The 288,358-nt window shown below is 34.1% G+C and overlaps 12 protein-coding genes and 1 pseudogene across 18 annotated transcripts in view; 5 read left to right on the forward strand and 8 right to left on the reverse strand.

Moving 5' to 3' along the window:
• Positions 1–2,400: 2,400 nt before the first annotated feature.
• LOC145736091 (uncharacterized) lies at positions 2,401–99,476 on the forward strand. Its single transcript, XM_081990343.1, is given in 11 exon segments — positions 2,401–3,023; positions 18,948–18,995; positions 60,663–60,746; positions 81,883–81,942; positions 87,840–87,946; positions 90,633–90,863; positions 93,353–93,713; positions 95,801–95,857; positions 95,860–96,077; positions 96,079–96,288; positions 96,290–99,476. Coding segments are annotated over 11 exon segments (1,740 nt in total). The 5' UTR covers positions 2,401–2,710; the 3' UTR covers positions 96,341–99,476.
• A 2,519-nt stretch (positions 99,477–101,995) lies between these two features.
• LOC145736093 (alcohol dehydrogenase 2-like) lies at positions 101,996–102,929 on the reverse strand (annotated as a pseudogene).
• A 2,352-nt stretch (positions 102,930–105,281) lies between these two features.
• On the reverse strand, positions 105,282–109,943 carry LOC145735914 (ferritin, heavy subunit-like). Its single transcript, XM_081990056.1, is given in 6 exon segments — positions 105,282–105,925; positions 106,755–106,876; positions 106,879–106,969; positions 106,972–106,980; positions 109,377–109,447; positions 109,450–109,943. Coding segments are annotated over 6 exon segments (510 nt in total). The 5' UTR covers positions 109,484–109,943; the 3' UTR covers positions 105,282–105,742.
• A 3,154-nt stretch (positions 109,944–113,097) lies between these two features.
• On the reverse strand, positions 113,098–117,940 carry LOC145735913 (soma ferritin-like). The gene is given in 7 exon segments (XM_081990055.1): positions 113,098–113,244; positions 113,247–113,289; positions 113,350–113,406; positions 113,408–113,437; positions 114,698–114,854; positions 117,371–117,527; positions 117,579–117,940. Coding segments are annotated over 7 exon segments (858 nt in total). The 5' UTR covers positions 117,862–117,940; the 3' UTR covers positions 113,098–113,113.
• Positions 117,941–119,232: 1,292 nt separating this feature from the next.
• Positions 119,233–126,026, reverse strand: LOC145735912 (uncharacterized). Its single transcript, XM_081990054.1, is given in 8 exon segments — positions 119,233–119,492; positions 119,836–120,044; positions 121,190–121,262; positions 121,264–121,386; positions 121,443–121,582; positions 125,239–125,370; positions 125,424–125,693; positions 125,812–126,026. Coding segments are annotated over 8 exon segments (1,155 nt in total). The 5' UTR covers positions 125,816–126,026; the 3' UTR covers positions 119,233–119,288.
• A 1,290-nt stretch (positions 126,027–127,316) lies between these two features.
• On the forward strand, positions 127,317–128,548 carry Arl1 (ADP ribosylation factor-like 1). The gene is made up of 3 exons (XM_081990060.1): positions 127,317–127,477; positions 127,532–127,748; positions 127,809–128,548. Exons 1-3 carry the CDS (start codon positions 127,474–127,476, stop codon positions 128,128–128,130), a joined length of 543 nt encoding a protein of 180 aa, XP_081846186.1. The 5' UTR covers positions 127,317–127,473; the 3' UTR covers positions 128,131–128,548.
• Positions 128,549–129,662: 1,114 nt separating this feature from the next.
• On the forward strand, positions 129,663–153,959 carry PolD1 (DNA polymerase delta 1, catalytic subunit). 2 transcript variants are annotated; one of them, XM_081990058.1, is made up of 18 exons: positions 129,663–129,876; positions 129,937–130,072; positions 130,127–130,258; positions 133,037–133,302; positions 133,356–133,579; positions 134,962–135,092; positions 136,552–136,733; positions 138,183–138,416; positions 139,699–139,864; positions 139,922–140,133; positions 142,903–143,164; positions 145,017–145,250; positions 146,705–146,877; positions 147,321–147,570; positions 147,836–147,965; positions 149,649–149,873; positions 150,174–150,337; positions 153,096–153,959. In XM_081990058.1, the coding sequence occupies exons 1-17, from the start codon at positions 129,827–129,829 to the stop codon at positions 150,332–150,334; spliced, it is 3,168 nt and encodes a 1,055-aa protein (XP_081846184.1). In that variant the 5' UTR covers positions 129,663–129,826; the 3' UTR covers positions 150,335–150,337; positions 153,096–153,959. The 2 variants fall into 2 exon arrangements, with proteins under 2 accessions (XP_081846184.1, XP_081846183.1); XM_081990057.1 differs by lacking the exon at positions 153,096–153,959 and having other exon boundaries at positions 150,174–150,415.
• On the reverse strand, positions 151,738–166,916 carry IntS6 (integrator complex subunit 6). The gene is made up of 15 exons (XM_081990059.1): positions 166,778–166,916; positions 166,504–166,652; positions 166,228–166,443; positions 165,044–165,163; positions 164,652–164,987; positions 161,657–161,862; positions 161,456–161,602; positions 161,294–161,402; positions 159,233–159,384; positions 158,950–159,180; positions 157,559–157,759; positions 156,441–156,649; positions 156,159–156,367; positions 153,564–153,745; positions 151,738–153,510 (listed from the first exon to the last, which is right to left on the reverse strand). The coding sequence occupies exons 1-15, from the start codon at positions 166,825–166,827 to the stop codon at positions 153,247–153,249; spliced, it is 2,781 nt and encodes a 926-aa protein (XP_081846185.1). The 5' UTR covers positions 166,828–166,916; the 3' UTR covers positions 151,738–153,246.
• Positions 166,917–172,108: 5,192 nt separating this feature from the next.
• Positions 172,109–220,816, forward strand: Reph (Regulator of eph expression). 2 transcript variants are annotated; one of them, XM_081990256.1, is made up of 6 exons: positions 172,118–172,687; positions 175,957–176,026; positions 206,147–206,360; positions 206,413–206,545; positions 209,010–209,222; positions 213,662–220,816. In XM_081990256.1, the coding sequence occupies exons 1-6, from the start codon at positions 172,622–172,624 to the stop codon at positions 213,734–213,736; spliced, it is 771 nt and encodes a 256-aa protein (XP_081846382.1). In that variant the 5' UTR covers positions 172,118–172,621; the 3' UTR covers positions 213,737–220,816. The 2 variants fall into 2 exon arrangements, with proteins under 2 accessions (XP_081846383.1, XP_081846382.1); XM_081990257.1 differs by lacking the exon at positions 175,957–176,026 and having other exon boundaries at positions 172,109–172,687.
• Positions 220,817–222,169: 1,353 nt separating this feature from the next.
• On the forward strand, positions 222,170–230,263 carry LOC145736043 (malate dehydrogenase, mitochondrial-like). The gene is made up of 6 exons (XM_081990254.1): positions 222,170–222,348; positions 222,399–222,583; positions 222,635–222,820; positions 226,539–226,736; positions 227,050–227,281; positions 230,054–230,263. The coding sequence occupies exons 1-6, from the start codon at positions 222,216–222,218 to the stop codon at positions 230,215–230,217; spliced, it is 1,098 nt and encodes a 365-aa protein (XP_081846380.1). The 5' UTR covers positions 222,170–222,215; the 3' UTR covers positions 230,218–230,263.
• LOC145736044 (uncharacterized) lies at positions 230,218–232,779 on the reverse strand. The gene is made up of 3 exons (XM_081990255.1): positions 232,643–232,779; positions 232,219–232,588; positions 230,218–230,916 (listed from the first exon to the last, which is right to left on the reverse strand). Exons 1-3 carry the CDS (start codon positions 232,691–232,693, stop codon positions 230,270–230,272), a joined length of 1,068 nt encoding a protein of 355 aa, XP_081846381.1. The 5' UTR covers positions 232,694–232,779; the 3' UTR covers positions 230,218–230,269.
• Positions 232,780–240,210: 7,431 nt separating this feature from the next.
• Positions 240,211–241,006, reverse strand: LOC145735123 (uncharacterized). Its single transcript, XM_081988884.1, has 2 exons — positions 240,684–241,006; positions 240,211–240,426 (listed from the first exon to the last, which is right to left on the reverse strand). Exons 1-2 carry the CDS (start codon positions 240,880–240,882, stop codon positions 240,320–240,322), a joined length of 306 nt encoding a protein of 101 aa, XP_081845010.1. The 5' UTR covers positions 240,883–241,006; the 3' UTR covers positions 240,211–240,319.
• A 918-nt stretch (positions 241,007–241,924) lies between these two features.
• The window catches only part of LOC145735122 (1-phosphatidylinositol 4,5-bisphosphate phosphodiesterase epsilon-1-like), a 119,844-nt gene continuing 73,410 nt past the window's right edge, over positions 241,925–288,358 (reverse strand). For 3 of the 5 annotated variants that reach the window (XM_081988879.1, XM_081988880.1, XM_081988881.1), the window contains exons 4-29: positions 286,484–286,624; positions 277,400–277,545; positions 273,821–274,091; positions 270,661–270,839; positions 270,429–270,612; positions 264,072–264,364; positions 261,789–261,986; positions 261,287–261,440; positions 258,398–258,541; positions 258,151–258,341; positions 257,979–258,095; positions 257,626–257,765; positions 255,838–256,055; positions 255,559–255,786; positions 255,281–255,505; positions 254,927–255,224; positions 249,506–249,669; positions 249,273–249,449; positions 249,020–249,218; positions 248,827–248,968; positions 248,058–248,223; positions 247,826–247,995; positions 247,379–247,773; positions 247,030–247,319; positions 245,940–246,287; positions 241,925–245,847 (exon numbers count right to left, since the gene is read on the reverse strand). In XM_081988879.1, coding sequence (XP_081845005.1) covers positions 245,614–245,847; positions 245,940–246,287; positions 247,030–247,319; positions 247,379–247,773; positions 247,826–247,995; positions 248,058–248,223; positions 248,827–248,968; positions 249,020–249,218; positions 249,273–249,449; positions 249,506–249,669; positions 254,927–255,224; positions 255,281–255,505; positions 255,559–255,786; positions 255,838–256,055; positions 257,626–257,765; positions 257,979–258,095; positions 258,151–258,341; positions 258,398–258,541; positions 261,287–261,440; positions 261,789–261,986; positions 264,072–264,364; positions 270,429–270,612; positions 270,661–270,839; positions 273,821–274,091; positions 277,400–277,545; positions 286,484–286,624 — 5,412 coding nt within the window. In that variant the 3' untranslated portion in view covers positions 241,925–245,613. Of the gene's footprint in view, positions 245,848–245,939; positions 246,288–247,029; positions 247,320–247,378; positions 247,774–247,825; positions 247,996–248,057; positions 248,224–248,826; positions 248,969–249,019; positions 249,219–249,272; positions 249,450–249,505; positions 249,670–254,926; positions 255,225–255,280; positions 255,506–255,558; positions 255,787–255,837; positions 256,056–257,625; positions 257,766–257,978; positions 258,096–258,150; positions 258,342–258,397; positions 258,542–261,286; positions 261,441–261,788; positions 261,987–264,071; positions 264,365–270,428; positions 270,613–270,660; positions 270,840–273,816; positions 274,092–277,399; positions 277,546–286,483; positions 286,625–288,358 lie in introns of those variants that run through there. The other 2 variants (XM_081988882.1, XM_081988883.1) reach the window with 2 other exon arrangements.

Raw genomic sequence — 288,358 nt, forward strand, 5'->3', positions numbered from 1 at the left:
TATTAATTAAAAATGGTCTTAATGGCTACTGTTTTGCCTAGAAAGGCATCATCAGACCAGTAGTATTTTAAAATTGTACGCCCCCCCTCACCTGTACGTATTTATGCCCTGATGATGCTTCTTTAAGAGAAACGTGAATCCATTAAAACCTTTTTTATATAAAGTTGAGTTTTTCCCCAATTTCTGCTTAGAATACTACTTCTTACGGTTTTTCCATAATGAAACTAAATTATGACTATATTAGTTAATTTGCCAAAAAAATAAAATGCTAATTTGACGCACAAAAAGTTTATAATATAATCAAAAACGAGTAAATACACAATTTTTCTACTTCCTCCTCTGGTAATATGGTAATTATTCAAAAACTTTAAAAAACGATTTTTAACTTTTCTTGATACTAATCGATTTTTTGAAATGTTTTCAGTAATTTAAAACCAATTTTTGCATTGTTTTTAGTTTTAAATTTTTTTTTAATTATTTTAAAAAACCTGTTTCTTCACAGAAAATAACTTTTTTAGAGTCATTTAAAATCAATTTGTAATTTAAAAGTTGTAAATTTTGCCTTGTTTTTGAGTTTTAACATTTTTATAAAACGTTTTAAAATCCAGTTTTTCTGGTAGAAATTGATATTCTTGAATTTTTGGTATTGTAAGATTAAAACAACGATTTTTTTGATTGAAATTTATTTTTCTGGAATTCTTAAGTCATTTAGGCTAAGTATTTGTTTATTTTATGAAAATTAACAATTTTTTATTTGCAATTTTATATCGGTCTTGTATTGAAGTTTTTCTTAAACATTTGAAAATCAGGTTTTTCTGCTAGAAACGTAGTTTCTTAAAATTTTTTGTCATTTAAAATCAAATTGCAATTTTAAAGCTGTAACTTTTGAGTTTCCAAAAATTTTGTTTATGAATTAAAAAAAAAACATTTTTTTGTTGGAAATTTATTTTTTAGAATTTTTAGAGTTATTTAAAATCAAATTGCAATTTCAAAGCTGTAATTTTTACCTTGTTTTGAATTTTTTAAATTTTGCAAAAATGTTAAAAATCGTTTGTTTTTAGTTTTTTTTTACGTTTCTGATGAAAATAGAATTTTTTTAATTTTTGCAGTATATAATTTAAAAACACGTTTTCTTTAGAAATATTTAAATCTATTGAAATGTAACTGTCAAATACCACTCAATAAAGCTATAAAGCTATAAAACTTGCTAAAAGTACTATTAGAGTTAATACAGTTGCAAATCATATTAAATGATTGTTTATAGGTCCATAAGTAGAAATTGAAGAATCGTGACGTGTATTTATTTATTTTAATCATATTTCAATCTATCACAGACTTGAAAACTGTCAAATACCACTCCATGAAGCTATAAAACTACGAAACTCGTTTAAAACCATTACAATCAGTGTAAATCATATTATTATGCATTTTATAGTTTTATGAGTGTTTTTGAGTCATTCTGACGTTTAACTATGTATTATGAATATATTCAAATTTGTCCCAATAGTGGTAACTGTCAAATACAACTCCAGGAAGCTATCAAACTATAAAACATCGCTTAAAGGCAGTACAAATCACATTTAATGGTCTTTTATAAGTCTATGATCACAACTTTGACACTTATGCCATACAAATGTAAGTTTCTGATCCATAATCAGAATTTTTCTTTGGTGCAAACTGTCAAATGTTACTCTATGAAACTATAAAACATAAAAAAATATGCTCAAATGCAATACAGTTCTAAATTATTTTAAGTGGGTTTTGTAGGTTTATGACTTATTGTAAAAATGTTTTAAAAATTTAGTTTGTTTTTGAGATCCAGCAATTCACAAATTTTAAGTGGACAAGATCTGCAGGATTGGCAACATTGGTTGATTCAAAAATATTTCAAGCTTGTTGTTCTCTTCCCTAGTGCAGTTGTAAAAAAAGCAATCCCAATTTAGAGAAAACTCTTATAAAACCCTGAAATCCTTGACCTAATAATGCGAAATCTATTGGTTTTGGTCCCCTAAATCCGATTAAATCAATAAAACCATCAACCTATCAACGAATAATTAGTTATTCAAATTTCCTGACAGTTGATGTAACCAGCTGATCAACGTAATGATCTGAATTATTTGAGCCATAATACGATACGATAAAACTCATAAAAGGCCAGTATCGATTTAAAAATCCAAAACTGCAAAAAAAAAGTAATCCTTTGCTCCTATACATATATTCACATAAATACATACATAAGATGAAGAATAAATAAATAATCTATAGAATTTATGTACTATTGTATATCGGGGGGTTCCTCGCTCCCTGATTGGTCGAACAGGAGTCTCCCACCTTATTCAAGCCCCGGATTTTACCCCCTCCACCAAAACATGTCGTCGCCGAAGAACCGATGCAAAATGCTGGTTTGTTATATCGTATAGAATCGTGGCGCCGGCAACAGATCACACGGACGTTTTTGTTTTCATTCATGCTTCCTCAGACTGTTTAGTGCAATTTACATATCACAGCAAGTGCGCGGAATTGGTGAACTTGAATGGTTTAAGTGGGTTTTCCGAGACTTAGCTCATCCGCAGCGAATCTGGATTTGAATAGTGATTCCGTACGGAGGTGGGTGCAAGCAACCCCATCTCCATTAGACACGAAAAAACCGGTCCACACCAACAACAACACGATTGATTTCGGATACTGGAAAGGCCAGCGGGAGCAAGATATGCCAATGTTGCTGCAACAGCCGCCCAGTCACGTACTGTTGGGCGGACACGAGACCGACCAGCCGCTGGACTTTACCATGTCCAAGTTCAAAACGAAAACCGCCCATCTGAAAGAGTTTAACGAGAGCGTGCACCAGATGATGATACTGCAAAACAACGGACTGTATTTCAATCGCAGTAACAATAACAAAAGTTTCACCAGGGGTAGTTCGCCGGTTTCGAGTAGTTCGGAGGAGGAGGGGGTGGGACCGCCGATCGACAGCCCCAGGTCTAGTCCTGATGTTCCTAGGATTCATCATTTGAAGAATGATGGTGAGTGTTTGGTCTTCTCTAAATCAGAACAGTTCAACCAAATAAGGTTTCTCCAAGTTGTTATCAGCTGTTTCCAATTCTAGATCATTCTAAATTATTCACTAAAAGTACCTGTTCCTCTAGCTGAAAGTGTCTATCCCACAAATTTCATACTATTTCTTTTCTGACAAAATCCTGAAAACCAATATGACTCTCCTTCTGCATTTGCAGCAAAGACTATTCCAATTAGTATTAATTACGACAAGACAATAATTTGGATTCATCATTTTGGATGACCAAGTTGTGATCAAATGTTGCCAATTCTACATTATCTAAATTATTCACTAAAAGTACCTGTTCCTCTAGCTGAAAGTGTCTATCCCACAAATTTCATACTATTTCTTTTCTGACAAAATCCTGAAAACCATTATGACTCTCTTCTGCATTTGCAGCAAAGACTATTCTAATTAATATTAATTCCTGAGGACATTGCTACAATACAATAATTTGGATTCATCATTTTGTTGTTATCAAATGCTACCAATTCTGCATCATCCAAATTAATCACTAAATCTACTTGTTCCTCTACAGTTAGAGCTGCAGTGTTGTCTATTCTATAAGTTTGTCAATATTGCAATTCTCTTGAAACTAACAGTTCTGAAAACCAATTTGATTCTATATTCTTCTGCATATCCTTTAGTAGCAAAGACTGTTCCGATTGTATTCATAACAGTTGTCACTAGATTTGACCAAGAAAATAATTTGGAAATTGGAGCAAGTCGTTATAAACTGTTATCAATTCTAAAGTACTTTGTTCCTCTAGTGAAAAGTGCTTTAATTGTTGTCTAATCCATAAATTGCCATAAAAAGCAATTTGATCCTTTAGTAGCAAGGACTATTCCAATTAGTAATAATTACAGAGAACAATGCCACAAGACGATTGTATTTTGGTGAATATGATACTGAGTAAAGAAAATTTAATGATAATTAACATATAGGAAATGGAACAAATAACAAAACTAAACAATTTCGTCTTAAAACAAGAAGAAATGTAGCAAAATCTTATTCTCAGACGTTTGCCAAAATTCAGAAAATATTGCACATATTTGGTACATTTAGTATATTTTCTATTATATGGATAGGATCGTGATTATTAGTGGTTTAGGGTTTTTACCATTCTTGGACAGACATTTTTAATACTTCAAAAATGTTACCTGATTTACACTGATAAGGACAAATATCTCAAAGACTTATATTATTATTAATATGTAATGGGACACCCTGAATATTATTATACCGTTCGATTCTGCTTTTCCAACCCTACTTAATGATCATATAAGTTTTCTCTAGTTAAATTTGATTAATATGACTCTTAACTAAAGAATTTTTACATTGATTGTTTACAGAACTGGACAATTTCTTAAAATAGCAAAACCTCTTTGGCATATTTTAAAAATCGACCTTTTGGTATTTTTACTTTATTGCAAATATTCGCACCAATTTCGTATTTTATTTTCAACTATTTGCCACTGAATAGAACCATGATTATGAGGTTTTTGTACCATTATGGGAGACCGAAAAGTTTTACCTGATTTACCTACCTGATAGTAATATCTCAGAATTTACCTGTTTTGGTTTTCATTTAAGAATTAGTTGGAATAGGGTTAGGATTTAGTTTTTCATTAAAAATAAGGTTTTTGCCTAATTCTAAGACAGAAAATTTAACTTTAAACAAAAATGAAATAAATCACATACAAACATTATGTTTATGTAACAGGTACGAATTCAGAAATTTCAGTTTAATTTCATCTCAGAGAATATTACTTATTATACAGATTATCTTGGAAAAAATGCATAAGTTACAACAAAAAATATGTCAGCAGCGGCACTCAAAATGTTGTATACCCTAACCTAACCTATGAGTGGTCTGGAAAATGTCTTATTAACACTACTGATTTGAGAAGAATAAAATTTAGCCTATTTGCAGTGTCAGCGGTTCTCCAAATGTTTCTCTAATTTTGAAGTTTTACTGTTTTTAAGCCAGTGACACTTAAAATGTTTTAGGCCCTAACCTAACCTGTGAGTGGTTTCAAAAATTTCTTATTAACACTCTTGACTTGAAACGGACAAAATTTGGCTAATTTGTAGTGTCAGCGGTTAACAAAGTGTTATATGCCTAACCTCTCGGTACTAATTTTCAGATACCACACCATAAAGCTATAAAACTACAAAACCTATTTAAAAGCAAAAAAAGTCATATTGTTATGCATTTTATAGTTTCATGAGTTGTTGTTTGGCAGTTGTGTTATCTAACGGTTAATCGTTGGAACATTTTGAATGTCAAAATGCTGAAAACTGTCAAATACCACCCTACAAAGCTGTAAAAGTAAATTTCACATGAAAATAGGCAAAACAGAGGTAAACTAAATTAAAATATTGCAAATATTTGGTCCAATCCAATATATTCTCGACCTTTTGGGAATGAATAGAACCATAATGATTAGGGTTTTAGGGTTTTTACCATTTTTGACATTTTTATTACTTCAAAGGATTTACTTGATTTTCTGCTAGTAATGGTAAATAACCTCAAAATCTGCCTGCTTTTACTTAACTTGTTTTGGTTATTGTTTAAGAGTTAATCGGCTTTAAGGTTAGAAGTGTGACTTATCATTGTTAAGTGATGTTTATATTTATTAATATTATACAGGATGTCCGGTTTTTTTACCTATTTATGTCTTTTAAACATTCACAAATGCAGGAATTACTAAATAATTTAGTTATATAAATCTAAAACTTAGTCAGGTTGGCACAAAGGCAACTTGTGACGTCACACCAATTTCCTTTGGTTTTCAGTATAGGCTTGGTTTTAGTTGTAATTTTCTCTCCCTCTCTCTCTGTTGGAGTGTTTTGTCTCTTTTCATTTAACCATACCTTTGTTCAAATTGCTACCGTCATACATCAAACTAAAATGTACAGGTGTATCATTTTTCCTTTGCCAATGAATTATTTGGCAATTTCAAACTTTTTAAAGACAGGAAATGGGTTTGTGCACGTTGCCCCTGTTCCTAGAAGTCTCTAATATAATCGACATTTCTTCTCTGTCATTTAAAGCATTTGGTCAAATCCCAAATAATTTGGGTGGTGGTCTATATACCTGTGATTAATTACGCCACCCTGTATACAACCATTATGCAGCGTTGCCAAGCCGAAAGCGTTATAAAAGTGCTGCCAGATTTCACTAAAAAATTCCCCAGATCTTTTTTAGTTTTTTTAAACTTTTATTCTGCTAATTGAAAGTTTTCCCAAATATCCACAGGTGTTGGTTCGAATTCCTCGTAAGTAGGGAATTTCCTCCAGACCTGGCAACACTGTGTTTATCTTGTAGGATCTATTTAAGGCCGTTAATAATTCTTTTGAATCGTTTTAATATCAAGGCAACGCCTACTAGCAAATTAAAAAATTTTGCATAGTCCCTCCAGTTTTTGATTTATGAAATTGCTACCCAGAAATTTTCGGAAAAAGGCAATTATTTAATCCAGTCTGAAATTTCTTCAGTTCACCCTCGCATTTTCGGTCGTGTGGTTCACACCTGCATACACTCTGTATGGTTTTTATGCCTGGTAATAGCACACAATGTCTTGGGTCAGGTAGAATATTGCCTTGCCAAAATGCAGATGGATTCACGTTTTCGGGTCCCTTTAAACTATATTCAAATTCCTTTTCACATACCCAAAACGCACATATATCAATCTCTATTCAAATTTTTTTTCCAAGCCGATCGATTTGCTTAACAATGGACCTTTTTTCGGGTTTTTAAGAGTTTTAGGAATTTCAGAATGAATAAGGTTTTTGTTGTTATTGTCTGTCTCAATTTACTTAGTACGTTAATAAGCATGGTAAAATTTCGAGATATTCACGAAAATGTCCGAAATAAGTTAATCAACTTTGACGCCCTCTAGCGGCCAAACGGAGCAAACAAGTCGTGCCCGGTTTAAGTCACGTGACAGCTCCATTTATTACCTATCTACGATCATAGAACGTGTTTATACAGAATGTTTCAAATAAGTGAGTTATTCACGATTTTTTGGAAAAGTGCACCAAATTTGTTTCCCAAATGAAGGTTTTTCTTGTACTATTATACTGGCCGCCGCCATATTGGATCTGAAACTGTCAATTTGAACTAATTTTGGCTTGGAGAAGCCGAATCTGGTGTTCGTTTTGCTGTAACTGCTACCATTTTGTTGCTGACCTTGAAATTAAGACAATTTTGACAGTTTTCAAGGTGTGGCACCCAAAAAAATTGACATTTTGACAAATGACACTTTACGTCATATTTCTACCATTAACCTAAAGTAATTAACACATTTAAAAAAGATTTTTGAAATTACAGAAATTTTCACAAAAATCCATGGAAAAACCCCTGTGAAAAATGTAAAAAATTGAGTTTTTAATTTTTCAAGACCAAACAGTGCGTCCTACGGAAAATAGTTCCATATAACAAAAGTTGTGTCCCTTTGAGGTGCATACATGATAAAAATTCACATCCCTAATCCAAACCGTTTTCGAGATATTGACAAAAATGTCCAAAAAAAAATTATCAACTTTGACGCCCTCTAGCGGCCAAACGGGGAGACCTAGGTCTGCCCGCTCAAAGTCACGTGATAGCTCCATTTATTACCTATCTACGATCATAGAACGTGTCTATACAGAATGTTTCAAATAAGGAAGTTATTAACGATTTTTTGGAAAAGTGCACCAAAATTTTGCCCAAATAAAGGTTCTTCCTGACCTACTATACTGACCGCCGCCATATTGGATTTGAACCTGTCAAGGTGGCCATTTTAACTAATTTTGGGATGGAGAACCCGAATCTGCTGTTAGTTTTGCTGTAACTGCCACCATTTTGTTGCTGACCTTGAAATTAAGACAATTTTGCACGTTTTCGAGATATTCACAAAAATGTAAAAAAAAATTATCAACTTTGACGCCCTCTAGCGGCCAAACGGGGAGACCTAGGTCTGCCCGCTCAAAACCACGTGATAGCTCCATTCATTAGCTATCTACGATCATAGAACGTGTCTATACAGAATGTTTCAAATAAAGAAGTTATTAACGATTTTTTGAAAAAGCGTCCCAAAATTTTGCTAAAATACAGATGGTTTCACGTTTTCAGGTTTCTTTAATCTCTATTCAAATTTACAGTCAGAATGGACCTTTTTTGGGTTTTTAGGAGTTTCATACTGAATGAATAATGTTTCTGTTGTTATTTATGTATCTGTCTTAATTTACCTAGTCCGTTAATGATGCAATCAAAACTCTCATTACTATCATTAAGTATACAGCAACATATGCAGTGCGTATGATCTTAATACTGTTACATTTCTATTGAGCGTTAATTTTGCCTTACAGTCATTAGTAATAACAGTATTCAGGGAAAAAAATTATTGTTTTAATTGACAAACACACGAAACCATGCTAAATAGAACTGCAAGAAGCAACTAATCTAAAATGTTTGCATTAAATTAAATTCCCAAGAAAGAAGGTATTTTTGCAATATTTACAACCTTTCCAAAAAACTTTCAAATGTGCTAAAGCAGGACATAACCTAACCTAACTTAAAAAAAAAAAGAAAATTACTTTTAACCTTAAAACAAACTATTTAGAGCTACAATGTTAGTTTTATTAACATTTTTCCTACTTTTTATTTTAAAAGTTTACAGTGGCATTTTGGCTTTGTATAGTAGTTGTATAGTATTTTCCGTGCCATTCCAAGATGGTGTCATTTGATACAGTGTGTCCCACACAGCAAACATTTTGTATATACAGAGTGGCTCAGCGTTAACTGGTTGTACCACGAACGTTCGTACAAATATAAGTTTTTATCTTCTTATTACAGTTTTTGCAAATTTTCTTTACCACTTAAGTTCAACACCCTGTATATTAGAAACAAACCCTTGTAGGTAAAGGAATTAACATATTCTAGTCCTTTTTCGAGATTGCATCTACTGTTCCTTCAGATTTCTTAAAATATTTGAATGGTTTTAAGTTTAAGCCATTCAAACAAAAGAAAATGAATCACATTTTTCTGTTCCTCTTATAATTTTAGGCTGTTTTGTATTAAAGTTAAATCCTGGTTTAACTTTGAAATTTTTGGGAAATTCGATAAAATCTCTCTAGAAGCTCGAATTATTGTACATACAACCTGCAGAAATTCAACTTAACTTAGTTATGTGGAAAGATATCAAAAAAGTGTAAGAGATAGAGTTGTAGAGAATTTCATTCACTACAAGAGTGCTATAAGGCACTTTTGCCCTAAAGGGTCACCCAAGAAATTTATTTAAAAAAAACTATAAAGCACATAAAAGGGCTTTTAGAAAACCCAAGAAATTCAACTAAGCGTAACTCTGTTATTTGAAAAAGTATCAAAAAACTTTTAAGTAGAGAAATTTGTAGAGAATTTCATTCCCTACAAGAGTGCTATAAGGCACTTTTGCCCTAAAGGAAAATCCAAGAAAAGGATTTAAAAAAAACTGTACTAAAGCACAAAAAATTGCTTTTAACTCAAAAGAGACTCAACTTCAATTTTTTTTTCAAATTTTGGTCAGCACTCACAAATCACCCTGTATAGAAGAAAAAAAGAGAAAATTGTTTTCTAAAGTGTGTATAATACGTATATATACACGTCATTCTCAAAAGGTAAAATTTCAACTTTACATGGATGTACACCGCAAATACAGTGTGGCTCAAATAGTAAAATAAACACAAAAATCATAATAAAATAACTGTAAATTTGTTGTCACTACGAGTATGCAGAGTGTCTAAAAAAAATCTTAAATGCTGTGTTGCCAGCTCACTATCAAAATCTAAATAGAGAACTGGATTGTCACGTGAATTCAGTCTTTTTGAGAACAACATTGTCACGTGACATTGCTACGCAAAAACAATGATTTATTTGAAATTCATTGTTGCCAAGTGGCTACACCACACACTTTGCAATAAGATATATGTCTAAATGGGACACTCTGTATATTTTTAGTTAATTGTGCAATTGACAAGCGCAATACCAAAAGTGTCTAGTTTCCGAGATATTTAGGGTCAACTTTGACGCCCTCTAGCAATTAACCCTACTTTGTGAAATACCGTTGGAAAGCACTTTTTATTAGCTCTCCATAGACGTATAAAAGTTTATACAGAGTGTGGCAAATAAGCGAATTATTTAGGTTTAAATGAATGAGTGCACGATAATGGGCAACGAAAGATTTAGGTCAACTTTGAAGCCCTTTCCATTCAAAGTCCCATTTCATTGGCTATCCATAGACGTATACCAATACAGGGTGAGTCAAATAAGTGAGTTATTTGTCATTTTATTCAACCACTGAAGCAATCACCTGTTGACGGTAATTGTTTAACTCTTATTACTTAATTATCTCGGAAACCGTCCACCCTGTATATAGGTCATTAAGATAGGTTGACAAGCCGATTTGAATGACTGTTAAACATACAGGATGTCCCATTTAAATTTCGTAACGTGTGCCCATTGAATATAGTGACGTCACTTTGAAGGCAAATTTTTAACGTAGTTAAGGCCGAATTTTACCTCAAATATCTCAGAAACTGTACTACTTTTGTATGTGCCCTGAGTGTGCGCTAAAATATACAGGGTGTCCCATTTAAAATAGTGGCCTTTTAAGGCTCAAAAAGCCACAATGTTACTGTTCTGTGTCTATATGCTGCTCTTTGCTCTGACTGTCCTGTAAACTGACTACATTCTGTTGTTTTTACTATCGTTCTCCTCAACTGACGTGATTGTCAACTATACCAGTGGCAGTAAACACTTATAAAAACTACAAAAATAAAATAAAAACTGATAATTGAGGCAGAGAAAAAGTGAATTTACTCCACCTGAACAAACATGAGAATTGCGTGTTTCAGTTCGGTTTTTTTCGCATTTTGCCTCGAAAATCGTCCTGATTAGCGAAACAGCTGTTTTGCCATTCAAATGTATGCAAAAGGTAGTCGTATTAGAGGCTAATGCGTTGCCAGGTTTGACCACAAACCTTCATTAATTTTGTTGCGTGCTGGTAGAAGTGACCAGCAGTCGTTTATGCTAAACAAGGGGGAAGGTGTAGAGGATGCGGTTATTTCCGCTAATAAAGCAGTCCAATTTGACTTTTATATGTCGATGGATAGCCAATGAAATGGGCTTTCCACTGATATGCAACATTGGTTGATTGGTTAGATAGTTTGGCTGCTAGGAAGCTTCAAACTTGATCAAAACTTAAGTTATTTTAGACTGATGGCTGAAACAAGGAAAAAATAAATTTTTGCCAATTTTGTACTTTTTTAAATTAACTAAATTATGCATTTATTGATGTAATTATTTTATTTTATCTTTATTTTTATATAAGTAAAAAAAATTACTTCTGATCATAAATTTCAAGTTTTTAAAATTCAATTTTGACATGATTTCACTGGAATTAGTATTAAAAAGTCACTTTTTGCAGTAATACTTAATAAACGTGACTTTTCAAGGAAATTTTTATGTCAATTTTAGTTATTTGAAATTGAAATTTGAGCTACAAACTGAAGTTTCACGGAAGTTAAGTTAAAAAAGTTGCTTTAAAAAAACAAAAAATAATTTTCAAAATTTGGGAGTCAAATTTAAGTTCAAAAGTAGGAAAAGTCAATTTCAATTACTAAAAGAAAATTTTTGAAAGTTATAAAGTAAAATTCAAGCTATAAAGTCAAATTTTGTCAAATTCAAAAGATATTTAAGTCTCTTTTAAAGTGACAGGGGTCTTTGAAAGAAAATCTTGTTTTTATTGTTTGTATGTTGTTAAAGTTTAGGATTCAAATATACATTCAAAAGTAGGATAATAACTTCAAAAGTCAATTTTAATGCTTCCAAATGTCTTTTCGAAATGTAGAAATTGAAGTTCAAGCTAAAAAGTCGAATTTGTAACTATTACTTTAAGATTTTAACAAAAATCAAGTTTGGGTCATCAATTTTTACTGTTTGACAATGAAAAATGACTTGAAAACAAAAGTGTCTGAAAAAAACTATCAAAAGTGGACTTGGAAACCTAAAATTTGTTTTTTAAGTCAGCTTTACATGATTTTCAGACAAGTTACAAGACTTTAGTGTTGAAAATTGACTTAAAAACCCTGAAGAGTGACTTGAGACTTAAAATTGCGTTTTGAAGTCAGTTTTACATGATTCTCAGACAACTTACAAGCCTCACTATTCAAAATTGGCTTCAAAATCATGAAAAGTGACTTGAAGAATTAAAATTTGTTGTTTAAGTCAGCTTTACATATATTTCAGATAAGTTACCAGACTTCAGTGTTGAAAAATGACTTAAAAACCATGAAAAGTGACTTGGAGGCTTAAAATTCTCTTGTGAAGTTAGTTTTACATGATTTTCAGACAATTTACCAGACTCACTGTCAAAATTGGCTTCAAAACCATAAAAAGTGACTTAGAGACTTAAAATTTGTCTTTCAAGTCAGCTTTACATGATTTTCAGACAAGTTACAAGACTTTAGTGTTGAAAAATGACTTAAAAACCATGAAAAGTGACTTGGAGGCTTAAAATTGGTTTTTGAAGTCAGTTTTACATGGTTTTCAGACAACTTACAAGCCTCACTGTTCAAAATTGGCTTCAAAAGTATAAAAAGTGACTTGAAGACTTAAAATTTGTTGTTTAATTCAGCTTTACATGATTTTCAGACAAGTTACAAGATTTTAGAGTTGAAAATTGACTTAAAAACCCTGAAAAGTGACTTGGAGGCTTAAAATTGTGTTTTCAAGTCAGTTTTACATGATTTTCAGACAATTTACCAGACTCACTTTTCAAAATTGGCTTCAAAACCACAAAAAGTCACTTTGAGACTTAAAATTTGTCTTTTAAGTGAGCTTTACAGGATTTTCAGACAAGACTTGAAAAACCATGAAAAATCACTTGGAGGCTTAAAATTGGGTTTTAAAGTCAGTTTTACATTTTAAGACAACTTACAAGACTTTATTGTTGATTTTTGGTTTTGTTTCACTCAAATTTTCAGTTTTCTTGAAGATTTTGCAATTTTTGACCAATTTTACTGAAATTTCTGTACTTTTAGGATTTTGAAAGTCACTTTTTGCTGATTTCAACTGTGTTTACTCCAGTGAAGTTTTTGAATGTAATTAATAAGGTTAGGTTACGGTTATGATAATTATTTTAATATGATTTGACTACGTTTACATTAAAGACAGTAAAACTGGACATTTTTTGAAATCCAAAGTCAAATTTGTTACACCACACAGATTACGTTCAGTTGACAGTCGAACATAACCTTCACCAATATGGTAATTTTACAATTTTCCTGCAATTTTCAAGTTAGTTTAGACTGTTCTTAGCTAGATTTACACCAGTAATAGTTGACATTCGGTCTGTAAAATGTACACTTAAAGCATCTAAATTTTATAGTGGGGTTTTTAAAGTAACTGACCAGTTTTACACGGATTTATGGGAAAATCTACTGTCCCAAGTTTCTCAACTTTCGGTTCATCAGGAGCTTGTACAGGGTGCTGCATTTTCGATGGTTTTACGGGGTACAGAGAAAACGGTAATAGATAGAAAAAAAGTAGCATACGTGTTCTGATCTCTTTTTCTGAGCTGAGATGACTGGCGAAAAGTGGGCGGCGCAAACTTCTTTTGTTTCAAAGATACGGAGGGCTTTTGAAAATTGGTCATTTTGGAACCCCCTCTGTATTTCATTTGCTATTAAAGTTATCAAAAAAGGAAAAACGGTTTCCGGTAGAAGTTTTGACGTAGAATCCAATGGCGGAGTCAGTTTTTTTCTATTACATTTAATTTCTGACATATGACAGTAAGTTATATTTTTTTAAATGGAACCTACTAACTAAAAATATATAGGGTTATTTTTAGTTCATTTAATTCTGATGATTTTTACTTTTTCAACGGTGTAATAAAACATATAAGTTTGTAAACGTTAATCTTGGTGATTAGAAAAAAAGCGTTTCCTTAACAAAAAAGTGCTAAATAATATGTATAAAAATACCCACAGCCGAAACAAAATTTGGCTATGTTCATATTAACAAGTTACATGTCGTTTATAAACAGTTTTTTTTTAAATTCTACCTTAAAAATAGTAGAAAGTATAAATGGCCACTTTTCTTATTAAAGTGACGGTAGAACTGTTTGTAACTTAGATTTTTAATAAGATTTATTAAAAATATTTAATTTTCTGATGTGTTAGTTTATATGATTTCCAATTTTGTTTGGTATTTTAGATATTGGCCTTTTTTTAGCTTAGCAAAGGTCTTTTTTTAAAATAACAGGATTAACCTCTACAAACTTATATGTTGTAATACACCGTTGAAAAGGTAAAAATCAATAGAATTAAATGACGTAAAAATATATAGGATGTTCCATTTAAAAAAATGTAACTTACAGTCATATGTCAGAAACTAAACGGAATAGAAAAAAACTGACTACGCCATTGGATTCTACATGAAAACTACTACCGGGAACCGTTCTTCCTTTTTTGATAACTTTAAGAGCAACTGAAATACAGAAGAGGTTCAAAAATTAACAATTTTCGAAAACCCCCCGTATCTTTGAAACAAAAGAAGATTGCGCCGCCCACTTTTCGCCAGTCATCTCAGCTCAGAAAAAGAGATCAGAACACGTACGCTACTTTTTTTCTATCTATTACCGTTTTCTCTGTACCCCGTAAAACCATCGAAAATGCAGCACCCTGTACATACAATAAAACCCCAAAAAAATTCTGTTTAAACAGAATGAGACATGAAAATTGCAAAATTGCACAGAAGTGATAGAAAAAAGTATGTTGTACTAATTCACCAAGTTTCGGCGTGGATGGGTTCATCAGGAGCCTAGCCTGGCTATTTCTGTGCTTCCTGAATTCAACTTGAAATTTATAAAAATCACCCTGTATCAACACAATTAGAAATACAAAAATTAAAATTTCAGGATTTGTAGTTGATTGTATCGGAATAATTTTGTTTTGACCGCCACTGATTATTTTGGTACTTACATGGGCCAGTTGGTCGACCAGATCTAGTTTCGTTCGACTTTTCGGCCCGAGTACCTGCCGCACAATCATTAGCATGGGAAAGAGAACGCCAATTTGAACACAAAGGTCGTACCGCTTCGATTATATGCGAAATATGCCTCGTTTTGACGGATCTGTCGATCAGGTTCAGGGGCGTACTCAGTGAAATAAGCCGCGGATAATTGACTCGTAAATTTATCAACGAGGTTTAATTAAGGTTGTTTTTTTTAAACCAACATGGACCAGTTATTTGTGAAATTACCTACAATTCCGATGGCGCAAACCTACATGCAAATTATACGCGTTAATGGAAAGGGTAATAATAGCCATTATCGTCAGTCAGTGAAAACTATAATAACCTCCATTAATTCGACCAATTTATTTCATTTTTATTATTCATTCCTTCTTTTGGTTCTCATGACTCAGCCGAAACTCGAAGGTTGTTGCTTAAGGGCCTACTTAAGTAGTTACAAGGCAAACAGTGCACCAAACTATTTTTTTTTAACTAACTCCATTTCGGCTAAACGTAGCTCCGTTATTTGAGGAGCTATAAAACAGCTGTAAAAAAGGAAGTTGTAAAAAAATTTAACCTCTACAAGATTGTATTAATGTGCTTTTGCCCTTAAAGGCATTCTTAAGGAGTTACAAGAGAAAAAGTGACAGGATCACACGAGGGGTGTGACACTTCAATAATATTTGGGTCACTCACCAAATAATATTAATAATATGCAATAATCTTACTAATCTTGATAATACGACATAATCCAATAATATAGTACATAATGCAATAATACTAATAATAATCTGAATAATACGAATAATACCCCATAATATAAATAATACAGCATAATCTTGATAATACCACATAATCCAATAATATAGTAAATAATCTGAATAATACGGCATAATATGAAAAATCATAAAGCGGTGGGAATTGTTGGTTATTAAGAATAAATATAAACATTTTAAACCAACTAAACCAACTGAAGATTGAAAAGTGTAGAAATAATTATGCAGGTATGTTTTTTTTGCTTGGTTATTATAAGGAGCTTTTTGCTCGGCTTGTGACAATAATAAACTGACAATTTTTTTTATTTTATTTATTTATTTCCTAAGTATTTTGCCAAAATGTATTTATCATCTTTAAATTAATAATTTATGCAATTACATATTAAATTACTAGCGGGTGATTAAATAAGAAACAACATGGGCAGAATTGAGGAAATTGAAACTGATACATGTTCAAAACAAAAATGAAATAAAAAAATAAGACCATAAAAACCTCGATCAAAACACATTCAAAATATTGAAGTGATTGGTTCGCACATCTACGTGAAACCAGTAGTAAACTCGGATTTTGTTATGACAGCTTTATTTACTGATAGCATTTTTGTATTCTAAATTATAATCTAAACAATTTTTAACTTACTCGTTTGAGCTTAAACTTTTGCGCTGTTGTAATAATATTGCATCATTAATATAATATGTAATAATCCAAGTAGTAAAGAATAATCCTTAATAATACGCTAATCAAGCAATAATACGTATAATATCAGTATTATTTGGAATAATACAATAATACTGACATAATATCAATAATATTGAATAATCCATAATAATCCTTATATTACCATATAATATCAATATTATTTGGAATAATACAATAATACGGGTATAATACCAATATTATCAATAATATCGCATAATATTGAATAATCTATGATAATCCTCGTATTATATAATATGGGCCCAAATTTAAGAGAGTGTCACACCCCTCGGGATCACAGCATCAAACTGCTTTTTTAAAACTCACTCCATTTCCACTCAGCGTAGCTCCGTTATTTGATGAGCTACAAAAAACTGTAAATAAGAAAAGTTTTAGGGAATTTGATTTTCTACAAGATTGTATTAAGGTGTTTGTGCCCTTAAAGGCCTTCTTAAGGTGTTACAAGACAAAAAGTGACAGGATGCATCAAACAGGTTTTTTTATTCCATTTCTTTTGGTTCTCATGACTCAGCCGAAACTCGAAGGTTGTCTTCAATGACGTGCTGCATTCATTCCAAAATATTCAAATTACATGTAAAATATGTGAATAAAAACTCACTAAATAAAAGAAAAATGGTGACATACTCATGCCCGGTTGCCAAATTGGATTGTCTTTCACAGTTTTTGAGAAAAATAGGAATTTGCGCAACATTGCATTACGAAGATTGTCCTGTAGTTTGTAAACCTAATCAGCTAGCTAAACTGACCTAACCTAGCCTAATAAGAGGAAAAAAAATAAAAAATTGGGATAAAAGTGAGATAATGAAGTTAGCAGTCACACTGAATCAAATATCTCTAAAACGGTTTGAGTTACAAAAAAATTGTATGATACCAAAAAGTTTCTGAATGAACCACTTAACCAACCTACGAAACGGTAAAACGTCGATGAGATTGTCTGTATACAGGATGTGCACAAATATGATAGTGATTCCCTTGTTTTGGTCACCCTGTATGGAGTTTTCAAGTTATGATTTTTTAGGTTACACCACTGGAAAGAGCACTTTATGACAATTCTTTTGAGTGGTCTAATCACCTGAAACTCCCAAAAATAACCATAATACAGGGTGTTCAAGTTTTAGACTTGTTTTTTGGTTAAAAGTGCACCAAACCAGCTTCAGGCAAATATCTTCAAAACGGGTTGAGTTACAAAAAAATTGTATGATACCAAAAAGTTTCTGAATGAACCACTTAATCAACCTACAAAACGCTAAAACTTCGATGCGGTTCTCTGTATATAGGATGTGCACAAATATGATAATGATTCCCTTGTTTTGGCCACCCTGTATGGAGTTTTCAAGTTATGATTTTTTGGGTTATACCACACGAAAGAGCACTTCAAGACGATTCGTTTAAGTGGTCTAATCACCCCAAACTCCTAAAAATAACTATTATACAGGATGTTCAGAAGCAGTAAAATTTTTTTCTAGTCTCCAAGTCTTTTCATGGATTTTGAAGTCAATTTTGTACACTAAAGTCTTGTAAATTGTCTGAAAATCATGTAAACTGACTTCAAAAACAAATTTTAAGTCACTTTGTAGGGTTTTAGACACTTTTTTGTTTACAAATCAATTTTCACTCTTCAAACTATATTAAAAAGTAGTCTGAAATTTCAAATTTGACTTTTTGAAGTAAATTTTCAATTTTTCATTGTCAAAGAGTAAAAATTGACTGCTTAAACTTCATTTTTGACTTTTACACAATGAAAATTTGATTTTTTAGCTCGAATTTCACTTTTTAATTCTATAAAATATACTTGTAAGCATAAAAATTTACTTTTCAAGTTGTTTTCTTAATTTTAACTCCCAAACTTTGAAAATTCCCTTTTAAGTTTAAAATTTTGTGTTTTTCGGGCAGATTTTAACTAAAAACCTTTGTAACTTTGAAATTTGATTTTCTAACTTGCATTTCAGTATATAATTTTTTGAAAAATTATTTTCTTAATTTTGAACTTGAAATTAAATACCAAACATTGAAAATTCTTTTAGAGCAGATTTTAAACTTTTTTTTAACTTAGTTCCATTGTAATTTGATTTTGTAACTCAAATTTCAATTTCAAATAATTAAAATTGACTTGATATGTCCCATTTTTCAAATTTTACTGCAAAATATGACTTTTCATTAAATCAATAAATGAATTATTTAGTTAATTTCAGACAGTACAAAATTGGCTTAAAGTTATATTTTTAAGTCCCTTCAATGGTCAAAACGATATTTTTTACTTGAAGCTACATCAAAACTTGGCTGTGACGTCATTTTACTTTAATTTGATATTTTCTGTAGCTACCACTTTAGTAAAGGTAATATATCTATATATTTTTCAGATCCCATTGTGTCTTCAACCCCTAACACCCCCACAGAGAAGCAATACGGTAAGTACCGAACTTCTGGGAATTATAGAAAGTTTTTAAAAAAATATTTTTTACAACCCTTGTAAAGGGCTAAAAAAACCCTTTTTTTATGACTGGAAAAAAGTTTGCAAACGTTTACGACCAGCCTTAAAAAAAAAACACGTTTATGATACCCTTTACAGCAATTTACCGGATGGTTCAAATCAATTTTCCCTTATTTAGGTAGTAAAACGAACTTTTTAAACTAACTCCATTTTGACTGAGCGTAGCTTTGTTATTTCACAAGTTACAAAAAAGTGTAAATAAAGAAAGTTGTAGGAAATTTAATTCTATACAAAATTGTATTCAGGTGTTTTGGTCCTTAAGGGCGTCCATAAGGAGTAACAAGACAAAAAATGACAGGGTGTACCAAACATTGTAACTCCATTTTGACTGTGTAAAACGAAATTTTCACACGTCGAAAAAACCTCTTCCTGATGATACCGTAACGCTGAAACCGTTTTTGCTTGAATTTACATTATCTACCGATCAGTTGCTCGTATATACTGGGCGATAAGAATTTTTATGTCTCCGGTTTCCTTATGGAGAAAAATACTCTTAGAACGGTCTATTTCTCAAATAAATTCTCTTGTTTAGTAGGAAAAAAAAGCCGGTTTAATTGCCCGAGCGGGATTTTTTATTTATTTGTTTTTCTGGAATTGCATTTAAATTAGTTTTGCTCGCAAATCGTTGATTTGTCTAATGAGGAGCAATTGAAATGTTTCACTTTGAAACCAGTTTTATAGGAATTTTTAGTTGATATACAATAGAGCGTTTACATTATTTTAACTGGGACACTCTGTATATTTTAGTGCTAATCAAGTACATACAGTTTCTGAGATATTTACAATCAAACTTGTCTTGTTCGAAGCTATTTTTCAGCATTAAATCTCAGCTGGACACTTGATACGTCATTCTGCCCCCTCTAAATGGCCGACCTACCACAATGTGCAGAAATATTGGGTGTAATCGAATCCCCCAGAAAAAATGAAACCAATTTAGCTGTAAATGCGTGGGTCAAAGAGGTTATCTCATCCTCTTTATTCGCAAAAATAGATATTCATTCCCTCCATAAATGCAATCATTGATTTAGCCATTTTGGTCGTTGCTTTTTTAGGGGCGATTTTATCTGTGGGAGCTTTATCGAAACTAGATTTCCTCGTTTTCTGCAATAATTATGCTCGAAAGTGGAAAAAAATACAATTCCAGAAATCCACGGTGCGCAACGCATTTAGGTCAATGCTTAATTGCTCAAGTTTTAATGCAACATCACGCCTAGTTGACTATTGTCGCCACTGGTTTCAGTTTGATGAATATCGCGGGAATCCTCTTTTAAACGGTGGAAATAGTCCAAATTAAGTGTAATAATCTCCCCCAGGTTCAAAATTCTCAGATCTTATCATCAGCACGCTATAAAACTATACAAAAGCTTCCAAGAGAAGGAAAAAAAGAATTAACATTACTGCTTAATCAGAAATGCTAATGTCTGTATGCAAATCATACAGAGTTAGTTATTAAAAATGAAAATGAAAGATCATTAAATCATTTTAAAATTTAAATATGTGTGTTTAGATGGTACCAGTACCAGCACAATGAATATTTATAGTTTTTTTTTTTTTTGGAATACAATTTTCATATTTTAGTAAGGGTTTGATGTTTGGAAAGATTAGGTACAAAGAACTGCATTTTTACCACACAGGAGAAGTATTGTTAGAATGTGACAGTAGAAGCCTGACACTGGCTGGTTCCTGTCACATTCTACAGGCCATTCTCTTTATAACTCACTTCCCTCGTTTCAAAAAACGCATCCTCATGTCGGTATGGTTCAAATTAGCTTCAAACCAATCATTGTCCTAATGGATTTTGCCTTAAGAACTAAAATATTTTCAAGAAAAAATGGATCATAATGACATCTTTTTATTCTTAAAATTCTGTAACATTCTAATTTGGTCGCAAATTGTTCTGTCAAGAACGTGGCAATTATGTTAAAATGTTCTTCCTCGAGCTATAAAACTATAAAAGTTCTTAAACACAGAGCAAAATGACAATAAACAGGATTAAACCCATTTTATAGCTCTACGTGCCATATTTTGACAGTTGTGACATGTAGCAGTCTAATTTGGTCGCAGTTTGTTCTGCAACGAACGTGACAATTGTCAAAATTTTCTCCGTAGAACTATAAAACTACAAACGTGCTTAAAAACCCAGCAAAATCAATGTAAATAGTATCAAAGGCATTTTATAGCTCTACGTGCAACATTTTGTCAAAATATTCTTCATCGAGCTATAAAACACAAATTTAACTTATTTGGTTCAAAGTGTCTTTGCAATGTTGCTAAACTAAAAAATTTTGCTAATTTAGTTTGAAGAGTGTTTGAAATGTCAAACTGAAATTCTGATCATGATTAATGTACTAAAATTGGTCAATTTTTGTATTAAAAGTGTTGTTGTGAAGTTGGAAGCTTAAAAATTGACTTGTAAGTCAATTTTCAGGGTTCATCAATCTAATTTGGAGCTTGCAAGCGAACTAACCAGTTGAAAATCATGAAACTGATGCTAAAATATGAAACGTTAGTATAATTGATTATTTTTCATACTAAAAATGTTGAAATTGAAATTGAAAGCTTCAAAATTGACTTGTCAGTCAGTTTTCAAGGTTCATCAATCTAATTTGGAGCTTGTAAGCCAACTAACTAGTTAAAAATCATGAAATTGATGCAAAAATATGAAAATTTAGTATAATTGATCATTTTTCTTACTAAAAATGTTGAAATTGATGTTGAAAGCCTAAAAATTGACTTTTCAGTCAGTTTTCAAGATTCATCAATCTAATTTGGAGCTTGCAAGCCAACTAACTAGTTAAAAATAATGAAACTGATGCTAAAATATGAAAATTTAGTATAATTGATCATTTTTCATACTAAAAGTGTTGAAATTGAAGTGGAAAGCTTAAAAATTGACTTGTCAGTCAGTTTTCAATGTTCAACAATCTAATTTGGAGCTTGTAAGCCAACTAACCAGTTGAAAATCATAAAAATAAGGCAAAAATTTAAAAATTTAGTGAAATTTATGAATTGTTATTCTAAACGTGTTGAAATTGAAGTTGAAAGCCTAAAAATTGACTTGTCAGTCAGTTTTCAAGGTTCATCAATCTAATTTGGAGCTTGAAAGCCAACTAACTGGTTAAAAATCATGAAACTGATGCTAAAATATGAAAATTTAGTATAATTGATAATTTTTCATACTAAAAGTGTTAAAATTGATGTTGAAAGCCTAAAAATTGACTTGTTAGTTAGTTTTCAAGGTTCATCAATCGAATTTGGAGCATGTAAGCCAACTAACTAGTCAAAAATCATGAAACTGATGCTAAAATATGAAATTTTAGTATAATTGAGCATTTTTCATACTAAAAGTGTTGAAATTGAAGTGGAAAGCTTAAAAATTGACGTCAGTCAGTTTTCAAGGTTCACCAATCTAATTTGGAGCTTGTAAGCCAACTAACCAGTTGAAAATCATAAAAATAAGGCTAAAATTTAAAAATTTAGTGAAATTGATCAATTTTTATTCTAAAAGTGTTGAAATTGAAGTTGAAAGCCTAAAAATTGACTTGTCAGTCAGTTTTCAAGGTTCATCAATCTAATTTGGAGCTTGCAAGCCAACTAACTAGTTAAAAATCATGAAACTGATGCGAAAATATGAAAATTTAGTATAATTGATCATTTTTCATACTAAAAGTGTTGAAATTGAAGGTGAAAGCTTAAAAATTGACTTATAAGTCAGTTTTCAAAGTTCATCAATCTAATTTGGAGCTTGTAAGCCAACTAACCAGTTGAAAACCATGAAACTGATGTGAAAATATGAAAATTTAGTATAATTGATAATTTTTCATACTAAAAGTGTTGAAATTGAAGTTGAAAGCCCAAAAATTGACTTGTCAGTCAGTTTTCAAGGTTTATCAATCTAATTGATAGCTTGGAAGCCAACTAACTAGTTGAAAAACATAAAACTGATGCTAAAATATGAAAATTTAGTATAATTGATCATTTTTCATACTAAAAGTGTTAAAATTGAAGTTGAAAGCCTATAAATTGACTTGTCAGTCAGTTTTCAAGGTTCATCAATCTAATTTGGAGCTTGCAACCCAACTAACCAGTTGAAAATCATAAAAATAAGGCTAAAATTCAAAAATTTAGTGAAATTGATCAATTTTTATCCTAAAAGTGTTGAAATTGAAGCTGAAAACCTGAAAATTGACTTAAAAGTAGCATTTCACAAGTTAACAATCTCATTTGAAGCTGGTAAGTCAATTTAGTAGGTAAAAGCCATGAGACTAAAGCTAAAATATGAAAATTCACGTAAAATAGTCAATTACTGTACTGGAATTGTTGACATTGAATTTGAAAACTTGAAAAGTCGCATTTCAATGTTGAACTGTTACTTGACAGTTTGACACACTATTGATTTCTGACACTTATATTGACAGGTTTAACACATTATATACAAATATACATTCAGAGGGCAAAAAAATATCAAACAATACACACAGGATGTTTAAATTAAGGTAGTTTGTGTTACAGCAAAACAGATTGAGGTCGCCCTGTATATGCTCGTTTGTAATGCCCCCGCTAGAATTCGCATACGGTTCCTAGAAACCCTAAGAAATTTTTTACCTACCTGAATTTTTGACTAATGAAAAAAAACTTTAGGGTCTTCCTACCTGTTGGGCAAAAGCCCCCAAATTTGGCGCCAACAACGAAACCTACTAAAACGTTAATTGTTGCGGTAAAAATCAAATGGAAATCCTCAATTAAATGTCTTTCTAGTTTTTGCAATTATTAATCAATTATGCAATTCACCCATTTAAATAAATTGAATTAAAACAAACATAAAATATAATTAAGGCTCAACTAGGACAAAATGAGAAAAAGGTTACAGTTGTGTATTAATAAGTTTCTTCACATATTTTGATTAATTGGCTTCAACGTAGGAACGGTAATTTAAGGCCATTAAATATGATCGTAGGATTTCCAAGAATTTTTGAGTATAAAAAAAAATGAGGACGATTTCTAGGGTAAACAGGTTGTATAGGGATAATCTGCACCAAAAATGCTTTATATCGACCATATGGTTTAAAACACTTGCGATATGCTAATTACGGTTAATGATGGCAGAAAAAAGGTCATTTCAAATGCCAGTTATATATGAATATTGTAAAAGCAAAACTGGTTTTTGTGCTTTTACAAAATATTATACAATAATTACGCGTACCACCATTCATTATTTCATTCATTTTTCCCACGATCGTTAAGTATGTTTAGAATTTTTTCACTTTAATTTCGATATCAGGCTTTAATGCATGTGGATAATGACTTTTTTCCACTTTCCGAAAAGTCCTCTGTTGTTTCAATGTTAATAATTACCTACAATGTGCTGTAGTGTAAGCTGATACACCCTGTATTTCATTCAAATCAAGCAGACTGAAGAAACTTTGAAAATAGGTTATTTACCTAACCAGTGGGAAAAGCGAGGAGAAAAGTGTTTTTTTTTTCACACTTTTGTCAAATTTCGAGTTATTTAATTTTGTTCTTCCTCAAGATTATTTTATGGCTAGGACAAGTTGTTTTTGTCTAATATAGCTACTTAAAGTAATGCACCATGAGATTCTACACTTAATATTCGCTACAATTTTGCCCTCTTGCATTGTTTTCGTATCACTTACCGTTTAGGAGTTGTGCCACAAAACAAGTTCCTGACTATTTTGACTAGTTTTTGCAAAATGGTGCTCGGATTTTTCAAAATCAAATATCTCAGTTATTTTTTCTCGTACGGGATACCTAAACCACTCAAAATGTAGCTCTAAAAGATGTCTTCCTGATTATAGTAGTCACTGGATTCGTTTTGCCAAAATATATACAGGGTGTCCCAAAATGTTGTTGTATAATTTTAACCGACGTTTAAACACCCTTTCACGAGCTCAAAACTTCCATCAAGTTACATAACCATATTTAACACTTAATTTGCTACAATTTTGCCCTCTTGCTTTTTTTTCGTATCTCTAACCGTTTAGGAGTTATGCCACAAAACAAGTTCCTCACTATTTTGACTAGTTTTTGCAAAATGGTGCTCGGATTTTTCAGAATCAAATATCTCAGTTATTTTTTCACTTACGGGATACTTAAACCACTCAAAATGTAGCTCTGAACGTTGTCTTTCTGTTTATAGTAGTCGCTGAATTCGTTTTGCCAAAATATATACAGGGTGTCCCCAAATGTTGTGATATAATTTTAACCAACCTTTAAACACCCCTTCACGCGCTCAAAACTTCCATCAAGTTACAGAACCATATTTAACACTTAATTTACTACAATTTTGCCTTCTTGCTTTTTTTTCGTATCTCTAACCGTTTAGCAGTTGTGCCACAATACAAGTTCCGCACTATTTTGACTAGTTTTTCCAAAATTGTGTATGGATTATTCAAAATCAAATATCTCAGTTATTTTTTCACTTACGGGATACGTAAACCATTCAAAATGTAGCCCTAAAAGTTGTCTTTCTGACTATGCTATTCACCGGATTCGTTCCCACAAAATATATACAGGGTGTCCCAAAATGCACTGCAACTTGATGAATGCGTTAAGCTCGTTAAAGAGTGTTTAAAGGTCAGTTAAAAACATAACACTATATTTTGGGACACCCTGTATAAATTTTGATATGAACGTATCTGGTGACTAGTATAATCAGAAAGACGACATTCATAACTATATTTTGAGTGGTTTAAACACCCTGTAAGTTAAAAAATGACTGAGATATTTAAATTTGAAATATTTGTGCTCAATTTTGCAAAAACAAGTCAAAATGCTATGCAACTTATTTTGTGGCATAACTTGTAAACGGTCAGAGATACGAAAAAGGTGCAAGAGTAGCACTGTAAATAGGAGGTTGTAGCACTGTAAAAATTAGGTTAGGTTGACCTCTAAAACTGGAAAAGTGTGCAAACAAGATCAATTCATCTGAATTTAAAAAAATCGTTTCACTTATATGCAATACAGGGAAATTGAGATAGTTATTTTCCTAACAAGTGCGGAAAAGTGTACTTTACCGCACACGAATAGAAAAGTTTAACTTTTGTCCTCCAAGAGAATATTTCGAAACATAAATAATGCTAAGCAATGTTATCAAACGTATATTTTAATAATCAGTGTCAGGGACTAATCATTTTTGAGGTTGACGTCATTTAACAGTTAGTCACGTGTCTGTTCAATTTCCCGTCAATGTATTTTGATTAATTGTCATACTTGTCAATGTTAACCATAAATTATTCGTTAAAGATCAGTAGTGAAAACCTTGAGAGAAATACAAATCAAGCGGTCTAAAATCCGGTGATCGCGGTGGCCACTTGAAGCAAAAATACTGGGGTGTTTGATTTAGAATGGATCAGAAGGCAGATGACACTGCATTACACAATCCCACTTGATCCATCCTGTAGGAGGAGCATAACATTGAACAAAATGTGAAGCAACCAATCCTGGCGCAATACATCTTAATCAATTCCCACGCTTTTTAGCGAACGAACACGCGAAAACTCTTCAACATACAGTGAAAGCCAAAAGTTAAGTCATAGTCGGGTGTTCTTCTTCTTTTTTTTTTTCCGCGCCGGAACGCTTCGAGAGTTAATTTGCGTATCTGACGCAACCAAAACCAAGAAACGAAGAAGAAAAAAACAGTTGAACGCTAGCGCGGAAATTAACGCTAATTCGATTTTAATGCCGACTGGATGTGTGACAATCATGCCGTAACACCATTGTAATTTGATATAATTTTTATTTATGTTTGGGTCTGTCGCGGTTCGTGATCGTATGAAATCATTTCAACCGTTTCCACCGTAAGATTCACTGTACAATGACCAACATTTTATGTGCAAAATTATGCTTAATTTGACCCCAACTAAAGGTAAAAACAATAATCTTCATTTCCCTAGCAAAATTGTGGAGTTCAGCTGATCAACAGGCGTCAAGTCTGGACATCTTGGTGACCAATTGATTTTGAAGAGGTTTTAAATTAAGGAAACAACATCAAGTCCGGAAATCTCGGTGGCCAATCTACATGCACAACCTCACTTCAATGACACTTTTCCTAACTTAATAAAATACAAATTTTCAAAAAATGCTTCTTTTAGAAAAAGGAAGTAAAACTTGACTCAAATCGATTTTGTATGTAACTCTAAATAAAGAATTTCAGAAGACCGATTAAATGTGCTTGAAGAAAGTGTATCTTCTTAACTAAGCCTATAACTCCTTTAAGGAGGAAGAATAGCTCCTTAAATCTTCTTAAAGAAGAGAAAAGGCTTTGAATTTAAGCTTATAGCTCATTTTGGATGGTCCAAAAATAATACCGATTTGCAAAAAAAAATGGTCAAAATACCCAAGAATTTGTTTCGTGGAATCTTCAAAACTGTTAGAAATACGAAAAAATCACCTAACCACACCTAATACCTAACAACTTGTTTAGTGGAATATCTCCAAAACGGATAAAGATCCGAAAAAATGTCACTAGAGCAAATTAAACGTAGAATCTCATTCTGTAATTGGTTGACAACTTAGAGAATCATCCACATGACACTAGCTACATTTTGGGACACTGTGTATACATTTTGTGGGAATGAATCTGGTGACTGGGATAATCGAAAAACGGACTTAAAGTGTAACATTTTGAGTGGTTTAAGCACCCCGTAAGTTAAAAAAATAACTGAGATATTTAATTTTGCACATTCTGAACTCAATTTGTCAAAAACTGGTCAAAATACTCAAGGAATAGTTTTGTGGCATAACTCCTAAACGGTAAGAGATACGAAAAAAATACAAGAGGGCAAAATTAAAGCAAATTAAGTGTTCAATACGACACTGTCACTTGAGTTTTGAGGTCGTTAAAGGCTGTTTAAAGGTCGGTTAAGAACATGGTCCTAGTTTTTGGGACATCCTGTATATATTTTGGCAAAACGAATCCTCTGAATGGTATAAATAGGAAAACGACCTTTGGAGCTACATTTTAAGCGGCCTAAGCACTCTGTAAATTAAAAAAATACTGAGATATATCATTTTGAAAATTCTGAACTTAATTTGTCAAAAACTGGTCAAAATACTGAACAATTTGTTTTGAGGCATAACTCCTAAACGGTAAGAGATACGAAAAATATGTTAGAAGGTAATATTAAGGCAAATTATGTGTTGAATATGGCACTGTAACTTCAAGAGAGTTTTGAGCTCGCTAAAGGCTGTTTAAAGGACGGTTAAGAACATGGCCCTGGTTTTTGCGACATCCTGTATATATTTTGGCAAAACGAATCCTCTGAATGGTATAATCAGGAAAACGACCTTTGGAGCTACATTTTGAGTGGTCTAAGCACTTTGTAAATAAAAAAATAACTGAGATATCAAATTTTGAAAATTCCGAGCTTAATTTGTCAAAAACTGGTCCAAATACTGAGAAATTTGTTTTGTGGCATAACTCCTAAACGGTAAGAGATACGAAAAATGTGTAAGAGGGTAAAATTAATGCAAATTATGTGTTGAATATGGCACTGTAATTTTATGAGAGTTTTGAGGTCGTTAAAAGCTGTTTAAAGGTGGGTTAAGAACATGGCCCTGGTTTTTGGGACATCCTGTATATAATTTGACAAAACGAATTCTCTGAATGGTATAATCAGGAAAACGACCTTTGGAGCTACATTTTGAGTGGTCTAAGCACTCTGTAAATTAAAAAATTACTGAGATATTTTATTTTTAAAATTCTGAACTCAATTTGGCAAAAATTGGTGAAAATACTGAGAAATTTGTTTTGTGGCATACCTCCTAAACGGTAAGAGATACGAAAAAAATGCAAGAGGGCAAAATTAAAGCAATTTAAGAGCTAAATGTGGCACTGTAACTTCATGAGAGTTTTGAGCTCGTTAAAGGCTGTTTAAACGTCGGTTAAGAACCTGGCACTAGATTTTGGGACATCCTGTATGCATTTTGATGGATATGGTCCAGTTACTGTCATAATCAGAAAGGCGAGTTTCAGAGATAGCTTTTGAGTGGCTTAAGCACCCCGTAAGTTGAAAAATAACTGAGATATATAATTTTGAAAAGTTGGATAACAATTTGGCAAAAACTGGCCACTATCACGTAGAATCTTATGGTTGATTATATTAAATCGCTAACAAAAGGATTTACTTGATATTCGACTTGAAGTATGCAACAACAAACTATTTGTCTTAGCCATAAACAAATGGGTATTATTATCAACTATTCAATGAAAAATGCAATATTATTTAAACCATTAAAACTTGTCAAGAGATGTTAACCATTTTATAAGCAATTTAAGCGGATGACACGTACTTAATAGTCCTGACATAGATCAAACTTTGACAGGTTTCTAGTGTAAAGTAGTTTTTAGTAGATAAAGTGGCAAAAACTAGTTTTAAAAAAACTTTTAGAAGGTTTAACTGCACCAAATTTTAGTACTGTCTGGCGTAGTAATTAAGTGGAAAAAGCTAATTTTAACGTGAAATTTGTAACTTAAATTGAATCTAAAGAATGTAAATCAAACAACGAAGAATTTAAAAACAGTATGGCACTGAAAAAATCGATCAGATCAATCAGAAAGCGCCCCGATCGACGATCAATAAAAGTCATTAGTTTCATGCCGCAGAACCGCTCTTATGGGAAATTAGGATATACGTAAATTAATTTTAAGACAAATTTGATGATCGGCTTCAAACGATTTATTCTGCTCCCATAGCGCTTTAAATGGTCTTGCATCTATACACGAAATATTGCCTTTTGATTGGGAGTTTTTTCCATGTAAACGTTATCTGCTTCTTCAGTCTTTCGGTGTTCTTATTTGGTTTTTAGGGAAAATGTTTCACTTCAGCTGTCTTTACTAGTTTTTTTGACTAAATTAAGTCAAAATTGTGTAGATTGAGGTAAATGAGTTGGTGGAGAAGGAAAGTGTTGCGAAAATGCCCGTTTATTAAGCCAAGTTAGCTAAAACGTAAAGTAGATGCAAGGCGGTACCGATGGTGGTACTTAAGCGCGGTACCAACAAAGAGAACAGAACCAACTTGTATTAATCATATCGCATGCTTTCGAAACGTAACCGTATTCAAAATCGCTTGAAATATTGCACACTTTTTTCTATATAGAGGAGTACCATCGGATTTATTGACCGTATACAGGGTAATTCAAATTCGTTTTTTACCATCGAGATCTCGGAAACTATATAGGAGATACGAGAAAGTTTAAATTGGGGCAAAGTTGCGCAATTTAAAGCTCAACCAAATGCCGTTTAAAAATGTTTGGTTTTCCAACTATTTCCGAAGATATTGGAAAAAAACTGAAAATTAGATTTTAGAAACTTCAAATTTGCCGTCCGACGTTAATGGTAATGGTAATGGTAGGTGTGGATGGTGACAGATGTTACCCCATCTTCTTCTGCTATCTCAAGGTTTTCTTCTTCATAGCAGCCCCTCCAGATTTAGTTCTTTAGGAATTTCAGGATCTTGTGTGGGTCTGTTCCGAGGTATTTCTTCCACAGCCAGCTGGTGTAGTCCCAGTGTGTTCTTCTGTGGCCTACAGCATAACACTCCAGCAAGATGCGGTGGGGTGTTTCTGGTTCTTCTCCACAAAACCTGCAGGTACTGTCCTCTTCTAGGCCTAGCCTCCTCAGGTGTACTCCGACGTGCCCTGGAACCCAGAGGAGAGTTACTTTGTTGTTCCTTCCTAGATCATTGAGCTTTCCTATAGGCACTCCAGAACCATCATCAAGTTGATGTTAGATGAGCTTAACGCTTTGATGGCTGTTTGGCTATCGGAAACGATCGTATTTTCCTTGTTCCGGTATTTCCTGTCGAAGTTAAACTGAATACACCTTTCTTTGGTGTGAATTTCCTCTGGAAAAATGCTAGGGAACTAGCATACAGTCCCCTCGAGAGTTTTAGATCCGTCCGTATACCATATTATGGTATTTTTTCTCAATGTTTGAATGGATTCTCTGCTCCAATCTCTCTCGGTGCTCAGTTCCGTTCGAAATTGTTTTTCGAAACCAAACTTCCTGATGATTTCGTCGGTTCGGAGATTGGTGAGTCAGTGAGTCCCTTGCACTGTGTGCTCTCCTTTTAAATCCGGCCTTATCTAACCTAAGATGTACTTCCCAAGTGAGAAGTTCTTCTCACCATGATGTGGAACGGTGTGAAGTCGAGAATTACCTCTAGTGCTACCGTGGGGGTCGATCTCATTGCTCCCGTTATGCAAAGACATGCAAATCTCTGCACCTTCTCGGTTCGGTTTTTCTGTGCCACATTACTGCACCGTATGTGATCATAGGTCTCACTATCACGGTATACATCCACCGCAGTATTAATGGGTTACAACCCCACGTCTTTCCTGCAATGTTCCTGCACATCATCAGTGATGCCCTTGCTTTGGTGGCAATCTTTTCTACGTGGCGGTTCCGGATAAGTTTTGAGTTTAGGGTAAGTCCTAGAGTAAGAGTAGAGTAAGTCCGAGAGGTAAGTTTTCGTCGTTGAGGCGGATGTTTCTCAAGTGCTGACGTCTTGTTCTCCTGGTGAAAGGTACCACTCTGGTTCTTGATGAGTTGATTCTCAATCCCACTGATAAACACCATCTTCTGGTGGTCTCTAGCTCCCTTTCTACACAGAGGGTTCCTTCGAATTTGCCTTTGGCCATAATGACTATATCGTCAGCATAGCCAAGACAAGTTACTCCGTTCCCGGTAAGAATTCCGAAAATTTCGTCTACTACCAGACTGTGATAGGACCCCTCCTTGTAGACATCCTCGATTTGTGCTGATCTGGAAGTTGTTACGTTTGTTTCAGCGGTTCTTGTTAGTCAGAATTTGGCACATCCAACTGGATGTGGTTCTGTTTATTCCCTTGTTTGTCAGGGCTCTTTTGAATGCCTCTTGAGAGGTGTTATCGAATGCTCCCTCTATGTCTAAGAAGGCGCATATAGCCATTTCTTTGTGCTTGGTGATTCTTGGGTGTTTTCGGTCAACACGAAAAAAGCGGTTTCTGTTGATCTTCCCGCACCAGCACTCTCTCCAGTATCTCGGTTCTAATATCTATCATCTTCTTCAGTGTTTTCAGGAGGAAGGATGAGAGACCTTTTTTTGGACATTTTTCTAAATATCTCAAAAACGGTTTGAGTTAGGAATGTGAAACCATGTATGCGCCTTAAAAAGACGCAACTTTTATTAAATATAACAAAAAAAAACAAAATTTTTGATCTGGTTTGCAGTTTTACAGATTCCAATACTGAGGGTCGAATTTGAATTACTCAGTGTATAGGGGAATACCATCAGATTTATTGACCGTATTCTTATATACACTCCACAACCTTATTATATACCCCCTTATCGTTGAAAAAATCACAACATGTTACATGAAAAGAATCGACTTTAACACTTGTCGAACATTATATTAATAACCCAAGGGCGTTTCACCCCTTCTCAATCCCCGAAAAAATCTGTTACCAGTTAAAAAATATGTCTTGGGCCCTTCTGCTGTCGCAATATCCCCCAAGGAAGGGCATGCTTATGCAGTGTATGAAAAGGGCATTTAAAACCTGTTGCCAGAAGACGTAGGGAGCACTTTTATAACCTGATTCCTTTCAATAACAATGTCACTCCCTCGGGGGACTCTAAACCTCAATTTCTGTGAGTTTCTATACAGATTTAATGCTTAGTTTTGTCTCTACAACCGATCAAAATTTCAACGAGATTGGTTATACAAGCTTTGAGATATTGAGTAATGAAAGTACAAAACTTTAAGGCCCTCTAGCGGTCAAACGGTGCGTTTTAGAAAAAAGTGTACATCAACTAAAAGTTAACGCCTACAACTGTTAAAAATTTCAACAAGATTGGTTTAGTCGTTTTTGAGATATTGAACGTTTAAGGATGTCTACATGCCAGAGCTGTCCCTAACTGCCTTTTCATTTAAATGAAATAGATTAAGTACTTTATTATACCTTTTTTGACCACCCTGTAAATGATAGTATATAGCACACGTAGGTACCAAATTTTAGCTATATTTAGGATTAAATGCAGATTAAACTGAATTGCACAATTTTCACTTTGACAGCCCTTAACTGGGTTATTTTGACAGTTACAGGGTGGTTCAATATACCAAATTTAAGACCTTAAAGTCGTCTTTTGACCACCTTGTATAGTGGTAAAGCGCAAAATCAAATAACCGAGTTATTTAATGATAAATAGTAGTAGAACTCAAATAAAGCTTAAATTTGACAGTTTTCACTTTAACAGTCCATAACTCGGTTATTGAGACAGTTACAGGATGGATGGTTCAATATACCAAATTTAAGACTTTAAAGTCGTCTTTTGACCACCCTGTATAGTAGTAAAGCGCAAAATCAAATAACCGAGTTATTTAATGATAAATAGTAGTAGAACTCAAATAAAGCTTAAATTTGACAGTTTTCACTTTAACAGTCCATAACTCGGGTATTTTGACAGTTACACGGTGGTTCAATATATCAAATTGTGGCCCTAAGGATCCTTTTTTGATCACTATGTATATTTTTATAGCGCACACATTAAATAACAACTTTATTTAGCAGTGAATACAGACAAAACAATTTTAAAGAAAAAGACATTAACAACTAACTTTGACAGTTGCTAGCAGCTGTTGTACAGCTTTATGGAATAAAATTTTGACACTTGTCACAGTTATGGCAAATCAAACTGAGTCGAAAACAAAACATCAAACGTCACAACTGTCAAAATCTTACTCGTGAAACTACAAAATGCAATTCATTCCATTCCCACTCAATTACAATATTTTTAAGTAGGTTTTGGAGTTTTATAGTTTTATGGGACGCATTTTGACAGTTGATACCTTTATGACAGATCAAACTCCTAAAAACATGCAGTCAAATGTCATATAACTGTCAAAATTTTACTCATGAAGCTATAAAATACAATTCATGAAATTAACACTCAACTACAGTATTTTTGGTAATTTTACAGTTTTATGAAACTAATTTTGACAGTTGATCTAAATTTGAACTAAGTGTCAAATATCGTTTTTTTTATAAATTTTTTTAATTGGTTTATGTGGAGTAGCTTGAAAAATTATTATTTTTGATAATTTTTCTTTATTTTTATTATATTTTATGTTCTCTATGACTCTAGTAGTTACGAAGCTATTGCAATATTAACAAAAATGTTTAAATAGCGTTACACAAAATGGAATGGCCAACTAGATCAGCTGATTTAAGGCCGTGTGACTATTTTCTCATTTACTTAAAAATTTTAAAAAATTGTACAATTTCAGAATGTCTGACAAGTACAAAAAACTAAACATTAGAAGGAGTTACCCTTTTCAATTGATTTTCTAAGAAAAAAAGAACTTCGACAACGTCCTTCCATATGTATTCAGTAATTTGAGGATAAGTGCGTTCCCCAAGCCCCCTAAAGGATGATTATAGGTTTCTAATAACGCAAAACGCTAACAATACCGCAAATTATTTCGTAACATGGTAGCGAAATCCCTGTTACTTAGGGCCAATTTTAAGACAGGTTGCACCATTATATACCTGAGGATTTTTTCGGAAAACAGATGGTTCAGCTAATAAGGCAGGAGAAAACTGGTAAGTCACCAAGAAGTCCCAGAGCGGAAAAGTTGCTCTAAATCAGGTAGAAAATTGCTGGTTTCAACCAAGCAACCAATTTGCATACCATTATTTCAGTCAGTGGCGTCTCCTGAGTTTAATTGAAATTTTAGTAAAATTTGGAACTTTTTGGTGACTTAACCTACCATGATCATGATCAGTTGATCAGAATCTTCAGTAAAAAGCAATTTTTCAACTTTTGATGGACCGCCACTGGTGACCATCAACCAAACGGTTCCATAGCCGGATTGTGGGCAAAAACTTGTCGTTGTTTAAACAATCAACACTGGTGAAATCAATATTTATAATCAGAAGAGATGAATTCATTACGGGTTTGGTACCGTGGGTTCTCACTAGGGGGCGCCCTAATCATTAATACACCTCAAGATCGACTTTGCAGGTAGGAAATAAAAGGAGACCGCTATCTTAAAGGCTAATTGTACAAAGTGCCTTTTGTAGAAGCCGATACGGATCGTATAGATTAATTTATACAGTGCGTTTTGATCGATATGTACGGACTACCGATTTTTTTTTTTTTGACTCATCACACGTTTTACTCGGATCAATGATGGGAAAAAACAAGTTGATTCAATTCCTAAATGTTTACCTTGTGAACTCAATGCAGTTCCAGTAGGAATTTGTCGGTTTAAAGTCCAGAATCAGTTTCCTTGACCCTTTTTACGCAATTTTCATTCCTTGCACTTTTTCCGTATCTCTCTTAGGTTAGGAGATATTCCATAAAAGCTATTTTGGAGACTAAAATTTCGTTGAAAAAGAGCCTCTAAATTTTAACCTTTTATAACTCAACTATTTTTCGAGGTACAGCCACGGTAAACCACTTAAAAAACTCTGTTATTTCTCCTTTTTTCAGTGGTGTGCTCCAAAAGTGTCTCGGTGACTTTTGGTGTACAGGGTAAGTGAAAAAAGGTAGGTTGTTAGAGTTTGGTCACCCTGTATGCAGTTTCAACGGAAATTTGTCGCTTTAAATTCCAGATTTAGTTTTCTTGAACTTTTTTACGCAATTTGTATTCATTGCACTTTTATCGCACATCTACTAGATTAGGAGATATTTCTCAAAAATTATTGTGAGATCCAGGAACTCCATTTTTTTGAAAATTTTGAATGTCTGTAGCTTGACTGTTTTTCGCAACGGTAAACTACTTTGAAAATTACGTTTTTTCTCCTCTTTTTAGTACTGTGGTCCAAAATTACCTTGGTCGCCTTATTTAGTGTACAGGGTGAGTCAAAAAAGCGGAGTTAGTGTTTTCTTCACCCTGTAAGCAGTTTCAGTGGGAATTTGTCGGTTTAAAGTCCAGATTCAGTTTCTTTGACCTTTTTTATGCAATTTTCATTATTTGGATTTTTCTGTAATTCTACTAGGTTAGGAGATATTTCGCAAAATCTATTTTGGAGACCAGAAACTCTATTTTCCTGAAAAAGTGCCTCAAAACCAATCAAAGCTTTGACTCTTTATAGCTCGACTGTTTTCCGGTATTTCTCCTCTTTCCAGTGGTGTGCTCCAAAATTACTTTGGTGTACAGAGTGAGTCAAAAAAGCGAAGTTAGCGTTTGGTCACCCTGTAAGCAGTTTCAGTGTGAATTTGTCGGTTTAAAGTCCAGATTCAGTTTCTTTGACCTTTTTTACGCAATTTTCATTATTTCGACTTTTCCGTATCTCTACTAGGTTAGGAGATATTCCCCAAAATCTATTTTGGAGTCCAAAAACTCTATTTTCCTGAAAAAGTGCCTCAAAACCAAAACTTTGACTCTTTATAGCTCGACTGTTTTTCGAGATATTTCAACGATAAACCACTTAAAAATTGTATTTGTTTCTCCTCTTTCCAGTGCTGTGCTCCAAAATTACCTTGGTGGCCTTTGGTGTACAGGGTGAGTCAAAAAAACGAAGTTAGAGTTTTCTTCACCCTGTAAGCAGTTTCAGTGGGAATTTGAAGGTTTAAAGTCCAGATTCAGTTTCTTTTACCTTTTTTATGCAATTTTTATTATTTGGATTTTTCCGTATCTCTAATAGGTTAGGAGATATTTCACAAAATCTATTTTGGAGTCCAGAAACTCTATTTTCTTGAAAAGTGCCTCAAAACCAATCAACCCTTTGACTCTCTTTATAGCTCGACTGTTTTTCGAGGTATTGCAACGATAAACCACTTTAAAATTTTCGTTGTTTCTCCTCTTTCCAGTGGTGTGCTCCAAAATTACCTTGGTGTACAGAGTGAGTCAAAAAAGCGAAGTTAGCGTTTGGTCACCCTGTAAGCAGTTTTTAGTGGGAATTCGTCGGTTTTAAGTCCAGATTCAGTTTCTTGGACCTTTTCTACGTAATTTACAACCTTTGCACTTTTTCCGTATCTGTACTGGGTTCGGAAATATTCCACAAAACTACTTTGGAGAACAGAAACTCGATTTTCTTGAAAAAGTACTTCAAAAATTTGACTTTCTGTAGCTTAGGTGATTTTTGAGATACAGCAACGGTAGACCACTCAAAAAATTTGTTTTTTTCTCTTCTTTCCAGTGGTGTGCTCCAAAATTTCCTCAGTAGCCGAAGTGTACAGGGTGAGTCAAAAGAGTGAAGTCAGAGTTTGATCATCAGGTTTAAAGTTTAGATTCAGTTTCTTTGGCCTTTTTTACGCAATTTTCATTATTAGGCTTTTTCAGTATTTCTACTAAGTTAGGAGATATTCCACCAAATCTATTTTGGAGACCAGAAACTCCAATTCCATGAAAAAGTGCCTCAAAACTTTGACTGTTTATAGCTCGGCTGTTTGTTGAGGTATATTAGAGTTTGGTCACCCTGTATGCAGTTTCCGTAGGAAATTGATGGTTTAAAGTCTATATTCAATTTCTTTGACCTGTTTTACGCATTTTTTTTCTTTTGCATTTGTCCCCTATCTCTACCAGGTTAGGAGATATCCCACAAAAGCTATTTTGGAGAGCAGAAACTCCATTTCCCTAAAAAAATGCCTCAAAACTTTGACTCTTTACAGCTCGACTGTTTTTCGAGGTACAGCAACGGAAAACCACTCAAAAAACGCCGTTTTTTGTTTTCTTTACAGTCATCCAATATTACCTTGGTGCGTTTGGTGTAGGTACAGGGCGAGCCAAAAAAGTGAAAATAAAGTTTGGTCACTCTGTACGCAGCTTCAGTGGAAATTTCTCAGTTTAAAGTCCAGATTCAGTTTCCTTGACATTTTTAACGCAATTTTTATTCAGTACACTTTTTCCGTATCTCTGCTAGGTTTAGAGATATTCCACAAAAACTATTTTAGAGATTTTTCAAGTTAACATTCTATAATTCGGTTATTAGTACAGTTACAAGGTGATTCACTATATATTCTTGAATTAATTCAATTATTATTAAAAAAAAGTCCAATTACACTAAAATGTATACCGGGTGTCCAGTTCAGAAAAAAACTGTTTATAGACAATTGTAACCTAAAAAGCATTCAAGCAAGGGTTAGGTTAGGTTGGGTTTAATTCTAAAAGTAAATGTTATTCAAACTTTTTTGGTTTTTGTAATATTTTACGTACCTGAACTGATTTACCAGCAACATACTTGAATTTAGCATCTAAACCTAAATTCCATAAATATACTGGATGTTTTGTTACTAAAAAAAAAAAAACATTTTTCTCATACACTTTGTATACCATGAACAGCACAATTTAGAACAATTTTGGGATGTGAATTTAGGAATTTTTGGTTGGAAAATTGGTGGTATTTAGGACACTTGGCAACACTGATGGGAAATTAAACTTAAATGCTTAATTACATTATTCATAAGCGTCAGATAATGGTAAGCCAAGCGTAAGCGAGCAAAACGTAAAAGATATTCTTTTAATACCAGGATTTGCATGAGCACAACCGTGTCGAATACACATTAAAATTTCTCATTATTGCGCATATTCATAGAATTTACGAAAAAAAATTGCACACAGAGAGATTATATGAAAATTATCATGAAATGGTTGTTATAGTTGGTTTCGAACAAATTATATATTTTATTGTAAAACGCGATTGCAGCAATTAAAATTTTATTACTAATTAAGCGATTATTAGTTATTATACTCGGTGCATTTTTTACTGTTATACAGCTGTTTTATTAAAAAAACATAATAGATTTTAGAGTTATCTAGGTCAGGCCTAATCAGGGAGAAATCCCACTAATAAAAGCATCGAGAACAATTATTGAAATCCATTTGTCCATACCTCCATGGAATTCATATTTCCCTTCAACTTCAAGAGGTCTGGCCCATTTAGACGTCAATCATTTTTCGTCCGACATGCCAAAAATGTGAGGAAACTACCTGTTTTGGGTCTTGAAAGAGCCCCTTAATTCACTAATTGGATGTTTGAGGGATTATAGCGGTGCTTTTGTTCACAAAATAAAATTTCAACGAGACAAGTGCGAAAAGTAATAATTGTCGACCGCAAAATAGAGAAAAGTATAGTCTTCTCGATTGCACCTTGATTTACTCTTGCCATAAGTTTGGGGAAACTGTTGGGGAAGCCGCAATCCGCCTCTCCATCCGTAATTGAATTGTCTTGTTAAATAGTTGGCAACATCGGAAATGTGAAAAACTCACGCCCCGGCTTAAATGGACGCCCTCGAGTTACTTATGGACGGCCGTAATTGAATTTTTGTCCCGCATCGATCGGTTTACTCCATTAACCATCTCAAAAGGTGTTGCAATTTGCCAATTGCGACGCAATCGAGCATATCCGATTGTTTTAAGTGACAGAACCTTCAATTCTCTGTAACTTTGCTCTCTAGCAGTTTTTTCGTATCACTTACCGTTCAGAAGTTATGCCACAAAACAAGTTGTTCAGTATTTTGACTGGATTTTACTAAATTGAACTCGGAATTTTCAAAATTAAATATCTCAGTTATTTTTTAACTTACGGAGTGCTTAAACCACTCAAAATGTGGCTCTGAAAACCGTTTTTCTGGTTATTTCTTGTCACTGAAGTCATTCTATCAAAATGGATACAGGGTGTGTCAGAATCAAGTATATTATTTGACTGAACTTTACACACCCTGTAACAAACTTAAAGCTTTTATCAAGTTACAGTACCATATTTCACACTTAATTTGCTACAATTTTACTCTCTCACAATTTTTCCGTATCTTTAACCGTTTTGAAAATTTTAGACAAAACGTTAAACGAGGCTTTTTGCAAGTTTTTCGAAAAAACCGTGTGTGACTGGTTTTTGTCGCATATCTCGAAAACGGTTAAAGATACGAGAATTTTCTAAGAGAGCTAAATTGTTCAGAATTAACCACAGAATCTGGTTGTGTAACTTTAAAACGCACCAAATTTCCTAAGGGTTGTCAGGGGCCAAAAAGCAAGCACAATCCTGTAATTTGCCACACCCTGTACACATTTCACAAGAATCAATCCAGTGACTGGTATAACCGGAAAGAGGACTGTAAAAGCTTTATTTTGAGTGGTTTTTAGGCGCTGTAAGTCAAAAAATGGCTGAGTTATTCAATTTTGAAAATTCAAGTGTCCATTTAGAAAGTTTTGGTCAAAATACCGTGCAACTGGTTGTGGTCGAATATTTTGAAAACGGTTAAAGATGCAAGAATTTTTGAAGGGAGATAAATTGTTCAGAATTTATCACAGAATCTGGTTATGTAACTTAAAAAACTCACCAAATTCCCTAAGGGTTGCCAGTGGCCGACAAACAAGCACAATCCTGTAATTTGTCACACCCTGTACACATTTCACAAGAATTGATCAAGTGACTGGTATAACCGGAAAGAGGACTGTAAAAGCTTTATTTTGAGTGGTTTATGCACCCTGTAAGTCAAAAAATGGCGGAGTTATTCAATTTTGAAAATTCAAGTGTCCATTTAGAAAGTTTTGGTCAAAATACCGTGCAACTGGCTTTTGTCGAATATCTTGAAAACGGTAAAAGATACGAGAATTTTTTAAGAGAGCTAAATTGTTCAGAATTAACCACAGAATGTGGTTATGTAACTGTAAAAACGCACCAAAACCCCTAAGGATTAGCAGGGGCCGACAAACAAGCCCAACCCTGGAATTTGCCACACCCTGTAAACATTTCACAAGAATTGATCGAGTGACTGGTAGAACCGGAAAGAGGACTGCAAAAGCTATATTTTGAGTGGTTTATGCACCCTGTAAGTTCAAAAATGGCGGAGTTATTAAATTTTTATAATTTAAATGAGTATTTGGAAACTTTTAGTCAAAGTAGAGTGCAACTGGTTGTGGTCGAATATCTCGAAAACAGTTAAAGATACAAGGTTTTTCCAAGAGAGCTGAATTGTTCAGAATTAACCATAGAATCTGGTTATGTAACTCTAAAAACTCACCAAAACCCTTAAGGGATGTCAGGGATCGAGAAACAAGCACAACCCTGGAATTTGCCACACCCTGTACACATTTCACAAGAATCAATCGAGTGACTGGTATAACCGGAAAGATGACTGTAAAAGCTTTATTTTGAGTGGTTTTTGCACCCTGTAAGTCAAAAAATGGCGGAGTTATTCAATTTTGAAAATTCAAGTGTCCATTTAGAAAGTTTTGGTCAAAATACCGTGCAACTGGCTTTTGTTGAATATCTTGAATACGGTAAAAGATACGACATTTTTTTAAGGGAGCTAAATTGTTCAGAATTAACCGTAGAAGCTGGTTATGTAACTTTAAAAAAGCGCCAAATCCCTTAAGGGACGTCAGGAGTTAATTAATACCTAAAAATGTCGTTTTTTTCCGTTACAAAATCCATTTATTATTATATTTAATACCCAATTTTTTGTGGTTAGGTTAGGTTAGGTATTTGTCCCATTTAATTTGACGTGTTATTATATACTAACTGTAAAGGTACCATTGTCATTCTAACTACATAACCGTTAAATTTTTGATTAATCTTTGCAAATACATAAAAACGGTTACTTGAAGTCTTCTAGAACGAAGTATATAAGGGCATATACTTCAATCAAAACGCACCTTTTCATAACGGTTTTTTTCAGATAATCAAACAATAACACCCTTAAAAAACACGTGAGAATCCAAGATTTTTAGGTAAAAAACTCGAATTTCATGTGAAATTCCGTTATCCTGAAAAAATCGAGGTCAGAAGAAAAAAAAACGATTTTGCACCCTTCTTAAAAACCGTGTTAAGGTGCGTGGATTCACCCCTCGTTTTTTTACCATTTCTGGGTAAAAATACCGTTTTTCTTTGTGAATTTTTTGGAAGAAATGGGGTGAAGAATTTTGGGGTAAATTGTAAAGGAGGATGCATTTAAAATGTGCGTTTTTTTAGGTTTTTAGGGAATATGGGACGTGAGAATGTTTAGGGTTGCAAAATTTCACAAAAAACCGTTTTCCCATCTTATTTTAACTGATTTTACTGGTTTTAAGAAGATTTTGTCATTTTATTGTTTCATGGAAAGGTATTTGATTTGATGTTTACTATAGCTTTTAAGTAGGTTTTGCAGTTTTATAGCTTTATAGACGCGTTACCTGTCAAAATTTGACTTTTAAATCTGTAAAGTACTTAGCTTCCCTAAAATGATCCTTTTGGCAGAAAATAAAAAGAGTTGACTTTATGTTATAAAATGTTTCCTTAAATTTCCTGTCAAAGTCAAAGTGCGGCAATGTCGCGCTATATTGATCCAACCTAACCCAACATCTTTGAATGTCGACTTTGTCGAAATTTCCTTAATTGACAGACAAAATGACAGTTTAACAACGTTGCGCTACTTAGACTCAAACAATTTAACGCACGCTGAAATGTTGAGATTTTAATTGCGAATAGTGTGCTTAGTAAATATTACTGACGTTTGCTGACATTTGACATAAATGACGTGTAGCCCTCTAAATTTTGAAGAATTAATGCCTTCTAAACTGAATATTTTAATAAACTATTTTTATTATTTACATACAAAATAACAGTTTGGCAACGTTGCAGAAACCATAAAAAAAAAGTTTTTTTTATGTTATAAATTTGTTCTCAACATTTTTTGGCAAAATGCGGCAACGCCGCGCTTTGTTCCAACCTAACCTAACATCTTTAAATCTGCACTTTATCGTTTTTTTTTTTTACAGTTTTAGAACGTTGCGCTATTTAGGCGCAGTTGTCACGTGACATAAAGATACGTCAGAAAACCGCTCATGAAGCTGTAAAGTCAATTTTCTGATTTACACAATTACAGCAGAAATGACAATTATTTCAGTTTTATAGCTCCATGTTCTGACTGAGGCAAGTTTTGCCAGTTGTTACGTGACATAAAGTTACTTTTTGATTGAATTTTGACGTCACAACTGTCAAAAAACCGCTCATAAAGCTGTAAAGTCAATTATCTGATTTACAACAACTACAGCAGAAATGACAATTATTTCAGTTTTATAGCTCCACATTCTGACTGAGACAAGTTTTGTGAGTTGTCACGTGACATCAAAAAACTTTTCGATTGAATTTTGACGTCACAACTGTCAAAAAACCGCTCATAAAGCTGTAAAGTCAATTATCTGATTTACAACAACTACAGCAGAAATGACAATTATTTCGATTTTATAGCTCCACGTTGTGACTGAGGCAAGTATTGCCAGTTGTCACGTGACATAAAGATGCTTTTCAATTTAATTTTGACGTCACAACTGTAAAAAAAACGTTCATGGAGCTGTAAAGTCAATTTTCTGATTTACAACAACTACAGCAGAAATGACAATTATTGTGATTTTATAGCTTCACGTTCTGACTGAGGCAAGTTTTGTGAGTTGTCACGTGACATAAAGATAGTTTTCGATTGAATTTTGACGTCACAACTGTCAAAAAACCGCTCATAAAGCTGTAAAGTCAATTTTCTGATTTACAAGAATTACAGCAGAAATGACAATTATTTCACTTTTATAGCTCCACGTTCTGACTGAGGCAAGTTTTGTGAGTTGTCACGTGACATCGAAAAAGTTTTCGATTGAATTTTGACGTCACAACTGTCAAAAAACCGTTCATAATGCTGTAAAGTCATTTTTCTGATTTACAAGAATTACAGCAGAAATGACAATTATTTCGGTTTTATAGCTCCAGATTCTTTGACAGTTTTCAAGTCTATGACAGATTAAAATATAATTAAACGGAGATGAGGAATTTTTCCCAGACCTGGCAACACTGCAACAATTACACATACAGAGTTTCAGTTAATAACAACACTGCTGAGAACTCCACATATGGCAAACGGCCATTTTAAAATTTCAAGCACAAAAGCAGTTATTAACCCTTTTTTAAACTCGATATATAATTTATGCAAAACCGTCTGCCATTGGCTGGAAATAACCGTCCAATTGAAATCAACGAAAAAAAAAATCTCTAACAATAGAGGAGCGGTACGTTTTGTTTGAGCACGCGATTTCACAAAAAAGGGTATGTCGGATTCCCTTTTGAATCGGTTTGGCAACTGTGTTTACAATAGAATCTTTCATAAGTAGCAGCACGTTTGCTACATATATCATGTTCAAAACTAATATAAAAATATTATTTCAGTAGGGTCGGGGTTTTTTGTCGTACCCTGTAGGGTTGAATTTTAACGGATTTTTGCGTGCAGAATTTTAAATTTATAATAGTTTCTGACAATACTTTTACTAATTAAGTATACAGAAACTTTTTGGTTATGTAATAAGTTCAGAAAGTACATCTTTTCGGCCCACAATAAGGCACAAACATTTTGAACGTTTCTATACTCTTTTGAACTTTTATAGAAAAACTTTTTTTTATATAATTTAGAACATTTCTGTACAATTTTCAGAATGTTTGGACTATTTCAAACAATGTTGACCCCATTTTAACATTTCTAGATTGTTCTGAACAATTTTAGACAATTTTGAACAGTTTCCAACATTTTTAGAATGTTTAAAGCGTTTTGGGCCTCATTTGAAATCTCTTGAAATGTTTAGCCTGGTTTTAACATTCTTTATGCAATTTTGAATATTTCTAGTTTATTTTAAACTTTTTTGACCATTTTTAGACAATTTTGAACATTTTTTGATTATTTTTAACATTATTAGACTGTTTTGAACCTTTGTAGGCTATTGTAAACCTTATCAAACCCTCTTTAATGTTTTTCGACAGTTTCCAACTTTTTTGATACAATTTTTAACATTTCTAGATTGTTCTGAACATTTGTTAGGCAATTTTGAATGTTTTTTGACACTTTTCAGCATTCTTCTAGACATTTCAAGATTCGTTGGCCTCATTTGAACATTTTTAAACAATTTTGAACGTTTCTGGACGTTTTTGATCTTATCTATATACAATCTTGAACATTTCTGGTCAGTTTTTAGCATTCTTAGAATGTTTTGAACATTTTAAAACTTTTCTAATAATTTTAGATAAATTTTAACATTTTTGAGACAATTTTAGACATATCTGGAAACATTTTAGACTATTTTAAACATTGTTGCCTCATTTAAAAGTTTTTAGAAATTTTTTTTTTGACACACACACAACAAACGTGTTTTGTCATATTTAATCACTGCAAATTCAAGGATTTAACAAGAAGAAGAGATTACAACCTAACCTAACTTAACCCAATCAACTTTTATTTGTCGTTGAACAGTCCATTTTTATCCATAGAGGTATAAAAGTCCTAGAAAACTGGCTGTCTTAAAAAAAGGATTAAAAGCGTCATTTCATTGGCTATTCATTGACGTATAAAAGTCCTGGACAAGTTTAGGAAATAAGCGAGAAATTCAAAGTTAAAGCAAAGAGTGTCAAAATGGTTTGCACGGAGACTTTGACGCCCTCTAGCAGTCAAACTCTAAAAGCAACCAACCAACTTTTATACGTCGATGGAAAGCTCATTTTGTTGGCTATCCACAGACATATAAAAGTCATAACAAAGTGTATTAAATAACCGATTTATTCAAGATCAAAGCATGTTAGTAGGGATTTTTAAGAAAATAAATTTCTAATCTTCCAGATAGATTTAGTGGAATATCTCCTAAACTAGTAGAGATACGGAAAAAGTATAAAGATTAAAAGCTGCGTAAAAAGGGCCAATAAAACTGAATCTGGTTTTTGAACCGAGAAATTCTCACTGAAACTGCATACAGGGTGGCCAAACGTTAACAAGTTTTAATTTTTTTGAATCAACCTGTAAGGAAGTGGCCGTCAAAGTAATTTTGGAGCAAACCACTTAAAAAAGAAGAAAAAACGGAATTTTTTTAGAAGTTTACCGTTGCTGTACATCAAACAACTGCCGAGCTAGGCAAAGTTCAGAGGCACTGTTTCAAGAAAATGGTGTTTCTGGAACATAGTATTACTAAATTTTGGGACATCCTGTATGAATTTTCAAATCCAGTGACTGCTATAATCAAAAAGCTGGCTTTTAGAGCTACATTTTGAGTGATTTACGCACCCCGTAAGTTAAAAAATAACTGAGATATTTAGTTTTCAAAATTTGTATGTCAATTTTAGCAAGACTTGTTACTATACTGATTTAGCTGTTTTTTGGCATAACTCCTAAACGGTTAGTGATACGAAAAAATTACAAGAAAGAAAAATTGTAGCAAATTAAGTGTAGAATACGGCACTGTAACTTAAGGAAAGTTTTAAGCTTGCTAAAAGGTGTTTAAAGGTTAGTTAAACACATAGTACCAGATTTTGAGACACCCTGTATGCACTTCAACGGAACAAGCCCAGTGCCTGATATAATCAGAAAGACGGCTTACAGAGCTACATTTGGAATGGTTTACGCACTCTGTAAGTTAAAAAATAAGTGAGATATTTAGTTTTGAAAATTGGATGTCAATTTTAGCAAAACTGATTACTATACTAAGTTAACTGTTTTGTGGCATAACTCCTAAACGGTTAGTGATACGAAGAAATTACACGAAAGCAAAATTGTAGTAAATTAAGTGTAGAATACGGCACTGTAACTTAAAGTAAGTTTTGAGTTTGCTAAAGGGTGTTTAAAGGTTAGTTAAATAACATAAAACTGGATTTTGAGACACCCTACTACTAATTCTATTTCATCCACTATTTATTGCAAATTTCGTTAGATGGACTAGTTTTGGTTGCAGGATTTTATTAAAAATAAAATAATTTAGTCTGTGTGTGTGTGTGTTTCTCATATTGATATGGTATTAGTAATTAAATATGGTAAAAACCACGCCTTTCCTTCAATCGAGAATTGTTGACACAAAAAACTTTCCCGCTTGGCATGAGTAGTAAAATAACTTATTCGTACATTAACATTGAGTATGCAACTTGAATGTATTTAAATTATTTCATAGTTGCCCGTAAATGTCCGTAGTATGTTGTTTAATTTATGGGCTCAAAGAGATTTGTCACGTTCATTTTAACGAAACCAGATTTCTCGTTTTGTATCAGGAAGACACTTGTCGCGAATAAAACTTAAAGATTATCGTGCCCAACACACGTCCGACACACGTCAAAGGGATAAGGTACAGGAACGTGTATATTATATGTAGGAAACCTTTCGGAGACAACCACATGCCCTGAACAAAAGGGCCTATTTACGATTTTTTTACAGTTCAGAGGCATGTGGTCTATTGTTTGGGCACGCCAGCATTTCGTACCTGGGGGGGCGAAATCAACCCTTAATGGCGGACAGCCACCCTCTTCTGCCTGATGCATTCAACCCTATTTTGCACACTTCCATCAGCTGTGTATTTGCCAAGTAATGATTAGGTTGACGTGCGGATATATGGGTATTTGTTGGGTTTGTAACGATTAAATTCGGTTAGAAACTACTGTCTTTTGTCTATAAATTAATTACCTATTCAAAACCAATAATTATTAATTACATCTTAACAAAATCACAATCCCAAACAAGTATTTCGATTGGATCAGTGCTTCAATTTGCTCAACAGACAGAAAATGTGAAATCTGCCAAAAATCATCCACCAAAAGCAAATACATTTTTATTATTTTTTTTTTCAAAAAAAAAAAATGGTTTTCACTATTTGCTTTACTTTATTAATAACAAATAAAAGACCCTATCAATAACAAATTTAAATTAATAAACCAACAATCAGTGGCAAATCTAATTGCATCATACAAAATTAAGAATGATTGGTTATGTTTTCTTTAATTCAAAAGAAGAGTGACAATAGATGTATTTGGTCGATTTCAAAATAGCTTTATTTTTTTGGTTATTATGTCCGATTGAAAATGGTTTTAGATTGCAAAATGTACATATTGAAGTCATGTGATCACTGACCAACCTAACCTAATTTAAATTTTACGTTTTTGCGATTCTTGTACCTGTTCTAACCTATCTTTAATGTGTTTTTAACGTTTGTCTTTTTAAGCAACCTAACATTGTTTTATTAACATAATTTAATAATCTACCCTAATCAAAATTTCATAAATTGTAAGATTTTCTCGTCTACCCTAACCTAAGTTGTATCTTTTCGTGATTTCTCCATCTGTTCTAACCTAACTTTAATGTTTTTAGACGTTTTACTCTCTAACCTTCCTAAAATTATTTCAATAACATCACATTTTATGATTTTGTCGCATACCTTAACCTAAATGTCTAAATGTGTGCTTTCTAAACGTCATTCCTATCAAAATCTTGCCCAACGAGCGGTAAAATGGCATTTATTGATTAAACTCACATTTTTAAGAATGTTTTGCTGTTTTACAGCTTTATGAAACACATTTTGACACTTGTCACATTTATGGCAAATCAAACTGTGTTTGAAACAAACAGGAAAATGTCATAAATGTCAAAATCATGCTCATGAAGCTATAAAATGCATTTCATTTAATTTTTACTCAATTACGATATTTTGATTATGTTTTGTAGTTTTATAGTTTTATGTAACTAATTTTGACAGTTGATACGTTTATGACAGATCAAACTAAGGCTTAAAAATGCCGTCAAACGCCATAAATATCAAAATCCTGCTCATGGACCTATAAAATAGCATTCATTGCGTTCATCGCAAATTAAACTGCATTTGAAAACAAACAGTCAAACGTCACAAATGTCAAAATCATGCTCATGAAGCTACAAAATGAAATTCATTTAATTTTCCCTCAATTGCAAAACTTTTTGTATGTTTTGTTGTTTTAGAGCTTTATGGAACCGATTTTGACAGTTGATTGTTTTTGATTTATCGCAAATTTCAATTCTTCTATGTCATTGATTTGATTAAAAACCTTTTTAAGTTCAAAAAGGGTCACGTGACCTAAAAAAATAATGTTGAATTTAGGAAAATTGTCGAATAACTTTAAATATTCAAATTTCAATTAAAATTAAGTTGAGCGATTGAAGAACACGATTTAAAACTTAAAAACAGTCACGTGACTGTAAATTTGAAAGGAGTCACGTGATCCGAAAGAGAACAGTGACGTCACCTGAGTACCTCTGTCAAGTTGTGTAAACACTCATTTTTTAAATGCAGCTTTATAGCTCTACGAAGTGAATGTTGACGAGAAACGAACAGCAATCGATCGATACCAGTCACGTGACTTTAAAAATCTGATTACAAGTTTGAAAATGGTCACGTGACCTAAAAAAAATCATATAAATTAGAAAAGTGCTAAAGTACCTGTGGTAAGTATAGAGATAATCATTAGAAATGAATGAGTTAGGCAAAGATGGGAACAAATGTGACATGTGCCAAAATGAATGTGACGTCATGCCACAGTTGGTCACATGACCACTTCAACAAAACGACATCTGTCATTTACGACATTTGTCATCGTCTTTGTCTAGTTTATTGATTTTTAATGGCCTCTCTTATTCTTATTACTGGTTTGCTGGTTTCTTAAGTTTATTAATGAAATTTGTTTTTCTGAACCTTTTTTCTAAAAAAGTAATGACGTGTAAGTGAGCGATAAATAATGATTGACTCGCCCTGTAGAAAAATTCCTTAAAAAGACAAAACACGCTCGGAATTTTGACCCAGTTTCATCCAGCTCGAAGGACCTACGATATTATAAACTTCCGGGAGAAAACGGAAACTTGCCCATAAAAATATACATGTAAAACGTGTCAATTTTGTGCGCGCATGCACCGGGCGGCTCGCGCTTTTACATAATATCGATAAAAGATATAATGGGCGTGATAACGCAGGCGCAAACATGCAAAACACCCCGTTTTCAACCCCTTTTTAAATCTGCATACGACGCCCGACGGCGACGCCTCCTTTTTAAGGGCGTCGGTATAAAGTTGAGGATGTTAAATCGCGATTTGACGCCATTTTCTTTTGATGGAATCATCCCCCCCCCCCCCCCTTCCTCCCCACCATTACCCCTCTTTTTTTTTTCTTTTTACGTGGCCGTCTTCGTAATTTATCAAGGAGAAACGTCTTGGCAAGTGCCAGAGACATTCAAGGTATTTTAGGGAAAAAATTATGTTTTCTTAAAGATTTTTTAATTTTATATCACTTTGAGGCTTTTAATGATAAAATGCCCCTCTTAAGTTTTCGTAGAAAATTAAATTCCCTACAATTCTTGTTATTTAATATTTCCCTGATTTTTACACTGTGACCGAGTTACGAGGGATTGAAATTCTGTAATTCTGCCACTTGCACCCACTAAACCTTCCTAAACCAAAATCTCCCTTCTGAGACCCTTAAGAACAAAACGTCTCTTATAGGTTTTTGTATAAAATTGAATTCCCTACAATTTTTGTTCCATAACATTTTCTTGAATTTTGCCATGTTGCCGAGTTACGGGGGATTAAACTTCCGTAAGTAGACATTCAGACACTTTGCACTTACTAAACATACCTAAGCTTATATCTCCCTTCTGAGGCCCATAAGGACAAAACATGTCTTAAAGGTTTTTGTAGACAATTAAATTTTCTACAACTTTTGTGCCTCAACCTTTCACTGAATTTTGCCCTGTGGGCGAGTTACGGGGGATTGAATTTCCGTAAGTAAATATCTCCCTTCTGAGGCCTTCAAGGACAAAACGCGTCTCTAAGCTTTTGGTAGAGAATTAAATTCCCTACAATTTTTGCTTCTTAACATTTTCTTGAATTTTGCCATGTTGCCGAGTTACGGGGGATTAAACTTCCGTAAGTAGACATTCAGACACTTTGCGCTTACTAAACGTACCTAAGCATATATCTCCTTTCTGAGGCCCTTAAGGACAAAACCTGTCTTAAAGGTTTTGATAGAAAATTAAATTCCCTACAATTTTTGTTCCATAACATTTTCTTGAATTTTGCCATGTTGCCGAGTTACGAGGAATTGAAGTTTCGTAAGTAAACATTCAAATATTTTTGCGCCCATTAAACATTCGTACCGAAATATCTCCCTTCTGAGGCCCTTAAGGACGAAAAAGGTATCCTTAAGGTTTTTGTAAAAAAAATAAATTTCCTACAACTTTTGTTCCTTAACTTTTTCCTGAATTTTGCCATATGGTCGAGTTACGGGGGATTGAAGTTCCGTAAATAAACATTCAAACATTTTTGCGCCCATTAAACATTCGTAACCAAATATCTCCCTTCTGAGGCCCTTAAGGACAAAACGTGTCTTTAAGGTTTTAGTAGAGAATTAAATTTTCTACAACTTTTGTTCTTTAACATTTCCCTGAATTTTGTCATATCGCCGAGTTACGACAGATTGAAGTTCCGTAAATTTAGACAGACACTTTGCGCTCACTTAACTCCAAGCAGGTTTACAGTATAGAAAATAAAAAATTCGTAGAGCTGCAAAACCACAAACTATTAAAAACAGGTAAAAGGTGAGTGAAAATTTACTCAACTGTCTTTTATAGCTCCATGAGTGGAATTTTTTTTGCAAAAAATACTAAAATGAACATAATTTAACTGAATTGCACTTTATAGCTTCATTTGGAAAGTTGGAACATTTCGCTGTTTGGTGCATCATAATAATTGTAAAAATTCACTCCATAGAGCTATAAAGGTGATTTTTTAAAAGTCAGTATAAAAACAATATCAAGTAAATTTTATATCTTCACCAGGAAGCAAAAAACCATAATCTTTCTAATCACGTGACCAATCTTATTTTCTAAATCACGTGACAAGTATCGATAATTCATTATTATTAAGTTTACAACTATTTATTGTTGCATATCAGAAAAAATACTCAACGTATAACATTTAAAAAATAAATAAATTAATAATTAGTATATACAGGGTGAGTAAGAAAATCATAGTCTGAAAAAGCTTCGATTAGTTGTAATTCAATAAATTCAGGTTAGTTTAGCATTAGTAGAAATTGTAATTTTGAAAAATTACTCTAATGAACTCGCCCTGTATATACAATTTGAGAGCGATATTCTTTTCAAGAACGAATATCTCCAAAACGAAATACAAAAATATATACAGGGTGTCCTTTTAAAATAAGCAATTTACGTTGAAACGGACTCACACCAAGTTAATTCCTTTCCTAAAAAAATTAATGGGGCAGACAAAATCAATTTTATGACGATCAATCGAAACCCAGAAAAAATTAATTGAATAAGGTGCTTGGCAATGGGAACAATTAAAAATTTGTTTTATAAGCGATCATTCGGTATAATGAAGACGTTTCACAAAAAGCTTTTTCGGTAAAGTTCAAACGGCTTTTTCGCTCAAAACGTTCGTAAATATTAAACTAATTTAACTGGTTTTTGTCGTCAGAGTGACATTTTCAATTTTTATATTATTACCACGTTACATTATGTTTTAGCACTGTGTTCTTCATGTATAACAGTACAGTTAATATGCACCAAATCTGGTAAATTAGCAGGCCATTTTTACCACCATTTGTTTTAAGTTTACATAGGTTTTAAGAATGTTTTTAATCGAATTATGCCTTAGGGAGAGTTTTTGAAAAATATCTCCCTAGGTTAACCCTCTAAGGAAAAAATTTCAATGCAGCAATATTGTAGATGAAATTCCCTACAACTTTCCTTCCATACACTTTTTTGATCCCTTTTCAAATAACGGAGATATGATTGGTTAAATGAAGAACTGATAGCTTTAAAGCACTGTTGTGCCTTAGGGACAGTTTTTAACAAATATCTCCCTAGGTTGACCCTCTAAAGAAAAAATACATGTAGCAACGTTATAGAGGATAAAATTCCCTACATCTTTCCCTCCTTACACTTTTTTTATCCTTTTTCAGATAACGGAGATATGATTGGTTGAATGGAGAGCTAACTGCTCTAAAGCAGTTTTGTGCCTTAGGGACAATTTTTGGCAAATATCTTTCTAGGTTGACGCTCTAGGGAAAAAATACGGTGTAGTAATGTTGTAGAGGATGAAATTCCCTACAACTCTCCCTTTATACACTTGTTGGATATATTTGTCAAATAACGCGGTTGAATGGAGAAAACTAATTGCTTTCAAGCACTTTTGTGCCTTAAGGACAGTTTTTGGCAAATATCTCTCTAGGTTGACCCTCTAGGGAAAAAATACGATGTAGTGATGTTGTAGATGATGAAATTCCCTACAACTCTCCCTTTATACACTTGTTGGAAATATTTGTCAAATAACGGGGTTGAATGGAGAAAACTAATTGCTTTCAAGCACTTTTGTGCCTTAGGGACAGTTTTTAACAAATATCTCCCTAGGTTGACCCTCTAGGGAAAAAATACATATAGCAACGTTGCAGAGGATAAAATTCCCTACAACTACCCCTCCTTACACTTTTTTGATCCTTTTTCAAATAACGGAGATATGATTGGTTGAATGGAGAGCTAACTGCTCTAAATCACTTTTGTGTCTTAGGGACAGTTTTTGGCAAATATCTCTCTAGGTTGACCCTCTAAGGAAAAAATACATGTAGCAACGTTATAGAGGATAAAATTCCCTACATCTTTCCCTCCTTACACTTTTTTGCTCCCTTTTTGAAATAACGGAGATATGATTGGTTAAATGAAGAACTAATAGCTTTAAAGCACTGTTGTGCCTTAGGGACAGTTTTTAACAAATATCTCCCTAGGTTGACCCTCTAGGGAAAAAATACATATAGCAACGTTGCAGAGGATAAAATTCCCTACAACTACCCCTCCTTACACTTTTTTGATCCTTTTTCAGATAACGGAGATATGATTGGTTGAATGGAGAGCTAATTGCTTTAAAGCACTTTTGTGCCTTAGGGACAATTTTTGGCAAATATCTTTCTAGGTTGACGCTCTAGGGAAAAAATACGGTGTAGTAATGTTGTAGAGGATGAAATTTCCTACAACTCTCCCTTTATGCACTTTTTTGATATATTTGTCAAATAACGGGGTTGAATGGAGATCTAATGGCTTTAAAGCTCTTTTGTGCCTTAGGGACAATTTTTGGCAAATATCTCCCTAGGTTGACCCTCTAGGGAAAAAAATACATATAGCAACATTGTAGAGGATAAAATTCCCTACAACTACCCCTCCTTACACTTTTTTGATCCTTTTTCAGATAACGGAGATATGATTGGTTGAATGGAGAGCTAACTGCTCTAAAGCAGTTTTGTGCCTTAGGGACAATTTTTGGCAAATATCTTTCTAGGTTGACGCTCTAGGGAAAAAATACGGTGTAGTAATGTTATAGAGGATGAAATTCCCTACAACTCTCCCTTTATACACTTGTTGGATATATTTGTCAAATAACGGGGTTGAATGGAGAAAACTAATTGCTTTCAAGCACTTTTGTGCCTTAGGGACAGTTTTTGGCAAATATCTCTCTAGGTTGACCCTCTAGGGAAAAAATACATATAGCAACGTTGCAGAGGATAAAATTCCCTACAACTTTCATTCCTTACACTTTTTTTATCCTTTTTCAAATAACGGATATATGATGGGTTGAATGGAGAACAAATTACTTTAAACCACTTTTGTGTCTTAGGGACAGTTTTTGGCAAATAATTCCTTAGGTTGACCCTCTAAGGAAAAAATACACTAAAGTTATGTTGTAGAGAATGAAATTTCCTACAACTTTCCTTCATTTCAGTTTGTTAAGTTTTTCCAAATAACAGTGATATGATTGGTTGAATGGAGAACAAATTACTTTAAACCACTTTAGTGTCTTTGGGACAGTTTTTGGCAAATATCTCCCCAAGTTGACCTTCTAGACCAAAAATGCCCTTTAACAATGTTGTAGAGAATTAAATTCCCTACCACTTTCCACTGTGACGTTTTTCTTAAAAGTATCACGTGACTCGAAAAATTCCAATATTCCGTTCCTGTGAATTGTGCTCGAATGAAGTAATAAATTTCTATTTAAACTTCCCCTCAAACGTTAAGAGGGCAAAATTGAAATGCTTCGACCTTTTCCTCATCTCGAAAATTATGTCCCTTAACCTGCGAACACCAATTTTTAACCAAATAAAATCGCCATTGTAAACAGGGGGTGGAATACTCCCTCATCCGTCTGATTTTCGTCCGAGAGATGCATCCGCAATTTATTTAGGGCTCCCCCTTTACTGAGAATCGAATCAGCAGTCTTCAAAGGGAAACTCCACGAAAATAGCCCCCATTTTACTTTTATTTAACCAGGTTTTTATCTGGACCGAAATCGCCGCTAGCCGGACGAATGCTGGATTCTTGACTACTAACTTGCAGGAAATTGAAGATTAAAGACTGCTTTTTACTTTCCTTTTATACCAGGAAGAATGGAGGGCGAGATAAATCTGGCCCTTTTCCCTAATTGCATTTTAAATCTCTTATAAACAAGTGTGGTAACTGCAAAACCAAATGCAACAGACTGAGAAATAGTGATAAGTACATGCGCTAGACAAAGAAAGACTCTCTAATGCCTGTAATGGTTTTTTGTTAAAATTAAATAAATTTTAACCTCAAAAATCAAACTTTGTTCATTCAGTGCATTAATTACATCATTTTGTTATGTCACTGCATATTTAGCTGTTTAGCACTCAAATTACGGTTGTGTTGCGATAACTCCCTAATTGGTGTCAACTGTTAAAAGTAACTAAATTCTAACCTCAAAAATCAAACAAAACAAAAAAAATGGTAAACACCGACTTTAATAGCAATTTAATGGTTTTTGAGTAATTTGATAATTATTATAATACTTTTTCTCACTTTTTCAAATTTCTGACAGTTCTGACGTTTGACTTTGTAGTATGACAGTTGACGTATATGCATGCAAACGTCAAAAGTCATTTAATAGAGATGTAAAGTGAAGTTTGCGCGACCACTCAAACATAGGCTACAACTGAAATTATTTTATACGTCTATAGAGGACGATTTGACAGTTGAGACACCGTTTTTGATTTAAAATGTGACTTGACAGCTGTCACATGTACTGCATCTGTAAAAACCCGATTCAGAACTATAAAGTGTATTTTTAACTATCATTTGAACAAAATTGCACTTGAGCTACTTTATACGTCTATAATAGAATTTTTGACAGTTGTGACACGATCGTCTATGCAGAATGTAGTATGACAGTTGTCACATATACTGCATCTGTCAAAACCTGTCAAATAAAATGTAATTTGTATGTTTTGTTAACTTTTTGGCGCCATAGAAATATACACTTTACAAAGGTTTATGATTTAAGATTTGACAGTTGTGAAGTATGGTCCTATTCAAGACAGTGGTTTGACAGCTGTCACATAGAGAGCATCTGTCAAAATCCTGCTCATAGAGCTATAAAATGTCATTTGTATGAATAAAAAAAATTGCATACAATTATTTTGCTAAGTAGTTTAGTTTACGAAACTTTTTTTAGGTTTTCTGTCTGTCGTTGAAGACCAGTAAAATTTGCTGGTTTAGGTTTTATCGAAAAATAATATAATTAAAATTCGAAAACGGCGCACCACCTTTCTGAACGGGACTCACCTGTCTAAGACTTCCTGGCTTGAAGGAGAGCGCTCTCGTTAAGAAATGTGGATTCGTCGGCTTGGATGGACTGGAGTGAGTAACACTCGCGAGTCGCGGTAATACGAAAAAAAGTCAAAAAAAGACGTGATAAGTTGAGTACGCTTTTAGCTTGATGCTGCTAGGTCGACACTTTGAATGGTACTGTCGCTATTGCGCACGCAGTTCTAGGTGTACCTTATGATAGACAGTGTGCCGTATTGTCGCGGAAAAAAAGGTAAAAAAAAAATACGAAATTTATAGGTCCTTAAGCGCATAAAAAAAGAGACAAGTTTTAGAGTTTATGAAACACAAGGTCAAGTCAATAAATAAACTAAACAGTAATCAACACTGTCTTTGTCTCGCTCGTGCAATTATCAAAGTCTGTTGCACGCTTACATAAACAAACGTGTGTCATACATGAGACAATTATGAGTGTGAGTCATTGTTCGCTTAATAAACGCACCAAATTCCCTGAAATAAGAGAAACACACACGAAATAGGAAAGAAAGGGGGAGGGAGGGGTAAACAGACGTCGTGCTAACTAGGGTCGAGTTCTAATCAATATCCCTCCCCTCTCCCCTCTCCCTTTAGTCGCAGAAAATCACGCAGCATCCAGAATGTTAGTGCCACAACAAATAATTTCCTGCTGAATGGGGTTCTTAACCTTTGTGGGTTGGAAAAGTTTATGTTGTGTAGTAAAAGGCGACCTTCGCGACAAACTGCTTTTATTGCTTCTATGTGTAGAAAATGTCGCTTTTTTCACTCTTGCTCCAGTTGCAGAATCGATTTTAATCATTGTCTACTATTTAACTTACTTACTTGTTGAAGAAACACCGCAACAAATTAATTTCAACAGTTTTTGTTTTCTACATTTTTCCGAAATTTTGACAAATAACAGACTTATACTAGGCTAAAAATAGTTTTCAAGCATTCACAACTTTGGTACTCGTTTATGGCTCATAACTAACTTCCTAGGCCCTTAAGGGCTACATAGCCCTCTTTAACTGTTGTAGGAAATTTAATTGTCTACAACTTTTATTCTTTAGGTTTTTTACAAATTTTGACAGATAACTGAGATACAAAGGGTCGAAGTTTGCTTGGTGGTCAACTATGCAATTTGACTTCACTGAAAACATTTTAGTCAATAACTCTTTTTAGAACAGATTTAGGGTGAAAATTATAGAAAGCATTTTGGTAGACAAGTTTATTTGCAACAATTTTCCTTCTTTGCTTTTTTTGTAAATTTTGACATATAACAGACTTACACTAGGTTAGAAATAGTTTTCAAGCATTCACAACTTTGGTACTGCTTTATGGCTCTTAACTAACTTCCAAGGCCCTTAAGGGCTACATAGCCCTCTTTGACTGTTGTAGGAAATTTAATTGTCTACAACTTTTACTCTTTAGGTTTTTTACAAATTTTGACATATAACAAAGTTACAGAGGATTGAAGTTTGCTTGGTGGTCAACTATGCAATTTGACTTCACTGAAAACTTTTTAGTCAATAACTCTTTTTAGGACAGATTTAGGGTGGAAATTATAGAAAACATTTTGGTAGACTAGTTAATATTCAACAACTTTCCTTTTTTTGTATTTTTTGTGAATTTTGACAAATAACAGACTTACACTAGGTTAAAAATAGTTTTCAAGCATTCATAACTTTAGTACTGGTTTATGGATCATAACTAACTTCCCAGGCCCTTAAGGGCCAAATTGCCCTCTTTGACCGTTATAGGAAATTTAATTATCTACAACTTTTATTCTTTAGGTTTTTTACAAATTTTGACAGATAACAGAGTTACAGAGAATTGAAGTTTGCTTGGTGGTCAACTAGGCAATTTGACTTCACTGAAAGCATTTTAGTCAATAACTCTCTTTAAAACAGATTGAGGGTAAAAATTACAGGGAGCATTTTGATAGACTAGTTAATTTGCAACAATTTTCCTTCTTTGTTTTTTTTGCGAATTTTGACATATAACAGACTTACACTAGGTTAAAAATAGTTTTCAAGCATTCATAACTTTGGTACTGGTTTATGGCTCATAACTAACTTCTTAGGCCCTTAAGGGCCAAATAGCCTTCTTTAACTTTTATAGGAAATTTAATTATCTACAACTTTTATTCCTTAGGTTTTTTACAAATTTTGACAGATAACAGAGTTACAGAGGGTTGAAGTTTGCTTGGTGGTCAACTAGACAATTTGACTTCACTGAAAACTTTTTAGTCAATAACTCTTTTTAGGACAGATTTAGGGTGGAAATTATAGAAAACATTTTGGTAGACTAGTTAATATTCAACAACTTTCCTTTTTTTGTATTTTTTGTGAATTTTGACAAATAACAGACTTACACTAGGTTAAAAATAGTTTTCAAGCATTCATAACTTTAGTACTGGTTTATGGATCATAACTAACTTCCCAGGCCCTTAAGGGCCAAATTGCCCTCTTTGACTGTTATAGGAAATTTAATTATCTACAACTTTTATTCTTTAGGTTTTTTACAAATTTTGACAGATAACAGAGTTACAGAGAATTGAAGTTTGCTTGGTGGTCAACTAGGCAATTTGACTTCACTGAAAGCATTTTAGTCAATAACTCTCTTTAGAACAGATTTAGGGTGAAAATTATAGAAAGCTTTTTGATAGACCAGTTAATTTTCAACAACTTTCCTTCTTTGCATTTTTTGTGAATTTTGACATATAACAGACTTACACTAGGTTAAAAATAGTTTTCAAGCATTCACAACTTTGGTACCGGTTTATGGCTCATAACTAACTTCTTAAGCCCTTAAGGGCCACATAGCCCTATTTCACTGTTGTAGGAAATTTAATTGTCTACAACTTTTATTCTTTAGGTTTTTTACAAATTTTGACAGATAACCGAGTTACAGAGGATTGAAGTTTGCTTGGTGGTCAACTAGGCATTTTGACTTTACTGAAAATATTTTAGTCAATAACTCTTTTTAGAACAGATTTAGGGTGAAAATTATAGAAAGCTTTTTGGTAGACTAGTTAATTTTCAACAACTTTCCTTCTTTGCGGTTTTTGTGAATTTTGACAAATAACAGACTTACACTAGGTTAAAAATAGTTTTCAAACATTCACAACTTTGGTACTGGTTTATGGCTCTTAACTAACTTCCAAGGCCCTTAAGGGCTACATAGCCCTCTTTGACTGTTGTAGGAAATTTAATTGTCTACAACTTTTATTCTTTAGGTTTTTTACAAATTTTGATAGATAACAAAGTTACAGAGGATTAAAGTTTGCTTGGTGGTCAACTATGCATTTTGACTTCACTGAAAACATTTTAGTCAATAACTCTTTTAAGAACAGATTGAGGGTAAAAATTACAGAAAGCATTTTGGTAGACTAGTTAATTTGCAACAATTTTCCTTCTTTGCTTTTTTCGTAAATTTTGACATATAACAGACTTACACTAGGTTAAAAATAGTTTTCAAGCATTCACAACTTTGGTACTGGGTTATCGCTCTTAACTACCTTTCTAGGGCCTTAAGGGCTACACAGCCCTCTTTGACTGTTGTAGGAAATTTAATTATCTACAACTTTTATTATTTAGGTTTTTTACAAATTTTGACAGGTAACAGAGTTACAGAGGGTTGAAGTTTGCTTGGTGGTCAACTAGGCATTTTGGGGTTACTGAAAACTTTTTGGGTAATAACTCTTTTCAGTGAAAATTTAGAGCGAAAACTCTTGGAAGCTTTTTTGTAGACAAGTTAATTTCCTACAACTTTTGTTCCTTAAATTTTTCCCGAATTTTGACAAATAACCGACTTACAGTAGGTTAAAAGTCAAGCTTAACCAATCAAATCATTAAGAGCAAAATTCCAATAATCTTATGTAAATCACTCCAAAAACCGACCGAAAATTACAGTAATCAGCTTGTCTACAGCAGCAAATGGCGTGTAACTATTTTTCTTTGTCCTACCGAAAAAAAAAAACAAATGAAATTATCGTTAATGTCCCTCGGATGTGTCATGACGTTTAAATCTTTGTCTATGGGTCGCCCAAAGTGGAAAAAACTCTACCTTAGAAGGTTTGTAGGACTAAAAGCTGTTATTACCCCCCAAAAAAATTATAATGAGACGCTACTGATGTGAATTAGGCCTTCTGTGAAGCAATTACGTTGTTTTTAGAGTGCTTTTTGGTTAATTTTCTGTTTTGTTTTTGTTGCAGAAAAATTATGGATGAACAGTCAAGAGTCACCTTGGAGACCAACAGAAGACTCTAAGAGAGATTCTAGACTTAGAATTTCACCAAGTAAGTTTTTAGTTGAGTGTGGAAAAAACACTTTCCACCTGGTCAATAGAAATTAATTACAAAAGTTACAGTTAGGGTCAAAATATTGTCTTTAAATTGTATTTTTAGCTAAATTTACTGTCTTGAAAAATGTCAAAATTAATTTTAACTGACTTGAAGCTGTCAAATAATGTAACTGTCACTTGTCAAAATTGACGTCAGAATGTTACTTTTAATACCGAAGAATTGTTTTTTTAAAAGACCTTTAGTTACTATCTTGGAATTGTCAAATAACATTTTTTAGAGTGTTGAAATATGTCAAAATTGACGGGAAAACCTTTCATATGTCAAAACTGACATTAGTAATTGTGCTAATATGTTAGAACTGTCAAAATTGTCGTTTAAAAAACCGAATTTTGATTGTCAAAACTGTCATGTGTGATGTGTTTTTAAATTTTGCAAATTATATTTTCTGTGATTTTTTAAGCAAAATTGTCGCACTTTTTAAGTTATTCTTTCAGAACAACGTTACTTGCTTTGAAAAATTATCGATTTGACAATAATTTCGTACTAAAGTAGAACATTTTTGGTCTCGTTCAAAATTTCCGTAACTCTAACCGTTTTCCAGAAATTCGACTTTTTTTCACTTTTTTCGGAAATTGCATCAATATTTGGAAAGTTCCGTATCCCCGTCATTTTTAGAGTTTCAGCGACTGTCAAAAGCTCAAAATGTTCGGTTTGAATTGCTCTTTCACCTCGTACTAACCGCAACACGATTGAATATTTACAGGGTGTTCAAAAAATCACTTTTCACGCTTTTCACAACGCTTTTCAAGTTGTGACTGCGTTTACCCGATTCTAAATGGATGTAAACGTGGTTCCTTGAGTGCAGAAAGTGATTTTGAACATTATTGACCTTTTGGAAAATTTCCGTAACTTTAACTGTTTTTGAGATATTCCAGTTTTTTTAATTTTTCTTCATCAAAATTTTGAAAGTGTTGTATCTTCGACGTTTGTGAAGTTTCAGCGACTGTAAAATACTCAAAATGTTCGTTTTGATGCGTTCTTTCATCTCGTACTAACCGCAGCACGATTTAACATATACAGGGTGTTCAAAAATAGTATAATTTAAAACTAACGTTCTGCCAGTTGTTACCGCGTTTACGCAGTTTTAAGTAAGTGTAAACCTAGCCCACTTGGTGCAGAAAGTAATTTTGAACATTTTTGGTCTCTAGCAAATTTTCCGTAACTCTAACCGTTTCCGAGATATTTGACTTTTTTCACTTTTTTTTGAAAATTGCATCAAAATTTTGAAAATATCGCATCTCCGCCATGTTTGGGATTTCAGCGACCATAAAAAACGCAAATTGTTCGTCTTAAACTGCTCTTTCACCTAATGCTAACCGCAACACGATTAAACATATACAAGGTGTTCAAAAAACAGTAGAATTTGAAACTGATGCTTTGTTAGCTGTGACCGCGTTTACCCATTTCTAAGTAGCTGTAAACCTAGTCCACTGGGTGCAGAAATTAATTTTGAACATTTTTGATCCCTAGCAAAATTTCCGTTACTCTAACCGTTTTCGGGATATTTGACTTTTTTTGGAAATTGTATCAATTTTTTTTAAAATTTCGCATCTCCGCATTTTTGGGGTTTCAGCGACTGTAAAATGCTGAAAATTTTTGTGTCAAACTACTTTTTCACTTAATAACATATACAGGGTGTTCAAGATACATAAAGAATAAAAACTGTTTTTTGGAGAAAAAATCTCGAAAACTGCAAGAGATTGCGACTTAAATCTACATTTTTGCCAATATCCAGGAAATAGGTGTCAGATTGTTTCTAATGGAGAAAACAACAGGATACAAGGTGTCTCAACTCTATTTAGACGCTAAATATCTTCGTATACATTTCAGGAAAAAAAGTTTTAGCTAAAAAATTCATTAAATAATACAGTTTGGTGAATGCGCTGGTTTACTACAATTAGCTACAGGGTGAACACATTTAAACTGTATCCGAAATATGCCAAAGTTTCAGCTGAAATGTTCATGGTTTGGAAAGGTGCTTTCAATGACAATTTACTTGCATGTACAGGGTGGAGCAAACACGTATTGTTTGTCGTAAACTAATGCACCAAAACTCTGGTTTACTGCGTCAATTAGCTATAGGGTGACCACATTTTGAATTGTATCTGAAATAAGCCAGACAAAAAAATGCTTTTTTTTCCTTTAAGGGTGAAGGGGAAACCTTTTAACTGAAGTATAATTCAATTTAAATAAGAGAAAGTGTCGCAAAGGGCGGACGCTCGCGAAAGAAGGGCAATCGGCCCTAAATCGAGGGACAAATGGACGCAGGAACGTGGCAACACGATAAAGATTGACTGTTTTACTACCCCACTTGAGAAGGTTTAAAATGGGGAGCCCTTCGCATTAAGAAAAAGCCCTTTAAACGGGGTGCCGAATGAGTTTAGCGGGTTGCCTATCAATATGGGGGATTTACGCGTTCCTTTGCTTTTTTATGCACACCCTGTCGACACCTGTAAAGGTGAAAAAGTGACGACACGCGACCCTTTTGACAGGGTATTTAAATTTACCCTTTCGACCCTCCCGTTGAATATTCATGCCCTTACGATAATCGCTTTCGACCCACCTGTTACAGGTTATACGAAATTAAAAAGTTAAACTGGGTTTATATTCAAAAGAAGGGTTGTAAAACACTTTACACAGGTAAAACGAATCGTTTTAAGGGTGCATAAAATTTGTTTATGAATTAGGGTGGTTTTTAAGTGATTACCTGTACAACACCAGTTGCTTTTGATTTATGACTATATTTTGTTAGTTTTTTGAACACCCTGTATATGTTGTGAGGTGACAGATCAGTTCAAGACCAACATATTAGGGTTTTTATAATCACTGAAACCCCAAAAATGGCGGAGAAATACAGTTTTCAAAATTTTGAAACAATTTCCAGAAAATATCAAAAAAGTAGAATATCTCGGAAACGGTCAGAGTTACAGAAATTTTGTAAAGGACCAAAAATGTCCAGAAATACTTTTTACACCCAGTAGATGAGGTTTGCACCCACACAAAAACGGGTAAACGCGGTCACAACTGGGAGAGCGATAGTTTCAAATTGAATTGTTTTTTGAAGACCCTGTATATGCTCAATCGTGTTGCAGTTAGCACGAGGTGACAGAGTAGTTGAAGACAAACTTTTTATGGTTTTTACAATCAATAAAACCTCAAAAATGGCGAAAAAATAAAGTTTTCAAAATTTTGAAACAATTTCTAAAAAAATATTAAAAAAGTAGAATATCTCGGAAACGGTTAGAGTTACGAGAATTTTGTAAGAGACCAAAAATGTTCAGAAACACTTTCTGCACCCAATGGACGAGATTTGCACCCACAGTGGCTGAAACCCCAATAATGGCGGAGATATGAAATCTAAAAAAAATCTGTAAAGTATCTCAAAAATGGTTATAGTTGCGAAAATTTTATGGAATAACCAGGTAATTTTGTGACACTCTGTATAATTAAAATTTGCCTAGAAAGATAGTAGACATTTGTATTTACTTTTTTTTAAATTTATAATAAACATATATCAAATGTCGTTAAGGTCGAAATTTGCTTGAACCAAAGCAGTCTACTTAAGCAGTTTATTTAACAATTCAAGTTAATAGCACGCGAAAATGGACCGTAATGACATCATTTTATGACTATTTTTTTCAATTTTTTTCAACAATGTGTCAGACCAATTTTTTAATAGACGACCCTGTATATGCTACTTAAGCGAGAATATAAAGTTAAAAATTCTATTGCTTTTTTCAAAATTTGTTATTTTCTTTTTTTCTTTTCCTTATTATTTATTTTTTCTATTACGTTGTTCCTATTTGTTTTATTTTTTTTCACACTATATTTCTTTGTTATCTTGTCTATTGCTTCTCTATATTGCTTATTAGGTACTCATTTTTCTTGTTTTTTGCTTTCTTTCTTATCTTACCTTTATCCCACAATTTTCTTGTTTTAACACCATTTTTTTTTTAAATTTCTAATACTTGTTTTTGTGTCATTCTAGTGTTTTTTAACTCTTATTTTAGTCGTCTGTTTCGACAGATACGTCAAAGTGTAAACTTTCTGAATTTTAAATTGAACTGTACATACTGTACATTGACCTGAAATTGACATAAAATTCAAATTTTTTTACAGATAATACTAAAGTTAAGTTTTAATATTTGCACAAGTGTATGTTGTGTTCTTTTTTTGATTTAATCAGAAATTAATAAAATATTTTTTTTACTATTAATTTTGTGTCGTAATGTTGCAATCAAAATTTAAAAATCTAGAATAAAATAATATAAAAGTTAGGTTAGGTTAGTAATAAATTATTATAACATACTTTTAATTAAATGCAATTCTCTGTATTGTTTTTACTATAAAATTTAGAAGATAAATTTAATTTTTGAGTTTAAATGTGACGTTCTATAAATATTTAAAAAATCCAAATTTTTAGCGAAATTAAAAAAAATTGCTTTTTTACAAATTAAGGTTATTAAGTTAGGTAGTTATTAAATTTTAGAAGAATTTAAAGTAATCTTTGTCATTGGAAATATCAAAATTTGCATTTTAGACTGAGATATTTTTTTTGTGGCGCCCAACGTAGGTTTCTTCATTTTTTTTTTGGCGCCCAACGTGAATGTTTCTGTTTGAAAACACATTGTTTGGGACATCCTGTATATGCCAAATAAGCCACTGATTCTTTCACTGTTTAGAGTAAATTTCCATAGCACGTGACTCTTTTAAGACGCCATTTCTTTACTTTACACAAAAGTGCTTACTGTATTATCTTACACCTTATACAGGGTGATTCCTTTTCCATTTGCTGGGTGAGAGAATCGTTTCTGGTGGATTATAAGCCACATTAAAAACGATTTGAAATAACACGTGACACTAACGAGAAGGGTGAGTCAGCAAAGGGGAAATATCCACTAATAGTCTGTCAATTGTACGATATTGTTATAGGTCCTGCACTGTCTTGATTGACATTACGTGCATGTGCGTCCACCCTATATTTCGTATTTATCTATAGAAACGAGTAAAAGCATTTCAATTTCAATAAGCCGTCCATATTTTCCGCCAAATGTACGACTCGACCTGGCCATTTATCAAATAAGGCCAGCCTGGACCATTCAATTCCCAAAGGATTGAATTGGAGGAGGATTGTGTTTTTCCCTGTTTTCCTTGTTTACTGCCTGTTTTATAAGGTCGTAAACCTATAAGTTTGCATTCTATCAATTTTTTTGATATAAATCTACTTTAAAAAAAATGAATTTAAGTTTGTATGTACGGTGCCTGAATCTCGAAAATGGTTTGAGTTAGAGACTTAACGCAAAAAATCATATTTTTTCAAATATCTCAGAAACAAGAATGTTTTTTGAGGAAATCGTATTGGTTGTACAAACACGCAATTTTTGCATCTCAGTAAAAAGGTTTTATTATTTTATTACCGTTTTTCAGTGAAATGCACTATTTTACCGTAAAAAAACACAAACTGAAAGTAAAATGTTGAATTTAACGCTCTGCCAGTTATGCCCGCGTTTATCTGGTTCTAAATGGGTGTCCACTGAGTAAAAAAGTCATTCTCAACATTTTTGGTCTCTTGCAAAATTTCTGTATCTCTTACAGTTTCCGAGATATTCGACTGTTTTTACTTTTTTGTTTGAAAACTGCTCCAAATTTTAAAAAAATTTATATCTCCACCATTTTTGGAGTTTCAGCGACTGAAAAAAGCTCAAAATGTTTGTCTGGAGCTGCTCTCTCACCTCGTGATAACCGCAACACGATTTAACATGAACAGGGTGTTCAAAAAACAGTAAAACTCAAAACTAATGCTCTGCCAGTTGTGACCACGTTCACTCAATTCTAGGAGAGTGTAAATTGAACCACAGGGTGCAGAAACTCATTCTGAACATTTTTGATCTCTTGCAAAATTTCTGTAACTCTTACAGTTTCGGAGATATTCGACTGTTTTTACTTTTTTGTTTGAAAACTGCTCCAAATTTTTAAAAATTTTATATTTGCACCATTTTTGGATTTCCGGCGAATGAAAAAATCTCAAAATGTTTGTCTGGTCCTGCTCTTTCACCTCGTGATAACCGCAACATAATTTCACATATACAGGGTGTTGAAAAAAAATAAAAAGAATAACAATGAAATTTGAAATTAGCACTCTGCCAATTCTGAAAGCTTTCATCAGATTCTAAGTGGGTGTAAACCTAGTCCATTGGGTGCAGAAAGTCATGCTTAACATTTTTGGTGTCTTGGAAAAATTCCTTAACTGTAATCGTTTCCCAGATATATGACTTTTTTTGAAAATTGGTGAGTATTTCCAAAAAAAGTAAAAAAGGTCAAATATCTAGAAAACAGTTAGCGTTACAAACATTTTGCATGAGACCAAAAATGTTCAGAAAAACTTTTTGCACCCGGTGGACTATGTTTGAACCCACTTATAATCGAGTAAACGTGGTCAAAACTAGCGGAGCGTTAGTTTCAGTTTTAACTGTTTTTTAAACACTCTGTATATATTCAATCATGTTGCGGTTAGCACGAGGTGAAAGAGCAGTTCAAGACAAACCTTTTGAGCTTCTTACAGTCCCTGAAACCTCAAAAATAGCAGAAATACGGAACTATCAAAATATTTAGGCAATTTCCAAAAAAAATCGAGTATCTCGGAAATGGTAAGCGTTACGAAAATTTCACGAGAGACCAAAAATGTTTTGACTGATTTTGTCCACTCTAAAAAGTCTAAAAACCTTGCAAATCTGGCCTGTAAAGCTGTTTTAGTAGGTTTGAAAGCTGTTTTCAGCCTGCAAATGTTGTATTTTGTCAAAAGCACTAAATTAGTTAACTTTTTCGTAATTCATTTATCATTGCATTTCCTACTATAAGAATAATTATAAAATTTTCAGTGTCTTTTAAATCATTATTTAAATCCAAAATGTGCACTTTTTCAACAAAATCTAAAAATTTTTATAAAAACAGATTTTTTAGTGCAGAATTTTTCTAAAACACACTGTATTCTGTGTCAAAAAAAATGATGTGACAATTTTCTAATTAACGTAGTTATTCTCTATTTTATCTGGCCAAAAATTTAATTAATATTCGTTTATTAGTGGAATAAAAGTAAAATTGAGGAAAACTCGGACAGAAGTTCATATCAATATTAATAACCGTCAATTTATCAAAAAGACATTAAAACTGTTCATAAAGGCGCAAAATATGAAACTTTCAAACATTAATTAATTTAATTATCAAACTTTCAGACGTTTTAATGTACGTTTCGCCATTATTTATCTGCTTAATATTAGATTAGCTGCCTTTCTTCCGTTCTATAGTTTTTATTAATTTTTAACAAGTTCCGGTGAAGTATATGAAGTTTATATACCCATCAATTTGTTATTGAAACCCCACAGAATTGCATTAGGAAACACCCTAATTGGTCCCCAACGATATAAGGGTTGAAATGTTTAATTAAATAAATTGAAGGGGTGGGGAACGGTAATTTATGGTATCGATAATTGGAAATTTATTTGATTGTCAAGAAAATAGGAATGGGCTAAATGTTCTGAAAATGTATGATATTTACAATAAAAAGTTAATACACTTTAACTCCCTCTAGCGCCCAAATGGTCAGACTTAAAGTTGCCATTGTAACGTCACGTGATAGCCCAATTTATTGGCTACCAATGGTATTCTAGCATGTTTATAGGAAATGTTTTAAATAAACAAGTTATGTACGATTGAGTGGAACGATGCAAATTATTGTGTTTTTAGTGAACTACCGTTCTATTGGAGTATTCGACCTTAACAAAATTGTTTTTTCAAACTAATTTTTATTTCAGGAATACAGTTTTGGTGTCAGAACAGCTTTAGATACTCCCGTTTTCCAGAAAATACTTAATATTTGCCATTTTTTGAAATTCCAATTTCCTGAATTTTGCAGGTACCTCTAAAAATTCAGATTTTTATTTTTGACGGTAAAACAGTGCCTCCTACGAGAAAATAGCGTACCTAGATCGTAAAAGTTGTATACTGTCGAGGTGCATTGGCTGTAAAAATTTCAGACTGCCAAATTGAACCGTTTTCGAGATATTTAGAAGAAAGTTGATAAACGCACAAAAAATTAGATTTTTCTCCTAACTCAAGCACACCCTGTATTGTTGACTATGAATCCTGAAAATTACAGTAATAATTGATACTTTTATTACAAAATTCTGTCAGTTTGGAGACATAAATTATTTTTATACTTATTAAAGATAATAAATTGAAACTGACACAGAAATGCATTTTGTGACATAAATACAAAACCAATCAGTTTGAAAAACTGTACAATATTATACAGGGTGTCCCATTAACAAAAAACCAGTAAAGTTTCTTCTGTCTTGGTTGTTATCAGACACACCCTAGTAATCTAAGTTTCACTCGTTATAGTTTGTCAAAATCAAAGCTATGTAGTCAAAGCAAAATCGAAAATTGTCAACAACTTGAGAGTAAAAAAAGTTGTCAAAATACATGGTTCAATTGAACTACAAAATGAATGAGTTGTCAGAGTAAAATAATTGTCAAATATTAGTAAACAGTAAAATGGTCGAGACTTTAAAGTTGAAAACTATAAAATCTAGATTAAGTCAAAATACAAATATGTCAAAATATTAAGTTGTCAGAGTAAGATCGGAAATTGTCACAACATTATAGTAGGTTATACAGGGTGATTTCTATGCAGCAACTGCGTGTACAATTTCACTAAAAATTAAAAAAAAAGACGCAAATATTATCGTTATCTAAATATGTATCAATAATCGACTTAATCGTAATTCAAGATGGTTACGCGAACGTAGTATCGTTGACTCGGATTCAACGAGCTTTAAAGTATGTCATTATTTATAATTGTCAATAAATATGTATATATCTCGGGCAAACAGAACACCTTTTTCCTAAGACGTTTATGTTTTTCAGCCTAGAGAGATAAGATTCCGATAATATGCACTCGGTTGTATGAATAGTATGAATATTTCAGAAAAAACATCGATAATTGCCTATTAAATTATTATTGTTGCTTGCAGACAGTGTTGCCAACACTAAAATGACCGAATTACCCCAAAAAAGTTTTCTTGAAGTTTAAGTATTTTTATACTTTGCAAATGTCCTTTTTTTGCTTCATAGAATGGTTTTTGACAGTTTGCAGGATTTTGACATATCTTCACGTCATATCTGTCAAAAATCTGACGCAGTCCAATTTCTTTTTCTAACCCTGTATACACACAAACCCCCCCTTAACCTTCGTGTGGTTCGAATTCCCCAAAGTTGGAGAATGATTACCATACCTGGCAACACTGCTTGCAGGTCAACTGTTAAGTGTTTAATCAGCTTTTCAAGTACCCCATTACGTTTGCTTTTGGAGTAATAATATTAGAAAATTTAATAATAAAATTATTTGAGGCTAAAAATAGGTTGAAAAGTGAAATTAAAAGGTACTCAAAAAATCACTTTAACGTATCCGTTTTAAGAGAATCTATGGATTTGCAAATATATTAATTTACATCATTTTTTCCCTGAAAAACCTAACAGTTTGGCAACGTCGCACTACATCAAAACTCAGTAGTTCTACAATGTTTTTTACCACAAAACGTAAAAAAGCGTAAATATTTAACACCTTTTTTTAAAAAATTTCTTCTTACACAAAAACGGCAGGAATACAGAATTTTCAAATTCAAAGACTAAAAAAGTGGAATATCTCGATAACGGTTAGAGTTACGGAAATTTTGCGAGAGAGCAAAAATGTTCACAGTCACTTTCTGCACCCAGTTTACACCACCACACAAATAGGAATATTAAAATTATCTTAGGAACAAAGCAAAACAATTAATTAATTTTTTTAGTTGTTCTTTGTATATTTTTGACTAACCTTTTTGATTTGGTTCTTGGAATAAAAACAGTCAAAACATGGACTAGAAAAGTAGCAATTTTCGTGTTTCTGGTTCACTCTGTACATAAAAATAGAATGAAATTATGTATTAAGCGGGGGTGGACCGTGTTTACACAGTATAAATAAGGGTCTGAAGTAAATGCAGCTGACCAGACCAAAAAGAACCCCTTGAACTTGCAAAATATATTCAGAGAAACGGTCTTTAATGTCGCTTTTTAGGGCACTTTTAAAGGGCAAATTTCTCGCTCTTAATGCATAGAAAATTCGAACCTTTTTCCCGGTCAAAGGTTCACTTTTAAACCACTCACTTATGTATAAGGAATACAATTTAAAGGAGTGTTTTATTCATTCATTCAACATCACTGAAAATTCCTCGTTTTTTCGGTGATGAAATACCTGTCGCAGAATAAATATTATTATCAATTCAGATCAAACTTATTTACTTATAATATTAATAACACCTGCTTTATATATAGTTATCTGTTTTGAAATGTATGTATTAAAGCTATGTAAATACCGGCCATATAAAGATATTTTAAGATTAGTTTTTATTTCGCCGGCTGGCTGACAGTTAAGGATATTTTAAATAATATATTATAAATTACGTTAATTTCAAAATAATATAAATGTATTAGCCGATAAGCGGCTAACTTAATTATGGCGCTTAATCCCTGATGAGACAGCTGAAACGTCACTCTTTAATTCTTCCCTAATCTTAATAATTTTAAACTCGTCATGCAAAATGTACCCAAATTAAAGTAGTTTAAGAAGGAAATAATAATGTTTCTCTTGTTATTAAAATAAACCTTGACGCATGAGGACAGGAGCTCCTGCAGACAAGAACAGGCTTAACCAGCTTAGAGCTGGACGACCATAGAGCAAACCAATGGCAGAAACCTAGAAAGCCTAAATTCCAAGGACAGAAGCATGCTGAAAACACTGCGACAAAAGAGGAAGCAAATTCGAGCCATTCACGGCAACAACAGGATTGTCTACGAGAAGAGGGACAAAGCAGACCTTTGCCGACACATTAGAGAGACAACTTCAGGAGAACAACATCGACGAGGATAACGCCGACGCCTGGAAAAACATCATGAACAGACCACCCAATCCGGCACGCGACGTCAGAGGAGCTACAGGAAATCCTGCGGAACCTCAACATCAGAAAGGCACCAGGATGGAACGAGATAGGAAACATTGCGCTCAAGAAACTTCCAAGGCGCGGGATAGCGAAAAAAATTCAATTTGAAATCAAGGTTATGTCTCTTTCAAAATTTCTGTAACTCTAACCTTTTTGAAGATATTTTACTTTTTTGATTTTTTTTTGGAAATTGCATTAAAATATTAAAAATTTCGTATTTTCACCATTTTGAGGGTTTCAGCGACTCTCAATAACCCAAATGTTTGTCTCAAACTGCTCTTTCATCTCGTACTAACCGCACACAATATTGGACATATACATAGTGTTCAAAACGAGAAAAAAAAACTTCAATTTGAAATTAAGGTTATGCCAGTTGTGACCATGTTCATCCGATTCTAAATAGATGTAAACCTAGTCCGCTGGGTGCAGAGAGTAATTCTGAACATTTTTGGTCTCTTTCAAATTTCTGTAACTCAAACCGTTTCTGAGATATTCGATTTTGTAAAAAAAATTAAAATTCCGTATCTCCCTCATTTTTAGGCTTTCAGCGACTGTGAAAGACTGATATGTATCAAATTGCAGAGCAAAAAAATTCATATTTTTGACATAATGACAATCTTCTGACAACTCTAAAAATTGGAAAATTTTTGAAAAATTCTAAATTTTCGATTTTAAAACCGATAACAACGTCAAAACACGAAAATTTAGGTTAAGTTAGGTTAGGTTTAGTATTTCCTTATTTTGGAAAATCGTTTTTTTCAACAAGACAAATATCTCGAAAACTGTTAAAAAAAACAATTTAGTGGTTGATCTCGTTGTTGAAACGTGACGTCATCCTCATTTTGTTTGATTCCTACTATACCACATTAAAAACAAGCATTTTTGATATGATATATGTATAAGTTAAAATTATAATTTTTAGGAGTAAATCAACCTTTATCCGATTGTTTTAGCAATCAGATTACCTATACTTTATGACGTTTCTAACCTATAATGAACCGATAACAGTTAATCAACGATAATTAATAATTGCTGATTAATGACAATTTAACGAAGAATTGTAATAACGCAGCACTGTAATAATTGACAAAAGTTGTTTTTCTGCGAAATATCTCAAAAACGTGAGTAGCATTAACTTGATGGGTTATTCTCGCAAATTTTGTTTTTTTTTTGCTAAATTCTACTGGACCTGTTTGAAGTGCAAGTTTCATTCATTCATTTTTCTAGTAAACTGAACTCAATTTGGAACAGTTTTAAATTGGAAAATATGAGAGAATGACCTTTTCCGCCCCCCTTTGGAGGGTGGTGAAATATACGGGGGTGCATGACATTAAAACTCAAATTCCCATGAACTTCCGTGGTCTGGCCAGTGGCTATTTGACGATCAGTTTCTTAAGGAACGCGATCCAGATCACTCGGATCATGTTATTGGCCGTGTTGGTGATCACGTGCGTTAGCGCGCTTTTTTACAAACTTATAATCGCTTTTCTCTTATACTTAATATGAGTGATGTCAACTAGAATTACAGGTGAGCAACGCTCTGAGTGATCTCTTATCAATATTCTAAGACACCCATATATAATCTATCGATAACGTTACTTATAGTAATATGTTATTTTAAATATTCAGTGTGCGGTTAATCATTGGTACTTCAACATGACATCGACACTTTTAAACGGGCCTTATAAGAATTATTTTCAACCAAATAGCTCATCAGTGCCTAATTTGAATAATTTTGCTTATCCAAGTAAGTACCACTTGTGTGACTCACTTTTTGTTTTTAGCTTATTTATTTGAGTGTTGTTTATGATCCACTTGATATTTCTAAAAATAGTTGGTTGAGTAAAATTTTATTTTTTTTTCTTTAGTAAATCGGACAGGTACGGTCCTGATATTTGGCGTAAATCTTCCATAACATTGTCAAATCAAAAAAATTATTAAGGTCGATATTCGCTTGCACTAAATGGCCAAACTAACGCAAACCCCATTAGGAGAGTTGCGGTGTTTCAGACAAATTTGACCCTTACGAAAATTGTAATTTGCACAAAACCAGTTTCAGGAAAATTGACGACACTGGTCGCTTTGAATAACTCGCTTATTTGACAGCTGACGTTAAAACGTCTCTGAAGGAAAAAGATAGCCCAAGGTGTGAGCTTTCAGAAAACATTTCAACATTGATTGATAGAGTGTTCCGTTTGGCCGCCAGAGGGCTCCAAAGTTGACTTAATATTTTTCTAGACTCTCATCACTCTAAATTATTTGACAGGTTTTTAAAAAAAATCGGGCAGTTACGGCCCTGAAACTTGGCAGAGTAATTATCAAATTCAGAGCCGTAACAAAATTATTAAGGTCGATTTTCGCTTGCACTAAATGGCCAAACTAACGCAAACCCCATTAGGAAGGTGGCGGTGTTTCAGGCAAATTTGGCCCTTACGAAAATTGTCATTTGCACAAAACCAGTTTCTGGAAAATTGACGACACTGGTCGCTCTGACCTTGAATAACTCGCTTATTTGACAGCTGACGTTAAAACGTCCCTGAAGCAAAAAGATAGCCCAAAGTGTCAGCTTTCAGGAAATGTGTCAACATTGCTCGATAAGTGACAACGTTTGGCCGCTAGAGAGCGTCAAAGTCACTAGATGAAAAAAACGGGGATTTTTTTTACTCTTGTCGTTTTGACCCGCTTACTTGACAGGTGACGTATGACACTGAAGCAAAAAAATATCGCAAGGTGCGAGCTTTCACAAAATATGTCAACATTGATTGATAGAGTCCTCCGTTTGGCCGCCAGAGGGCTCCAAATTTCACTGAATATTTTCCTTGACTCTTATCACTCTAAATTATTTGAAGGGTTTTTAAAAGATAATCGGCAGATACGGTACTGATATTTTGCGCAAATCAAGCACAGCTAGTGTCAAATCCAGGGCCGTAACAAAACTGTTAAAAAAAATTTATAAGGTCGATTTTCGCTTGCACTAAGTGGCCAAACTAACGCAAAACCCATTAGGATAGGCCGGTTTTTCAAGCAACTTTGACCCTTACGAAAATTGTCCTTTACACAAAAACAACTTTTCAGAAAATTTTCAAGTATTGTGGCAGACCTTGTAGGTCACGTGACCGTGTTTTCCAAAATTTCCAGAGGCAAATCAACCCTTAACTAGTCAGAACGTGTTTCTGGTGCACCCTGTCACTAAACAGTAAATAACACGATAATTTGCAACACTTTGTATAAACTTTTATATGCCACTGGATAGCCAATAAAATGAGCTTTCCATTGACGTATAAAAGTTGATTGGTTACTGGTACGGTTTGGCCGCCAGAGGGCTCTAAAGTTGACTGAATGTTTTTGTTTTTAGCTTATTATTTGAGTGTGGTTTATGATCCACTTGAAACGTCTAAAAATGGTCAACTAATTAATTTCTGGCAGAAATTAATGAATCGAAAAAAAAAAACGGAAAAGGCAATAATATCCGATAATTGGACCAATTTACTATTGGCCGATATCAAATGCATCGATGCAGTTAAACGATTCTTTTAATTGAAATGATATTTTCTGCTGTTTTGATAAATTCGAGTCCCCAGAAGTTGGAGACGTTCAATTTGTGGGGTTAATTGCTCAAATCGGTCACAAAAAGCCAACAATTATTGTTTTTGGGCCGATTAATTGCCCTGGAAATGGGGAAAATGTCTGAAGTCATTCTTAACTTTGATTACCTCCATATCTTTCAATTTTAGCAAAATACTGTTAATGTAGAATGTTTGGCAAAAACTTAAGTTATATTATTTACTAATAAAAAAATAACTGAAAATCTGGTTTAAAAAAAATTTTTTGGCAATATCTCAAAAATTCATTGAGCCAGAAAAATTTCCGTAACTCTAACAGTTTTCGAAATATTTGGCATTTTTTATTTATTTTTTTGTAAATTGCATCAAAATTTTGATAACACTATTTTTGGGGTTTTAGCGATTGCAAAATGCTAAAAACGTTGCGTGCTAACTGTAGAACGATTTAACGTATACAGAGTGTTCAAAAACGTTTAAGGGATTGGTAATAAAATTTTTAAGTATTAATTAGTAAAGAAACGTAAAAAATCAATTTGACAACACTGTAAATGTATTATGTTAAACTCAATTCAAGTCAATCTGTGTCTTGACAATTTCGTACCATACATGGTGTCCCAGAAAATACGGTTGTGATTTGAAACGTATTTTAGTGTCAGATTACATACTAATACAGAGTGTATCAAGATAAGCGAATTCTGAATGAATAAAAAAGTCTCTAATGGACTTAGATCAGGAGATTCAGCAGGCAAGTGATGCAACATTTCATAGTTTTGACTAGGAAAATTTGGCGCAATTTACTGGAAAATCCAGTTGAATATGTCAATATTCCATCACTTTAATATGATTTAAAATGGTTGATTCATCGTCAATTTTAGATAAGAAAACTTGGCTAATTAGGTAAACATTGTCGGAAGCTTTGACACATTTGAATGTCCTAATCCCACTAATATTTTACTTTGGAGGTTGGGTTTTTATCAATATTTCTGTTTTGCTCGTTTACGGTATTAGTTTTTATTACTTCACGTATACAGGGTGGTCCAAATTCGTCCAAGTTAAGCTGTAAATTGAGGGTATTTGGATGTGGCACATGTGATGACATACGAAATCTCGAAAACGGTCAGAGCCACACAACAAACAAACACGATCCTGTAATTTGCTACACCCTGTATAGATTTCACAAAAACCAATCGAGTGACTGATATGATAGGAAAGAGGACTAGAAGAGGTTTATTTTGAGTGATTTACGCACCCTGTAAGTCAAAAAATGGAAGGGTTATTCATTTTTCGAAATTCGAGTGTTCGTTTTGAAAGTTTTGTTCAAATTTCCGTGCAACTGGATTTTGTCAAATATCTCGAAAACGGTTAAATATACAAAAATTTTGTAGGGTAGCTAATTTGTTCAGAATTAATCGTACAATCTCGTTATGTAACTTTAAGAGTCCGCTAAACCCTTTAAAGGACGTCAGGGAGGACTAACAAACACGGCCCTGTTTTTGCGTCACCTTGTATATATTTTACAAGAACCCATCGAGTAACTGGTATGACAGAAAAGAGGACCAGAAGAGCTTCATTTTGAGTGGTTTACGCACGCTGTAAGTCAAAAAATGGCGGAGTTATTCAATTTTGAAAATTCAAGTGTCCGATTTGAAAGTTTTGATCAAAGTATCGTAGAACGGGTTTTTGTCGAATATCTCGAAAACGGTTAAATATGCAAAAATTTTGTAGGATAGCTAATTTGTTCAGAATTAATCGTACAATCTCGTTATGTAACTTTAAGAGTCCGCTAAACCCTTTAAAGGACGTCAGGGGAGGACTAACAAACACGGCCCTGTTTTTGCGTCACCTTGTATATATTTTACAAGAACCCATCGAGTAACTGGTATGACATAAAAGAGGACTAGCAGAGCTTCATTTTGAGTGGTTTACGCACGCTTTAAGTCAAAAAATGGCGGAGTTATTCAATTTTGAAAATTCAAGTGTCCGATTTGAAAGTTTTGGTCAAAGTATCGTAGAACGGGTTTTTGTCGAATATCTCGAAAACGGTTAAAAATACGTGCATTTTGCAAGAGAGCTAAATTGTCCAGAATTAACCGTAGAATTTAGCTATGAAACTTTTAAAACGCGTCAAAGTTCCTAAAGGACGTCAGGTGCCGACAAACAAAATGACACTATTTTGTAAGTACTTTCCACCCTCTAAGCATAATTTGGACCGCTGTGTATGCGAAAAAAGTGCGTTTTTTTCCTGACAGACGCCTAATTTAGTCCCTCGGACGTTGTCGAGAAAAGTCGTTAGGCATATGTACATCGGATCCTGTTTTATTTATGAATGCGGGGACATAAGAAGGTCCATTTGGAGACCGAAGTGTCCATCTAGAGGCGTCTCGGGTAGTTTAGTTCTTACGGCCCCCCTGGGAACACTGACCCTCCGCTATTATTTTTCGGCCCGCCAGGACTACCGGCTTTTGCATATATCCTACTTTATACGACTCCTTATTTTCCCACTTTTACCAGTAAATTTCCGTTTGAACGTGCCGAGCAATGGACTTGTTTCTTTCCCTCCCTTTTATCTTGATGAAGTAGATTTTCAGACAAAATTCCTTTAAACTATAGATGTATAAAGTGAATCATTTCCTGATACAAATTACCTGGAAACCAGTGTTTTCCATTTCAAAAAAATTACTAGAAATTTTGTAATAATTACATGTTTTTCCATGAATATTTCAAAATGATTTTTTTTTTCATTCAAAAGCCAAAAACTACACAATTTTAGGTGGGACACCCTATATATTTAATTCTGCTTGCCGATGCCTACTTGATGGCCTACTATGTGGTGTACAAAAAGTGGACCCTTCCTGAGATATTCAGTGTCAAAACCGTCATTACTTACAATAGGGAATGGCACCAAATCTGTTGTCACTGCATTCAAACGCCCAAAACTGTACTATTTTAAATGGGACACCCTGTATATTTATACATCATTCAATACTGCTTACCGAGACCTTATGACGTAACCGCTAATTACAGTGGTTTCTTCTATATTTACTTCATGTACGAGCAAATGTAGAAATTACACCGAAATTCTGTTACATTACATTAAATCAAAATTTTCTACAACTATGCGGTAAATTATCACTTTCCGCACTTACTGTTTTTATGACAATTATTTCGGATTAAATGCTAATAATATACTAAACATTACCAAAACTGTAACATTTTTTTCAGTATTTCTATTATAATAAGATTTATGTAAAGAATTTTGAATAATTGTCCATATCGGAATACCTTAACTTTTTATCTTAAGAACGTCTCGGTTATATCGAAATTTAACGCGTTTTTAATGAGAAAGTGAATTAGTGTGGACGGTGCTCTCTAAAAAAGGAAGTATGTAGAGCTCGAATCAGCTAAGAAAAGGCCACAGGCGTCATCAAACGATGATGTCACGATCTCTGTACGTCTCGCTTTAAATATTGCTGCTCTCCTTACTTTCCAAGTTGTTGCAGCCAGTCAGTGGCGTGCTATTATTTTATCAGTAAAATGAAACATTTTCGTCGTTTTTAATAAAGAAAATAAAAGACAACAAGTTTTTCAAAGGAATGGAAACTCCTTCTGCTTCTTTCTTCATAAATTGTAAGACGTTACTGACGATTTCACGGCCTTGGCTGTATATGATAACACCTTTCTTTCCAACCTTTTTGAAAGACATTTTGACAAAATAACGTTTTTTATTCATAACACTATGTGAACTTCAACTGCGACCATCAACAATACAACCAAAACACCAGACTAAAACGGAACCTAACCTAACCCCCTAAGTCTCCCTGTCCGCCACTACATTTTTTTAAACTTGGCAACACCGTTTAGAGTGCCGGCTAGTAAAAGCATATAAAAAGGTCCAAATGTCCCTGGCCGCTGCCGCATCTGTTTTAATTGTGTCCAAGTAAAAACCGTACTACGTTGCCAAGTGGCTTTTTGACCGCTTAACAATATATTTTGGGAATATTTTAATAGGACGCCTCTGATTATATCTAATGCGACGGCAACTGTAGAAGGAGAAAGAAATAGTTTTAAAAACTGCGTCATTGATGATGCGGTGGCCTTTTCTCATCTGATTCGAGCTCTAATAAGTATCGGTTTTTTCAAGAACCACTCTAGTTTTAATTTTATAAGTAGCGCAAAGTTTATTCATTAAATGGTTTTCGTGAAATAAATCTGTTGGATGACCTTTTAGGGCAAAAATCTCTGGTACAAATGTTGTAGAGGATGAAATTCTCTACAACTTTCTCCATTTACAGTTTTTTGCTATTTTTGCAAATAACGGAATTAGGCTTGGTTGAATTTGTAAGGTTTTTTAAAAAGCACTTTTTTGTGCTTTAGCCAGTTTTTTTGAAATAAATCTCTTGGACGACTCTCTTTACGGCAAAAGTGCCTTATACCAATCTTGTAGACGATAAAATTATCTACAACTTTCTCCTTCTACAGTTTTTTCAGATTTTTCTACATAACGGAGTTACGCTAGGTTGATTTCCTGTGTTTTTTAAGAGCATTTTTTTGTGCTTGTTTTGTTTTATAAATAATTTTCTTAGGTGACCTTTTAGGAAAAAGTGCCTTAAAGCAATCTTGTTGAGGATGAAATTCTCTACAACTTTCTCTTAATACACTTTATTGATTTTTATCCAAATAACGGAGTTACACTTGGTTGAATTTTTTACGTTTTTTAAAAAAGCACATTTTTGTGCTTTAATTCAGTTTATTTAAAATAAATCATTTGAATGACTCTTCAGAACAAAAGTGCATAATAGCGATCTTGTAAAGGATAAAATTCTTCTTTTCTTTTCATTTTTTTTTGTTTTTTTTTTTTTTCTTCTCCGTCGTCTAGTTGTTTTTCTTTTTTGTCTTTGATTTATCTTCTTTTGCTTTTTCATCGTTGTTTTTTACTTATGTTTCTTTTTCTCTCTTCTTCTTCTACGTTTTTCTTTTTCTTTTTTTTATTTTTCTTCTTTGTCTTCTTTTCTTTGTTTTCTATTTTTCTTTCGTCTTCTTCTCTTTCTTATTTTCTATATTTTTATGTCATATCATTTGTCTTTCCCTTTTTTTCTTTTTTGTCTTCTTTTTTCGTTCTTATTCTTCTCCTTTTCAATATTTTTTTGTCTTTGTTTTTATGTGTATTCCTCGTTTCCATTTTCTTTTTTGTCTACTTTGTATGTTTTTTACCTTAGTATTTTTTGTTTTTTTTTATGTCTTTTTGTATGTTCTTATTCTTTTTTGCCTTTTTACTCCCGTTCTCATTTTACTACTTTCAACTCCAAATAACAAAGTTACGCTTGGTTGAGTTTTATGGGATTTTTAAATAGCACATTTTTGCTTAAGTAAAGATTTTTTTAGATAAATCCCTTACATGACCCTTTAAGGTAAAAGTGCCTTATATCAGTCTTATAGAGCATAAAATTCTCCAAAACTTTCTCCTTCTGAAGTTTTTTGATATTTTTCCAAATAACGGAGTTACGCTTGGTTCAATTTCTTGGGATTGTTAAATAGCACCTTTTTGAGCTTTATCACAGTTTTTTTTAAATAAGTCTCTTAAGCGATCCTTTAGGAAAAAAGTGCATGATAGCAATCTTGTAGAGAATTAACTTCTCTACAACTTTCTAATTAAACAGTTTTTTGAATTTTTTTCCAATAACGGAGTCACACTAGATTAAATTTCTTGAGTTTTTTAAAAAGCATTTTTTTGTGCTTCAGTACAGTTTTTTTTAAATTAATTTTCTTCTATTACTTTTTATAGCAAAAATGCATAGTGGTAATCTTGTAGAGAATTGAATTCTGTACAACTTTCTCCTTTAACAGTTTTTTGAGATATTTCCAAATAACGGAGTCACACTTGATTGAATTTTTGGGGTTTTTTTAAAAAGCATTTTTTGTGCTTCAGTGCAGTTTTCTTGAAATAAATTTCTAGGACGACCCTTTAGGGCAAAAGTGCCTTGTAGCAATCTTGTAGAGGATGAAATTCTCTACAACTTTCTCTTCTTACACTTTTTTGCTACTTTTCCAAATAACGGAGTTATGCTAGGTTGAATTTCTTGGGTTTTTTAAAAAGCACATTTAATATAATTGTAATAAATGTTAATCCAGGCTTAACAGAATAAAGTTAATTAAAAAAACCACAAAATCTAAAGTCACGTAACTAATTACGGCTTAATTAATTTCGCCGATTTCCCATACACCTTTTGATATTTGCATGTTTGGGTAAAAAAAGGCCAGACCAGTAGATCGCGTGTAAACAAATATTAAATATACGCGGATTTCATGCATTATTTACAGGTTTCTGTTCTATTGCATTCAGAATGACTCAAATATACAAAAAAACCACAACACAAACTCATTGAGCCGTATCTAATTATTGTACGTTGCATATTTATTGTCTGTTTAATAGTAAAATAGTTTTGGATTTTATTTTTTATTTTATTTTTTCAGTTGACCCCAAACCTTTACACAAAGTGGACAAACCGGCTACGCCACTGTCGCATCACGAAGGTAAGTCTGATGGTTGATCACCCTGTATATTTTTTTAATTTTCAAAATACTCTATTGTTGTAACAAAGTTCAGTTAAATTTATTAAAAGTGACCAATTTGGTGAATGTTACTATACTTATGTTTATAGAGAATGAAATTCTCTACAACTTTCTTCTCTTACTCTTTTTCCATATTTCTCCAAATAACGGAGTTACGCTTGGTTGAATTTGAAAAAGCACTTCCTTGTGCTTTGATACAGTTTTTTCAAAATATTTCCTTTAAAAGACACTTTAGGGCGAAATTTCCTTTTACCAATCTGGTAGAGAATAAAATTCTCTACATTTTTTCCCTTTTAAACTTTTTTGATATCTGTCCAATTAAGGAGTAGTTATTCTCGATTGAACTATCTTGGTTAGTATACTTTTGGATTGGGGAGAAAACAATGTTTTGAGTGGCCTCTCGTTTTCCTGACTTAAATCCACCAATTTTTTTTTTAATATTAATTTACGATAGTTTCGTATACATTATTCCAGTTCCGTTCACTGTAAATGGCATTTAAAATAGGCTTTATCATGGAAAATTCCACGGGATATTCAAAAGACATGCAAATAAAAAAGTTCCGATTTTTAAGCTTAAACGCGTGACTTGTTTGCGGGATTTCCCAAGGATTTCGTCCAAAAACTTTCCAATTTAAATACACACGGCCAAATGAAGAATATATTCAGATGTCCGACGTTTTGAATGTCAATTGATTCGGGGTTCTTTGTCAGTTTTGGCGTGTATAATAAATCGATTCGTGCATTTCGGTTAGGAAAAGTGAAGAAAATTCTCCCCTTTTTAAATATGTCGAGAGTCAGTGGTGTGAAATTTCCACATTAGGGCCAGCAAGGAAGCTTATCAGAATGTTATTTACTTTATCAATACCCATGCAGGACTTAACATGCTTTAAATGGATAACAGAGTGGAAAATTGCTGTACAGGGTTGGTTTTTATATTTTAGGGTAAATTGGAGAGCATAGAATCGCATAAAACACCAGAACTAAGGTTTTCAAAGTTGCATAAACAGATTCTACGATTATTTCTGAACAATTTGGCTCTCTTAAAAAATTCTCGTATCTTTAACCGTTTTTGAGATATTCGACAAAAACCAGTTGCACGCTACTTTGACCAAAATTTTCGAAACAAACTTTTAAATTTTCAAAATTGAATAACTCCGCCATTTTTTGACTTACAGGGTGCGTAAACTACTCAAAATAAAGTTTTGTCCTCTTTCCTGTCATACCAGTCACTCGTTCGGTACTTGTAGACTTTATACAGGGTGTGGCAAATTACAGAGTTGTGTTCGTTGTTGGCCCCTGACAACCCTTAGGGGCTTTCGAGCGTTTTTAGAGTTACGCAGCCAGATTCTACGGTTAATTCTGAGTAAGTTTGTTCTCAAAAAAAATTCTCGTATCTTTAACCGTTTTCCAGATATCCGACAAAAACCAGTTTACGGTACCTAATAATTATTCGTACAAATTACACTTTATAGCTTCATGAGCGGGGTTTAAACAGATGCAGTATATACGCGACAGCTGTCAAACTTCATTCCAAACAGACGACCGTGTCACACAACTGTCAAAAATTCCATTATAAACGTATAAAGTAGCTTAGATTGAATTTTGTCCAAGTAGTAGTAAAATATGACTCCTAACAGCACTTTATAGCTCTATGGGCCGGGTTTTGACAGACAGTAACAGCTGTCCAACACTGAAAACCTGTAAAATGCACTGTAAACCATTTCTGTAAATGCATTTCTGAATTCAAAAATTCCGTTATAGACGTATAAAGTAACGTAACGGTAGTAAAATATGACTCCAAACAGCACTTTGTAGCTAGTTTTGACAGATGTTTTATGTGACAGCTGTCAACAGCGTCTCAACTGTCAAAACATCACGGTTTTGACATTTGCATGCGTATACTCAACTGTCATGTTTACAAAGACAAACGTCATAACTGTCAAAGACATTTCAATTTTATTCTGTAAATTAGCAGAGAAATTGGGGCTGTTTTTTTCTCATAAAGTTGTAATTTTCCTCGAAAACGGTGACAGATACAAAAAAAATTTAAGGAGACAAAAAGTTTCTAAATTGAACAAAGAATTCGAATTTTCCATTACAAAAAAATCAGTGGCGCACCAAAAAAAGTTGTTTACAGACCTCTAATGACTAACAAAATATAAATATAAAGTGCGGGGCAATATAAAATTTAATTTTCCGCCACGGCCATTTTAAAAATGGTCCATTTCGAACTGAAACATCTCGTCCCCTTGATGTTTTATATTTAAAAACGTCGGCACGGTGCCGGGGGCTAACCCTTGGCACGGTGACCGTTTCTTTTATTAAAAAGGGTTAAACGGGGGGCGTGTTTTATCTTTGCCATAGTTTGCTTAATCAAGGCTTAGTAATGTTAACTATTCGTTTAAACAGAAAGAGAATAAAAACATTTTTAAAACATCAGCAAAAATGTCTGTCATTAAGGTTCAAACTCGTTTCAAAACAATTTACTAGTTTAACGTGTTTTGCCGTAAAGATCCAATAAAACTACAAGCAAAATACGACCTTAATCACAAATTTAAATTGTTTTAAGCAAAATTGACAACATATTTTTTATGAAGGTTTTAAAAAGGCAAAACAAGTCTTTTTCAAAAAAAAAAAAGCAAAATAAATTGCAAAAATCAAGCAAAATTAGGATGACGTCACAGTTTAAAACAATTTACAAGGTTGCCAAAGTGCAGATTGTCAGGCATCGAAATTCTACTGAAACACTCCCTTCTACTGAAAAATAAAGTTTTTTTTTTACGTTTTATAGAAACGTAATGTCATTAAGGTTCAAACTCGTTTCACAAACAATTTACTAGTTTAACGTATTTTGCCGTAAAGATCCAAGAAAACTACAAGCAAAATACCACCTTAATGACAAATTCAAATCAATTTTTTTTAATTTTTGCTTTATAATAGTTTGTTTTTAAGTTGATTTTATGGTATTGAAGCAAATTTGTAGTTTACAACTCAGGTTTTTAGATCATTTCATGGTTTTGGTCAATTATAACATTTTCAAGTAAATTTTTCAGGTTTTTTAAGCTTGATTTTCATGTTTTATACGTCAAAATGAATTTTGAAGCCAACTTTTAAATTTGTATGTCAATATTAATGGTTTTTAATGCAAATTTTGAGTTTTGAAGCTTATTTTTAAATTTGTAAGTCAGATTTTAACATTTTCAGTTTTTTAGGACGATTTCTGATGGTATCTAAGTGAAATTTTTAGTTCTAAGAGCCATTTCTTAAGGTTTAAAAACCACATCTTTAACGTTTATAGGTATTTTTTCAAAGTTTTTAGACTATTTGTACCGGTTTTAAATCAATATTTAAGTTTTGAAGTCAATTCTAATATCTTAAAGTAATTTTCAAGTTTTTTCTTGTTTTCAATGTTTTTTAACCCAATGAAATTTTTTAAGCCACTTTTGTTTCTAAGTTAACTTTAATGTTTTCAAGTGTATTTGGACGATTTTCATGTTTTTAAGTCAATTGTAACGTTTTGAAGTCAATTTTCAAGTGTTTTATATAAATTTTCACGATTTTTGAGACAAATTTTGAATCTTTGAAGCCAATTTTACAGTTTTTCACTCAATTTTAACAGTTTCAAGTTTTGAGGTTGAATTTCATGGTTTTTAAGTTACAGTTTTACGAGTAAGTCTGTTTGCTTCTGTCAGAATTTGGTAATTGTCAATACCCCTCCATAAAGGTAGAAAAACTACAAAACTGTTCTTAAAACTAGTACAATAAGTTAAAATTCACATTAAAAACATTTTTAGAGCTCTAAGCAAATATTAGGTTAGGTTTGGTTTGGTTAGGTTAGGTTAGGTTAGGTTAGGAATTTGCTATGTTTTAAAAGTCCAAAAACAAAATATTGTTTAGAACTTTTTTTAAAATGCTTTTGGGGAAATTGCGTATAATTTAAGGGTTGGCAACACTGAAACCAAAAAAAAAAAAAAAAAGAGTACAACAAAAGCAAATTTCGGGTGGTAAAATTTGGCATGTGCGGCAACACCGAATCGAATCGATTAAAACCAAATTTCACGGATTAGCACTATCGCAGTTTTTTTGTTTGTTCTTCGTTTGTTGCAGTTTGCACCCGTTTCCACTTAAAATTCACCCTTATCACCCCCTCCGCCCCTGCTTTTGAAAAACGATCAACCGTTGATACATCGGCCGTTTTTAGATTGATCGTTTTTGTGTTTAAAATCGCAAAAATGTCACCCTTCTCTGTTCGTTCACTTCACTTGAAACTCGTTTTTAAAATCTATTTAAATTGCATCTAAAATGGCGCGTGCCCAGAAGGGTAGAAAAGAGTCGTAAAACGGTTGAATTTTGATTTAAGAAAAATCGCCATTTGTGCACGTGTTACCTTCTATACAGATTAAGGGTTAAGCCGAGGGTTAGCAACACGTTAACAATGGCGTTTTGGGGGTTATGTCATCAATCTTGTAATGACGTAGCGGTTTCTCTCCATCATGACGGTTTACTCTTATTTAGTAGCCAATGCGTTGAAATATAAGCTGATTTTGTATGTTTTTTATCCTCTACAAAAATGCTTTAAGGCACTTTTGCCCTAAAGGGTCATCCAAAGGAATATTTCAAAAAACTATACGAAAGCACAAAAAATTGCTTTTAACATTCAACTAAGCGTAACTAAGTTGTTTGCAAAAAAGTGTTAGAGAAGACAGTTATAGGAATTTTAATCTGCTACAAGATTGCTATGAGGCACTTTTGCCCTAAAGGGTCATCCAAGAAATTTATTTCAAGAAAACTGTATTAAAGCACAAAAAAGTGCTTTTTAGAAACTTTAAGAAATTCAACCAAGCGTAACTCAGTTATTTAGAAGAATATCAAAAAACTGTTAGAAGAGAAAGTTGTAGAGAATTCTATCCTCTACAAAATTGCTATAAGGCACTTTTGCCCGCAAAAGTCGTCCTTAAGTTATATTTCAAAAAAAAACTGCATTAAAGCACAGATAAGTGCTTTTTTAAAAACCACAAGAAATTCAATCAGGAGTAATTCGGTTATTTGCCAAAATATCAAAAAAGTGTAAGAGGAAAAAGTTGTAGGAAATTTCATCCTGTACAAGATTGCTATAAGTTTTAAGTTTTTAAGTTTCACTTTACCTTAAAAGGCCATTCAAGTAATTTATTAAAAAAAAACTGTACTAAAGCACAGGTTTTTAGCATTTATCCGTCAGTTTAATAACTTTTACCAAATTTGGTCACTTTTGCCTTTTTTTTACGCAAGTGAACTTGTAAAATTCTCTTTAGAGATTTACAGTCTTTAAATTGTTGTATTTTTTTGTCAAAAGTTGTCAAATAAGCGAGGTATTAGGAATTGAAATGTCAAGAGTAAAATTTAAGCCAATCTCATCTTTGCAAGCCTGTAACTCGGATATTTTGATAGTTATTGAGTTGAATTTTTAAACAAATGGTAGATCGAGAGATTCCTTATAAATCACTTTGTATAGTGTCTGTAGTAAAGTTGTCAAATGAGCGAGTTATTAGGAATTGAAATGTCAAGAGTAAAATTTTAGTCAACCTCATCTTTGAGAGCCTGTAACTCAGTTATTTTGACAGTTATCGAGTTGATCTTTTTAACAAATTGTAGTTCGTAAAATTCCCTGTAAACCACTGTGTATATAGGTAGTAAAGCTGTCAAATATATAGCAAACTATAGTTATTGTTAGACGTAGAATACGCCGTTTAAATTTGCTGAAACACCCTCTATAGTGGGTAAACAAATAAACTGTAATTTTCCAGACTTTTCCGGCTTCTTATCTAGATAAAAGAGATAGATAAATATTTACTAGATATTTAAAAATTGTTTTGTTGCAGATGGAGACAATCAACAAGACTGCAGTGATGATCAAAGTGTGAACAGTGATACTCCAGCGGAAAATCACGATGATAATTCACTTGATTCTGAACGTGATGGGTGCTCTTAATTTGGTGAGTTTTTTTCAGTTTAATTAGGAAATTTTTCCATTGAATCAAGCTTAATTTCTATGGAACCAAACTTATATTTAGTTAGTATTTAAAAAATTCCACCCAGTTGGTCACTCAGTACAGTTTTTTTGAAATAAATTATTTGGATGGCTCTTTAGGGTAAAAGTGGCTTATACCAATCTTGTAGAGTATGATATTCTCTACAACTTTCTATTTTACAGTTTTTTGATATTTCTCCAAATAACGGAGTTACGCTTGATTGAATTACTCGAGCTTTTTAAAGCATTTTTATGTGCTTTATAATAGTTTGTTTTGAAGTTGATTTTATGGTTATTGAAGCAAATTTGTAGTTTACAACTCAGCTTTTAAGTCAATTTTCAGGTTTTTAGAACAATTTTCATGGTTTTGGTCAATTATAACATTTTCAAGTAAATTTCAAGTTTTTAGTTTGATTTTCATGTTTTATAAGTCAAATATGAATTTTTAAAGCCAACTTTTAAATTTGTATGTCAATATTAATGGTTTTTAATGCATATTTTGAGTTTTGAAGCTTATTTTTAAATTTGTAAGTCAATTTAACATTTTCAAGTTTTTAGGACGATTTCTATGGTATCTAAGTGAAATTTTTAGTTCTAAAGCCATTTTTTAAGGTTTTAAAACATCTTTAACGTTTATAAGTAATTTTTCAAGTCTTTAGAACTATTTTTACGGTTTTTAAATCAAATTTGAAGTTTTGAAGTCAATTTTATCAGTCTCAAGTAAATTTTCAAGTTTTTAGTTCGATTTTCATGTTTTTTAAGTCAAACTTGAAATTTTGTAGCCAACTTTTTTTTACAGTCACATTTAATGTTTTGAAATCAGTTTTTGTGTCTTTAGGTTAATTTTCATGGATTTTAAGTAAAATTTTAAGTTTTGAAGTCAATTCTAATATCTTAAAGTAAATTTTCAAGCTTTTTTTTTGTTTTTCATGTTTTTTAACCCAAATTTAAATTTTTAAGCCAACTTTTGTTTCTAAGTTAATTTTAACGTTTTGAAGTCATTTGTAACGTTTTGAAGTCAATTTCAAGTTTTTATATAAATTTTCATGATTTTTGAGACAAATTTGAATCTTTGAAGCCAATTTTACAGTTTTTCACTCAATTTTAACAATTTCAAGTCAGTTGTCAAGTTTCGAGGTCGATTTTTATGGTTTGTAAGTGAAATTTTAAGTTTTAAAGCCAATTTTAACGTTTTCATGTCGCTTTTCAAGTTTTCACTCTATTTTTTATGGTTTTAAGTCAAATTTTGAGTTTTAATGTCATTTCTTTTTTGTTTTCAAGTTTGTAATAAATTTGAAGTATTGAAGCCAGTTTTTAAGAAAATTTTAACATTTTCAAGTCAATATATAAGCAGTCCTATAGAGGATGGAATTATATACTACGGGCCTTCTTACACTTTTTCGAGATTTTTCCAAATAACTGAGTTACACTGTTGAATTTCTTGGATTTTTTAAAAGCACTTTTTTATGCTTTAGGACATTTTTTTTGTAATAAATCCTTTGGATGACCTTTTATGGCAAAAGTGCCTTATAGCAATTTTGTAGAGAATGAAATTTTCTACAACTTTCTCCTTTTGCACTTTTTTTATTGTTTTGCAAATAACGGAGTTACGCTTGGTTGAATTTCTTGGGTTGTGTAAAAGCACTTTTTTATGCTTTAGTGCAGTTTTGTCCAAATCTATCCCTTGGACGACCTTTCAGGGCAAAAGTGCTTTATAGCAACCTTGTAGAGACTAAAAATTCCCTACAACTTCTTCCCCTTACATTTTTTTGATGTTGTTTCAAATAACCGAGTTAATCTTGGTTGAATTTCTTGTTATATTATTTTAATCAACTGAACCAACATCAGCCGTCAGGCTTACTGATTAACCATATTCCCTGTGGAATTTAAACTTTTCCGAATACGTCCAGAAAATGTTCCTTGAGATTTATGTACGATGTTTAATAAGAACAAATGTTTAGAAACTGGGCTTTAATAACTCTGGGGACTGTCACGTCAATTACCAGAGAGACCAATCCGACATGGCAAATATCTTACGTGCCTTTTCCATTACAGATCATCAATTCACTGAATATTACAGAAAAATGGGCCACGCCCACAATCCGGCTACTTAACGTCAATTAATTGCCCCGACATGAAAAACAGAAAATATTGAGCATGTAGATCGGTTAACGAAGCATCACGAAACTCATTAACGTTTTGATTATGAGCCTTTTATAGTTTCATGGGCAAATTTCTGCCGCGTCACGACCAGTATTGCATCTCCGTTATTTAAGGAGTTACAAAAATATGTAAATAAGAAAATTTGTAGAAAATTTCATCTTCTACAAGATTGTATTCGGGTGTTTTTGTCCTTAAAGGCCTCCTCAAAGAGTTACAAGACCTAAAGTCAAAGGCTGCACTAAAAAGTGATTTCAACTTTTTTTGAGCTAACTTGATGTCTACTGAGCGTAGCTCCGTTATTTGGGCAGTACAGAAAACTGTAAATAAGGAAAGCTGTAGGAAATTTCAGCCTCTACAAGGTTGTATTAAGGTATTTTTGCCCTTACGGGCCTCCTTCAGGAGTTACAGGGTAAAAAAAGACAGAATGCATTAAACTTCTTTTTAACTAACTTCTAGGTATAAAATTACGATTTAATTTCAGGTCACGGGTCAACCAGAACCACGGATACCAACCCCAAACAATACAAATTCGGGCGTTGGTTCCACCCTGGCCGCCCTGGGGAGTTTGGGCGGATTATTCGGAAATCCTCTGCAATTGCTCAGTGGTTTACAGGCTTTCCCAAATCCCCAAAGTTTGCAACAATTGCAACAATTGGCAATGCTGCAACAGGCTAGCGGTCAACCGATGAACCAGTTTTTCCTTCAAAATCAGGTGGGTACCGTTTTTTTTACTACTTAATGAGTGAGTTGGCAACGTTGCTTATGGGTGGTGTTTCTGTTTCAAGGGTTTTCTTCAGGGATTCCCCAGGTCAGGGTTGAATCCCAGAAACTCCCATACAATGCAGGTCTGTTTTTACTACCTTTTTCTAAACATTATTTATTTATTTATTTTTCTGATTATTTAAACACACATTAATTCATTAAAACTACAAAATGCAAAGGTCTTAACATAAAAAACCTAGAATTTTTCAAAAGTCTAACAGAATCAGATCAGGCCATCTAAGAGGCTTATACAGGGTGTCTCTAAAATATGCGGAAAAAACGCTATTACAATATTCCTGAGGCTTAAATATGATGATTTAACCCAACTTACCTTAGTCCAAAAGTGGATAATATTTGAGATACAGGGTGTCAAAAGTTAGTGAAATTTATCTTCAAAATTTGGCTCTTGCAGTGGCGTTTACACCCTTGAAAGTTGATTATTTTAAATGGGACACCCTGTATATTTTAGGTTCGTTGGATTGCGCACACTCAGGGCTACACGGTGACCTAATATTACCGCTACAAAATGTTTAGGCTTTCTGAGATATTTACGGTTAAATTCGGCATTAACTACGAGAAAAAAAAGTGACATTACTTCAAATGGGACACCCTGTATGTTTTACTGTGACCCGATTCGGCTTGCCATGGCCTTAACATGTCTCATATACAGAGTGGACAGTTTGCTGGATATTTAGGGTCAATTACCGTCAACAGGTGATTGCTTCAGTGTTGGAATAAAATGACCAATAACTCACTTATTTGACCCACCCTGTATGGATTTTTATTCGTCTGTAGATGGCCAATAAAAACGCCTTTCCAAACATATGACAACTTTGACAGGTTGGTGTAACGGTTTGGCCGATAGAGGGCTTCAAAGTTGACCTAAATCTTTCTTTGTCCATTATTGCAGTCAGTCATTTAAACCTAAATAACTTGCTCATTTGTCACACCCTGTATAACTTTTATACATCTATGGATTGGTAATAAAAAGGGCTTTCCGATGATATGTAAAAAAGTAGGGTTAGGTTGCTGCGTTTGGCCACTAGAGGGCGTCAAAGTTGGACCTAATTGTCTCGGACACTAGACACTTTTGTATTGCTCACTGAACTAAAATATACACAGTGTCCTATTTATATATGTTATTACTTAAATCATCATCTTTGTGTAACAATATCACGTGATATTGTTGTTCTCAAAAGGACTGAAGTCACGTGACAGTGCAGACCTTTATTTAATAGTTGAAAGTGATCTGGCAACACAGCATTTAAGGTTTTTTTAAGACTTTGTGCATGCTAGTAATGACACGACAAATTTAATTATGATTTTACTTGTTTGACGCACTCTGTATTTGTAGAAGTGCATGTAAATATACTACACACACACTAAAATCAATTTTCACTTTTTCTTCTATACAGGGTGATTTATAAGTGGTGAACCAAAGTTTAACATTCTTTAAAAGCACTTTTTTGTGCTTTAGTACAGTTGTTTTGAAATAAATCCCTTGGATGACCTTTAAGGACAAAAGTACCTTATAGCAATCTTGTAGAGGATGAAATTCCCTACATTTTTTTCCTTTTATAGTTATTCGATATTTTCCAAATAACTGAGTTGCGCCTGGTTTAACTTCCTGGGTTGGTTAAAAGCATTATTGTGCTTTAGTACGGTTTTTTCAAAATATCTCCTTTGCATGACCCTTTAGGGCAAAAGTGTCTTCTAGCAATCTTGTAGAGCATAAAATTCCCTACAAATTTGTCTTTATTAAATTTTTTTCAAATAACAGCTTAGTTGCGCTTGGTTAATTTCTTGGGTTTGCTAAAAGCACTGTTTTGTGCTTTGGTAGGGTTTTTCTGAAATATCTCCCTTGGATGACTCTTTAAGGCAAACGTGCCTTCTAGGAATCTTATAGATGATGAAATTCTCTACCACTCTCTTCCTATACACATTTTGAAATTTTTTGAAATAACGAAGTTACACTTGCTTGAACATCTTGAGTTTCTATAAGCATTTTTTCGTGCTTCAACCCAGTTTTTTTTAACTATCTCCCTTAGGTGACCTTTTAGGTCAAAAGTGCCTTAGAGCAATCTTGTAGAGGATGAAATTCTGATAATGAATCACCCTATATACGATCTGATTTTTATATTAATCTCCGTATTTCTAAGCAAATACATATTGGTGTTTCCACATAGAATATTATTACCATACAATGATTGCACAAGTCTCTTAATATAGGTAAATACCTTTATCGCGATAGTTGGAAAAATCGTATTTGGGTTGATTTAATGGCAAATATTTACATTCACATAACTCTACTACGATTACTGTATATTATTGGTTTTAAACTTATTTACAGTGTTTTTTAATTGACTCACACCAATACACTTTTGCATGTAATTATGTTATAATAAACAGTTTTTTGAGATTTTTTTTACAATTTTTTAGGTTCAGCAAATTGCGCAAGCGGCTCAGCAATTACAACAATTGCAAAAAGCGCAACAGCAACAGCAACAACAGAACCTCCATCAATCGCCTCACCAGCAATCCTCGCCTCACTTGAACACCTCAATTCCTCAAAGCACTCAACTGAGCCAAAACCTCAACCAAAGCCAAACCACTCCACCGAATAACACGCACAACATTCCGGCCAGTTTGCTCACTCCGAGCACCCCAAGTTCGGGAGGATTGACGCCTCAACACTTGAAAACCCCTTCCAGAATGATGGAGCCCATTCCGGACGAAACGACCGATTTGGAGGAGTTGGAACAGTTTGCCAAAACGTTCAAACAGCGGAGAATCAAATTAGGTAAGATTTGAGATTTTTTCTTTAAAAAAACTTTAAAAAAAGACTAAAGTGGCTTATACCAATCTTGTAGAGGATGAAATTCTCTACAACTTTCTTCTCTTACAGTTTTTTTGATATTTTTCCAAATAACGGAGTTGCGCTTGATTTAATTTCTTATTATTTTTTTTAAAGCACTTTTCTGTGCTTATGAGTATATTTTTTTAATATCTCCCTTGGATGACCCTTTAGAGCAAAAGTGCTTTATAGCAACCTTGTAGAGGATGAAATTCTCTACAACTTTCTCCTCTTAAACTGTTTTGATTTTTTTTCTCAAATAATGAATTTACGTTTGGTTGGATTTATTGGGGTTTTTAAAAGCACTTTTTGTGCTTTGGTACATTATTTTTGAAATATCTTCCTTGGATGACCCTCTAGGGCAATAGAGCATTATAGCAATTTTAAAGAAGATACATTTCTCTGCAACTTTTTCCTCATACACTTTTTTGAGATTTTTGCAAATAACAGCGTTACTTTAGATTGAATATTTAGAAATGCCAGAGACTTTCAACAAGGTTTTGAAACCTTTTTAACCTAAAAATGTTATCTAGTTTTGCTTAATAATGTTTTATCAAAACCTACACGATTTGCGTATAGAAACCATTATAAAATGCCATAAATGCTTCTAGAGTATTCTCAATCTTACTAACCCCAATGATTTTAAGGTAACCGCGTGCTATGGGTATTACGTCAAACCAGTGTTTCAGGGCCGTATTCTCCAGATTTCAGAAATATTGACTGAAATTGTGTTTGTTTGAAATTAACTGACCACCTTCCATTTTCAATGGTAGGTAGTAAAGTAAAGGGTTGTTTCTGAAAAAATGCAATACGGCCCTGGATTTTAAGTTAAATTTACCCTCTGAAGTGCAAATTTCAGGTTCGTTTTATCTGGTTTTCAGAATACTTATTAAAATTGAGTTTTGTTGCATTTCAATCGACTTCTATAAAATGTTTAGTATAAAAATTATGCTAGGTTAGAATTGTATCGGAGAGAATTTTATTGTCTACAAGGTTGCTTAAAAGCAATTTTGCCCTAAAGGACCATCCAAGGGATTTATTTCAAGAAAACACTAATAAAGCACAAAAATGTGCTTTTAAAAAACTTAAAAAATGCATGTGTAGCTCCCTTATTTGGAAAAATACCAAAAAACTGTAGAAGGGAAAAATGTTGGGAAATTTTATCCTCTATAAGATTGCTATAAGGCACTTTTGCCCTAAAGGGTCATCCAAAGAACATATTTCAAAAAAACCGGGGTAAAGCACAAAAAAAATGCTTAAAAAAAAACAAAAAAAATCAACCAAGCGTAACTCTGTTAATTGGAAATTGTCGAAAAAGTGTAAAAACGCGAAGGTTGAGACAGTTTTACCTCTCTACAAGATAGCTTAAAGTCACTTTTGCCCTGAAGTGTCATTTAAAAGATTTATTTTTAAAAACAGTACTAAAGCACAAAAAAGTGCTTTTAGAAACTCAAAAAATTCATCTATGTGTAGCTCCGTTATTAGAAAAATACCAGAAAACTGTAAAAGGAAAAAATTGTGGAAAATTTTATCCTCTACAAGATTGCTTGCCCTAAAGGGTCATCCAAGGAAGAAATTTCAAAAAACCGAGGTAAAGCACAAAAAAAATGCTTAAAAAAAACATAAACATCAACCAAGCGTAACTCTGTTATTTGGAAAAAATACCAAAAACGTGTAAAAAGGGAAAATTGTGGGAAATAATTTGTGTTTTAGTACTTATCCGTTGGTTTGTCATTACTGTCAATAGTGTCAATATACTGTGTCATAATATTGTCAATTGACTTGACTTCAGGTGTAACAAATGAAAGTTTGTTAAAAATAGAAGACAAAATCTCTCAGTTTGATTTTGAGTTGTCTTTAAGTAATGAGTTGTCAATATGGCGGCATCTTAAATGACGTCACCCCCATTTACCGTGGCTTGCTCTATACCAGCTGCATCATTTCTATGTGCAGCACTTGTTCCTGTTCGTCACATCAATCACAAGCCTTAATCTGTCATTTATGTGTACTAATCTAAACGTTTCTTGTTCCAGGCTTTACCCAAGGTGACGTAGGACTGGCAATGGGCAAACTTTACGGAAACGACTTTTCCCGACGACGATCTCCAGGTTCGAAGCACTGAATCTCAGCTTCAAAAACATGTGCAAACTGAAGCCGTTGCTGCAAAAATGGCTTGAGGACGCTGACAGCACCTTAACGAATCCAGGCGCTCTGAGTAACCCCTTAACTACTCCAGAAACGATCGGAAGACGAAGAAAGAAGCGAACATCGATCGAAACGAGCGTGAGAGTAGCACTGGAAAAGGCGTTTATTGCAAAATCCCAAACCGACTTCGGAAGAAATTTCCTCGCTTGCCGATGGACTTTGTATGGAAAAAGAGGTGGTTCGAGTGTGGTTCTGTAACAGGAGACAAAAAGAGAAGAGGATAAATCCTCCTCCGGCTGCCATGGGATCACCGTGTTCGGTTGGGAACGGAACTACTCCAATCTACTCCTTGGCCAATAATTTAGCGTCTGGTCCGTTTGTCTTTGGTCACCTCCAGTCACCAGAACTTTATGATTAAGCAGGAATGACCCCACGTTAACTTTTTCGCGGACCATTTCATGGAGTAGTCACTAGGCGAGGAAAGAGTGCAATGTGGACGTAAATTATCCCTGAAAAGTGTTAAATTTTAGGTTAAGTTTGACTGTGGTTGTTATTATGTTTTTTGACTGGGCACTTTTGATTGGACTTTCCTTTAAATTTCTTGTAGAAAGGCTGTTTTTTTCCCTTTAATTTTTTTGTACCATAAAGATGTAAATAACCTTAATAGCACTATTTATATACCACTTCCAGATCACTTCATTCATATACTACAGTGAAATGATCTAGAAATTCTAATAAACATGGGAGTTTTAGCTTAGGAAATTAACCTTCTTATGGGTATTACCTAACCTAAAATTCTCTTTAAGCTTACCTAACCTAAAACTCCCTTACGGGAGTTTTAGGTTAGAAATTCCCTATAATAATCAGTCGTGTGGAAATCAACGAGCGGCATTTATCTATCTACAGGGTCACTCTATTATATGTTCTAAGTTACTGCCGCTTGTCGATTATACTAACTTTGTAGTTGTATTTGTGTAGAAATTGTACATGTTGTCGTTGTTACTATCTCTAGAATAACAAACATTTTAATCCCCACTGTCAGTATATACAGGGTGTCCATGACACTGTGTAGTGTAGTATTAAGATTCCAGTCCATAAGTTTTAATAAATTGTGAAACCGTTTGTACACGAACAGTGTTACATGTTTTTTTAATTTTTAAGAATTATAGTTGACGAGACAAAAATGTCTTTCTGAGGTTTTGATAGAGAATTAAATTTTCTACAATTTTGTTCCTTAACATTTTCCTGAATTTTGCCAATGTGGCCGAGTTACGAAGGATTGAATTTGTGTAAGTGGACATTCAGACACTTTGCGCTCACTAAACTTTCCTAAGCAAAATATCTTCCTTCTGAGGCCCTTAAGGACAAAATGTCTTTCTGAGGTTTGATAGAGAATTAAATTTTCGACAATTTTTGTTCCTTAACATTTTTCTGAATTTTGCCATGTAGCCGAGTTACGGACTTCTGTAATATGACATTCAGTGATTGTAGAAAAAATTGACTCTTTAGTTCAGTTCTCTGCCTGAACAACTCAAAAATTTACTTGAAACGGCCCATTTCACATGTTTTGGAGCTTCAAACTAGAAAAATTGACAGTCAATTTCGATTATCATTTTGATACACCCTGTAAGTAAAAAAAATAAATTGTGGTTCAAATCATCCTGTATAGTTAGAATTTTATTTATTCAGTTTAAACTAACATTTACTATACAGGGTGGTTCAAATTGTGTTTGAGTCACACTGTAAAGATAAAACTGAATATGTCAGCATAAAAAAATTGTTTGACTACACAGAGTGGTTCAAATAAGTTGCGTCAAAAAACGTTAAAATGAACACCCTGATATAATAAAAATCATTTTTTATTACCTACTCAAGTTATAATCATGTTTTTAATGTACAGGGAGGTTGGAAAAATAATCTGAGTCACACGATCCTTTGAACCACTCTGTAGCAATAAAAAACATTTTTTGAATTCTGTAAAAAAATAAGGTGAAATTGTTTTTTAGGATCTCACAGATCTTGGTTCAGGTTTTGGAAAATAACTCTCTTCTGAGGACTTTAAGGGCAAATGTCTCTCTTAGGTTTTGGGTAGAGAATTAAATTCCCTACAATTTTTGTCCTTTAAGATTTTTTTGAATTTGGCCATGTGGCGCGGTTAGGGAGGAATGAAGTTCCGTAAGTAGACTTTCCCTCACTAAAATTCCTAAGCAAAATATCCCCCTTCTGAGACCTTTAGGGACAAAATGACTCTCTAAGTTTTAGTGGAACGTTTTAATTTCCTAGCAAGTTCTGTCCCTTTATATTTCCCTGTATTGTGTCACGTGGCCGAGTTACGTGTGATTGAAATTCCGTAAATAGGACATATTCAACACTTTACCCTAACTAAACATTCCTAAACTAATATCTCCCTTCTGAGGCCTTTAAGGGACAAAATGTCTTTCTTAGGTTGTTTGTAGAGAATTAAATTCCCTACAATTTTTGTTATTAACATTTCCCCTAAATTTGTCATGTGGCCGAGTTATGGAGGAAGTTCTTTAAGTAGATATTCAGACACTTTTGCACTAAACCTTCATAAGCAAATGTCGCCCTTCTGAGGCCAAATGACTCTTATTCTTCCTATTTCTCTGGTTTAAAATTTTTTCCCTTGCTGAATTCTGTCAAAGAAAAAAAACTACACAGTTTTAAGGTAAAATCATGGAACACACTGTATATAAAACATATTGCAACAATTGAATGAACTACTAATACCAACAGAAATCTGAACAATATTCCGATTGTAAATATTTAATCTACTGGGTCTTTAGTAAAGGCGGGACCAATCTAGACGTATTGTTAAAGTTCCTATGTAATATTAAACTGTTGATATTATAACTAAAAAAAGATCATTAATAGCTCGATGGAGTAGGTTTTTAGAAGTGTAAAATATATTCATTTTTTAGAGACTGATAACCCACAGGAACGATTTTTCATGTTAGTCCAAAATTGTAGCAGTTATTTTAGATGTGTTACGTCATAAGTTGTACAAAAAAAAACTGTTCACAGAATATTCGTATAATAATGTAAAAAGAGTACATATCCGGATATACTTACAGTAATATAGTCGTGGACAATTAGCCATATCAAAGTAATTTTAGATTTAATAATAATAAATAGTAATAATAATATAATAAACATCTCAGTGTTGTTCCTTGGGTTTGTTGTTACAATAACATTTTACACCTCGATGGTATTGACTGGATTGTTTTACAAAGCCAAAAACCATTAAAAAAAACTCCAGTGAATGTCCAAAAAATTGTAAATTAGCTGATGTTTAGTAGGTATATGTGTGTAGCATATATTCGTATTAAACTGCATTTTAAATGGTCAAAAAATGTATCTTATACGTAACAATGTTACTTTTCGTTTTACACTAATTCTAAGTACTTTTTTAAAATTGTTTTTTGTTAATAAACGACGATTCGATGAAAAAAAGACCTTATTCAGACTTTTTGTATTATATTATATTATACAGCAGTGGTCTAGGCAATAACATGTACATTATTTTCATTAAAGAAATGAATTCTTTGTTTTTGTTTTTTTGAACACCTTGTGTAAGTTCAATTATTTTAGGGTTGGCACGAGGTAAAAGAGCATTTCAAGAGGAGCATTTTTGAGCTTTTTACGGTTGTTGACACTTCAAAAATGGCGGAGATTTTATAAATTGTGTTGCAATTCTTCCAGAAATTCAATCAGGAGTAACTCCGTTAATTGCAAAAATTTGTAAAAAACTGTATTAAGAGAATCTTGTGGGAAATTTTGTTCTCTACAAGACTGATATAAGGCACTTTAGCCCTAGAGAGTCATTTAAAAACGATTTATTTTAAAAAACTGTACTAAAACACAAAAAAGTGTTTTTAAAAAACTCTAGAAATTCAACCAAACTTAACTCCATTATGTTGACAAATTTCGAAAAAACGTATAAAGAGAAAGTTGTAGATAATTTCATCCACAAGACTGCTAGAAGATACTTTTGTCCTAAATGGTCACCTAAGAGAGTTATTTCAAAAAAACTGTACTTAATGCACAAAAAAGTGTGTTGCGTTGTGTTTTAACAGAACGCAATGAGGTAAAATTCAATTACTCCTGATACTTGGGGCGCGTCCCCCAATTGTCAAGAAAACCTCTTACTTTTTGCTCTTGATAGTAAAAAAATTAGAGTATTTAGCAAGTTAAAAATAATAAAAAAAAAATTGTTATTGTGTAACCGAGTTTCAAGCCTTGTCAGACATCAGAAAATATTTTTTCCGATGCAAATATTCCCACTACAAAAATCTTGACACATGGTGAATATAGGGTTCAGACACAGAAAACTTTACTTTAGAACCTCATCAGAATATTCAATAATGAGAGAGTGCTCCTATGCAGCCAGAAATACGTCTACGTATACACATAATGGTTGTCTGCTCCTGCTCTCCCATTTTGTAATTAAACAGAAAATTGTAATTTTGCTCCATGTAGTAATGCTTAACGTTAATAGATTGGGGCGGTTACTTTTTACAGAAAACTGTATATTAGTTTTGGTTGCTTGAACATAGCAATGTCATTGTCTTCCATAGTGCACCTTTCCATTCAATCGCAAATAACTCGGTTCGTTGAAACATTTACTGGCGTTGAAAGCGCACCGCTAAGTATTACCGTTGGCCAGTGGAGGGCGTCAAGTGGAGATCCAAAAGTGGCGCAGTCGGTTGGACTTTTTTGGTGATTTTGCTGTTTTATTTCATGGAGGACACACAGCTAGTGTTTACCGCAAACTAATCAAATCAGCTGATGACACATGACAGACCCCGCGATAAAATTCGGGTGGCAAACTTAGTTGTTTGACCAGTCGTCCATCTTTGTCTCGTGCATTAATTAGCAATGTTTCTCTGTCTGTTACATGGATTTCCTATGGGCAGTTTTAGATTTTTCTACCTGTATATAAATATAGATTGATATTCAATCAATCTACCATCCTTCATTTCTGTTTACTTACTTTCAGGTTTTTTTTCTTTCAACAAGATTCTACCTTCTTCTAGAACGAACAAAATAAATTACACTTCCAAATTTGAAGACAAACCGTGGGCGAATAACGAATAGGAACAGGAAATTAAGCAAAAATACAAATAATGCTCAGGTAGATGGGACAAGCAAGACTACTGCTTTTTACTCTCCCATCGCTGTAGACCAAAGGATAGGTCTGGAAGAGGAAGTCGCTACAAGTCTAGGAATTTTCCCTTTCGGGAAGTTCCCAGAGTTACATCGGCGTCCCTCTGTCCTGGGAGAAGGATGCCCCCCGTTGACGGAGGGGCCCTTCTGGTCCCTCCATTTCTTCTTTCTTTGTCCAACTCGTCCATTTCTGTGGTCCTGGCATACTATAGGATGTTTAAAAAGTCGGCTTAAGTTTTGGGGAGTTAGGGTCTGGTGAGTGGGGGATGGTTTAAAGTGCCAGGAGTGCAGTCAGAGCCCCAGTTAGCACCCGGGATAACTGCAGGAAAGGTTCTACACAGATTTTGAGACTAAAATTCCGCCCAAACCGAGGAAAATTGTTGTCCTCTTCTTGACTGGTTGGTCCTGAAATTGTTCCTAGAAGGTGTTTATCAGAGAGTTTTATTTGTCACACTTCACAGTCAAATCAAATTATGAGATAAGTTAGATAGCAACACTGAGTCACTTTAAGTTTTAGTTACAAGACCGATGAAGACCCTCGCTGATGATAACTTATGAAGTTAAGCACATTAAACTAAATCACATCACTTTTGAAGGAAATTTGCCTGTTTGTGGTTGTCCCTGTACAGTAAGGAAACTTATCTTCAAAGATCTGGCAGGCCTTTATTGTCCACTGTTTTCATTATTTTAAATCGTTTAAACTGTTATTCCGTCGTCCTTATTAAATTTTCCATGTTTCCCATATTAATCTGCTATGTCCAGAGTTCTCCTGGACACCTGGTATATTTATAAGGAGGTTTACTAGCAGATGAAGATACAGACTCTTGATGTGACAAAAAAACCTTCAAACAAGACTAGACTAGACTTGCTAAGTCAATTTGTTTGAATATACACCAATATTACTGAACAGACTATAATATAAAATACGTAATAAACAATACATTGGCTTGGTGGGGATCAAATAAACTGATTTTCTAGTGTTCTGAAGGTTTCTTTAAGATCGGGCAACCTTGAGCAGAAACATCTGGAACCCTCCACAATCCAAATCGATCCAGTTGGTGGCATACTTGAAAACCTCCACCACCGCTTGCCTACAACATCAGCCTTTTGCCCAGCAAGTTTCCTGCAGAACACTTGTTCAAATCGTTCCCATTTGGACGCAGCAAACCTGCTTTCCCGCTTCTTGAACAAAATCTGAATGGGTGATACCACAGCACAAGGCTACTGTCCTCACACCGGTGATAGCAGCCACTCTTTCGTGTCCTTTAGCCTGAGTATAGGCCCACAACACCCAGATAACTGGCTGCTAACACTGGGCATGGGCTGAACACTTCAATCACCTTGTATACCAATGATGTTGACGCACGCAAACACCTTGAACCAGCACATCCCTAGCGATTTCGTTGACGTTTACAGTACCAACTAGGTTTACATTGATTTCTTCTTCCCATTTTGATTCGTCCCAAACACCAAAAGCGTTGACGATTAAATCGACTCGTTTCAGTTCTCCCCGTGCCTTCCTCATTGCGTCTTGTATCTCCATTTTCTTGGTTACATCAGCTTTGAAGAACATTGCACGTTCTTTGCCAAAGGAACAGTTTAAGGAGGTTACCGTTTCCTTGCCTTTGCATATATCAGTGTCGATCAGGGCTATTTTGCTAGCTTTGGAACAGAAGAGCTGATTGGCTGTGGCTAGTCCTACAGTGCCAGTTCCACCAATGATAATGATTTTGGCGCAGTCAGGTTAGTGTATTGGTGCTTTTCCCCAGATTCTATGTGGGGACATAGTGGAGGATGGCTGAATCTTCGTGGTAATCGTTCTAAAGTGTTGATTTAAGAAAATTGCGGACAAAAAACATTTTTAAAGTGTCAGCTTTGGCGTTGATGGGAATGCCAAAATTGAGTTTGGTTGAAGTTTGTACAGGGTGTATCAGGAAAAAGTGTTTATTTCAAATAACTTTAGACGTATTTGGCGTCAGTGTTTACTAGAGTGTTTACAATGTTTATCCATCCAATTTTCGGTCTTCAATGTCAAATTTTGTTTTAATTGCACTTACATTTTATGACAGTTTTAAAGAGAATTTTGTGTTTGATAACAAAAAAAACGTATGTGAGGGACTGAAAATTTAGTACACTGACTGCAAATGTCATTCTAAACATTTTTGGTCTCTAGGAAAATTTCCGTAACTCCAACCATTTCCGAGATACTTGACTGTTTTTTGGAAACTGCACCAAAATGTTGATAAGTTCGTATCCCTTTAAATTTTGCAATTTTGCCACTGAAAAAATCTGAAAATGTTTGTCATCAACTGCCTTTTTACCTTCTACTAACCGCAACACGATTGAAAATATACAAGGTGTTCAAAAAACTAAAGAAAAACAGTTTTTAAATTTTAAAATAACGCTCTGCCTTGCGTGGTCACAAAACGTAACCACGTTTACCCGTCTCTAAGTCCGTGTAAACCTAGTCCACTAGGTGCAGGAAGTCATCCTGATCATTTTGGTCTCCCGCTGAATTTCCGTAACTCTAACCGTTTTCTGAGATATTCAACTTTTTTTAGAAATTGCATCAGTATTTTGGAAATTTCGTATCTCCGTCATTTTTGCGATTTCAGCAACTGTAAACAGCTCGAAAAGTTCGTCTAAAACTGCTCTCCCTCATACTAACCGCAACGTAATTGCACATATACAGGTGTTCCAAAAGCAAAATAAAAACAGTTAAATTTGAAACCGGCGCTCTGCAAGTTGTGAATACGTTTACACTATTTTAAATGGGTGTAAACGCAGTCCACTGGTAGAAAAGTCATTCTGAACATTTGTGGTGTAGTGAACATCTTTAAAAATGTCTGTAACTAACCTTTTTCGAGATACTTGACATTTTAAGAAAATCGTGTCATAATTTTTGAAAATTGATGGTGATTTGTGTCATAATTTTTTTGATCTCAAAATATTTGTCTGAAACTGCTCTTTCACATCTTGCTAACCGAAACATGATTGAACATATACAGGGTGTTCAAAAAACAAAATGAAAAACAGTTTAATTTTGACTGACATCATTATTTTGGAAATTTTGTATCTCCGCCATTTTTTGCTGTTTCAGCAACTGTAAAAAGTTCAAAATGTTCGTTTGGAATTGCTCTTTATCTTCGTGCTAATCGCGACGTAATTGAATATATACAGGGTGTTCAAAAAAACAAAAAGAAAAGAAAAAACGTTTAATTTGAAACCAACGCTCTGCCAGTTGTGACCGGTTCTGAGGGGGTGTAAACCTAGTCCACTGGGTGCAGAAAGTCATTTTGAATATTTTTGGTCTCCTGCAAAATTTTCGTTACTCTTACCGTTCCTGAGATATTCGACCTTTTTGGAATTTGCATTAGTATATTGAAAATTTCGTAATCTCCGTCAATTTTTGCGATTTCACCAACTGTAAAAAGCTAAAATGTTTGTCTGGAACTGTTCTTTCTCTTCGTGCTAATTGCAACATGATTGAACATATACAGGGTGTTCAAAAAACAACAAGAAAAACAGTTAAATTTTAAAGTAACGCTCTGCCAGTTGTGGCCACGTTTATCTGGTTGTAAACCTAATTCACTGGGTGCAGAATTCATTCTGGACATTTTTCGTATTCTGCAAAATTTCTGTGACTCTAACCGTTTCAGAGATATTCGACTTTTTCTACATTTTTTATTGAAACTTGAATCGAAATTTTGAAAATTTTGTATCTTCGCCATTTTTCGGATTTCAGCAACTGTAAAAAGCACAAAAAGTTGTCTTGGAGCGCTCTTTCACATCGTTTTGACCGCAACACGGTTCAGCATATACAGGGTGTTCAAAAAACAAAAAAGGAAAACCACTAACATTTAAGAAACGCTTTGGCAGTTGTGTGGCGTTTACCCGGTTCTAAGTGGGTGTAAATCTAGTCATTGGGTGCAGAAGTTGTTCTGAACAATTTTGATCTCTTGCAAATTTGCGTGACTCTAACCCGTTTCCGATATATTTGACTTGTTATATTTTGTCCTAAAAAATTGCATCAAAATTTTAATTTATTTCTGACGTCACAGCCACTTTTAAAAAGGATTATTTTCTCAGTTAATTATACTTTGTATGAAAATCTTGTAATAACATAACCCACAAAAAGAAAATAATATAAAATTATAATATTTTGTTTAACAAATAACAGAATCATCAAATCGAAAAATTTATTTTATCTTATTTAACAAAACTAGTTTTGAATATTCGTTATTTTCATATAATTGAATAGAATGCTACAACTAAATAATCTACAAAAATAGCTTATTGACATATACGTATAAATATGGTTTTAAAGCACTTTGTTTTCATATAATAAAAAATGCAATTATTAATTGACTAACTTACACATAAAGGTGTGGTAAAGGAAGCCGACAATAAGAAAACCGTGTAACGAACAGAGACACAAAATTGATAATTGCATGCGCGATTGCAAAGACAGAAAACCTAAAAAAAAGTCCAAGTAAACGACGATCTTGCTATCTACGATGTTGTAACGTTTCTCTGAATTTGTTTCCTGTCTTTGTCTCGCGCATGTAATTATCTATGTTTCTCTGTCAGTCACGCGGTTTTTCTTTTACCACAACCGTATAATACATTTAACAACAGTAATTCTATTAATGAAGTTTCTGATCAAACATGTACACTCCCAGTCCTTCTCCCACCCTTTTCAAATTAGTCACGTGATCGGCAATTTCTTTAATACTATCCACTTGCTCTTGAAGATAGTGAGTTTCAAGGAAATCGCACAAATGCACGTCCATGTGTCCTGATGCCACGCTGTGCAAGTTCAGTAAGCTCTGAAATAATACAGAAAAGGTATTATAAGAGGTAAAATATTGTATGAACTCAGAAGGTTGAAAGTGAGAGATTACACACGGTGCCAAAGCTGACCCTTGACACAAATAAGATTATTTTATCTAGTCAGACCTTCTTTCGGCCCATGACTCGTAAAATAACGTTTTACGCACAACTGGCTCTGTATAGAAAAGTAGCTTTTGTGAGCTTAGTAATAGATATTTGGTGTTACAAGAAGCTTAAGAGAACAAAATTACGCACGGGGCCAAAGTTAACCCTGACACGAAACAGAATGTTTTATTTGGTCAAGTGTACTAGACCTTCTTTTGGCTCACGTTACGTAAAATAACGTTTTACGCACAACTGGCTCTGTATAGAAAAGCAGCTTTTGTGAGCTTAGTAATAGATATTTGTGTTACAAGAACTAAGAGAACAAAATTACGCACGGAGCCAAAGTTAACACTGACACGAAGCAGAATGTTTTTATTTGGTCAAGTGTACTAGACCATCGTATAATACAGTTTTACGCACAACTGGATATGTAAAAGAAAATAGCTTTTGTAGGCTTAGTAATAGTTATTTACATATCAAGGGCTAAAAGAACAAGATAACGTATCATGCCTCGAATGAAGATTTAAAGACATAAAACCTCTTATTTGTGTCAAAGATCAGCTATGGCCTCGTGGGTAAGTCTTCTTTTTCAGTCCTCTATAAGAGAACAGGAGTTTCGCTCATGAAGCAGTTTACAAAGAGTTTAGTCTCCCAGTAAACTTTATGTAGCGTGAAAAGTACATTACAGAAACTACTTGTGCGTAAAATACTAGAACAAACCTCATTTACAGATTTCTCTAGCTCTAACGCTGCACTCATGGCTTCGAGGGCGGATCCCCATTCCTGTTTTCGGGTGGCTTCAATGTTGTGCAGCACAACTCGTCCACCACGTTGGTTCAATATTCCATAAGAAGTTCGGCGTGTCCTTGTTCTTCGGCTGCGGCATCTTTAAAAATACTTAAAATGCCTGGAAGGGCCACGTCGTCTCGTTGAAAAAATGGTACGCCTGCGCAAATGCAATCGATTATTATACAATAAAAATAAAAGTAATTTAGGATGGCGTCACAAAATGTCAAACGATGGTACTTTAAGTTTCCCTTCGAATATCAGGACTAACACAATTTTACCTTCTTGCGTTTCTGCTCTCTTAATACAAAATACTAGATTTAGTGTATCAGCAGTAACGAAAATGTAACTAACTAACTTCTTACGTTTCTGCTCTTCTAATACAAATACTTATTACCAGGATCACAGAAGTAAGTATAAATTATTCTCCTAACAACTGCTTACATTTTTCCAAAATTTCGTTTCATCACTCGAATAAGGAAGAAAAAAGAAGTTCAGTTGCAACACCCTGGTATAGCAATAATAGCACAATTGTAGGTACCATCCTGTATACATACGTAATCCTGCACTTTACATTAATTTACGGCTATTTCTGTCTCATTCCTATTAAGTACAATAACAGCTATTAAATTAGACTATATTGTCTGCTGTGCTCTGCAAAAAGTAAATTAACTGCAATATTACAATGCCAAATCTATTGACTGAATTACGTGCATATTGCAATCAATCCGGGGTTGAGAAACAATTTATAGGAAAAATTTGTAGCTAGTTTAATTCTCTACCAAAATCTTAAAGAGACATTTTGTCCTTAAGAGCCTCGGAAGGGAGATATTTGCTTAGGAATGTTTAGTAAGTGCTAAGTGTCTGAATGTCTACTTCGATCCTCGTAACCTCGGTTACATGACAAAATTCAGCGAAATGTTAAGGGACAAACATTATAGGAAATTTAAATTTCTACGAAAGCCTAAGAGGGGTATTTTTCCCTCAAGGGCGCCAGAAGGGAGTTATTTGCTTAGAAATGTTTAGTAAGTGCTAAGTGTCTGAATGTCTACTTAGAGAACTTCAATCCATCGTAACTCGGTCACATGGCAAAATTCAGGGGAATGTTAAAGGACAAAAGCTGCCTAAATACCTCCAGGTTAATATTAGAAAAAATATGTAATGGTGTCATTTGCCAAAAATGGCATTTTTAAGACTGCCACGTCCTAAAAACTGTCAAAATTGACATAATTTCAAGGTCATCTCCGAAACGGTGCAGGTTAGAGCAAAATGGACGTCAGATTCGTGTTTCCCAAGTTAAAGTTAGTTAAAAAAGGTCACTTTGGTAAAGCAAAATCCAATATGGCCGCGGTTAGTTAGTAGGCCCAAAAATTCCTAATTTGAGCTAAATTGTAGTGCACTTTTCCAGATAATCGTGAATAACTCGCTTATTGAAACATTCCTTATAAACTCACCATATAACAAAAGAATGCTAATAAATGAGGCTATCACGTGACGTGGAGCGGACAAGGCTAAGTTGCCACGTTTGGCCGCTAGAGGGCGTCAAATTTAATTTTTGTTTTTATAGTTTTTGATCAATATCTCAGGAACGTTTAAAGTTAGAGATTTGAAATTTTACCACAAACGTACTTCGATGGGATGTAACTTTTATAATCTCTATACTTTTTCTGTACAAGGCACCGTTTGACCTTGGAAAATTAAATACCAAAATTTTAAAAAAAACTTGAAGGGTTGGGCATTCGACTTTGTGGAAAAATTTTGATTTTTTTAAAATTAACTTTACTGCCTAAATGTTTTCAGATGATTAATACAAAAATGACGTGATGTGTCATTTGTCAAAATGTCTTTTTTTAAGGTTGCCACGCCTTAAAAAGTGTCACACTTGTCATAACTTTGAATTTTCAAAATTAACTCGGTCGCATGGTAAAATTCAGGGAAATTTTAAGGAACAAAAATTGTAGGGAATTTAATTCTCTATCAAAAACCTTTGAGAGACATTTGTTCTTAAGGGCCTCAGAAGAGAGATATTTGGTTAAGAATGTTTAGTTAGTGCAAAGTGCTTGAATGTCTACTTACGGAAATTCCATCGTAACTCGATCACAGGGCAAAACTCAGGAAAATGTTAAAAACAAAAATTGTAAGAATTTAATTTTCTACAAAAACTTAGAGGGACATTTTGCCCTCAAAGGGCCCCAGAAGAGAGTTTTAGTAATTGCGACTGCACTGACTGCAATATATTGCCTTGTTTACTTGCATCGTTCAATCAATATTCTTTTACGGCGCATTTCAATTTGGCTGGCTTATAACACATTACTCATTTGTCTGCGGGTTATTAACTTTATGGCACGCTATCAATGAACAAATTCAATTACTTTTATTAAAGTTAAGCAATTGTTTACTAGCACAAGGAAATTGTCACTTTTTCACTGTGTGATTCATTTAAGTACTGTATTAATAACCTTAAAATTACCGGCTAATTTAATTAGGTTAATTAAATATATCGGTTATTTATTTTGAAAAACTTCCAGTTAGTCGTATATAATTAGAGAGACTTACCATAGCTAAATATGTGTAGCTGGCTGACAATTCCACGTTAATTTGTTTGTTAATGGCATCCTCGCAGTCTTATGGAAATTTTGTCGCACCTGGGAATGTCCCGTCATAATGAAATGCTACTGAAAGTCAATAATTTAAAAATCGAGTTTTCACGTAGCTGAAACGACTGAAACTGAAAACAGCACTGAAAGCTCTCTCGAACCTCTTTGGTGAGTGGAATTGCGCAACGTCGACCAAATTTGCAACCCAGCGCCGGATCTGGTTTATACAGGGTGTCGCTAAAATATGCTATCATCTAATCTGTGTAATTTTGAAGCAATACGCTAATTATTAAAAAAATATTTACAAAAAAATAAATTATACTTTTGAGACGTTATATTTTAAGTTGTGTTAGACAACAGTCATATTTAAACATCAAAAACATTGTGGTAAGAATTATTCAGCACATTTTAGGTACACCCTGTATAGTGCTCTTGGAACTACCGTGCGTTGTAAACAAATATGTATGGTACAGGGTGTCCCGATAAATTGTTGCATTCTGCTTTTGTGTTATGTTATTCTGGCCACTGTATTTTTTTATTAGTCCAAGCAAATTAACTTTTTTTTAAGCAAAAAAATGGTGAACAGGATAAGGAGATGGTCAAGGAGGTTATAATAAACGAAAAAAAAATTAAAAAATGATTGAGCTGGGGTTGGAAAGAGTAAATAGGGGTTGACATCTTATTATGGCAATTTTCAGCACACCTTGACGTCCTACAGAAAAGTAAATAATAGGAAAGTTGTAGATATTGAAAAAATGTGTACAACTTTTATTCTGGTCACTTTTTGCATAACCTCAAAATTTCTGAGAAAAATGCCAAAAAGCATTCAACTTCCATAATCACAGTTTTAAGGACAGTCCTCACCTATAAAACCGATTTGTAGTGACCGGATCACATTTTTAAGCATATTTTGGAATCTTTATTAAATTATCTATCCCATAACCTAAAATAAGAGTAAAATAGTCGGTACAGTCAGGAAAAACAACGCTGTCAAACTTTCAACTGCCAAAAACACAGTTTTAAGGACAGTCTACGACAAAATCATCTATAAACCAATTTGTAGTGACCGATCACCTTTTTAAGCACATTTTTAAAATTATCATTAAATTTTCTATTAAAAAAAAACAAACAAAAAATTGGTTCACTTCAAGAAGAAGAGTCTAAGTTTAAAACTGTAAAAATAACGGATTAAATACCAGTCTGCGCCAAAATCGCCTGTAAAACTCACATGTAGTGCCCGGATCGCATTTTAAGCACATTTTTGGAATTCTCATTAAATTTCCTATCCGATAATCTAAAAAAAACACTAAAAAAATTGGGTACAGGTCCGGCAGAAAAGCGCTGTCAAAATTTGAACTGTCAGACACAGAGTTTTAAGGACAGTTTGCGACCAAAATTGCCCGTAAAACCCACTTATAGTATCAGGATCAAATTTTTCATCACATTTTGGAATCCTCATTAAATTTTCTATCCAATAACTTAAAAAACCGTAAAATAGTCAGTACAGTCAGGAAAAAAAGCGCTGTCAAACTTTCAACTGCCAGAAACACAGTTTTAAAGACAGTCTGCGATAAAATCGTCTATAAAACCCACTTGTAGTATCCGGATCACATTTTTAAGTATATTTTTGGAATCTTCATTAAATTTCCTATGCATAACCTAAAAAAAAAATATTAAAAAATTTTGTACAGTCTGGGAGCAAGTCAAAATTTAAACAGTAAAAATGTCGGTTTAAAGAACAGTCTGCGACGAAATCGCCTGTAAAACCGATTTGTAGTCACCGTATCACATTTTTAGGCATATTTTTGAAATCCTCAAGTAAATTTCCTATCCAATAACCTAGAAAAATAGTAAAATAGTTGGTACAGTCAGGAAGAGTTTTCTTTAGAAATTATGTTAGAAAATTGATTTCCATAAAAGTTATATAGGTATTTTGCATGATCTACAATGTTAGTTTAACATATTTTTGTAAAACATCACTTGTCCCAAAAATTCAAAAAAAAAAATAATTGGCTCAAATGTTATACCAAAAACAAAAAAAAAATAGAAAAAAAATTAATATCTCAATAAAGGAAATACAGTTTATTTTGTATTTTTTTTGCGTAGAATGGGATTAATTAATGCAATCAGCTTTTAAAACAATGTTTGAATTTACACTGATTTATGAAAAATTTATTTAAAAAATCCAATTTTGCAAAAGTAAGTTCTTAATTTTTTCAAATTTTGTCAAGGCGCAATTCGCCTGAACTATGTATCAATATAAAATTTAAATAACATAATATTATGGATTTTTCTATTGTAACCACAACTGATACTAATAACAATAATTCTTGCATTTGCAACAACAAAACCGAAGCCATAATATTTACTCAGCTTTTATGATCTTGTCCAAAAAACAACGACGTTCTTAATTGGAATAATCGTTACTGGACGTAATTTTGTGTGATAAAACTGTTATAAATTGCATTGTTGAGCCTTTCAGGGTTTGGAAATGTGTACATAGCATTATAATTAGCTTGATAGTCAAATTTATGGACATTCACGTCAATTTTCAAAGATTCCAAGTGAATCAGTGAGTTTTCTAAGTCAATTTTGGGTCTTTAATGGTTTGGAAATGTGTACAGAGCATTGAAATTGGTTTGATAGTCAAATTTATGGACTTTCAAGACAATTTTCACACTTCCCAAGTGAATCAGTGAGTTTCAAAGTCAATTTTAAGTCTTTCAAGGTTTAGAAACGTTTACACAGCAGGTAAATTGGCTGGATAATCAAATTAATATCAATAATAAAGTAGTAATCAAACAAAGCGAGGGTCTGCCAGAGGGACTGAAGCAAATACTGTATGCTAAACTCGGCGCCATAGAGATTTGCTCCAGGGACAGACAGTGAGGCCGCTATTCGGGCTCTCTTCAGGTAGCTTTGTGTCAAAGGCGCTCCTGGGTTGTCATGAAGTTCTTAACACTCTTGGAGATTGGATTTCGGGTCATTCCGACTTCATAGAAATTGCCAAAGCCGACGAATTTACTAAGCTGTTTTTGGAGGCGGCTTTCATCGTCCCAGAACCGCCACGCAGCCTGCACATGGTGAAGCAAAGAGAAGAGTTGGTCACGTCCGACTTATGGCTGAGAACTGCAGGGTTGGCTTACTCCAAGAAGTTCATGCGAGAGTTCTCCAAAAAAAAAACAACAATCTCCTGCAACGTAGGAACCATACCTGAGGGCAGTGACGGAGCTGTACTAATCGGTCACTGTCACCTAAGGGCTCACTTGTACTAGATAGGCCTGGCGAAGAAGCTGGTGTATGGAAGACGACGAATCGATGCATCTACTTTGCCGCTGTCTTGTTCTGGCCAACTCTAGATTCTCCATATTGGACGGGATGATGTACGAGCGAAAGACTAGATATCTTCTCATCCAGAGCAGTTATTCGTTTCCTCCTCAGGAGTCGAGAATTCTGAATGAGCTACAACTTATGTGTGAGCCACTATAAACCTACAGTTGCGGTAAAAGGCAAAATATGCTCACTCACCAAGTGTTTGCACGCATTTCTAAAAAGAGCTAGTTGACTGAACCAAAGTTTTTTACTGTTATCTTGATTTTACTAATTTCTTTACGTTCTTTTTTAAATATAATCAACATGCTCTAATCAAATTTTACGTGTAGCAAAGAAGGAATCCAATATACGAATTTTCAGTTTTTATTTATACACTTTATCAGTCGTCTCCTCTGGCAAGTTACTAACGAACATTAGATTATCTTTTTTGCTTTTTACGAAAGACTGGAACAGGTGCTGATCGAACAGAAACTCTCCTACCGCATTATTAACCATTTGGATCTGGCCAGTAACCTGCTCAACGTCTGAATAGATTTGTTCTAGAAACAGTATGTAATTTGTTTAATTTCTATGTTTTAAAACCAAGTTATTAATATTACCTGTTCTTCTAGGAAATCACCAGATATAAAGTCTGCCAACTGGTGATCGCAGTGTTTTCTCCGACAAATCAACCAGCTCCTCCAATTTCTAGAAATGTTGATTAAGCTCCATTAGAGCGAGCAGAGCGTTTCTGACGTCACAATGACGTAATTTGGCAAAACCATAATTTGACCAACTGTCAAATTACGTCATTGTGACGTCAAAAAGGCTCTGCTCGCTCTATGAGATGTACAGAGTCACATTGACATTTGACACTATGATGAAAGGTCACTTATACAGGGTGATTGTTTATATTTTACTATGGTACAGTACGGACAGTTTAAATTAGCAAACTTGCTTGCTGTATTTGTCAATTTTGACACATGTCTTATTTTAAATGTTTTTTTTTGTTGAGGTTATGTTGGGCGTTTTACAAAAAATATTTACCAAACGTTGATTTTTATTGCTTTTTTCCGTCAATTTGATTGAACTTTTACGTTACATTTTTAATTGATACTAAAAATGACAGTTTCAATGTCAATAAAATCGCCAGTTTAGAAATTTAACTGTTTTTTAACATTCTGACTTTGAAAATTGCTTAGAATGACTGCAAGTGGTCCAGTAAGTCAATTTTCATGACATTATTGACATTCAACTGTTGCAACTGCAACGTTTTGACTTTGAAATATGACTGGAATGACTGCAAATGGTTCAGTAAGTCAATTTTCATAAAATTTTACTGTTTTTCAACATTTTGACGGTGAAAATTGACTAGAATAACTGCAAATGATCCAGTAAGTCAATTTCCATGAAATTTTACTGTTCTTCAACGTTTTGTCCTTGAAAATTGACTTGAATGACTGCAAATGATCCAGTAAGTTAATTTTCATAAAATTTGACTGTTTTTAAACGTTTTGACTTTGAAAATTAACTAGAATGACTGCAAATAGTTCAATAAGTTAATTTCCATGAAATTTGACTGATCTTCAACGTTTTGTCTTTGAAAATTTATTAGAATGACTGCAAATGATTGTAATAGTGAATTGTATTTTCCAATACAAAAAAATCTATATTTTTCGAAAAGTAACCAACTAACCTCACTAAAATATTTGCTAATAATCAGAATAAAGAGATCTTCAGATTGAGCAAAACAAATTACAGGGTGTACCATTTAAAATAACCAAATTTGTCAAACGTTTGACAATGATTGACATACGTCAAAATTGTATCTGGCGTTGTATCAGGAAAGATACAGCAACTTTGCTGATTTAAACTGTGAGAAAAATTATCCTGTATTTTGCAAAGTACCGAATGAGTCAAACTGTTTATTTTGTAATACACCCTGTAGCCGAAAAAATCGATACAAACCTCCTTAACTTCCGACTCTAGTTGTATCGCAGTTGCAAATGTGTTAGTCACGTTTTTCCATTCGCGGTTATCTGGTGGTTTAACCATTGGGACTCGAACATGACCTCCGCGCATCAAAATGTAATTTAAGAAAATTATAGCGTGCTCGTGTTCTTCCCTAAGAACAATTAGAACAATCTAGTAAAATCCCATTAAATCATGTGGTTGGTCCAATTAATTTTTTTGGTCCAAAAGTATGTCATGATTAAATCCCGAGGAGCAAAGCGACATAAATCTCTCTCACAAACAGCTGAACTACGACGTTCTAGAACCTAAACAATGTAATATAAGGGGTAAGACGAAATGAATTAAGTTTATACGGAGTAACACAAAAAGTCAATTTCGTAACACTGCCTCCTTCTAAAATTGATCGTCCCGATGAACACATAGACCAGCTTTGGGTAGTCGGAAAGGTGGAAGACTATTCAAGTAAACGACTTTCATTTTTACTCGAAGTCCTTGCTGTATTCTGTGGCCGCCATTTCTTATTCGCTTCTCGACGTTGTATGGTCCCTTCTTCTGTAACTTGGCCAATTTTCCTTCCTAACGAACAGGAGTAACCAGTTTGGATTCCGCTGCTACCGGTTCCAAAGCATCTGCTTTGTCAACGATTTCTTCCAAACTTGTTCTTTCGTCGAACTTGTTCAGTGGTCCTTTTCACAGGTACTCCTATGTCGTTGTCTCGACGATGATGAGTATGCAATATTTTCTGTGTCCTCTTCTGCATGGCGCTTTATTTTCAGCCATGTTAAGCCGCTTGCAGCCTTCTCGACAAGGTCTTGCCTCCATGGCTCTAGAGCTGGACACGTTAGTTCCTTGCAATGTAACCTTTATTGTTGTCTATTCGACCATCTTCACACTAAACTCGTCTCGATTAGTCTTGATGACGCTATTCTCCAAATCCACATGAAATTTATGTTCCTTCCTAAGATCCAGACCCATTAGTACGTCATCGGTTATATAGAAAGATTGCAAGAACTTTTGTTCTTACAAAAAGAGCAAAACAAAAACTAATGATGACACACAAATCGCGAGATTTCAGAGATCAGTTAGGCTCTCCCCCAGCTGGTGGCATACTTCACCACGTACCAGCCGATGTTATGACGTAGAGTACGAGACAAAACCACAAACACATATTGTCACAGATAGGAAGATCACCCACTATAATCGTACCTTCTTCTTCTTCTTTCTTTCTAATATGGGTTTCCATATAGGTAGGCTAATGCCTGTTTTGTCCTATTATGGACGTTGATGTCCAGCACTCTTTTCAGCGTTTGGAGGTTTGTTTTTGCGATTTTTACAAGTCTGTTGTCTTCCATTCTATTTACGTGTTTATTCCACTATTTTCTTTTCTTACCCACCTTCCTATGTCTTGTATCTTGCTCCGTTGTCTAAGGTCTTCGCTTCTGCTCTCTTCGCTTCTGATTCATTTGAACTGATTTACTTGTTCTACAATTTTCCGGTCCATCTCCAGTTTGCATCTTGTTGACTCTTTTGATGATACGAGACATTCGGTTTTGTCTGTGTTAATGACCAGATTTAATTCCTCTGCTGACTCATTAAAGGAGTGAAGTAATCTCTGAAGGTCGTTTCTAGAATCCGCAATGAGCACCGCATCATCTGCGTAGCAGACAACATTGAAGTAAGTGTTCCCCCTTTGTATCCTGCTCTTTTAGGTAGATCTCCGACAATTTTGTCCATAATCATGTTGAATATAAATGGGCTAAGAGAGTCATCTTGTCTTATTCCTGTGTACTGGTTCACTTCCTTTTCTCGCATTATTTCAATGATGTCCGCCAATCGCACCCTATCGAAAACTTTAGTCATGTCGACAAAGCCCATATAAGCTGGTTTATTGAACTCTACAGATTTTTCTGTTATTTGCTTCACAATGAAGATGGTAGACATGTTTTTTTTCGAAAACCTTGCTGTTCTTCGCGATTTGTAACTAACCAAGTCCTAGTGAAGGCTTGGAGGATGCTGTGGAGAAGCGTTATTCCACGATAACTGTCCAGGATTGTTTTCAGGCCCTTTTAAATATAGGTATCGTTATGCTGCTTTTCCATTCATTTGATACTTTTTGTTCAATTATGATGTTTCTGAAGAGAGTTCTTACGAGAAAAACGATTGTTTCCCTTCTTTACTGTACTCCACATTTCTTTTAGCTCCTTTCGGAACATCTGTTGCCTGTACTCCGATGCACAGATTCTTACTTCTTACCGTTTGATAAAATTATTTTAATTCTCTACCAAAATCTTATAGAAACATTTTGCCCTTAAGTGCCTCAGAAGGGAGATACTTAAGAATGTTGTAGTGAGCGCAAATAAGCGTCTGAATGTCTACTTACGGAAATTAAATCCCCCGTAACTCGGCCGGATGGCCAAATTCAGGAAATGTTAAAGAACACAAATTGTAGGGAATTTAATTCTCTACCAAAACCTTAGAAAGACATTTTGTCCTTAAGGGCATCAGAAGGGAGATATTTCTTTAGGAATGTTTAATGAGCGTAATGTATCTGATGGTTCACTTACTGAACTTCAATCCCTTGTAACTCGGCCACGTAGCAAAATTCAGGGAAATGTTAAGTAAGAGAAATTGTAGGGAATTTTCTACCAAAATAAATAATGAACTTACTGATGCATCATCATGAAAAATCCTTGACATCCCGGTAAGGCCACTTCGCTTCTACCATAATAACTGGCCATAGATAGATAGGCAAAAGAAGCGTTGAATTCCATCTCAATTTGGTCGTTTAAGGCTGCTTCCACCTCTTTATGAAACTTATGACGACCTGCTCGTGTTTACTTATTAAATTCTAATATCGTTTAGGTAACTTTCCTACCTGGAAAATCCTTGTTGTCACTGGATTTCTTGCTATCTTTCTCGCATTCTTCGCTCGATTTTTGTTTCACCAAAGTCTCGTAAGTGCTTGCGTTGTAAAACGGTTTGCATCCGTTGTAGAATTGAGCCAAATTAATCTTGTAGACCACACTTGCCGAACTTTTTCTACAGTGTCGATTTTCGCTAAAGTGTCTCTTCAACACGCTATTTCCCAGTAGTTTGGTGTGTTTGAGACGAGGAACGAAAACGTCGAATAAGTAACGGAAAAACAAGGAAACGGACATAATTTTGAATTTTCTTTGATTACGATCATTTGAAAATTATTGATTGTTTGACACTTACAACCTAAAAACTGTTTGACTGACATGCAAATTGCCTACTTTATATACAGGGTGTCCCTGAGAATTTAGTTGTTATACAGGTGTGGTAAAGGAAGAAACGACGAAAGCCGTGCAACAAACAGAGAGAGACAATGATAATTGCATGCGCCAGACAAAGTCAGAAAACTTTAAAAAAGGTCACCTTTGCTGCGAATGTCAAACGCTTCTCGCTCCGTTATTTAAGGAGTTACAAACAAGTGTAAATAAGGGAAGTTGTAGGAAATTTCATTCTCTACAAGATTGTGTTAAGGTATGTTGACCCTTAAGGGCCTCTAAAAGGAGTTACAAGGCAAAAAGTGACAGGGAGCACCAAACTGAACTCCTCGACCGTATGAATGATGAAATGAACAAACACATTTATAATTAAGTATTGTGTACCCCTCTATTTTGATGTTTTGGCAACACTGCACTAATATAAGTGACAAGTTTGACATTCCAAGTGATTGATTCGGCAACGTTGCCTTGGTCACACTTGGACGTAAACAAATGTTGACCAAAGTGGTTACGATCGAAAATTACAATAATAACAAACATTATAGGTTCTCTAGTATCAAACCTAACTTAACTAATGTTTTGACAGGTGTAATTGACGTTTGGCAGGTTCAAACCGTTAGTTTGACAGGTCTATTTTCAGAATTATCTTTTTTGCGCCCTTGCGTTTGCTCGAGTGTCACAATAACATTTTAATGACAGATTAAAGCCTTTTATTAATGTGACAAGTTTGACAAGTAAATGTCAAGATTAGGTCACCCTTCCAAACGTCAAAACTACAATTATAAACGTATAAAGTATAAGAATTAAATGCTGTTTGGCTGGTAGCAAAATATTCATACAAATGACATTTTATACTTCTATAAGCTGGATTTTTATTGATGCGCTGTATGTTACAACAGTCTAACCACTGTCTTGATTAGGACAATACTTGACAGACAAATCGAGTGCTCGTTCAGTAAGTATCGAGAAACCGTAACAATACCTTTTCTTACTCCTGCGATTCTGGTAATAAATCCAATTTATACCGAAAATAGAGTATTTTGTATTAGGAGAGCAGAAACAAGGTAAGAAGGTAAATTTTCATTACTCCTGATATTCAAACACATATTTAAAATACCTTTTTCTACTCATGTCATCCTGGTAATACAGTGTTTTGTATTAGAACAGCAGAAACGCAAGAAGTTAAAATTTGGTTACTCCTGATACTCGAGCGCCACCAATTGTAAAGAAAACCTTTCCTTTTTTAGGTTATTGGATAGGAAATTTAATGAGACATCCAAATAATAAACAGAATTTATTCACATGATACTTATTCCCCATAAATTCGGTATAAAAACTTAAAACTTTACAGAATCAATATCCAAAAATTCAACTCCCTCTGAGGAGACGAGCACGCCATGTTTCACTTTTTTGTGCACATTCAACGTGTGCTCAGACTTAAGTTTTTGCTTGCAATAGTTGCATTCGTGAGGCTTTTCTATTCGATGAACCGCTTGGTGTTTGTAAAGTGACGAATACTCTGTAAACTTTTTGTCACACCCCTGTAAAAAAATCAAAATTTGATGGTCAAATAAAATTGTCCGTAAACATAAAAAGAAAATAATTTTTGGCGTTCGGGCTTAAATGAAAAATCAAGCCTTAATTCCTGACTGTACCGATACACTGATTTCAAAATGGCCAATTTGGCAACATTGCCAAAAATACGAATGGTAAATTTGACAATACTGTAATTATTACTAATTTTGAAACATTGCTAAAATTGTGATTTTTTCCAGAAATGTGAAGATAGTTCGGTTTGAGTCCGACTGAATGCGAAAATGTTTCCTTTATTTTTTACCAAAAATGACTTTCTTTTTATCTTTAAAAACACTAAATGTAACAAACCTCAGCAGTGCAAACGTACGGTTTCTCGCCAGAATGTATTCGAGCGTGATTTTTGTAATTCGTCGAAGACGCAAACGCTTTATTGCAATTAGGATAATCGCAAATGTACGGTCGCTCCCCTGTATGCGATCTAATGTGGACTTTTCGAATATTCGATGTGGTAAACGATTTCCCACAACCTTCCACAGGACAAGCGAACGGTTTTTCTCCTAATTGAAACAATTCTATAGTTAATACTCCCAAATTAATTTTTAAAAGAGAAAAACCGTTGTATATTTGAAGGTGTTTCATTGAATGAATGTCTTATAGTGTCAGGTCACTGGGTGAGTGAGTTTGGACAGTTATGACAGCTGTCACGTGACGCAAGCAAAGCATTAAAGTGTTTTTTTTAGTTCGAAAGTTCTAGTTGAACTCGAGCTGGTGTGTTCCTTATTAATTGACCGGTGAGTCCACGTTTTTAGTTTTACTTTTAAATCTGGTGATGTGAGATATCTTAGCTTGGATACCGAGTCATACAAATATTTTTGGCAACGAGACGGCTGATCAACTTGCTAATAAGGGTAGATCATCTACCAGAGTCATGAAGGTTTTAAGCTGAGTTACAGGGATTTTTTTCTTGTAATCAGAGACATGACGATATGGAAGACACAATAGACTGAAATTTCAAGAGATAAGAGAAGATTGTATGTATCAGAATCCGAACCGGACATTGCTCATCACCACAACACCTACACAGGATAGAAGTGAAATCAGATGATATCTGCAACTGTGAAGAGGCAGGGATTCCTCATTCATATATTCTTTGAATGCCCACAGTTTGCCCAAAATTCACATGTCCTGTATCGGGACATCCAAAAGCATCTTAACCATAACTCTCCTCTTTGCATGCGTCACAGTATCTCACCGTTCGCTTACATAAATTTTATAAACTGATTTTTATCTCATGTATCTACAGAAGCTCGTTTGGAAGTATGGGTTATCCCAGACTCACCGCCAGGTGAACTTCTGAGCAAATCGAGTTAACAGCCACCACTGCGACCGTATAGCCCTGGCAGCTAAAGGTCGTTAAACGGAAGCGTAATAGTAATAACAATAAACAAAATAACAACCATAACTGTTTACCGTCCTAGCCCTACCAGCTAGTTCACCTATAAACTGAAAACTAAGCAAAAAACAATCTGAAATGACTGTCTTTTGATGAAACAATCACAAAGTCCTGTCATTTATGAACACAGCTTTTGAGTTGTGTAGTTCGACTTTAGTTGTTGAATAAAATGCGATTTTTTAAAATTTCCCAACAAACCTTTTTATAAAAATCACAACCAACAAAAAAAATATATTAAAAGATACAAACCTGTGTGTATTCGAACGTGTTTCATTAAATCCCCTGATGTCTTAAAGCTTTTCGGGCACCACTTGCAAAAAAAACGGTTTTTCACCGGTGTGCGTTCTAAAATGCGCGGTAAGCGAGTAATTTGTAGCAAACTTTTTATCACAGCCTTCGAAAGTGCAAGGAAAAGGTTTGCTATTTACGTGATTTCTCATGTGAACCTGTAAAAAGTCATAATCATCAGAAGATTTTGATTTCAGTAAATTTAAGTTCTTACTGTCAAATGTTGGGAGGTTGAATAGAATTTTTCGCAACCTTTGTAGAGGCACTTGAATTTTTTGTTGGCTTGTAAATCGAGGGAAATTGACTCTTGTCCGTCGTCTATCATTACTACATTCATTACAGTATCTTCGGATTCTGGGAAGAATTATCATAATTGTCTACTGTGCACATTTAAAGTATATTGATCAAATGCTCAATTAAAAAATGCATCTATTTCTGAAAGTTGGTGTTTAAGAGTGAGTGTTGCGATTATATTAATAAACATGGCTTTAAGTAAACAAAGCCAGCAGCTTGTCCCTGCTTTAATATTGTTTTTTGAACGTGAACGAGATCACGGAGGTCCTTTTATCCCTTTAGCTGATGTGAGAGAAGTAAAACTACAATTATTGCAATAGAGTTTTTCGTTTACCAACAGTATTTTTAGCCTGTAGCTGAAGCACTTGGGCTTGGTGTTTCTACAGTAAGTGCTATATCACATACTGCAAGCCATAACTGTTTTTAACAAATTTTCTATCGGACCACAGAGCCGTCAGAGCAAAACTAGTCATAATACAATAAAGGAGAGGTCAAAACTAAGAAGAAAAACAGCTTCTAGAAAATCATTAACACAAAGCGCAGACCAATACGCACAACTCCATAATTCTCGTCTATCACCAATGCTGACAAAAGAAGAGGATATAGACATTGAGGAGACAAACGAACAAATAATAACAGCACTGAAAGAAGCGGAAAACAAGTGCAAGCAATCGCTTGGAGTTGGAAAGGAGGAGAAGTTGAGTGTGAAAAAAGAAGAAACGTAACAGATAATCATCAAAACAATGCCACTCAGTTAAGAGAAATGAACAAAGAAATACCAAAGGCTATCCGAATAGATGTAAGGCTACACCAAGCAGAGGAAATAACTACGGTGATAGAGGAAAACAGGGGAATAAAAGTGCTTAGGAAAAAATTGTCTGAGGGTAAGAAACAACTAAGTAAGATAATTGATAATAAGAATGGACAAACCACCACAAATAAGCGAGACATCCTGCTAATCGTGAGCAGCTTCTATGCGGAGCTCTATAAGAAAACTACAACATAAATTGGCGTGGACATTCCCGTGATACAAAACCAGGGATCAGAAGGCATCCCAGTAATCACTCAAGACGAAATAAACAACTGCTTAAAAGACATGAAAAACAATAAATCACCAGGAGATGATGAAATTAGCACCGAAAATGTGAAACTAGGAGGATCAGCACTTCTGAAAATACTGTGTAAGCTATGTAACACTTGTTTAAGAGAAACGCCATAACACCTGAACAATTGAATAAGTCCATCATAATACTTTTACACAAGAAAGGAGATATAGCCCAAATAGAAAACTACAGACCAATTAGCTATCGCAGATATATAAGCTGTTTATGAGAATATCACCAAAAGGCTGACAGCTAAACTCGATCTTTACCAACCTATTGAGCAAGCAGGATTTCGTCACAAATAATGATCTTCATACAATTAAAATCCTCATTGAAAAATGCATTAGATTATAAACCGTTAGATCTCATTTTTGTAGACTATGGAAAAGCTTTTGACACAATAGACCACCATAATCGCTACATCGACATCATTAAGCAATTATACAAGAACGCAAATGCTGTCATTAGACTTCGTGAAAATACTCTTAGCTTCCAAATAGATAGAGGTGTGCGGCAAGGGGATGTCAACTCCCCCAAATTATTTACCAACCGTTTAGAGTACATGTTCAAACGTACAAACATCGAGAACCTCGGCATCAACATTAATGGTGAAAAACTTAGTCACCTTCGCTTCGCCGATGATCTGATATTATATACAAATGATCTCAAAGAAGCGCAAGAAATGATGAGCGAGCTAAGCCTAGCATCCAGAGAAGCTGGGCTGGAAATCAATATAGACAAAACAAAGTTCATGACAAATCTAGTTTCCAGTGAAAAACTTAAACATTGAGCAAGTATACTCCTACAAATACTTAGGCCACGAGATTCGATTGGGCAGGGATAATCAAACCTGCGAAATTGGCAGAAGAATAGGTCTTAAATGGGCAGCCTTTGGAAGATTGAGCTACATCTTAAGATATGATATTCCCATGTGTCTTGAGAAGAAAGTCTTTGACCAATGTATTTTACCAGTACTAACTTACGGAGCCGAAACACTGACTCTAACAAAGAACACCGAGAAATAAGAGTAGCGCAAAGAAGCATGGAAAGAATAATGTTAGGCTTATCCCTGAGAGATAGAGTTCCAAACACAGAGGTGAGAAGGAGAAGTGGAGTAACAGATGCCATCACAAGAATGTCGACTCTAAACTGGAACTGGGCGGGTCACCTAGCCAGAATAAACGACGGTAGATGGACTAGAAAAATATCTGAATGGAGACCGCGAGCACGCCTTCCGCAGCAGAGGCAGACCGTTCACTCGTTGGTCAGATGATCTGACGCACCGCCTACTATACTAGAAAGCCTAGAAGGTGTCTGTCAAAAATTCCAATATGGCGGAAATAGTGGTGACAGTTTGCGTTTGATTGTATTGTGGAAATTGAGTTTTTTGAGGATTAGATGAATTTTTACGGTTTAAAATCAAAACTTGAGGTTATTTGCGTAAGTTATTTTTGTTTGCTGCCGTTCGTAAGTTGTGCAAGTCACATTGTAACCGCAATTCAGGAAAAAGCCCAATCGTGTCAGTTTTTTACTTTACAAAAAACTAGATCTAACTTAACAGTGTTGAACACTTTGAAGTGGAATGATTTTATTCTAACACTATACTCAATGGTAAGTACCAGTGCTTTCTAGTACAGTAGACTTATTAGGTACTTGTTACATGCGCAGATATGTGAGTTTTATTTGCTTCAAAGAGCTAGTCTGGGGATTATCATGGTGAGATGAACCAGGAAAATTTTCTAAAATGGTTTCAAGAACAATTGATGCCAAGTTTAACCCAGCCTTCCGCTATTGTTTTAGATAATGCACCCTACCACAATCAATTAATCATAAAAAATCCATATTCAGGAATGGTTAAGAAGTGAGAAGGTCAACTTTAACCCAGATGCCTTTAAAAAATTAATTATTAGGACTGGTAAAGCAGTGAGATGTTGATAACCATTAATTCACCTGTTCAGTTGCTTAAATTAAGTATTTATTGAAACAAACCTCTGAAGCTATACCTTATTAACCAGATAGCAGAGCAACATGGCCATACAATTCTTTGTTTACCCTCATATCACAGGGGAGTGTTCAAAAACTACTATAATATGCATATTGGCAGAGAGGGCAGGTAAAATTTTGTCTAAAGTCTCTATCACTAGTTTTACCAGCTCTAATGTTTCAGATCTATGGATAACTCTCTTGATATGTGGAAGGAAGCTTAACAACTGTGACACCAGCCGTATGAAAAAATAGTATTTGTCAATTTTGTCATACAGATGAAGAATTAAAACAGTTAGCTTGCAGTCATGTGATAATATTCAAGATCAAAATGTGGTTCTAAAAGTCACATGACCATTTTCAATTCAATTCAAACAAATACCTATTTAACTGTGGCCTCATTTGTTTTGAGGCTCCATTGAGCATGCAGAGCAAATCTGACGTCACGACGATGTAATTGAACAAAATTGACTAACTGTCAAATTGCCTCATCCTGTCATCAAATTCGTTCTGCAGACTCCATGGAGCCTCAAAACAAAGCATGCCTTTGTTTTCTACCAAAAATCATTAACAAAATAATGAAAATATTAATTGAGCACTCTATTAAGTAAGCATTTGATTAGAAAATACCTGTAGATTCCATATCTGCTTCTAGTTTAAGTTGAGTCTCAGTGGTAACTATTTCTTCTATTTGTGACTGATTAACCAATCGAGTCCCTTCATTCTCAAGCACTTTTGACTTGCCTGTACTAATCACATCAACTAAAGCAATCAATTTTCACAAATTAACTAGTAAACTTGACACAATCCCTCACCTTGATCATTAGGAATGTAAAAATACTGTTCACCCTCATTCTCGACCCTGACAATTTTCAAACCAGAATCCAGAACCATCGAGGTACCAAACAAACCGTCATCCTGCACCACAAGTGGAATGGTTTCGTCATTTTCAGACTCTTCATCTTCTTGTATCCTTAAGTAAATGACACTTTCCTTTTCTTCAGATGCATCATTGAAGATTGTTTCCAAATGTTTGTCTTGGTTTACCTGGGAGATTAGTGTAAACACGGGCAGTTGTTTGTCTTCTGCAACAAGAATTTCTAGAAACAGGGCACATTTTGCTCCAAAACAGGAAAACTTCACACTTTGTTTATGTTGTGGTGTGTGTGTGTAAATAAAAATAGAAAAAAGATGGGTAATTACCCATAATGAATTGAAACCCAAGCTGACAGTTCCTCCTTAAATTGCTAGGATCGATATCGACATCGACCAAATTCCAATCCTCCTTTTGAATTTTAGTTAATTTTGTTTTTTTGCAGACAAACTTTGCAGCATCAACTAATTTATTAGGTTTTAGGTTTATAAACTGAGCCCATACCACGCATGCGTCCCATTTCTGTCATGAAATGTAAAAGAAAGATCCTAACACAGTTTGGTTGGTCGATAGTACAGCACACCATTGGAGGACAAACAAAAGCAAACAGTGTTGCCAACCCCTATATTCTTAAGCAAGGTTTAACATTTTTTTGCCAAATTTCACTTTAGTCTTGAAATGCTATTATTATTACCAGAGTATTTTAAACTTTTTTTTAATATAAGTCACAATTTACGCAAAATTTACCTCATGCACCTATAAAATTAATTTCAAATGATTTAGAACTTTATATTGCTTTTAGGCATGTTCTTTTACTTTTGTAGCTTCATAGAGTGGTATTTAACAGTTTGCAGTATTTTAAACATGAAAGTAGCTCCAAAAAGAACATCTTTACGTCACACCTGTCAAAAATAAATCCTGATCATGGAGCTCTAAAAAACATTGAATGTAAATTGGCCATGGAGCTTTAAGAAAGTTTTGTCATTTTATAGCTTCATTGACAAAACTTTGTTAGTGTTTATGAGAGATTGAAATAGAATTCACTTGACGTAAATATGATTACAATTTTTGACTGTTTAAATCGGATTTTCCATATTTTTGCGATTTAATTTATATTTGTCACGTGACTGGTTTATGCCTTATCATATTTATTAGCGATTTTTCACAGTTGAAACTATACCTTTTTATGGTCACGTTTTACCTATACTGTCTACGGTCTGTACAGTGTTGCCAGATCAAAAATTACAATTTTTTGGTCATACAAGTTGTATTTTACAATTTTTGCCTTCAAAACTGTTTAAATCAGATTTTGCAATTTTTTTTATAATCCAGACTTTCTTTACAATGTTGCCAGCCCAAAAATTGCTAAAAATCTAACATAACAGTGCTTTTAAGCTGGTTTTGTAGATTAATAGCTTTTTCGAGTGGTATATGTGACAGTTCGTTCCGAAACAATATTTGCTTGTCAGAACTGTCAAAACTATATTCATAACCCAATAACCAAGTATTAATTATGATTTTTACGGATTGTACCGCCTTTAAACAATATTTTATAATATGAATGTTTTATTGTTATTTGTATGTTTATCTTTAGTTCAAATATCCTTCCAAGCCTGTATACGGACAAAATTTTTGGTTGAATTGTGAAAAAGAGCGTTTTAAAAAAAATCTTCAAACATTCCCCAAACCTGGCAACAGTGCAATCAAACAACGTAGCTCAAGAAAACCACCACGTGACAAACTCTATCAATGTAAAGCATTCTCACGTGACCCCACTCCGGTTGCGGTCTGTCAACAGGACAAATTACTGACATTTGACATTTTTTAATCCCCTTTGATATGTGTAAATAATCGGCTGATTACACGTCAAGTTTTTGAGAAAATACAAATAATTTTTGTGTGTTTATTGCTTATTTATTTGAAGATGCATAGTTAATGTACGGGTTTGGTTGTAGATTATCCTGTATTATCGGTCTCAAACATCCATAAAAATGGGTTGAGTAGAGCACACAAACTGAGTAGGAAAAAATTAAATTTTGTTCTTTGCAGGCGTTTTATTTAGCTATTTTAAATCTCTCATTGGGGCCAGGGAAATGCGAATCCTAATACTGGGCCTGGACGGTGCAGGAAAGACCACAATTCTCTACAGACTGCAAGTTGGCGAAGTAGTTACAACTATTCCAACTATCGGCTTTAATGTGGAACAGGTTACATATAAAAACTTAAAATTTCAAGTGTGGGATCTGGGAGGACAAACCAGCATTAGGTGAAGAATTTATGGCTTAATTTTGACTTATTATTTTGTATTTTTGTGGTGTTTTTGTAGACCGTATTGGAGGTGCTACTACAGTAACACTGATGCCATAATTTACGTAGTAGACTCGGCCGACAAAGAACGAATGGGCATATCAAAAGACGAACTGTTTCACATGCTCAGGGAGGAAGAATTACAAGACGCAATTTTAGTGGTTTTAGCAAATAAACAAGACATTCCAGGGTGTATGTCCTTGAAGGAGGTGCACCAGGCTTTAGGTTTAGAAGCGCTGAAAAATCGAACTTTTCAAATATTTAAAACATCGGCCACCAAAGGCGAAGGTCTGGATATGGCAATGGAATGGCTGGCTAACGCTTTAAAAAGTCGGAAATAACAGTTTTTAATGAGTTTTATTTATTTTTTTCTAGTCTTGCAAAGACTCGCGCCACTTTGCCTAAAATGTACAGAGGTTTGTACATTAAACCACAAAAATACCGCAGTATTGCATTCAGGTGTTTGTCTTGACTTTTTTAATTTTTCTTGGAATAATACATTCCATTTTTTCTTGGATTAGCTACACCAAAACATTGTCTTATAATTTGCCGGTTAAAACTAAATTTAATTTTCAATAATTTCTATCAATTTTGATTAATCAATTGTTAATGATTTTTAGCATGAAATGAAACAACTTATTTGGGAAGCAAATAAGTTTATATAAAAGTAAATAGGTGTCTTGTAATCCCCATCATGATTGTCATCTATGTATACATCATATTTTGAATAATGTATATAAATAAAATCCATTTCAGTTATTATTGTTTTATTTTTTGTTCTTTCCTCTATTAATTTTTGTACTTGAAGATACCTAATAACTATTTTTTTCAAAACAAACTAGCAATTCTAATTTGTCCTACGTTCCCTATAAAACAGCTGATAATGATTGATGACAGTTTACTAAAGTCTATAAGTGTTGGCAACACTGGTCGCATTCGTTTTCAAGCTTCATGGAGCGTTTTTGACGTAATTTGACAGTTGGTTAAATTATACTTTTGTTAAATTACGTCATCGTGACGTCAAAAACGCACTGCTCGCTCCATGGAGATTGAAAACGAACTTTCTATACTAGAAATCCTAAAATGTTACTTTTAATGGCGGCGTTAGCAGTTCTCGTTTTATACACAAACGTATGCAGATGCAATAAAAAATAGGTTTTTTTTAAATTATTTCGTGTAGTTGATTGCAAGTTGTGAGTGGAAAATCAAAAAAAGGTTCATTCCTGATCCAGATATGTATGGATAGAGCTTTTTTATACACAATCAAGTCCAGCCTAAACAAATTGGTTAGAACATTTGTCCTGGAAAGTACAAACTAGTTTAAACACTGCTCAATGTAAGAAAATGTGTAAATCCTTGAAACTAGGTAAGCACACCTGATAAATAGTTCTTATGTTATTACCAAGAACATTCATTAAAAATTATTTTTGTTGCTCTCACATTGAAGGATGCTTTAAAATGTAACTCACATACCTGTGCATGTAACAAGTACCGAATAAGTTTACTGTACTAGAAAGCACTTGTACCTACCATTGAGTATAGTGTTGGAGTAAAATCATCCCACTTCAAAGTGTTAAACCACTGTTGAGTTAGATCCGGTTTTTTGTAAAGTAAAACACTGACACGGTTGGGCTTTTTCCTGAATTGCTGTTACAATGTGGCTTGAAAAACTTATGAACTGCAGCAAACAAAAAAAACTTACGCAAATAACCTCAAGTTTTCATTTTAAACCGTAAAAATTCATCTAATCCTCAAAAAACTCAATTTCCACAATACAAACACACGCAAACTGTCACCACTATTTCCGCCATATTGGAATTTTTGACAAGCACACTCTAGGCTTTCTAGTATAGTAGGCGGTGGGCCATTGCGTCAACCTAGAACATCATAACCTAAAAAAAACAACCAAAACCAACCAAAACAAAATTTTTGGCGGTATTCCTTATTTATTTCTTCCAAAACATTCTCAATAATCTCAATCAGCAGATAAATTAATAGGATTAAAAGTTAAAGCAATTTTACCTCAAAGTCATAATTATGAGTAAACGAAAATCAGGCGAACACGATGGCGGATACAAAAAATTCAAGTAAGACCTTATACTGTACATTTTTGTCTTTTATTTAATTTAGCATTATACAACTTTCAGGCCAAATCCAACCATCCAAAGGCCTCCGCTAGCCAAATTAGATCCCACAAAAGACACTCTCATTTTTCAGGAAATTGAATTGGACAATTATGTGGGAAATATTTACCCTGGAATGCCAGGACCCCAAACTGGCCAAGTAAGTCTTTACCAGTCAATAAGACTTAAAATAAGCTTTAAATTTTTTGTTCAGGCACCGATTATACGTATGTTTGGGGTGACAAAGGCTGGAAACAGTGTTTGCTGTCATGTGCACGGCTTTTCACCATACTTTTACATAAATTTGCCTGATACTTTCACTGAAAATGATTTGGCTCCTTTCAAAGTAGGTTTTTGGGTGAGGGGTAAACGGCTGAGTAAAATTGTGTACACTAATTCCTAATAATGCCTACTAATTCCTTGTAATGCCCAGTATTTCCTAATAGTAGTTTCCAATAACTAACCTAACCTAACAATACCCCAAGGGGTAAACGGTTGGGTAAAATTTTGTACACTAATTCCTAATATGCCAGTAATGCCCACTAATTTCTTGTAATGCCCAGTAATTCCTAATAATTTAACCTTTTTTAATTAAAAAGGTAAAAATTAGTCCAACAATTTAACTGGAAGTAGATATCAACTGCTGCTTATTTTAAATAAGACACCCTGTATATTTTTTCATTTTTACGTCAAATTCTAGACATATTTTGTGTATTAATGTCATATACCTATCTGTATCCATTTCTGAGATACAAACATTCTGGTCTCCAAAACATTTTTAATTTATACATATCAGGAAAGGTTTTTTTCTTGGTTTTTGTGTTTTGTCATGTTAGACAAGGTTTGTTCTAGGAATGGATGCAGAAAAATATATATAATACAGTGTGGTCAAAAAATCAGTTCCAAAAAGGACAGAAAGTCTAGTTTTTCAAACGGAACACATTCTTATAATTCTGTCCAATTCTCTGTTCAAAATTAAAACAGTTTGTATTACTCCACTTATTTAAAAAAAATCACTTTTTAAATTGATACATTGAACCACCCTGTAACTGTCAAAATAACCGAATTAATGAAGGTTAAAGTAGTAGTTGTCAAATTTAGTCAAAACTGTCTTTATTGTCACACAACACTTTGTATAGACTTTTATATGTCAATGGATAGAAAATGAAATGGGCTTTCAAAAAAATATGGTCATCTGTGTTGATAGGTTGCTTCGTTTGGCCGCCAGAGGGCTCCAAAGCTAACTAAACGTTTTCCTGGACTGTTACCAATTACCACTCTAATTTCTGCCAGGGATTTTTTTTTTTAAATCTGGCAGGTACGCCCCTTATTTTTGGTACAAATCTATCACAGTGATTGTCAAATCCAGAGCCGTAGCAAAACGGTAGAAATAAAATCATTAAGGTCGATTTTCGCTTGCAATAACTGACCAACATAACCTATAACCCATTAGGATAGTGGCGGTGTTTCAGGCAAATTTGACCCTTATGAAAAATTGTTATTTGCAAAAACAGTTTTTCACAAAATTTACAAGCATTACATCATAGTATTGGTCAACGTTGACCAATTTAACCCGCTTAAAAGTATTCCACCTTGGGTTGATAGGTTGGACTGCTTGGCCGCTAGAGGATATCAAAGTTGACTTATTTTTTTTATCACTGTTTTGGTGCATCCTTTTGTTTAGTCTTAAATAACTCGATTATTTGCACCATTTTTAGTGAAGTTTTATACCTCAATGGATAGCCAATGAAATGAGCTTTCTAAAAGTATCCCAACTTGGGTTGATAGGTTGGACGGTCTGGCCGCTTGAGGGAGTTAAAGTTGACTATTTTTTTATGACTTTTTTCTTGCATTTTTTTGGTCAATCTCCAATAACTTGTTTATTTGCACCATTTTTAACAAAGTTTTATACGTCAATGGATAGCCAATAAAATGAGCTTTCTAAAAGTATCCGAACTTGGGTTGATGGATTGGACTGCTTGGCCGCTAGAGGACATTAAAGTGTCTATTTTTTTCATCACTTTTTTGGAGTATCCTCTCGTTTAATCTTCAATAACCTTCTTAATTGCACCATTTTTAGTAAAAATTTTTACCTCAATGGATAGCCAATGAAATGCGCTTTCTAAAAATATCCCAACTTGGGTTGATGGGTTAGACGGTTTGGCTGCTAAAGGGCGCCAAAGTTGACTTATTTTTTTAGGTCTTTTTTGGTGCATCATTTGTTCAATCTTAAATAACTCGATTATTTGCACCATTTTTAGTAAAGTTTTATACCTCAATGGATAGCCAATGAAATGAGCTTTCTAAAAGTATCCCAACTTGGGTTGATAGGTTGGACGGACTGGCCGCTAGAGGGCGCCCAAGTTGACTTATTTTTTTAGGTCTTTTTTGGTGCATTTTTTTGGTCAATCCCCAATAACTCGTTTATTTGCACCATTTTTAACAGTTTTTTTTATACATCAATGGATAGCCAATAAAATGCGCTTTCTAAAAATATCCCTCCTTGGGTTGATGGGTTGACGGTTTGGCTACTAAAGGGCGCCAAAGTTGACTTATTTTTTCATCACTGTTTTGGTACATCCTTTTGTTCAATCAGAAATAACTCGATTATTTTTACCATTTTTAGTAGAGTTTTATACGTCAATGGATAGCCAATGAAATGAGCTTTCTAAAAGTAACCAATTTGAGTTGCTGAGTTACCCCGTTTGGCCGCTAGAGAGCGTTAAAGTTGACTAATTTTTAATAACTTTTGTGGTGCATTTTTTTATTCAATCGTTAATAACTCGCTTATTTGCAACCTTTTATATAAACTTTTAAAAGTTTCTATTTAAGTATAAAAGTTTCTATTTAAGTAGAAAAGTTGAGTTGATGATTGTATGAAAAGTTGATTGATTGAAGATTGACAAAAAATTCATAATTCTTCGTTGTTTCCCAACGGATTTCATTGAAATTATCAAGCTTTAATTATGCTTAATTGTCCCCCAGTAATGCCTACTAATTCCCCATAATGCCCTCAATTCTCTACTAATTCTTAGAAGTAGTACACCATAATGCCCCAGCCGTTTACCGCTCGGTTTTGGATTATTTTCAGTAAAAGGAGAGTGCACTAATGAATGATTTTTAGACCAAATTGAATGATGCTTTAATAGCAGATATTCGAGGTGGTAACAAAGAAGGCATAGTAGATGCCGTTTTGATGATTGAAATTGTTAAGGGCAAAAGTTTGGTTAATTACAACGGAGACCAGGACGACAAGTTTGCCAAAATTACTGTGTCACTGTATAAATTCGTGCCTGCATCCAGGAGATTACTGCTAAACTCGATTATTTACGATCCTTTGAAATCTCACGTTTTTGAGTTTTTTGAGAGTAATGTAGATATTGAAACAAGGTTTTTCTGGCTTAAATTTGCTGGTTTTGCTTAGCTAATAGTGAATTATTCAGGTTTATGGTCGATACCAGTATATTAGGGTGTGTTTGGATTGAATTGCCGCCCAATAAATGGTACCTCAGAACCAGTACTTCCTCACGTACCAAAGTGTCGAGGTGTCAAATTGAGTGTGACGTTTCGTGGGAAGATTTTATCTCTCATGCCCCGGAAGGAGAATGGGGTGATGTGGCCCAGTTTCGGATTCATAGTTTTGACATTGAATGTGCTGGTCGAAAAGGTGAGCAGTATTTTAATTTTTAATTGAAAAAAAAGACAAATTATATATTTTTTTACTTAAAATTGTTTGAATGTTGTAGAATTTATTATGTAGAGTTTGACAAGATAAGCTATCCACATCTCACTCACATGTGTCAAATATTTGGTGTGTATCAACGAATAATACTAAAGGATAAAAATAAATAAGAAATAATAATAAAAAAAAGGATAAATAAAAGATATAATACTTATCTATACCATTCTTAATACTTATTAGTATTATATCCTTGTTGGTGTGTTGAGTCTTATTTTTATTTTTTTTATTTTACAAGTTTATTTATTTTGAGTGTATATTTTTTTTTAATGAAACATATGAACATTTTTGAATATTTTGTAGCATATTTTAAACTTTGGCAACACGTTTTTAAACTTTAAGTAGAGTCACGTGATCTTTGTAAATTAAGTTCATACATAGTTGAAAACCACGTGACCTTTAAGATTTTTTTCAGTTGTCAAAATGGTTGCGTAACCGTCGTCAGAGCAACATTATGACCTCCTATTATTTGTACATTTCTGAACATTTCTAGTTAATTTTTAACAGTTTCATTCATTCATTATTTATTTAAACGTTTTTAAATACTTGTGGTCAATTTCCAATGTTTTTGATTATGTTCTAGGATATTTAAAACTTTGACAACATGTTTTGAATCTTAAGTAGAGTCACGTGACCTTCAGTCGTAAAAATGGTCATGGGAACAACATTTGCAGCTTAAATATGGTTACGTAATCATTGTAGGTGAATTTGATGATTGAAAACAATCACGAGACCTTCAGAAATTTCTTCCAATCGCAGAAATGGTCACGTGTCTGCAAAAAATGCTATTTTAACCGTAAGAAATGTATCTTAATAATTGAAAACAGTCACGTGACAAATATCAATTTTTTTTTGTATTTTTGCTTTCCTTCTTGTTCACGCTGAAGTCTAGTGACGTAAATTCGGGAATTGCAATGTTGCCACATCATAAAAAAATGGTAACGAATGAAAAACCGCGTGTTTATTTTATGTCAAAAAAATTATTATCTAAAATATGTAAAATTCCTTGTTTTCTGTTGTTCTGGAATTCTGATTACGAGAAATAAGATACATTTGATTTCAAGATGTAGAAACATCAAATCGAGAAAAACGAAAATAGATGGCAACAACGCCATTATTCGTGTGAGAGAGTTTTCTTGTTCGTTTCGGTTTTTTTCAAGATTTTTCTAGAATTTTTCAGATTTCTCTAAATCTTCTCAAATTCCCAGATCACCTCTCCTTTAGAAATCAAACTAGCTTTATTTTTGCATGATATCCATTTCATTTTGGCGCCACATTTTGTACACATTCGGCAAATTGATAACTTTTAGGTATTTTCCCGGAACCTAATGTTGATCAAGTCATTCAAATAGCAAATGTAATACAACTCCATGGTGTAAAGGAAGTTATGGCCAGGAACATATTCTGTCTGAGGTCTTGTGCTCCCATTGGTCATGCAGAGGTACACTTTTTATTTTACTAAAGTCAATCATTTTACATTTTTAGTCATTTTGGTCTTTCAATTTCAACTCTACTTGGTGTTTATACATTATCGGAGTTATAGTCAATGGGCTCATCTCACATAACGTAAAAAGGTCGGATTTGTAGTTTAATAACAAAAAAAATTGGTAATTTACAGGGCTTTGAAAATGAGTTAATAAAATCAAATCGACGGTTTTGACGCGTGTATGACGTAGACGACTTTTAGCAGTTTTATTGGCTACGCAGTCACGAGTGAAGTCCGCAGAGGCACAGTGTTGTCAAATAACACGTTTTATAGCACGACACGACAGCTTTTTAATTTTTCTGCACAAGAAACAATTCGATGTCAATTTGACATAATGTTTTTCGTTTTGTCGGCTGAGGTGCTTGGTTCTGAAGTGCAAAACAACCTTGGACAAGCTGGCCCAAAAAAACGACATACGTCTTGTGTGGATTCCGGGACATGCTGATATTCCGGGAAAATGAAGAGGCGGATTGACTGACCAAACTTCCAGTCGCTAATATTTTTAGTCCAGCAGCTGTTTTAAGAACGCCGGGACTCCGCCATAGGTATGAGGCAGGCCAAAGAACTCATCAATGGCCCCTCAGCCAAAAATACGAAATAACTGCTGGAACTAAGCAGAGAGAACTTAAGGACGGTGACCGGCCTACTGACTGGCCCCTGCCAACTGTGACGGCATCAGTACTTGATGGTTATAACCGAGGATCCTACTTGTCGAAGATGCTTGGAAGAGGAAGAGTCGATAGGACTAATAATGTGGTGTCCAGCCTTCACTCGTTCGCGGACAACATTCCTGGGACAGTCAATAATGACGCATAGGGTAATCAAGGAGCTAAGACCTAGCAGACTGGTTGGCTTCATAAAATCGACTGGACTGCTGCAGCTACCAACAACCGGGACGTGACGTGCTCATACAGGAGGCCTATTCGTTTCTGGGGCTTTGCCCCCCCGGTTGGCCAAACAACAACAACAACAAGGCAAACCCAGAGACCCCTATGGTCACGAAATACGTCCCTTCTGCTTATTCAAACAGATTGCCTTTAAAGGACTTAATTAACAGCCACGAATTCCAAAGGAATGACAAATCAAACTCAATCAAAATGACAAAACATCTTCTCTTTGAACTTCAATCCATCAAATAACAAATTGACAAATAAATTTACAATGAAACAGGGATGCAACTTATTCGACAATTAATCTTTGGAATACACTTTAAATAGTTATTAGCTACTTTATAAGGCGATGGAAATACCGACCCTTTTAGTATTTTTAAAAATAAGAATTACATATTTCATAATTGTTTGCGTTCTATTCAAATATGAAATAAAAGAAATATGTGGATGAGCCCATTCAAATTAATAATCTAGTCTAATTTGTCTCCTCTAAGTAAAATACATTTTGTCTTTGTCTTACTTAGGTGTATTGCTATGAAACCGAACATGAGATGTTAGCCGCTTGGGCAAATTTTATCAGAGAACTAGATCCGGACATTTTCACCGGATACAACATTGACAATTTCGATTTTCCATATTTATTAGAAAGGGCGAAACATCTGAAAGTGCCTGAATTCGATTATTTGGGACGTCTTCTCAACGTCAGGTAGATTTGTAGAAGTTTTGGCGTTGCAGGCTTAAATAAAAATTAAATCAAAACCTTTTCCTTCTTAAGCCGGATTTGAACCAGCGATCTGCGCGTTTCCATCGGGAAAATTCGGGTTTATTGGTTTCGGTTGTCAATGATTTCTTTTTTTCCTATGTAACATCTTTCATCCAACATCAGCTCAGTTGGTACACCGGAAAAGTACAAATTTAACGGTCAAACCCAATGAGTAAAAAGAACAAGTATCAGGAGGTAACAATAATACAAATTATAACCCGTTTGTGCATTAAGCGAGGGGGACGGAAGTTGATTGCGCATTCGCCTACTTCGCAGTTGAATTGACGCAAAGTCATTGAAAGTTTGGAGTTTCAAACCCGCAAAAATTTGTTGTTTGTATTTGTTGTAGTATAGTGTTAGTTTGTTTTGTTTGTTTGTGGTTCTGTAACAGTTGAGTTTTGCAAATTTAAATTAAGTTGTACAGTGGACAATAATAATAGTGTTTTATAGTGCCAACCGGAGGTTGACGGCCGCCATATTACTCCCCCCGCCTCCCCCTTGTTTCTGTCCCCCTCTTTGATTGCTATTGCTCCTTCCTGCTATGTTTACATTTTTTTTATTCATTGGTCAAACCAAATGGGCATAAATTGTGCAAGTGACTCTTGAATTTGTGGTTCAGAGAGCAAAAAGTCAAGAGAATAGACTTTTAAAACTTAATAAACAAACTGTCATTTGTTACTAAGTTATGGCAAAAAAGTGCGAATTTAACAGAGCAAAATGTCAATTTATTGAACTGCCCTCTGTAACTTTCTCACTGTCAAGCTGTCATTTGTTACCGAGTTAGGTTGAAAAGTACCATCTTAACCGTCAAACCAAGTGGGTTAAGCTGTGCAACTGATTTTCTAGAAATTATCGCTCGCAGACCAAAAAGTCAGGATAGGAGACAGTTACTAAACTTATCAAACTACCCCCTGTAACTTTTTCACAGTCAAACTGTCATTTGTTACCGGGTTATGACAAAAAGTACGAATTTAATGATCAAACCAAGTGGGTTAAGTTGTGCAAGTGGCTTCCTATAAAATTTTATTGCTAAAAAGTTAAGATACAGGGTGACCAAAAAAGGTTTTCAAGGGCTATAAAATAATATATTGAACCACCGTGTTAACCGTTAAAATAACGAAGTGACAGGGTGTTAAAGAAGAAAGTGTTAAATGTAGACTACTCTCACTATGTAACATTTTATTATACACACTGTATAGGGGATTTCAAGAGCTACAAATTGAAATATTGAATCACCCTGTAACCGTTAAAATAACAAAGTTTGTGGTTCTGGTTCAAATCCAAAGTCGGAAAAATTTTTTATTTAATTTTTATTTATGTCCGCAAAACCAAAAATTTCCCTCCCTATATACTTAGATTAATTTACGGACGAAATTCTCATATAAATTTTAGATCACAAATTAAGGAAACAGTGACGCAGACCAAAATAGGTAAACGAGTGTACAAATCTATAAATTTTGAGGGCAGAGTGGCTTACGACATGCTTTTGGTTATTAAGAGGGATTTCAAACTGAGATCGTACACTTTGAATAGTGTTTGTCAAGAAATATTGGGCGAACAAAAGGAGGATGTTCATTATAGTATCATTACCGATTTGCAGAATGGAGATGAGCAAACGCGAAGAAGGTATTTATATTTTGCCTCAATTTTATCTTAAATGTTTATTAATTATTTATCCTGAAATTTGAAAATTGTTTATAAACCAAAATTGAAGTTGTCATTGAAATTAGAAGGAAATTTGTTCCATTTTAGAGCAATTTTTCTCTACTGGTCCACTTTTTTGACGCGTCCAGAGGAATGCTTGACATATTTACAATTCCTTTGAAGTACTGACCATCAAGTGGTGACAAAAAAATAATTACTTACTTGTTGCTACTTATTAAATTTATAATTACTGGACATTCCAAAAAAGGCACGTTTCTGCGTTCAAAGTGCTAAAAGTCAGGAAATCCAAATAGGACACGCTGTATATATTTCGGTCAGTGGATTGCGCACACTCAAGCCTTCAGAGTGACCCAAAAAGTGCTATAGAAAAAGTCTCCTGTTTCTGAGATATTTGAAGTCAAAATTAGCTTCTGAAGGAATTTCGGTCAGTGGATTGCGCTCACTCAAGCTTACACCAGTGACCCAAAAAGTGTCCCGTTTTCAAGATATTTGAGGTTAAATTTGACATTATAACTTCCTGAAGGAGATTCCAAATGCTCTTCAACTAGTCTAGAAACTTTCAAGAGATTTCAAAACAGTTTATAAGCCTCTCTATGATTCTAGAACAGTTTAAAAGCTTCCACTACTGTACAAAACCTTCCAAATGCTCCTGAGGTAGTCTAAAAAGGTTTCAAAAGCTTCTAACGGCTTTTAGAACAGTCTAAAACTTATAATTCATATTACTGACCAATTTCAAAGCCCGAACGGAAATTCCAACATTATGTCAATAATAATAATAATTATGTCTTTACAACTACAGTCTGGTCAAAAGAGGATTTCCAGAGCTACAATTTGGCATATTGGACCACCCTGTAAGTGTCAAAATAACCGAGTTACCATCTGTTAAATTGAAAACTGTCAAATTTAAACTTTAATTCAGTTCTACTACTATTTACTATTTAATAAGTTGGTTATTTGATTTTGCGCTTTACAACTATACAGTGTGATCGAAAGAGGATTTTCAGGGCTACAATTTGGTGTATTGGACCACCCTGTAAGTGTCAAATTAACCGAGGTACCCATCTGTTAAAGTGAAAACTGACATTCCAACATTATGTCCAGTTAGATTGTCACAATAGCCCACTGTGCACTGGCGTTGTTACTGTTATTTTCAATCTGATTTATGTAACTCACTTAACAAAATTTATTGTTAAAATTTTGCCCAGAAATGATTTGAGCTTGCTAGTTATGAAATATCTTTCAGACTCGCCGTCTATTGTCTGAAAGACGCCGAACTACCAATGAGACTAATCAACACAGTATTAAGTTTCACAAACGATATAGAAATGACCAGAGTAACTGGCGTGCCTATCACCAGTTTACTAACAAAAGGAGAGCAGGTTAAAGTGGTCGCTCAACTTTTAAGACACGTAGGTCAATTCCACACGTGATTTTATTTTACCGAAATTTGGACGATCTAATTCCAGGCGAGACAAGCGGGTTATTTTATGCCAGTGCATCACGGTCAAGCCAGTTCCGAACAATACGAAGGAGCCACGGTTATAGAGCCTATAAGAGGATATTATACCGATCCGATAGCCACTTTGGATTTCAGTTCTTTGTACCCGAGTATTATGATTGCGCACAATTTGTGTTATACGACACTGTTGAAGAATAATCTGATGAAGGATAAGCACGGGTAAGTGATGATATTGATGGCAATTTTTTTATTACTTTTCCAGTTTTCACGAGACATTTAATCTGGTTTGAAACTGATAATATTACTAGTAGGTTTCTAAAACTAAACATTATTTAGGCAAAAGAGGATCGTATAAACAGCTGGCCAATTGAAAGGGACCAGGAGAACTTTCCGTTTAAATTTCAGTTAAAATATTTTAAAAACGAAACAAGATGAAAGAAATGAAAGTATTTCTGACAAACTTAGTCTGTATAGAGGGCTCTAGCAGGCTTTCTAAGACTAGAATTACGTGGCGTAACTGTCACTAATGTTAAAACTGTCAAACTTTGTCCAAAATCACGGTTCAGAACGGTTTTCTCACAATATGCGAAAAAACGACATTGTTCGTTTGACACATAACCGGTTTAATATTGAGTATCTTAAAATCACGTGACAACTGCCAAAAATTTTGGTTTAGAACAGTTTTCTTGCTGTAGTTAAAACCAGACTGGTTTTCAGCTTCATGACAGTTGTCACGTGACCATCTAAGTAAGTGTCAACCGACGTTAACGTCACAACTGTTAAAGTTTGTCTAGAATCTGCGAAAATCTCGTAGTTTAGAAGAGTTTTCTCGCAGTATTTCAAGCAATACTGGCTATTAGCCGTATGACCGTTATTTTGACAGTTGTCACGTGACTGTTGTAATGAATAGTATTTAAATGGCATGTGACCACTGGCACTAACGTCAAAACTGTCAATTTTTGTCCGGAATTGGTCAAAATCACAGTTTGGAACTGTTTTTTGCAATATTTGAGTCAAGATAGGTTTTTAACACCATGAAAGTTATTCGGACATTTGTCACGTGACTATTTTAATAAAGAGTATTTTAAGATCACCTGGCAACTGTCAGTGACGTTAAAACTGTCAAACCTTGTATAGAGGATGCCAAAATTTCGGTTTAGAACAGTCTTCTGGTATTCAAAACCAGACAGGTTTTTCAGCTCCATGAGAGTTGCCACGTGACCATTTAAGTAAATACTATGTAAGTGTCACGTGGCAACCGACGTTAACGTCACAACTGTTACATTTTGTCTAGAATCTGTGAAAATATCGTAGTTTAGAGCAGTTTTCTTGCAGTCTTTGAAGCAATACTGGCTATTAGTCGTATGACCGTTATTTTAATAGTTGTCAGTGTTGTCACGTGGCTGTTGTAAAAAATAGTAACTTAAGGTCATGTGACCACTGGCACTAACGCAAAAATTGCCCAGAATTTGTCAAAGTCATAGTTTGGAACCGTTTTTTGCAATATTTGAGTCAAGACAGGTTTTTAACATAATGAAAATTATTTTGACCGCCGTCACGTGACTATCTAAGTAAATACTAAAGTAGAAGTAAAAAATTTCTGATATGGAGGTTTCTGATACGGTTTGAGACTTATGATCATTATAAACGATTGTTCTCAGGTTTAGGAAATAGTAAGAGTCCTCTGACAATTTTTAGGAGGTTTCTGATAATATTTAGAGTTTTAAAGACTTTTGGCTATTATAAACGTTTTTTCTAAGGTTTAGGACACTTTTTAGAAAAGCCCAAGTAGGCCAAAATTTTGCTGCGATGTTCTATAAAATGGAAAACTCTAATATAACCTCAAAAATTAAAATGAAATAAACCATAAACAAATAGGGACAAACACATTAATTAATTTATTCCCTTGATTTTTAAGTGATTAATTTGGCATCGTTGCCTTGATTGTTTCGTTTGTACACCTTGTTTGGCCACAAATTTACAGGAAAAACGCTCCCAGCTTAATCTGTTATTAACTACTACCAAGTTGTATAAACACTGCCTGACCTTTTTTTACCTTTACAGCCTGGAGTTATTAAAAAGCAGTCATTAAAGTTTTGTACCATATCTCTCTAAAAATTGTTGGTTCTCTTGTGTCAGTACCTAACCGAACAGAATTACTGTTTAGACAGATGTAATTGATGTTTGACAGGTTTATTTTCGGAACACTCTTTTTTTGCGGCCTTTCGTATTGATCGAGTGTCCCAGTCACATTTTAAAATAGTTTGAGTTGTAACATGTTTGAGCGATAGCGCAAACTGCACATTACAGCTGAATGAAATGACTTGACACTTGCTTGCATATACGTCAACTGTCATACTACAAAGACAATAAACGTCATAACTGTGAGGAATTTTGGTGGTAGATTTAAAAAGTGGTAGCAAAAGTAATGTCTGTATTAAATATATTTTTATTGCTGTGAATTTTCACATTGAGAGCAAAATCGATCATAGAAGTATGAAGTAAATTTTGTCAATCTGCAGGTTAGCTGTAAATTGAAATGATTCCACAGACAGTTTCCATTTTAACTTGTTTATTTCGACATTTTTATTTTTTGGTTGATGATCTTTATTGTTGTGTAAATAACGCTCATTTTGGCTGTCTTGCCAAAATGTTACGACCTCCAGAAAACTTGAATGTCTAGTCGGTGTTTACCATTTTTTTGTTTTGTTTGATTTTAAGGTTAGAATTTAGTTACTTTTGACAGATGAAAATTAAAGTATTAGAGAGTTTTCGTAACGCAACAACAATTCAAATTGCCAATTTATTTAAAAATAAAAGCAGAAATAATAACAAAATTATGTAACTGATCCAGTTGATGAATTCAGATCTGACAACATTGCCCCGAAGTTTCGCCTACTAGACTTTTTATTCAGTTGTCTGTCTTTGTCTCACGCATGCACTTATCAATGTTTGTGTGTGACAATTTGGTTACTGTTATTGTTTTAGCTTATCCAACGACCAAGTAACATCAACTCCAGCTAATTGTCTGTTCGTCAAATCGTCCGTCCGACCCGGTTTGTTACCGCACATACTACAGCACCTTTTGGCGGCCAGGAAAAAAACAAAAGCCCTATTAAAAGACGCCAAAGATCCGGTTTTAAAAGCCGTACTGAACGGCAGACAAATGGCTTACAAACTGTCAGCCAACTCTGTCTACGGCTTCACCGGAGCGCAAGTAGGCAAACTGCCATGCTTGGAAATATCCTCTGTAAGTAGTTTGGTTTTTATTCAGAGCTGTCGAAATTACTGACACAAAGTTGAATTATCAATTATCAACTGATCTAAAATGAGTGATAGTAATTCAGTTATCAATTATTGCAAGTAATTTTAAAAAGTAGTAACAAGGGTGATTGAAATTATTAAAAATCAAGTAGAGCCTGTATGTAGTCGTTACAGCTCCGTGGAGCCAAATTTGACACTTTTATTATGTCACGTGACAGCTGTCATAACTGTCACCCACTCACCAGTGATCTGAGATTATAAAATGTCAAATCGATGTGTTTCTTTGAGGAACAATACACTATAATAAGTTGTCTATTCAATTCCGTGGACCCTGTTTTGACAGTTCTGACGTAAAGGAACTCTTTTATTACCTCACGTGACAGCTGTCATAACTATGAAAACTCACTCACCGGTGACTTGAAAGTAAAAATAAGAATTACACCGTAAGTTGTATTTACAGCTCCATGGAGCCAAATTAGACAGTTGTGACGTTAAGGAACACTTTAATACATTGATTGCGTCATGTGACAGGTGTCATAAATGTAAAAACTCACTTCCCAGTGACTTAAAATGTCAGATAGTTGCTTATTTGAGGAATTACACTTGGACTTATGTCTAAAGCTGTATGGAGCCAAATTTGACAGTTAAGACCTTAAGCAACGCTTTGATACTTTGCTTGCGTCACGTGACAGCTGTCAAAACTCGCTCACCAATACCCTGAAAGTATAAAAACTGCCAAATAATGGTGTTTTTTGAAGAATGTCATTGTAAGTAGTATTTTTAGTTCCATGAAACCAAATTTGACAGTTGAGACGTTAAGGAACACTTTTATATTTTTCTTGCGTTAGATAGCTGTCATAACTGTCAAAACTCACTTACCAGTAACCGGAATGAATAAGTAAAATGCCAAATACAAATGTTTCTTTAAGGAATTGCACTGTAAGTTGTGTTTAAAGCTCCATGCAGCCAAATTTGAGAGTTCTGACATTTAGGAACACTTTAATACTTTTATTATGTCACGTGACAGCTGTCATAACTGTCACTCACTCACCAGTGATCTGAGAGTAAAAAATGCCAAATCGATGTGTTTCTTTGAGGAATTGCGTTGTAAGTTGTGTTTACAGCTTCATGGAACCAAGTCTGTCAATTCTGACGTAACGCAACACTCATTGATGCTTACGTCACTTTTCGCTCCATAGAGCAATAAATACAGTGAGCAGTGTGATGATTGATTCAAGCGCTAGAACTATTATGGATTGGTAATTTTGCGTCACAGCTGCGTGATTTTTGACAGTTGACAGCTGTCAGGTGGTGTAAGAAACATATCAAAGGGTTACTTAGCCTCACAAATGTCAAATTTGTCTCTCTATTGAAGTGTAAATACAAGGTACAACTATTTTGCATTCGACCGCTGCCATCACTTCTGAATGAGTTTTAATAGTTACAACAAGTGTCACCTGACTATAAGCCACGCTGTGAAACGTCATAACTGTCAATTGTCTGCTTCATCAAAGGGACATTTTACAGTTTCACGGCATTGTTTAATGGGTTTTGACAGCTGTCGGGTGACTAAGTCTGTCATTAAACGTCATAGCTAGTTCAGTTTGTCAAAGTGGCCTACGTTTTTCTAACCACACGAATTAAACGCTTCTTAAGCTTTAAGATGATTGAATCAAGAGTTTTAGCTTTGGTAACGTTGATTTGAATTAAATTTTCAAGTTCTTCCACGTAAATTTAGATGATTAATTTGTGTTAGAGCTCATTTTACGGTTTTTTCGGTTTACTATCGACAGCTCCGATTGGTCACAACGTTTTCGTGAATTTTTGTTTTTATGCAGAGTGTGACAGCTTACGGACGTACCATGATCGAGCAAACTAAGCAGGAGGTGGAACAGCACTATACGGTGAAAAATGGGTACGAATCGGACGCTAAAGTTATTTACGGTGACACCGATTCCGTTATGGTGAATTTCAAAGTGAAATCGTTGGAACGGAGCATGGAATTGGGGAGAGAAGCTGCGGAACTGATCAGCAGGAAATTTATTAATCCCATAAAGCTGGAATTTGAAAAGGTTTGTTTATTTTATTTTTGTTGTCGATTTGTTTAGATTTTGAAATATTTCCTAACTTAATTATGCTGGAATTTGAAAAAGTTTGCTTAAAATTTACTAAAAAAACTGCAGTCGCGCTACTTATCTAAAGATATTTTTTTTTTGGTTGAAGACCTTTAAAATAGTGGAATATGGCAATGTCAGGTAATTTCAAGAATAACTTAGTTATTTGATTTTGCGCTTTACAACTATATAGGGTGGTCGAAAAAGGATTTCCAGGGCTACAATTTGGTATATTACATCACCCTGTAAGTGTCAAAATAACTGAGTTATCTTCTGTTTAATTGAAAATTGACAAATTTAAACTTTAATTTAGTTCTACAACTATTTACTATTGACTAACTCGGTAATTTGATTTTGCGCTTTGTAACTATACAGGGCGATCAAAAAAGGATTTCCTGGTGTACAATTCGGTGTATTGGATCACCCTGTAAGTTTCAAAATCACCCAGTTATCATCTGTTGAAAGTGAAAACTGTCAAATTTAAGCTTTAATTGTGGTTTGTACCTCCATGGCGTGTCGACTGCCTATTGACAGTTCTAACGTGTTTAACCAGCGTCATGTGACACAAATTGTCATCCTAAATAGACAGCTACGTCAGGTCTGTCAAAATTGTCGGAACTGTTTGGCTGAAAATGTCAGTTTTAAAAAGGGCAGAAGTCAAGTTCTATCAACAGCTATAAAGGTCGATTGCACGTCACCGACATATTTAAGAGCACCCTAGTCTAGGTTTTAATTTGACTATGACATTTTGCTCATGATCTGCCACAGTCAAATCAGTCACAGTCAGATGTAACTAACGTCACTTGTCACAAAACTAGCATACTCTGGATTGACAGTCAAGTCAGTCAAAACTGTCTAAAAAATATTTTGAAAATATTGATGGCGTTTCAAGGTAAGAATTACTCCCTCTGGTGATCAGTTTTGAAAACAGTTTCGGGCATTCCAGCTGTCATTTCTCCTTTTGTTTACATTGATTTTGGTTTGAGCACTTTTTTTAGGAATTGAGCACTGGTTTCATAAATATTATTTATAATGTTAGGTTAGGAACGGGTTGCCCGATTTTAGTTCAAATGGCGCTGCGATCTTAAAATTTCTATATTTATTTTTTAAACGGTTTGGCTGGCTCACCCTATGTGTGGTGAAGTTTGGAAGTATACAGGGTGTTTTTCAAAGGTACTCAAAAGTACAACTTTTCAATGGAAAGTAACTTTGCCATAAAGACAGTTTTCTTGTACAAAAAACGTTTTTTTTTTACTTTTTTTTACAGATAAACTCAGTTTGTGTAACTAAATCTTTTTGTCTTAGCAACTTGAACAAATTTAATTATTATTATTTGAAAAATGCTTATTACAGTTAAAAAATAATAATTAAGGTTGTGACCACATTTAATTCGGTATTGTCCACTGTTTCAGGTTTATTACCCTTATCTACTCATTAACAAGAAACGGTACGCAGGACTGTACTTTACTAAACCGGATAAATACGATAAAATGGACTGTAAAGGGATCGAAACAGTGAGAAGGGACAATTGCACTTTAGTTGTTGACGTCATCAACACGTGTCTCCAAAAACTACTGATTGACAGGTTTAATTTGTGTGAAATACGTGTTTGGGTTACTTTTTAAAGTGTAAATTGATACTTTTTTGCTATAAGTGCCAAAGCAAAAAAAAAGCAGTTTTTACTGGTAATCAAATATCTCCGAAACTGGACACATTTTCTAGAGCACTTTTTGGGTCAGTCAGAGTGTGCGCAATTCACTGACTTAATTCTACAGAGTGTCCTATTTGAAATTCCTGACTTTTGGCATTTTGAATGTAGTTACGTTCAAAAGGCCAACTTTGATCTCAAATATTTTGGAAACAACTTTTCTATAACACTTTTTGAATCACTGCGTGCACAATCCACTGACCGATAGGTACATACAGGGTGTCTCATTGGAATTTCCTGACTTTTAGCACTAAAAAGTACCATTTTACGCTTTAGTTACCCAAAATGTCACTCACACCACACAGTCAATTCGGTTATAGGGATCCAGATGGCGCTATAAGCTACGTGAAACTGGTAATTTCCGATCTACTGCAAAACAACATTGATATCTCGCAGCTGGTAATAACGAAGGAACTGACCAAGGAAGATTACCAGGCGAAACAAGCGCACGTGGAATTGGCCAAAAAAATGAAGAAACGCGATCCGGGGAATGCTCCCAAATTGGGCGATCGCATTCCTTACGTCATTACTGCGGCTACTAAAACGTCAAAAGCGTTCGAAAAAGCTGAAGTACGTCCCTGTCATTTGTTTTGGTATTTTTCTTCTTTTTGTTTTTACTCGTGCATTTTTGAAAACAATGTTTTTTTTTTATATACCGAGTGACCCAAAAAAAAAGTTACAAAATCAATACCAACTTTTTACAAATTTTATTCAATTATCTACCAAAATCTAATAATTTTTTATGTAACATACAAAAAATGCGAAAAAGTTGGTTTGGTTATCATAACTTTTTTTGGGTCACCCTATATAAATGTATACCCTTTTTTTTTATTAGGATCCCATTTACGTGCTCGAAAACAACGTGCCCATAGATGCCAAGTATTACCTGGAAAATCAGCTGTCAAAACCGTTAATTAGGATTTTTCAGCCGATTTTAGGAGACAACGCAGAATCGATTTTATTGCGTGAGTATCTTTTAAAACTTTTTTTTTATAAATGCGCAATTTGAATCTGAACCGAATGCCGTTTTAAAAACTCTAATTATCCGAATAGTTCCGAAGATATTCGAAAAAAACTGAAAATTTCATTTTTTTTGTTCTCAAATATATCTCAAAATTGAAAAAACATTTCTATTGCCACTTTTTCTCAGCTTTATGTTGTGGAGTGTTTTAAAAAGTCCAAGAAACTTCTTAAATGTTTTAAAGTGTTTTAGCCGGTTTTAGACGATTTCAGAATCACACTCAAGAAAGTTCCACAAGCTTCTAAAAGGCCCTGGGATGTTCTAAAAAGTTCGAGAACGTTATAGGTGATTTTAGAATGCTCTAGCGGGTTCTAGGACTTACTGCAACGTTCTAGAAGGCTCTAGAAAGTTTTGGAAATCTCTGGATACTTCCTGAAGCCTCTGAAACGTTCTATAAAGTTTTCGATACATTTAATATGCTTTGGAGGGTTCCAGAAGATGTTTAGAATGTTAGAGAAGGTTTTAAAAACTCTAAAGTGTTTTAGAAGGTTATACAACGTTGTAGAAAGTCTTGGAAGGTTTTAGAATTCTCTAGAAGGTTTCAGAAGCTTCTAAAACGACGACTGGCTCTGGAGGGTTCTAGAATGTTGTGGAGTGTTTTAGAAGGTCCAAAAAACTTCTAAAGTGTTCTAGATATAGATTGTTCTAAAGTGTCTTAGAACGTTATAGACAGTTTTAGAATTCTCTAGAAGATTCTGAAACAAACTGGAACGTTCTATAAACATCTAGATGAGAAAATAACTAGTTTTGTTTTAATTTCAATAATTCTAGAGGCTTTTGGCAGTTTTGGCAAATTCTTAGAAGGTTCAGGACTTAGGGGCTTCTGGTAATTTTTGATAGGTCTTCAGAAGTGTTTAGAGGGTTTTGGCAGTTCCAAAATGATTCTAGAGGCCTTTGAAAATTTGGGAAAATTCTTAAAAGATTTAGGACCTTTTTAGAGGCTTCTGGTAATTTTTGATAGGGCTTCAGTAGTGTTTAGAGGGTTCTGGCAGTTCCAAAATGATTCTAGAGGCCTTTGGAAATTTGAAAATATTCTTAGAAGGTTCAGGACTTTCTTAGACTCTTCTGGTAATTTTTGATAGGGTTTCAGTAGTGTTTAGAGGGTTCTGGCAGTTCCAAAATGATTCTAGAGGCCTTTCGAAACTTGGAAAAATTCTTAAAAGATTCAGGCTCTTTTTAGAGGCTTCTGGTAATTTTTGATAAGTTTTCCGTAGTGTTTAGAGGACTCTGGCAGTTCCAAAATGATTCTAGAGGCTTTTGTAAATTTGGAAAAATCTTAGAAGGTTCAGGACTTTTTTAGAGGCTTCTGGTAATTTTTGATAGGTTTTCAGTAGTATTTTAACATCCTGAGGATGTCTAAATTAAATGGCAAAACGTCGAAAAGAAGCAGCAATAATTAGTTACTTCTCTTTAATAAAGTGCACAGCATCTGAAATATTGAGGTATTACCCTGTATAGCACTTTTCTTGAACATTTAAGTCAAAGTTTTTCACACCAGCAATATGCCAATTAAGCCTTAACTTTCTTAATCAGATTTCACGAACTTTAAAATAGTTTTCTAGCGATTCTCCAGGAATATTTTTTCCACATTTTCCTAATAATTACAAAATAACTAATAACTTATTAGGAGGCGAACACACCCGAACACGGACGATGGTCACATCAAAAGTAGGAGCATTGTCCGCTTTTACGCAAAAGAAAGAAACTTGTCTCGGCTGTAAGTCGGTTCTGCCGAAAGGGTACGAAAACGAAGCGGTTTGTTCGTACTGCAAACCGAAAGAGACGGCGATATATCAGCAGGAACTTAGCCATCATCGCATGTTGGAAGGAAGATTTGCGGAACTGTTTACAGGTAATTTATACCCAATTTGTGTCCCAATATGTCGTGCACAGGGTTGTTTCTCGGAAATTCCGCAAAAATTGAAAAAGGGCGACCACTTTATACCATCCAAAATTGACTCTATAAAACAATTATTTAAATATCAAACTGTATGGCTATTTGCGCAACAGTAAATTTAGCAAAAATTGAAAAACGGCGACCACTTATACCATCAAAAATTGAGTCAATAAGACAATCGCGTGTGCGGCTTATTTTGACATCCTGTACATGTAAAGTTAAGCGTAAAATTCACACAAACTGTCTATTAACTAGAATGTCAACGGTGCCAGGGATCGTTGCACGAAGAAATTCTCTGTACCAGCAGGGATTGTCCTATTTTTTATATTAGGAAAAAGGTGCAAATGGAACTGGAAACTACCAAAGCTAAAGTGGCCAGATTCGGTGAACCCGTGCCGGAAGAAGAGAGTGAATAAAACGTATGTTTTATAATTTATTTATTTTTTTTTAATTGCTTATGTTTGTTCACTTTTATTTGCAAATTTTCTTATACATTTCTGATGTTTTTTTTCTGTTTCACGGGTGATTTTCAGAAATTATTTTCAATCGTAAAAATGGTCACGTGACCTTTAGAGCTACATTTTAATCATAAAAAGGTGCCAAAAAATAAGTTTGTGCAATCAGGCATTATTATATTATAAAAAAGTCGTATTACTTACTCACCACAACATAATACGCACCCTATTACTTTTTGCCCTGTAACTTCTTAAGAAGACCCTACAGTGCAATAACACCTTAATACAAACACTTATTTTTAAACATCTTATCTTTTACAATATTTTTAGTCATTTTGCTAAGTTTATAGGCTTTTTGCAATACATATTTCGCTAAACGTCTTGAATATCTGACTGAATGTTTTTAGTATTTTTGCAACATTTCTAAATCTTTTTTGAAGATTTTTAGACCTTCTGCAACATTCCCAGTATTTATTGAAGGTTTTTAGACGATTTGCAATATTTTTGGACATTTTGCAAAGTTTTTTCAACATTTCTAGGGGTCTTTGGAAGTTTGGAAACCTTTTGCAGTATTTTTAGACATGATTCAACATTCCAGGCTTTTTTCAAGGTTTTTAGACCTTTTGCAACAATTTTTAGATTTTCTTAATTTCTAGGCCTTTTTAACATTTTTAGACATTCTGCAGTTCCTAGATTTTTTGCAACATTTCTAGGCTTTTTTAAACATTGTTAGACCTTTTGCAACATTTCTGGATTTTTCAAGGTTTTTAGATGTATTGGAATATCCTTAGACATGCCACCAATCTGTCTGTTTCAATTTCATAATACCTATATTGGATATACATATACAGGGTGATTCCAAAGTTGGGGCTTTCTTTTCACCTGCAAATAGGGCTTTAAAAAATAAGTTTTTTTTGTTTGGCGCTTTTTCAAAATATGTACAATAACGAAGATACAGGGTGTCAAAGTTTTCCTGAAAAAACATTAAAATTAAGGTAGTTATAGGGGTGGTCAAAATTCAACCAATCACCCTGTACATAGAACCTATTATACAGTGTTGCCAAGTCTAAATATTTAATGGCAGTAGAATAATCAGTCAAAAAACGCTAGATCAAAACAAATTCATTCATTTAATAGTCTTTTAATAGTTGGCAAAAATTTTAATCATTGATTCTCGCTATAAAAAACCGTACTTACCGATTAATAATTGTTTTTCAAGTTTTGTCATTAGTGACTGATATCACGTGGTTTATTTACGTGGATAATTTAGCTAGGCAGTCACGTGATCATATATCAAAAATCGATCTCATTATATCGAATACTGCAATAAAACGTTTCTAGACCCTGATTTTTGCAACTTTAGAGCATGGTTTGACAGTTTTGACGTTAGTGACAGTTGTCACGTGATTGTAGGACACTATTTATCTAGACGTCACGTGATAAGTTTCAAAATAAATGTCATAAATCTCAGAAACACACGTTTTAATCAAATACTGTCATAATTCTCAGAAACACGTTTTATACCAAATACTGCAAGAAAACGTTTGTAAATCCTAATTTTTGCAACTTTAGAGCATGGTTTGACAATTTTGACGTTAGTGACAGTTGTCACGTGATTGTAGGACACTATTTAGCTAGACGTCACGTGATAACTTTCAAAATAACTGTCATAATTCTATTTATTAATTTTTTATTTAGACCTTTTAGAGGCACCCTGTATAGCGAAAATCAAAGTAAAATGAAGTGACGTAACAGTTAATAATGACTAAAAAACTAAAAATGGTTTCAAGGTAACGTCTGCTTCAATTATTCAATCCCATAGAGGTATAAAACAATTAATTCAATGCATTTTGTACCTTCATCTGTACATTTTTTGCATTTATAACGTTTGGATGTGTTTTTCCAACTTAATTTTAGTCTATTTTTAAATGTGACAACCGTCAAAATCTTCTCCATAAAACTATAAAACCACAAAACACTCTTAAAACCCAGTAAAATCAGTATAACCAGTGCCAAAGGTATTTTATAGCTTTATGAATGGAATTTTGACAGTTATATGACATTTGGCAGTCAGTTACAGGTTACAGCTCTGTCTTTTGTTGTGTTCTAAACTTGGAAACTGTCAAATTCAATCCCATAGAGGTACAAAACAACGAAACATACTTGAAAAGTAACGAAATCAGTTTGACTTTAATTGAATGCATTTTGTACCTTCATCAGTACATTTTTTGCATTTATAACGTTTGGTTGTGTGTTTCCGACTTAAATTTAGTCTATTTTTTACGCTGCAATATACACCGGGTGTCCAAAAATGCAAATAAAAACCACTTTTAACCTGAAACAAGTAGTGATCGCGTTTACTCGGTTATAACTGTGTGGAAGTGGTGTAAATACAGTCATCTGGGTGCAAAGAGTCATTGTGAACATTTTTGGTATCCTGTAAAACAGTTTTCGAGATATTTTTTTTGAAAATTGCAACAAAATTTCCACAATTCTGTATCTCGGTTATTTTTGGGATTACAACGACCGTAAAAAGCTCAAAATGTTCGTCTTGACCCCCTTTCTTACCTGGCGACATATACAGGGTTCTCAGTGTGTGAAACTAGTGTAAATTCTACTCCTGGTTTTAGTTAGTTGGGATATTTTCCATGTTTTAGGTAAAGTGAAATGGTAATGCATAAATCATAAAATGGATTTTTTTCTTAGCTTGTTTCTTTTTTAGTTTTGGAGCAACGTCTTTTCTCACCAAAATTCCGATAATAGACAGAAAAAACCTATTTTGAAAACACTAGAGACACATAAATCGCATTTTGTTTAAAAAATTATGTACAAAATAAAATTAATTACCGCATACATACAAACAGCCTGCATGGTCATTTATTCTCCATCCCCAGCATGGCCTGAATATGGTCTTCGAGCAGTTTGGCCAACTGTTGCCTTTTAAACCTCAAACTTTCCTTGACAATCAGTTTTAGTACGTCCACTTGAGTGTCGACGTCACCTTTTAACGTTTTTATGCTGTCGAACAGTTCTTGGAAATTTTTGCCCGGTTTCCGAACCAAACGGTTCAAATTCCTCCGGACCTCAAAGTTTTGCGTCTCGATTTCTTGTTTGTTCACTTCTTCTTTCACTTCCACCTGCAACATTAATTGGGTTCGGACGAATTGCATTATTTTCCTATTAAACCCACCTTAATGGGGGGTTGTTCCTTTTCTTTTTCCTGGAAATTGTCGCTGTTGTTAAACGTCTCGTTGTTATGGTTGTAGTTGGTTTCCTTCAAAATTTGCGATATCTCCTTGTTGGTGGTTTCAATCGATGACAAATTGTAGTACTCGTTTAGGGAATTGGTTACTGTTTCTGGTTGCGAGTTTCCTGAAATATTTATTACAATTGAAGCACTAGCAGGATTAAGAAAAGACCAAACTGAATTGTACAATCCTATTCTGGAAACTTTAAACAATAAGAGAAAATTAATTATTTTATTATTCTTTTTTTGTAGAAGTATTATATTACATCAATTATTGTGCATCCTGCTAAATTTTACAATTTTTCAAAAATAGTGTAAATAAATTTTTCATTAGGTACATATTTGCATTAATAACCCTATTAATGTTGACGCCCTCTGGCGGCAAAACGACTAGAAACATGAAAAAAGTTGTAAGAACAAGTGACTTAAAATACCTCAAAGAAAACGAATCTGAGATTTGAACCGAAAAATTGCATACAGGGGGACCCAACTAAATTTCCACTTTTGTTGGCAACCCTATACAACTAAATTAATTTTAGTGCACACCACTGAAATGAGGAGAAAAAACTGTATTTTTAAGTGTTTTTACGCTGTAGTAACTCTTAAAAATGGCGGAGATATTTACAGTCAAATTATTAAGGAGTAAATATGCAGTTTCTGGTTCTCAAAATAAGTTTTGCCCCGTATTTCCCAAATTAGCAAAAATACGTTGAAATGTGTAGGAATAAAAGTGATTCAAAACATCTCAGAGAAAGGGAATCTGCACTTTGAACTGTTAAATTCACGCTAAAATTTCATATAGGGTGTCCCAACTAAATGTCTACTTTTTTTGGTCACCCTGTACAACGAAAATAGTTTCAGAGAAAACCATTGGAAAGAGAAGAAAAAAAGGCATTTTTTGAAGGGTCTTTTCCGGTAGTGACTCAAAAAATGCTGAGATATTCACAGTCAAAATTTTGAGAAATAATTGCAGTTTCTGGTCTTCAAAATGTATTTTCTTCCATATCTACCAAACTAGTAGAGATTCGGTAAAAAGGGTAAGAGTAAAAGTTACTCAAAACATCTCAAAAAAGGTGAATCTGCACTTTAAACGGTTGATTTCTCGCTAAAATTGCATACAGGGTGACCGAACTAAATTTCTACTTTTCTTGGCCACCCTATACAACTAAATTAATTTTGGTGCACACCACTGAAATGAGAAGGAAAAACTGTGTTTTTTAAGTAGTTTAACTCAGTAGTAATTCTTAAAAATGGCTGAGATATTTACAGTCAAATTTTTAAGGAGTAAATGCAGTTTTTGGTTCTCAAAATGTGATTTTCTCCATATCTCCCAAACTAGCAAAAATATGTTGAAATGTGTAAGAATAGAAGTGATTCAAAACACCTCAAAGAAAGGGAATCTGCACTTTAAACTGTTAAATTCACGCTAAAATTTCATACAGGGTGTCCCAAGTAAATGTCTACTTTTTTTGGTCACCCTGTACAACGAAAATAGTTTCAGAGAGAACCATTGGAAAAAAAAGAAAAAAAGGCATTTTTTGAAGGGTCTTTCCCGGTAGTGACCCAAAAAAAATGTTGAGATATTCACAGTCAAAGTTTTGAGGGGTAATTGCAGTTTCTGGTCTTCAAAATGTATTTTCTTCCATATCTACCAAACTAGTAGAGATTCGGTAAAAAGGATAAGAGTAAAAGTTACTCAAAACATCTCAAAAATGGTGAATCTGCACTTTAAACGGTTAATTTCTCGCTAAAATTGCATACAGGGTGACCAAACTAAATTTCTACTTTTCTTGGCCATCCTATACAACTAAATTAATTTTGGTGCACACCACTGAAATGAGAAGGAAAAACTGTGTTTTTTAAGTAGTTTAACTCAGTAGTAATTCTTAAAAATGGCTGAGATATTCACAGTCAAATTTTTAACGAGTAAATGGTCCTCAAAATGTGTTTTTCTTCATATTTCCCAAACTAACAAAGATTTATCAAAAAGTGTGTGAATAAAAGTGACTCAAAAACGATTAATCTGCACTTTGAACAGTCAATTTCCCTTTAAAAATGCATATACAGGATAAGCAAACTTTACTTCCCCCCCCCTGACAGTCCCACTTTTCAGCTGTTTTTTGCTTTTTTCCTTAACAAATCAAGGTATTTGCTTCCTGGGACACCCTGCACTACTTACCAGACTAGACAGGGTGGAACAATCAACACTAACCGTTTACGAGATATTCGACCTTTCTTACTTTTTGGCGAGATGAATTTGACATTAAAAAAGATAAAATTCACTTAATTATTGAACGAATTTAATTTTTGTTTGCTTTAGAGTGTCAAATGATGAAACCTACTTATTTTTTCATAAAATTATTTAAAATTAATTGGTTTAGGACCTATAATGATAAAATTAACTGTTGAAAATAATTGACCTGTCTTGATAATTGATAAAATTCAAATTTCTAATCACAAGCTTTAAAAAATAGACTTTTATCATTATTCCCCGTGCTTTTTCAATTATTACCACAAAAAAATAGATGAAAAACAAACCTGCGGTGGAGTAACTAAAATTGTTCCTCACTGTTGAAGTCCCTGTGGGCATTAGGGAAGTATTCGAAAAACTGACATCAAAAGAGGGAAGCTCCAAAGTGGGGGAAGGTGAACGAGACCGTTCACTTGGTGCCGGACTATCCAGGCCGTTCATAACCACATTGGGAGGTTCCTCAAATCGTGGAAGCTCTTTTTCTATCGTACTTAACCTAGAATTTCCATTATTAATTTGTGAAAGAACATTCTCATTTGATTAGTTATGAAATAAGCCAGGAAATTTACCAAGGAATTGGAGAAGGCTGGGGAGATACTGGCGGACTCGGTAAAGGCGATTCACTTCCGCTCGGTCTACGGATGTTGAAGTTTTTGGGTAAAGGTCCCGGTTTTCGTTTCAAAGGCAGTCTACCCACATCGTTGTTGGAAATGGGTCGTTTATTGTTTCTGTTAGTGCCAGATGGTGATCCGACCAGATCAATATCAGCCTCATCAACCTAAAAGACGTGTACGAGTATATTGTTTGTCAATTTGTTTTTTCTTCAGTTGTTCTTCGAAAATATCAGTGTGCGATATAAAACTTAGGGTCGATATTGCCATCTGCTAATAAACTTGTAAATATATTAGATAAATAAAACTTTGTTGTGTATATCAAAAGTGGAACAAGATTTACTAGAAGAATAAAGCAGCTTATTTGAAACATTTTTATTTGATACATCAAGTAGCTAATATACGGATTAGGCGCGCGATTTTTAAATCAAAAATGAATTATTAAAGTAGAAATTTTAACAACCCCTCTGTTATATGCATTTGGATGCATATTACTTTTTGAAGAAATCAATTAGGTACTGGGAAAGCAAGTAAAAGTAAAATTACAAAACCAATTATAGTTCCCTTTACAAGAAGCAGGTACACCTGCAATAAATGGTGACGTCAGATTTAAATTCACTCATGTCTTAGATTAGTTCGAAAGCTTTTCATTGATATTTCGCGGTTGTCAGCTTCACTTCTAATTAAACATTCACAGATAAACATTCTCTATATGATATCAGTTTTGAATCCAAGTACCCTATTTTAAATACTTTTGTTTGTCAACCAATCAAACTTTTTGATCATGTGACCCTTAAAAATTTGCAATTTAACAACTGCTAAGGCTTTCACACCTGTCAAAATGGTCAATCAAATTAAAAAAGTGTGCAATTTGCAATTATTTGTTGCTACAACTTAGACCGGATATAAATCAAGCCACTTAATTTGTCCTATAAGTAAAAGTTTGACAGTTGTGACACGGCTGTTAAGTCAGGACGTAATTTGACAGCTGTCACATGAAGCGCCACTGTCAAAACCATAACTCTAACAAACTAAACATATATCGATCAATGGTAGATCTTAACACTAAAACTTACCATCATTCTCTTATCAATTTTGAACGGATTACCGAACATATGTTGTCTAACGGGGGCCGATTCAATTTCCCTGAGTTGTGGCGTTTGTTTTTTGAGATACTCTTGGTAATTGCCCATCTGCGATATGGGGAAAGAATGGGCGCTGTCCAAATCTTGCGAGATCCAGTCCGGTTGTAGGAAATTGTTCCTCATTCTCACTACCTAAATTCACAATTTAAATACTTGAAATTACAGTATGCGTATTAAAAAATGATAAATATGTTGACCAATTAAACACAAGTTGCCAATTTCAAACTTACAAGGTTTCGATTGGTTCTAAAGTTTTGACAAATTGTCACTTTACTAAATATACCAAGCAATAAATTTGCAAAAATCAAGGATCAACACGAATTTTAGATAGGAAGATAGAAAACCTAATAAAATATCTAGTAGACGAAAACTTCGGGGAAATGTTGCCAGAAGTTCATGATTAAAAATGTTCTAGTCACAAAATGAATTTCGCAAGTAATCTAGTCGACAAATTCAGAGAGATGTGATTGCTTGAATCCAGTGAATAACTCAAGTGAGCTCAGTGAATTTTAAGTATTTTATTTTGCATTAAATTCTCAATAATCACGTCGGTAGCTCTACTAGTTACAGAGATATTCGTTTGGCTCTGTGAAACCGATGAAGAAATCACGTGAATTCAGTGAATTTTGGATATTAATTAATTTATGTTCCGCATTAAATTCTCATCAAGTCACACCAGAAATGGCGTCGATAAGTCTACTTATTCTAATTTAAATAAAAATGTGATTTTTGTGGATAAAGTGGGGTCATAACTTTGATGGTGGATTTTTTTACCAGATTGTAGTCAGAACCATTGTTTATTTAACCACCCTGTATAGTTTTACCATACAAATTTGTAGTGATAGCGCCAGGAGGAGACCCGTCAAAGTGACACCAAGGTAAATTTCAATACTTTGACAGCCTCTAACTTTGGTTCCATGACAGCTACAGGGTAGATTTTTTTTTTTAAATGTAGCTAAAACAATTGTTTATTTAACCACCCTGTATAGTTTTACCAGAAAAATTCGGGATGGCAACGCCAGGCGGAGAAACGTTAAAGTGACACCAAGTGAAAGCTCAAAAAGTCACTATCTGCTTTGACAGGTCATAACTTTGCTTCCATAACAGGTGCAATGAGGATTTTTTACCAAAATGTAGCAAAATTTCCGCCTACTTGGACTTTTTTTAGGTTTTCTGATTTCTCGCGCATGCAATCGTCAATGTTTCTCTGCCAGTTACACGGTTTTCCTATGGCTACACCTGTATATGTAGGTACACAGACTAACACAATAATTAGCTATTATTTGTCCATTAATGCCCTAAAGAAAGAAAAATAGGCTTACCTGTTGTATTAATCGATTCCTGGGTATATCAAAAGGATTCTTAAAGCTAACAGTCTGTCTCTCCTTATCCAAAGTGCTGACAAATAAGTAACCTTGATCCAGCAATTGGTCCCGTTGACTCTGGAACTTGTCTTGTAGTAGCGGATGACTGATCAGTTCCTTTTTAAGCGTAACAGTAGGCAACATTCGAATTTGCTCCGGTTGATTAAAGTGCGATTTTGAACTAAGAACCTGCATCGAATGAATTTACAAAAAAATTCTATAATAAAGTTGCTCAATTTACGTTTGATTGACGCTGTATAATTTCACTACAAAGCTTATCATGCTCGATTTTTGCTTGATTTTTAACTCGTTTCAGGTAGTTTTGTACAGAATAACTGAGGCAGTTCTCGGCATTTTCTGGGATAAGAGTTTGGGCCAAAGCCACCGGAGTACCTAAAATATTAACAACCAAATAAGGATTTTCCTTATAGTCCAAATAAATTAACATAGTTTTAACCCAAAAAAAAACGGATAGGGAGTGAGCACGGGTTTGATTGATAAATGGGGGTTAAAATCGTATTATTGCATTTTCCAGAGCAAAACTTGACGTCCTACAGAAACGTGTTCGATACGAAAGTTGTAGATATTGAAAAAATTTACTAGTCACTTATAACCTCAAAATTTCCGAAAAAATGCGACAAACCTATTTCTACATGTTTGTTCGGTTTTTATTTATCATTTCCGCAAAAATAATCGTACATTAACGATAACATAAACTTGGTAAAAGTATATTCTTGACTATCTCAAATAACTCAAAATTTTTGCGTAAAAAAAAATCAACGCGTTTTTGAGACATTTATGTTTTTAAGTCCAAAACACATTTTTTTCAAATCAATTTCCTCCTTCAGAAAATTGTCATACAGAGTTCTGTGACCCATCATATTTTTGTCCTCGGTACCGCGAGAGAAAAGCGTAGTCAAACTTTCAACTGCCAGAAAAAAAGGACAGTCTGCGACAAAATTGCCTGTAAAACCCACTTGGAGTTACTGGATCATGTTTTTAAGTACATTTTTAGAATCACCATTAAATTTCATATCCAATAACCTGAAAAAACAGTAAAATAGTCGGTACAGTCAGGAAGAAAAGCGTTGTCAAACTTTCAACTTCCAGAGAAAAGGAAAACTCCCTCGGAGTGTTAATTAAAAATTGATTTGTGCCATAATGAAAAATTAAACACGAAGAAAATTCATTTTTCGCATTTTCTGCAGAAACTTTAAGGTTATACAGGGCGTTCCACTGGAAACTACCGCGGTCGATATTTCGAAAACTGTAAAAGACAACTTTTTGAAAATTTCGGGGTTTAGTATTTGCTTTGAGGGTCTCCACATCTAAAATTTTTTCACGTACAACGTATTTACCTAAAGTTGGTACCAACTTCAATATTTTAAATGAAACACCCTGTATATTATTATATTTTTAGATTCTGCTAATGATTTCAAGTAAGTTTCATGTAATTATACCTATCTGCAACGGTTTTCCAGATATTGACGTATAAAAAATTACATTTTCACAATTTGGAATGTCATCGCTCCTAAGCAGAAGCAGTTAGAGCTACTTTTTCTGGTGTATGCCAAGGTCATACTGCAAAGTTTGACAGGTGTCAATTTTTTTGCTCTTATAAATGTTTGACATATGTCAAAATTTAAAAATGTTACCGGGTAATAGATCTCAAACAGTTAAGATAGGAACTTGTAAACCATTTTGTTCTATCTTTATCTGATTAAGAGCTTCGACGGTTCAAAGTGTGAAAACGTCATTTTTGAAACGTCAATATCTTGAAAACAGTTAAATATAGATATAGGTTATGATACATAAAACATATTTTCCTAATTCCTGGTGGGACACTCTGTATAAGGAAATTCCATAAAAGTTATAAAAGAAAATATTGTTTGTAAGGTCTACAATTCTTGTTTAAACAAAATGTTTAAATTGACACTAATTATTAAATTTGCAAAAGACTAAAAATGAGTTTTTACATAATTTGAGTATGTTTTTAAACCGAAACTATCGCTTGTACTGTACTGTACGACAATTTTCTAAAGAAGGAAATTTATTTGAAAAAAAGTGTTTTTAAGATATTTTTCTTGTTTTTGCGGAAATGGGAAAAAAACTAACGTACAAGAAAATATCGTTTTTTTCCCCATTTTTCCATTTTTCTCAGACACTTTTTTGTACAACGTTTCGCTGGAATTAGCAGTAATACTATTTCAATCAACCAATCTCTAATTATTGTCCTTATCCTGTTTAAAATTTACAAAGTTCAATTCGTCTGAACTATTAGTAGAAAAATCAATTAACTCACCCATCCTAGTTAAAGCTCTTCGTAAAGGTCCAGCGTAATACGCTGGGAGTGTTCTAGTGTAATTTTGAAATGCCGTTCGCCATTCTTGAGTCGGTTTCCACCTATGTACCTGTCAATTACACAAACAGTTAAAACCAGCTTTTTTTGAAGGCAAACACTTACTTTAAACAACTCGTCCAGTAGCGGTAATAAAACTGGATAATTGTAAGGCATCACAAATAAATTGACACAACTTAAAGTGGTGCTAGCCTTTAAATATCCAAACGGGTGACCCACTTCAGTATTTTTGTAACTATTCGCTACAAACACCTAAGAATCACTCCATAAAACTGGTTTTCCAAACGAACTAATACAAAAGTTTACCTGCCAACATGTTTTTGGTTGTTTACGCGATAAAATATACTGAGTTAAAGGAGAAGGTTCCAGCTCGTACTTGTCGAATGGTAGATTCTCAATCACTAAAGGTTCCGAATTTGTGCAGGTGAATTTTACGTTCGGATGAGCAGATCTGGGTGGAAGGACGCTGGCGGTTACTTCCGGCCAAAATGACTCTGGTATTGGCCAGAAACCTTTGTACAGTACAATTTCAGAACATTATAGTTGAAAGTTGTTATAACTGTCGAACGTTTTCCCATACAAAAATTATGTTTTTTTTTTGACAAATGCACTCATTCATTACTGACAAAAGTGTTATTGACATCGATAATAGCAAAGAAATTTCCTTGGTATCTTGTAAATCGCTTGTAAAATCAACTTAGAGTGAGAAAATGACTGTTTTAATTATATTTTTGGAATCCTCATTAAATTTCCTAACTAATAACTTGAAAAACACTACAAAATTTGGAACAGTCAGGGACAAAAACGGTGTCAAAGCTTGAACTGCCAGAAACACAGTTTGAATAGACAGTCAGTGACAAAATCCCCTGTAAAAACCCACTTGGAGTAAGAAAATTACTATTTTAAGCACATTTTTGGAATCCCCATTAAATTTCCTATCCAATAACATGAAAAAACATTACGAAATGTGGTATAGTGAGGGAGAAAAGCGGTGTCTAAGTTTGAACTGCTAGAAATACAATTTGAAAAGACAGTCAGGGACAAAATTGCTTGTAAAATCTACTTGGAGTGAGAAAATGCCTGTTTTAAGCAAATTTTTGGAATCCTCATTAAATTTCCCAACTAATAACTTGAAAAACACTACAAAATTTGGAACAGTCAGGGACAAAAACGGTGTCAAAGCTTGAACTGCCAAAAACACAGTTTTAATAGACAGTCAGTGACAAAATCCCCTGTAAAAACCCACTTTGAATGAGAAAATTACTTTTTTAAGCACATTTTTGGAATCCTCATTAAATTTCTTATCCAATAACATAAAAAAACATTACAAAATTTGGTATAGTGAGGGAGAAAAGCGGTGTCTAAGTTTGAACTGCTAGAAATACAATTTGAAAGGACAGTCAGGGACAAAATTGCTTGTAAAATCTACTTGGAGTGAGAAAATGCCTGTTTTAAGCAAATTTTTGGAATCCTCATTAAATTTCCCAACTAATAACTTGAAAAACACTACAAAATTTGGAACAGTCAGGGACAAAAATGGTGTCAAAGCTTGAACTGCCAGAAACACAGTTTGAATAGACAGTCAGTGACAAAATCCCCTGTAAAAACCCACTTGGAATGAGAAAATTACTTTTTTAAGCACATTTTTGGAATCCTCATTAAATTTCCTATCCAATAAGATGAAAAAACACTACAAAATTTGGATCAGTCAGGGAGAAAAGCGTTGTCAAAGTTTGAACTGCCAGAAACCCAGTATTTCAATTTTACTGGAAATTTACCGGTCAAATTTTTACTTTACCGGTAATTTACACATCACTAAAAAAGTGCTTATCTCCAAACTTTCAAATACAATGGGACTTTGAAAATATTTGCAAGGAAAAGCTACGTTCACTTCTTACAACTTTGACGAAAACCTTTTTTCTCTTTGGAGCCCTTTCTCGTGCAGCATTCAATTTGACACCATTAAAAAAAACAGATTTTTTTCTATAAGTTGCACTATAACTAATTGTTTGCAGTTTTCCCATACAAAAATTATGTTTTTTTTTTGACAAATTGATAGAAACGAGTAATTTTCATCCAATCAGGACAGTTTATTACTGACAAAAGTGTTATTGACATCGATAATAGCAAGGAAATTTCTTTGTTGTCATAGAAAACTCATCTATATCGTAATAAACTCCTCGTCAAAAAGAATGGAGATTTTTGAGCGGCTGTTTCTTTAAATTGATTCACTCGATTTTAATAATTTTTTTGAGGATTAAAAGGTATGTTCTTCCTCTTTCTGATGACCTAAATAATCTTGTTTACAGTTTTTGCGGGTGTGACTGAGGTGTAGTTAAAAAATGAAAAATTCGATCTAACGCCATTTCTCGCAAAAAATTTGTTTATGTTTCGAAATAACCTTAAAATTAAGGGCCGTTTACAAATTTTAATGCAAAATTTCAAAAATGAGGTTATTTTAAATTTTCTTGTTTTTAATTTAACCATTTCTTTAAATCTTTTGTGCAAAAAGAAAAGGATAAGCTAAAAAGCTTAATCTGCGTTATACAAGGTGACCCAAATAAAACTTTGAAAACAAAGTCATATTTTTATTCAGTGATTTTAATGGAAAGTAATTGGATAAAGAAGCACACTATTTGTTTAATGATCCAATATAGACGTTTTAACCAGTTTGGCGACAGATGGCACTGAAATAGTTTTTGTCTTTCACACCTTGTGTGTTTTGTGAAAAATTAATCAAAATCAGTTTAGATAATTGTTTAGATCGATTTGGTACAAAATCACAGGAAGAAATACGAGATTTAATTATTTCAGAGCGACCAACCAATTCAGTTAACACTAGAAAGTCTTTAAGGCGTCAATTTAGCATTTTGTGCAATGCCCGAAACTACGACGTTAAAAATTGCAGAATGCATGGAAAATTGGGCCGTAAATATGAAGAAAACCAACGGGGAAGATTACAAGGAGTATTCAGTGAAGACAATTTGGAACAGCACTGCTTAAACGTTGCAAGAAAAATACTTCACTGATTACTAAAGGAGGATTAATCGATTTTCCGACATTGAGTTTGAAAGGCAAAAAATGCTAAACGGAAGCAACTTCAACGACTTCCTTCCTGTTTTTAATTAAACGTAGTCATTGAAATATCTTAATTGAACAGTTAAAAAGTCAGCTAACTTCTCAAAATTTTTTCTACTTTAGACTTTTACAAGTCTGGTACTGAACTCAACTTAAGCTGACCTTAAATACGTTAGATTACTGTACACTTACATCAACAGAAATCCTACAAAAACATACTCACCAACACAAAAAGATTTGCTGGTTTTCGGCACGTAAATCATTTTGCGACAACTGTGCCATAAAGTAGTTTGCGGCATATTTCTGTCACTATCCAGCATATCAACGTCGTCTTTCCCTTCTTCTTTGTCGTACTGCAGAGGTGGAGGATCGGGCCCTATTTTTTCAAAATTAATAACCACGCCGTTTTGCACCTTCTGCACTAAACTGTCGATACACTGATTGAGCATTCGGTGCGACGTGATGCAATAGGAGCGGCCACCTGTCACTTCGCACATAGCGTCTATAGGACTCACGTCACTAGGCACTAAACCTGTATCCCTTTCTACAGCTGGTGTGCCTGTTTTTTTTTGTTTTTATTTAAAAGTGTACATAAATCAAAACGTATTTACCAACCTGCCAGTCTAAGTACCAGCGCGAAAAGTCTTTGGTCCCATCTGAATGGTTCGCGCGTCATTTCGGAACCTGGGATCGGTGAATTCATGGGCAGATTGAACTCTTCTTGAACACCATTCACTACGCACATTAATATACAGTCAGTATTGTCGAGAACAAGGTGTCTCACAAAATAGTGAAGTGTAGAACAGAAAAGCATACTAAATATTTTGCATTTAACTTGTCTAGCCTAGTTTTTCCTCTTACGTAATGGGGTCGTCTACTATAGTGAAATTAAAGGTTCAAAATATAAACTTAATACAGTTTATTCCATACAATGTGCTATTAAATCGTGCTTTTTCAATACAGGCTTAAATGAAACGTTAAAATGAGCCTGGCACGATCAGTTGTGACGTAATTAAAGACTCTTTTCAATTCCGTGACATAGCATTTTCAGCTTTTTATCCATTTTTTTTTTACCTCATATTTAAATTATGACAAATAATAGGTTTTAGAGATAAGAAAAACGCGAATCTGAAGATATTATTATTATTTAAACCATTTGTAATTTACTGATAATTGTCTGAATAACTGTCATAAGTATTAAAAAAACAAAACACTACAAAATTTGGTATAGTCAGGGAGAAAAGCGGTGTCAAAGTTTGAACAGCCAAAAACACAATTTGAAAGGACAGTCAGAGACAAAATCGCCTGTCAAACACATTTTAAGTGAGAAAATGACTGTTTTATGCACATTTTTGGAATCCTCTTTTAATTTCCTAACTAACAACTTGAAAAACACCACAAAATTTGGAACAGTCAGGGAGAAAAACGGTCAAAGCTTGAACTGCCAGAAACACAGTTTGAATAGACAGTCAGTGACAAAATCCCCTGTAAAAACCCACTTGGGAGTGAGAAAATTACTTTTTTAAGCACATTTTTGGAATCCTCATTAAATTTCCTATCCAATAATATGAAAAAACATTACAAAATTTGGTATAGTGAGGGAGAAAAATGGTGTCTAAGTTTGAACTGCCAGAAATACAATTTGAAAGAAAACCTTTTTTCTCCACCTCTTGAAATAAAGTAGTGAATGTCAAGTAAAAAGTTCCTAAAAGAAACTGCGATAACTAACTAAAAATTATAATTTTTTTAGTGCAAATTTAAGCATAATTTAATATAAATACATAGTTTCACCAACTTACCTGTTGTCAATTTGCCCCCATCAGTGATTAAAACAATAACAGCAGTCTCAAGGTAGAAAGGACACCTTCCTTGCCCATAAGTGTCTATTCCTGAAGTCATTCGGTTTATATTTAAAACATCGAAAGCTTGTTTGACTGCAACTCCCATTGTGGTCATACTGTAACATTGCAGGTTTTTCAGTTCGTTCATAAATGTGGCCAAGTTTTCCTTCCATCCTAAAAAAACTCACTTTACTGAAATTGCTTGTTTAAAACTAGAGTTTTCTTGCAACTTACCTGCTTTGATATTATTGGGGCTTTCTTCGAAAGTCAGCAGCATATACCTATCAATTCTGCTGTCAATACTTCTCTGACGAATTTTTACGAAAGTTTCCACGGCAGATTTTGCTACATCTAACAAAGTGGTTCGTCCCCCAATAAAAGTTCTATAAATTTAAAAAAAAAGTACATAATAACAATTGGTAAAGTCACGGAGGTTAGATGTTAGCCACTGCCAAACAAGTATACCAACATAACCTCACTAACAGAATTAAAAAATCAAATCGAGTACCTTTGGAACATCGAAGCGGACGTGTCGATCAAAAATACGATTATCGTCATGTTGTAAGTATCAGAGCCAGATGTTTATAGAGATTTTTGAGAAAAACTGGCACATCCTTGCTCGCATTTGTGTTTCAAACTGACAACAAAAAACTGGTTTGAGCAAATGTCAAGCGGATTTTACGACGTTGCCTAGTTTTCGAATCCAGCCACGTCCATAAATAAAAGTATGCTCTACTTCAAAATTTTACCCATCCACAATGCAATCAATCTGTCTTTGTTGGCCGGAAGAAAAAAAATTTACACCAATTTGCAATGGCCTATAGGTTAAGCATGATATCAAGAATGATAATGTTTGGTTTGTATTTTAATTAGATCGTTACTGTAAATTTTGTGTTAACCACTGTCAATTAACCGCATTTTTTTACATATAGGGCAAATAAAATACACTGTAGGATTAGGATCACATTACAAAAGCTGGAACGTTTGAGAATGAGAAATAATGCAATGCTGCTACTGGCAACATTGCACTTTCCTAGTGTAAACGGTGACATCTGTGATGTATTTCGTGAATTGATTTCAATTAAGGCAAAACAGTTTTACAGAATGCTTTGTTCTTGTTCATATTTTTTAGTAAAGTGCTGTAAACAGGGTGTACCAAATAGGCAAATGCAGGACAGATTGACAGTTAAGGTATTTTCATATTTATTAATTATTTCTGCATCTCCTTTTAACATTCTCCGCTTGCATTTTGCAAAACTTTAAACTATGCGTCTTAATATTCTCTAAAACTTTTCTATTTATTTTTTTTTGTTGTATTTTTCTAAACAAATGAGAGTAAATTTTACTCTACGGTAGACTCACCCTGTATATAAGAAATTGCATGCAGCATGCTTCTCGGCAACCTATCAGTTCAATCGCGTATGCGTGGTTGCATAACTAATAAAAACTGAAAGTTGTTTCAGGGACTCTCACCTATAGTATTAACATTAACCGTATTTTTGACGTCACTGAAACCTAATAATGGGTAAATTACCGGTAAAGTACAGATAAAGTTACCTTACCAAGAAAATTTAACCGGTAAATTCCAGTAAATTACTGGTAAATTACAAATACTGTGTTTCTGGCAGTTCAAATAAAAGTTCAAATTTTGACACCGCTTTTCTCCCTGACTGTACCAATTTTTGTACTATTTTTTCAGGTTATCGGATAGGAAATTTAATGAGGATTACAGAAATGTGCTTAAAACAGTAATTTTCTTACTCCAAGTGGGTATTACGGACGATTTTGTCCCTGACTGTAATTACAAACTGTGTTTCTGGCAGTTCAAATTTTGGCACCGCTTTTCTCCCTGACTATACCAATTTTTGTAATGTGTTTTTAGGTTATTGGATAGGTAATTTAATGGAGATTCCAAAAATGTGCTTAAAACAGTCATTTTCTCACTACAAGTGGGTTTTGCAGGCGATTTTGTCCCTGACTATCCTTTCAAATTGTGTTTCTGGCAGTTCAAACTTTGACACAGCTTTTCTCACTGTACTAAATTTTGTAGTGTTTTTTTATGTTATTTTTGGATAGGGAATTTAATGAGGATTCCAAAAATGTGCTTAAAACTGTAATTTTTCCACTCCAAGTGGGTTTTACGAGCAATTTTGTCCCTGGCTGTCTTTTCAAACTGTGTTTCTGGCAGTTCAAATTTTGACACCACTTTTCTCCCTGACTATACCAATTTTTGTAATGTGTTTTTAGGTTATTGGATAGGTAATTTAATGGAGATTCCAAAAATGTGCTTAAAATTGTCATTTTTCCACGCCAAGTGGGTTTTACGAGCGATTTTGTCCCTGACTGTCTTTTCAAACTGTGTTTCTGGCAGTTCAAACTTTGAAACCACTTTTCTCTCTGTTTATATCAATTTATGTAATGTTTTTACAGGTTATTGGATTGGTAATTTAATTAAGATTCCAAAAATGTGCTTAAAACTGTCATTTTCTTACTCCAAGTGGGCTTGACAAGCAATTTCGTTCTTGACTGACAAACTGTTCTCAAAAGATACAAAGTTTTCTTGCAGCATTCGATACAAAACGTGTTGGTAAGATTTATGACAGTTATTTTGACAGTGATGACCTTACGGCGCCTAGCTAAATTATCTTCTAAAAATCACGTGATATCTGTCCGTAATGTCAAAACTGTCAAAATTCGCCATAAAAAAGTTATAAGATTGTTACTCATTTGGTGGTAAAAAGAACGACTTTGTGAGGAAAGTTTTACTTCATTTGCTTTATTATTGATAAACCAAAATCTCTAAAACAATAAAAAACAAATCCAAACAGCCTGACAGACAGAATTTCAGTTAAACTCCTAAATTTACTGGTAAAATTGGTAAACTTTGCTGTCACACGGATGGCATGGATTTTACTTTTCTAATTTTACTTTAGGTACCTCTTACCTCATGGGTAAATAACCGCTCACGGTAAATTTACACTACCGAAACCTTATATTTGACAGACTTATTTACAATTTGTGACAAAGTTAAGGTCCCGTTGTATTATCGCAGTTTAAGTGTCGGTTTAGTTTAACCGCAATTGGTGGTTACATTTTTATAAAAAGCGTTGTTGTCAAAGTAGGTAATCTGTGACTAAGTTTAAAAAAAAACTAACCAACAAAAATTTAGGTTAAGCTATAAAGAACAAATGTGCCTTACAACTATAATCAAATTGATAGTTTTCTCAATAAAAATAAGTAAATTTTATAGAAAATTTGAAAATAAATGCTTGTTTGTTGTTTTGTATAGTATATTATCAAAAGATAGTTATGAAATACAAAGCAATATTGTTAGTTAAAATATGTAAATATTGACCAAATTGTTACTTTATAAGTAGGAAAATACCAGATTAATTCATTAAAATACGATCATTTCTTAAAATAAAATTGTTGTTGTAATTTATAACTGTGCAGTTGTCAATGCACTATAATTAGCACCATTAATTATTTTTTGATTAATAGAGAGTATGTAAATTTATTAATTTTTATTATGTCTTCTTAGTAAATAGTTTTATATTTTTAACGACTTTTGTTCTTGCTTCAGCCTCAGCAAAATAGTCAAAAAGAGCAAAATCAAATAGACTAGACGTCTAATAGATAAGCAAAAATAAAAAAATCATAAAAATAGGACATAAATATCAAAAAAGGGACAGGTTCAAACTTTTTTCGTATGAAATGTGTTATATTTTGCAAATACAGTGCGTTTTTTTTAACGCGCAACATAGGATTTTACGTGTTAAATTTTTAAGCACATGTCAGACCATGTTATTTTAGAACTACAAGTATAAAACTTGACGGGTGGCTGTTTCGTACCCTGAAGCTTAAGCAAGTTTACCAATTGGGCCTAAAAAGTGATTATAAACTTGCAAAAAATCATCTTTTTTCGAAAAGATTTTATCTTTCCATACTCCCTGTATGTATGATAGGTGCTTGTTGTTTTTGATACTGGCACGGCAGGTAGCAGGTAAAATTTGGCGTAGAAAGTAAAACAGGGTGATCATTAACTTTATATCAAGAAAGTTAAGAACAAAAGAGGTATTTTTATAAGTGAATTGTTTAAAGTGACCTCAGTTTGAAAGCAAACAGTATTCCAAACAATCATAAAATGCACTTTTGACGTTCAAAAGATGTCGGGCCATAATGCAGTCAAAATATGTCACTCTACCTGCTACTTGCCCTGCCAGTATAAAAACAACAAAGAACAACAATGCATACAGGGAGTATGGAACGATAAAATCTTTTCGAAAAAAAATGATTTTTTTCCAGTTTTTAATCACTTTTTAGACCAAATTGGTAGACTTACTTAAGCTTCAGGGTACTAAAGACACACCCGTCAAGTTATAGACTTGCAGTTCCAAAATAAAATGGTCTAACATGGGCTTAAAAATTTAACACGTAAAATCCTATGTTGCGCGTTAAAAAAAACGCACTGTATACACACTGTCCCAAGAATGTTTATTCACAAACTTTTGTTTTTTTTTTGGACCCTTTGTATATACTGTAGAAAAGTTTGACACACACTGATATTGACATTTTGTGTTGACATAAATGTTCCAGTTAAAGTACATCGCTTTTCTGCATTATTATTGCTAATTTGGAGCAATCTCCAATCTTACGACAGTTACTTAGCCTTTCTGAAAAATGTGTGGTCCAAATTGGTCATGTATTGGGATCTGGAAAATGGTAAGAGCTACAGAGTCGGTTAAATGGGGAAAGTTTTAGAGAATTTTATGTGAAACTTATCTCCGGTTTCCAAATTAAATTATCTTTCTCCGTTTTCCGGAAAATTGGGAAAACGTCAGAGGCTGCATTTTAAACACTTTTTAACAAAGTCAAAGAGAGTTTTGAAAGTAAGACATTATTAAGGCACTTTTTTCCGTAGAACACGATAATATGGATGATAACTTTGTAAGCCATCTTGAAGGCGGCCATAAGAATTTACAAAATTATCATCCATATCTCCGAAATCAATGACGATAGATTTTTTCTAATTACGTCATCGTGTTCTACGGAAAAAAGTGCCTTAATAATGTCTTAGTTTCAAAACTCTGTTTAAAATGCAGCCTCTGACGTTTTCCCAATTTTCCGGAAAACGGAGAAAGATAATTTAATTTGGAAACCGGAGATAAGTTTCACATAAAATTCTCTCAAACTTTCCCCATTTAACCGACTCTGTAGCTCTTACGGTTACAGAGATCCCAATACATGTAGAACCAATTTGGGACACACTGTATACTACAGAAAATTACATCCACCTAATCGTCAAAAAACTTAACTGTTGAATATTCTTTTATAGTTTAATACCTCTATGGATCCGATTTTGCTCACTTTGTCAGAACTGTCAAAATTGTCTTCATAGACCTATAACAATGCTTTGTACTGATTGTACTAACATAAGAAATGTTTTATACTTTGATAGCTTCATGAATTTGACACTTACCGTCATTGTGACAGATAGAAATATATTCACACACAGTTACACTTCCTACCTGCCAAAAAACAACCCATGAAGCTATCAAATGAATAATAATAATATGATTTACATTGATTGTATTGTTTTTTAAGCAAGTTTTGTCGTTGTACACCTTTATGGAGTGGTATTTGACAGTTATCACCATTTAATTATGTCCGAAATTAACGTATTTTAATCAATTCAATTACTTTTTCTGTGTTTATGTAAAATAGACAAATCTCTGGGGAATTTTCCTCAGACTTGGCAACACCGGGCCAACTTGTTATAGGTTATGCAACCACTGCGTGTGACAAAGACGGATAATCGTTATGTGGGCGAACATGAATGCATAGTAAACACTGGCCAATCACAGACAGCCAGGAACCGGGGCCTACCTTGTCATCAATGGAAGTCGGACGAATCCATTCTAGCTGAAAAGGGGATGACGCTCGGATATTTGATGCTTTTAGTTGGTTTTTTAGTGTAAGTTTGAAGTGTTTTCAGTGATTGTCGGGTGCAGATTTGATTCTCGTTGTTTTCCTGCGGTTTTGGGATGGTGTTTGAGTTGGAGGAAAGTGTTTGAGTGGGGAATTAGTAGGGGGGACCGTCCCTTGTAGTAATAATGGACCGGTCCGCTGTGATAGTGGAGATCAGCTGAACTAGCTTTTCGTGTACAAATCAGTAGTAGTAAGAACCGGGTAAAGAACAGTTCGTGGCCTAAGACAATCCATAATGGCAGCATCCACCTTGTAGAAAAAAAAACAGTTGACAGTGCACCGATTCAGTTTTGTTCCATTTTCCGTCCGTAGTTTTGGCAAATCCATCAAAGTGGCGAATCCGTCGGGAAATAGGAAAAAAGACATGCTAAAATTTCTCACGCACAAATTGAAAACTCAGTCAATAAACGAGGAGAACCACAATCAAAAGGTGCGTATTTCCTTTTTGGTTTATTTTGGTGTTTGTGTGTAAAATCATAGTAACCTCGCTGAAGGTCACACGTAGAAAAAATGGCTGCTACGGGTCGAAACAGTTGAGCATCGAAACAAAGGAATGCACGGGTTCAGGCCTGCTGTAATTTTTCTGCTTTCTAATTCCTGCTAAGCCGACAAACCTGTCTGAAGCGATCTAAATGATGATTAGATGCTTGCCAATGCTAAATTGCTAATATGTACACTTTTCATTAAATACGCTAATTTTAACTTTAAGTAGTTATTTAACCACTCAATAAACATAAACAATCCAGAAAAATGAAGAAATCAATACCTACTAATCTATTCCCGAACAGGCTAGGGAACAAAAGAAGCCTCTGACGATTTGGAATTGTGGGAATTTCAACCTCAATTCATCAAAAAGTTCTTATCAAATTCTAGATTAAATAACTAGCAAATCTACTATCAACATGGTGTGAATGATCTCCTTTGTGTATTACTTCTCAAATATCAGGTAAACCAAGCACTAGTAGGGGTAAAATAAAATAATTTATATATTCTTATTTTAGACATAACTCCCTGTATATTATTACATATTTGGATTCTACACAAAATTCTGACCAACTTTTGTGTACAATGGATGGGACAGTTCCCCACATATTTTTGTATACTCGCGCCAATATTCTTGGCTGGAATACAGCCTCAGATAAGGAGGTCAAGCAAGATTACTGCTTTTTACCTCTCCATCACTGTGTACACCATTTAGTCCAATTCCCATGTCACAAATTTCTGGTTGGGAGTACCATCGCCCATAGGGGGCTCTTCTTGGGATGGGAGTAGGTCGGTTGGTAAGGAAGTGTCCCCCAATTCCTTGGATGCTGCCAGAGCTCAGTCAGTCAGTTAGCTGCGTAAGGGTTATATCCATCTCTTGAGAAGAAATTCATGCCATCCGGGGGAAAAGTAGTCTGTAGTTAGGGTTGAGTCATGTTGCTTGGGTGGTTGGTCCTGGCTGGCAATTACCTGAAAAAGAAAAATATTATTTAGTCTTTTGACGTGGTCATTTATGAGCACATTGTTTGCATTTGTTGGGCTTTTCAGGCTTTTTCTGATTTGTGGCTGTCAGCTGCTAGATCCTTGGTTCCTATTTTCGGGAGTTCTTGGTTAGTTTTGGGTGCTGTCAGAGCCTTCTTGCAGCCTTTGTAACTTGCGGGGTGTGGGCCTTCGCAATTTACATATTTGGCCGGCTCCTCTGTGGCTTTTTTACATTCAGCTTATCACGTGTCAGTGATACTGAACACATAATTTTCATTAAAAATTATGAGAATTTCGTACTTTCAGTAAAAGTGAAAACTAGTTCTACTATTGGTTCAGATTGGCTGATCATTACCTGAGAACACCATCGTGATTCGGTTTCAGTTTGATTTGTACGATGTCCGGACCAACTGAAACGTGTGAACCAAACCCCATTCATAAATAATGAATCAGTCAAACTTTGTCAGCAAAACTGATACGTGAACTTTGTGTGTTCCACCATTTTGTAATTTGGAATAGTTTTCCTTCGTCTTCCTTCTTAACTTTAACCAGCATCAGCAACATTGGTCTCTTGTCGACTCGGCTTGTCATCCTGTGCACTTTGGCTTTCAGTCGTTGGTTTTCTATAGGTCCTTGGCTACGTCATCTTTCTTAGGCTCCTCTATAATTCTGGACGGTAAACGGTATTGCTGCCCTTCCTTCTCTTGTCATATTCTTGCCGTTTCTGAGAACTACCGGCGGACTTTCCTAGTTTTGTCTTTATTTTCCTTGTCCTGGGGTGACATAAGTGCTTGGACTTTCCTCGCTGAGTTGGTTCCACTTTAGGAACTACGGTCGTCTTTTCATTCTTCTTATTCCTCTTTTTGTTTCTTCGTGCGTCCTCATCTTGTACTGAATCGGCTGCTTGATAGCAGTTGCCATTTCAGCATCTCGTTTTTTTGTTCTATAGTTTCCTGTTGCGATCTTTTAGATGAGTGTAGTCATTATATATTGTCGCATCTGTTTTTCATATTCTCTTCGGAGACATTCATCGGCTCTTCAGAACGCCTCTTGCGTTCTTAGAGGACAGTGCATTGTTTTCACTTTGAAGATCCGCGTGCGCTGTAGACTACTCAGTTCGACTAATTAAGGCAGTTAAGGACAATTTTTTCCACAAAAATTCATTGGGTCAAAAATCTATTTTTTTATTTTTTAAGGTCAACCGGTGCGTTGTACGGACCCAAACTGTTTTCGAAATATTTAGAAAAGTTTGATCAAATTTGACGACCTCTAGCGGCTAAACGGGACAACTTAGCAGTGTCCGCTCAACGTCACGTGAAAGCTCCATTCATTAGCTACCTACAAACATCTGATGTGTTTATACGGAAGGTTTCAAATAATCAAGTTATTCGCGATTTTTTGGAAAAATACACCAAATGAAAGTTTCTCTTGACCTACTATACTAACTTCTGGCATATTGGATTTAGACCAGTCAAGGTGGCCATTTTAACTAAGTTTGGCATGAAGAACACGAATCTGGTGTTCGTTTTGCTGTATCTCTCTTATAGTTTCCATATTTGAATTACCCTGTATGGAGCAAGCCAGAACTGTTGGAGGTTACGTCATTGTGTACGCAGCCATAATGAAATATACGCATGCCAGTAAAGAAGATTGACGTTACCGCCATTTGTAGTGGTCGCAACTTTATCCTGATCAGAGATATTCTTACAAGTTTCAGTCACGGTGTAAAGAAGCTATACTGGGTGACCAAGTTTAGGCATAACTGTTATGTTATCAAAATTATGAAAACTTATGTCATGTTCCAATCTACGAGGAACATGTCATTAGTAGTAGAGATGGGGTTTTTCTAGCAATTAGCTATTTCATTTAAGTTTGGTACATTATCACTATTTGTTCCACGCACATGCAAAGATGGTCAAGTGTATAAGATTTTTCTGGAACAAACTGTATCAGAATTGCTTGAAAATGTTTCACTTTAACGTTCGAAGAAATATATTGTTTTCCTGCATTAAATTGCTGAAATTATTTAACTAATCAGAAGAGGGAGATCAATTTCTTGGCCACACCGTTCACCAGATATGACTCCACTTGATTTTTGTATTTGGGGCCATATTAAATTACTGGTTAATATAGAAGAAAAGCTAGTATTGAAAAGTATATAGTTTTATCTTGATTGAGTCACTAAAAGACCAGTCAATAACATATTATCTTCCTTTAATGTAGTGTTTAATTTAGGGAGATGAAGACCACGATTCAGGCACGGAAAGTGATGAAGACCTGGACCCCATGAAACTACCATCTCCTGGTAAGTAAACGAACAATTTCGAAGAGTAATTCACCACAATGGTGATACAATATTCAAATCGTTTATTCTTGTATATCGACGAACTAATTGCGAAAGCTCAACATGGCTAAGTCACAGATGACAGTGTATAGATAACGTTTCCAAGTTAAAAAGTACTCGATCATGTGTAAACACACAACACAATAACATTACATATCGGCTATAAGTCACGTAGGCTCATTGTCCATTCGAGAAATACCAAACATTTGAAAATTAGCAATTCATATTATTTTGCCTGAACAAAAGAATTTGGCATCACTCATCAGACCGGAGTTTTGGCATGGAAAACAGGTTAGCTGTTTTGCTATTTTACTACAGCGCGTTGACTAATTAACAGCGATATGAAACCCAGATAGTGTAAGGGAATATTTGAAAAAAACGTCGGGGTTAATGGATTCGTAATCAATAATACATTTACATAAGAACATACGTGCGTAACTATTATCGTGGATATTTCTCTCGGTGAATCGTCCGATTTTTTTCAGTGACTTTGTCGATAACTTTTGCATATTTATGCGGATGACCCTGTTAACCTGAGAGTGATTCACTTGTTTACTGTTTTAAAATTGAGTGGGAATTTAATAGTTCTGGCCAAACACTTTATTATACTCATCAGGCTTCAATTTTGGTCAAGGAAACCTGTTTTTAGGTGCACCAGATACTTTCTTGGACAAGGCTGACTAATTTTTGGCTTCGCGTGATTTTTGCCTAAAAACTGTGTCAAAGCACAAACAAGTGCTTTAAAAGACCTTAAACAAGTTCACCCACTACAAGATTGTTTTAGGACACTTTTACCCTAAAGTGGCTTCTCAGGGAGATATTTCCTAAAAACAGTTTCAAAGCACAAAAAAGTGTGTAAACAAGTATTAACCAACCTAACTCGGTTATTTTGAAAAATATCAAAAAAGTGGAAAAGAGGAAAGTTGTAGGAAATTTCATCCTCTACAATAGCGATAGTAGTTTACGGCATTATCGCTCTAAAGGGCTTCCTCAGGGAAATACTTGCTAAAAACGGTGTCAAAGCACAAAAAAAGTGCTTTAAAAGACCCTAAACAAGTCGATTATGTGGACAAATATCTAAAAAGTGTAACAGAGGAAAGTTGTAGGAAATTTTACCTTCTTCAAGTTTACATTTGGATGCTTTTGCTCTAAAAGGTCTCCTTAGGAAATATTTCCTGAAAACTGTGTCAAAGCACAAACAAGTGCTTTAAAAGACCCTAAACAAGTCGATTATGTGGACAAATATCTAAAAAGTGTAACAGAGGAAAGTTGTAGGAAATTTTACCTTCTTCAAGTTTACATTTGGATGCTTTTGCTCTAAAAGGTCTCCTTAGGAAATATTTCCTGAAAACTGTGTCAAAGCACAAACAAGTGCTTTAAAAGACCTTAAACAAGTTCAACCAAGCGTAAGTCGGTTATGTGGACAAATATCTAAAAAGTGTAAAAGAGGAAAGATGTGGGAAATTTCATCTTCTATAAGATTGCATTAAAACATTTTTGCTCTAAAAGGACTTTCTCAAGAAAATATTTGCTACTACTTACTAAAAGTGCTTTAAAAAACCCTATACAAGTTCAACCAAGAGTAACTAGGTTATTTGGACAAATATCAAAAAAGTGTAAAAAGTGAAAGTTGTGGGGAACGTCACCCACTACAAGATTGTTTTAGGACACTTTTACCCTAAAGTGGCTTCTCAGGGAGATATTTCCTAAAAACAGTTTCAAAGCACAAAAAAGTGTTTTAAAAGACTGTAAACAAGTATTAATACTTTTCTTACGTCACGTGACAGTTGTCATAACTGTCAAAACCCACTCACCAGTGACCTGAAAGTATTAAATGCCAAATAAATGTGTTTCTTTGAGAAATTGCACTGTAAGTTGTGTTTACAGCGAAATGGAGCCAAATTTGACAATTGAGTCATTAAAGGAACACTTTAATACTTTTTTTACGTCACGTGACAGGTGTCATAACTGTCAAAACCCACTCACCAGTGACCTGAAAGTATGAAATGCCAAATAGATGTGTTTCTTTGAGAAATTGCACTGTAAGTTATGTTTAAAGCTCCATGAAGCCAAATTTGACAATTGAGTAGTTAAGGAACACTTTAATACTTTTCTTATGTCACGTGACAGCTGTCATAACTGTCAAAACTCACTCACCAGTGACCTGAAAGTATAAAATGCCAAATAGATGTGTTTCTTTGAGGAATTGCACTGTAAGTTGTGTTTACAGCTCCATGGAGCCAAATTTGACAATTGAGTCGTTAAAGGAACACTTTAATACTTTCCTTATGTCACGTGACAGCTGTCATAACTGTCAAAACCCACTCACTAGTGACCTGAAAGTATAAAATGCCAAATAGATGTGTTTCTTTGAGGAATTGCACTATAAGTTGTGTTTACAGCTCCATAGAGCCAAATTTGACAATTGAGTCATTAAAGGAACACTTTAATACTTTTTTTACGTCACGTGACAGGTGTCATAACTGTCAAAACTCACTCACCAGTGACCTGAAAGTATGAAATGCCAAATAGATGTGTTTCTTTGAGAAATTGCACTGTAAGTTGTGTTTACAGCAAAATGGAGCCAAATTTGACAATTGAGTCATTAAAGGAACACTTTAATACTTTCCTTATGTCACGTGACAGTTGTCATAACTGTCAAAACCCACTCACCAGTGACCTGAAAGTATGAAATGCCAAATAGATGTGTTTCTTTGAGAAATTGCACTGTAAGTTATGTTTAAAGCTCCATGAAGCCAAATTTGACAATTGAGTAGTTAAGGAACACTTTAATACTTTTCTTATGTCACGTGACAGCTGTCATAACTGTCAAAACTCACTCACCAGTGACCTGAAAGTATAAAATGCCAAATAGATGTGTTTCTTTGAGGAATTGCACTGTAAGTTGTGTTTACAGCTCCATGGAGCCAAATTTGACAATTGAGTCGTTAAAGGAACACTTTAATACTTTCCTTATGTCACGTGACAGTTGTCATAACTGTCAAAACCCACTCACCAGTGACCTGAAAGTATGAAATGCCAAATAGATGTGTTTCTTTGAGAAATTGCACTGTAAGTTGTGTTTACAGCAAAATGGAGCCAAATTTGACAATTGAGTCATTAAAGGAACACTTTAATACTTTTGTTATGTCACGTGACAGTTGTCATAACTGTCAAAACCCACTCACTAGTGACCTGAAAGTATAAAATGCCAAATAGATGTGTTTCTTTGAGGAATTGCACTGTAAGTTGTGTTTACAGCTTCACGGAGCCAAATTTGACAGTTGGGACGTTAAGAAACGCTTTAATATTTTTCTTGTGAGACTAGAGTGTAAAAACTGACATTTTTTCAATTTATGATTCTTCGTAAAGAAAAGTACCTTCAACCATCTCTAATTTGAACAATTTCCCACTTTTCAGGATGCAATATGGGGTTTGTTCGAGTGGTTCAAGGAGAAATGTTATCATATTTATGTGTACAGTTTAAATGTTTCTTATTTTTTAATTTAATCCTTATTTCTTTATCAGTGTTTTCATTTACTAAACTAAATTCACGCAAAGCAAAGTCCAGCAAATATGGAATGTTCAGGAATTTTAGACAATCGTGTCATTGAGGTTTTTGTATTTTTTAGTGAAGAAAACGTGCTAAAAATGTAGTAATTCTCTTGATCACAGTGTAATTAAACAATCATATCCAACAGATATTTACATGAAATCATTTGCACACTCTTATTTTTGTATGGTCAAGTCGCTGCGTTCACTTTCCACCATTTTGCTTTAAGCATTTTCATTATGAAATTAGCGGCTGGTTAATAATTTACGTTTATTAAAAAAAAAGTGGAATACTTAAGCCTGACGACCTCCATTTATGTTACATACCATTCATATATTTTTAAAGCGATAAAGCACCTTCAAATACCTTTGCTTGAGCTGGAATCGGATTCGTTTATTCAATAGTCTCCTTCTGAGAATTTTATTTACGGTTTCGAGTGGCTCACGGGAACATCCCATATATTGTTAGACAAAAAAAAACGGCTCTATTGTACCTTAGAGTGACTTTGTCTCGCTTTGTCCTAGCAGTAAATAGAGGATGAAATAAGTGACATAAAAGATAGCGCTCCTGGGGTAACTCGCCTGAAAATTCTTACCAGCTTTGTCATTCACATGTATAATAATTTATTTATTTAGCACATAGTATCTATTTTAATAAATTTGGTTTGTCTGAACAATCTTGACTTGTAGTAACTTTTAATATTAAAAACATTTTCCCATATACTCCACAGCCTAACTCATACAGTTGGTGAGATATTCAATTGAAACTTGTATTAACAAAAAATGAGTTTTGTTTACCATTCTCAAGCAGTCACATTTTCTGGATGCATAATTGCCAAGTTTACGACCTTGAATAGCTTTACATAACGCGATATGTCTGATATATTGTTTGTTTTGCCGAATTACATTGCCAAATCTCAAACTAGATAATACGAGCCAATCTATTTAAAAAGAAAACATTTCAAACAAATTTCGGTAATCGTTAAAAGATACGATACTTTACGAAAGCATATGGTGTAATCGACTCCGTGCAAATTGAATATTGCGAATAATCGGATTACTTGTAAATCCTGGCCTCCGGAGCAGTGGAACCTAACCTAGTTTAAAACCGTTTCAATCTCTCCTCAAGATATTGCAAATCTAAGCCAAGCTCCGAATGCTCAGCTTTTTGTTGTGTTACTTCTACAGGGGGAATAAGTAATTTTTCTAATTAGTTTCGCAAAAACTGATTTCTTGAGTGATTTTTAAAAAATTACTATTCCGGACCTGCTAACTAGGTGACTTAAAAATAGTGGTATGTGGTCGTTAAGGTTTCAACTGTGTATTTGGCAGTTCAAATTTTGACACCACTTGGCTCTCTCACTTTACCTGATTTTGTTGTGTTTTTCCGTCATTAGATAGGAAATTTAATGAGGATTTCAAAAATGTACTTAAAACTGTAATTTCCTCACTACAAGTGGGTTTTACCAGCGATTTTGTCCTTGACTGTCCTTTCAAACTGTGTTTTTGGCAGATCAAATTTTGACACCGCTTTTCTCCCTGACTTTACCTGAATTTGTAGTGTTTTTTCAGTTTATTGAACAGGAAATTTAATGAGGAATCTAAAAATGTGCTTTGAACAGTAATTTTCTCACTCAAAATGAGTTTTTCAGGCCATTTTGTCCCTGACTATCTTTTCAAACTGTGTTTCTGGCAGATCAAACTTTAACACCGCTTTTCTCCCTGACTGTACAAATTTTGTAATGTTTTTACAGGTTATTGGATAGGAAATTTAATGAGGATTCCAAAAATGTGCTTAAAATGATAATTTACTCACTCCAAGTGGGTTTTACAGGCGATATTGTCCCTGACTGTCCTTTCAAACTGTGTTTCTGGCAGATCAAATTTTGACAGCGCTTTCCTCCCTGAGTGTACCAATATTTGAAGTGTTCTTTCAGGTTAATGGATAAGAAAATTTAGTGAGAATTCCGAAAATCTATTTAAAACTGTCATTTTCTCACACCAAGTGGGTTTTACCAGCGATTTTATCCCTGACTGTCCTTTCAAACTGTGTTTCTGGTAAATCAAACTTTGATACCGCTTTTCTCGCTGACTGTACCAAATTTTGTAGTGTTTTTTTCAGTTTATTGGACAGGAAATTTAATGAGGATTCCAAAAATGTACTTAAAACAGCAATTTTCTCACTCAAAGTGGGTTCTACAGGCATTTTTGTCCCTGACTGTCCTTTCAAACTGTGTTTCTGGTAAATCAAATTTTGACGCCACTTTTCTCCCTGACTATACCAAATTTTGTAGTGTTTTTTCAGTTTATTGGACAGGAAATTTAATGAGGATTCCAAAAATGTGCTTAAAACAGCCATTTGCTCACTCAAAGTGGGTTCTACAGGCATTTTTGTCCCTGACTGTCCTTTCAAACTGTGTTTCTGGCAGATCAAACTTTGACACCGCTTTTCTCCCTGACTGTACAAATTTTGTAATGTTTTTACAGGTTATTGGATAGGAAATTTAATGAGGATTCGAAAAATGTGCTTAAAACAGCCATTTTCTCACTCAAAGTGGGTTCTACAGGCATTTTTGTCCCTGACTGTTCTTTCAAACTGTGTTTCTGGTAGATCAAACTTTGACACCGCTTTCCTCCCTGACTGTACCAAATTTTGTAGTGTTGTTTCAGTTTATTGGACAGGAAATTTAATGATGATTCCAAAAATGTGCTTAAAACAGCCATTTTCTCACTCAAAGTGGGTTCTACAGGTATTTTTGTCCCTGACTGTCCTTTCAAACTGTGTTTCTGGTAGATCAAACTTTGACACCGCTTTTCTCCCTGACTATACCAAATTTTGTAGTGTTGTTTCAGTTTATTGGACAGGAAATTTAATGAGGATTCCAAAAATGTGCTTAAAACACCCATTTTCTCACTCAAAGTGGATTCTACAGGCATTTTTCTCCCTGACTGTCCTTTCAAACTGTGTTTCTGGTAGATCAAACTTTGACACCGCTTTTCTCCCTGACTGTACCAAATTTTGTAGTGTTTTTTTCAGTTTATTGGATAGGAAATTTAATGAGGATTTCAAAAATGTGCTTAAAACAGCCATTTTCTGACTCAAAGTGGGTTCTACAGGCATTTTTGTCCCTGACTGTCCTTTCAAACTGTGTTTCTGGTAGATCAAACTGACACCGCTTTTCTCTCTGACTGTACCAAATTTTGTAGTGTTTTTTCAGTTTATTGGATAGGAAATTTAATGAGGATTTCAAAAATGTGCTTAAAACAGCCATTTTCTCACTCAAAGTGGGTTCTACAGGTATTTTTGTCCCTGACTGTCCTTTCAAACTGTGTTTCTGGTAGATCAAACTTTGACACCGCTTTTCTCCCTGACTATACCAAATTTTGTAGTGTTTTTTTCAGTTTATTGGACAGGAAATTTAATGAGGATTCCAAAAATGTGCTTAAAACAGCCATTTTCTCACTCAAAGTGGATTCTACAGGCATTTTTGTCCCTGACTGTCCTTTCAAACTGTGTTTCTGGTAGATCAAACTTTGACACCGCTTTTCTCCCTGACTGTACCAAATTTTGTAGTGTTTTTTCAGTTTATTTGATAGGAAATTTAATGAGGATTTCAAAAATGTGCTTAAAACAGTCATTTTCTCACTCCAAGTGTGTTTTACAGGTGTATTTTGTCGCGTGTGGTGGGTTTCACACGCTTCAAGATTGCATTAGGGCACTTTTGTCTTAAATGGCCTCCTTAGGGAGATATTCCCTAAAAACTGTATCAAAGCACAGAAAAGTGCTTAGGAAGACTCAGAAGCAAGTTCAACTCGGTTATTTGGACAAACATCAAAAAAGTGTAAAAGAGGAAAGTTGTAGGGAATTTCATACTCTACAATATTGTATAGGGCCTTTTAAAGGAGATATTCTCTACAAACGGTGTCAAAGCACAAAAATGTGCTTCAAAACACTGTGAACAAGTTCAACCAAGCGTAACTAGGTTATTTTGAGAAATATCAAAAAAGTGTAAAAAGAGAAAGTTGTAGGAAATTTTACACTCTACAAGATTGCATTAGGGCACTAACTCGAAAAGGTCTCCCTAGAGAGATATTTCCTAAAAACTGTGTCAAAGCACATAAAAACTCTAAAAGATCCTAACCAAGATAACTCATTTGAAAAATATCCAAAAATATGTGCATCTAAATCTTATTTTTGAACTATAACGATGAATAATTCCAAATTTTAAGTAAATCCGGAGATAAGTAATACTAAAACACACGATCATCTCAGTAATGTTAATTCTATAAAATTTAACTTAATGGCAAATTTAGTTCAATTTGTATGAGTTATTGTTTGACATTATTATATAGGGTGATCAAACAAGGATTTTAAAATCTACAAATTAATATTAAATGCTTTATACTAAACTGTCAAAATAACTAAAATTTGAGTAGTAGTCACTTGAGACAGTTGTTTAGTTCAATTTGTGTTTATTATTAAAATGTTAGTAAATAACTCAGGTATTTAACATTGTTACTAGATAACCGAGTATATAACTGTACAGGGTGGTTTCAGACTAATCTGTACTCAATGTGTAAGGGAAATTTTCCTAAATTACCCTTCTTTTCCTAGCAAGAAGAGTTTACACCAGTTGCTCCTAGAACTAGATAGGTTACTAAGATTTTTTCCTTACCAACATAAATTTGAATATAATTTTGTTTATACCGCGAGATAAAAAAAAAACTACATCAGATCTAGATTTTTCGGATGATAAACGGTTTGCGTGAAACACCCAGTATTTGCATAGAAACGACAGGCAAATACAAAAAAAAAAAAATTACGAAAACCATCAACAAAACGATCTTCAGCTGATAAATCTCGTTTCAGCATTCATGTTATTTAAGGTAGCGGCAAATTAATTTCAATAAATTAACTTTAATCGTCGTACCAATTTTAGGACACGCTTTATTAAGTCGGGTTTACACTTGACTGGTGTTTTTGGATGAAAAAAAATCGAACTGAATTAATTAAAATTAATTACCGTCGACTCTGTGCAATAACAGATTTTCAGACATTTTGTCGAGACGACTAAAATACATCTTTTTCCACTCCTACAAAGATATTTTGTTTTTATTAACGGTTTAGTATTTTCACACTAATGCCACGTGATAAAAATATACAGGGTGATTGTTGATATTTTACTCAATGGCTGGACACCAGGTCAAAATTTGCCTTATAGTCATGTGCAACGAAACCAATTCACGGCCAAATCTCTCTAACTGTATATAGGGAAATGTAAATAGGGAAAACTCTGAAAAAATTCAGGAACAACTTACTAGGGAGGATGTAAAATCCCTAAAAAATTCAACCCTCTCAGTCTCAAAGTCACGTGACACGGTCAGGTCAAAATTTGGCCTACTAGTCATGTAAACTTCAAGTGCAGTGAAACCAATTTAGAGCAAAATTTCCCTAAATCGAGTAGAAAAATTCTGAAAAAATTCAGGGACAACTTAGTAGGGAGGATGTAAAATCCCTAAAAAATTCTCAAAGTCACGTGACAAGGCAGGTCCAAATTTTCCCTACTAGTGAAATAATTACAAAGTGCAGTAAAACCAATTTAGGGTAAAATCCCTACCTAGACTAAGGAAAATTCTGAAAAATTGAGGGATAACTTACTAAGATGGATGTAAAATCCCTAAAAAATTCAGCCATGTCAGTCTCAAGATCACGTGACAGGGCCAGGGCAAAATTTGCCTTACTAGTAATGTGCCATGAAACCAATTTACGACCAAATCTCCCTTACTACTTTAGGAAAAATTCTGAAAAAAATTAGAGATAACCTACCTACTAGCATGGAAGTAGTAAAATCCCTAAAAAATTCAGACCTGTAAGACTTAAAGTCACGGGACACGGCCAGGATTGCCCTACTTGTGATGTAAACTTCAAGTGAAGTTCAATTTAGAGCAAAATCTCCCTAAATCGAGGAAAAGCACTAATGCAATATTGTAGAGGATAAAATTCCCTACAACTTTCCTCTTTTACACTTTTTTGATATTCCTCCAAATAACCGAATTACGCATGGTTGAACTTGTTTTGGGTCTTTTAAAACAATTTTTTGTGCTTTGACACCGTTTTTAGGAAATATCTTCCTAAGGAGACCTTTTAGGGCAAAAGCATCCAAATGTAAACTCGAAGAAGGTAAAATTTCCTACAACTTTCCTCTGTTACACTTTTTAGATATTTGTCCACATAATCGACTTGTTTAGGGTCTTTTAAAGCACTTTTTTGTGCTTTGACACCGTTTTTAGCAAGTATTTCCCTGAGGAAGCCCTTTAGAGCGATAATGCCGTAAGCGACTATCGCTATTGTAGAGGATGAAATTTCCTACAACTTTCCTCTTTTCCACTTTTTTGATATTTTTCAAAATAACCGAATTAGGCTTGGTTAATACTTGTTTACACACTTTTTTGTGCTTTGAAACTGTTTTTAGGAAATATCTCCCTGAGAAGCCACTTTAGGGTAAAAGTGTCCTAATGCAATCTTGTAGTGGGTGAATTTCCCCACAACTTTTACTTTTTACACTTGTTTGATATTTGTCCAAATAACCTAGTTACTCTTAGTTGAACTTGTATAGGGTTTTTTAAAGCACTTTTAGTAAGTAGTAGCAAATATTTTCTTGAGAAAGCCCTTTTAGAGCAAAAATGTTGTAATGCAATCTTGTAGAGGATGAAATTCCCAACATCTTTCCTCTTTTACACTTTTTAGTATTTGTCCACATAATCGACTTGTTTAGGGTCTTTTAAAGCACTTTTTTTGTGCTTTGACATCGTTTTTAGCAAGTATTTCCCTGAGGAAGCCCTTTAGAGCGATATAGCCCTAATGTACTATCGCTATTGTAGAGGATGAAATTTCCTACAACTTTCCCCTTTTCCACATTTTTGATATTTTTCAAAATAACCGAGTTAGGCTTGGTTAAAGTGTTCCTTAATGACTAAATTGTCAAATTTGGCTCCATTTTGCTGTAAACACAACTTACAGTGCAATTCCTCAAAGAAACACATCTATTTGTCATTTTATACTTTCAGGTCACTGACAGCTGGCTACAATTTACTGTAAAAAAGTTCCTCAATACCTGTCAAGATAATCGAGTTACAGGTTGTCAAAATTACGAAATTACAGATTTGACACAATTTAGTGCAATTGAGATTTTGTGAAAAATTAGCTGCGTTGTTTGACAGCTATTCCAGAAACACTGTAAATTATTTTAAAGATAAAATTCTGGGCTACAAATTGATATAAAAAACTATTTCGATAACTGTCAAAATAACCAAGTTACAAACTGTCAAAATTGCACAGTACAGGTTTGACTAAATTTAGTACAATTGGGGTTATGTCATAAAATAACCACGTTGTTTGACGACTATTCCAGAAACACTGTAGGTTATTTTAAAGAGGAAACTCAGGCCTACAATTTGGTATAAAAAATTACTCAATAGCTGTCAAAATAATTGAGTTACAAGCTGTCAAAATTGCCTAACTACAGATTTGACACAATTTAGTGCAATTGAAATTTTGTGAACAATTAGCTGCGTTGTTTGACAGCTATTCCAGAAACACTGTAAATTATTTTAAAGAGGAAACTCTGGGCTATAAATTGATATAAAAACTACCTCGATAACTGTCAAAATAACCGAGTTACAAGCTGTCAAAATTGTACAGTACAGGTTTGACTAAATTTAGTACAATTGGGGTTATGTAATAAAATAACCACGTTGTTTGACAACTATTCCAGAAACACTGTAGGTTATTTTAAAGAGGAAACTCAGGGTTACAATTTGGTATGGAAAAATTACTCAATAGCTCTCAAAATAATTGAGTTTTGTGAAAAATTAGCTGTGTTGTTTGACAAGTATTCCAAAAAAAAAATAAAGATGATTTTAAAGAGGAAACTTAAGGCTACAATTTACTGTAAAAAAGTTCTTCAATACCTGTCAAGATAATCGAGTTACAAGCTGTCAAAATTGCAATAATACAGGTTTCATTGAATTTAGTGCAATTAGGAATTTGCAATAAAATAACTGTGTTGTTTGACAACTATTCCAAAAAAGGCTTCTATACTATAACTTTGCAGACGATACCGATTACTAAGTAGTAAAACTACCAGACAGATAAAATTCAAATCACTAATTGAACTTTTAAGTGTCTTTTGAAAGAGTTTTGGTTACGCTTCTAACGGTTTTTATGGTCAAACTGATTAACAGAGTAATTAAAGGTGATAAATTTTAACAAAGCTGCATTAAAAGAAAACAGAAACGGCGATAAATTCAGCTAAGACTAATCAAGTCGACCAAGATTAATCTGATAGTTAATTTATACGATTAGGTAACTTGGTCGCAAACAATGCCCGTAGAAATAAGCATGCAAACTGCATATGAATTTTATTGTTACTTGTGTTCTTTAATTATTCGTTTTGGCTGTAAGTTATGTAGATTAAATGATAACGGCTTGACTATTTTTAATATTGTGTAGATACTTGCCGGGGGGATTAATTCCACTTTTTCTGCACTGTTGCATGCAAAACATTATTAACGACTCGTATAAATGCTTAACCCTTTTTACTACAAAAAATTGTTTTGTTGCATACATTGCGACACTTTTTGTTTTTGAATCTGTTTTCTTTTTTAGGTTTAAATTTATATGAAGCTTTCACAAGTTCTGTACTTTGGAATCTGGAATTTTCGTGTATATCCAAGACATCCGCGCTCTCCAGACTTAATACCTATAGATTTTGTATCAAGTTACATAAAAACTCACTCACTGTTCTCACAAAATTGATATTTCAGTAAAACCTGGAAACTTTTCTGGAGAGGGGGCAAATGTCATAAATAGACACGATAACAAAGTTGAGAGAGTCAGTCCAAAGAGTCTGAAACAGGATTCATTTTCCATAAACCCAAAAATGACAATTTTTAACGAATTGTTTCTTCATTCAAGCTGACACAAAAAAACAATATGAAAAAAGCTTGAAATAAAAGCGAATCAGCAAGATACAGCATATGAAAAACTTGATGAAGAAAAATTGATTAAGTTAAGTTAAAAATTAAGAAAAATCACATTGGGAGATATAAGAATAATACTCAAAAAGTGAAAATCTAAATGTTAAGAATAAATTTAGTAACAACCCAAAAAAATTTGAAAATTGTCATTTAAAATTTGGCAAAAATCAAAGTAAAATGGGATTAGGGTCCCGAACGATTTCAAATATGGAATTTTCTAAATTTTCTGTAGGAAATAACTGGTAAGAAGAAAACACCTTTTAGAGAAAAAAATAAATCTTGTTTTGATTTGTTATAAGTAATTTTGAAACTTTATATTTTTTTGAAATTATTTTTGGAACAAAAAAAAATATACGGAGATAACTAAACCTAATTTCTTAACTTAAAAGTTTTTGAGATATTTGAGACGCCAAGTACCGTCGATAATCTACAGAGTGATCTAATAACCTTAAAAAATTGAATCAAAGTTTGAACTGCAAAAAATACAGTACTAAGGACAGTGGGTGACAAAATTGTCCATAAACTCACTTGTAATCATCTAATCGCAGTTTTAAGTACATTTTTGGAATCCTTATTAAATTTCCTATCCGATAACCTAAAAAAATACTGAACAAATTGGTACAGTTAGGGATAAAAACGCAGTCAAATTTCGAACTACAAAAAACACGGTTTAAAGGACAGTGGGTGGCAAAATTGTCCATAAAACTCACTTCCAGTCATCAAATCGCACTTTTAAGCACATTTTTGGAATTCTTATTAAATTTCCTATCCGACAACCTAAAACATACTGAACAATTGCGTACAGTAAGGGATAAAAACGCTGTCAAATTTCGCACCACAAAAAACACGGTTTAAAGGACAGTGGGTGACAAAATTGTCCATAAAACTCACTTCCAGTCATCAAATCGTAGTTTTAAGCACATTTTTGGAATCCTTATTAAATTTCCTATCCGATAACCTAAAATAATTCTGAACAATTGGGTACAGTAAGGGATAAAAACGCTGTCAAATTTCGAACTACAAAAAACACGGTTTAAAGGACCGTGGGTGACAAAATTGTCCATAAAACTCACTTGGAGTCATCAAATCGCAGTTTTAAGCTCATTTTTGGAATCCGTATTAAATTTCCTATCCGATAACCTAAAAAAATACTGAACAAATTGGTACAGTTAGGGATAAAAACGCTGTCAAATTTCGCACTACAAAAAACACGGTTAAAAGGACAGTGGGTTACAAAATTGTCCATAAAACTCACTTAGAGTCATCAAATCGCAGTTTAAAGCACATTTTTGAAATCCTTATAAAATTTCCTATCCTATAACCTAAAAAAATACTGAAAAATTAGGCACAGTAAGGGATAAAAACGCTGTCAAATTTCGCACTACAAAAAACACGGTTTAAAGGACAGTGGGTGACAAAATTGTCCATAAAACTCACTTAGAGTCATCGTATCGCAATTTTAGGCACATTTTTGGAATTCTTATTAAATTTCCTATCCTATAACCTAAAAAAATACTGAAAAATTGGGTACAGTAAAGAATAAAAGCGCTGTCAAATTTCGAAATACAAAAAACACAGTTTAAAGGACAGTGGGTGACAAAATTGTCCATAAAACTCACTTCCAGTCATCAAATCGCAGTTTTAAGCACATTTATGAAATTCCTATTAAATTTCCTGTCCGATAACCTAAAAAAATACTGAACCATTGGGTACAGTAAGGGATAAAAACGCAGTCAAATTTCGAACTACAAAAAACACGGTTAAAAGGACAGTGGGTGACAAAATTGTCCATAAAACTCACTTAGAGTCATCGTATCGCAATTTTAAGCACATTTTTGAAATTGCTATTAAATTTCCTATCCGATAACCTAAAAAGATACTGAACCATTGGGTATAGTAAGGGATAAAAACGATGTTAAAAGTTTAAAGGACAGTGGGTGACAAAATTGTCCATAAAACTCACTTCCAGTCATCAAATCGCAGTTTTAAGAAAATTTTTTTAAAATCCTTATGAAATTTTCCATCCTATAACCTAAAAAAATGCTGAAAAATTGGGTAGAGTAAAGAATAGAAACGCTGTCAAAATTCAAAATACAAAAAACACGGTTTAAAGGACAGTGGGTGACAAAATTGTCCAGAAAACTCACTTCCAGTCATCAAATCGTAGTTTTAAGCACATTTTTGGAATACTCATTAAATTTCCTATCCGATAACCTAAAAAAATATTGAACAAATGGGTACAGTAAGGGATAAAAACGCTGTCAAATTTCGAACTACAAAAACACAGTTTAAAGGACAGTGGGTTACAAAATTGTCCATAAAACTCACTTAGAGTCATCGTATCGCAATTTTAAGCACATTTTTGGATTTCTTATTAAATTTTCTATCCGAAAACTTAAAAAAATACTGAACCATTGGGTACAGTAAGGGATAAAAACGATGTTAAAAGTTTAAAGGACAGTAGGTGACAAAATTGTCCATAAATCTCACTTCCGGTCATCAAATCGCAGTTTTAAGCACATTTTTAAAATCCTTATGAAATTTCCTATTCTATAACCTAAAAAAATACTGAAAAATTGGGTACAGTCAGGGATAAAAACGTTGTCAAATTTCGAAATACAAAAAACACGGTTTAAAGGACAGTGGGTTACAAAATTGTTCATAAAACTCACTTTTAGTCATCAAATCGCAGTTTTAAGCACATTTTTAAAATCCTTATGAAATTTCCTATCCTATAACCTAAAAAAATACTGAAAAATTGGGTACAGTAAAGAATAAAAACGCTGTCAAAATTCGAAATACAAAAAACACGGTTTAAAGGACAGTGGGTGACAAAATTGTTCATAAAACTCACTTCCAGGCATCAAATCGCAGTTTTAAGTACATTTTTAAAATCCTTATGAAATTTCTTATCGGAAAACGTAAAAAAATACTGAACAAATGGGTACAGTAAGGCATAAAAACGCTGTCAAAATGATTTGTGCAAATACTGCACATTTTGACTTCATCATAGTATTTGATAGTAGCTTACAGAGTTAATTTGAGACTTTGTCAACTGTATATATTTGTCGATTATTTTTAAAAGCGGAAAGTTACACAGGAAATTAATTACCATTTAAATTGGAACGTATGATTGTCAAAAATATTAATAATAATCTGCCGAGAGATATTCAACAATGACATAATACCCCCTGTTGTAGTTGACGGGTCAACAACTGCTCTTATCAGTCATAACATTGTTTGTTCTAGCTGGGGTTTTTAATAACACACAATACATTCGCTACGATTATAGTAATTTACTATTATTTAAAATGTCCCAGATATGAGAATTTATTGTGTAGGAATTGTATGTGAACCCCTCTCTATATATTTATCAGATGGGTGATAATTGTTGCGGTTGTATTTTCCATTCTCTCTTCGCCTCTGGCAGATTTACCACCAGATGAACAAGTTATGGGAAAAACCCCTAATAAAAATTGTTTTAATATATGGCGTTATCATTCGAGTGGTGTACCAAAATTATGTTTTATCGCTTAAACACATAAGCTTTAACAAACAACTACATGTTAGTTTAGCGTACAAATTGTTAAACAAGAATCAATTTGGTGGATGATTATTGCTTGCTTTTTCCTGCTACATTTCTTTGGTTATAATAATATGTTAAGTAGTGTCAAAGTAGGAGAGTACTATTGCTGATTATGGTGCAGTATAATAGAATAAAATGGATCAACTTAACGTTTTGTGATTGGTCAAAAAGCTGCTTTTTTTCATTTATGACTCACTTTTTTTTTTTCACCCACTGTCCTTTAAACCGTGTTTTTTGTATTTTGAATTTTGACAGCGTTTTTATTCTTTACTGTACCCAATTTTTCAGTATTTTTTTAGGTTATAGGATAGGAAATTTCATAAGGATTTTAAAAATGTGCTTAAAACTGCGATTTGATGACTGGAAGTGAGTTTTATGGACAATTTTGTAACCCACTGTCCTTTAAACCGTGTTTTTTGTATTTTGAATTTTGACAGCGCTTTTATTCTTTACTGTACCCAATTTTTCAGTATTTTTTTAGGTTATAAGATAGGAATTTTTATAAGGATTTTAAAAATGTGCTTAAAACTGCGATTTGATGACTGGAAGTGAGTTTTATGGACAATTTTGTAACCCACTGTCCTTTAAACCGTGTTTTTTGTATTTTGAATTTTGACAGCGCTTTTATTCTTTACTGTACCCAATTTTTCAGTATTTTTTTAGGTTATAGGATTGGACACTTCATAAGGATTTTAAAAATGTGCTTAAAACTGCGATTTGATGACTGGAAGTGAGTTTTATGGACAATTTTGTAACCCACTGTCCTTTAAACCGTGTTTTTTGTATTTTGAATTTTGACAGCGCTTTTATTCTTTACTGTACCCAATTTTTCAGTATTTTTTTAGGTTATAAGATAGGAAATTTCATAAGGATTTTAAAAATGTGCTTAAAACTGCGATTTGATGACTGGAAGTGAGTTTTATGGACAATTTTGTAACCCACTGTCCTTTAAACCGTGTTTTTTGTATTTTGAATTTTGACAGCGCTTTTATTCTTTACTGTACCCAATTTTTCAGTATTTTTTTAGGTTATAAGATAGGAAATTTCATAAGGATTTTAAAAATGTGCTTAAAACTGCGATTTGATGACTGGAAGTGAGATTTATGGACAATTTTGTAACCCACTGTCCTTTAAACCGTGTTTTTTGTATTTTGAAATTTTTGGTCACATGACAATATTGCATATTAAAACCCTTTTAAGGTTTAAATTTTATTCTTAAACTTGTTAAATTGTTTTAATGACAACTATGCATGCATTATAAATTTTTTTAAAAAAATTACAGTTTTTGGTCACGTGACTAAAATTTAGTTAATTGTAGGATCACGTGACCTTATTTAAAATTGAAAAATTTCTCGAAAGTTCATTATTGTGTCCTTAAATTAAAATTTTCCAAATTATTTCAATAATTCAAATTTCCGGTCACGTGACTAAAAATTCGCTTTAACCGTTACCGAAATGAAATTCAGTTGATCAAATGATCACGTGACCTTATTATTTCGATGACCCGATTCGCGAGCAAGTGTAATATAATCACGTGACCATGCAAAAACTGATACTAAAGCTGAAAAATCAATGAAATGAACTAATTAACTTTCTAGTCACGTGGCATTGAAATTATGATGAATGATGAAAATATTGAATTTTGAAACAGTCACGTGACTTTATGAAACTGAAATTTTCATTCATGATAAAAAAAATATTAATTTTTAAAGTTTGTCAAGTTTTTGAAGTATCAGTTCAGCAAGATTTATATGATAATAAAAAAAATTAAAAAATAAAATTAAATATTTTTGATTCTATATTACTACCTTACAGGGTTGCCAGATTAGGGAATTTTCCCTAAAAAGTTAGGGATTTTTTTCCTAGAGAGGAATAACTGGGGATTTTAAGTTTGACACTTACTACTCGAAATTCCCCGCTCTTTTGGGTACAGTTTGAGTTTATGAGAAGCGCACTCTACCTCTTCAAATTCTGTGAAATATTAATGTTTTTTTCATAAAACCTCTATCTTGACAAACGAAAACACAAGTTTTATGCTACATTTTGACGTTTAAACGAACTTCCTAACTGTCACAGGAACCAAGTTAAGCATTGTCAAATTGTGACATCTTTAATAAGATTGTTCATTTGCACTGCTCTATTTCCTGGCAAATATCTCGATAATTTATGATTTTTAAAGAAAAATTGTATTCAGGTAAAATAAAGTAAAAAACGTGAGGGGATTTGTCAGTTACCTCCATCGGGCGCGTCCCTATTGGAATTAGGGGAAGCTCACTGGGTCTGCAAGCCAGCAGATTCAGAGGGTAGTGGGGAAATAAAATACCCACCGTGAAACAAAAACTGACCTGGTCCTCCAAGTTGGGGGTTAAGGCATTAGACTGGTTCTCTAATACTTGGAAAAACATAAACAAAGCCTCGGAGCATCGGATGGATCACTTGGACGACGAACTAAGCAAAGAAAATGGACGATGAATTTTGCCACATGGAATGTACAGGGTGTTAGACAAAAAATTGACATTATTGCCGCAGAAACTAAGGAAAGGAAAATCGACTTAGTAGCCTTGACTGAAACCAAGAAAAAAGGAAAAGGCACCGGATTTGTCGGAGACTTTGTCCATATATTTACCGGAGTGTCAAAAGAAAAGAGAGCAGCGAGAGGAGTATCAATACTAATAAGGAAAGACTGGAGGAATAAAATAAGTAACTGGGAAGCTGTTGATGAAAACATTCTAATACTTAACCTAAAACTACAGGGTCATAACATAACCATCATCGCAGCCTATTCACCATCAGATGATGAAAGAGCCGATATTAAGCAGGAATTCTACGAAAAATTAGATGAAATACTTACAGACATCGGGCAAAATAGAGAAATTGTGATGCTGGGTGACTTCAATGGAAGAACGGGAAAACAACTTAACAATCAAACTGTGGGGCCTTATGGAGAGGAAACAATCAACGATAACGGCCAAAGACTCATTCACCTTTGCGAGACTCACAATCTAAAAATCAATAATGGTTTCTTTAAGCATAAAAATATCCATCGCTATACATGGATACAGAGTACTCGAAACCTTAAGTCAATTATTGACTACATCATCAGCCAACAAAAAACAAATTTGCAAATTAACGATGTGAGAGTCCTAAGAGGAAGCACCTGCGGATCAGATCACTATTTAGTAAAAGCCAAGATAAGGCTACATTTTCGAAAAACTAGAAACCATCAAGAAGATCAAAGTAATAGTACGGCAACCATGGAGACAATTAACACACCAAAATACAACTTTGACAGTCTTAAGGATGAGAGCACAGTATTTCTTTATCAGAGACGACTCGACAGTAAACTCCTCAGTCCTGAAGAACACACGTTTGGCGAAGTCTATGAGAACATTATAGGGTCTCTGACAGAAGGCACACAAGAGTCAATAGGAGTAAAGAAGAACAGCACCAACAAGAAACATTGGTGGAATGGGGAGATAGAGACAATGGTTCAAGAAAAAAAACAAAAATATCTGAAATGGCTAACTACAAAAAATGAAGAAGACCTTGAAGGGTACAAATATATCAAAAGGCAACTAAGAGTGCAAATTAACAGAGCAAAAAACGAGTCTTGGGATAGGAAGTGTGAAGAAATTAACAGCTATATAGGAGGAAGAAAATGTTCAGAAGTATGGAAATTTATATCAACTGTCAAGAACCCAGGAAAAGACGGGGCGAACATTCAAGTGATTAAACCCGAAGAATGGTTAAAACACTACAAAGACCTACTTCAGGAATCTAGACAAGAATATTTAACTGAGTCTCCAAGACACTTCAATGTGCAAGGAGAGGAAGTTGAGGTATCGGAGGAAACAGTGAGAAAAGCTGTTATGAACCTTAAACCAGGTAAATCTAGCGGTCCAGAAGGAATATATTCCGAAATGTTAAAATATGGAACTCGAAAGCTCTTTAGAAATTTAACAGTTATTATTAATAAATGCTTGAACGGACATTCCGTCCCTAAGGAATGGAAAATGGCTCTCATCTCCTCCATTCACAAAAAAGGAAATAAACTGGACTGCAATAACTATCGGGGCATCTCGGTTACAAGCACATTGAGCAGACTGTATGGTAGAATTTTACGTGATCTCATTGAAGAGGATTATAAAGGAAAAGAAGAGGAAGAACAATGCGGTTTCAGAGCAGGAAGATCATGTACAGACAACGTGTTTACTCTAAAACAAGTTATAGAGAAGAGAACTGCTAGAAACTTGGAAACGCACCTAGCATTTGTTGACCTACAAAAAGCCTACGATACAGTCCCAGTATCAAAACTATGGAGGGTCTTAGAGCAATCCAACATTAATCACACCTACGTAACAGCCCTTAAAGAACTATATAGGGAATCAAAATCAAGAATTAGGGTAGGCAAATGTGTCACTGAAGAGCTTATGGTGAATAAAGGATTGCGTCAAGGATGCTGTGTCTCTCCCACTCTTTTTAAAATATACATAGCGATGGCACTAAAAAACTGGAAAAGAAAGGTCCAGGGAATGGGAATAGAAATTGATGATAGTTGCTTGTTTACCCTACAGTTCGCAGACGACCAAGTCATAGTAGCCAATGATAAAGAGGATGTGCAGTACATGATGCGAAAGCTAATAGAGGAATACAGAGAATGGGGCTTAACAGTCAACATAGCCAAGACAAAGTATCTATGTGTGGGAACTCAGGACGGAAATTTGGAACTGGACAATGGCCAAGAAATCCTTCAGTGTCAGGAATATGAATATCTGGGCATTACATTCGACAACACAGGAACAGATGTAAAAGAAATCGGAAAGCGAATAGTCAAAGCCAAAAAAGTAATCGGAGCTCTGAATGGAATCCTATGGAGCAAAGAAATAACCAAGAAGCGGAAATTTAATATCTATGAGGCAATGGTAAAAAGCACCCTCCTATATGGATCAGAAACCTGGAGAATTTCAGATAGACACAAGAAAAGAGTTGAGGCAGTTGAAATGGATGCAATTAGGAGATCGATGCGCATTTCACGAAGAGAAAGAATAAGAAACGACATCATAAAACAACGGATGGGAATAGAAGACGCAATAACACAGGATATCGAAAACAAGCAACTTACGTGGTACGGACACGTGGAAAGAATGTCAAATACCCGATGGCCTAAAAGAGTACTTCATTGGCAACCAACAGGCAGAAGAAAACGAGGAAGGCCAAAACAGGAGTGGCAGAAAACCATGCATAAATGCATGAGTGAGAGAAATCTAACACCTGAAGATTGTGAAGACCGAAGAGGCTGGAAATTAGGTGTCGGACAACGTCGAAAGACGTTCTAAACCGGCCTATATATATATATAAAATAAAGTAAAAACTGGAAGCTACACTTTGACGTCTAACCAAACCTCCTAGCTGTCATATAAACCAAGTTAGGAGCTGTCAAATTGTGACACCTTCAATATATCTAGTACAGTTACACTGTTGTGCTTCTAGTACAGTTACACTGTTAGGTTTTGACGTTTGAACGACATTTCTAGCTGTCATAATAGCCAAGTTAGCACGAGTCAAATAAAAACAGCGGTCATCTTTAAAAAAAAAAAACAGAAGTTACTGTCACCTTTCTTTTTAAAGGAAATGGAGAGAAAAACAAAAAGACTTTTAAATAAGACACAACAGTGTTGTAGCCCGGATTTCTCAGTTATTAGTGTTTTTTTCATAAAAACTCTGTCTTGACAATAAAGAACAGAAGTTTTAAGCTACATTCTGACGTTTAAACGAATCTCTTAGCTGTCATAGGAACCAAGTTGAGCACTGTCAAATTGTGACATATCTAAAAAAAAATGTTCACTTGCTTTGTTCTCTTTCCGATCAAATATCTCAGTTATTTGAAATTTTTGAAAGAAAATTGTATTCAGGTAAACGAGAGACAAAATTACGAGCTACATTTTGACGGTAAAACGAATCTTTTAGCTGTCATAGTAACCAAGTTACAGCACGTGTCAAATGGGGACACCTGTCATCTTTAGAGAAAAAGAAAAATAGTGGTAGATTGAAGGAAACGGAGAAATATAGGTCAAATACTACTAAAATTTAGGAATAAGAAGTTATAATCTTTAAAAATAATATTTTTTGGTTGGGAAAAGTGAGTGGACAAATCTGACAACCCTGATTATTGATGAGTTTTGAGAACTTTTTAAATTTGTTAGCTTAAGAAATTCTAGAGATTAAAAAAAAAAAATTAGTTCAATGGTAACTTTATTAAAATTTATGGTTCTGACATTACCTACATCAATAATATCAGAATCAAAATTCAAACCTCTTTTCAGATCTTTTTGCTTTAATATTATTAAAAATTAATAGCAGGAATTGTTAATTCATTTAAGATTTATCATTTGTAGGTATATTTCTATCAATTTGGCAAAAATGGAAAGACCAAAGATGTGTAGTTGCTATTAAATTACCCACATGGTTTACATTAACTGGTACGTCTGGTATCGGATTTAAACAGATGTGGTAGTCTTTAATGCCATTATTTTACAAGTAATCGAAATGGAAAACAAGACAGGTTTAGAAGTTCTAAAGCAAGCTCGAAATACTCATTACGTCCACTTTAATCGACTAGTAAAGGTAGGTTTTGCTATTAGTAATCGTCATCGTCATCGCACAGGTGTGCTGAGCCCGAAAACGATCGTTTTAAAAATAGTTTTTTGGCATTAAACTTACGTACATACTACTTGAGTAATGTCAAACAACAATTAATAAGAAAAGTAGACCAGAACGTGGAGGTGAACGAACTTGAGGCAAACATTTCTCTGCCACTTAAAAACGTTATTTCTTTGCCAAATTGAAAAACACACAGCAATTTCGCGTGTGGGCGATTAAAAGTTGGCTAAACCTTTTTTAAATCTTAAAATAATATGTATTTAGTGAAGCTATATACAGGATCGTCCAGTTTTAAATGTCAATAATTTGCCATTTGTTAAGTTGAAATGCATTTATGTCATTTTTTTTTTAAATTTCAGTTTAAAAAATCTTTTCTTTTTGTCAAACTGTTAGACCGTTTTTCGGAGCAATTTTGATCAAATTTGGAACTTATGAAATTAATACTCATTATGTGATGTTAATGACTTTTTTCAAAATTGTCCAGTGGCGTACAGAAAGATGGTTTTCCTTTTTCCGCCGCCTTATTTTCTACGTCACTGGATATTTTTCAAAAATTACAGTTAAAAAAAAAAGACCTAAAACCCAACCCAACTTAAATATTGTCTTGGAAACGGTGAAAATTGACTTAACGAGCTTAAAAATTGTTTTTGTAACCAGTTTTCATAGTTTCCAAACAGATTGAAAGCTTTTAATCTTGAAAATTGACTTTGAAACGATAAAAATTGACTTGAGAGGCTTAAAAACTGTCTTTGTAGTCAGTTGTCATAGTTTTCAGATAAATTGAAAGACTTTAGTATTGAAAATTGACTTAGAAACCAGTAAATTGACTTTGAAACGATGAAAATTCACTTGAGAGGCTTAAAAATTGTCTTTGTAATCAGTTTTCATAGTTTTCAAACAAATTGAAATAGTTTAGTCTTGAAAATTGACTTAGAAACCAATAAATTGCCTCTGAAACGATGAGAATTTACTTGAAAGGCTTAAAAATTGTCTTTGTAACCAAATTTCATAGTTTCCAAATAAATTGAAAGCTTTTAGTCTTGAAAATTGACTTTGAAACGATAAAAATTGACTTGAGAGGCTTAAAAACTGTCTTTGTAGTAAGTCGTCATAGTTTTCAGATAAATTGAAATACTTTAGTATTGAAAATTGACTTAGAAACCAGTAAATTGACTTTGAAACGATGAAAATTCACTTGAGAGGCTTAAAAATTGTCTTTGTAATCAGTTTTCATAGTTTTCAAACAAATTGAAATAGTTTAGTCTTGAAAATTGACTTAGAAACCAATAAATTGACTCTGAAGCGATGAAAATTTACTTGAGAGGCTTAAAAATTGTCTTTGTAACCAGTTTTCATAGTTTTCAAACAAATTGAAAGCTTTTAGTATTGAAAATTGACTTTGAAACGATAAAAATTGACTTGTAGACATAAAAAATACTTTTTCTAGGATTTTCGACTACAAATTCACACATTTAAACTTTGAAAATTGACAATCGTTTTCAATGTTCAAATGTTTTTGGAAACTCACGTTTTTTTTTTTGTTCACGTGACTAAAAATTCGCATTAAACTCTAAATTGAAATTCTTCATCGCTTTCAGAGTTGGTCGAATAATCACGTGACCTTATTATAAATTAAAAAATCCTTGAAATATCAATTTTATCCTTGAAATTCAAAATTGAAACGTGACTTTTTAAATAGAGTATTAATTTTTTTAAAAAACTTACATTTCCGGTCACGTGATGAAAAGTTCGCTTTAAATGTTTCTAAATTGAAATTATTCATCACTTTTAGAGCTTTTTTCTAATAATCACGTGACCTTATTATAAATTAAAAAATCCTTGAAATTTCAATTTTTTCCTTGAAATTCAAAATTGACACGTGACTTTTTAAATACAGTATTTTTTTTTTTTAAATTTACATTTCCGGTCACGTGACTGAAAGTTCGCTTTAAATGTTTCTAAATTAAAATTCTTCATCACTTTGAAAGTTTTTCGAATAATCACGTGACCTTATTAAAAATTAAAAAATCCTTGAAATTTCAATATTTTTCCTTGAAATTCAAAATTGAAACGTGACTTTTTAAATAGAGTATTAATTTTTTTAAAAAACTTACATTTCCGGTCACGTGATGAAAGTTCGCTTTAAATGTTTCTAAATTGAAATTTTTCATCACTTTTAGAGTTTTTCGATTGATCACGTGACCTTATTAAAAATTCAAAAATCCTTGAAATTTCAATTTTTTACTTGAAATTCAAAATTGAAACGTGACTTTTTAAATACAGTATTAATTTTTTTAAAAAACTCAAGTTTCCGGTCACATGACTAAAAATTCGCCTAAGTTGGTCGAATAATCAATAGTGCTCTTATTATTTCGATGACTCTATTGTAGAGCCAGTATAATAATCACGTGACCTTAAAATTACCAGTTTTCTAATTTACTAGCTACAGTTAAATTCTCCGTGGTGCTAATAGTAACAAAAATACAACGAGTGTTAAAAAATATGTGATTTTATGGTGAAGGAACTTTGACGCCCTCTAGCGGCCAAACGGAATGATCAATCAACTCATGGGGGGATATTTTTGGAAAGCTTGAAATCTGCTCTATCTTTTGTTTTCTATGACATTTTGCCGTAACTTGTCAAATAAGGGAGTTATTTAGGGTCAAAGCAGCGTCACAATACAAAAAGGGGACCAAATTGACACATTTCTAATATCACCCTGTAGCTCTCTCTTTGCTAGTTCACCCTTTTTTACCCTTTTATCGAATTAAAAAGTATAAAAAGTTATGTCCATATTTAAAAAAGAAGGTTAATGATGGCTTAGAAAATCCGAAAAGTGAAATCTCCTGTATGTCTTAAGATTTAGTATAATTTCAATAGTGTGCAGCAAATTTGAACAACCCTGTATAGGGTGGCCCAGAGATGGTGTTACCACAATATTTTTTTTCCTGAAAATGAAAATATCATAGAAACATAATATACAGGGTGTCAAATTTAATTTTTTTTAGAATTGATAACAGATTTTGAATTTCAACTCTCTTTGATGGGTTCAATTGGAAGTTTTGGTAGTCTGTAGGACACAGTGACAATGTTAGGTGCGCCACTGACTCCTAATTTGTGAAAATTCAGTTTTAGCCCCACGTTTGTTAGTAAAAATAAAATCTGTTTAAATACAAAAAGTAGGTACATACAACAGATGTACCATAACTGTTTTAGTTTGTTTTGGAGAGATGGTGCTGTTTTGTTGTTTGTTTATCAAATCAAATCGGTGTTTTCCAAATGATGCGGCATTAATGGGGCTGTTCCTAGATTTGGAAACTCCATTTGTACATTCTAACTCATTGAGTTGAGTACAGATGTCACCAGATGTTGCACAACAACTATTTAGTTTATTGTCGTTCTGAGTCAAAATGGAATTTTATTTCATTTCAAATATGTGAATTTTCGGTGTATTATATCAATATAAAACATGTCACGTTTGGGGGTATTGTTTGGTATATTTCAATTTAGCGAAAACTGTTCCTATTTGAAGCGCTACAAAATAAAACGCGACTCTAAAAGGATTCTCATTTCCGCAAAGCCGATTAGACGACCGCAGCCCAACTCCCTGGAAAACTGTAAGGATTTCCATCAACGATAATTTGAATGTAATCGCATTCCTTCTAATGAACTAAAAGGGAGGAAAGTTTTCTGCGCCGACGACTATTAGAAGGTCTTCAGCAATCATCGTTATCTATTTTACACGATTTCATCTCTGGTTGTTTTCAAACAATCCTCCCTTAGACTGGATGGTCTCGGTTCGTTTAAATTAGCCGAAAACTGTCAAATTTGATGACAAGTTAAGCGGCACTGGTGCCAGAGTTGGGTTTGAGAAATGTTGAAAAGAAGTTTTACCGGAAAACGGTTTTATTATTGAAACCGACCAGGATGGTCTCAGTTTGGTTAAATTAGTCGAAAGTTGTCAAATTTGATGACAAGTTAAAAGGCACTGTTGCCAAAAAAAACAACTGGCAATCCAAACTTTAACACCGCTTTTCTCCCTGACTATACCAAATTTTGTAGTGTTCTTTCAGGTTTTTGGATAGGAAATTTAATGTGGATTCCAAAAATGTGCTTAAAACTGTCATTTTCTCACTCTAAATGTGTTTGACAAGCGATTTTGTCTCTGACTGTCCTTTCAAATTGTGTTTCTGGCTGTTCAAACTTTGACACCGCTTTTCTCCCTGACTATACCAAATTTTGTAGTGTTCTTTCAGGTTATTGGATAGGAAATTTAGTGAGGATTCTAAAAATGTGCTTTAAACAGTCATTTTCTCACTCCAAGTTTGTTTTAAAGGGGATAGTGCCCCTGACTGTTCTTTCAAACTGTGTTTTTGGCAGTTCAAACTTTAACACCGCTTTTCTCCCTGACTGTACTAAATTTTGTAGTGATTTTTCAAGTCATTGAAAGGGAAATTTAATGAGGTTTCCAAAAATATGCTTAAAACTGTCATTTTCTCACTCCAAATGTGTTCGACAAGAGATTTTGTCTCTGACTGTCCTTTCAAATTGTGTTTCTGGCTGTTCAAATTTTGACACCGCTTTTCTCCCTGACTATACCAAATTGTGTAGTGTTCTTTCAGGTTATTGAATAGGAAATTTAATGGGAATTCCAAAAATGTGCTTAAAACTGTCATTTTCTCACTCCAAATGTGTTTGACAAGCGATTTTGTCTCTGACTGTCCTTTCAAATTGTGTTTCTGGCTGTTCAAATTTTGACACCGCTTTTCTCCCTGACTATACCAAATTTTTTAGTGTTCTTTCAGGTTATTGGATAGGAAATTTAATAGGGATTCCAAAAATGGTCTTAAAACTGTCATTTTCTCACTCCAAGTGGGTTTTACCAGCGATTTTATCCCTGACTGTCCTTTCATACTGTGTTTCTGGCATTTTAAACTTTAACACCTCTTTTCTCCCTGACTGTACTAAATTTTGTAGTGTTTTTTCAGGTTATTGGATAGGAAATTTAGTGAGGATTCCAAAAATGTGCTTAAAACTATCATTTTCTCACTCCAAGTGGATTTTACAGGCCATTTTGTTTGTAAAACGCACAGTTAAAGCCAACATGTCACTTTGACACGGTACATCGAATTTCGGAAGCAAAGCTGTACAAAACATTTTTCAGGGCCTATTTAAAGGCCTACTATATGCCACACTAAAAATGTACTATTTGTGAGATATTTACGGTCAAAATGGATTCTTGTCCTTCACAGGATAATGCACAGTAGGTAAGTGTTTTTGACTCTTTCAAACCCTCAAAACTTGGTTATTTCAAATGGAACACCCTGTATATTTTAGGGTCGTTGAATTCAGCTTTTCAAGGACTATTTAAAAACCTACCTACGAAATAATCGATTATTTTTATCATAAAAAAAGAATTTTCTTCAAAAACGGTGGATTTTTTGAAAAATTACCAAAAATGATTTTTGATGTAAAAAACTCTATTTTTTCTTTGGCGTAAAAGTAAGAGGCAAAACAAGACCGGTAATTTATGTAAAATCGGTTATTTGTATCATAAAATGCCATTTTTTTTTTCAAAAATGGTCGTTAATCCCCATACTTAGACACGAATTTGTGGTATACATTTCATAGACCGGTCGTTCGTATTTGCTATGTTTACCACGTTGATTTAGGTTCATGGACAAACCGAAACGGTTCTCTACTCGGTTTCAAGTTCACCTTTAATAATAAAGTAAGTCGTATACGTTTGGATTTTAAAAATAAACATTACACGACACAGCTGGTTTTATAACGTGATTCAATTAGCCATTCGTTGGATTTGTTAATACTTTGTGAAATACTCAATTTTATTTGTAGGAGCGTGTTATTATAGTAGTAAAGAACGTAATTGTGTAACAGCAATACCACCTTGACCTATGGTGGCAAAAAGAGAAAAAACCCGTTTTTCCAACTTGCTGGGTAAATAATTATACCGGGTGGTTCAAATACTAGCTTTTTAGCTTTATTTTTAAATAAAATATCACTTTCAGTTTCGTAGATATTGCAGAAAAACTGTTCAAATTGGAAAATCCAGAGTGTAAACTTTTCAAACAACCTAGTTGAGTCCACTTTCATTAAGGCACATAGGAGGGTTTTAAATAGTCCCTGAAAAGCTGAATTGAACGACCCTAAAATATACAGGGTGTTCCATTTAAAATAACCAAGTTTTGAGGGTTTGAAAGAGTCACAAAAAAACACTTACTGTGCATTATCCTGTGAAGGACAAGGATCCATTTTGACCGTAAATATCTTAGAAATAGTACATTTTTAGTGTGGCATATAATAGACCTAATAGGCCCTGAAAAAATTTTTGGTTCAATAAATACTGTTTTTTTGTACATCCTTGCCCCTCTTGCAGTTTTTTCGGGTAATATTTCGTATAAATTCGATGTAAGTGACATGTTGGCTTTAACTGTGTGTGTTACAAACAAAATGACCTGTAAAATCCACTTGGAGTGAGAAAATGACAGTTTTAAGCACATTTTTGGAATCCTCATTAAATTTTCTATCCAGTAACCTAAAAAACACCACAAAATTAGGTACAGTCATGGAGAAAAGCGGTGTCAAAGTTTGAACAGCCAGAAACACAATTTTAAAGGACAGTCAGAGACAAAATTGCTTGTCAAACCCATTTGGAGTGAGAAAAAGGCTATTTTAAGCACATTTTTGGAATCCCCATTAAATTTCCTATCCAATAACCTGAAAGAACACTACAAAATTTGGTATAGTCAGGGAAAAAAGCAGTGTCAAAGTTTGAACAGCCAGAAACACAATTTGAAAGGACCCAAAACAAAAAACCCATTTGGTGTGAGAAAATGACAGTTTTAAGCTCATTTGGTTGCCTTGATGAGGAGGTGTAAGTGTCAGCTGATACTAATTCAAAACATACAAAAAAGCCACAAAGTTGATTTTCTACAGCTAGCTTTTAATCATCCATTTATCTAATAAGTTATGCCAGTAGACTTACACACTTTTCTTTTCATTAGTCGCAATATTGTGTTCTCCAAACTGTATATTGTTCTGCTTCTGGTGGTATTTTATTATTCTAGACCTCAGATAACCAGTAACAATTTTTGACAAAAGGTCAGTTGGATAATATATCATATTTAGTATTATGGTGCTCCATCACGTACAAAAACCACACCTTGCTATTGTTGAGAAAATACGAATTTTGTTTTTTAAATGGGCGAATCCAATTTTTTCAGTCGTGACGGACAGGATGTGCAGCGTCTCCCCCGCTGACACCGGCTGTTCCATGGAAAGTCCAGCTCCGGATCCTCACGATCCTCATTCTTCCGAAGAGGAACTGGAGGTGATCAACAGCAACCCCAAGTGCGAACGAGTTCCACGACCATTGAGGGCAGCGTCCGTGTGTTTGCCCGAAAAACGGAAATGGTCTCAGATCGGTGATCATCACAAGTATGTCACTTTTTTTTAAGGTGAATCTGTGATAATGTTTGTGCTGATGTAGGTATAGGCCAGAAAACGAGGAGAACATGTCGCACTTTAGTAATCTGAGCCCGCCATCTTCCTGCTCGCCATATTTGAAAATTTACGGAGATGATGGGCATGTGATAGAACATTCCGGATCTTCTGATGATGAAGTAAGTATTTAGAATTTTTCGTCTAAATTCAGAATTGTTTAAACTTAATTATTTTTTACCTTTAGAATCTTCAGCTACAATGTTTTTTAATGTAACGATTCCTACACTGTGAGCAATAATTACCGTTGCTTCTTTAGAAGATTTTTTTTTGTGTGTGTTTACAATGATTGTACTTCTGTCTGTATTTCCTTTTGCTTCAGGCACTTGCTCAAGCTCTAAAAATTCTTACAGACGTAACTGCAAGCTTGTCAAGTATGCATAATAAATTTTATGCCAGAAGCCTTTGAAACCTTCCAAGAGTGATTTAAATCTGACAAAAGCTTCTAAGATTGATTTAGAAGCGCCATCAGAAGCACCCAAAACGTCTAAGACTCTTTGAAAATGTCAGAAGCCTCTAAGAGTTATTCTAAACGGCTAGATACCATTAATAGTCCTTTCAGAATGTCAGAAGCTTTTAAAGAGTAATTTAAGAATCCTTTGACACTGTCGGTAGACACAACATCAGAAGCTTTTTTAAGAATGTTTTTTGAAGTGCCAGAAGTCTCTGAAACCTTCAACGAGTCATTTAAAATTGGCAGAAGCCTTTAAGAGTCATTTGACACTGTCAGGAGACCCAGCAAAAGCGTCTAAGAATGATTTAGAAACGCCAGAGGCCTCTGAAACTTTCCAAGAGTCATTTAAACTTGCCAGAAGCCTTTAAGAGTCCTTTGACACAGTCCGGAGACGCAGCAGAAGTCTCTAAGAATGATTTAGAAGTGGCAGAGGCCTCTGAAAGCTTCCAAGAATGATTTTAAATTAGCAGAACCCTTTAAGAGTCTTTTGACACCGACAGGATACACAACAGAAGACTTTAAGAATGATTTAGAAGTGCCAGAGGCATCTGAAACCTTCCAAGAGTCATTTAAACTTGGCAGAAGCCTTTAAGAGTCATTTGACACTGTCCGGAGACGCAGCAGAAGTCTCTAAGAATGATTTAGAAGTGGCAGAGGCCTCTGAAAGCTTCCAAGAATGATTTTAAATTAGCAGAACCCTTTAAGAGTCTTTTGACACTGACAGGAGACACAGCAGAAGACTTTAAGAATGATTTAGAGGTGGCAGAGGCATCTGAAACCTTCCAAGAGTCATTTAAACTTGGCAGAAGCCTTTAAGAGTCATTTGACACTGTCCGGAGACGCAGCAGAAGTCTCTAAGAATGATTTAGAAGTGGCAGAGGCATCTGAAACCTTCCAAGAGTCATTTAAACTTGGCAGAAGCCTTTAAGAGTCATTTGACACTGTCCGGAGACGCAGCAGAAGTCTCTAAGAATGATTTAGAAGTGGCAGAGGCATCTGAAACCTTCCAAGAGTCATTTAAACTTGGCAGAAGCCTTTAAGAGTCATTTGACACTGTCAGGAGACCCAGCAAAAGCGTCTAAGAATGATTTAGAAACGCCAGAGGCCTCTGAAACTTTCCAAGAGTCATTTAAACTTGCCAGAAGCCTTTAAGAGTCCTTTGACACAGTCCGGAGACGCAGCAGAAGTCTCTAAGAATGATTTAGAAGTGGCAGAGGCATCTGAAACCTTCCAAGAGTCATTTAAACTTGGCAGAAGCCTTTAAGAGTCATTTGACACTGTCCGGAGACGCAGCAGAAGTCTCTAAGAATGATTTAGAAGTGGCAGAGGCCTCTGAAAGCTTCCAAGAATGATTTTAAATTAGCAGAACCCTTTAAGAGTCTTTTGACACTGACAGGAGACACAGCAGAAGACTTTAAGAATGATTTAGAGGTGGCAGAGGCATCTGAAACCTTCCAAGAGTCATTTAAACTTGCCAGAAGCCTTTAAGAATCCTTTGACACTGACAGGAAACACAGCAGAAGACTTTAAGAATGATTTAGAAGTGCCAGAGGCATCTGAAACCTTCCAAGAGTCATTTAAACTTGCCAGAAGCCTTTAAGAATCCTTTGACACTGATAGGAAACACATCAGAAGACTTTAAGAATGATTTAGAAGCGCCAGAGGCATCTGAAACCTTCCAAGAGTCATTTACAATTGGTACAAGCCTTTAAGAGTCCTTTGACACAGTCCGGAGACGCAGCAGAAGTCTCTAAGAATGATTTAGAAGCACCAGAGGCATCTGAAACTTTCCAATAGTCATTTAAACTTTACAGAACCCTTTAAAAGTCATTTGACACTGTCAGGAGATACAGCAGAAGTCTCTAAGAATTATTTAGAAGTGGCAGAGGCCCCTGAAAGCTTCAAAGAGTCATTTAAAATTGGCAGAACCATTTAAGAGTCATTTGACACTGTCAGGAGATACAGCAGAAGTCTCTACGAATGATTTAGAAGTGGCAGAGGCATCTGAAACCTTCCAAGAGTCATTTGTCGCACTGGCTTTTTCCTGTTTTTGTATAAAAACAAAACTCAATATAAAACTGTACGAAAAATTCACAAAACTATTAAGATTATTCCGTATTTGTTTTTTTCAGGTCCACAATCTGTTAGGTAGTAGAGCAACCCCAGTGAGATTCAGAACATCACCACCTTTAGAGGCTGTGAAACCGGGCAAAAGGACTGTGGCGATGAAGGGCAGTCCACCGGCAAAGTTAGTACATTACGAAGTTTCACCCCGAAAACGGTCCAGACATGTGAGACATTCGCATTTGCAACGGCCGTATCTGGATTTCGAAAAAATGCAGCAGGTAAACGAAAAAGCTGTAATACCGAGAAAAAAATCCGGGGCGGCAAACAATGCGGCCTCCCCAAAAAAAAAAAGATAAAAAAGAAAGTTCCCCGGATCTGAAAAACCCGGGTCATTTCAGCGCGAAGTCATATCGCGATTTCGAGTGCTCGAAAAATATTTGAAGTAGGCAGAACGCGTTTTTCAGCACTTTTCACCGGATAATGACAAAAAAGATACAAAACAACCGCGCGCAACGGATTAAAACTGCACTGGCGGGACTATCTTGGCGCTTTTATTTATTTTTTTTCAGAGACCGCCGACTGAAATTCTCAAAGCGGGAAATTTAATTTAACTCGTCATCTTAATTATAACACGTTTTGCGTAGAAAAAAAATTAATTTTTAATTCGCTGTTTTGTGTAAAAATCCTAATTTGAATACCAGAAGAAGTGTAACTGTAAATTTCTATGGTTCTTCATGATAAACTAAGTACCTCAAAACTTTGATTATCTGTAGTTCGGCTGTTTGTTGAAGTACAGCAATGGTGCACCACTCAAAGAATAGCTTTTTTTCTCCTCTTTCCAGTGGTGTGCTCCAAAGTTATCTTGCTGAATGAAAAATGAAAATGAAAGTTGTTAGAGTTTGATCACCCTGTATGCAGTTTCAGTGGGAATTTGTCGATCTAAAGCACAGATTCAGTTTTGTTGACCTTTTTTACGCAATTTTCATCTTTTGCATTTTTTCCGTATCTCTACTAGTTTAGGAGATATTCTCAAACTCTACTACTTTGGGAACCAGTTTTCTTTTTAAAAGTATCTCAAAATTTTGACTGTCTGTAGCTCGGCTGTTTGTTACTAAGTACAGTAATGGTGAACCACTAAAAAAATCTCTTTTTTTCTCCTCTTTCCAGTGGTGTACTCCCAAATTACGATTTTGTGTACAGGGTGAGTTAAGTTAAGTGAATGTTGTTAGAGTTTAATCACCCTGTATGCAGTTTTGAGGGAAAATTGTCGGTTTAAAGTGCAGATTTAGCTTTCTTGACGTTTTTTACGCAATTTTTGTCCTTTGTACTTTTTCCGGATCTCTGCTAGGTTAGGAGATATTCTACAAAAATTTGAATTTTTTTTTTAAATTTTTAATTTGAAAAGCAAAAGCTCCATTTTCTTTAAAAAGTTTCAAAAATTTGACTGTCTGTAGATCGTTTGTTCGTTAGTCCAAAAGATGAACATTTTTAGACATTCTGCAAAATTTCTAGACTACTTTCAACATTGTTAGATCTTTTGCAACATTTGTAAGCATTTTTCAACAATTTCAGGCCTTTTTGAAGGTTTTTAAACCTTTGGCAACATTTTTATACTTTTAGCAATTTTTTTAGACCTTTTGCAACATTTCCTAGAGTTTTTAAAGGTTCTTAAACCTTTTGCAACATTTTTAGACATTCATCAACATTTATAGGCCTTTTGCAACATTTCTAAGCGTTTGTGAATATTCTTAGATCCTTCGCAATATTTCTAAGGTTTTCCAACATTCTTAGAAATTCTAAAACATTTCCAGATTTCAGAAAATTGATTTGTAAAGCAAACATTTTATTTTCTTGGAAAAGTGCCTCAAAACTTTGACTGTCTGTAGCTCGGCTGTTTGTTGAGGAGAGCAACATTAAACCACTCAAAAAATTACTTTTTTGTTTATATTTCTAGAGGTGTGCTTGTTTTGATCACCCTGTATGCAGTTTCAGTAGGAAATTGTCGGTTTAAGATCCAGATTCAGCGTCCTTGACATTTTTTATGCAAATTTCCTCATTTGCACTTTTTTCGTATCTGTGCTAGGTCAGGAGATACTTCACCAAATCAATTTTGGAGACCAAGAATAACCTCCATTTTCTTGAAAAAGTGCCTCAAAACTTTGACTTTGTGTAGCTCGGGTGTTTTTTGAGGTTCAGCAACGCTAAATCGCTCAAAAAATGCCCTTATTTCTCCTCTTTCCAATGGTGTGTTCCAAAATTTTCTTGGTAGCTTTTGTTGTACATGATAGGTCAAAAAAGTGAAGGTTGTTAGAGTTTGATCATCCTGTAGGCAGTTTCAGTGGGAAATTGTCCGTTTAAAGTCTAGATTCCGTTTCCTTGACTTTTTTTACGCAGTTTTTATCCCTTGCACTTTTCCGTATCTTTGCTAGGTTAGGAATTATTCCACAAAATCTATTTTGCAAACCAAAAACTCCATTTCTTTGAAGAGTGCCTCAAAACTTTGATGGTCTGTAGCTCGGCTGTTTTTTGAGGTTCAGCAACGGCAAACCACTGAAAAAATTCCATTTTCCTTCCTCTTTCCAGTGGTGTGCTCTAAAATTGGCTTCTGGTGTTTAGCCTGGCACTTATATTTGCTAATTTCTGAGTCTTTTAACTGTTGTTTTAAAGTTTCAGCTGACAGGGCTGCTAACAAACTTTCATCTATATCCGAGTCTATATCAGAACTCATGTGATAGTCTTCGAGTCGTTTAGGTAGTTTTCTTGTTTTTCTACTGTGTCTTAATGTTTCTTGTTCTTCACTGTAATTTGAATTTTTGTTTTCTTCTTTACACACACTTTCACTTTCAGCATATTTATCTTTGTCTTTTTCTTTGATGTTGTTTTCACATTTACTTTCACTTTCCAACATGTTTAAAGGTGTCCCTAAGTTTCTTGTCGCATTTTTATCAAACATAATATGTTTTGCTGTCACAATTTTCTTCTTTTCTGGATCCCAGACACGATTTCCATTGTCTGTATAGCCCAAGAAAATCATTTTACGGCTTCGAGCATCTAGTTTACTTTGTCTCTTCTCTGGGTTTTAGGACATATGCCTTACAACCAAACACTTTAATTTTATTCAAATTTGGTTTTTCCTTGTACCAAATTTCAGCTGGAGTTTTTCCATTTTCTAAAACTGATGTTTCTGTTCGGTTTATAAGGTAAATAGCTGTTTTCATAGCCTCTGTCCAAAAGGATTTGTCAAGATCTGACTCATACATCAAGCATATAGATTTTTCTAACAAGGTGCGATTGAATCTTTCAGCTATACCGTTTTGCTGTGGGTTATGTGGTATTGTGTATTGAATATGAATTCCTTTGTTTCTACAAAATTGCTGAAACTCTTTTGAGGTATATTCTCCCCCATTATCACATCTTAGCCTTTTAATGTGACTGTCACAATTTTTTTCAGCCATTGAAACATACTGTTTAAATTTTTCCAACACTTCATGCTTGTGTTCAATAAAATAACAAACAGTAAAATGTGAATAGCTATCAATAAAGGATACCACATACCTTTTTCCATCATATGATGCAGGACTTATTGGCCCACATACGTCTGACGATACAATCTCCAAAATTGACTTTGCTTTTCTCTCTTCTGGCAATGATTTGTAAGATAAAGCTGTTTGCTTGCCCTTTTGACATATTTCACATACTTTATCAGTGGGGTATCTAGACGAATGTCCTATCCGGCGATGCCACAAGTCCTGATCTGCACATGTAACATTAGTTTGTAGAGTATTTGTACCTACTTGAAACTTTAGTATGTACAAATTTCCCAATAACTTTCCCTTAGCAACCACTGTTTGTCCCTTTTTAATAGTCACTATTTGATTCCCAAATGTAACACTTAGTCCACGGCCTTCAAGTTTCCTTACTGACAATAGGTTGTGGGTTAAATTCTCACATTCAATCACATCTTCAATTTTAATATTTTGTCCACTTTCTAAGTGTAACTGAAGATTACCCCTTTTCCCTAAAATGGCTTCTCCAGTCTTTTTATGTCCTCTTACTCCACAATTGTAGCACTTATACCAAAACTTATTAGGTTGGTTTCTTTTTAAATAATTAATTCTAAGCTCACTGCTTTAACGTCTTGGGAAAATATCACATCCAATGCTGTAACAACTCCTTGGTAACAATCAGGCATTGCTGCCAGAAGTTGAGATATCACTTCAGTTTCTTGTATGGTCCCACCACAATTTCGTAGTTCACTGACTGTCTTTTCATAGTCCAACAAAAACTCACTCAATGCTGATTTCCCAGAGTATTTCAAATTCCTTAACCGTCTCTGCAGTTGTACTTGACTTGCCACACCTGACTGTACATATATTCCCCTAAGAGTGTCAATAATCTCTTTGGCAGTTGTTTTTTCTTTGATTACTTCTAGCACATTGTCTGCTAGACAATTTACAATCAAGTTCCTTGCCTTTACATCACTCTTTTTGAAAGTTGCATGTTCTGAAGGTTCAACTGGAGGAATTGTGCTCAACATCTCCAAAACCCCATGATGCTAGTTACTACTACTCTTGACATCTTTGACATGACACACATGACAGTTGACTTATAAACTAATATAGTGTTCATATACATATAGAATTGTTATCAACATTAACTTGACGAATTTTACGTTTTCTACTTCAAAACTAGAAAACTAATAAATTTTTTTTTCTAGTTGAAAGCACGATCAGTAACAGCCTGGCGTCCATCCGACGAGCATACAGGCGAACTGTCAGTTTTCTGCTGGTGAAACGGGCTTAGGGTTCTCGAGCCAGCACGAGCCCTGGACCCTAAACCAGCTCCCCGACCCCTCAGCCTACCATCGCAATGGCCCTGCGAAGCCGAAAATCGCTCAATTCCGCTCAGGAGCGAACCAATCGCGTGCAGTAGCCAAAGCTGCACCATCACCTGCGCGGACCAGGCTGCGATGGCGCAATCGCAGAGCGATAGCGACTCGTAGGGGTCGCTGCAAGCGTAAACTGACTTATATATAAGTGTCTTTCAAACAGTTTTTAATACGGTTGTGTTTGCGGCGTGAGCTGGCAACGCCGTAAGTTTTAGAAAAAAACAAAATCTGGCTCGGATTGTACAGCTAGGAGTAGTGTGAACCGTTTTAATTTCGTTTTGTGATATAGATATCTTTAAATCTTTAAAAAAAAAACAAAAAACAGTGTGCGTAGTATTTTTCTAGATGCTTTTTAACTAATCTCGTATTTGATTGAGTGGTGGCGTGTAATTTGAGAGTGGTTTTATTGGTACCAAACATGTACAACAGCACTTTACTAATTAAGTTTAATTTGTCAGTTTTAACAAGTCTCAAATGCGCAAATCTGGACAGCGCGAAGGCCATTTGTCATATATTGTCCACGAAAAGATGCCAAATTTTTTGAAAACTCAGTAAATTTATACAGGGTGTCCCTCAAAAACTTCAAAACTTGCAATTACTCTCAGATAGTATTTTCTGTTTTACTTCTGTAGCTTCTCCTATTATTTTGGTGTTAGTTTCAGTGTACCTCTCCTATTTTCTAATAAAAGAACTAGAACTAGATAGATTATCTACCAGTTAAATTTAAAAGTGATTATGTGAACTGCAAACTGTGTAGTTGAAATTTGAAAACAGTCACGTGATTCTAAAAAAATCTAAATTTCAGTTAAAAAAACGGTCACGTGACTAAAAATGTGTAGTTTAAATTTGAAAACCACTCACGAGTCCATCCTAAATTAAATTTAACTAAAACTAAATTTGAAAGTGATCATGTGTTTTAAATTTCAATATAAAAACGGTCACGTGACGTAAAATGTGTGGTTTAAATTGAAAACAGTCACGTGACCAGAAAAATCACTTAAAAAAATCAACGATACATTGGAAAGTGATTTTGTGATTTATAAATTTATTTTATTTATATTATTAAATTTGAGGACACTTGTGTCACTTTTTAGAAGGTTCTCAATAGCATTTAGAGATCTATGGAACTTTCCAAATGGTCCCAGAGGCCTCTGTCAATTTCAAACAGTCCTGGGAACGTTTAAGACAGTTCTAGATGCTTCTGGCACTTCGTAAAAGGTTCTCAATAGCATTTAGAGGTTTGTGGAACTTTTAAAATGGTCCTAGAAGGTTTCTGGTAGTTTCAAACAGTTCTGGGAAAGTTTAAACCACTTGTAGAGGCTTTGGGAACTTTTTAGAAGGTTCTCAATAGCATTTAGAGGCCTATGGAACTTCTAAAATAGTCCTAGAGGCTTCTAGCAATTTGAAACAGTTCTGGAAAAGATTAAGACGTTTGTAGATGCTTTTGGCACTTTGTAAAAGGTTCTCAATAGCATTTAGAGGTCTATGGAACTTTTAAAATGGTCCTAGAAGGTTTCTGGCAGTTTCAAACAGTTCTGGGAAAGTTTAAACCACTTTTAGAGGCTTTGGGAACTTTTTAGGAGGTTCTCAATAGCATTTAGAGGCCTATGGAACTTCTAAAATGGTCCTAGAGACTTTTGGCAATTTGAAACAGTTCTGGGAAAGTTTAAGACGTTTGTAGATGCTTCTGGCACTTCGTAAAAGGTTCTCAATAGCATTTAGAGGTCTATGGAACTTTTAAAATGGTCCTAGAAGGTTTCTGGCAGTTTCAAACAGTTCTGGGAAAGTTTAAACCACTTGTAGAGGCTTTGGGAACTTTTTAGAATGTTCTCAATAGCATTTAGAGGCCTATGGAACTTCTAAAATAGTCCTAGAGGCTTCTGGCAATTTGAAACATTTCTGGAAAAGTTTAAGACGTTTGTAGATGCTTCTGGCACTTCGTAAAAGGTTCTCAATAGCATTTAGAGGTCTATGGAACTTTTAAAATGGTCCTAGAAGGTTTCTGGTAGTTTCAAACAGTTCTGGGAAAGTCTATACCACTTGTAGAAGCTTTGGAAACTTTTTAGAAGGTTCTCAATAGCATTTAGAGGCCTATGGAACTTCTAAAATGGTCCTAGAGGCTTCTGGCAATTTGAAACAGTTCTGGGAAAGTTTAAGACGTTTGTAGATGCTTCTGGCACTTCGTAAAAGGTACTCAATAGCATTTAGAGGTCTATGGAACTTTTAAAATGGTCCTAGAAGGTTTCTGGCAGTTTCAAACAGTTCTGGGAAAGTTTAAACCACTTGTAGAGGCTTTGGAAACTTATTAGAATGTTCTCAATAGCATTTAGAGGTCTATGGAACTTTTAAAATGGTCCTAGAAGGTTTCTGGCACTTTCAAACTGTTCTGGGAAAGTCTATACCACTTGTAGAAAGCTTTGGAAACTTTTTAAAAGGTTCTCAATAGCATTTATAGGTCTATAGAACTTTCAAAATGATTCTAGATTCCTCCGGCAATTTGAAACAGTTCTGGAAAAGGACAGTTATAGAGGCTTCTGGCACTTTTTAAAAGGTTAGCCGAAGGAAGCCGAAAACGGCTAAACAAAATGTCAACAAACCAATCCTGTACAGGGTGAACAGCAAATAACGTCGAAAAAATATATTCGAAACGGGGTGTACTAAAATTATAACACACGGTATAGTGTTGTACAGGGAGTGTCCGATTTAAATATTGCATCAAGTTTTCTGTTTTTTGATACCTATTTTATATTTCTAAAGTTAAATTATTAAATGACAAGTATTTGTACGTAAAAAAGGTCCTTTTGTTTTCCAGAAAACAATAGTTTAAACCATTTTCAGGAATTTTCCTTGCATTTTTGATGCCTAGCCTAATAAACAACTTTTTTTTTGAATTATAAATTTTAGAATCATCTCTCGAATTTTTTTGATGTTATTTGCGAACACTCTGTATACCAAGCTTTTTTCTGGGCTTTTGTAACATTGTGTGTTTTGAAAACTGCTTTTGTTTAAGAAAATTTGCAGAACTTAAAGCTGACAAAACAAATTACACGCCACTGTTCTTTATATTAAAGTACAAACGAAAAAATATTTAAAAAAAAACAACAACTTAAATAATTAATATTTGGTGTAAGAATTTGGGGTTTGAAATAATGGCGGATCTCAATAAAATTTTAATCGTCTGAGAAAGAGAATTGTCAAATTAACCTGTCACAAGTTTTGTAGGACTGATATGTGTAGCTGTTCTAGATTAAGCGACCAGGAATGTTAACATTTTTACCACATTTTGCAATATACCGAGTTCAGTTGTTATGAGAGAAAATTTTCCAAAAAACATATCAGGAATTCGATTTTACTCTTCAGGAATGCTCAAAAAAAATTGAATTGGAACAAAACCTTATATTTACTCCTTTCGGCTTCAAAATGTTGTACTTTTGTACAAAAGCTTGTAAATAATGAACATATTGTTAAGCGTCGCCTCTAAATTGTGATTGTTTCGACTCCTTTGGTGAAATGTGACTTTAAGACTGGATTTTTTATCGGTTTGCTGGAATTTTATCAGAGGGTCGTTTTCGATGAAAGTTACGTTTACCTGATCCTTTGAAGGAATAAGGTTCAAATAAACGAAACTCAATGTTTGATGTAAGATTTTTTTGTATAATCTTGTTTAGTAACTCAAGGGATGATGAAATGATCTCGAAGTTTAATTTGTAATTTTTCCTCAATTTTTGTTTGAGGGAATTAAACAGTTGGTTCATTTTGGGTAATAAAAAGCGGGTGTTGGAAAAAGGTACGTCAATTTGTTAATCACAGATTCTTTGAGCAAAATCATATTGCTTGATATACAGGGTGTCAATGTTTAAATATTGTATGAACTAGTTTCAGTTCAAATTTATTGTAAAATGCTAGAGAGAACACCTTGTATATTTTTGCATTTTTTGATTCTAGGTCAAATTCTATTTATATTTCGTGTGTTAATGTCTTGAGATATTTACCATTTTATGTGAAATTTGATATTTTCAGTCTCCGAAACAATTTTAATTTACACATATCAGATCGTCACAAAGTTGACCAATTTTTTCATCTTTTTCGGTGCATCCTTTCGTGCAATCCTGAGTAACTCGATTATTTGCACAACATTTACCATAGTTTTATACGTCAATGAATAGCCAATGAAATGAGCTTTCTAAAAGTGTTTTAACTTGGGTTGATAGATTGGACGGTTTGGCCGCTAGAGGGAGTCAAAGTTGGCCAATTTTTTCATCACTTTTTTTAGTGCATTTGTTTGTTCAGTCTTGAATAACTCGATTATTTACAGCATTTTTAGTAGAGTTTTATACGTCAATGAATAGCCAATGAAATGAGCTTTCTAAAAGTGTTTTAACTTGGGTTGATAGATTGGACGGTTTGGCCGCTAGAGGGAGTCAAAGTTGGCCAATTTTTTCATCACTTTTTTTAGTGCATTCGTTTGTTCAGTCTTGAATAACTCGATTATTTGCACCATTTTTAGTAGAGTTTTATACGTCAATGAATAGCCAATGAAATGAGCTTTCTAAAAGTGTTTTAACTTGGGTTGATAGATTGGACGGTTTGGCCGCTAGAGGGAGTCAAAGGTGGCCAATTTTTTCATCACTTTTTTTAGTGCAATCCTTTGTTCAGTCTTGAATAACTCGATTATTTGCACTATTTTTAGTAGAGTTTTATACGTCAATGGATAGCCAATGAAATGAGCTTGTTAAAAATATCCAAACTTGGGTTAATAGGTTGAACGGTTTGGCCGCTAGAGGCCGTCAAACTTTTCAATGCATTTTTGTGACTTTTTAGTGCATTTTTTCGTTCAATCGTCAATAACTCGCTTATTTGCAACACTTTGTATAAACTTTTATATGTCACTGGATAGCCAAAGAAATTAGTTTTCTATTGACGTATAAAATTTGACTGGTTAGTTGTACGATTTCGCCGCTAGGCGGCGTCAAAAATTAAGTAAAAGTAAAATTACAAAATTTATAATTCTTTCTTGTTTTCCAACCGATTCCATCGAAATTACCGAACTTTATTTTACTTTTATAATATAATTTAGACGTTCCCACTCGTCTGTAATATTTTTATCAAAATCATCAACATAACTTTGACATTAACGTCAATTTTGACAACACTTTGACAGGATGAAACTTTTAATGTGCATATGACATTTCTAGGGGGTTTTACAATTATCTAAGGCCAGTAAGCAAATGTCAATTTTTTGACAAATTTGACAGTTAAAAAAAAGGACATTGTGACAACTTTAGTTCATTTTGTAGCTCGATGGTCATTTTAAAGATTAGCTATTACATTTTGAGTGCCGCTGGTCCGTTAAAACGTCAAAACGTAATTTTGACTTTATTTTAGCTAAAAAAATGTTCTTTCAAAAATTAAAAAATACAAATAACCGAGATCGGAAAGGAAGCAGTGCAAGTGAACAAGCCTTTTAAAAATGTCATAATTTGACAGCTCCTAACTTGGTTCCTGTGACAGTTAAGAGGTTCGTTCCAACGTCAAAATGTAGCCCAAAACTTCAACTTTCTTTTGTCAAGATAGAGTTTTTATGAAAAAAACAGTAATAACTGAGAAAACTGGCCTAGAACACTGTTGTGCACGCCAAATTGAAATACAAAAGTTTAGTATACTCTCTTCCACAGACTTTGAAGGTATAGTCCGTTTCTCATAAACACAAACTCTCTCAAAAGGCGTCAATAAGTATCAGGCCTAAAATCCCCATTTGGTCAATATTTTTCTTTCAGGAGAAATCCCTATACAAAACAATTAACTATTTTTTGGGAAAAATACCCTAATCTGGCAACCCTGTCATCTGCTGTCAACGTCACAATGGTTCGGTTTGGTACCAGACAATTTGTCGGCTACAGAAAAAATCAAAGTTAATTGAGATGAGGTAACAATGTAATAAATTGGTCAAATAAAGGAGCAAACGTTCACAAACGTGACATTCATGTTTTTAGTCCACTCTTACGTCACTCCATTTTACTTTGATTTTTGCTATATATCGGGTGGTTGTTGAACACAGTGGCCCAAATTGACATGAATTTGCTCAACTAATCTGTGGTTAACGCACTTTTTTGCCTGTTTAAGGAAAAACATCACTGCTAAATAGATGCACAGCTATTTAAATTAAAAAAAATCAAAACCCTTTAACTGTAAAGCTGTGCTCTTAATTTAAATAAAAACTAGATGGACCCTAAGTACAAAACACCTGCAAATAAACCTCTTTTTGATTCTGTAGCCTTTATCATTGTTATCTTTGTTTTAATACCTTTAGTTCAAAAAAAATATAGTTTAACCCCATTTTACGCTTATTTTATTATTAATAACAATTTTAATTTAAAAAAAATCGCTTGAAACCACTTGTGAAATACAGAGTGATTGTTGTTATAAATCACCCTGTATTTTGTTAAAATGGGGTGTTAAACGTTCTTCTCATAATAATTATTATTAAATATAGAGTATAGGATTCAGTGATATATTTGTTAAGTATTTTTTTGGCACGCGACGCGCGCTTTGTAAAATTTCTTTGTGATATAAATATAATAGTCATATACAGGGTGTTCCACGACGAAATTTCTAATTTTATCGACCTTGTTGGAGTGGGCTAAATTTTTGATCTGTGTTTTTCATCGTGAAACACCCTGTATAATAGTCATATAGAAATCAGTTGATGTAATTTTTCTGCGTGATAAAATATCGATTTTAAACCACTGAACAAGCTGGCCATATTATTAATGCTTAACCGAAACGTTATTTTAACATTTTATTTTTTAAATCAAGTAACAATTACTATATTCAAGAAAACTTACTTAAAAAAATATTTAGAAAGGATATTTCTATATGTCTAAAAGGATCGCACATTTACCGTATGTTGCAGAATATATTAATTTTAATAAATTTAGTTTTTACAATCACTATGTGACTCAATAAAACATATTTTATAATCTTTTAATATGTTTTAATCACACTTTTGTAAAAATACACAATTACAATATTTAGTTTAGTTTTGTAGTTTTATGGAAAGAATTTTGATACTTGTCACATTCATAGCAAATCAAATTGCGTTTGAAACACACAGTCAAACGTCCTAATTGTCAAAATTTTGCTCAAAATGTCTTCTTACGGCACTTTCCCGTAACTCGGCTACATGGCCAAACTCGGGGAAATGTTACAGGACAAAAAATGTAGAAAATTTAATTTTCTACGTAAACCTAAGAGGGACATTTTGTTCTTAAGGGCTTCAGAAGGGAGATTTTTGCCTAATAATGTTTAGTAAGCGTAAAGTGTCTGAATGTCTACTTACGGGAACTTCAATCTCCCGTAACTCAGTCACATGACAAAATTTAGGGAAATGTTAAGGGACAAAAATTGTAGGAAATTTAATTTTCTACCAAAACCTTACAGATACATTTTGTCCTTAAGGACCTCGGAAAGGAGATATTTGCTTAGGAATGTTTAATCGGGGCAAAGTGTCTGAATGTCTACTTACAGAACTTCAATGTAACTCGATCATATGGCAAAATTCAGGGAAATGTTACAGGACAAAAAATGTAGAAAATGTAATTTTCTACGTAAACCTAAGAGGAACATTTTGTCCTTAAGGGCTTCAGAAGGGAGATTTTTGCCTAATAATGTTTAGTAAGCGTAAAGTGTCTGAATGTCTACTTACGGGAACTTCAATCTCCCGTAACTCAGTCACATGACAAAATTCAGGGAAATGTTAAGAGACAAAAATTGTAGAAAATTTAATTTTCTATCAAAACCTTACAGAGACATTTTGTCCTTAAGGACCTCAGAAAGGAAATATTTGCTTAGGGATGTTTAATGGGGGCAAGTGTTTGAATGTCTACTTACGGGAACTTCAATCTCCCGTAACTCAGTCACATGACAAAATTCAGGGAAATGTTAAGGGACAAAAATTGTAGGAAATTTAATTTTCTACCAAAACCTTACAAATACATTTTGTCCTTAAGGACCTCGGAAAGGAGATATTTGCTTAGGAATGTTTAATGGGGGCAAGTGTCTGAATGTCTACTTACGGAACTTCAATGTAACTCGATTATATGGCAAAATTCAGGGAAATGTTACAGGACAAAAAATGTAGAAAATGTAATTTTCTACGTAAACCTAAGAGGGACATTTTGCCCTCAAGGGCGTTAGAAGGGAGATAATTCAAGATTTTATACAATTGAGTAGTAGTTGTAATCGGTAACTGTAATCACTTTTTTTGGAGTATTTGCGTCAGCTTTAACATGTAAATTTTTGTTAGTTGAGGTGAGTTTTGTTACCAAAAACCACCAACTGTCCAATTATCCGTCACTTTTTGAGTGACAGTTCCAAAAAAAAAATGTTTTCCAAATTTCTAGTGAACGGTTCGTTAAAACTGCTCGTAAACGTTTCAATCACGTGCAGAACTTATTCCCAGTCCTGCACTCCAATTCAAAACAGCATAAAACAAAATTTTACGGTCACTGTTCTTGGTAAATACTTTGAGAATTAGACATTTGAGATGCTTATTCAGTGATTTCAGATGCGGCTCATAAAATTGGTCGTCACGTCGGTTTGCTACTGAAACAATGTCCACTGATTTCCGAATTAAGGCTCTACGACAAAGACGACTCAATATGCGTTGTAGCTGAAGATTTGAGCCACATTGACACGAAAACCAAAGTCAAATCGTACTGCGGAATTTCAGTTTTAAAACACGCAGTTCTGGTAATTTTTTGCAATTTTTTACTTTAAAAATTTTAACGGTTTTTTTTGCAGGATTCTGATTTAATCTTGTCGGTGGGCGGATGCAGGAAAAAAATTAGCGAATGTCCCAAAACGCTCTTTGAAAGAAACTTGGACGATGTGCTAAGCGCCACCATGCACTGTATAGAGTTCAATCCCAAAGTTGTATTTTGTGTGGCCAAACCACCTATCGAAGCGTTTGTTCCTTTAATATCAGAGGTAAGTCATTATCTATCAATCATTATAATAACAGGAAAAATTCAGGGTTATTACACAAAAAAAGTTCAACAAAAAACTTGATGAAGCTATAAAGATGTCACAATTTGACAGCTCCTAACTTGGTTCCTGTGACAGTTGGGAGGTTTGCTCCAACGTCAAAATATAGCCCAAAACTTCGACTTTCTTTTGTCAAGATAGAGTTTTTATGAAAAAAACACTAATAACTGAGAAAACCGGCCTAGAACACTGTTGTGCACGCCAAATTGAAATACAAAACTAGTATACTCCCTTCCACAGATATTGAAAGTATAATGTGTTCCTCATAAACTCAAACTGTCTCTTTCTGTCATTTTTCTTTCCCTATCTGCTTTAAAAGTCTCTCTCTCCGTTTTCTTCAAACTACCACCTTTCTTTGTTTCTTTAAAGATGACAGGTGTCCTTATTTGACACGTGGTAACTTTGTCACTATGACAGCTAAAAATTTCGCTAGAACGTCAAAATGTTGCCCGTAATTTCGGCTTCCTTTTTTCTCAATCTAATTTTCTTTAAAAAATTACAAATAACCGATATATTTGACATCATACAATAGTGTAAAACGGTACTAGAATTATTGAAGGTGTCACAAATTGACAGCTGATGCTAATTTAACGTTAATCATGCGATAACTCCTTAATTATAAAAATTTGTTACAACTCTTTAGTAAGGAATTTAAAAAGGATTTTACGGACTACACAGTGGTCAAAACTAGACTTGCGTATCTGTCAAAATGACGGTATCACGAGCTGTCAAAGTTAAGATAGCAAAGTTAGGATTTCTCATGCGAAAACTTCCTAATTTTTAGCAGTTGCTATGACTCCCTCATAGGAGAATTAAAAAAGATTTCACGAGCTGCATAGTGGTCAAACTTAGACTTGGGAATTAGGATCTGTCAAAGTTGTGATAGCAATTTAAAATTTTTTACTAAACTATTCAAATTTTGCTACAATTGTCTACTCACGGACTACACAGTCGTCAAAATTCGGTTTGCGTAACTGTCAAAATGGCGGAATTACGAGCTGACAAAGTTAAGATAGTAAACTTAAAGTTTTTCATGCGATAACTCACTAACTATTGACATTTCCTGTAACTCTCTAACAAGATGTTTAAAAAGGAGTTTACGGGTTACACAGTGGTCAAAACTAGACCTCTGTAACTGTCAAAATAGTGAAACTATAAGCTGTCAAAGCTAAAATAAGAGACTTTTTTTAACTAAGGAAGTTATTCGTTCAAACGTCAAAAAGTAGCTCGGATTTTAGAGTTTTATGATCCTTAATTTGACAGTAGACACCTAAATGTCTAAGAAAATGGTAGTTTAGTATCACGTGACAACTGCCATAAACCTCAAAACTCACAAACTTTGCTCAGTCTGTCCATGAAGCTCTAAGTTTTGTTTTGTTGCGTTAGACCCAAAATGTACTTTAGAGTTTCATGATCCTTAATTTAACCGTTGACAGGTAAATGTCTAAGAAAATGGTATTTTAGTATCACGTGACAACTGCCATAAACGTCAAAACTGACAAATCTTTGCCCAGTCTGGGCATGAAGCTCTAAAAAACACATTTGGAACAGTTTGTTGCTGCGTCAGACCCAAAGTGTATTTGAGAGTTTCATGATCCTTATTTTGACAGTTGACACGTAAATGTCTAAAAAAATGGTATTTTAGTATCACGTGACAACTGCCATAAACGTCAAAACTGACAAACTTTTCCCAGCCTGGGCATAAGCTCTAAAAAACACATTTGGGACAGTTTGTTTGCTGCGTTAGACCCAAAATGTATTTGAGAGTTTCATGATCCTTAATTTGACAGTTGACACGTAAATGTCTAAAAAATTGGTATTTTAGTATCACGTGACAACTGCCTTAAACGTCAAAACTGACAAACTTTTCCCAGCCTGGGCATGAAGCTCTAAAAAGCACATTTGGAACAGTTTGTTCCTGCGTTTGACCCAAAATGTATTTTAGAGTTTCATGATCTTTAATTTGACAGTTGACAGGTAAATGTCTAAGAAAATGGTGTTTTTGCATCACGTGACAACTGCCTTAAACGTCAAAACTGACAAATCTTTGCCCAGTCTGGGCATGAAGCTCTAAAAAACACATTTGGGACAGTTTATTTGCTGCGTTAGACCCAAAGTGTATTTTAGAGTTTTATGATCCATAATTTGACAGTTGACACGTAAACGTCTAAAAAAATGGTGTTTTTGCATCACATGACAACTGCCATAAACGTCAAAACTGACAAACTTTTCCCACTCTGGACATGAAGCTCTAAAAAACACATTTGGGACAGTTTATTTGCTGCGTTAGACCCAAAGTGTATTTTAGAGTTTCATGATCCTTATTTTGACAGTTGACACGTAAATGTCTAAGAAAATGGTATTTTAGTATCACGTGACAACTTCCATAAACGTCAAAACTGACAAATCTTTGCCCAATCTGGGCATGAAGCTCTAAAAAACACATTTGGGACTGTTTATTTGCTGCGTTAGACCCAAAGTGTATTTTAGAGTTTCTTGATCCTTATTTTGACAGTTGACACATAAATGTCTAAAAAAATGGTATTTTAGTATCACGTGACAACTGCCATAAACGTCAAAACTGACAAACTTTTCCCAGCCTGGGCATGAAGCTCTAAAAAGCACATTTGGGACAGTTTGTTGCTGCGTTAGACCCAAAATGTACTTTAGAGTTTCATGATGCTTAATTTGACAGTTGACACGTAAATGTCTAAGGAAATAGTGTTTTAGTATCACGTGACAACTGCCATAAACTTGATTTTCGTTTACCTTAATAATTTTTTTCAAGAAATTACATATAACAGAGATATTTGACATGAAACTGTACTAGAAATATTGAAGGTGTCAAAATTTGACAGCTCTTAACTTAGCCCCTTTGCCAGTTAGGAGGTTCGTTTAAATGTCAAAATATAGCTCGTAATTCTGACTTTCTTTTAACTAAACACAATTTTCTTTGAAAACTTACAAATAACCGAAATATTTGATTGGTCAAAGAGCAGTGCAAGTAGATAAGTTTTATTGAAAATGTCAATCAATTTGACAGCTTCAAACTTGGTTACTGTGACAGCTAGGAGGATCATTCAAACGTCAAAATGTAGCCCGTAACTTTTACTTTCTTTTGCCAAGATATATTTTTGATGTAGAATACTGCAAGACTTTAGAACATGTTTGTAGAGTACTCAGTTTTTCAGTGACGTAGCAGTTTAAGGCAATAATAACAACACCAAAATTTCCGCCACTGGTTTATGTAAAATCATTTGGTTTACACTAAAAACAACTCAGTTTCCTTTGTCTGTTCTCAGTGTCATTTGACATCCGGTATGTTGGAGAAGAAAGAAGCTTTTGAAAGGTGGGAAGTGGAAGAGGAGACGTTTATAGAATCTTTTTCTCATATTTTTGAATGTATTATCTCTTCTTACGTGACACCAATTCAAGGACACCCTGTATAGTAAAGATTTTGAAAAAGATGCATTTTGAAAAGGCTAAAAAGAAAACAATCCAGCTGACAGCAATTTCTTCACAGAAAACTAATGACAATTGCTAAAATGTCATTTGTTTGTTGCATTAGCCTTTGCATCGTCTATTCTTCTTCTTTCACCTTTCTTTTGCGAAATAATCCATAAATAACTTTTTCCAACAACTAAAATTTGATTTTTTTAAGGAATACAAAAAAGCTGGAGTGTACGATCCACGCAAAATCATTGGAATATCTTCGTTAGGCTGCATGAGAGCTAACTATTACATTGGTCTGATAAGTGGTCAGGATGTTAGTACTGTGAGATGTCCAGTTATAGGCGGGTTGTCCAAAGGATGTTTGGTGGCTTGTGTGTCACAAAGCAGACCGGAAAAAGTCCATCCGGTATACCTAAAACATGTGTGTTCATAATGTATGGAATTCATTCGATAACCAGGGGCACCCTAGTGGCACTTTCATTGGGGAGAAAAATGTTATTTTCTATATGGGTCGTAGAAAAATATATTTTAAAACTAAATAGTTTAGTCACAATCTTCCGTGTCGAATAACGTGAATAACTCTGTATAATCCATACTTTATGGACACACTGTATTATTCCATAGCAGGCTTAAATTTTGTTGTTTTGGTAGTAAAATCAGATTTTTTGAATTTTGGTTAAATTTCTTTAAAACTGTAATTATCATGATCTTCCTTGTAGCAACACCATAAAATCATTCAAGATTCGATTGCAATAGCTGAAGATGAAGTAATCAAGTTGTACGGAGATAATGGAACTGTATGCTTGTCACCAGCATTAGCCATTTGTAGATTTGTCAATGCTCAACTGAAGGCGTTTAGCGGTGAAACAAATTGCGTGGACTGTGCCTTTGTCAGCCAGACTTCTCACATTGGCCAGTTTTTGCCGTATATGACTTCCATAGTCAGATTAGGTGAGTCGTTTTGTTTGTTTGTTTTTTGAACGCCCTGTATATGTTCAATCGTGTTGTGGTTACCTCGAGGTGCGAGAGCAGTTCAAGACGAACATTTTGAGCTATTTACGGTCGCTGAAATCCCAAAAATAGCGAAGATATAGAGTTATCAAAATGTTCATATATTTTTCAAAACTAAATGTAAAAGAACCGAATATCTCTAACACGGTTAGAGAAGACCAAATATGCTCAACATTTTGAGCTTTTTGCAGTTGCTGAAAAAAGACAAAAGTCAAATATCTCGGAAACGGTTAGAGTTACGAAAATATTGTAAAAGTCCAAAAATGCTCAAAATTAGTTTCTGCTACTAGTGGTCTGCTTACATCCACTTAGAACCGAATAAACGTGGTTACGATTGGCAGAGCTTTAGTTTCAAATGTGACAGGTTTTTTTTGTTTTTTGGACACTCTGTATATATTCAATTGTGTTGCGGTTAGCGCAAGATGAAAGAGCAGTTCAAGACAAACATTTTGAGCTTTTTATAGTCGCTGAAACCCTACAAATGGCGGAGATACGGAATTTTCAAAATATTGATAAAATTTTCCAAAAAAAAAGGAAAAAAATATCTCCAAGAAGGTTAGAGTTACGGAAATTTTGCAAGTTACCAAAAATGTACATGTAATGACTTTCTGCACCCAACGGACTAGGTTTATACCGAGTTAAAACCGTGTAAACGTGGTCACGACCTGCAGAGCGTTAGCTTCAAGTTTAACTATTTTTCTTTTATTTTTGTCAACACCCTGTATATGTTCAATCCTATTGAGATTACCACGAAGTGAAAGAGCATTTCAAGATGGACGTTTTGAGCTTTTTACGGTCGCTGAAACCTCAAAAATGTTGTAGATACAGAGTTTTCAAAATTTTGATAAAATTTCCAAAAAAAAGTAAAAAAAATTGAAATCTCGCACATGGTTATAGTTACGGAAATTTTGCAAGGGACGAAAAATGTTCAGAATGTTTTTCTTCATCCAGTGGAGTAGGTTTACACACTCTGCATATAAAAAACATAGCTGAGGGTCACGTGACAACTGTCAAACCAGTAGAAACTGTCAAAACTTGTCTGGAACGACACAACAGTAAAACAAAAAATTTCGAATGCCAGAAAACTAATCGGCTAGTATTGTATAGCTTCATGAACTGGATTGTGACAGTTGTGGCATTTACGTTTATACTACGTGTCACGTGATAACTGTCACTCACGTGACAACTGTCAAAATATATACCTGAAATTACATGTTATACACCTACCAACCAAACCGTGATAAAGCCCAGAGAAACTATGATTTTCTTTGCTTGACAGACAAAATTTTAATATTTTTGACGTTTCTGTCTATGAAAAACGTAGCTGAGTGTGAAATGACAACTGTCAAACCAGTATAAACTGTCAAAACTTGTCTGGAACGACACAACAGTATAACAAAAAATTTCGAATGCCAGAAAACTAATCGGCTAGTATTGTATAGCTTTATGGACTGGATTGTGACAGTTGTGGCATTTACGTTTATAATACGAGTAGTCTAGTGTCACGTGATAACTGTCACTCACGTGACAACTGTCAAAATATATGCCTAAAAGTACATGATAACTTTCACTCACGTGACAAATGTCAAAATGTACCTTAAAGTGAATGTCGGTTAGCTATCTAACCAACCTTGATAAAGCCCAACTTTTTGACTTTCCTGTCTATAAAAAAACATAGCTGAGTGTCACGTGTCAACTGTCAAACCAGTATAAACTGTCAAAACTAGATTGGAACCACACGACAGTATTAAAGATGTGTTTTTTTCCAATGGTAAGAAACTAATCAGTAATCAGTAGTTTTTCATAGCTTCATAAGCTGGATTTTGGGAGTTGTGGGATATATGGGTACTAATCAAGTAGTCTAGTGCCGTCGTGATAACTGTCACTCGCGTGACCACTGTCAAAATGTGCTCAAAATTATATGTCAGCTATCAAACAGACTTTGATAAAGCCCAGAAAAAAGTATGATTTTCTTTGCTTGACAGACCAAAATTTTGACGTGATTGTCTATGAATAACGTCGCTAAGTATCACGTGACAACTGTCAAACCAGTATAAACTGTCAAAACTTGACTGGAACGACACAACACACATCCAATGGCAGAAAACTAATCAGCTAGTATTTTATAGCTTCATGGGCTGGGTTTAGACACTTGTGGAATGGACGTGTACTATACGAGCAGTCTAGTGTCACGTGATAACTGTCACTTACGGGACAACTGTCAAAATGTACCTGGAAGTACATGTCAATAATTAGTTATCAAACAAACCGTAAATAAAGCGTAGATACAATATGATTTTCTTGGCTTGAGAAACAAAATTTTGACATTTTTGACGTGCTTAATTATAAATAACTTAACTAACTAATTCTTTGACAGTTGTCACGTGATAATTATCGCTAAGTATCACGTGACAACTGTCAAAGAATTATAAACTGTCAAAACTTGACTGGACTGACACAACAGTATAAAATATGTTAATATGTTGTAAGAGACTAATCAATAATCAGTAGTATTTTATAGCTTTATGAGCTGGATTTTGATAGTTTCAGCACAGACGTGTACTAATCAAGTAGGTTAGTGTGTCTTTTCTTTGGTATATATTTTAGCCTTGCAGGAATTGATTATTAATTCTTTTTTAATAAGATTTTGCATAAAACTTAATTTTAGTGCAAATAATTTGAATTTTTTGTCACAAATATGATTCGTTTCAGGTCGACATGGAGTGCTTTCATCTCACATGCCCAAAATCAACGGTTTTGAGGCTCACTGCTTAAAACGAGCCAGCATGTTCATAAGAGAATACGTTTCTTTGGGTGAAAGTTTTGTCACCGGACAAAAACCCGTCAAAGAAGTGAAAATTGCTAACAAAAACTAATTTTGTTAAAGAAATACATTTATTATCGAGTTTCTGTACATTGAAATTGTATTTATTTTCTTTTCCTGTTTGAAAACGAGCTGCTAGTGATAAACAAAGGACTGCCAGGTGGACCAAGCCTGAAAGGTCCTTGGTCTTTTCTGAGGCAGGATTTTAATGGATATGTACCACCTTTCATATATCCAGTGGTTGTTCCAGTTTTCCGGTACAAACGAATGCATTTCGGTTGTTTGTAGTGCTCCTTCTGTCCTTCCTTCTCCTGCTTTTTCTTGGTTATCTCTATGGAGTCTTTGTGCTGTACAAAAGCGTTTTCAGGCGATTCTGCTGGTTTGTCAGTCACATCAGCTGTCAATTTGGTTTTCGGGCTTCCACTCTCACTTTTATTCTTTTTGCTTTTTGTTTTCTGCAGTTTCACTTGCTGGATTTCCTCCTTAACTGGTTCTTGCTCGGGTTCAGTCAAACTGAGCTGTTTATTGGAATCGTCTTTTAGAATTACCGGACAGTGAACTTCCGTCTGAATTTCCTGTGAAACTGACAATTCTTGTTTTACAAGTTGTTTTGCGATTTCTCTTCGTTTTGGTGCTTCTAGCAAAGCTGAAGTTTTGCAAGCGGCTGTGTCACTACAACTCGAGTCGAATCGTTTTGCTTTGAAATAATTGATAACATCGTTGGTGTCTCCGTGAGATTCTCCTTTAAACGCTGAAACAAGGATGTCAGTCAATTTTTGGAAGAGAATTAAACCAGCTTCAATTTTTGTCCCTTGACATTTTCTTGAATTTTGCCTTGCAAGCGAATTATGAGGGATTGAAGTTTTGTAAGTAGACATTCAGACACTTTGCCTCCATTAAACATTCCTAAGCAAATATCTTCCTTCTGAGGCCCTTAACGACAAAATGTCCCTCTTAGGGTTTTATAGAAGATTAAATTCCCTACATTTTTTGTTCCTTAACATTTCCCTGAATTTTGCCTTGCAACCGAATTATGAGGGATTGGAGTTTCGTAAGTAGACATTCAGACACTTTGCCTCTATTAAACATTCCTAAGCAAATATCTTAACGACAAAATGTCCCTCTTAGGGTTTTATAGAAGATTAAATTCCCTACATTTTTTGTTCCTTAACATTTCCCTGAATTTTGCCTTGCAACCGAATTATGAGGGATTGGAGTTTCGTAAGTAGACATTCAGACACTTTGCCTCCATTAAACATTCCTAAGCAAATATCTCCTTTCTGAGGCTCTTAAAAACAAAATATCCCTCTTAGGCTTTTATAGAAAATTAAATTCCCTACATTTTTTGTTCTTTAATATTTCCCTAAATTTTGCCATATGGCCGAGTTACGGGGGATGGAAGTTTCGTAAGCAAATGGCTCTTAAGGACAAAATGTTTTGTGAGAAAATTGAGTGTATTAGGAAAGTAAAAGCGCAAAAGAGAAAAAATTGTTACTCCTGACACACAAGCGCATCCACCAATTGTCTAGAAAATCCAAAATACCTTTTCTTACTCCTGTGCTCCTAATAGAAAATCCAATTTGTACAGAAAATCGTGTATTGTTTGAAAAGCAGAAATGCAATGGGGTAAAATTAGGTAAAAAACGAATTTTCTGCTTGTGTATCAGGAGTACCTAATACATGAGCGCATCCACCAATTAACAAGTAAGCTTAAAATACCTTTTATTCGTACTTCTGTGCTCCTGATAGAAAATACAAATGTTCAGAAAAATTGTGTAATTATATGAGGAGAGCAGAAACACAAAGACGTAAAAATTCAGTTATCCCTGGAAGTGGAGATGAAATTCGGTTACTCCTGACACAAAAGCGCATCCACCAATTGCCAAGAAACCTTTTGTTACTCCTGTGTTCCTGATAGAAAATACAAATTTTACAGAAAATTCAGAATTTGTACTTGTATTAGCAGGACAGAAATGTAAGGAAGTTACTTTTGACACACAAGAACATTCACCAATTGTGCTTACAGCTAGAGTAGTTCACAATACGTACGTACCTTTATGTTCATAAAACTTTGGTTTAACCCTGGACAGTCCCATACTAGTAACTTTTAAAGGCTTTTTGTATTTATAGCTGTCCATGGAGTCCTTCTTTGGCTTCCATGTAGCCCAATACGTTTCCTCCAACTTATCCAGAACCATTTTATTCACATTGTTTTGATTATTAGCCGCTGTTTTCCTAGGAGTCGTCAATTTTTCATCGTAATTACTACAAACACTCGAGTCCTTATTGATTTGATGTACATAAATCGGGCACTTTCGTTCGTTAAAGTAGCGAATTGTGGGTGGGTCGGTAAGACCTTTTTGGACCTTGCAAACTGAAGTTCGGATATTTTGTAGTTCATTTTGGTAGTAGAAATTACAGTTCTAAAAAGCGCCTTTGTATAATTGTTTGAAAAAACTTCATTTTAAGCCTCTTACATAGTTTTCGGGGTAATATTGGGTGGGGGATTCGATGTTACCGTATGGCATTGTTGAAGACTAATTTGAATTTTACTGTAAAAGTGAGCACGTCAAAAAAATTTACTTTTGACAGCTAAATATGTCCTTAAAAAGAACAATAAAGGTAAAAACAGGGAAGTGTGTTCTGATTTCACACTCTTTAAAAATTACCTTTATCCTGAAGTGAAAGTAACGACTCTAAAAGCTATTAATTTAACATTGCACAAGTTTAAATTAGCTTATTAAGCCTCCGAGCATCCACTATGACGTCACGGGTAGCATTTCTGTGTTAAAACCAATTGTGATTTATCCTTTTTGACACACAAACGCATTTGCCAATTGTCAAGAAAACTTAGAACACCGTCCTTTGCTCCTGTGCTCCTGATAGAAAACCTGATTTTTAAAGATAACCGCGAATTGTATTAGGAAAGCAGAAACGCCCGGAGGTAAAATTTTCGTTATTTCTGACCCACAAGCGCATTCACCAATTGTCAAGAAAACTTAGAACACCGTCCTTTGCTCCTGTGCTCCTGATAGAAAATCTAATTTTTAAAGACAACCGCGAATTGTATTAGGAAAGCAGAAATGCCCGGAGATAAAATTTTCGTTATTTCTGACTCACAAGCGCATTCACCAATTGTCAAGAAAACTTAGAACACCGTCTTTTGCTCCTGTGCTCCTGATAGAAAATCTAATTTTTAAAGACAACCGCGAATTGTATTAGGAAAGCAGAAATGCCCGGAGATAAAATTTTCGTTATTTCTGACCCACAAGCGCATTCACCAATTGTCAAGAAAACTTAGAACACCGTCTCTTTCTCCTGTACTCCTGATAGAAAATCTAATTTTTAAAGACAACCGCGAATTGTATTAGGAAAGCAGAAATGCCCGGAGATAAAATTTTCGTTATTTCTGACCCACAAGCGCATTCACCAATTGTCAAGAAAACTTAGAACACCGTCTCTTTGCTCCTGTGCTCCTGATAGAAAATCTAATTTTTAAAGACAACCGCGAATTGTATTAGGAAAGCAGAAACGTCCGGGGGTAAAATTTTCGTTATTTCTGACTCACAAGCGCATTCACCAATTGTCAAGAAAACTTAGAACACCGTCCTTTGCTCCTGTGCTCCTGATAGAAAATCTAATTTTTAAAGACAACCGCGAATTGTATTAGGAAAGCAGAAATGCCCGGAGATAAAATTTTCGTTATTTCTGACTCACAAGCGCATTCACCAATTGTCAAGAAAACTTAGAACACCGTCTCTTTCTCCTGTACTCCTGATAGAAAATCTAATTTTTAAAGACAACCGCGAATTGTATTAGGAAAGCAGAAACGCCCGGAGGTAAAATTTTCGTTATTTCTGACCCACAAGCGCATTCACCAATTGTCAAGAAAACTTAGAACACCGTCCTTTGCTCCTGTGCTCCTGATAGAAAATCTAATTTTTAAAGACAACCGCGAATTGTATTAGGAAAGCAGAAACGTCCAGGGGTAAAATTTTCGTTATTTCTGACTCACAAGCGCATTCACCAATTGTCAAGAAAACTTAGAACACCGTCTCTTTCTCCTGTACTCCTGATAGAAAATCTAATTTTTAAAGACAACCGCGAATTGTATTAGGAAAGCAGCAACGCCCAGAGGTAAAATTTTCGTTATTTCTGACCCACAAGCGCATTCACCAATTGTCAAGAAAACTTAGAACACCGTCCTTTGCTCCTGTGCTCCTGATAGAAAATCTAATTTTTAAAGACAACCGCGAATTGTATTAGGAAAGCAGAAACGTCCGGGGGTAAAATTTTCGTTATTTCTGACTCACAAGCGCATTCACCAATTGTCAAGAAAACTTAGAACACCGTCCTTTGCTCCTGTGCTCCTGATAGAAAATCTAATTTTTAAAGACAACCGCGAATTGTATTAGGAAAGCAGAAACGTCCGGGGGTAAAATTTTCGTTATTTCTGACTCACAAGCGCATTCACCAATTGTCAAGAAAACTTAGAACACCGTCTCTTTCTCCTGTACTCCTGATAGAAAATCTAATTTTTAAAGACAACCGCGAATTGTATTAGGAAAGCAGCAACGCCCAGAGGTAAAATTTTCGTTATTTCTGACCCACAAGCGCATTCACCAATTGTCAAGAAAACTTAGAACACCGTCCTTTGCTCCTGTGCTCCTGATAGAAAATCTAATTTTTAAAGACAACCGCGAATTGTATTAGGAAAGCAGAAACGTCCGGGGGTAAAATTTTCGTTATTTCTGACTCACAAGCGCATTCACCAATTGTCAAGAAAACTTAGAACACCGTCCTTTGCTCCTGTGCTCCTGATAGAAAATCTAATTTTTAAAGACAACCGCGAATTGTATTAGGAAAGCAGAAACGTCCGGGGGTAAAATTTTCGTTATTTCTGACTCACAAGCGCATTCACCAATTGTCAAGAAAACTTAGAACACCGTCTCTTTCTCCTGTACTCCTGATAGAAAATCTAATTTTTAAAGACAACCGCGAATTGTATTAGGAAAGCAGCAACGCCCAGAGGTAAAATTTTCGTTATTTCTGACCCACAAGCGCATTCACCAATTGTCAAGAAAACTTAGAACACCGTCCTTTGCTCCTGTGCTCCTGATAGAAAATCTAATTTTTAAAGACAACCGCGAATTGTATTAGGAAAGCAGAAACGTCCGGGGGTAAAATTTTCGTTATTTCTGACTCACAAGCGCATTCACCAATTGTCAAGAAAACTTAGAACACCGTCCTTTGCTCCTGTGCTCCTGATAGAAAATCTAATTTTTAAAGACAACCGCGAATTGTATTAGGAAAGCAGAAACGTCCGGGGGTAAAATTTTCGTTATTTCTGACTCACAAGCGCATTCACCAATTGTCAAGAAAACTTAGAACACCGTCTCTTTCTCCTGTACTCCTGATAGAAAATCTAATTTTTAAAGACAACCGCGAATTGTATTAGGAAAGCAGCAACGCCCAGAGGTAAAATTTTCGTTATTTCTGACCCACAAGCGCATTCACCAATTGTCAAGAAAACTTAGAACACCGTCCTTTGCTCCTGTGCTCCTGATAGAAAATCTAATTTTTAAAGACAACCGCGAATTGTATTAGGAAAGCAGAAACGTCCGGGGGTAAAATTTTCGTTATTTCTGACTCACAAGCGCATTCACCAATTGTCAAGAAAACTTAGAACACCGTCCTTTGCTCCTGTGCTCCTGATAGAAAATCTAATTTTTAAAGACAACCGCGAATTGTATTAGGAAAGCAGCAACGCCCAGAGGTAAAATTTTCGTTATTTCTGACCCACAAGCGCATTCACCAATTGTCAAGAAAACTTAGAACACCGTCTCTTTCTCCTGTACTCCTGATAGAAAATCTAATTTTTAAAGACAACCGCGAATTGTATTAGGAAAGCAGCAACGCCCAGAGGTAAAATTTTCGTTATTTCTGACCCACAAGCGCATTCACCAATTGTCAAGAAAACTTAGAACACCGTCCTTTGCTCCTGTGCTCCTGATAGAAAATCTAATTTTTAAAGACAACCGCGAATTGTATTAGGAAAGCAGAAACGTCCGGGGGTAAAATTTTCGTTATTTCTGACTCACAAGCGCATTCACCAATTGTCAAGAAAACTTAGAACACCGTCCTTTGCTCCTGTGCTCCTGATAGAAAATCTAATTTTTAAAGACAACCGCGAATTGTATTAGGAAAGCAGCAACGCCCAGAGGTAAAATTTTCGTTATTTCTGACCCACAAGCGCATTCACCAATTGTCAAGAAAACTTAGAACACCGTCTCTTTCTCCTGTACTCCTGATAGAAAATCTAATTTTTAAAGACAACCGCGAATTGTATTAGGAAAGCAGCAACGCCCAGAGGTAAAATTTTCGTTATTTCTGACCCACAAGCGCATTCACCAATTGTCAAGAAAACTTAGAACACCGTCTCTTTCTCCTGTACTCCTGATAGAAAATCTAATTTTTAAAGACAACCGCGAATTGTATTAGGAAAGCAGAAATGCCCGGAGGTAAAATTTTCCTTATTTCTGACCCACAAGCGCATTCACCAATTGTCAAGAAAACTTAGAACACCGTCTCTTTCTCCTGTACTCCTGATAGAAAATCTAATTTTTAAAGACAACCGCGAATTGTATTAGGAAAGCAGCAACGCCCAGAGGTAAAATTTTCGTTATTTCTGACCCACAAGCGCATTCACCAATTGTCAAGAAAACTTAGAACACCGTCTTTTGCTCCTGTGCTCCTGATAGAAAATCTAATTTTTAAAGACAACCGCGAATTGTATTAGGAAAGCAGAAATGCCCGGAGATAAAATTTTCGTTATTTCTGACCCACAAGCGCATTCACCAATTGTCAAGAAAACTTAGAACACCGTCTCTTTCTCCTGTACTCCTGATAGAAAATCTAATTTTTAAAGACAACCGCGAATTGTATTAGGAAAGCAGAAATGCCCGGAGGTAAAATTTTCCTTATTTCTGACCCACAAGCGCATTCACCAATTGTCAAGAAAACTTAGAACACCGTCCTTTGCTCCTGTGCTCCTGATAGAAAATCTAATTTTTAAAGACAACCGCGAATTGTATTAGGAAAGCAGAAACGTCCGGGGGTAAAATTTTCGTTATTTCTGACTCACAAGCGCATTCACCAATTGTCAAGAAAACTTAGAACACCGTCCTTTGCTCCTGTGCTCCTGATAGAAAATCTAATTTTTAAAGACAACCGCGAATTGTATTAGGAAAGCAGCAACGCCCAGAGGTAAAATTTTCGTTATTTCTGACTCACAAGCGCATTCACCAATTGTCAAGAAAACTTAGAACACCGTCCTTTGCTCCTGTGCTCCTGATAGAAAATCTAATTTTTAAAGACAACCGCGAATTGTATTAGGAAAGCAGAAACGTCCGGGGGTAAAATTTTCGTTATTTCTGACTCACAAGCGCATTCACCAATTGTCAAGAAAACTTAGAACACCGTCTCTTTCTCCTGTACTCCTGATAGAAAATCTGATTTTTAAAGATAACCGCGAATTGTATTAGGAAAGCAGAAATGCCCGGAGGTAAAATTTTCCTTATTTCTGACCCACAAGCGCATTCACCAATTGTCAAGAAAACTTAGAACACCGTCCTTTGCTCCTGTGCTCCTGATAGAAAATCTAATTTTTAAAGACAACCGCGAATTGTATTAGGAAAGCAGAAACGTCCGGGGGTAAAATTTTCGTTATTTCTGACTCACAAGCGCATTCACCAATTGTCAAGAAAACTTAGAACACCGTCTCTTTCTCCTGTACTCCTGATAGAAAATCTAATTTTTAAAGACAACCGCGAATTGTATTAGGAAAGCAGCAACGCCCAGAGGTAAAATTTTCGTTATTTCTGACCCACAAGCGCATTCACCAATTGTCAAGAAAACTTAGAACACCGTCCTTTGCTCCTGTGCTCCTGATAGAAAATCTAATTTTTAAAGACAACCGCGAATTGTATTAGGAAAGCAGAAACGTCCGGGGGTAAAATTTTCGTTATTTCTGACTCACAAGCGCATTCACCAATTGTCAAGAAAACTTAGAACACCGTCCTTTGCTCCTGTGCTCCTGATAGAAAATCTAATTTTTAAAGACAACCGCGAATTGTATTAGGAAAGCAGAAACGTCCGGGGGTAAAATTTTCGTTATTTCTGACTCACAAGCGCATTCACCAATTGTCAAGAAAACTTAGAACACCGTCTCTTTCTCCTGTACTCCTGATAGAAAATCTGATTTTTAAAGATAACCGCGAATTGTATTAGGAAAGCAGAAATGCCCGGAGGTAAAATTTTCCTTATTTCTGACCCACAAGCGCATTCACCAATTGTCAAGAAAACTTAGAACACCGTCCTTTGCTCCTGTGCTCCTGATAGAAAATCTAATTTTTAAAGACAACCGCGAATTGTATTAGGAAAGCAGAAACGTCCGGGGGTAAAATTTTCGTTATTTCTGACTCACAAGCGCATTCACCAATTGTCAAGAAAACTTAGAACACCGTCTCTTTCTCCTGTACTCCTGATAGAAAATCTAATTTTTAAAGACAACCGCGAATTGTATTAGGAAAGCAGCAACGCCCAGAGGTAAAATTTTCGTTATTTCTGACCCACAAGCGCATTCACCAATTGTCAAGAAAACTTAGAACACCGTCCTTTGCTCCTGTGCTCCTGATAGAAAATCTAATTTTTAAAGACAACCGCGAATTGTATTAGGAAAGCAGAAACGTCCGGGGGTAAAATTTTCGTTATTTCTGACTCACAAGCGCATTCACCAATTGTCAAGAAAACTTAGAACACCGTCCTTTGCTCCTGTGCTCCTGATAGAAAATCTAATTTTTAAAGACAACCGCGAATTGTATTAGGAAAGCAGAAACGTCCGGGGGTAAAATTTTCGTTATTTCTGACTCACAAGCGCATTCACCAATTGTCAAGAAAACTTAGAACACCGTCTCTTTCTCCTGTACTCCTGATAGAAAATCTGATTTTTAAAGATAACCGCGAATTGTATTAGGAAAGCAGAAATGCCCGGAGGTAAAATTTTCCTTATTTCTGACCCACAAGCGCATTCACCAATTGTCAAGAAAACTTAGAACACCGTCCTTTGCTCCTGTGCTCCTGATAGAAAATCTAATTTTTAAAGACAACCGCGAATTGTATTAGGAAAGCAGAAACGTCCGGGGGTAAAATTTTCGTTATTTCTGACTCACAAGCGCATTCACCAATTGTCAAGAAAACTTAGAACACCGTCTCTTTCTCCTGTACTCCTGATAGAAAATCTAATTTTTAAAGACAACCGCGAATTGTATTAGGAAAGCAGCAACGCCCAGAGGTAAAATTTTCGTTATTTCTGACCCACAAGCGCATTCACCAATTGTCAAGAAAACTTAGAACACCGTCTTTTGCTCCTGTGCTCCTGATAGAAAATCTAATTTTTAAAGACAACCGCGAATTGTATTAGGAAAGCAGAAACGTCCGGGGGTAACATTTTCGTTATTTCTGACCCACAAGCGCATTCACCAATTGTCAAGAAAACTTAGAACACCGTCCTTTGCTCCTGTGTTCCTGATAGAAAATCTAATTTTTAAAGACAACCGCGAATTGTATTAGGAAAGCAGAAACGTCCGGGGGTAACATTTTCGTTATTTCTGACCCACAAGCGCATTCACCAATTGTCAAGAAAACTTAGAACACCGTCCTTTGCTCCTGTGTTCCTGATAGAAAATCTAATTTTTAAAGACAACCGCGAATTGTATTAGGAAAGCAGAAACGTCCGGGGGTAAAATTTTCGTTATTTCTGACCCACAAGCGCATTCACCAATTGTCAAGAAAACTTATAACACCTTCTCTTACTCCTGTTTTCCTGATCAAATTCTGAAAATCGTTTGTTTTAAATGGATGAAGGCTTATATGCCTTAAAGTTAACGTTAGTTTGTGTGTTAACATTTTAGTTGATAAAACTAGCTAACTAACTTGATTGGCTTAAAGTTGTTTAGGTTGACCTCAAAGCTCAAGTAAACAAAGCTGTCCAAAAATGATTTATTTAAATAAATTAACCTAATTACGACAGAAACTTACATAAAAGAATAATACTAAATGGCGATTAAAATCGAACTTTAAACTTAAATTAGTCGTCATCCGCTGGGCGTTTTTACATCAGCACACTTACTGTTTACACATTCTAAACCAGACTTGCAAACGGCGTAATTGTCAATGTCTTTAGAACACTCCTCCCCCAATTCTGCAATAAAAAATTCCTTTATTAATTAAGTACCCAGACGTAACAAATTAAAGTTGATCGAACCCGACCAAAACCGGCTTAGGACGCTTTACCTGAGTGGTACTTTTAACCAATGCTGCCAGATCCACCGTTAAAACGGTATATCTACCATTTTTGTGGTTCTTACTACCATTTTTTTTACCGTATTTTGACTTGGCAACACTGCTTTTAACTTGTCGCTAAGGTTCTAAATTAAAATGTAAGCTTTCGGCACTTACCTAAAATATTTTTGCACACCAAACAACATCCGCAATAATCCAAGGCAATGATCTGGTGCGTCGAACAAATGGGATAACGATCTTTGCAGATGACATCAACGCCGCAAATCCCACAGGACAAACCTTCCGTCCGGGATGGGATTAACGAGAGACAAAACAGGAAAAGCACAAAAAGACTTTTTGTCGTTCGACTGGACATTTTCACGGTTTCTACACTGGACTGGAAAAAATTTCGACTTTGATACTAAACGGACTAAACGCTATTAACGTCATGTGTAATATTCATTCTTCTCTAGCGTTGAAGATAAAATGCCGTGCCGGTTTGCATGCCATGAATATGTATGCCCGTTTTAATTCAAGAAGGGAGTTCTTGTCGCGTTATTTTTTAACGTTCGGTACGCGAAAAGGTACCAACAAATGATAAGTTTTACGCATTTTGTTGATACAGCAACAAATTACGTATTAAATGGTCAGCATTTCTATATTTACACATCCTGTTGAGTTAAAAATTCATGTATTAATAGCAGGAAGGCTGATTGTCTTTTCCTGCAAACAAGTGGGTTTCCTTGTGTGAGATTGGAAAAATGAGAATGCAGTATAAGTGAGATTCCTCTATAGTTGGAGCATTTTGATTTGTCCCCTTTTTTGTAGATTGGTATGATGATGCTTTCTTTCCATCTGGTGGATTTGGCCTCTCCCCCACATTTTAAAAGTTCTGTCGTTATCCCATCCGAGCCAGGTACCTTGGAGTTCTTTAGTTTACTTAGTGCCTCTTGGGTTTCCTCTTAGGAGGGTTCATTAACTGGTATTTCCACTGTACTATATGTTTCTTCTTGTTTCTCGTTTAGAAGGTCTCTAAAATATCATTTCTGTTCCTCAAATAGTTCTTCGTCATTGAGTATCATCATTGGTTGTTCTTCAGTGTTGGTATGGATCTGGGCTTAAATCCTCTCTTCTCCCAAGAGATTGCTCTGTAGAATTCTCTGGAGCCTGGTTTGGGGCGATCTCTTTCCATTGCTTCAGACTTTTCTCGTTCATATTTTCTTTTCTTCGCTCTTACTAGTCTTCTTTTTGACAAATTGCGTACCTCGTTTGTTTGTAGTTGTATCATTCTCTTCCTGCACAAAGCTGTTTTTGGCATTCTCTTGACAAATGATGATCCATTTAAATGACCATTATTTAGATAAATCAGGGTAATCAAAATTGCTGTTACTCTTTATAATGAATAATCATACAAAAACTCTAGTTTTATTTAACATCTTATATTTATATAAATTGTTAAATATTAACAATACTTTAGTTACATAAAAACAATAAAATTTGTTTTGTACTGAAGTGTGGTTGACGTACAGTAATACAATTTTTGTATTATGGTTGCGGATAACTGAAATAAAGTATGAAGAGATATGCAAGTAGCAAGATTATTCGAATGTAACTGTAAAACTCTTAATTCTAGCTGATAAATATTCTGGTGATAATATGTAGTAAAAATTGGTTGATGAAAGACGTTGCTATAATAGTAAATACTGAGTTATACACTTGATGTGCGAAAATTGATAACTTATTCTATGTACTTCCTTTTAAGGTTTTATAACGCAATTATTCCTACGCATTGTAACTTTTTTATACATTTTTATTAATAATAATATAGGTAACAAAGATACAAACTTTCTTGGCAAATGAAACAATTGTTGGGGTTTCAGTTTAAAGCTTGAAAATAAATTAGTATTTTATATAACATTTAGGCTTTGATTACAATAATTTTTATATTAAAAAATATACATTATTTTGCTATTATGAAAATCTTGTTGTTTTACAATAAAGACGATAGTATGTTTGGATATTATTACTTATATTAGAAAAGTAAAGTGATAATTAAACACATTTATTTGTTTCTAGTGTTTAGTCTACAGGACACTCAACCAAAAATAATTTGTTTATACTTAATTAAAGCTCTTTTATAATAATTATATTGTTAATAAACACACGACTAGTTAATGGTTTGGTTTCTAAAAAATGGCTTCAAACCCAATAAATCGTATAGCTACTACATTTTGATATTTTATTATAATATGTAATATTTATTTACAAAGGCTTTTTTATATAGAGGGATCTAAAATTGTTAGAGCTCGTAAAATTAATTTTTTTCCCCATTTCACTCTCTATTTTATTATACAGAGTGGTTCAGTTTTAAATGCCAATAATTCACCATTAGCCCATCAAAAAATAAGTTGACATGCATTATGTCATTTTCCTAAAAAATGCTTCCTAAGAAAAGTGGCAGTAGATACAAGAAGATGGTTTTCATCTTATTTTCTACATCACTGGATATTTTTTTAAAATGAATTTGAAAAAGACATTATCTCTTATACAATTCTGATTTGAAACTTCGTTTAGGAAATAACTGAGTTATTATGTTCAAAGAACCAAAACCAACCTAACCCAACTTAAAAATGGTCTTGAAAACGATGGAAATTGCCTTAAGACGCTTAAAACATGTCTGTGTAGCCAGTTTTCATAGTTTTCAGACAAACTGAAACACTTTAGTCTTAAAAATTGTCTTTGTTACTAGTTTTTATAGTTTTCAGACAAATTGAAAAACTTTAGTATTGAAAATTGACTTGTAGACATAAAAAACTACTTTTTCTAGAATTTTTGACTAAAAATTCACACATTTAAACCTTGAAAATTGACTTGGACACTTAAAAGTGACTCTGAACCAATGAAAAGTGACATCAGAAGCTTAAAATTTGCATTTGAAGTAAGATTTCATAATTTGAAGACAAATTTTAATAGTTTAGTCTGGAAAATAGTTTTAAATGCAAAATATTGACATTAAGTTCATGAAAATTGATTTCAAGATTAACTTTTCAAGTTTTTTACTTTGCTTTTCATTTTCTCAGAACTATGGACTATTTTTAGTGCTTTAAAACTGCTTTCAGCATGGAAAATCGAGGTTCAAGACTATCTTCACCAAGTTTTTGCCATAGCAGATTTAAAAACAATTTTTATATTCTCCATAGACTTAAACATGTCATTTCAAGCTTTGTCACTATTAAATTGATTTAAAATTAGCATTTGAAGTAAGTTTTCATAATTTGAAGACAAATTTCAATATTTTAGTCTTGAAAATAGTCTTAAAACAGGACATTTAAATTAGGTTCATCAAAATTGACTTGAAGACTAACTTTTCAAGTTTTTTTACTTTGCTTTTCATTTTCTTAGAACTACTCTGGACTATTTTTAGTGCTTTAAAACTGCTTTCAGCATGGAAAATCGAGTTTCAAGACTATCTTCACCAAGTTTTTGACATAGCAGATTTAAAAACAATTTTTACATTCTCCATAGACTTTAACATGCCATTTCAAGCTTTGTCACTATTAAATTGATTTAAAATTAGCATTTGAAGTAAGTTTTCAAAATTTGAAGACAAATTTCAATAATTTAGTCTTGAAAATAGTCTTAAAACAGGACATTTAAATTAGGTTCATCAAAATTGACTTGAAGACGAACTTTTCAAGTTTTCTTACTTTGCTTTTCATTTTCTTAGAACTCTGGACTGTTTTTAGTGCTTTAAAACTGCTTTCAGCATGGAAAATCGAGTTTCAAGACTATCTTCACCAAGTTTTTGACATAGCAGACTTAAAAACAATTTTTACATTCTCCATAGACTTAAAGCTGTCATTTCAAGCTTTGTCACTATTAAATTGACTTCTAGTCACCTCAGTGTTAAAAATTCGAGCATTTCTTCAATCATCCAGACTGTTTTTAGTGCTTTAAGACTCTTTTCAGCCTGAAAAATAGAGTTTCAAGACTCTCTTCACAAAATTTTTAACTTATCAGGTCTGAAAGCTGTCACTAGTATTGAAAATGTCATTTCAAGCTTGTTCACTATTAAATTCTGCACTTATCGGTGCAATTCGGATTGTTTTTAGTGCTTCAAGACTAAAAAATCAAGTTTCAGACTTTTCAGTAATGAACGTAAACAATTTTGGCACATTAGTATTGAAAATTAATTTTAAAAAATGAAATAGTCCGAAAATATAATTTGGACTGTTTTAGTGTTTAATTGAATTCTAGACTTGTTTAGTCCAGAAAATTGAGTTGTAGTTAGTGTGTTAGTTTTAGTAAAGTGATTTCTAGACTTAAAAGTCAATTTTTAGACTATTTTTAGTAGTAAAAAATGAGTTTTGTGCGCAACAATATTTGTCTTATTTTCGGACCGTTTTTAGTCCTTGAAATCCAGTTTCAGACACTCGACAATGAATTGCAGTCTGAAAAAAACGAATTTTATGACTATTCCTAGTAGTAAATAACAAGTTTTTAGACTATTCAGTATAAATTTGGATCCTCACAATCCTGAATGTTCCGTTTTACACTACTCATAGTCTAAAAAATTGAAAGCTAGTAAAAATCTGTTTTTTTACTATTTTCAGTGTCAAAAATTAACTTGTAAACCGCCCAGATAACTAGATTTGAATCCATTTGAACCATTTTAAAGGTAATAAACTCATTAAGTAGATATACAGGGTGGATTTTTTGACATCATTACAGGACACATTGTTGTAGTTCATTCTTTGTGCCTAGGAGTGAAATACAGGGTGTTCAAAAGTTTAGCCGTAAAAAAAAAAAAAACTTTTACAGGGTGTTCAATTACAAAAATTGGTTTTTAAAAGTAGTGTAAAAGTACCAGTGGACAAAGCTTCGTACTTGCTTGGGACACTCGATATAATTATGCTTATAAAGTGGATACACAGTCTGACAGTTTTTCAGGAAAATGGCATAATGTATGTCAACTTATTTTTTTGATGGTGAATTATTGAAACTGTACCACCCTGTATACTAGCTTTGACGTTCCACATCAAATAATCTCATTTTAGCTTCTCTTAAAAATTGTTTTCAACCCTAAAAACCATTCCTATTCGCTTAGTCAAGACTTCCACTCTTTCAGTTTCCTTATCGAAGCTTTTTTCAGTCTGGACAGCAATTCTCCATCTTTGGTCTGGTCTTCATCGGATAAAGTTTCACCTTCTGAATGTACTTCTCTGGATTTCTTAGGAGTGGCAGCTAACGAAGCAAGATCTTTATCCGAGTGCAGTTTACCTCTCGGAGGAGGATGAGACCTGATCGAGTGTTTGGAGGTGGTTGGGTCGCTTAGCGCCACCTAAAGAAGGCCCGCAAACCAAAATTGTTTTTGAGAATATACAGAGTTTGCTACATTCTAAAAAAAACTACACTTTTTTTTAGATCGCTTACCTGTACGGGCATTTTGATGCTATTGCTTGCAACGCTTCTAGCCACGTTCAAACCTCGGCTAATCCGATCTAGAGTAGCCAACCTCAAAGTGGAGGTGATTCGGTTTTTTCGTAGAGAAGTGGGCGTGGCGCTGGCTCTTTCTTGTAAAATGAACCGACCAATAGTCTGCCAGGAAGATTGGGCGCTGTAGACGTTCTCGTAGTCGGCCAGCGCCCTCTGCTGGATGTTGTGCGAAGTGCCTCCCCACTCTAGTTCTTCTACCAGGACAAAGTTCATTGGGTCTTCGAGTCTGCGCGCTTTGAGGAGCGCTTGAGCCAATACGTCTTGAGCGCAAGCGTTCAATGGCACCTATGTACATCAAATATTATTGTTATTTGCAGACGTTTTGTCCAAAACTGTTTAGGCATCATCAGATACGTTAGTTTAAATTGTTTCACTATATATTTTTAGTTCAGAGTCACGTGAGTGTTTTAGGTTAGGTCAAACTGTCCAACCATAACTGGGACACCCTTTATAATAACCAGGATGAAATAGTCTTGCTTTGGAAATGTTGTACTGGGTAGGCCTTTCCGAGATATTCGATATATTTTTTTTTTTTTTGAAAATTGCGTAAAAACTCTGTATCTTCGCCATTTTTCGGGTTTCCTTGACCGGAAAGAGCTTAAAATATCTGTTTTAAACTGATCTTTTAACTCCTTAAAACCGTAACACAACTAAATATATACAGAGTGTACAAAAGACAAAAAAAAAACCGTTAAACTCAAAAGTAACGTTCAGTTAGTATTGACCTTGTCTATCTTGCTCTCACTGTCTGAAACTTGTGTGAACCTAATCATTTCGACAAAAAACAACATTCTCAACATTTATGATCTCTTGCAAATTTTCAGAAACTATAACCGTTTCCGAGATATTCAAAGTAAATTCCTTCGTTTTCTTTTTGAAAATTTATCTCTGTATCTCAGTTATTTTCTGAGTGTTTGAGACCGTAAAAACTTCAAAATGTCCTTCTTCAACTCCTCTTTCACCTGGTGCTAACCACAACAAGATTGAACATATACAAGGTGTTCAAAAAACTTAACTAAAAACCTACCTTTAAAATGGCGTAAGGAATCTCTGGTGAGACATTGTAAATGCACACCAAAAAGGTATCGTTTTCTTCCCAGGCATTACTAAGGGCTCCATCAGACTTTCTGGCTTCTCGAGCCCTATTGGCCACACTCCGAATGGATGTGAGCCACGCCCTACTGCTTGGATCATTCCCCATTCGCTTCAGAATGAATTTCCCTTCACCCTTCCACTGGCTCTGGGCTTGCAAAGGTCTTTCGTGCAAATCGAGGATTCTTTGAGTGGCTGGTAAGTTGTGATCCTTCTTCTCCCACCCTGTAGATTATGCAACTTTAACAAAGTGAATGGTGTTTTTTTTTGGGATGTTCTCAAACCTCTGGCAACTTCTTCAACTAAAATGTAGTCGTTCACTTTTTCTACTGATATGTTGGCTTTTTGCAAGCAAAGGAGCAGCACTTCCTGGGTGGTAGACTCCTGGGTGATTTTCAGTATGGTGGAGGGTTCTTCCGGGATTACTCCATATACCATAAGGAAGAACATTTTGCGTTTAACGCAAATTGGTGTTCCAGTTGAGGCTAAGTGAACCACTATATTAACTAGTTTCCAGTCCTTGTTCAAGAACTTACCAACAAAACTGTCAGACTCTTTGGAATCAGTCTCCACTTGCGGTTCTTCTCTGCTTTCGGTGTTTTCCAAACTTTCCTCCTCAATCCTCGAGTATATGAACAGTGTGGACATGTTCAGGTATTTATTTTGCGCATTTTTCAGTCTGTAATTAATCGCCTTAATAAAGGTTTGTTTCCAGCAATTAGTCTAATTACCGTAAATGCCTGTAACCAGATTTTAAGCACCGTAAAGGTATGATTCGTTGGGACAACAGGTGATTGTTGGCAGAGTCCATTACGGTGAACCTTAAAAAAGCTAAATCCTGGAACATCACTCTAAAGTGGAACGTTTCGTTCCAAATTGGGTTTAAAGCGTTCTTTGACACCTGTGTGAATTTCAGTGAATTTCACTAATTGAACATTTTTAATATAAAATTCAAATTCTTACAACTTTGGTTCTTTGCTTGGCACAGTCAACTTGAATTCCGATAATTTCAACTTCAACGTACACAGTGGCAGAAACGTTGTTCTGACTTACGTATTGACCAGATAATATACTGATGACAAATTGGGATGAGTGGATACCATCAAACTGTTTGTCCCAAGGGTTAAATCTGCAAATTTACAAATTTAAGTTTAATTTATTTCGAGTTAAATAATAGATTTGCAAGTATTATTATGCTGTTTTACACCCTGTGTCTTATTAGTATTTTTCTGATCTATGACCACTTTAACAAATGGCCCATAATTCACTTATTTGAAACATTCTGTATAAACACACCCTATAAGAAAAGAAAGCTAATAAATGGAGCTATCACGTGACGTTAAGCGGGCACGGCTAAGTTGCCTCGTTTGTCCGCTAGAGGGCGTCAAACTTTACTCTTGCTTTTTGTAGTTTTTACTAAATATCTTAGGAACGTTCCAGGTTAGAGATTTGCAATTGTTACCACTTTAATAAAACGCATCTTTTACTGAATATGCACTTTTCGGTTCTATGTAACATTTAATCATATGACGTTAAAACATGAATGATTAGTTCAACCAAGTTAATGTAAATAACCGCATTCGTTTTCACGTTTCATGGAGTAGATCGTTTTTGACATCACAATGACGTAATTTGACAGTTGGTCAAATTATGGTTTGGCCAAATTACGTCATCGTTACGGCCTGTTTAGTACTAGCAATTGTCCTGAAATAGGAACTAACTGTTAACTTACCTTCGATACATCACGTGACTTTTATCCCACATAACCCTAGGTTTACTGACATAACCACACTTTCCGTTTGTTTCGAATAAAGAGGTGTGCAACTGCATTGCAGTATCCTCAGTTTGAAAATTCAAGGCAGTCATTTGAATTCCTGTTAAATTACTCAATTAATCAAAATTGGTGAAAATTGGAGAAAACATACCAAACGACCAGAATATCACAGGATTAAAGTTACTCGAATCAATCCTCATTGGAGCAGGATAAGTCCTCATTAATTGCGTTTGAGTGTGAGCTACCAAGGCTAAGGGTTGTTTTCTGCATAGTTTTTTGGCGGTATTTTCATTGATTGATGAGCACTGGTAGCAGGGGTAGTTTGTGTTGGCTCTTTGGGGTTTTTTCTCCTGATTTTTTTTTAAATTATAATTAGGGTAACTTTTTGGGTTGTGGGCACTTGCCTCATTTTCATACAAAATACTGTCAGATTCAGTACCAATCCCTGAAGTGGATATGTTTGAAGCGGAACTACTTCCTGTGGTCACTATGGAACTACCGGAAATGGATACGCAAGCCTTCTGGCGTTGTTTTACTGAACTGCTCGGTGATATGGTGTTTAAGCCTCGAAACTTAATTGCCTGAAATAATACATCTAAAAATCATCTTTTCAAAAATAGAGATTTTTAGAACGCACCTGTACATAAACAACTAAATCCGACAACTCTTTGGATATTTGGCTTCCCTTTTTTCGTAACTTATCATCAGTAGGCAGAGATCGTTTGGTAGAGCTGGTTTTGCCATGAGGGCCATAAGGGCGTGGTGATTCGTTTGGTGCTAGTATTGAATGCAGTGCTTTTTCTAAAAAAAAAATAGTTTACTAATTTTAGTAAGTAAGTGTGTATAAAAGTAAGAAGAATCAGTCCACCAAGGAATCCAGAGAGATACATAATAAAAGTATTTTGTAATTGTCAATAAGATATAAGTTTCTGAAGTGCTTTTATTAGTTTTTTCTTAGTCGAATAATAACAAAATAACACACAACCAACTTCTTCTTCAAGTGGCTATTTGTTTCAAATATTGGCGATTATCCTGGATAAAATGACTTTGTTCACGACTGCTTTAAATAATTTGGTAAAATAATATTCTTAATAAGTTTTAAGCCATGATATTCTCCTTCTTCTGGCATAAGCTTTACTTTAGAGAACGGGCTTTAAAAACTGATATTTGCTTTCGTTTCTCATAATATGTCCGAAATACTCAAGCTTTCTTCTCGTGATGGAAGTAATGAATACCATCAAGAGAAGAAAGCTTGAGTATTTCACAGGGCAGTAATCCATAGAATGAAGAAGGACTTGGAAGTAATGAATACCAACTTCTTCTTCAAGTGCCTATTTGTTCCAAATATTGGCGATCATCCTGAATAAAATGACTTTGTTCACGACTGCTTTAAATAATTTGGTAAAATCATGTTCTTAATAAAGTTTTAAGCCATGATATTCTTCTTCTTCTGCCATAAGCTTTACTTTAGAGAACGGACTTTAAAAACTGATATTTGCTTTTGTGTCTCATAATATGTACGAAATACTCAAGCTTTCTTCTCTTGTTGGAAGCAAATGAATACCATCAAGAGAAGAAAGCTTGAGTATTTCACAGGGCAGTGATCCATAGAATGAAGAAGGATTTGGAAGTAATGAATACCAACTCCTTCTTCAAGTGGCTATTTGTTTCAAATATTGGCGATCATCCTGGATAAAACAACTTTGTTCGCGACTGCTTTAAATAATTTGGTAAAATCATATTCTTAATAAGTTTTACGCCATGATATTCTCCTTCTTCTGCCATAAGCTTTACTTTAGAGAACGGACTTTAAAAACTGATATTTGCTTTTGTGTCTCATAATATGTTCGAAATACTCAAGCTTTCTTCTCTTGATGGAAGCAAATGAATACCATCAAGAGAAGAAAGCTTGAGTATTTCACAGGGCAGTGATCCATAGAATGAAGAAGGACTTGGAAGTAATGAATACCAACTTCTTCTGCAAGTGCCTATTTGTTCCAAATATTGACGATCATCCTGAATAAAATGACTTTGTTCACGACTGCTTTAAATAATTTGGTAAAATAATATTCTTAATAAGTTTTACGCCATGATATTCTCCTTCTTCTGCCATAAGCTTTACTTTAGAGAACGGACTTTAAAAACTGATATTTGCTTTTGTGTCTCATAATATGTCCGAAATACTCAAGCTTTCTTCTCTTGATGGAAGTAATGAATACAATCAAGAGAAGAAAGCTTGAGTATTTCACAAGACAGTGATCCATAGAATGAAGAAGGACTTGGAAGTAATGAATACCAACTTCTTCTTCAAGTGCCTATTTGTTCCAAATATTGGCGATCATCCTGAATAAAATGACTTTGTTCGCGACTGCTTTAAATAATTTGGTAAAATCATATTCTTAATAAGTTTTAAGCCATGATATTCTCCTTCTTCTGCCATAAGCTTTACTTTAGAGAACGGACTTTAAAAACTGATATTTGCTTTTGTGTCTCATAATATGTCCGAAATACTCAAGCTTTCTTCTCTTGATGGAAGTAATGAATACCATCAAGAGAAGAAAGCTTGAGTATTTCACAGGGCAGTGATCCATAGAATGAAGAAGGATTTGGAAGTAATGAATACCAACTCCTTCTTCAAGTGGCTATTTGTTCCAAATATTGGCGATCATCCTGAATAAAATGACTTTGTTCACGACTGCTTTAAATAATTTGGTAAAATCATGTTCTTAATAAAGTTTTAAGCCATGATATTCTTCTTCTTCTGCCATAAGCTTTACTTTAGAGAACGGACTTTAAAAACTGATATTTGCTTTTGTGTCTCATAATATGTACGAAATACTCAAGCTTTCTTCTCTTGTTGGAAGCAAATGAATACCATCAAGAGAAGAAAGCTTGAGTATTTCACAGGGCAGTGATCCATAGAATGAAGAAGGATTTGGAAGTAATGAATACCAACTCCTTCTTCAAGTGGCTATTTGTTTCAAATATTGGCGATCATCCTGGATAAAACAACTTTGTTCGCGACTGCTTTAAATAATTTGGTAAAATCATATTCTTAATAAGTTTTACGCCATGATATTCTCCTTCTTCTGCCATAAGCTTTACTTTAGAGAACGGACTTTAAAAACTGATATTTGCTTTTGTGTCTCATAATATGTTCGAAATACTCAAGCTTTCTTCTCTTGATGGAAGCAAATGAATACCATCAAGAGAAGAAAGCTTGAGTATTTCACAGGGCAGTGATCCATAGAATGAAGAAGGACTTGGAAGTAATGAATACCAACTTCTTCTGCAAGTGCCTATTTGTTCCAAATATTGACGATCATCCTGAATAAAATGACTTTGTTCACGACTGCTTTAAATAATTTGGTAAAATAATATTCTTAATAAGTTTTACGCCATGATATTCTCCTTCTTCTGCCATAAGCTTTACTTTAGAGAACGGACTTTAAAAACTGATATTTGCTTTTGTGTCTCATAATATGTCCGAAATACTCAAGCTTTCTTCTCTTGATGGAAGTAATGAATACAATCAAGAGAAGAAAGCTTGAGTATTTCACAAGACAGTGATCCATAGAATGAAGAAGGACTTGGAAGTAATGAATACCAACTTCTTCTTCAAGTGCCTATTTGTTCCAAATATTGGCGATCATCCTGGATAAAACAACTTTGTTCGCGACTGCTTTAAATAATTTGGTAAAATCATATTCTTAATAAGTTTTAAGCCATGATATTCTCCTTCTTCTGGCATAAGCTTTACTTTAGAGAACGGGCTTTAAAAACTGATATTTGCTTTTGTTTCTCATAATATGTCCGAAATACTCAAGCTTTCTTCTCGTGATGGAAGTAATGAATACCATCAAGAGAAGAAAGCTTGAGTATTTCACAGGGCAGTGATCCATAGAATGAAGAAAGACTTGGAAGTAATGAATACCAACTTCTTCTTCAAGTGCCTATTTGTTCCAAATATTGGCGATCATCCTAGATAAAATGACTTTGTTCACGACTGCTTTAAATAATTTGGAAAAATCATATTCTTAATAAGTTTTAAGCCATGATATTCTCCTTCTTTTGCCATAAGCTTACTTTAGAGAATCGACTTTAAAAACTGATATTTGCTTTCGTTTCTCATAATATGTCCGAAATACTCAAGCTTTCTTCTCTTGATGGAAGCAAATGAATACAATCAAGAGAAGAAAGCTTGAGTATTTCACAGGGCAGTGATCCATAGAATGAAGAAGGACTTGGAAGTAATGAATACCAACTTCTTCTTCAAGTGCCTATTTGTTCCAAATGTTGGCGATCATCTTGAATAAAATTACTTTGTTCACGACTGCTTTAAATAATTTGGTAAAATCATGTTCTTAATAAAGTTTTGAGCCATGATATTCTTCTTCTTCTGCCATAAGCTTTACTTTAGAGAACGGACTTTAAAAACTGATATTTGCTTTCGTTTCTCATAATATGTTCGAAATACTCAAGCTTTCTTCTCTTGATGGAAGTAATGAATACCATCAAGAGAAGAAAGCTTGAGTATTTCACATAGAATGAAGAAGGACTTGGAAGTAATGAATACCAAGTTTTTCTTCATTCTATCGATCACTGTCCTGTTGGTCACTCTGTCCATCCATGATATTTTCAGCATCTTCCTACACATTTCGAAGGCTTTGACTTTTCTTTGTGTTGTCTCGGTTAATATCCATTATTCCATCCCGTAGAAAAGAATATTGGGAGAGCAGATTGATGTCGATGTTGAGGTTGTGTTTACACTCTATTCTTTATATTGCTTTCTTTATTCTACACCTGTGAGTAATCCCAAATATCATTGCTACTCTCTCTATTGGTGTATTGTTGATTGTTAAGCCGTAACCATCAGCTTCTCTACTGATTACCATGAATTTGGTTTAATAATTAGTTCTTGTAAGTCGTTCCAAAACCACTGTATCATCTGCATCACCAGCAAAATTCCTATATGTCAATACTCTCCAGGGCTACAGGATACAATCTTGTCTGACTTCTCGAAGGATGTTTACTGTGTTGGTTTGTTCTGCCATAGTAGCTGATTCCAGTAAAGGTTTTGGATGATTCTTAGATCTTTATCATCCATCCCCGTATTCATCAAGACGTCTCTCATCTTTTCGTGTTTTTTTTTAACGAACGCCTTCTGGTAGTCTATGTAAAACAGGCAAAAATGTCACAGTTCATATCCCTACAGCGCTGGACAGAAAATTTGGCTCTCTGTTTCTCTGGTAACGTTATCAATTCAGAGATAAGCCATTCTTTCGGAATGTTCCCAGTATTATAGATTTTATTAAAAATACCAGTAAGGAATGTGATGGACTCATCGTCAAGAAGCCTGAGGTATTCCGAATGTACTCCATAGGTCCTGGAGCCTTCGAACTGGAACTTCCTCTCTCATGATGTCAGATATGGACTCAGCCTGAATGGAGGTTGAAAAACAACAGCTCTCCTACATCATTTACAAGCTTTCCCACATTCTTGTTTTTCTTCTCTCACTTTTGTACATTGAACTGAAAACCTCTGATTTCCTGACATTTCTCATCTAAATCTTTTTGATTGGCTTCATATATTTTTCTCTGTATAATCTTTGTTAAATTTCTTCTGTCATTCATGATTTATGTTTCGTTCCATCATTCTTCATCTTTGACATTAATTGTGGTTTCAGCAAGTGTCATTATTAGTTCTTCTGTGTTTTCAGTTTCCTCCGCAATCAGTCTGCATTTGCCGTTGATGTCCTTCTTTACTTGGTTCCTTACTTTGTCGTCAAATATGTTTCTATATCTTCAATTTATTAAAATATAATCTCTATGGTTTCATCTGCTCTTGGAGATGTCCAAGTGTATAGTCGTCTGTCTATGTGTTTCACCGGGTGTTTTCCTGCCTATTTTGGTATTCAATTCACCCATAAAGATAACGATTTCTTGTTTAGGGAGTTTATAAGATCTTTCCTTTTCACAACAAACGGTTACAATTAAATGGAAACAATAATATGAATTTAAAACTTTTTCTAAGAAAACAGTTAATCTAAATCTCTTACCATCAATATTATCATCATCATCCTCATCATCATAGTCGTCATCGCTGAAATCATCGTTAAACGAACTCGAACTAGCGTTACTAACAATAGAACTAGTTCGTCCAGGAGCTGAATGCCTGACACCTCCTGGTCTAATTGGAGTGGACACCACCGCAAAAGGTGGAGGAATCTCCATGGAGAGTTTTTTATTTTTAATTAAAATCCGATTCCTTAATTGTTCTGGAGAGGGTAGTGAAGGTTCTTCGCTGTAGTCGGTTTCAAAGAGGAAATTGGTGACTAGTCGATCACCAAAAATTCTCTGGAAATTTTTTATTTTTTGGGTCATGTTAAGACTCAGCTGTACAGGTTAGTTACTTGGAAAATGTGGGCCATCCTGGACTGTTGTGGTAATGAACAGTGATTTTCTATTGACAGTATTACTGGATATGGTGAAGTGACAAAAGCGTTTTTGTTGATAGTCTCCACAACTGCGGTAAATGGGATTTTAGTGGTGAAGGTGTGTCCATGGTAAATCATTGGATAACCATCCTCCCCATCCCAGCAATCCAGTTCTACACAACGGCAACCTGACAGTAAAACCTGGAAAACTAGAATAGCAACCAACCTTAAAATTAATTTACAATAAGTTTTACCTGGCTGTAAAGTTCTATAGATGATTCCCCTTTCAGTTGATGACCAGTCAAATAAGTGTTATGAGAGGATGCAATGTAGTAAGTCGATAAAGGTCTTCGCATTTCTTCTTCTAAAGGAACTTCACATTCAGGAGTAAAAGCGTAATTGTCTTTGTCCATCAAATATCGAGCAAATCCCTCAAAGGACAAACAGTGTTGGGCTCGAAGGGTTGCATCAGGTTCATGCCGCTAAATTTCAAAGTTAAGTCTAGTTTAATTTGACGATAACTCCGATCTTACATTAATCAAATCCTTAATTTCGTCCACTGTTTTATTCTCCATTTGTCTGGTTTCCAGGAATTTAGTAAACGTGGACAAAGTGATGACTTGGGAGTTGTTAGTGTCTATTCCGGCACAATTAGTGAAAATACTTGCAGCAGCGATGGCGTCAAATAGCTTTTTTTGTGAGTTGACCATTTGGCCCTCTATGTCTTGTCTAGTGTTTCTGGTCAATAATCCTTAAAAATTGGAAGAAAGATATATAAAACTAATATTTTTTAACATACAGATTGTTCCAAAAAATACAAGACAAACTGGTTTCAAAAGAAGGTTTTAGATTAAATTATTAATATTACTCATTTAAATTCTGGTTTCAAACCTCCACCTGTATCATAGCTAAGACAACATACAGGATAGAAGAAATTATTGAAAAAAATGAACTAAAACAAGTTTTTTTTTTTGGAAGTCTTGCAGATCGTGACAGTGAAGTTTTGGTATTTCTGAGGCAACCATAGAATGTAAGGGACTTTTCTGAGAATAGTCAGAAAACGTTTCGATAAAATTAAACTTTCTACAAACTTCAATATACCAAGCAACTTTTACCAAAAATGAACTAAAACAAAAGGTCTTGCAGACTGTGACAGTGAAGTTCTGGTATTTCTGAGACAACCATAGAATATAAGGAACTTTTTTGTGAATAGTCAAGACATTCTCCATTAAAACTAAATTTTCTACAACCTTTAATATACCAAGCAAATTTTACCAAAAATGAACTAAAACAAATTTGGTTTTTTTGGAGATGTTGCAGACTGTGATAGTAAAGTTCTGGTATTTCTGAGACAACCATAGAATATAAGGAACTTATCTGAGAATAGTTAGGACACTCTCCATTAAAACTAAACTTTCTACAACCTTCAATATACCAAGCAAATTTTACCAAAAATGAAGTAAAACAAATTTGGTTTTTTTGGAGATGTTGCAGACTGTGATAGTAAAGTTCTGGTATTTCTGAGACAACCATAGAATATAAGGAACTCATCTGAGAATAGTCAGGACACTCTCCATTAAAACTAAACTTTCTACAACCTTCAATATACCAAGCAAATTTTACCAAAAATGAACAAAAACAAATTTGGTTTTTTTGGAGATGTTGCAGACTGTGATAGTAAATTTTTGGTATTTCTGAGACAACCATAGAATATAAGGAACTTTTTTGTGATTAGTCAGGACACTCTCCATTAAAACTAAACTTTCTACAACCTTCAATATACCAAGCAAATTTTACCAAAAATTAACTAAAACAAATTTGTTTTTTGTGGAGATGTTGCAGACTGTGATAGTAAAGTTCTGGTATTTCTGATATAAGGAACTCATCTGAGAATAGTCAGGATACTCTCCTGAGAAATTTGGAAAAATAGAGTTTTTTGGAGGTATTTGCAGATCGTGACAGTGTTACTAAAACAAGAATTATTTTCAAAGCTCTGGGTTGTATACTAGCCCACCTTTTCGTTAAAATATTACACAATAATTCCAAATAGGTCTTAAAAAAAATAGCAAAGCCTTGATTTGAACCTGAACCTTTAGAAAAACGCTTTTTCTTGGTTTATCCACATTTTTGTGGCTCATTTGCACAACCTAAAAAAAACTAATCATAATTGCTAAGCAAAGTAAATTTAAACTGGTGGGTAATTTAGAGATTTATGAAAATGCGAGACGAACAAAGAATTTGATCCCGGTACAGGTTTAAACGACAAATTAAAATTGCAAAACCAGGAAAGTCGTTGTTAAACCCTGAAATATGGTACTTACCAAATTTTGTGGGTTTCCTCGAATGCTGGTCCGAAGACTTCGATTTGACTCCGTTTATCTTAGTAGTATTCACAGCCATACTTCTATAAGATATTGCTAACTGTTCGAATAAATCTCTGAGATCTTTTCGAATTAATAAACTGGAAATTAGAACAAAGGGTCATTAAAACGCTAGACATAAAAGGGGTCAGAGGGCTAATTAACTGCTTAAGAGTTATAAATGTTTAGCCGGTTATTTCGGGATATGCGGTTCTTGGGGTCAAAAGATAGATAGAGGCTTATAGAGCCCTTAAAGCTTATCGACTTTGAATAATTAATTAAGGGTAAGGGTTTTTGCTGCCTTTTTCGCTTACCTAAACGAGCGAAATAACGTAACAAAGTCTACAAAATCTAGCTGAGTATCGTACAAAATTGAGCCAACCCTTGGATGTCTGCCATGCCACAGGTGCTCAGTAGATCCATGTCGATCCCTTAAAAACACACCCATCAGTTATGAGTACAGAAAAACCACAAAACAACACTAACCTATCATATTTAGTTTGACTAACTGACGTATAAGCTAACTGGCCTAAACTATGATGTCTGGCAACATCGGGCTGATGATCACCACCAAAAGTTGTGGGTGTGGATTGCCTATGTTGCGCTTGGTTCCTCCAGTAACTACTTTCCATGCACATTGTTGCCGGCTCAACAAAAGAGGATTTCAAACTTTTATCCTTAATGTTAAGTCATAGTGATTAATAAATAGTCAAAGCAGAAACACCAAACTTACCTTGCTGACTTTAAAAGCTTGATTGCTCAAAATTTGCTTTTTCTTGATTTTCATCGAGACTTCTCTTCTTAGACCGGAAGTTTCGCCTGATTGGTTGCTACCCGATTTGGTGCCTGCTAGTGACCAATCACGACCACCGAATGACTGAAATAAATTAGTTTCAATTATCTACGAGTGTTTTAACGTCAAAAACTTAAAAGATTTCCAATTTTAACTAAATTGGTGTCTGGCCACAGACTGGCAAAGCACTTAATCAATCAATTTTTTTTTTACTTTTTTAGTGTTGCTTTTAACCGTTCCAGTGGTGAGAATCTGAACAATTTACCTTTATCATCGTTATGTCACTCGTACAAATTAATTCAGTTCAAATTAATCAGAGGAATATGTCCAGCTATTGGCCATTACCCTTAAAATGTCAATATCACGTGAGCATTCAACCAATAAAAGCCAACAATTTCCGATTTTCAGTTTCGAAACCAGTTTGAAATTGCCTATACGAACAGTCGACGTTTTGTGATAATTTATTGCATCCTCAGGATGCTTAGTAGAAACTACATGAAATGTTCAAAAAATAACGATTTTAATTGATGAAAGAAGAGAGAGTGTATGATTGAAAATACCTATAAAGCTTTTAAAGTGAAAATAGTATATTATTCAACGAGCAGATAGCTATTACTCACGCAGATAAAGTTGTGGTAAATCATTGAGTGAGTAATAGTTATTACATGCGTGTAGAATATTATACTTTTCCTACTACTGTGGTAAGTTAATTTGTCAAAAATCAATGTAAATTGAGTCACACTGATTTTGTTACTTTTCATGTTTTATTGTTTTGTACCTCCATGGGATAGAATTTGACATTTTCCAGGTTTAGGACAGAACTGTATAATTGACCGCCAAATGTCTTAACTGTCAAAATTTATGAGTGGGATAAAGCTATGAACTTTACTGGATTTTAAGAGTGTTTTTTTTGAAAAATTAAGTCAGAAACACACAACCAAGTGTTATAAATGCTAAAAATGTACTGATGAATGTATAAAGTGCATTCAAGCAAAGTCAAACTTATTTCCTTACTTTTTAAGTATGTTTCATTGTTTTGTAGCTCCATGGGATTGAACTTGACAGTTTTTAGGTTTATAACAGAACAAACTAACCTGCAATTGATGGTAAAATGTCATAACTGTCAAAAAGTCATTCATAAAGCTATAAAATACGTTTGATACAGTTTATACTGATTTTACTGGATTTTAAGAGTGTGTTGTGGTTTTACAGCTTTATGGGAAGGACGGTTGTCATATTTATAGTTGTCATAAAAATATACTAAATTCAAGTCAGAAACAGTCAAATATTACAAATGCACTGATGAAGCTATAAAATGCATTCAATCAAAGTAACACAAATTGTCTTACTTTTCAAGTATATTTCGTTGTTTTATACCTCTATAAGATTGGTTTTGACAATTTTCAGGTTTAGAACAGAATAACAGACATAGCAATATTGATAGTCAAATATCATCTATCAAAATATGACGTAATAATGTAATAGAGAGGAAAATCAAGGTTTAGGAGATTATTTGCACTTTAATCTTGATTGTTTATACGTAATTTAAAAGTGAATAAAAAATACTAAAAAATCGCGTTAAAACAAATTTTCTAGCTTTTCGCGTTTTTGAGATATTTCGATTCAAAAATTGTGTCACATTTTTAGACTTTTCAGCATTGTTGCTTTGAGGTTTGAAGTTTTGTGACGCTGTTATTTACACTTCAATCTCCATTTTTTTATATGTCATTAGAAAGTGGATGAAAAGTGCTACAAAATGGCATTTGATCGAATTTTCTAACTTTTTTCGTTTTTGAGGTATTTTAATTCAAAAATTGTGTCACTTTTTGAGATTTTTCAGCATTGTTGCCAGGTTTGAACTCTTGTGACGCTATTATTTAACGCTTCATCTTGACATTTTTATGTAGTTGTAAAGAGAATGAAAAATGCTACAAAATGACGTTTGAACGAATTTTCTAGCTTTTGGCGTTTTTCAGATATTTTAATTCAAAAATTGTGTCACTTTTTGGGAATTTGCAATTCGATTTAAACAGGGATGAAGGTAAAAAATGTAAAGTCTAGCTCACGTGACTAAGAAATAGTAATTTTTGAACTGGCAACACTGTAAAGGCACGGTGACACTTGCCAAAAACAGTCACGTGACCATAAAAAAGTGTAATTTGAGTAGTAAAAATTCGTTAAATTTAAGTTTAGTTAGTAATGAAAGCTCAAATTATAAAAGACAAATCACGTAAGATTAAAAATGCAATTTTTGAGCTGGCAACCTTGTACAAGCTAAGTGACATTAGTCACAAACAGTCACGTGACTATAAAAATGTAAATTAAACTGCACAAATGTGCGAAATCCGATTTAAACTGTCAAATGATAATTTTTGAAGTGGCAACACTGTAAAAGCCCGGTGGCACCTGTCAAAAACCGTCACGTGACCAGAAAAATGCAGTATGTACTGTAAAAATTCGCAAAATTTTTGTTTAGACAGTAATGAAAGCTAAAATGATAAAAGACACGTCACGTGCCGATTTAAACAGTGATGCAGGCAAAAATTGTTAATTCACGTCACCAAAAAAATGGTAATTTTTGAACTGGCAACATTGTAAATGCACGTGACTTTAACAATTCAATAAGAAGTAATTTTGATTTTAAGTGACCTGAACGATTTGCTTCTAACAATGTTGCGGCCAAGCCCAAAACATTGATATTTCCAAAACTATAGGAAGTTTTACCGATTTTTCGGTTATTAGTCATCTTCAATTTATTTAATCACAGACATTTCATAAATTTTCAGCTTGAAAATTGTATTAAAAAAGCCAAATTTTTGGTTAACTTACCCTTATTGCATCAGCTGCCAAAGGTCCACAACAGTACCCATCCTCATGGTACAATTGCAAGTATTGTTCCCTTAACCATAGCAATCGTTTATCACAGAGATTATTAAGCCTAGATATGCCACGAATCAACCAGCATAATCCACTGTACCAAACCCTAAAAAAGTTTGTTAATTTAACTTATTACAATGGAAAAGTTGCTCATAACTGGTTGGAGTATGACGCTCACTTTATTATAACAATTTCCGGAAGCTGAAAAGTTTTGCTGAACATTCTTTTTGAAAACAATAATTATTTTAAAGGAATACTAAACAAGCCAGATTACAGGAAGATTTATTCTGGAGTTGCACTAATAACTTTTGTAGGCGAAATTGCAAACTTTAGAAAAACTTTTAGAGCAAGTTAATTTCGCCCGCGAAAGTTCCAACACCGAATCTGCGAGTTTTAATTGGTTGAAGGGAGGGAAAAGTTTGAATTTTAATGCCAAAGATTGCTTAATACTTGCCTACATTCAGCTGGTGGACAGACCACGTAGAGCAGTCTGTTATCGCTAAGGCCATTACCATGCAAAATGGTAAAAGCGCACTCGTTTCCCGGTTCGTGGTTTAAACCGTAACGTCGTGCCACCGTAGCCAATTCACTGTCTTTGTCCGCGTCTCTTCCGCCTAGGTGCACTTCTTTGATGGACATCAAGTCCAGAAACCTTTAAACGACCCTTGCATTTATGTTACAGCTACATTTTCGATTCCATTTTATAATAAGAGATCTTTGAACCTTTGCAGTCAAATGCAGGAAATGTTCAGCAAACGCAAAACTACTTCTATTACAGTAAAATGAATTTTCAACAATAACATAATAAAAACTAAGAAAGCATTTCTGTTTATCCCAAAACCAAATGAGAGATGGTCGACTTGACTACCAAAATTTGGGTCACTCTGTATAACAAAGTTTACTTTGTTTTATCAGAGTTTTTGGTCCTATTTTTTTATTTTTAGTAATTTACTTCAAGCTTTTTTTCTTCGCTTTTAGTGTTTTCTTAACTTTGAATTAGTTTTTCAAATCACTTTTTTTTTGACTAAAATTTTTACCATGAATAACTCTGTTATTTAATATGTGCGCTTTGTAACCATACAGGGTGGTCAAATAAGGATTTCAAGAGCTACAAATTGACATATTGCAACACTCTGTAACTGTGCAAATAATCGAGTTATGTACTGTTAAAGTGCAAACCATTAAATTGAAACTTCAATTCAGACCAAACTGCCTTTACCATGAATAACTCTGTTATTTGACATGTGCGCTTTGTAATCATACAGGGTGGTCAAATAAGGATTCCAAGAGCTACAAATTAACATATTGCATCACCCTGTAACTGTGCAAATAATCGAGTTATGGACTGTTAAAGTGCACACCATTAAATTGAAACTTCAATTCAGACCAAACTGCCTTTACCATGAATAACTCTGTTATTTGATATGTGCGCTTTGTAACCATACAGGGTGGTCAAATAAGGATTTAAAGAGCTACAAATTGATATATTGCATCACCCTGTAACTGTACAAATAATCGAGTTATGCACTGTTAAAGTGCAAACCATTAAATTGAAACTTCAATTCTGAACAAACTGTCTTTACCATGAATAACGCTGTTATTTGATATGTGCGCTTTTGTAACCATACAGGGTGGTCAAATAAGGATTTAACGAGCTACAAATTGACATACTGCATCACCCTGTAACTGTGCAAATAATCGAGTTATGAACTGTTAAAGTGCAAAGCATTAAATTGACACTTCAATTCAGACCAAACTGTCTTTACCATGAATAACTCTGTTATTTGATATGTGCGCTTTGTAACCATACAGGGTGGTCAAATAAGGATTCCAAGAGCTACATACTGTTATATTGCATCACTCTGTAACTGCTCAAATAATTGAGTTATGGATTGTTAAAGTGCAAACCATTAAATTGAAACTTCAATTCTGAACAAACTGTCTTTACCATGAATAACTCTGTTATTTGATATTTGCGCTTGTGTAACCATACAGGATGGTCAAATAAGGACTTCAAGAACTACAAATTGACATATTGCATCACCCTGTAACTGTGCAAATAATCGAGTTATGGACTGTTAAATTGCAAACCATTAAATTGAAACTTCAATTCAGACCAAACTTCTGGTGACATTTTACAGGATCAGAATCCACTAATGCCATTCTGGCGTTTTTGACCTACAAAAGCGGTTTGAGAGCTTCTTGTAATACTTTCTAAACTCAGAAGACAGTTTGGTGACATTTTGGTGTTTCTGAGATGCAAAAAACTGCTTGAAAGCTTCTAGTGACTTTTTTAAGGATCAGAAGACAGTTTTGTATCAACTAATACCAATTTAGAGTTTCTGAGTTGCAAAAAAACTTCAAAACAAATTTTACGGAGGGATAAACCATGCTCAAAATCATCCTGTAGCTCAAAACAAGGGCAGCAGGGGAAATTACGATTACTCTATCGTTCTTTTTACAAAAATCAAGCACAGGTTTGTTCTCGAAAACCACATTATTCTAGCATCTGCTAGTTTTGGTGATACCTCGTAAAACCATCGCATTTGAGACACCCTGTACATGTTTACTAGATATATTTTTGTCGATGGATAACCAATGCAATGGCTTTTCTAATGTTATGGCTACCTTGCTATATTCTGCCTAATTCATTCAAATTTAGGGTTTTGCTAGCATTCATTTCAACACAAAAATCAATATCTTACTTGATAATACAGGATAATATAAACTTACTTACCCATCGTCCAAAGTTGTCATAGTACTTTGTTCGCCGGTACTCTGTAATGCCAGTTTGGTCAACAGTCCGGGTGCTAAAGTATCTTCCGGGTTGAAACTCAAATTAAAGTCCTGGGAAAATGGATCGCTGTCGCTGGTATTTCCTGCTTTCAAAGCCGACCAACTGGGTCGTACCCATGTGAGTACCGTAGACGACCGGTCTAAACGCAGATACAGGAACGTACCCTTTATGGTGGAGGGAGTTTGGTTTTCCTGGCCCTCCCATAGTACCACAGTACTACCATGATGCAGAATCTGAGAATTGGATTTTTAATCTGATTATTTATGTAACCTAATAAAAATTACTTAGTAAAACACATTTTAAGTATATCAAACAAAAACTATGTAGATTAAGGCATTTTATCACATTTCACAGCTTTTAATCCAGTACGAACGATGTAAACTGGCAAAAAAAAGTCTCATAAACATCCCTGATTTATTATACTAAAACAGAGGAAGTGATAAAGAATTAATCACTTACAGCATCCAGGTTAAATTTAGAATAATAGTGGGGAAAACGTTTGCTAAATCTGCACCCCGCAACGCTTTCCTGGGGTTTATTTGTAAACATTTTGAAAATCCAAACAGTGTCGTTTTTGTCCGTTTATGTTGGGAGAAGTTGTGAAACAAACATTGATTTGCATTCAGTTTAGTATTTGGTTATTAAATTCGATTTTCTTTATTAGGATTTCAGCTATTTTTATAAGTTTGTGAATTTCCAATGTAGTTTCTCATCATTGTTTGTTGCAATGGTAAATCCGGTTAAAACTAAATTTGACTTTTATTGATATGATTTTTCTACAATACGATTTATAACAAAGCGCTGTCAAAGTTTGAACTGTAAAAATGACAGTTTGAATAACAAAATTACCCATACAACCCACTTGTACAGACGAATTACATTTTTAAGCACATTTTTGAAATATTCATTAAATTTCTCATTCGACAACCTAGAAAAATAGTACAAAATTTGGAACAGTCAGAGAGGAAGGCGCTGTCAAAATTTGAACTGTAAAAATGACGGATTAAAGGACAATCTACGACAAAAATCCACTTGTAATCACCGGATCACATTTTCAAGTACAGTTATGAAATCCCCATTAAATTTTCTTTCTAATAACCTAAAAAACCACGAATAATTCGGTACAGTCAAAGAGAAAAGCGCTGTCAAAGTTTCAACTGTAATAATGACGGCATAAAAGACACACTGCGACAGAATCGGTTGTAAAACCCACTTGTAGTAGCCGGATGAACTTTTTAAGCAAATTTTTGGTATCTTCATTAAATTTTATATCCAATAACCTCAACAAAATACAAAACAAATCAGTACAGTCAGGTAGGAAAGAGCTGTCGTTTAAAATAACGGTTTGAAGGACAGTCTGCGACAAAATCTTCTGTAAAACCCGCTTGTAGTATCCGGATTACATTTTTAAGCACATTTTTGAAATCCTCATTAAATTTACTATGGAGTCACCAAAAAAAAACACAAAAAAAAAGGTACAGTCAGAGAGAAAAGCGCTGTCAAAATTTGAACTGTAAAAATGACGGTTTAAAGAACAGACTGTTACAAAATTGCTTGTAAAACCCACTTGTAGTAACCGGATCAACTTTTTAAGCACATTTTTGGAAACCTCATTGAATTTCCTATTCAATTACCTAAAAAAACACGGACAAACTTGCTAGAGAAAGGGAGAGAAGCACTGTCTAAATTTGAAATGTAAAAGTGACGGTTTAAAAGACAGTCTGCGACATCGTCTTTAAAACTCATTTAAAGTGACTGAATCATATTTTCAAACACATTTTTGGAATCCTTATTAAATTTCCTATCTGGAAACCTAAAACACTAAACAAACCGGTACAGTCAGGTAGGAAACGACTGTCAAAGTTTGAACTGCAAAAATGACGGTGTATTTAACAGTCAAAGTGATAAATGTACACCAAAAACGCTATTTTCACATGCAACATTCTATTTTCACTCGTGATGGGACTAATCCGGGACACCCACACAAAACGTCGACCCTTATCAACAAAAGGGCTCGCTAAAAACATAAATCATAAATAAAGGCGAGGGCGCAGACGGTTTTAAAATTTAAAAACCCTCTATATTTAGGTTAGGCTGGTGGATTGTTGAAACCGGAGAATCGTAGTAGATCAATAAATGTATAACAAAACACTCATCAGAAAAAAGTGGGTCAAGGTCACTCGCTTTCATGCAGAAAAACCCTCCAGGTTTACGCCCCGCTGAAACCGATATCGGTAATGCATTTTAATCCCCCAGCTCCGGAGGAGGAAATCGTTCTCAGAGTGTGTCCAGATGTGGTTAAATGGGAGAAAAGTTGGCTCATCATTGCCTTTTAATAATTTCAGTTTTAGAAAAATATCATTTTCTTTTCCGGTTGTTGAGATATTTTGAAAAAACACACGGCGGGCAAGTCTATTTTTGGACATAGTTTCTGCATCGTATCAGTTAATCGGAAATTACTCGCTTATTTGAAACACACAGTATAAACACCTCATAGAACCGTAGATAGCCAATGAAGAGGGCTATCACGTGACGTTGAGCAGGCGCGGATACGTTGTCCGGTTTGACCGCTAGGTGGCGTCAAAATTCGTTATTTAGTTTAGTACTTTTTTGAAAATATCTCCAAAACTATTCAACTTACAAACTTGAAATTTTTATTATACACGTGTCTCGATAAGACACAACTTTTATTATATACACAATTTTCTTATAAAATGCTCGGTTTGACTGTAAAAAAATAAAAACCTTTTTTTTCCAATCATTTCAAGGGGGTACCCAAGCAAATTTTCGAAAAAATTTTAAAATTTTTAAATCAACTTTGACCGGACCAATACTTTTGGGTTGATAGTTGAAAAGTGGCGTAGGATGCTAAAAAGCAATTACGGCCCTTATAAGGAAGCCACGCCCTGAAAGGTACCTGGAAATGACAAAAATCAAAATCATCTCAAAAATGGTACCAGATAGCGTCATTTTGACACTAGAATTGAATTTCTGAAGTCCAAATTAGTCTATAACAGTAATTTCATTGAGATAGTACCAATATGGTGCTTCACAAGGTACCCTAATGTAAAACTGCAAAAAAAACAGTAATTTTGATACAATTTCGGTGCACTTTACCAGAAAATTTGTAATAACTCCTTTATTTGAAACATTCAGAAAAAACACGTCATAGAGATGAAGATAGCTAATGAATAGAGCTATCACGTGACGTTGAGCAGGCGCGACTACGTTGTCCGGTTTGACCGCTAGATGGCGTCAAAATTCGTTATTTAATTTGGCACTTTTTTGTAAATATCTCGAAAACGGTTCAACTGACAAACTTGAAATTTTTATTCTACACGTGTCCTGATAAGACGCAACTTTTATTATACAGGGTAATTCAAATTCGACCCTCACCATTGGGATCTCGGAAACTATAAGAGATACGAGAAAGTTTAAATTGGGGCAAAGTTGCGCAATTTAAAGCTCAACCAAATGCTGTTTTAAAAATTTTGATTTTCCGAGTACTTCCGAAGATATCCGAAAAAAACTGAAAATTTGATTTTTTGTTTTTATTTATTTCTAATCTTATTTGAAGAGATATTCCAAAACTAAAAGCACCTTTTCATTGCCACTTTTTCCTAGCTATTCGATGATGGATTCAAATTTGCCACACGACGTTTCGTTTTTTGGCAGCCATCATCAACTTTCTTTTTTCTTATGGGCGCCATATTGGATTTTTAGCCCACCAAATAGTACGTTTTATTCTGATTTTAGTGATGTATAATAACTTATGATTTGCTTCATAAATAACAAAATGATTCAATAAAAACTATTTTTACTTTAGTTATTGGCTTTGAGTTAATGGGCCGTTTTAAAAAATGTCATTATTTGACAGTACTTGTCAAACACGATAATTCGGACGATCATTAGAGCTTTTAGAGATTTTATCTTTGTTACCTTTGAGTTAATGAGACGTTTTATGAAGATTACTTGGTAGTACTTGTCACACGCAATTGGCCTGAACATACTTAGTCACAAAGGTGTACACGTGACTTAAACCGGTTTATTCACTCGAAGAGCTTAGGCCACTCGCTACGCTTGTGGACCTAGTTGTTCTTTTCGTGAATAAAAAATGGTTTAAGTCACTTGCTGTATAAATAACTATTAAATCACTCTGAATGACATTCGCTTATTTACAGATGTAAACAAACAAACATCAATGTTACATCTACGGGGCGCGGTGCAAATAATAGAACTGTAATTTTAGTTTTTTTTTTTAATATAAAAAGTCGAAATTTAATAAAATACTGTATAAGACACGTGACTTAAACCGGTTTATTCACTCGAATAAATATGAATGAATAAAAAATGGTTTGTCACTTACTGTATAAATAACTACAAACTTGCACTTAACATTATAAAAAAATTAAATTTGGCAAAAAATGAAGTTCCTAAAATGATGATCTTTCTCTTGGAAACATAAATAAACCTTTTAAGTTAGAGATAATGCTAACAAATCTCTTTTTCTGATTAACCTAAATAGTTCAGCAATGCTTGTATAATAATAACATTTTCTGCGGGGGTTTCTTTTCTAGATACATTTTTAACTATGATTGACGCTCTAATGATCGTCCGAATTATCGTGTTTGACAAGTAGGTACTGTCAAATAATGACATTTTTTAAAACGGCCCATTAACTCAAAGCCAATAACTAAAGTAAAAATAGTTTTTATTGAATTATTTTGTTATTTATGAAGCAAATCATAAGTTATGATACATCACTAAAATCAGAATAAAACGTACTATTTGGTGGGCTAAAAATCCAATATGGCGCCCATAAGAAAAAAGAAAGTTGATGATGACTGACAGAAAACGAAATGTCGTGTGGCAAATTTGAATCCATCATCGAATAGCTAGGAAAAAGTGGCAATGAAAAGATGCTTTTAGTTTTGGGATATCTCTTCAAATAAGGTTAGAAATAAATAAAAACAAAAAATCAAATTTTCAGTTTTTTTCGGATATCTTCGGAAGTACTCGGAAAATCAAAATTTTTAAAACAGCATTTGGTTGAGCTTTAAATTGCGCAACTTTGCCCCAATTTAAACTTTCTCGTATCTCTTATGGTTTCTGAGATCCCAATGGTGAGGGTCGAATTTGAATTACCCTGTATATACAATTTTCTTACAAAATGCTCGGTTTGACTGTAAAAAAATAAAAACCTTTTTTTTCCAATTTTTTCAAGGGGGTTCCCTAACAAATTTTTGAAAAAAATTCAAAATTTTTAAATCAACTTTGACCGGGCCAATACTTTTGGGTTGATAGTTTAAAAGTGGTGTAGGGTGCCAAAAGGCGATTACGGCCCTTATAAGGAAGCCACGCCCTGAAAGATACCTAGAAATGACAAAAATCAAAATAATCTCAAAAATGGTACCAATTAGCGTCATTTTGACATGGGATTTGAGTGTCTGAGGTCCAAATTAGTTTATAACAGGAATTTCATTGAGATAGTACCAATATGGTGCTTTACAAGGTACCCTAATCTAAAACTGCAAAAAACAGTAATTTTCACACAATTTTGGTACACTTTACCATAAAATTGCTAATAACTCGCTTATTTGAAACACTCAGTAGAAACACATCATAAGACCGTAGATAGTCATTGAAGGGGGCTATCACGTGACGTTGAGCACGTACCGCTAAGCTATCCCGTTTGAACGCTAGATGGCGTCAAAGGTGGTCATTTAATTTCGTACTTTTTTGGAAATATCTCGAAAACGGTCTAAATGGCAAACTCTAATTTTCTTATAAAATGCTCGGTTTAGCTGTAAAAAAGGAAAAACTAAAATTTTCAATTTTTTCCTAGGGCATTTATGGCACATTATCAAAAAAAAGTCAAAAAGTTTTATTTAACTTTGACTAGGCATTTTGGAACAGACGGAAAAAGAGTAAAACGCATTTAAAAACCATAAAGTGTTATACATCATTGAATTCGGAATAAAAAGGCACAAATAAATAAAACGTAAAATCAAAAAAAAATCACTTTTTTCCTCATTTAACAAATCTCAAACCGATTTCAAAATCTGTTATCCTGTACACACTGTATTGATCCTCTTTCAGGTATTTTAACCTCATACTCACTAAAATATTACATTTTTTCTGTAGAATATTAAGTTTTTCTGTAGATTTTTTTTTGCATCAATTTTCTTTAATAATGTTTCAGAAAGACAAGAATTCTAGCGTTCATTCTCGTCTTCTTACATATTTTCCATGTTTGCATAACTGTTATGGCAGTTTCTTGTGCAAATATGAACTTACCTGCATAACGTGTTGGTCAATTTTCGTATGAGGAGATGAAAGACAAACAAAACTAACACCATGATCGTGGACTAAAGGTTGTACCGGATGGTAATCGTCCACGTCCACGTCGTATTCACCGTCCAATTCTGCAGTTTGCGGTGGTGACGCTGCCAAAACTCTGGATTCGTTCGGTGTACAAGTCCTGGATTTTCCATTTAAATAGAAATCAAACAAACCAACGAAAACTCACTTCAAATAGTTTATAAGGCTGACAGTGGGACCGAGTCGATTTCTAGTGTGATAGTGTTGATGGCACAATGAAATGTGGTCCATAACCGCTTGGGTGCGATAGATCTTCTCCAGGTTGATTAGTCCCCCGGGTCCAATCTTGGTGAAGTGGTGGTCCTCTCCGTTGTAATCCGATATGAACTAGGTTCAAAAAGTTGGATCAAAACATGGGATTTCCATGGCATTTAAATTATCAAAAATTTCATTTAGTGCGCCCTGTCCGACAGGGCAATCACAGTAAACTTCCCCATTAAAAAAATCATACATTATTTGTATTTGTAAAACCAATTTAAATAATACGAACACAAAAAGTGAAATATTGAATTGAAGTGATAAACAAAAATGGTACATTTGCTATAATATAGGAAAAGTTACTTTAAATCAATCAAAAATACATATTTCCAGGCGTAAACATTATTTACCCAGTCACAGATTGCAAATATCCAGACTGATTTGGATAGCTGTCAAACCCTTTTCTGCTCATATTTTATTACCGTTCTTTGTTCCAGAAATGGTGACAAAAAGAGGTCATATAATTTACAAGAGGGTCTGGAAATGGAACAGTGACGACATGTATAAATGAATGCAAGTTATACAGTGTGGGACGCTTGAATAATTAAACCCTTTTTTTGTCATTTAATTTAAACCAAATTAATATACAGAATGGTCCAGTTTCCATGGCGGAAACTTAAGATGAGTTTGCATTAGAAACTATATTCGAGAAAAGCTTTGTTAAAGAAATACAGGGGGTTAAAGTTTTATTAAATTTTTTAGTTTTTGCTTTATAGTTCTTACAGTTTTAGAGATATTTAGCTCAAATTTGGACTAGATGTATCTTGTCATGCCCTACATAACTGGAATAAAAAAAATACAATTTAAAATTTTTATATAGTTTATAATGCAAACTCCTATTATTTTTCGATTCTCTATCGCTCTCTGAAGTTTCCGGCATGGAAACTGAACCACCCTGTACATATTAAATTTTATGGTGGTTAACATTGCAGAAATTGAGATTCCCATACTTATAGTTATGTATAACTGGAAAGTCAGTTTACTTTAGTCCTACATACATATGGCCCACCATAGATTTTTCTTCATTTTCAATGGTCAAACTTTTCTATTTCACTTATCACAGTTAAAGTGAAATAACGGTTGTTTTTGAAAAAAATTCAGTATATTTCTGGATTTTAACATCAATTTATTGCCTACATACTAAATTTCAGGGCCGTAAACTTAAATTTTAACTAAAATTTGGAAATGTTCAAATCATGTGTGTTTCATTGCATTTCTACTGACATTCCTCCATTTTCATTGGTATTTATTACAGTTTCAGTGAAGTAAGGATTGCTTAAGAAAAAGATTCAGTACATTACTGGATTTTAAGGTCAGTTTATTACCTACAGAAAAAAAAAATCAGGGCCGTAACTTCCAAATTTTGGAAATACTGACTGAATTGTGTTTCATTGCATTTTAACTGACTTTCCTTCCTTTTCAAAGATATTTATCGCAGTTTGAGTGAAGTAGGGTTTTATTATAAAAAAGTACAGTACGACACTGGATTTTCAAGTGTGAATATATTAGATCTTGAAATTAATGTCTTCACAGCAAATTTCAAGATCGTAACCCTCAGATTTCAGAAATACTTACTAAAATTGTGTCTCGTTGCATTTCAAGACTCTTTCCTAAATTTTCAATGTTATTTATAGCAATTTGAGTGAAGCAACGAATGTGAATGAAAAAAATTCAGTACGTCCCTGGATTTTATGATCATTTTACTGAATACACCGCAAATTTCAGGGCCGTAACTTTCATATTTCAAAAGCACTGACTGAAATCCTTTTTGTTGCTTTTCAACTGGCTTCCCTTAATTTTTAATAGTATTTATCACAGTTTGAGCGAAGTAAGGGTTGTTTATAGAAAAAGTGCAATACATCTCTGAATTCTAAAGTCCATTTACTATCTACACAGCAAATTTCAGGGCCGTAACTTCCAGATTCTGAAAATACTAACTAAAAAACGTGTTTCATTGCGTTTCAACTAATTTTCCTTCATTTTTTATGGTATTTTTCACAGTTTAACTGAAGCAAAAGTTGTTTATGAAAACATGCAATACGTCTCTGGATTTTAAGATTATTTTACTGTCTACACAGGAAATTTCAGGGACGTAACTTCCAGATTTTGAAAACATTTTCTGAAACTGTGTTTCATTGCAATTTACCTGATTTTTCTGTAGTTTCAATTCAAAACTTGTAGAACAATCTGACTGAAGCATGTTTGTTCATCCGTGGACTTTAAGGTTAGTTTACCGCCTACACAGCAATTTGAAGGGCCGTATTTCCCAAATTTTAAAAATACTGGCCAAAACTTTATTTTGTTTCATTTTAACTGTATTATAGGTATTTTAAATAACTTTTTGGTACAGTCTGCATACCAGTTTTTTTTTCAAATTTTTCACTCTACAAAGATATTTCTGAAATTCTAACTAACACTTATGAAAAGAGCTATTACGTGCTAAAAACATTGAAGATCCAGAAGATTTCAAGTAAATTAGCTCATCGAAGATGACAGAAACTTGAAATTATCTTTTTCATGAAATATGTCCAAAAACAAGATTTGAAGCTTTTTTGATGAACCAAGATTATTCTTTTGTAACATCTTCAAAAAGAAACTAACTAAGAAAGAATTTAAATTATTAGAAGAAAAATCATAATGTTATAATATGATGAGTGTATAATGATGGGTATTCTGTTACAAACTGAACTAACTGTCTTTCCTGCATATTGTTAAACTGATATCCCATCTCAAAAACAATTAATTCCGCAATTAGTGCCCGCATTAAAACCCTTTCGAAAAGCGCCCTAATTGATTATCAAAAGCGGACTGATAATGAGTTTATTACTTCCAACCGTATTTGACAGGCTGCGTAATACTTTCGGAAAGTCCCGGACAGAATTACGAATTACCCAACAAAAGGGACAAATTTCAATTTTTCAGCTTTGTGATTTCTTATTATATTTCCGAATTACCGGACAGAAAGACGACAGCGTGCCCTTAGGGTGCTTCTTTTCTTTGCAAAAAAAAAACAGTTTGTACAGTTTTTCCTAAAAAACTTTCTCACCTACCACTTGTCTTTGTTGTGCCTGTTCAGCTCTGCTGCTTTTCGGTGGTTTTCCGCACGGATTTCCCGTTTCCGGGATGCTGCTGGCCAATATCTCCCTAAGTTCCCTGAGGAAAGCTCCAAAAAATGGTACCACCGGACATTCGGCCATGGCCAGGGCACGACTGAGGGCTCTGTCGTACTCTGCGGACAGCAAAGCCGCCGACAAGAAGTTGAGGACGGGTAGAGTGTCTTTTTCGGTGATCGACAGCCAAAACGGTTTGAGTTTGTTCGATCTGAAAGAGTTTTGAATTTTTAAGCACAATTTTAGAATCCTTATTAAATTTCCTATCTAATGATTTCAAAAAACGCTACAAAATTTGGTACAGTCAGGGAGAAAAGTGGTGACAAAGTTTGAACTGCCAGAAACACAGTTTGAAAGGACAGTCAGGGATAAAATCGCCTTTAAAACCCACTTGAAGTGAGAAAATTACTGTTTTAAGTTCATTTTTGGAATCCTCATTAGATTTCTTATTTAATAACCTAAAAAAACACTATTAAATTTGGTACAATCAGGGAGAAAAGCGGATCAAAATTTGAAAGGACAGTCAGTGACAAAACCGACTGTAAAGTCCACTTGGAGTGAGAAAATGACTGTTTTAAATATATATTTGAAATCCTCATTAAATTTATTATTCAACAACCTGAAAAAAATTACAAAATTTGGTACAGTCAAGGAGCAAAGCGGTATCAAAGTTTGAACTACAAAAACACAGTTTAAAAGAACAGTCAGGGACAAAATCGCCTGTAAAACTCACTTGAAGTGGGGAAATTACTGTTTTAAGTCCATTTTTGGAATCCTCATTAGATTTCTTATTTAATAACCTAAAAAACGCTATTAAATTTGGTACAATCAGGGAGAAAAGCGGATCAAAATTTGAAAGGACAGTCAGTGACAAAACCGACTGTAAAGACCACTGCTTGGAGTGAGAAAATGACTGTTTTAAATGCATTTTTGAAATCTTTATTAAATTCCCTATCCACTAACCTAAAAAACACTACAAAATTTGGTACAGTCAGGGGGAAAAGTAGTGTCAAAATATGAACTGCCAGAAACACAGTTTGAAACGACAGTCAGGAATAAAATTGCCTCTAAAACCTGCTTGTAGTAAGATAATGACAGTTCTAAGCACATTTTTGGAATCCTCATTAAATTTCCTATTCTAAAACCTGAAGAAACACTACAATATTTGGTACAGTCAGTGAGAAAAGCGGTGTCAAAGTTTGAACTATTAGAAACACAATATGAAAAGATAGTCAGAGACAAAATCGCCTATAAAACCCACTTGCAGTAAGAAAATTATTATTTTAAGCACATTTTTGGAATCCTCATTAAATTTCCTATCCAATAACTGAAAAATACACTATAAAATTTAATACCGTCAGGGAGAAAAGCGGTGTCAAAGTTTGAACTGCCAGAAACACAGTTTGAAACGACAGTCAAGGACAAAATTGCCTCTAAAACCCGCTTGTAGTGAGATAATGACTGTTCTAAGCACATTTTTGTAATCTTCATTAAATTTCCTATCAAACAACATGAAAAAAACATTACAATATCAGGTACAGTCAGGAACAAAAGCGGTATCAAAGTTTGAACTGTCAGCCACACAGTTTGAAAAAACAGTCAGGGACAAAATTGCTTTTGAAACCCACTTAAAATAAGAAAATTAGATTTCTAAGCACATTTTTGGAATCCTCATTAAATTTCCTATCCTAAAACCTGAAAAAACACTACAATATTTGGTACAGTCAGTGAGAAAAGCGGTGTCAAACTTTGAACTGTTAGAAACACAATATGAAAAGATAGTCAGAGACAAAATCGCCTATAAAACCCACTTGGAGTAAGAAAATTATTATTTTAAGCACATTTTTGGAATCCTTATTAAATTTCCTATCCAATAACTGAAAAATACACTATAAAATTTAGTACAGTCAGGGAGAAAAGCGGTGTCAAAGTTTGAACTACCAGAAACACAGTTTGAAAAGACAGTCAGGGACAAAATTGACTGTAAAACCCGCTTGTAGTAAGATAATGACTGTTCTAAGCACATTTTTGTAATCTTCATTAAATTTCCTATGAAACAACATGAAAAAAATATTACAATATCAGGGACAGTCAGGAACAAAAGCGGTATCAAAGTTTGAACTGTCAGCCACACAGTTTGAAAAGACAGTCAGGGACAAAATTGCTTTTGAAACCCACTTAAAATAAGAAAATTAGATTTCTAAGCACATTTTTCGAATCCTCATTAAATTTCCTATCCTAAAACCTGAAAAAACACTACAATATTTGGTACAGTCAGTGAGAAAAGCGGTGTCAAAGTTTGAACTGTCAGAAACACAATATGAAAAGATAGTCAGAGACAAAATCGCCTATAAAACCCACTTGGAGTAAGAAAATTATTGTTTTAAGCACATTTTTGGAATCCTCATTCAATTTCCTATCCAATGAAAAACACACTACAAAAATTTAGTACAGTCAGGGAGAAAAGCGGTGTCAAAGTTGAACTGCCAGAAAGACAGTCAGACAAAACCCACTTGGAGTGAGAAAAAGACCGTTTTAATCACCCTTTGAAAACAATGGTTACTAAATTCAATCATCGACGAAACCCTGTTAAAGGGCAAGTAGTTTCCGCCGGCCTACAACCTTAAATCTGCTGGAGGCCGAAAGAAACCCCTGCCCTTAGAACAGCTTTAGGAGCTCTAGGTAAAGTTCACAAATCCCCAGGTCACAAGTTCCAAAAATTGACACAGTTTTCTGGCTTTGGGATATGGATTTATGCTGCTATTGACAATGGCTAACAATGTTATTATAATGTCGAACTTTAAAGGAAAACATATTTGAAGTTTTCAAATAAGTCAAAAAGGTATTTTCCTGAGTAAAACTGGGTTTTAACGATTTGTGTTAGTTAAAAAATTTAACCAAAAACAGCTAAATTTAAACTAATCCTTGACATTTCCTATTTGAAACTAAAACACGATTTCCAGAGGAAGATTGCCTTTTATGTAAATGCACCTAACGCTTACATGGAAACAATCTTAAAACCGTTTTGCGTCAAACAAAACGTTGACTAGTGTATTTTACACAAAAGCAATTTTCACGACAGGTGAAATTCGACTTTGGCTCGAAAGTCCCTTTTTTTCTAATGGTAAATCTATGGAAACGCGAAACTGTTCCGCTTTTATCAGTTCGCACGAGAGGGGAAACCTATGGAAACTTTAATCGGCAGTTTTCCCATTAAAACGCTGATTTAACTGTTACAGCTTTGGGATGATCTGTGGGAGAAGTTGTTTCCGTTTTATGGGAAAGATTAAAAACGACGTTTACGTGAGAGAGGTCATTAAAGATAATTTGAAGTTTTTCCAAACAACATTAAAAGCTAGGTGTACAAACAAAAACTGAAAAGTTTTCCCATTAAAACTAACGCTAAAATGATAAGGACAAACGTTTGATGGTTTGTTGAATTTTGTTTTTTTCTGTTTGTGATTAAAATCGTTTGTCGCGGTTGAAAATGGAAATTTCATTACAAAAAAAATTACTTACTTGAGTCCTGCAATAATTTCCATGGCTCCATTGAAATTTCCAATGTTCCACGAGGAAAGAGCCACCCGCAGGACGCAGGAAACCACTGCTCGTCTGGCATCGTGGGTGGGCTGCGATATGATCAGTTGTGTTACCCAAGCACTAACCTAAAATAAAAAGAAAATCTGTTTAAAACAAGAAAAAATTTGCATACAAACCACACCACAAATGGGGTAGTACAATAGCACCGAAGAATGAAGAAAAAAGCGTGAGAAAAAACAGGAATTAGAGAAATAATAAATGTTCATTACAAAGTAAAGAACAACGTAAAAAAACAGAAAAAGGGGAACAGAAGAGAGAAAAATCATTTGCTTCGTGTACAGAATCATATAAGTAATACAGCATTAAAAAACACTCTAGAATTAAAAACCATTTAAAAACAGTAGTAAAACGGCAAAGAAGATTTAAGATATCGTAGGACAGGAATTAAAAAAAGAAAATATTTAATGTCTAATTTTTAACTCTAGAAGCGAAGAAACTTAGGAAAGAAACTTAAAAAGGTTATATTTAAAAAAATTCTAGTCATAAACCTAAAAATTGACTTGATAGTTGAATTGCAAGTATCTGAGTCAATATTTAAATTTTAAAACTCAATATCAAAGCTTTTAGGTTAATTTTCAAGCTCAAAATATGAGTTTCCAAGCCAAGACACTTAAAATATGACTTAAAGTGTAATTGTTAAGACTAGAAGCAAAGAATTGATAGTCACAAAGCTAAACATTTACTTAATAGTCTAATTGTAAGTCTCTGAACTAATCATCAATGTTTAAAACTCAATATCAAAGTTATTAGGTCAATTTTCAAGCTCAAACTGTGATAACCAAAGGCAAAGCACGTAAAATATGACTTAAAGTGTAATTTTTAAGACTAGCAACAAAGAATTGATAGTCACAAACCTAAAAATTGACTTAATAGTTCAATTGCAAGTATCTGAGTCAATATTTAAATTTTAAAACTCAATATCAAAGCTTTTAGGTTAATTTTCAAGCTCAAAATATGAGTTTCCAAGCCAAGACACTTAAATTATGACTTAAAGTGGAATTGTTAAGACTAGAAGCAAAGAATTGATAGTCACAAAGCTAAACATTTACTTGATAGTCTAATTGTAAGTCTCTGAGCTAATCATCAAGTTTTTAGATCAATTTTCAAGCTCAAACTGTGATAACCAGAGGCAAAGACACAAAATATGACTTAAAGTGTAATTTTTAAGACTAGCAACAAAGAATTGATAGTCACAAACCTAAAAATTGACTTAATAGTTCAATTGCAAGTATCTGAGTCAATATTTAAATTTTAAAACTCAATATCAAAGCTTTTAGGTTAATTTTCAAGCTCAAAATATGAGTTTCCAAGCCAAGACACTTAAATTATGACTTAAAGTGGAATTGTTAAGACTAGAAGCAAAGAATTGATAGTCACAAAGCTAAACATTTACTTGAAAGTCTAATTGTAAGTCTCTGAGTTAATCATCAATGTTTAAAACTCAATTTTAAAGTTTTTAGATCAATTTTCAAGCTCAAACTATGATAACCAAAGGCAAAGCACATAAAATATGACTTAAAGTGTAATTTTTAATACTAGCAACAAAGAATTGATAGCCACAAACCTAAAAATTGACTTGATAGTTCAATTGCAAGTATCTGAGTCAATATTTAAATTTTAAAACTCAATATCAAAGCTTTTAGGTTAATTTTCATGCTCAAAATATGAGTTTCCAAGCCAAGACACTTAAAATATGACTTAAAGTGCAATTGTTAAGACTAGAAGCAAAGAATTGATAGTCACAAAGTTAAACATTTACTTGATAGTCTAATTGTAAGTCTCTGAGCTAATCATCAAGTTTTTAGATCAATTTTCAAGCTCAAACTGTGATAACCAGAGGCAAAGACACAAAATATGACTTAAAGTGTAATTTTTAAGACTAGCAACAAAGAATTGATAGTCACCAACCTAAAAACTGACTTGGTAGTTCAATTGCAAGTATCTGAGATAATCATCAACGTTTAAAAGTCAATTTTAAAGCTTTTAGGTCAATTTTTAAACTAAAAATGTAAAAATCCATTCAAATTTTCTTGAAATATGACGACTAAGTCTAATTTTTAGAGATAGAAGCAAATAATTGATAGCGACAATATCAAAGCTTTTAAGTAAATTTTCAAGCTCGAAATATGAATTTCCAAGCTAAGACACTTAAAATATGACTTAAAGTGTAATTTTTAATAGTAACAACAACGAATTGATAGTCACAAACCTGAAAATTGACTTGATAGTTCAATTGCACGTATCTGAGGCAATCATCAACGTTTAAAAGTCAATTTTTAAACTGAAAATGTGAAAATCCAAGCGAATACCCTTGAAATATGACTTTAAGTCTAATTTTTAAGGATAGAAGCAAAGAATTGATAGTCACAAACCTGAAAATTAACTTGATAGTACAATTGCAAGTATCTGAGTCAAATATTCAACGTTTAAAAGTCATTTTCTAAGCTTTCAGGTTAATTTTCAAGCTGAAAATCTGGAAATCCATGCCAAAACACATAACATTATAATTAAAGTGTAATTTTTCAGACTAGCAACAAAGAATTGATAGTCACAAAGCTAAAAATTTACTTGATAGTTCAATTGCAAGTATCTGAGACAATCAACTTTTAAAAGTAAATTTCAAAGCATTCAGGTCAATTTTTAAACTGAAAATGTGAAAATCCAAGCGAATACCGTTGAAATATGATTTTAAGTCTAATTTTTAAAGATAGAAGCAAATAATTGATAGTAACAAACCTGAAAATTGACTTAATAGTTCAATTACAAGTATTTGAGTCAAATATTCAACGTTTAAAAGTAATTTTCAAAGCTTTCAGGTCAATTTTCAAGCTGAAAATTTGAAAATCCATACCACATAAAATATGACTTAAAGTGTAATTTTTAAAACTAGAAGCAAAGAAATCTTCAAAACAACATAAAGAACACTTTATGTATAATAACAACCTGAAACACAAAAATTTTAAGAAAAACACAAAAACAAAAAAATATGGAATAAAGGGAAAAAGGACAGTAAAATTAAAAGTATAAGAAAAATCTAAATTTAGGTTTAAATCATTTACCGGTCTATTATTTAATTGTATTTTTTTCTTATTAAGTTTTTGATTATTAGTGTTCTTTGATGTTTATGATAACAATTTTCGTCTTTTCTCTCCTTTTAGGTTTTCTTATTTTATAGTTTGATAGGTTTATGGTATGGTAAGTTTGACAGTTTTGACCGTACACGAGTCATTTTCGGTACTAACAGCTGCATTACAACTGTCAACTCTAAAGTGACTTGAATGTGGTTTCTATAAAATTTATCAATTTCCAAGTTTTTTAGAGTTTCATAGTTTTTTGGGCTACAATTGGACAGTTGTAGTTCTTGAAATACTCATTTCACCACCATCATTAGGGAGTTAGTGCATTGAGAGTTAGTACCATTAGGGAGTTAGTGCATTGAGAACATCAAACTTGCTACACAAGGAAAAGGCGTCAAAAAATGACAAAACTGTCAGTTTTACAAACTGCATTAAGATAAAATGACACTCCAAACCGTTCCAAAGCCACAATAGTCAAGTTTGTCTATTTTACTCTTTTCAACAGAGCAACAGTGCTCTAAAGTGACCAACTTAACAATTTTGAGGTGTCAAATAACGGAAAAATAGGTCAAAATATTAAAATTGATAACACTGCAGCATAAAACAAGAGAAAATGACTACAAAATAACTGAATTTCTAACAATTCAGTTGTTCTCACCTTTTTTTAAGTTTTAGGCAAAAAAGGACGTTTCAGCAAACTGAATGTTTAGCATGCAAACAAAATGGCAAAATTATCCATTTTGTGGGTAATAATAATGATTTCTCACGAAAATCTACTCAATATTACATTAATTAATAATAGGTTTAGAGTATCTTTCTTGTGGAAGGAATAATAATTGAAATTCGTGAAAACAAACAAGCTGGTTGCATCTCTTTGTTGTTCAATATACAGATTCATATAATACAATTACGAAAGAAAATTGTATACATCAGTAATAGAAACGTGACCATCGAATTGCTTACCAGACAAGAAGAAAATATAGAATTATGCATAAATGACGTATTACCAGTCTGACCTATTTAGTTAGTTTTATAATAATAATAATTTAGTAATGACTGAACAGTTTAGACAAAAGTTAATTTCGTCAAGTAATGGGTATCAATTTTATAAGTACTTGTACCAAATTTGATCAAAATTGCTTCAACAATCTCAGAATTATGACAAAAAACGTTGCAGCAAAAGCTTTTTACATAGAAAAACCCACTTTTTGCGATTGAACACCCTGTACAAATTTGGATAGTTTTTCAAATTTGAAATTTTGACAGTTTTAACTAAACTTTTGAAAACTCTGTATTTCAATCCTAGTACAAAGAATGAACTGCAGCAATTTCAAATGAATTTTTATACAGAGTGTCCTCTGAAATTAAGGCAACAAATAAAACAGCAAATTTCAGCTTGCATGATAATAAATCCACCCTGTAGATCTACTTAATGAGTTTTTTACCAGTCTGGGGCAATTACCACTGTCTACCTGGTTTATATTGTATCTTTCACTTTAAAATAGTTCAAAAGGATTAAAATCTGGTCATCTGAGAGGTTAACAAGTTGATTTTTGATACTGAAAATAGAAAAAAAAAACAGATTATTAGACTAATTTTTACTGGCGTTCAATTTTTTACTACTAAAAATAGTCTAAAAATTAATTTTTAAGGCTAGAAACAATTTAACTAAGACTAAAAAGAGTCCAAAAGTCTATTTTCAGGAGTTTAATTGGTGTACAACTGAAACAAGTCTAGAATTCAATTAAACACTGAAAACAGTCCAAATTAAGTTTTCAGACTAATTCAGTTCTAAAAATTATTTTTCAAGACAAATATCGTAGCATTTAGGGTCAAAATTTTTTACTTTCATTACTGAAGAGCCTGAAACTTGACTTTTACATATAAAATCGTCTAAAACTGCATTTTTCTGTCTTCAAGCGTTAAAACCAGTCCGAATTTCTTAGGAAAGACTATGGACAGTGTACAAACTGGCTTTCAGGCCTGATAAGTCAAAAACTTGTAAAGGTAGTCTTGAAAGTTGATTTTTCAGACTGAAAACAGTCTTAAAGCACTAAAAACAGTCTAGATTTCATTTTAGACTATTTTCAAGACTGTAATATTGAAATTTGTTTTCAAACTATGAAAACTTACTTCAAATGGAAATTTTAAGCTTTGTATGCCATTTTTCAGTGGTTCAGAGTCACTTTTTAGTGTCCAAGTCAATTTTTAAGGTTTAAATGTGTGAATTTGTAGTCAATATTCTAGAAAAAGTAGTTTTTCATGTCTACAAGCCAATTTTCAATGCTGAAGTCTTTCAATTTATCTGAAAACTACGACCACTGACTACAAAGACAGTTTTTAAGCCTTTTAAGTCAATTTTCACAGCTTCTAAGTCAATTACCAAGACTAAAGTCTTTTAATTTGTCTTAAAACTATGGAAACTAGTTTAATAATTTTGAAGCCCCTAAAGTCAATTTTTACCGTTTTCAAGTCAATTCAATGGTTTCAAAGTCAATTGTCAAGACTAAAGTACTTCAGTTTGTCTGAAATCTATGAAAACTGGCAAGAAAGACCATTTTTGAAGCCTCTCAATTCAATTTTCACAGCTTCCAAGTCAATTTCCAAGACTAAAGTCTTTCAATTTGTCTGAAAACAATGGAAACTAGTTACAAAGACAATTTTGAAGCCTCTAAAGTCAATTTTTACCGTTTTCAAGTCAATTCAATTGTTTCTAAGTCAATTGTCAAGACTAAAGTAATTCAATTTGTCTGAAAACTATGAAAACTGGCAAAAAAGCTCATTTTTAAGCTTCTTAAGTCAATTTTCATCATTTTTTAATACAGGTTTTATGACTAAAGGATTTTCTTTAGGAAGCCTTTTTCAAGAAAATGACATAATGCTTATCAACTTATGTTTTGATGACACCCTGTACAAGAAATTCGGGAAAATTTGCAACTTTATCCATTCTCTTCGGTTTGGTTGCGGCAAATAAATCACTGCTTAAATTTGGCAGCAGGCAATTAATTTAAATTCCGCTTTTTACCAGAGTATTCCATTCGTTCGGGGATAAGCCGTTTAGCCGACCTATTTTTTTCCCCGATTCCCATTCTCGTGTTATTTAACAAGAATTCGAAATAAATCAATGACTCCAATTAATGATACCAAGAGGACTAATTTTCAGTTTTCCACCGCACTCATTATAATCGTGAAAAACTTCTTCGATGACGAAAGTTGGATATGGAATTTTCCCTGCAGTGATTAATGGTCTTTTTGATATTCTTGGCTAGGATCATAGTCCGAGAACCTTGATCGCAACATAAAGCGTTCTCGGAATCATTCGTCTGAATACAACCGTGTGACCTTCCTATAAAGGCAATATTCCGGTTGAACTATTATTAATGCACCTGGTCTAAGGTGAAAATCCAATTTTACGTGGAAATCAAGCATCTGGGCTGACGAGTCAAAAGTCGAAAAACATGTGTGAAATTCAATTACCGGCAACGTGAAGCAAACAGAAAGTGTCTGGAGAAATGTGCCACTTTTTCTGCAGTTTTTCTTTTGATGTTTACAAACCAGGGGCAAACATAAACAAGCCGGGGTTAAACCGATTTTTTTAAATCAAAGTCAAGGGTAACAAAATCAAAAAGGTTGTTGTTGGTTGATTATTCTTGTATGTAGGTTTATCAAGTGAAAAATGTGTGCTAACCAATTTTTATTATGCCTTTGGATATCAAAGCGATTTAGGAGATGAGTTTTATAACTTCCCACGTTAGATTAATTTTTGTGTTATATTGCAATTACAGTTAAGTAACTTTGCTTATATTTTGCAGTATGTAGAAACTACTCAAATTTCTTAAATACAACGAGAAAAATTGTGGAAGTGTGGCTTAGAATTACCTGGATTTGACTTTGTAAAGAAAAAACGTTATAAAATCCTGTTACAAATTTTCAGTAAATTAATTTTCTGTCTATTCTGGGTTCAGATTTGATCATTGTCTACTCTTAATTATTAGAAAATTGCTTCAAAGTTGACTCTAGTGAGACCCTGTAGTATAAGTTGCAGTTTTTGAGTATCAGTACAGAAAACTGTAAAAAATGCCCTAATTTCAAAGTCAGACTCTTACAGTTTCTAAGGTCCAAATGATGAGGATCAAATTTGAATTGCCCAGTGTATTTTAGATAAAGAAAATATAAAAATGCATCAGGAAAAATTATCAAATTTTGAGAAGTCAAAACTGCCTTGGTATTACTGGTTGTCACTTTCAGAAATTATACAGAGTGATTAAAAAATTATACACAAACTATTAACTAATAAAAAGGTTGGTTAAAAAATAATTGTTTTGCTGTGTACTATTGAAAAATTCACCCAGTAACAGTCAAAGTAAGAGTAATTATCAAAGTGTACCTAAATGAAAATTACAACTACTCCTATACTCCCTCCTGACTGAGCTTATTTTATCAGATTATTATCAGATTTTTCAAGACAACCATCATATTTTTTACTGTTGAAGAAAGCTAAAAAGAACATCTTCGTAAATATACAGAAAGGCTAAGTGGCCACTTCTGGTGTTTTAATTTATTGAACAGCAATTTAAAGGGAATTGCCGCAAAATTACTGTGATGGGAGCAAAAAAGCTTTTAACGTACCCTTGGGGCAAAAGTAGTAAATTCTATGACTGCTAACAATTGTTCTATGTTTAGTAGAGAGATTTTAATTTGAAAAGCTTTTCCTCATTCCCTAGCAATTAACAGGAAAACTAGGAACAGATAATATCAAATTGGACAAGAAAAACCCCCATTAAGGAGGTAATGATGTATTAAAAAAAAACAGGAAGAAAACTGGATTTATAGTAATCAAACTTATATTAAGTTTGTTTTGGCATGGAATGATCCAGGAGCATTTTTGTTGAAATTTTTATACTTCACGTTGTTTCAAACACAGTTTCCATTAACAAACTTTCATCCAGATGCTTAAACCGTATAAATTCGATACTTGCAACTAAAACCAACGAGCAAGCACTTTAGACTTAAAAATCCTTTTAATGCTCGGAGAGTCTAGGTAAAAAACAACACCGCAGCAATATGACAACACTGCCTTTACAAGGATTTAAGGTACATTTTAGCGGTTATAACAGTGAAATTTCAAGTAAAAAAAGGGTTTTGTAGCGTTGCCAGTTTAAACCACTCAAAAAGTCGGTTATTTTGTAATATTTTCACTCAAATGCAACAACACTGCCTTTACAAAAGCAGGATTTTTAAGCCAAAACCAAATTGAATGAGCTTTGCTATGTAAAACAAATTTTGAAGTTTGCATTTCAATGTCCTTAGATGATTTTGGTTTTCTAGACTTCATTTCAGGTTAAAAAAGTCAAAAAGTCGGTTATTTTGAATATGGTAACACTGCTTTTACAAGACTTTAGGGCAATTTTTAACAGTCAAAACATTTTATATCAAAAAGTGGCTTTTGCAGCGTTGCCAGTTTAAACCACTAAAAAAGTCGGTTATTCTGTAATATTTACACTCAAATGCGGCAACACTGCCTTTACAAAAGCAGGATTTTTAAGCCAAAACCAAATTAAATGAGCTTTGCTATGTAAAACAAATTTCGAAGTTTGCATTTCAATGTCCTTAGTTGATTCTGGTTTTCTAGGCTTCATTTCAGGTTAAAAATGTCAAAAAGTCGGTTATTTTGAATATGGTAACACTGCTTTTACAAGACTTTAGGGCAATTCTTAACAGTCAAAACATTTTAGATCAAAAGTGGCTTTTGCAACGTTGCCAGTTGGAAAGCACAATCATGGGCTTTCACCAGGTTAAACCAGTAAAAAATCGGTTATTTTGAATTATTTTCAGTTCAGCAGCAGCCTACAAGTAATAATATAATAATAATAAAAATAAACCAAATTATTTGTTTTTTTCGGTAGTAAAAGTGCCAGATTCTTACCTCGTTAAATCGCTTTATTAAGGTGCTAACAGAGGACTTGGAGGTGGATGATGTGCCCCCTGAAAGACTACTCCCTTCGGATGTTCCGGTCGCCCCTCCTAAGTCCGCTGTCACCTGACGGAGGTAGTCGATTGGTGGGACCTAGAAATAAACACGACATTTAAGTAAATTCACCATAAAACGTATTCATATATCAAAGCAAGAAAATTAATTCAAACTTGCTGAAAGAATTAAAGTAATAGAAAAATTGCCAGGTGACACAAAAACTAAAAACTTTTGGATTGCATTATGCAGTGTTTTAAAGTTTGATAGCTTCATGGAATTGTATTTGACAGTGACCATCATTGTGACAGATCAGAATATATCCACAATAGACAGTAACACCTTACCACTGTACAGAAAAAATAACTTATCAAACTATAAAATGCATAATAACAGGATTTGAATTAATTGTGTTGCTTGTAAAGTAAAGTTTTCTAATTCTATAGCTTTATGGTATTTGAGAGTTTTCAAGTTTATGACAGATCGAAATATGATTAACATACACAGATGCACGTCAAAACACTCCAATTTTTACTTTAACAAAAATTTAAAAATGTATTATCAGTAACAGTGCTTTTAAACAAGTTTTGCACTAAAAATGCCAATCGAAAACGCCATTACTTTACATATTTGGTATTGTTAACCAACTCACACATAAAGGTTTTTGACAATTATGCTAATTTGTCCAAATTAACGACATCCTATTTGATTTTTAGTCAATTTTTTTAAAATCTGCATTACAAATTTGAATAATTTACTAAAAAATATCAAACGGATAAGGGACGCGAGTTTTAAAACACGAGCCTTTTTAGGTTATAATAATAGTGGCCTGTTAAACCTCTTTATAGCCCTTGTAATAGCCATTTGAGTACAAATGTATGCAAATAACCATACAATAAAGACCACAAACTGCAAAGTGCACTTAGAATACAGATTGGAGTGGAAAGAAAATATTGTTAGTATAATATCCAATCCAATACTGTTAAAATGGGTTTTGAATATTTTAGATATTGATTCAGTACAGAAACAAGAAATTAAATTACATTTTTACACATTACCTGGCTGTTTTGTTTGTTTTAGTTGGACAAACACCATCAAATCTTTGACCCATATATCCAAATCCGGCAAAAGTTAGGCAATACGTTACACTCTGACACGAGCACGAAATACATAAAAGTTAGTGTTTGTGTAAAAAAGTTGCTGGGTCACATAAGTTAATTCTAACTGGATGTTATAGGTTCTCGATAGTAGGGTTTTCTTTTCGCCAACAGCACTAACTTTACGTTTTCATATTGATTTATCGGGACATTGGATAACAGGTAAAACGGACGCTATTATAGAAATAATTTTGCCGCCTGTAACAAAATTGCAAAAATGACAGGATCGGCACGGGAAAGGAATAATAACGAAGTTCAATGCGAAAATTTAACAAAGAACCGGGCAAGTTGAAATGGATAACTGGCGATTTCTATAAAGCTATACGTAATGGACGAAAAATGAATAAAAATCTTTTTTCCCGTATTAAGTAACCTAAAAACATTCAATTTCTCGCCCTCTTATTCAATCCATACATTCAATACGCTCGTTTCATTTTATATCAAGTGCCACTTCCGGGGAAATCTATTTCGACTTTATGGACATTATAATATCGATTGATTTGCTAGCTTTGTTAAACTGGCTATCATCATTCAATATAAATTACATTCGAAACCGCTTTGTACTGAAACTCTCTTTGGCCATTACTGAATTTGTAATGATACCCAATCGCTGTATTACCTATGATTAATTACTTTGACAGAATCTGATAATTTATTTGCCAAATTAATAGTAATC

Source organism: Ips typographus, linkage group LG11 (assembly GCF_016097725.1).
Source record: "Ips typographus isolate SLU linkage group LG11, UJ_Ityp_2.0, whole genome shotgun sequence".
Lineage (NCBI taxonomy): Eukaryota > Metazoa > Arthropoda > Insecta > Coleoptera > Curculionidae > Ips > Ips typographus.

Coding starts and splice junctions, on each gene's coding strand:
- Arl1 (XM_081990060.1), top strand. Junction 127,749..127,808: donor GGAGGACAAACCAGCATTAG/GTGAAGAATTTA, acceptor GTGTTTTTGTAG/ACCGTATTGGAGGTGCTACT.
- PolD1 (XM_081990058.1), top strand. CDS start 129,827: ATGAGTAAACGAAAATCAGGCGAACACGATGGCGGATACAAAAAATTC. Junction 145,251..146,704: donor TAAAGCTGGAATTTGAAAAG/GTTTGTTTATTT, acceptor CCACTGTTTCAG/GTTTATTACCCTTATCTACT. Junction 147,571..147,835: donor AAGCGTTCGAAAAAGCTGAA/GTACGTCCCTGT, acceptor TTTTTTTATTAG/GATCCCATTTACGTGCTCGA.
- IntS6 (XM_081990059.1), bottom strand. CDS start 166,827: ATGACGATAATCGTATTTTTGATCGACACGTCCGCTTCGATGTTCCAA. Junction 161,863..164,651: donor CAGCAAATCTTTTTGTGTTG/GTGAGTATGTTT, acceptor TACTGTACAAAG/GTTTCTGGCCAATACCAGAG. Junction 156,650..157,558: donor AAATTGATAAGAGAATGATG/GTAAGTTTTAGT, acceptor CACGTCTTTTAG/GTTGATGAGGCTGATATTGA.
- Reph (XM_081990256.1), top strand. CDS start 172,622: ATGCTAAAATTTCTCACGCACAAATTGAAAACTCAGTCAATAAACGAG. Junction 172,688..175,956: donor AGGAGAACCACAATCAAAAG/GTGCGTATTTCC, acceptor TGTTTAATTTAG/GGAGATGAAGACCACGATTC. Junction 176,027..206,146: donor CATGAAACTACCATCTCCTG/GTAAGTAAACGA, acceptor CAATTTTTTCAG/TCGTGACGGACAGGATGTGC.
- LOC145736043 (XM_081990254.1), top strand. CDS start 222,216: ATGTTTTCCAAATTTCTAGTGAACGGTTCGTTAAAACTGCTCGTAAAC. Junction 222,821..226,538: donor TTGTTCCTTTAATATCAGAG/GTAAGTCATTAT, acceptor GATTTTTTTAAG/GAATACAAAAAAGCTGGAGT. Junction 227,282..230,053: donor GACTTCCATAGTCAGATTAG/GTGAGTCGTTTT, acceptor GATTCGTTTCAG/GTCGACATGGAGTGCTTTCA.
- LOC145736044 (XM_081990255.1), bottom strand. CDS start 232,693: ATGCCATACGGTAACATCGAATCCCCCACCCAATATTACCCCGAAAAC. Junction 232,589..232,642: donor AATATTACCCCGAAAACTAT/GTAAGAGGCTTA, acceptor GGCGCTTTTTAG/AACTGTAATTTCTACTACCA. Junction 230,917..232,218: donor AAAGTTTTATGAACATAAAG/GTACGTACGTAT, acceptor TCCTTGTTTCAG/CGTTTAAAGGAGAATCTCAC.
- LOC145735123 (XM_081988884.1), bottom strand. CDS start 240,882: ATGTCCAGTCGAACGACAAAAAGTCTTTTTGTGCTTTTCCTGTTTTGT. Junction 240,427..240,683: donor GGTGTGCAAAAATATTTTAG/GTAAGTGCCGAA, acceptor TTTTTATTGCAG/AATTGGGGGAGGAGTGTTCT.